Source organism: Pseudophryne corroboree, chromosome 11, assembly GCF_028390025.1.
Source record: "Pseudophryne corroboree isolate aPseCor3 chromosome 11, aPseCor3.hap2, whole genome shotgun sequence".
NCBI classification, from domain to species: Eukaryota; Metazoa; Chordata; class Amphibia; order Anura; family Myobatrachidae; genus Pseudophryne; species Pseudophryne corroboree.
Genome location: NC_086454.1, coordinates 264,303,969 through 264,592,326, shown reverse-complemented (window position 1 = coordinate 264,592,326; position 288,358 = coordinate 264,303,969).

Sequence of the window (288,358 nt, the reverse complement as noted above, 5' to 3'; positions counted from 1 at the left end):
GTGGGCTGACAGTTTAGTAACTTCCATTGTAAGGAATGCTCTAATACTGGAAATGTTGGAGGAATGGAAATGGGTCATTAGCTGGAAAGGGTAAAAGTGCCATGGAAGGGTTTCTTAAGAATGGAGGAGACCAGGGCATGTTTGAAAGTGGAAGGGATGGGAGGAACAGGTTAAGCAATTGGGCAATGTGGAAACAGGCGTTGGGAGGAAGGAACCAGAGGGAATAGGATTGAGGGGGCTGAACTAGAACGGATAGAAGGAGAGAGCTGAATGTTCATACGTTTGCATATTTTTGCCCAGCACACAGTCCACAGCAGTGCACACAATGGTACACCAGCTACAGTGTAGAGCAGAGGTTCTCATACTCGGTCCTCAGGACCCCACACAGTGCATGTTTTGCAGGTCTCCTCACAGAATCGCAAGTGAAATAATTAGCTCCACCTGTGGACCTTTTAAAATGTGTCAGTGAGTAATTAATACACCTGTGCACCTGCTGGGTTACCTGCAAAACATGCACTGTGTGGGCTCCCGAGGACCGAGTTTGAGAACCTCTGGTGTAGAGTCATTTTAGTTTCAGTCCAGTCCAGTTAAATTGGTAGAAGCGTAATTTAGCTGTAACGGGCATTCTCACATAGGGCATGCTGACAGATCTGCGGCTGATGCAGAATTGGATGCAACCAGTAGCTGCTGCAGCACGCACTACCTTGTGCAGGGGGGGAGGGGACGCTAAGCACATATACGCATACATGTGTAGATGTACAGTATGTAATATATGTGCTGGTGTGTGTCCAGGATCGGCAGCAGCGCTGTATACCACACCCACTGTGCAGAGCCCAGTACTCAGCGTTAGGCTTCCCTCTCCTAAACCCGCCCCCAGACTCATGGGACACTGGCCAATGAGAGTCTGGGGGCAGGCATAGGAGAGAGGAGCCCATTGCCAAGACCTGGGTTCTGCACGTCGGCTGTGGTATACAGCGCCATTGCCGACCACGGACACATACCAGCACATATATTACATACATCTAAACATGTATGTGTATAGTTGCATGGACGGACAATTAGTAGCTAGCAGGGTGCATGTATATTGTACACATTAGGATGGTTGCGTCTTGGTCAAACTTGGCACACTACAATCTTCTTCATCCCATGATTACTATATTTAATGATGAAACAGCGCTATTTAATCATCCTCAATTTATTATTATTTTGTTGCCCAGATTGAAGATCCTGCTAACACCCAGTGCATGGTTTCTTGCAGTAATTAGCAACAGATTACACAGAAATAATGACACTGTGTAAATTAACTGCTAAGAGGTTCTGCAGCACAGGGGAGTATTGCTGTGTATATTGGATGTTAATCTACAGTATTCTACAAGGTATTTAACATTGTGTTTATCATTTGACATACAAATACACTATCTAGCACACTGTATTACAATATATCAGTTTATCTGGATTTTGACAAAATAGAAATCAGTTTGACTTTAATATGCTACATTTTTATTGCAATAAGGCTGTGGAAAGAGTTAATGACAGGCGTCCCAAAGAGACAACAGGCCTGGGAATTCATACAAGCAAGTAATGAATGATCACTTGACTCCTTTGATAATTCCAGATAAACTGTGCCAGCTTTGAAAAACACTGCCCCCTAATGCCTGATTGTTAGACTTCCACACGTACTGTATAACTGTCAGCAGTATCTCAGAATTAGAGAGATGTAATGCAAGGAAGGTCCATATTTATCATCTCACATGGTAGCAAATAGTAGATTACAATATTTTACATATCTTCCTGGAATCTCTTACAAAATGGAAAATCTTTGTAAATGGATTCAATGTTGCCCACTTCACTAGCGATCAAATAGACATTACTGTAAACCATTTTTATTCTAATGGTATCAGTCCTACAAATGTATATTATTTACGACATATGTTTGGTTAATGCGCTGAAGACCCAGAAAATTTGAGATAAAATTATTATTATATATTGATTATTCTACTAATTTAGAATTTAAAACATATTTTAACTGCTTACACCTCTGTTCCAGGAGATACAGTCACAGAAGCGAGGTATTAAAAGAAGAGGTTATTGCAACATCATGATTCCATTGCATCAAAGTCTTATCAATTTTGCCATCACACCCCTGCCTACTCATGTTCAGCGAGGTAGGAGAAATTGATGCCTCAATATACCTTGATCCCTCGGTTTGCCTCATAATAGCACACAACCACTCACCTTGCAGGCATAAAAGCATACTTCCCAAAAAACAGCCTGCTCACCCAAAGGTGAGGGAGGTCTCACCCTAATCTGGGACAAATACAGGGGAGTAGGCAATTGATTATCTAGAACAGTGGTTCTCAAACTCGGTCCTCAGGACCACACAGTGCATGTTTTGCAGGTAACCCAGCAAGTGCACAGGTGTATTAATTACTCACTGACACATTTTAAAAGATCCACAGGTGGAGCTAATTATTTCACTTGTGATCTATGAGGAGACCTGCAAAACATGCACTGTGTGGGGTCCTGAGGACCGAGTTTGAGAACCTGTGATCTAGAACAGTGGTTCTCAAATTCGGTCCTCAGGACCCCACTCAGGTCACGTTTTCCAGCTCACTTAGCAGGTGCACAGGTGTATTCATTACTTACTGACACATTAAAAGATCCACAGGTGGAGCTAATTATTTCACTTGCGATTCTGTGAGGAGATCTGAAAAATGTGAACTGTTTGGGGTCCGAGTTTGATAACATGTGATCTAGAATGTTAAATCTTTATGCTGTTATATTTTAACTGGTTTTACCAAAAGGACCCAATAATGAATCTATTTTAAATGCATTATTTTTAGGATTCCCCGTAATCATGGGATATTAACAGATCAACTGGCCAATAAAGCTGAATATTTTATGCAGTGATGGCCAGCATAACAAGACTGATTACCAAGTAACTCATTGCCAGTTGACGACCAAATGACTGTGTATAACTATTGCATATTCTTCCGTATAGAATGGCATCAATGAATCCAGGCGTACAGCTTATAGTATTCTCCAGGATCACTCACACAGCATGCAGTCGGTGCAATGGACTGATTATAATGTTTCTAATCTCTAAGCAATGCCAAGGCCTAGAGTTCTTAGAGCATTAGTTAAACCATTTATTATTTTATCACTTGTTTACTTCTCACAAGAAAAGCAGCTATCAGGGTCACACCCTGGGTGTTGTCAGGGAATACAAAGTACAGGTCCATTACAGAACACTTACACATTAACAAATGCATCTTTCACTATTAAAATCGCAGTTTTCCATTAAACCCATTAATAATGTAGATCATCAACCCAGACTGTTTGATGAAGGTTAGGGCATTGTAAAGATGTTTTCCCACAAAGAAAAATGGTCATTTCTCTTGCCCACAGAACTGTCTGAAAAGCAACTTCTGACCACATAATTTAGCAGCCATCTACCATCAACACTAGGTTAGGCTCCTTGGTAATGGCAGTCGCTACAGAGAAGGATTTTCTCTTTACAGTTAAATAGTGTCTGTTGTATCCCATTGAACGATTCTCTAACAGTATATAAGATTAAAATGTACTTATAAATAAAGCAAGAAAATAATAGAAGAAGCACTTGCATAGTTACTGATGTAAATCCACACAATTTGGCTCTCTCTATACCAATATTGCTGCTGCACACAGTGAGTGGAGTGGTGTGGTTGGAGGGAAGACCCCCGGTCCCCACCTAAGTACTATTAATGGGAAGTGAGGCTACCCTGTATTGATTTCTATTCAGCCAAAGTCCTACCTCAATGGTACGAGTTAGAAATACAATGTGAGAGTCTGATTGGCTGCAATTTACCTTTGCGATGCCTCTACAAGAAAGTCATGTAAGCACATCCAAGTCCTGGGTAGTCTTCAATTCTTGACTATCAATTTACAGTTTTTCTATACCTATTTACATTTACAGCATTATTTTGGGGCTTTACCTGCCGAGAGGGAGGTTAGTAGACTGAAGCGGAATTCGGTGACCATACAAGACCATACAAGCAAGGTTCGAACATAACAAAGTCATGCCCCCTAGCCTCTGAGCCACAGCACCTACACTGGCGTTGGTTCTGAAACTACCTCCAAAGTTATTCCATGTCCTAGAATGGGTCCTACATATTCATCAACTCCTTAGAGGTGTGTTGATCTGGTTTGTTGGTTGGTTGGTTGCTTGGTTTGACTATGCTTGGCCTCCTCATCTGTTGTCTGATTTGTTTGTAACCTAAGGCTAAGCACTCTATGGAGCAGACCAGTCCTACCGGCAACAAAGTACCAGTAATCACATCTATCTCTAAGGGAATAACAGCTGCTGTAGGTCAAAAGCACAAGTACAGTATCTGGATAATGTGTGTTCAACAAAGGAATTCAGGGTGTGACCTTACAGTTCCTCAGCTGTGCTGGTCCCTAGAATGTAATAAAATAAATGTGAATTTATTATTTTGTGAATGGAATTATTATAGAGTTTAGCTGACAGATAGGATTAAAGTGAACGGAAGTGATAGTTTTGTGGCTCAAAACGGGTGGTATTCATGTGACCGGCGGTCAGCAGACTGCCGGTCACATGACCTCCCCCACAATCCCCCCTCACGATCCTGACGGTTGGCATGCCGACCAACAGGGACTCTTTCCACTTGTGGGTGTCCACGACACCCATAGAGTGGGAATAGGACCTGTGGCAGACATTCCCAACCTCACTCCTCAAGGCACACTAACAGTCCAGATTTTAGTGATATGTATGCTTGAGCACAGGTGACTTAATTAGTAAACAGTTATTTTGATTTAACCATCTGTGCCGATTCCTGGATATTACTAAAACCTGCACTGTTATACCCCTGTCAGACCGCCAGCTATGAACATAACCCGTAACCCATGTTCATGTGCGGTCTGACCTGGTATTTCAACCCTGGTAGCGAGCAGGGTTGAACTCGTGTTCAACCCGGCTCGCTGTGCAGTGTGAATGGGAGTTGGGACGATGCAACCCGTTTCCCGTTCACTGTGTGTGTACGGGCGGAGCTTGGAGATAATGTGATCTGGAGGAAGAGAGATGCAGATGCACACTCCTAGCACTAAGAACACTGATAGTAAAAATAATTTAAATAAACTCTCACAATTAAAATGGAGTATAATTGAAGTTCTTAGCACACATTTGCACAAATATGCGGGCCCATGTACCGCGGCCAGGTGAAATCATCACATGGGTCCCTAACATTCCTAATACTATCACATTATATAAATTTATATAGGACTTACCTCTAAATAGTGCCATTTCAATGTGTGATCTGAAATGCAGGAACCTAGCTAATTAAAACACCTGAGGGTGAATGGGAGGGGTGCCAATACCAGAGGAAGGAAGACTTGCCTTCCAGTGTACAATATATACACAAATATAGAGGAAAAATGGGGGCCTGGACTGCACACCCTAATACTAAAGATTTCAAGAGGTGCTATCATGCTGAGGCTTCTAATACTATGCTGGGGGAAGAGAGATGCAGATGCACACTCTTAGCACTAAGAACACTGATAATAAAAATAATTTGAATAAACCCTCACAATTAAAATGGAGTATAATTGAAGTTCTTAGCACACATTTGCGCAAATATGCGGGCCCATGTACCGCGGCCAGGTGAAATCATCACATGGGTCCCTAACATTCCTAATTCTATCACATTATATAAATTTATATAGGACTTACCTCTAAATAGTGCCATTTCAATGTGTGATCTGAAATGCAGGAACCTAGCTAATTAAAACACCTGAGGGTGAATGGGAGGGGTGCCAATACCAGAGGAAGGAAGACTTGCCTTCCAGTGTACAATATATACACAAATATAGAGGAAAAATGGGGGCCTGGACTGCACACCCTAATACTAAAGATTTCAAGAGGTGCTATCATGCTGAGGCTTCTAATACTATGCTGGGGGAAGAGAGATGCAGATGCACACTCCTAGCACTAAGAACACTGATAGTAAAAATAATTTAAATAAACTCACAATTAAAATGGAGTATAATTGAAGTTCTTCGCACACATTTGCGCAAATATGCGGGCCCATGTACCGCGGCCAGGTGACTTCATCACATGGGTCAATAACATTCCTAATACTATCACATTATATAAATTTATATAGGACATACCTCTAAATAGTGCCCTTTCAATGTGTGATCTGAAATGCAGGAACCTAGCTAATGAAAACACCTGAGGGTAAATGGGAGGGGTGCCAATACCAGAGGAATGTGATCTCCAAGCGCCGCCCCCACTGTGTCACCGCCAGTAGCGGATCTTGCCACGGGCAAGCAGGACTTTTGCCCGGGGTGCCGCCTTCCGGAGGGCGCCGGCGCCATCCGGAGGGCGCTGTACCATGGCAAGATCCGCTGCTGCTGTCAGTGCTGTGCCCAGTGCTGTGCCCTCCGCTGCCGCTGTCCCCCGCCGTGAAGGGAACTAGACGCGTAGCATCTAGTTTCCCTTCGTGGAGAGGACCTTTACTGTGCGGTGCGCGATGACCACAGCAAAGGTCCTCTCCACGAAGGGAACTAGACGCGTAGCGTCTAGTTTATCTTCGTGGAGAGGACCTTTGTTGTGCGGTGCGCGATGACGTCATCGCGCATTGCACATCATTTCAGCCACGTCCCTATTGCCCACCCAGGGCGCTGCAAACCGTGGAGCAGGCCCTGGTCACCGCTGGCGTCACAGACAGTGGAGGCGGGGCGCACCCTGGGAGCTACCATGTTAGGTTCCCGAGGGCAACCTGCCTCAGGCGGTGTGAAAGCGGTATTAGTGTGCCTTGAGGATTGAGTTTGGGAATGCCTGCCATAGGGTATGAGGACACACCTGTACCTATGTTCGGTCAGATCAGAACTGCAGCACAGAGTTCCTGAGAGTGAAGTGGTTAAGCAGCGAGCGGATGGCTGGGGCTGTATAGCAATGATAATAAAATAGCAACAATAAAAGCATATGACCGGGATGAGAAACAATTTGACACCGTTTTGACCATAAAATTGCACAAAAAAATAACATGCATTTCACAAAGCCTTCCACTCGGCAGGGCACTCATTTGGATTCATTGAAGTCTGTTGTATGCTACCATTTTTTATTCCATAAAGCAATTTTCATTCTTTTAATGTAACAGCATAATTACCCCCTTTCTCCTCTTTCAAGTTGCCATTTTATTAAATAGAGCGCCGACATAGTTACCTTTTTTTTTGTCATTTGATCTAAAACAAAATGATTTCGCTTTTAAAGTCGAAAATGCAAAGATCTGCCTTTAACTTACACGGGAAGCGTGTGCCTCTCAATTTCAAGCAGCACAACATCAGATGCCAGGCCTGCAAATTAAATTAATTTTGCTTTCTTCTTTTAATAGGTTTTCCGACATGCTAATGAACAAAGAAATGAGCGCAGGGATAGACTATGACTAATTTAAGACTCACAGGTCTTGAGCAAGAAAAAAAAAGAAAAAGAAACTACCTCTGCTTCCTCCATGTGAGCCGCATGGCTTCATACTTTCAGCGCTCTTATCTCCTTTCTGGAAATTAATTACAGAACCTGTAGAGTAGTTGGTAAGAACTAGAGAGGCTGAAGGGGCTCATAATATTTATCACTATTCCGCAGCTTTAGCGAGGATCCCTTCTTTTCTTTTTTTAAACCAACTTGAGTTCACACAGCAGGAGCTCCAAGGAAGCTGGAAATCCCCACAACACGCCAGTTAGACATAATAATAATCTGCTGAGATACAGTATAAGTGTTTATCATTCATAGGGGGAGATGCATCAAACATTGGAGAAAGCTCAAGTGGAGAGAGATAATGTACCCACCAATGAGCTGCTGTTATTTTTCAAACACATGGCCATATGTACTAAGCCTTAAAAAGTGATAAAGTGGAGTGATAAAGCCAATTAGCTCCTAACTGCCATGTTGCAGGCCCTGTTTGAAAAATGACAGTTTGGAGCTGGTTGGCTGTTAGTTTATCACTCTCCACTATCACTTTTCAAGGCTTAGTATATTTGGCCCAGAGCCTGTAAAATAAGTTAGCAGCTGATTGATTGGTACATCTCTCTCCACGTTATCTTTCTCCAATATTTGATACATCTCCCCTTAATATCTTTCTCCGGTATCAAGTACTATCTACAACAGCAATGATTAGCAGCTGACTGATTGGTACTTTATCTCTCTCCACGTTATCTTTCTCCAATATTTGATACATCTCCCCTTAATATCCTTCTCAGGTATCAAGTACTATCAACAACAACAATGATAAAAATGCTACTGAAACAAATAATAAGGTCATATATGTTAGATCAATATGTAAAAATGTAGACATGGTCAAATGCCGACTTTTAACATGTCGATATCAGAAAAATATACATTTTAGAGTTATATTTAGGGTTAAGTTTAAATATGCAAAAACTGGAATGTTGATATTGTGGTGCCCACATGTCAACATATTGAACATATTGACATTTTAACCATGCCAACATCTCTGAATGTCGACTTTTCATCCCACAATTTGTTTTATAGAAAAGAAACGCGCTGTAGATTATCATGAAACCTGTTGTCCTGTGATGTAATCATACTGAAGGCTCAAAATTCCAGACCAATGTTCCTGGTATTCATAAAAGGATTCACACCTTCGGATAACTTTTACTCACGGTCCTCCTATACATTTAATATTATTTTTTTGTTCTTCCTTTTTTCTTTTTCTTTTTTACCAATGTCTTATACTATTCCGAAAGTTTTAGGTGTTTTTGTTATTCTTGTTTATGAAACAGAGCTGTTTGTATGACCATATCTCATATGCAGTGTAAAGCACAGCAAATCTGTTATACTGTATCTAAGGAAAACTACATTCAATATTCTGTAAAGGCCTTAGCGAAAACAACATGTAAGGAGGAGAAAAAATACAGCCGTGTTAACAGGAGGACATTTATACTACTTTCAGAGCGCAAATGCCGGTCTCACCCGGAATTTGGAAACGGGTCCTTCCTGGGTGCGACCCGGCATTGGACCCGGAAACTGGCTTCCCGACCCGGCAATATGCTGGGTCAGGTTGCCATTGGGGGCAGGACCGCAGCAGCAACGGAGGCTGGTGTGGAGGCGGAGCTGGAAGATGAGATCATCTCCGTGCCGTCTCTCCCTATGCTGTGAAGGGGTCTCAGATCGCATCGACCTGGGTAGCCCGTTCACACTGCACCTGACCCGATAATAACTCGGGATTATCACTTCTTTATTCCCGGGTTGAATTACTGGGTCAAGCAACCCGGGAATTCGGGAGTGACCCTTTCAGACCGCATAGTGGCCCGCGTCGACCCTGCAATATACCGGGTCGATACCGGCCTATTTGTGCGGTCTGAAAGGGGTATGACAGTTTAAAAATGGTCAAATCATTATGGGAAACCCTTTTAAATACTAAATGAAAAGGTTTAAAAGAAGCACTGTTGCCCCATATAGAAGTCATTTATAAAGTGCAAAACGGGCGAGGTGCAGAGTTTGTGGGTGAACAGAAGTTTGCTCTGGTTGATGGGAGTTATGTAAAGTGAGTATGCTCTTTTCATAGTACACAGCAAGTGCAGTTATGGTATAATAGGTTGACATTAAAGAGGTTGACACAGAAATGGTCGACATGAAAATGTCGACACAAGTTTGTCAATTTTTTTTTTTTTTGGGGGGGGGGGGGGGGTTGTCACGACTATTCCCAGTCGTAGTTCACGTGGATGGTAAAGCATGAAAAAGTTGAAAATATTTTTTTTAAAACAACCTAATGTTGACAATATGCTGTGTCGACGACTGTCATGTCATTTTGAACCTGTCAGCCTTTTCACCATGTCAACCATATGCATGTTGACCATTTGGTGTTGACCTATTAACAGTCAACCTATCATCTGGATACCAGCAAATGCACCAGTGTTCCTAGTATTGCACAGTGACAGTAAACCCAATTCCTGTGCGGTTACAGTCACTGCCCAATGTCTCTGGTACACTTTGGTGCAAGTCACAAAATAGAAAGAAATCTATGGCACTACTCCTCTTAAAGCATCTCTGTACTAGTGCCGGCTGTCACATACCGTATAGCATCCAGGAGCTAGATGTACAAGGACACATCTGCAGAAATGTGTACACTAAAGCTGGGCATACACTATTACTGTATCTGTCAGATAATCTGCCAGATCTGGCTGGTTGGAATGAAAATCTGGCACTGGATGAGAGCAACTGAGAATTGGCCATCTGCTCCCAAACACTGGAAAACGGACAACTACTGTTGTTCATACAAATTGGTTAAATCTGTGATTTAACCAATTTGTCTGAAAGACAGGTTTTGTCCATTTTCCACTGTGTGGGAGCAAATGTTCGATTGTCATTTGCTCTCATACAGTACCAGATTTTCTTTCCAGATCTGGCAGATTATCTGTCAGATAATTGTATAGTGTATTATGCCCAGCATTACTTTTAATTGTAAATGAATGAAATAAAATAAACTATATAATAGAGAATGCCCATAGGTAAATACACTGGAGTTCAACATTAAGGAACTGAACCAGTGGCATAGAAAGTAATGAGAGACCTGGCATCACTATAGTGCAGTGATTCTCAATTGCGGTCTCCAAGTACCCCCAATGGGTCATGTTTTCAGGATATCTATCTGCAGAAACAGGTGGGATAATTACTAACCCAGCAAAATAGATTAGCTCACATGTGCATGATTAAAGAAATCCAGAGAAGATGACCTGTTGGCAATACTTGAGGACTGCAGCTGAGAACCACTGTTCTAGTGCAAAACAGGAGCTGGAATTTACTAGTGGCAGGTGTGTTACACACCTGATTTGAAATAATTCTACAGCTCTCTGTGGATTATGATCTTGCTCTGTGCTTTCAGAATGGTTGTTATGGCTAATTAGTGTGGAAAAGACAGGTTAGATAGATTATCAAAGTTAGTAAAAAAAAAAGTGATAGCCTGCCTCTGATCTGGTCAGCTTCAGCAAATACTCAACAAGAAATAGTGACCTGTTGCCTTTCTGTTAATCATTAACATTAAATAAATGGTAGTTCAAAATGTACTCACTGATTTTGTACATCAGAAAAACAACTTGTTAAACCATCACCTGTGGAATAAACTCAATGGACCAGGCAGCTGACAGACATTGAAAACAGAAACCCATGGAGAATTGTGGGAGGAAATTGTGAGCAAGTCGTATCTCAATTTGACATAACAGGATTGCGCTGATGGAGTTGCAGGCTAAGCAGACTCGTATGTACGTTTATTTTCAGGTGGTTCTGTTGCACTTAGGATAGCGCTGTTGTAAGTGTGGTAATGATCGTGGATATGAAACCCAGTACGAGTAAGGTGGTCATTCCGAGTTGATCGCTAGCTGCATTCGTTCGCTGTGCAGCGATGATGCAAAAAAAGGCACTTCTGCGCATGCGTATGCGGCACAATGCGCACGTGCAACGTACTAATACAAACGAACGATGTAGTTTCACACGGGGTCTAACGATGCTTTTCACTGGCCGCACAGTGATTGACATGAATTGGGCATTTCTAGGTGTCAACTGACCGCTTTTAGGGAGTGTTCGGAAAAACGCAGGCGTGCCAGGAAAAATGCAGGCGTGTCTGGGCGAACGCAGGGCATGTTTGTGACGTCAAAACAGGAACTGAACAGTCTGAAGTGATCGCAAGCGCTGAGTAGGTTTTGAGCTACTCTAAAACTGCACAAAAAAACTTTGTAGCCGCTCTGCGATCCTTTCGTTCGCACTTCTGCTAAGCTAAAATATACTCCCAGTGGGAGGCGGCATAGCGTTTGCACGGCTGCTAAAAACTGCTAGCGAGTGATCAACTCGGAATGACCACCTAAGAGCAGTGCATGCAACTTAGCATACCAGCTAATGTCTGAATTTTTATTCGTGAATACAGTGCAGATGTGTTCAAATCTCTGTTGGGATTGTGAGAGCAAATGGGTAGGGGCTTGGACTGCTCACCCTAATTTTAATAATAAGATGTCCTACAATGCTGAAACATGTGGTGCAATGCAGGAAAAAGAAATGCAAATGCACACTCTAAGCCAGGCATTCCCAACCACGGTCCTCAAGGCACACCAACAGGCTGCAGAACAGATGGTTAAATCAAAATAACTGAGCTACTAATTAAGTCACCTGCGCTGAAGCCTGGATATCACTAAAACCTGCACTGTAAGTGTGCCTTGAGGACCGTGGTTGGGAATGCCTGCTCTAAGCACTCATGAAGCAGTGAAAAGAGAGGAGAAGTGAGCCAGCGGAGAAGTTGCGTATGGCAACCAATCAGCATTGAAGTAACATTTATCAAGTGCATTTTATAAAATTATACAAAGCAGCTGATTGGTTGCCATGGTCAACTTCTCCACATACTCACTTCTCCACTCTTCTCTCTGGTTCATGAATAGACTCGTAGAATACTAATAGTCCAAAACAATTGTGATGAACTCTACAATTAATATGTACTATAAGTGAGGTTCTTGGTACATGTATGGCCAAAAATGCACCACCACGTTCAAGGGTGGTGAGATGGCTTGCCAGGCACCCCCCGCACTGCAGCTCCTTAGTGTTCCAGGCTAGTAGGACAGTGTTCATAGCATCATTCATTTATATTGTCATCATTTCTATATTCCATCCCCTGTTCAGGAAGAGATAATTGAATTTCATCACAAAACCTATAAATTACCTTTTTACAGTTTCTTCATTCCTATCGGCAAAAGCAGCCCCCATAGATTTCTATGGTGGCTGATAAACAATCAGATTTGCCATACTCCAAGAATGCAAGTATACTATTCCAGAGTATTGGCAACAGCAGATAATGTTATCTACAGATGGTGTTAGCCCAGAGTGGCCTAAGACTAGTCTAAAACTATTCTTTTAGAAGAAGGATCCTCTGGATTCCTCTCCTGTGGCCACCACTGATGCAGGCGCAGGTCAATCAGTGCCAGATTGAGGTCCACATGGGCCTGGAGCTGAGATTTGGAAGGGCCTATTATGTGCCGTCGCAGGTAGTGTGGTCAGCGCCACAGAGAAATTCTCCAGGGTGGGAAGAGGGGGAGTGGTGAAATACTATATCACTGCACTACCTCCCCACACTACATCACTAAGCTACCTTCCTGCACTACATCACTATGCAACCTCCCCACATTACATTACTGTGCTACTTCCCCACACTACAAAGCCACTCTATATCACTATGATACTCATTCACACTACATCACTTCACTACATCCCTGCAGTACAGTTTATCACTATGCTACCTCCCACACTACATCTCCACACTATTTCACTGCACTACCTCTCCAGACTACATTACCGCACTACATCTACCTACCCACACCGCATTACTGCGCTACCTTCCCACACCACCGTACTGCGATACCTTCCCAAATCACCATACTGCACTACCTTCCCACACCACTTTACTGCGATGCATTCCCACACCACCATACCGCACTACCTTCCCACACCACTATAATGCGCTACCTTCCCACACCACTGTACTGCACTACATTCCCACACCACATTGCTACTCTACCTTCCCACGCCACCATACTGCGCTACCTTCCCACACCACATTGCTTCGCTACCTTCCCACACCACATTGCTAAGCTACCTTCCCACACCACTGTACTGCGCTACATTCCCACACCACATTGCTACTCTACCTTCCCACATCACCATTCTGCGCTACCTTCCCACACCACATTACTGCGTTACCTTCTCACACCAATGTAATGCTCTAACTTCCCACACCACCATACTGCGCTACTTTCCCACACCACCGTACTGCACTACCTTCCCACACAACATTACTGCGCTACTTTCCCACGCCACTGTACTGCGCTACCTTTCCACCCCACATTACTGCGCTACCTTCCCACACCACTGTACTGTGCTACCTTTCCACACCACATTACTGCATTAACTTCCCACGCCACCATACTGAGCTACCTTCCCACACCACATTACTGCGCTACCTTCCCACACCACATTACTGTGCTACCTTTCCACACCACATTACTGCGCTACCTTCCCACACCACTGTACTGTGCTACCTTTCCACACCACATTACTGCATTAACTTCCCACGCCACCATACTGAGCTACCTTCCCACACCACATTACTGCGCTACCTTCCCACACCACATTACTGTGCTACCTTTCCACACCACATTACTGCGCTACCTTCCCACACCACATTACTGCGCTACCTTCCCACACCACATTACTGCGCTACCTTCCCACACCACATTACTGCGCTACCTTCCCACACCACATTACTGCGCTACCTTCCAACACCACCATACTGCACTACCTTCCCACAGTACCATACTGCATTTCCTTCCCACACCACTGTACTGCGCTACCTTCCCACAGCACCGTACTGCACTTCCTTCCCACACCACCGTAGTGCGCTTCTTTGCCACACCACTGTACTGCGATACCTTCCCACACCACCATACTGCACTACCTTCCCACACCACTGTACTGCGATACCTTCCCACACCACCATACTGCGCTACCTTCCCAAACACTATCACTACACTACAAGGGTTATTCAGAGATGAACACAGATTGCTACATATGCAGCCAGATCTGCGTTCATCTCTGCACATGCTGAGGGCCTCCCAGCACAGGGCAAGTGTCCGCAATCTAATTGCGGACACTTTGGAACGAAGGTTGACCCTTGGCAACGCAGTCAGGCGATCAGCTGCCATTTTTTTCTGTTTGAAACGGCTACATGTGACGTCACACAGCCACCCCGAATAGAGTCCCGGCCTGCCTCCATTCGCCCCACACCCCCAACACCCACTGCTGTCACTCACATTGCAGTCAATCCATCGGGGATATGACCGCAATGTGTGCGGCCACTGCGCATGCACAGTTTGCCGCCATATGCAAACTATGCTGCGGGCTGCTGATGAGACCAGGGCTGAATGACATCTACATCACTACACTACCTACACTACATCACTACAATGCTCCCCACAGACACATTAGATAACAGCTGTAACTCCCCACACTACATCACTGCACTACGCTCCACTAATCCTCCCTCCCATTACATTAGAACATATCCTACACAGGCATGGTGTGTATAAAAAGCCTCATGCCCATCTTGTTTTGTGATTCAAGTTTCTTCATAATAGCCAGTGAGCAGCATTAAGAATGTTCCTTATGTTGTTTAGTAATTCTTCTACAAGTAATCATGGAGGGTGAAGAGGGTGGGCCTAAACCATACGTAACGTCAAAGAGATTTAGGAGTATGCTATAATTTTATATATATATATATATATATATATATATATGATTACATCAGAAACACATTAGATGTCATCAGGAAGACACTTATTCCACACACTTACGTTTATGTGATAGCGATTATAGAGATCGTAATATAATAATAATAATAATAATAATAATAATAATTATAACTAACGGGCAAAGGCTTGCTGGACGGAACATTTTACCTCTTTTCAACCCCTTAGGAGTCAAATTTAAAAAAATCCATGCTTAATGGGTGGCTGCAAATAACTGTCACAGTTGCCAGACCACCCAGCAGGTCACACATTCATTTGGTCAAATTCTGAAAGATACAAATTAAACAATGACACATACAGATTATTGTAATCTACTACTGTTATTCATGGACAGCATTTATATTTTGCACACATAGGGGCTGATTCTTATTGCGCCAGATACAACACACTTTTAGTTTTAGTAGAGGAGAAGGAGCATTCAGAACCCACATGCCCAAACCCAGATGACCGCCCCTCAGCCTCATTTCCTAAGGAAATTATAATGTCCAATTATTTGCTGACATTAAGTTTACAGCAAAACATACCATTAAAATTGTATTTATTAGTTCTGCAAAAATTATTTTTAACACAACAAACCATATATTTATAAAAGGTACTGTACACCAAACAGGCAGAGCAAGTCTATTTTGACAAATGTTTCAAATGCATTTTCTTATTTTTAAACAATTGCTAGTGTTACCGGTCACCCAGCAGGTGCAGAGGGAGAGTTCACCAACTTTCACATTTTCCAGAGCACAATGGCGATGCATTTAAATGGCAGGCAGATGTTTTGCCACCTAACTTCAAAACAAAGCAACCGATTACAACGCCAAAATTGTTCTGCAAATCTGCGGACTGACACCTTTACTTGGTATATGATGTACCCTGATCAGACAACATCATCATGGAAATATGTCATTTAGAAAAATTATCTATCTGCTATTAATATGTAAATAATAATAATAATAATAATAATAATAATAATAACAACAACACATATACACTAAACACTGAAACCAAACTAATGCCATTCTATAGTTCAGCACATCAACAATTGTAAGGCTATTTACTTATGGTTACATTATGGATAATTAAGCAACCATAACATTGATTTTCTTTAAGATACAATGTCATTCTATTCTGCCATTGTGGGTGCAGGCAGCAAGTGTGCCTACTTGTTCAATAAATGGGATTTCTGCTGTAAAAATCCACTAGAAAAAATCATTTAGTACAAATGGCAGCCACTGTAATAATGAGAGGAAATGGTAATCTATGGATTGTATGCAATTAAAAGCTATTGTCTCCAAAGTACTTTGAACGAGGTTGCTCATCCCTCAATACTTCAAACCATTGTGCTTCAATACTGTCAATTACAGGATGCACGCTGATGATGCTGTGTTCAATATGAAATCCTGGGCTGCACTTTACCTCTACATTACTGTCAGTCACAAAGCCATTATATGCCAGTGTCTGAATTCTAGGCTCCAAAATAATGTGCTGGTAAGACATGCTCATTTGTTTTAAAGAACCCTTAACGCATGCTGTACACAACAGATGTATGGAGAAACACTTTGCAAAACCACTATGCATTAAAGACAGTATGTTGCACTATTGCTTAGAGGTTATCGAATTCTACAATTGATGTTTGCAATAGGGAATGGGGAGATGGAGTGGACACACACAGATGGGATTTCGTAAAAAAAAAAAAAAAGGGGAAATCCCTGAGTAAGACAAATGGACAATGGGAAATCCAGTGGAATCCGTTTGGAAAGTAATGCCCAGAGCATTTGGGGTTTTCCTACAGAGTATCTAGAGCTCTAGACAGTGACACAAGTGCAGTAATTAATAAAGCTATTCCAGTTTAAAAGTTCCTGGAAAAGTTCTAAAGAAATCTTAAGCTGACCATACATCAGACCAACTTCAACCACCCAACTAGTTGGCTGGTTGGGACAAAAATCTGGTAATGTATGGGAGAAAATAACAGCCATCTGCTCAATAACTCTGGAAAACAAATGAAAAATAAGAATTTACTTACCGATAATTCTATTTCTCGGAGTCCGTAGTGGATGCTGGGGTTCCTGAAAGGACCATGGGGAATAGCGGCTCCGCAGGAGACAGGGCACAAAAGTAAAGCTTTCCGATCAGGTGGTGTGCACTGGCTCCTCCCCCTATGACCCTCCTCCAAGCCAGTTAGGTACTGTGCCCGGACGAGCGTACACAATAAGGGAGGAATTTTGAATCCCGGGTAAGACTCATACCAGCCACACCAATCACACCGTACAACTTGTGATCTAAACCCAGTTAACAGTATGATAACAGCGGAGCCTCTGAAAAGATGGCTCACAACAATAATAACCCGATTTTTGTAACTATGTACAAGTATTGCAGATAATCCGCACTTGGGATGGGCGCCCAGCATCCACTACGGACTCCGAGAAATAGAATTATCGGTAAGTAAATTCTTATTTTCTCTATCGTCCTAGTGGATGCTGGGGTTCCTGAAAGGACCATGGGGATTATACCAAAGCTCCCAAACGGGCGGGAGAGTGCGGATGACTCTGCAGCACCGAATGAGAGAACTCCAGGTCCTCCTTAGCCAGGGTATCAAATTTGTAGAATTTAGCAAACGTGTTTGCCCCTGACCAAGTAGCTGCTCGGCAAAGTTGTAAAGCCGAGACCCCTCGGGCAGCCGCCCAAGATGAGCCCACCTTCCTTGTGGAATGGGCATTTACATATTTTGGCTGTGGCAGGCCTGCCACAGAATGTGCAAGCTGAATTGTATTACACATCCAACTAGCAATAGACTGCTTAAAAGCAAGAGCACCCAGTTTGTTGGGTGCATACAGGATAACAGCAAGTCAGATTTCCTGACTCCAGCCGTCCTGGAACATATTTTCAGGGCCCTGACAACATCTAGCAACTTGGAGTCCTCCAAGTCCCTAGTAGGTGCAAGGCACCACAATAAGCTGGTTCAGGTGAAACACTGACACCACCTTAGGGAGAGAACTGGGGACGAGTCCGCAGCTCTGCCCTGTCCGAATGGACAAACAGATATGGGCTTTTTTGAGAAAAAACCACCAATTTGACACTCGCCTGGTCCAGGCCAGGGCCAAGAGCATGGTCACTTTTCATGTGAGATGCTTCAAATCCACAGATTTGACTGGTTTTAAACCAATGTGATTTGAGGAATCCCAGAACTACGTTGAGATCCCACAGTGCCACTGGAGGCACAAAAGGGGGTTGTATATGCAATACTCCCTTGACAAACTTCTGGACTTCAGGAACTGAAGCCAATTCTTTCTGGAAGAAAATCGACAGGGCCGAAATTTGAACCTTAATGGACCCCAATTTGAGGCCCATAGACACTCCTGTTTGCAGGAAATGCAGGAAACGACCGAGTTGAAATTTCTTTGTGGGGCCTTCCTGGCCTCACACCACGCAACATATTTTCGCCACATGTGGTGATAATGTTGTGCGGTCACCTCCTTTCTGGCTTTGACCAGGGTAGGAATGACCTCTTCCGGAATGCCTTTTTCCCTTAGGATCCGGCTTTCCACCGCCATGCCGACAAACGCAGCTGCGGTAAGTCTTGGAACAGACATGGTACTTGCTGAAGCAAGACCCTTCTTAGCGGCAGAGGCCATAAGACCTCTGTAAGCATCTCTTGAAGTTCCGGGTACCAAGTCCTTCTTGGCCAATCCGGAGCCATGAGTATAGTTCTTACTCCTCTACGTCTTATAATTCTCAGCACCTTAGGTATGAGAAGCAGAGGAGGGAACACATACACCGACTGGTACACCCACGGTGTTACCAGAACGTCCACAGCTATTGCCTGAGGGTCTCTTGACCTGGCGCAATACCTGTCCCGTTTTTTGTTCAGACGGGACGCCATCATGTCCACCTTTGGTATTTCCCAACGGTTTACAATCATGTGGAAAAAACTTCCCGATTAAGTTTCCACTCTCCCGGGTGGAGGTCGTGCCTGCTGAGGAAGTCTGCTTCCCAGTTTCCATTCCCGGGATGAAACACTGCTGACAGTGCTATCACATGATTTTCCGCCCAGCGAAAAGTCCTTGCAGTTTTTGCCATTGCCCTCCTGCTTCTTGTGTCGCCCTGTCTGTTTACGTGGGCGACTGCCGTGATGTTTTTCCCACTGGATCAATACCGGCTGACCTTGAAGCAGAGGTCTTGCTAAGCTTAGAGCATTATAAATTTACCCTTAGCTCCAGTATATTTATGTGGAGAAAAGTCTCCAGACTTGATCACACTCCCTGGAAATTTTTTCCTTGTGTGACTGCTCCCCAGCCTCTCGGGCTGGGCTCCGTGGTCACCAGCATCCAATCCTGAATGCCGAATCTGCGGCCCTCTAGAAGATGAGCACTCTATAACCACCACAGGAGAGACACCCTTGTCATTGGATATAGGGTTATCCGCTGATGCATCTGAAGATGCGATCCGGACCATTTGTCCAGCAGATCCCACTGAAAAGTTCTTGCGTGAAATCTGCCGAATGGAATTGCTTCGTAGGAAGCCACCATTTTTACCAGGACCCTTGTGCAATGATGCACTGTTTTTAGGAGGTTCCTGACTAGCTCGGATAACTCCCTGGCTTTCTCTTCCGGGAGAAACACCTTTTTCTGGACTGTGTCCAGAATCATCCCTAGGCACAGCAGACGTGTCGTCGGGATCAGCTGCGATTTTGGAATATTTAGAATCCACCCGTGCTGTTGTAGCAGTATCCGAGATAGTGCTACTCCGACCTCCAACTGTTCCCTGGACTATGCCCTTATCAGGAGATCGTCCAAGTAAGGGATAATTAAGACGCCTTTTCTTCGAAGAAAAATCATCATTTCGGCCATTACCTTGGTAAAGACCCGGGGTGCCGTGGACAATCCAAACGGCAGCGTCTGAAACTGATAGTGACAGTTCTGCACCACGAACCTGAGGTACCCTTAGTGAGAAGGGCAAATTTGGGACATAGAGGTAAGCATCCCTGATGTCCCGGGACACTATATAGTCCCCTTCTTCCTGGTTCGTTATCACTGCTCTGAGTGACTCCATCTTGATTTGAACCTTTGTAAGTGTTCAAAAAATTTTTTAGAATAAGTCTCACCTAGCCTTCTGGCTTCAGTACCACAATATAGTGTGGAATAATACCCCTTTCTTGTAGTAGGAAGGGTAATTTAATTATCACCTGCTGGGAATACAGCTTGTGAATTTTTTCCCATACTGCCTCCTTGTCGGAGGGAGACCTTGGTAAAGCAGACTTCAGGAGCCTGCGAAGGGGAAACGTCTCGACATTCCAATCTGTACCCCTGGGATACTACTTGTAGGATCCAGGGGTCCTGTACGGTCTCAGCGCCATGCTGAGAACTTGTCAGAAGCGGTGGAACGCTTCTGTTCCTGGGAATGGGCTGCCTGCTGCAGTCTTCTTCCCTTTCCTCTATCCCTGGGCAGATATGATCTTATAGGGACGAAAGGATTGAGGCTGAAAAGACGGTGTCTTTTTCTGCAGAGATGTGACTTAGGGTAAAAACGGTGGATTTTCCAGCAGTTGCCGTGGCCACCAGGTCCGATGGACCGACCCCAAATAACTCCTTTATACGGCAATACACCTTTGTGCCGTTTGGAATCTGCATCACCTGACCACTGTCGTGTCCATAAACATCTTCTGGCAGATATGGACATCGCACTTACTCTTGATGCCAGAGTGCAAATATCCCTCTGTGCATCTCGCATATATAGAAATGCATCCTTTAAATGCTCTATAGTCAATAAAATACTGTCCCTGTCAAGGGTATCAATATTTTTAGTCAGGGAATCCGACCAAGCCACCCCAGCTCTGCACATCCAGGCTGAGGCGATCGCTGGTCGCAGTATAACACCAGTATGTGTGTATATACTTTTTATGATATTTTCCAGCCTCCCGTCAGCTGGTCCTTGAGGACGGCCCTATCTATAGACGGTACCGCCACTTGTTTTGATAAGCGTGTGAGCGCCTTATCCACCCTAAGGGGTGTTTTCCAACGCGCCCTAACTTCTGGCGAGAAAGGGTATACCGCCCATAATTTTCTATCGGGGGGAACCCACGCATCATCACACACTTTATTTAATTTATCTGATTCAGGAAAAACTATGGTAGTTTTTTCACATCCCACATAATACCCTCTTTTGTGGTACTTGTAGTATCAGAAATATGTAACACCTCCTTCATTGCCTTTAACGTGTGGCCCTAATAAGGAATACGTTTGTTTATTCACCGTCGACACTGGATTCAGTGTCCCTGTCTGTGTCTGTGTCGACCGACTAAAGTAAACGGGCGTTTTAAAACCCCTGACGGTGTTTTTGAGACGTCTGGACCGGTACTAATTGTTTGTCGGCCGTCTCATGTCGTCAACCGACCTTGCAGCGTGTTGACATTATCACGTAATTCCCTAAATAAGCCATCCATTCCGGTGTCGACTCCCTAGAGAGTGACATCACCATTACAGGCAATTGCTCCGCCTCCTCACCAACATCGTCCTCCTACATGTCGACACACACGTACCGACACACAGCACACACACAGGGAATGCTCTGATAGAGGACAGGACCCACTAGCCCTTTGGAGAGACAGAGGGAGAGTTTGCCAGCACACACCAAAAACGCTATAATTTTATATAGGGACAACCTTATATAAGTGTTTCTCCCTAATAGCATCTTTATATAGATATTTATATCGCCAATTAGTGCCCCCCCTCTCTGTTTAAACCCTGTTTCTGTAGTGCAGTGCAGGGGAGAGCCTGGGAGCCTTCTCTCCAGCCTTTCTGTGAGAGAAAATGGCGCTGTGTGCTGAGGAGATAGGCCCCGCCCCTTTTCCGGCGGCCTCGTCTCCCGCTCTTTAGTGAAGTTTGGCAGGGGTTAAATATCTCCATATAGCCTCTGGGGGCTATATGTGAGGTATTTTTAGCCAGTATATAGGTTTACATTTGCCTCCCAGGGCGCCCCCCCCCAGCGCCCTGCACCCTCAGTGACTGCGTGTGAAGTGTGCTGAGAGGAAAATGGCGCACAGCTGCAGTGCTGTGCGCTACCTTTAGAAGACTGCAAGGGTCTTCAGCCGCCGATTCTGGACCTCTTCTTACTTCAGCATCTGCAAGGGGGCCGGCGGCGCGGCTCCGGTGACCATCCAGGCTGTACCTGTGATCGTCCCTCTGGAGCTGATGTCCAGTAGCCAAGAAGCCAATCCATCCTGCACGCAGGTGAGTTCACTTCTTCTCCCCTCTGTCCCTCGTTGCAGTGATCCTGTTGCCAGCAGGACTCACTGTAAAATAAAAAACCTAAGCTAAACTTTCTCTAAGCAGCTCTTTAGGAGAGCCACCTAGAATTGCACCCTTCTCGGCCGGGCACAAAAATCTAACTGGCTTGGAGGAGGGTCATAGGGGGAGGAGCCAGTGCACACCACCTGATCGGAAAGCTTTACTTTTGTGCCCTGTCTCCTGCGGAGCCGCTATTCCCCATGGTCCTTTCAGGAACCCCAGCATCCACTAGGACGATAGAGAAATGGGGTCGCTCAGACAAGTTTGTTAACTTAGATGGATTTAACCAACTTGTCTGAATGGTCTTATTCATCTGTTTTTCAGCATTTGGGGGCAAATTGACAATTGTCATTTGTTTCCATACATTATCCAATTTTTGTTTAAACCAGCCCAGGGACAGATGTACTAATGGTGTGTACACACGGTGAGATAAATCTGTAAGATTTTGAGTATATAGTCAAAATCTTACGAAAAGTTAGTGCATATCTCAGGGTGTTAGGCAGCTTGCGATACAGATTTGATTCCGATGCGTGCTCCCGTGGGGTCGGTATCGTAAGGCTAGATAGACTGTGCAGGCAAGTCAATCTTGACTATGTAGTGTACTATCTAGTACAAAGTATAGTCAAAATTGTCACTTAGTCAAAATCGTACATAGACAAAATCTCAAGCACAGATAGTCAAAATCTGTCCTATCTGTGCTATCTGAGCTCTGGGGGAGTTCAAGGGAAATTGCATAGTCAAAATCGGTATAGCAAGGATCTCTCCGTGGGTATGCACCTTAAGCCTTGGAGGTTGATAAAATGGAAGGAGAGAAACTACCAGCTACTCAGCTCCTGTCATTTTTCAAATACAGCCTGTAACATTACAGGGGTGTGTATCGTCTTACCGGCACCCAGAATCCCGGCAGTCACCATCCCGACGCCGGGATCCCATCTGCAGAATGCTGGCGGGGGGGAGCGCAAGAAGCCCCTTGCGATCTCTCTGCTCTCGCCACGCTGCTTGCTTGGTAGCAACCTGCACAATCCTGCGGTCGCCACGGGTTCTATTCCCACTCTATGGGGGACATGTAGTAAGTAGTGATAAAAGTGGAGAAGTGAGCCAGTGGAGAAGTTTACCATGGCAACCAATTAGCATTGACGTAACATTTCTAATTTGCATACTATACAATTGTACGGAGCAGCTGGATTGGTTGCCAAGTGAAATTTCTCCACTGGCTCACTTCTCCACTTTTATCACTGCTTAGTACACGTCCCCCTATGGGTGTTGTGGACACCCACAAGTGGGAATAGTCCCTGATGGACGCCATGCCAACTGTCGGGATTGTGGAGGGGCAGGATGTAGGGGGAGGTAATGTGACCGCTGGTCTCCTGACCGCCGGTCACATAACTACATCCCTATGACAGGTAGGAGCTGATTAGCTGTATTTTATCTCTCTCCACTTTATCAGTCTCCAGGGCTTAGTACATCTCCCCAATAATCTTTAGATGTGTGGCCATCTTAATTAGGTGTCCCTTTTGTAGTACTGGAGCCTTTAGGTTTAGTATTTTCCTCAGTGCATACCTCCCAGTCCCAACATGACCCTCTCCAGGAGGGACAAAATGCACTGTTTCTGGACTTTTCTCTCAATTTATGATTGTCATCACCTGTTTTGAACAGGTAAATGGATAAGAAAGGTGTTCACCACAGGTGATGGCAATCATAAATTAAGAGGGAAGTCCAGAAGCAGAGCATTCTGTCCCTCCTGGAGAGGGTCATGTTGGGAGGTATGCTAGTGGTATCCGAACATACAAGCATTTATACTCAAGTATCAAATTCCCGTATATTTGGGACTGTCCCACCTGTGGGTCACAGTGTCCAGCAGTGGGGAGGGGGGGGGGGGGGAGAGTTGGGAGGCTCCTGACACTCGCTGCTCTTCTGTAGAGCAACAATCTATTCACAGGAGACAGGGAGGCTGGGGGCATGCCAACAGCTCACAGAGCGCTAGGCATGCCCCATCAGTGATGAATGCGGGGGCGTGGCATGCGGTTGCGCCATTCCCACAAAGCCACGCCTCCTTTTAACCGAGGTCACACACCCTTTTCAGGTGGGCATGGCTTTGCTGCGTAGAGATGTCCCGTCTCTAAAGTAATAGAAGTTGGTAGGTATGGTAGTGGCATATTTTGGTTTACATAATAGGGGGAGTTGTACAGTATCAAACCTTTGAGAGAGTTAAAGTGGATAATTTGCCAAATGACACCAAACCAGTCAGCTTCTGGCATTTGCCAGTAGTGCCAGATGGTCAGTCGAGCCCTTGTGTGGGTAACAACAAGATATTACTTCATTTCAGGAATTTGCTTGGGGAGGGGGGATAAAATATAACAAATCAATTTAATCTTGCATCATCTTTGATTTAATGTTCTAGGCTCCAGCAGAGATTACACAGTATCACCATGGTTTGTACCAGAGATTACGCAGTATCACCGTGTTTGTACCAGAGATTACACAGTTTCAACATGGTTTGTACCAGAGATTACGCAGTATCACCGTGTTTGTACCAGAGATTACGCAGTATCACCGTGTTTGTACCAGAGATTACACAGTATCACCATGGTTTGTACCAGAGATTACACAGTATCACCATGGTTTGTACCAGAGATTACACAGTATCACCATGGTTTGTACCAGAGATTACGCAGTATCACCGTGTTTGTACCAGAGATTACACAGTATCACCATGGTTTGTACCAGAGATTACGCAGTATCACCGTGTTTGTACCAGAGATTACACAGTATCACCATGGTGTGTACCAGAGATTACGCAGTATCACCATGGTTTGTAGTTTTGTACCTGTAATTGATGCTGTTAACTTGTTTTCCAACTGCTAAATTCAGAGAAACCATCTCAATTTGCCAAGTTCACTGTGGTTAATGTTTAGTAAATATTACACCGGAAAATAGTAACATCTTTAGTTATCCTGTCTGTAATTACATAATAACTGGAATAGGTTAGGCCAATGGTTTAATATTTGCTTTTCAGGGATTTTGTTTTTAGTAACAAAAGTGATTGAACTATTATGTGATCAACTTTGGTCACTACTGTGCTGCATTCCTACTGTGCATACTGTTTTTAAACTTTTGAACTTTATAAGTTACTCCCGCTGTTGGTGATTCAGTTGGACTGTAGTGACTTTGCTCCCTATTAGATCTTATTAGATATTGTACATAACTCAGTACTCACTACAGTATTTGAGGGTGAACCAGCATGTAGTGAATCTGGCTCACAATTGGTTATTGGTTATTAAATCAATCTGCATGTGTATTGCATGATGTCAAAATAAAAAAATAATAATAATCAGCTGTAAGAAGAAAAAAAATAAAGCTCTTTTTGTAATAACATTTTTATCCCATATTCCTGGAAAACTGACAGTGGACATCTTTAATTAAAAACAACAGAAATGTGCCACAGGCATTCGGGAATGGTGTTTCTATCCAATAGGAAGGACACATGAAAATATTTTGAGTGTTGCTTTAACATATGGGGGGTGATCCTCATCCCACCTCTCCTGACACAAGTGTATGCAATTGGCAGAATTGTGCAAATCAGCACAAGCACATATTCAGAACCACATAGCCTTAACTAGACTTTTTGGCGCCCTGGCCCAGAAAGAGAACCCCTCCCTCACCATTTTTCTAATAGGGACATAAGGTGAATGCCCTTGTGGGGAAGATGCATAACAAAACTGATCCAGGATAAAGTTAGTCCATGCATTGCATTTGAGCAGATCTGTGTAATGTGCCGCCACACATCCAATCCCTTGCAGCCACACACTATATAGATCTACTCAGCTGCAATGCTGATCATTATTTCACAAAATACAAGGTGAGCTTTAAATATTTAGAATTATTTAGCTTTCTATGCAAGGGCAGATAGCTCAATGAATAGAATGTCTGACTGCAGTGCCACAGGCAATGGGTTTGAATCTCGGGTATGTAAGCATCTTGAAATGTAATAAAGGACAGTGTGACTGAATAACAAATAGTTCTCAAGTTAAGTTCATGAATGTTGTCTAGATATTAGAGATTGTATGCGTGCAAGCAGGGCCTCCCTCCCTCTATGGCTGTATGTTATTACCCAGTTCTGTTTTATCCCTGTTGTTTCCAATTGTAAAGTGCAACAGAATTTGCTGCTCTACTGTATATAAGAAACTGTTGTTATTATTATTATTATTATTATTATTATTATTATTATTATCAATAATAATAATAATAATAATAGTAATAAAAGGGGTGGAGGAAAAAGAGCTGCAAGTGAAAGTAATTAAAACAGATAATTGACAAGTGCCGCCAACAGCCCTACCCTGCAGCGCTGTGTGAGGTGGCACACTCCACACACACCTACAGTAGTTACAGCCCTGCAGGCTACAGTATCTAAACAAGTCAATCAATGGTGCATGGCCTACATCACAAAACTTACCCAGAAAGCCTAAAAGATCTTAACATGTATAGTTTGGAACAGAGAAGTGAAAGGGGGGACATGATAGAAACTTTCAAATATACCAAGGGTTTTAAGGAGGGAGACATTTTTCAAAGAAAGAGAGGTATTAAAACACGAGGACATGCACTAAACTGGAGGGAGGTAGGTTCATGGAAAACTTGAGGAAAATGAATTCACAGAAAGGGTAATGGATAAGTGGAATAGCCCACCATCAGAGGTGGTAGAGGGTAAGACAGTATAGCAATTTGAACATGCATGGGTAGACATCAGTATATCCTTATCCTTTATATATTTGCCCAGATCTGTGATTCTGTGACTCAGGGGGACATTACTAAACAGTGATAAAAGTGGAGAAGTGAGCTAGTGGAGAAATTTCCCATGGAAACCAATCAGCTGCTTCGTACAATTGTATAGTATGCAAATTAGAAATGTTACGTCAATGCTGATTGGTTGCCATGGGCAACTTCTCCACTGGCTCACTTCTCCACTTTTATCACTGCTCAGTACATGTCCCCCTCAGTGTATAATGCTGGGCGGGGCTCTAGCAGGGTCTGCCCTTCTGAATCACAGATCACTGTGAGCTAGAAACACCCACTCTCCCACATGTCCACGTCATTACTAGCCCTAGGCCAGATACACAGGCTGCAGCCATATGCCGCGTTGGTGACAGCTCCATAAGCAGGGTGTTGCAGCCCGGCTCTCCCTCCTCTCCCCCTCTTCCACAGGTTACACAGCCACTGGGCCACATACACAGGCTGCGGCCATATGCCGTGCTGCTGACAGCTCCTTACCTGCGGGTTACAGCGCGGCTCCCCATCCCGTCCCCGGGGAAGATGACGGCGGCTGCTGGGTGTGGCATGCAGAGGGCGGCAGCAGCGTTGCACCGTGTCACGATACTTGACCCAGATCCCGGTGGAACACACAGCGCAGAAGCCGCGACAGGAGGGACGGACGCCGGCTGCAACCAATGGCTTGACATCGGCGGGCCGGTGACGTCATGGGGTCGGGCCTTCCTCTATGCTCTGGTGGCTGCTGCTGTACACACAGCGTGGTGGCTGCCGGGTGCTGCTGGGGGCAGCGGTGACATCACGGGGGCGGGGTTTCCTGTGTGCCCTGACAGCTGGTGCTGTGGTGGCTGCCTGGTGCTGCTGGGCCTATGTGTAGTGGGGACAATATCTCCACTTGAGGTACTATTAGATAGCAAACATGTTATTGCAGTCTTTGTACAATGGGGTGCAGTTGTTAACAGGGTGTTACACATAGTATTGCACCAGCCGGCAACCCAGGTGTATGAGGCATTACATAAACACTACCAAACACTACCCTGCTGCATGCATGCCCACAGGGTAAGGGGCAACTGCCAGACCCTTCTCTATGGATCAGGTTCTACATTGTTCAACTATACATATGATACATTATACTGCACAGGACTAGGGTGTATTGTATACTCTACAGTGCATTGTTCCTATTAATCTGGGACTTTATCATGCAGACACTAATAACTCATTTTATAACGCTGCCCGGGACTACAGCAGAAACTGTCCTTCTGCATCACAAACCAGGGACTGTACAACACTATGTGAGGTTCAGGGGGTGTAGCCTGTTGCATAAAATACAAAGATTTGACACACACAAGGGGCGTGCAGGGGTTAAGGGGACGTAGCCCCATACGACGGTGTGAAGAGCGCCCGCAGGGCGCGATGAATCACCTAGTAAATAAATAAAGATCAAATAGGGTTTGAAGTAACAATATGGTTAAAAAAAGGGACGGTCTAGATGAGCCAAGTGATTCTTATCTGCTGTCACATTCTATGTTTTGTCAAAGTCAGAAAAATATCTCTATGCACGTTGCCATATTTGCACCGCACACTGGTCCGCGCTGCGCATGCGTACGCTCTCCCGTGAAGGCGCATACCCGCAATAGCGTGCACTCGCAGGCGCGGTATGCGTATTTACGGTAGAGTTTATGTAGTCGTAGCGTGCGACTCATTCGTTACATATTTTCATAATTAATGTAGTTTATAGATCATGATCCCTTTAATGATTTCTGAAAGTTTAGTTAACATAGAATGTCCCTGAGCTGAGGAATCCCTCTTTGTATTGTACTAAGGGTCTGACAGGAATCATACAGCAGTGTTTGGTACCCATCGGAAGAGTATTTAATTAGCAATATTCCGGTGTTGGTTTGGAGCGTATTAATCGCTCGTGCGAATAGTTATGGACATAAGAAGTTTATGTCCATTTCTAGTATTTACACATACTCAGGTATGCGGCGGGAAACCCAGTTTCCCACCCACCTGAGCTGTTGGAAATCGTCACAGCCCACCTGTATGAATCACCCTATGACCTTTTGTTATGATACAGGGCCGAATTCCGACGTCCAATGGACAATGGGATTGTAGGGACTATGAGATTGCATTGTGTGTGGGGCATAAATAGGCAGGCCGACCACATCCAGCTCTCACTCTTCAACGGTTCTCATTGCTGAAAATCGGGTGCTGGATGTCCAGGCGCATGCGATCGTTTCCCTTTGTGCGTAAGTTTCTCTCCGTAATCATTGTCTTACTGTGAGCAAATTTCTCTCATCTCTCTCCACTTCTCTCTCTCTCCCTCTTTCTCGTTTCTCTCACATCTCCCCTAGACTAGTATTGAATTGTATTAGATAGTATTGTATTTTGGTTAGGAAGTCTCTGTTATATTGTAGTGTATCATTTGTACTGTTATCCCCTTTTACAAGTATATTAGATATAATACAGTTAATAGGCTTTGGACCCTAAACCAGTATCTGTGTATTTTCTATAGTGTTAAGTGTTCACTTGAGCGTCGGTGACGCTCAAGCAGCTTTGTAGTTAGTCAGGTTACACAAGGTTGCACTTACACCCTGTATTCACATTAAGTTATTCTGTGTATTTCATTGGTATAAGGTTTAAACATTAAGGTATAGCGTTGTGAGCGTCTGCGCCGCTGGTGACCTCCTCGTGGTCTCGAGCGTATGCTACGCTATAGCGAATCATTACTCTAGTCATAACCAATAACGTGTCCTGTGATCACTGGGCCGTGAGCGAACGTGACGCTTGAGCGTCTCGCCTACGGCGGAGCGATCGTTACGCAAATAGCGTACCCTTACGGTACTTCATAAGCAAACAGCGTACAGTGTTCTTAGACTTCATAAAGGGTTGTTTATACGACAAAGGAATTTAGCATTGTCAATTGGGGACTCGTCCTATCCTTCTCATATCTGCACTAGGTAGATCAGCAGACATTATCCCCCCAGCAAAGGGTGGGAGGTTGTCTCGCAGTGCTGACGGGATAAGCGTCTGCTTCGCTTAGATAAAGAGTGCTGAAGGAATCCGGGAACCGGAAGTAAGAACAAAACGCTTGTGTCTTTTAAAAAAAAAACTGTTTATTTCTCTTCTGTCTTGCGTATACACGCACGCATACATATATATCTGCATTTCTTTTTCAATTTCGTATATCACTATTCCTGTTTGCCAATTTTTATAGTTGATAGAAAGTGCTAAAAGAGATTTGCTGTTATTTCATAGTAGAGGTAATAGTTAAAATATAGACCAACACACGGCTTGTCTGGGAGATAAGGCAGTCAGTGTGGTGTGCGGTAGATGATCAGGGATCATCCACATTGATAAAAATAGAAATTGTGTTACGGTGGATCTTTGTTTTGCGTACACGTGTCCCTAACAAAAGACTTGCGTACGCAATCCAAAGGCAGACGCACGCAGCGTACATTACGCAACGTAGCGTCTGGTTACGCCCACGTAGCTCGTCACGAAAAGTTGAATTAGCGCAAAGCGATAATTAGCGCAAAGGCGATAGGTAACGCACAGCGGTAAATAACGCAAATCTATTTTTGGAAAAATCTGAAATTTAGTTTAACAGATCCTGCTCCTAATTGGTAACACAGTTGGACTGAAGACAATTTCTGCGCAGAAATAGATATAGAAACAAAAGTGTACATGTGTTGAGTGAGTGTGTTTTTATCACATAAGTTTATATAACTTAGAGGTTGAACCAAAAGGAAAGTCGGGTACTCGTCAAGGGACATACGTGTAAGTGACATATACGGTGGCTAGGGAGGCATCCCTGGTTAAATAATATTTGAGCATTAGAGTATAGCGGACCATAAGGTAACAAGACCAGGAGGTCATAAGGTAACAAGACCAGGAGGTCATAAGGTAACAAGACCAGGAGGTCACAAGGTACTAAAAGGTCCGCTATAAAGGTACAAGAGGCACAACGCCTGGGGTGTTGGTGCAGAACCCATATAGGCCATAAGCTCATGCTGGAGGAATCGCGGCCGGAAACATCGATTCCATTAAATCTCTCAGTACATAACAGGTAGTGCTTATGTACTGAACGATTGGACCGCACGTAATTGTGTGCAGTAGTTAGTAATCTGACCTAATACCATTAGAGTAAAGTGGTCACAAACGCTATTTGTACATTCTGACGTGATTTGTGTAATTTTTTATTTTTAAAGGGAAGTTCGCTGGTCACTCAGGAACTATCTAACAACCCCACCTTTACTGGAAAGAGTAAGTGTCCTGCGGGTAACCCTCATATGTTCCAGTAAACCGAAGGTTCTTTTGGTAGGGCCCTGTATCGAGTACGCCAGCACCACGTCGGTGTGATCAGGTCGTATTGGTCGAGGTGGGCGAGTGAGTGGGGTACTCGGTAAACCGCCACCGCCGGCCTATTTTTGAATAATTTGGTTTGCTGTAAGGGTTCGCTGAAGACCGTGATTTAAAGATCAACAGGAGTAGTAAGCAACACCTGCAGACTATGGGGGCCAGTTGTTCAGGTAGGGGGCGATCAACCTCGGTTCGGGTTGATTCAGAGAACCGACCAGTCGGGTCGGCAAGATACATCATGTGTGAAAAATACGGTAGTCACACAGAGGTTTTATGTGATGAATGGGAGAGAATGACTGTACAAGACAGGGACAAATTCCCAAGAATAGGTAGCTTCAGTCCAGAAGTGTTACAAAATTTAAGGAGGAGGATATGTCTCATAAAATCAACAAAGAGACGAATTCAGCATCATGATTATTTACAGTTATGGCACCAGGAAGGTGAGATACAGAGAGGTTTGGCTCTGGCGGCGGGATCTGGGGCAGTAAGGAAACTGATAGCCACAGCTCCTCCTCCACCATATATAGCAGGAGAGAAGTTGATTGCGGAGAGAAACGCACTGGGTTGTAAAACACAAACACTTAGTAACCCTGTAAATGTAAATGATGGTAACCAAGTAACTCATGCAATTATTAACCCGTGCAAGTTGTACCCTGTTTTGAACTTTCCTCAGGAATGTGATCAAGAAGACGATTCAGCAACAATTTCAGCTCTCTCTCTTGCGGCCACCATAGCAGAGACCACAGTAGGCACAGCCACACCCACGAGATTAGCGAAAGCCCCTAGCGGAGGGATAGGTGAGGTCGTGTCAACGGGTAAGTACGGCACCATGCACTACACTGAAACAATTGTACCACAACAAGCAGTAGAATCTACACAGGAAGAGGCTGTTAGAATTGCTCCTGTAAGGGTAATAGCAGTTCCCAATGGAAAAACAGATGTGTCTGGGGCCACTCCCATAAGGAACATTGCCATGTACACTCCATTTTCCAGAATGGAATTAAGAACAATAGTGTCCGAATTTCCTGACCCCAGGAAGGACTTAGTTGCTAGCCAAAAATACATCAGGGATCTAGGTAACACTGTAGAACCCAACAACAAGGATTGGCAGATACTGCTAAGAGCTTGTTTACCTTCCAATGTTGACGCAACTCAATTTTTAGCTGACTGTGCATTGGATAAAGATGTACCGCTTACAGACGTGTACAACAAGGATAATGTAAAAAGGATAAATTTACAGCTAAAGGAGTATTTCCCAGCCGTTGTTAAATGGAACAAGATATTCTCCATTAAGCAAAAGGAGTCCGAAACGGCAACAGAATATTTTCACCGGGCACTATTAGAAATGGCAAAGTACACTGGTATAGAAGACATTAAGACCAACCCAAACCATCGAGAAGTAGCAGTATCTGTACTGATGGATGGTTTGAAAGAAACATTAAAAGCTAGGGTACAAACCACGCAACCATGCTGGCGAGGTCTGTCGGTGTCCACATTGATAGAGGCTGCTATTGATCACGACAGAAACATCACTAGGCACAGGGAGTCGCAAAGTGATAAGTTGATGTCAGTAAGTATACAGGCGCTGACCACAAGGCAGCCTGCGTATGTACCACCGAATCCTGTGGGTAAGGCAAGTGTAATAACATGTTTTTCTTGTAACAGACCGGGACACTATGCACGAGAATGTAGAACAAAGAGTGTACAAAGATCTTTTCAACCCCCTAGACAACGACACGACACACGACATTGGGAGCAGGGTCCACAGAGGCGGAGTTTTGAGCCACATACAGGGGAAACAAAAAGATATCCCCCGAACAGAGATTGGCATGCCTCTGGTAGTTCCCAGCTAACTCCCTCACAAGTTGTTGCTGCCAGCGGGATTCAGGGAGGTCAACATACCCACTAGGGGTGTGGCCATACCTGTAATCTGCAGCCAGTTAAATTGATTGCCAGTCTTGGAAGTGAACCAGAGATTGCAATCAATGTAGCTGGTAAAACTTTAAACTTTCTTGTAGACACAGGGGCGGCCAAGTCAGTGATAAATTCGACAGTGGGCATGAGAACCACTGGTAGGACAGTTCCAGCCATGGGAGTAACAGGAGTAGTCCAGCACTACCCTGTTAGCAAACCAGCCGAGATTACAATAGGGCCTTTGCATACCAAGCATTCCTTTTTGCTGGCTGCATCGGCACCAACTAATCTCCTGGGAAGAGACTTACTATGTAAAATTGGTTGCGTCATTTATTGTACTCCTGAAGGTGTATTCTTGGACATCCCTGAGAATCACGCTCAGGAAGTACGAGACATGTTAGACTCCCCATCAAAATTAATGTCACATTCCATTATGACAAATAGGAACCCATCCCAAGTAGAAGAGATGACATCTCAGATACCAGAGTCACTTTGGACAAAAGATGGACAGGACACTGGATTAATGGCAAACGTAGCTCCAGTAGTTGTACAAGTAAAAGATGGTAGGATAGCTCCAAAAATCCCACAGTATCCTCTGAAGCCAGAGGTGGAGTTAGGAGTTTTCCCAGTAATAGAGCGCTTGCTACAACAGGGCATTCTAGTAAGAACGTCCAGCACAGCAAATAGTCCCATCTTCCCTGTTAAAAAGAGTGGGGGGAGGGGTTACAGGCTAGTGCAGGATCTAAGGGGGATTAACAAAATAGTTGAGAGTCAGTTCCCCGTAGTGCCTAATCCAGCTGTCATCCTAATGCAAATTCCTCCCACTGCCAAATTTTTCACTGTTATTGACCTCTGCTCCGCATTCTTTTCGGTACCTCTGCACCCTGACAGCCAATATTTGTTTGCATTCACATACAGAGGAGTCCAATACACGTGGACTCGGTTACCCCAAGGTTTCATAGATAGTCCAAGTATATTTTCTCAGGCTTTGCATGATTGTTTACAGTCTTTCCAACCGGAGAGTGGATCAGTGTTGATACAGTACGTGGATGATCTACTACTGTGTTCTGATTCATTGGAGGCATCCCTGAAGGATACGAAACAGCTCCTGTTTCATCTTTCAGACACAGGTCACAAGGTTTCCAAAGCCAAGTTACAATTATGCCAAACTAAGGTAAAATATTTGGGACACTGTCTAACACAAGGACTGAGACACCTGACCGCTGATAGAATCCAAGCCATTAGAGACATGACACTGCCACAAACCCAGCAACAGATCAGGACGTTTTTAGGAATGTGTGGGTATTGCCGTAATTGGATCCCAGGGTTTTCCATATTGGCGTTACCTCTGCAGGAAATGGTCTCCTCAAACAAACCTGATAGGATTTCGCATACTGACGAATCCGAAACAGCATTTGAGAGACTCAAACAGTGCCTAACGCAGGCGCCAGCACTAGGTATGCCAGACTATGGGAAACCCTTTGAACTATACGGAACAGAAAGTGCTGGGTGCGCAGCAGGTGTACTAACCCAAAAACACGGTGACGCCAGCAGGCCAGTCGCATACTACAGCGCTCAGCTAGACACAGTAGCGCGATCCCTCCCCACATGCTTGCGTAGCGTTGCGGCGATAGCATTGCTAGTGACAAAAAGCGAAGATGTCGTGCTAGGCCACAACCTCACAATCCATACACCGCATGCGGTATCTGCCTTATTGAATTCTGCCCAAACCAGACACGTCTCATCTGCAAGGTTTACAAGATGGGAATTGGCATTAATGGCCCCAGTAAACATCACCATAAGGAGATGCAGTGCATTAAACCCTGCAACATTTCTCCCAGGTGTGCCTGGTCAGACACAAAGGGTGGAAGGTGAGAGTGATGGGGAAGGAGGATTTAATGCAAAGGAAGATACCCATGATTGTATGGAATATTTGACCCAAAATTTTACCGCAAGGCCTGACATCAGTGACAATCCACTGGAAGATGCAGAACTCACGTTCTACACTGACGGTAGTTGTCATAGACAGTCAGACTCGGGAGACCTGTGTACTGGATACGCAGTCGTAGATGACCAAGACACCATAGAAGCGGAACCGCTAGGCCCACCTCACTCAGCCCAGGTTGCTGAACTGGTCGCCCTAACCAGAGCATGTGAATTGGCTAAGGGTAAGTCAGCCAATATCTACACCGATTCTAGATACGCCTTCGGGGTAGTACATGATTTCGGAGCCCTATGGCGCCTCAGAAATTTCATGACGGCAGCTGGTACACCGATAGCGCATGCAGCTTATATAAAAAGGCTTCTAACAGCGATACAGGAACCCGACAGAGTGGCTGTTATCAAATGTAAAGCACATACATATAGCCAAGACCCAGTATCCCTTGGTAACAGCCGAGCAGACGAGGCCGCAAAGATTGCAGCTGCTACCCCCATACAGACAGACACCACACAACTGATGGTATTCAATACCATCAACACACAAAAGTTGTGTGAGATGCAGAATTTGTGTTCCATACAGGAAAGAGCAGTCTGGAAGGCAAAGGGATATGGCCAGGAGTCCTCAGGGCTCTGGACGGATGGACATGGTAAACCAGTGGCCCCCAGGGCATATCTTCCATGTCTGGCTGAAGCAGCTCACGGGCTGACTCATCTAGGCAAGGAGGGGATGTGCAAATTGGTAAGAGCATACTGGTGCGCCCCAGGATTCTCCTCTCATGCGAGTAAAAGAGCAATGTCATGCCTTACCTGTCTGAGAAAGAATATTGGAAAGGCAATACCTACAGAACCATCCCATATCCCACCTGCCGGCGGCCCTTTCCAGGTAATACAAATTGACTTCATTCAATTACCCCCATGTCGAAATTTGAAATATGTACTTGTATGTATAGATGTTTTCTCGAATTGGGTCGAAGCTTTTCCAGCAGCTACAAATACCGCTATGTTTACAGCTAAGAAAATTGTACAGGAATTTGTATGTAGATATGGTATCCCTAGAATCATTGAAAGTGATAGGGGTACCCATTTTACAGGTGATGTCTTTCAAGGAATGTGTAAGTTGATGGGAATTGATAGCAAGCTGCACACTCCGTACCGTCCACAGGCGAGTGCGAAGGTCGAAAGAGTGAACAGCACTATTAAAAATAAATTGAGTAAAGTAACGGCAGAGACAGGATTGACGTGGCCAGAAGCTTTACCCATTGTTTTGTATAGCATCAGAACCACTCCCAGGTCCCCTCTTAATCTGTCTCCTTTTGAAATCTTGTTTGGTCGACAACCGCATGTCATGATTAACCCTCAGGATGATTTGAAATGTAACAATGAAGTAACTGTAAAATACTTAATTAACATGAGTAAGCAGTTGAGGAGTCAAAATGATAATCTGAAGTTGGTGATTCCTGATTTACCAGATAGTAATTGTCATGACATTGAACCTGGGGATTATGTAATGATACGAAATTTTCTACGCTCAGGTTGTCTTATTGATAGATGGGAAGGACCATACCAGGTCTTATTGACTAGCACCACAGCATTGAAGGTTGCTGAGAGAGAGACTTGGGTCCATTCATCCCACTGCAAGAAGGTTGCTGACCCAGAGAAGTCCCGTGATAAGGAACAGACGGTAGAGGTTGTATCACTGGAGTGTCTGTTCCAGGAGGACTGAGGCGGCACCTGAGCCTTGAAGACCGAAAGCAGTTGTCGACTCCCTTCTCCCTTTTATTGTTTTTCTCCACTTCCCATCCCCTCTCCCTTGAAATTTCTTTTTCCCCCTCCTCATTTTTCTCCATTTCCTCCTCAAAGATGGACTTGCCCCAAGAGACTGTGATCCGGATTTTGATGTTAACCATGATGTTGACCAGAGCAGTCTGTTCCGGCGAGAGTACCATAGAGGTCGAGAGAGGATCTGGAATGGGTTCCGATTATGATGATGAAGGCGTAGTTTTCCAAGATCAACCAAACCAACAAGCAAAGGCGAGTATCAGAAAACGATCCGATAGAAGAAATTGTGATGGATTGTTAGCTGAAGAAAATTGTATCTGTAGGCTCTGTGATAATTTGGTTGAAGATGGATGCATAAAGAAATGCCAATCCAGTTTTAATATCCATATGGACCGGCATCCATTGAGTGACTATCACTCCTTAGTGGGTAACGTATTAAACCAAACAGATTGTTGGGTATGCTCTCAAGTACCTCAGGGTCACAGCAAATCAGGGCTAGTACCATTTCCTTTAACGTTAGGGGAGGTACTTGAGCTAAGTGGTGGGAGACCGGTGGACCGGAGGTTTAACATCTCCAGCCCTCCTAGTTTGAAGCTCCACCAATACCATGTGGATAGGTCCCTCTTATGTTTTAATATCTCCAATCCCCGTAAGCCGGGAAATTGGGAAGTGTCATGGAGCAACCTTACCATGACCTTTTCACACAGAGCAGATAGAATGCCTACAGATACAGAGCTGGTACGCCACATAGCCAGTAGAGGAAAATCTTTCCGGTATCGATATACCTTAGGAAATAGGATTACGAGAGTTGGAGAGGTATCACCAGGATACTGTGCACATATCGTACAAACTGATACGTGCATTAAGCAGATGGAAGAATTAGGATCAGGAGATTTCACCTGGAAGGTTTGTAACATGATCATGTCCTTCTCCGTCCCTTATGTTCTCCCCGATGATGCATATTTCATATGCGGGAGAAAGGCGTACAAGTGGCTTGCCCCAAACTCTGAAGGATTGTGTTATATTGGAAAAGTATTGCCTGAAGTGATGACTGTTACACATGACAAAATGAAGGACATACACCGTGGTGCCCAAGCTCCTTATACTCACACTCATTACGAGCACCGAGTTAAAAGACAACTGTCAGAAAGGTTAGAGCATCCGGCCTCTGATCTTATCCATGAATCCACCGGGATTCAGGTTCTGGTAGCGTTAGATTTCACTCGCACCGCTCGAGGAGTGATGAATTATAGATACATTTCCGCACTCGCCAATTTGTTAGATAATATCACTGAAATGTATGATGACACGTTTAGATACACTGGAAGAGAACTTCAAGCCTACAAAACAGAACTAGTTCAGCATAGGATGGTTCTTAATTATCTTACAGCAGTAACAGGCGGATATTGTGTTACATTGGCAACACAGTACGGCATAAAGTGTTGCACGTATATCACAAATAGCACCGAGGATCCGGTAGAGGTCATAGACCAAAAGATGGACGATATTCTCCAATTGAAGTGGGAATTTCGTCGAAAACACAATCTCACCCTTGCTGCTGTAGGTAATGAGCTGACTAGTTGGGTGTCATGGTTGAACCCGCGAAATTGGTTCTCCGGTTTAGGAGACTGGGCTCAAGGAGTCATAATGGATGTTGGAAAGTTTCTACTATGTATCTTGGGTGTCGTTATATCGATTGGATTGATATTTAGATGCGGGCAGGCTTTAATGAGGTGCAAACAAAGTACAAAAGTGATGAGCTTGAGGAGTGAGGAAACCGTAATTAACCTGGATTTGATTTATGACCCAATGATAGAAACCAGAATGTGATGAAAATGCGATTATACGGTCCGTTTCTTTCACCTGTTTTTCTGTTTTTCTCCAAGATACAAAGACCCCCTTGGACGAGGAAGCTGACGAGACGAGATGTATACAGACAACAGACAAGCACCGAAGATGAAGTTTTGACAACCTATGATATGGACACTTGATGAACTTTGCCATGGATCCCCAGTTTCCCTAGTACTTTTAAACTCACGCTAGCCCAACATTTTTTGTAAATCTGATGGCACTGACAAAGCTTGTTGCTCATGCCTAAGGAGCAAAACAGCGCAAAGAAGACGACTCTCAACAGATATCGAACACAACTTCAACAACAGATGTACATTTCCCTGACATAGAATATCATTGCATTTTTCGTAAGTGTTCTTTATCTTCATCTCTACAACCCTCAGGTAACGACACACATAGACGATAGGGAATACAGGCACAGATATCAGCAACCACATACCTCCCCCATTCATGTATCATCAACTAAAATGTGCATCCCCATTTTGTTACAACTGAAAGCCGAAATGAGCTCGGTAGAGTTTGACAGCCCATCCACAGACCTGTACCACAGGATAAGAAGGAATTCAAATGTATACTTCGCAATACCTCGAAGCTTGATTTACCACACGTACGGCACGATGATACATGACCCTCCAAACATGGACTCATACACACATGCTTCTGCTTTCTCACTAGGTCATACCCTCTTCACACCTACTCCACTCTTCTCCCCTACCCAACCATGGAAATGAATTAACCCCTGACATATATTTTTCTCCTTTTGAAATGTTTTAGAAGGTGGCAGTTATTATTGACTGCCAAAGGGTGGACTGTCAAAGTCAGAAAAATATCTCTATGCACGTTGCCATATTTGCACCGCACACTGGTCCGCGCTGCGCATGCGTACGCTCTCCCGTGAAGGCGCATACCCGCAATAGCGTGCACTCGCAGGCGCGGTATGCGTATTTACGGTAGAGTTTATGTAGTCGTAGCGTGCGACTCATTCGTTACATATTTTCATAATTAATGTAGTTTATAGATCATGATCCCTTTAATGATTTCTGAAAGTTTAGTTAACATAGAATGTCCCTGAGCTGAGGAATCCCTCTTTGTATTGTACGAAGGGTCTGACAGGAATCATACAGCAGTGTTTGGTACCCATCGGAAGAGTATTTAATTAGCAATATTCCGGTGTTGGTTTGGAGCGTATTAATCGCTCGTGCGAATAGTTATGGACATAAGAAGTTTATGTCCATTTCTAGTATTTACACATACTCAGGTATGCGGCGGGAAACCCAGTTTCCCACCCACCTGAGCTGTTGGAAATCGTCACAGCCCACCTGTATGAATCACCCTATGACCTTTTGTTATGATACAGGGCCGAATTCCGACGTCCAATGGACAATGGGATTGTAGGGACTATGAGATTGCATTGTGTGTGGGGCATAAATAGGCAGGCCGACCACATCCAGCTCTCACTCTTCAACGGTTCTCATTGCTGAAAATCGGGTGCTGGATGTCCAGGCGCATGCGATCGTTTCCCTTTGTGCGTAAGTTTCTCTCCGTAATCATTGTCTTACTGTGAGCCAATTTCTCTCATCTCTCTCCACTTCTCTCTCTCTCCCTCTTTCTCGTTTCTCTCACATCTCCCCTAGACTAGTATTGAATTGTATTAGATAGTATTGTATTTTGGTTAGGAAGTCTCTGTTATATTGTAGTGTATCATTTGTACTGTTATCCCCTTTTACAAGTATATTAGATATAATACAGTTAATAGGCTTTGGACCCTAAACCAGTATCTGTGTATTTTCTATAGTGTTAAGTGTTCACTTGAGCGTCGGTGACGCTCAAGCAGCTTTGTAGTTAGTCAGGTTACACAAGGTTGCACTTACACCCTGTATTCACATTAAGTTATTCTGTGTATTTCATTGGTATAAGGTTTAAACACCTCCTCGTGGTCTCGAGCGTATGCTACGCTATAGCGAATCATTACTCTAGTCATAACCAATAACGTGTCCTGTGATCACTGGGCCGTGAGCGAACGTGACGCTTGAGCGTCTCGCCTACGGCGGAGCGATCGTTACGCAAATAGCGTACCCTTACGGTACTTCATAAGCAAACAGCGTACAGTGTTCTTAGACTTCATAAAGGGTTGTTTATACGACAAAGGAATTTAGCATTGTCAGTTTCTATGAGAGGATCCATCTTAAAATGTACCTGAGCATGCATTTCTGACACAAGTGGCTAACACGCAGATGGAGTAGACTTCAGTAAAACTCTTGTGGTACAGAGCTATTTACTAAGCCTTGGAGAGAGATAAAGTGGATGGAGATAAAGCACCATCCAACCAGCTCCTAACTGTCATTTTTCAAACACAGCCTGACACATGGCAGTCAGAAGCTGATTGGCTTCTCTCTCCACTTAATCTCAATCCAAGGCTTAGTACATTGGTGGTCATTCTGACCCGTTCGCTCGCTGCTTTTTATCGTAGCCGAGCGAACGGGTTCCCACTGCGCATGCACCGGCGCCGTAGTGCGCCGGCGCATGCCAGATGGCCCAGGGCCATAGCGGGGCTGCGATCACCTCTGCCTGATTGACAGGCAGAGGTGGGAGGGGGCGGAACGGCGGCGGTGACATCACACGCAGCCGCTGCGGTCCGGGGAGCAACGAGTAGCTCCCGGCTAGCATGCTAAAGCTGCGCTGATCGGGAGCTACTCTGGAAGTGCAAAGGCATCGCCGCTGTGCGATGCCTTTGCACTTCTGCGAGGGGGGGACGACACTGACATGCGGGGCGGACTACCCCTGTGCTGGGCATCCCCCCCGCATGTCAGTGTTAATGATCGTAGCTGTGCTAAATTTAGCACAGCTACGATCATCTCAGAATGAGGGACATAGACTCCTATGTCACAGAGGGTGGGATGTACTAAGCCTTGGAGAATGAGGGCGGTATGTACTAAAGGGAAAATGCAGTTTAGGGGATTTTACCGCATTTTCATATGTACTAAGACCCGGATGCCGGGATTACGCCGCCATGGGTATCGCCATCTTTTGATGATGATACCCTATAGAAACCTACGGGCTTCTTTTGCACCCGCAGCTGCCTAGCAGTGCACCCGGCGACCAGCGCCACACCCACCGACCCCCCCTCACCTGTGTCCAGGTGCCGTTGCTCGATCCCCAGATCCTTCTCCTAATACATCTCACCCATAGAGACTAATTTAGAGATGTACACAAACATGATGGTATACTGTATGTACATCTTCAATGGTTTCCAGTCTGCACATGTGCAGGATCTGTACTGCGCATGTGCACATCTGATGGTCGCAGTGCCCCCTTTCCGCACCATGATTGACATGCTGCGCCCATTTGGAGGCAGTGAAGGGTTGGCAATGGCCAGCGTTCCCAAAAACAGGGGTGTGCCATCCAATATTCTGGGAATAGCGAGGCCAGTGGCTGTGTCCTTGAACACAGCTGTACTGGCCCCATCTGTGAACACACCAGCCATACTGAATAACCTCATGGTCACGCAGAGTGATCCGATGCTGCGTCTTCAGAAGCAGCAGCGGATCACAGAAGGCTTCTATCTCTGAGTCAGGCCCATAATACCATAATAACTACCAGTATCATTCATTTTACAATCAGCGGTCAGGCTACATTCTGCAATACAGTAATACAATGAGATGGGTAGACTGGTTGAACTCAGAGTTTTTGTGATGTCATATTCAATTTCTTTATTTTTTAAACAGGACAATTATTCATCTAAGCCAAGCAAGTATAAAGTTCCCCCGTAAGAAACCCTCAATGCGTCTGCCATCACTAATCAATCACCGCATGTGCACAGTGCAACTGTGGCACAGGGGATCCGGTCTGAAGATCGACAGTGTCTAGGTCGACAATGTTTAGGTCGACCACTATAGGTCGACAGTCACTAGGTCGACATGGATGGAAGGTCGACAGGGTTTCTAGGTCGACATGTGCTAGGTCGACAGGTCTAAAGGTCGACATGAGTTTTTCACAATTTTTTTTGGATTTTTTCATACTTAACGATCCATGTGGACTACGATTGGAATGGTAAAGTGTGCCGAGCGAAGCGGTAGCGGAGCGAAGGCACCATGCCCGAAGCATGGCGAGCGAAGCGAGCCATGCGAGGGGACGCGGTGCACTAATTTGGGATCCCGGTCACTTTACGAAGAAAACGACACACACAAAAAAACTCATGTCGACCTTTAGACCTGTCGACCTAGCACATGTCGACCTAGAAACCCTGTCGACCTTCTATCCATGTCGACCTAGTGACTGTCGACCTATAGTGGTCGACCTACACATTGTCGACCTAGATACTGTCGATAAAACGAACCACACCCGTGACACAGACGCAGTACAAAAAAAAATGTATCAATTGTGCAAATATGAGCTCTACGTCCACCTCTGAATCAGGTCGTCCATTTTATCATCATTCAGCATCTATTACCTACATATTAGAATATCTGATGTACACGGTACACTAAAAAGACAAAGTCCATTTTAATCTGTAAATGAAATACCAACATCATCAAGTAGGAAGGTTATCGCCGTACAGGGCAGTTCTTGTGGCTGAGCTCTTATCTGACACATAAATGTACTATTCGCTGGAGCAGTGAACAGAACAAGTGCCACTTGCGAGGGAGAACCCGAGTGAGTCTGGGCATTCTGCCTAGTGTTGCAAACCGAGGATTAAGAGCTTTGTGGGACATATGAACTCCACACAAATGCAAACATTAGCATGATTAAAATTTAGCAAACTATGATGTACAACCTCTTGGGCCCAATCCAGCACAGCTGTATATATAGATTGCTACAAAGAAGCAGTGTTACATGAACCCAACGAGAAGTAGCTCAGAGAAGATTACTTTTGTCTCTATTATTCTAATCCGCCTGCCATAAAAATGTATCTCGAGCCCATATCTGGGTGTACTTAGCATGGGACATCAAGGAGGAAAAGCACAGACTCCCAGTAGTAGCCAAAATTAAATGACTCTATGTCATTCAAGAGTAACACAATCTTATCTTTGGCCCATAGACAAGTATTCTTTGTTACTGTGCATTTAACACATGTATTATGGGCTTGGTGGACTGTTACAGCAGTGGTACTGAGATGCCTTTATTTTAAGTGGCGTGTTCAGTTACAGTATCTGTGGAAAATTGAGAAATTGCTGACAGGTTCTAACAATGAAGATGTATAGAAGGCTACTAGACAATGTTTCATACAATATGTGTGCAGGGCCGTAACTAGGGGTGTGCCGCCGCCCAAGGGCACAGGGTCCTGGGGTAGGCACCATCAATGGCACACGGCACCCTGCAGCCTGTGGGAAGTGCTCGTCTTCCTAGAGTCAGTGGCACTGCCCCATCAGCAAGACACCATGATGTCTCATGATTGGGAGGGACATGGCTAGCCGAGGGCTTGTGATTAAAATACTTTAGGTGTCTGTAGCCATGAAGTGACCATTCACTGATGAGGAGCTGACATGTGCAGATAGTTGTTTTTAAGCTTGAACAGAGTAGATAATCTTGTCTTTTAGCCTCAACGGTAAATGCCATACAGTATCTCTGAAACTCTTTGCGTGTTGTGTAACTATGTAGACATTAGGTCAGGGGGTCCATGGGGTAAGTGGATTTAGGCTGTGTACAGTATAAATGCTGTCGGTGTTAACTATGCAGTGGAATTATCTGGAACCAAGGTGTCACAGTGTCCATCTTCTACTGATTATAATAAGGGACGTACGGTGAGGTAAATGGCAAAGGAGGCACTGTCTAGTACCAGAGCCAGATTTACATACAACATATGAGCCATGGGTTCATATGGGCATTATACACAGGTACAGCAGAATAAACTGCTGGGATTTTGGTGAGTTTTGATCAGAGATGTGCGGAAAAGATAGGCGGCGGCGCCTCACCTGCCACAAACTTTTACTCCAGAGTATTGACTATAAAAAATAGGATTTTAATACCTACCGTTAAATCCTTTTCACTTAGTCCGTAGAGGATGCTGGGGTGACCATTAGAACCATGGGGTATTAACGGGATCTGCAGGAGACATGGGCACTTTAAGACTTTGAAAGGGTGTGAACTGGCTCCTCCCTCTATGCCCCTCCTCCAGACTCCAGTTATAGGAACTGTGCCCAGGGAGACGGACATCTCGAAGAAAGGATTTATTATTAAACTAAGGTGAGATTCATACCAGCTCACACCTCAAGCATGCCGCAGAACGTGGCATTCAACAGTACACAAGCCAACGGCATGAACAATTGCACAAACATGCTGACAATAACGTAACACAACAAGTGTGTAACCACAACTAATAACTGCAGATACATAACGCAATGGGATGGGCGCCCAGCATCCTCTACAGACTAAGAGAAAAGGATTTACCGGTATGTATTAAAATCCTATTTTCTCATACGTCCTAGAGGATGCTGGAGTCACCATTAGAACCATGGGGTTATACCAAAGCTCTAAGACGGGCGGCAGAGTGCGGATGACTCTGCAGCACCGATTGACCGAACTTAAGGTCCTCATCGGCCAAGGTGTCAAACTTGTAGAACTTTGCAAATGTGTTTGACCCCGACCAAGTAGCTACTCGGCAAAGTTGCAATGCCGAGACCCCCCCCGCAGCCGCCCAAGATGAGCCCACCTTTCTAGTGGAATGGGCCTTCACCAATTCCGGTAACGGCAATCCAGCCAGGGAATGAGCATGCTGAATCGTGTTACAGATCCAGCGTGCAATGGTCTGCTTGGAAGCAGGACACCCAACCTTGTTGGGAGCATGCAGGACAAACAGAGCCTCTGTTTTCCTAAGCTGAGCCGTTCTGGCGACAGAAATCTTCAAAGCTCTGAGGACATCTGGAGATTTTGACTCAGTGAAGGCGTCAGTAGCCACGGGCACCACAATAGGTTGGTTCACAGTGGCAAACGCAGGATTTGCATGGGGGGGTTTCCAGAACTGGGTGGAGCCAATCACGGGGGTGGGGACTGAGGTGACCCAGTATATGCTGGGTCCGTAAAACTAGTGTGTCTGTGTGTGTGTGTGTGTGTGTGTGTGTATATATATATATATATATATATATATATATATACATATATCTACATATATATATATATATATACATACATACACGCACACATACATATACACATATACATAGCATATTAAACATGCATACATATATATATATATGTACACACACATACAGTACACTAATAGATATACACATGTATATATATATATATATATCATATGTGTGTGTGTTTATATGTATGTATGTATGTATGTATGTATGTATGTATGTATATACATGTGTATATATGTATGCACATGGATATATATGTACTATAATTAAAATAAAGTAAACTTTTATTGCACTTACAAGTGCCACCAGGAAGACAGCAGGCTGCAGAGGACGCTAGACAGCCATTAATAATACTCATGCAGCTAAAAAAAAAATAAAAAAAATAAAAAAAAAATATATTTTTTTAGTGGAGGGGGGTTTCTGGGTGCTCGGAACCCCCACCTGGGTGCGCCACTGGTTCATGTGGAAAGAGGAAACCACCTTCGGTAGAAATTGTTGACGTGTCCTCAATTCAGCTCTATCTACATGGAAGATCAAATAAGGGCTCTTGTGAGACAAGGCCGCTAACTCAGACACCCACCTTGCAGATGCCAAGGCCAACAGGATGACCACTTTCCAAGTGAGGAATTTCAACTCCACCTTCCGTAAAGGCTCAAACCAATGTGATTGAAGGAACTGCAACACCACATTAAGGTCCCATGGTGCCACTGGGGGCACAAATGGAGGTTGGATGTGCAACACGCCTTTCACGAAAGTCTGAACTTCTGGAAGGGAGGCCAATTGTTTCTGAAAAAAAACCGATAAGGCTGAAATCTGTACCTTAATTGAGCCCAATTTTAGACCCGCATCCACACCTGCCTGTAGAAAATGGAGAAAACGTCCTAGCTGAAACTCTTCCGTAGGAGCCTTCTTGGATTCACACCAAGAAACATATTTTCTCCAAATACGGTGGTAATGTTTAGACGTAACCCCTTTTCTGGCCTGAATAAGTGTGGGAATGACTTCACTGGGAATACCCTTACGGGCTAGAATTTGCGCTCAACTGCCACGCCGTCAAACGTAGCCGCGGTAAGTCCTGATACACACACGACCCCTGTTGTAACAGGTCCTCGCGCAGAGGAAGAGGCCAGGGATCTCCCATGAGTAATTCCTGAAGATCTGGATACCAAGCCCTCCTTGGCCAGTGTGGGACAATGAGGATCGCCCGGATCTTTGTTCTTCTTATGATCTTTAGAACTTTTGGAATGAGAGGAAATGGAGGGAATACATACACCGACTGAAAAACCCACGGTGTCACCAGTGCATCCACTGCAATTGCTTGAGGGTCCTTTGACCTGGAACAATATCTCTGAAGCTTCTTGTTGAGACGAGAAGCCATCATGTCTACTTGAGGAACTCCCCAATGACCTGTCACCTCTGCGAAGACTTCTTGGTGGAGGCCCCACTCTCCTGGATGGAGATCGTGTCTGCTGAGGAAGTCTGCTTCCCAGTTGTCCACTCCTGGAATGAAGATCGCTGACATAGCGCTTGAATGCTTTTCCGCCCAGCGGAAAATCCTTGTGGCTTCTGCCATTGCCGCTCTGCTTTTCGTTCCGCCCTGGCGGTTTATGTACGCTACTGCTGTTACATTGTCCGACTGGATCAGTACAGACAGATCTCGAAGAAGATGTTCCGCTTGCAGAAGGCCGTTGTAAATGGCCCTTAACTCCAGAACATTTATGTGGAGACAAGTTTCCTGACTTGACCATCTTCCTTGGAAGTTTTTTCCCATTGTGACTGCTCCCCAGCCTCGGAGGCTTGCATCCGTGGTCCCTAGAATCCAGTCCTGTATCCCAAACCTGCGTGCCTCTAGGAGATGAGAGCTGTGCAGCCACCACAGGAGTGATATCCTGGTCTTGGAAGACAGGATTATCCTCCGGTGCATGTGTAGGTGGCACCCGGACCACTTGTCCAACAGGTCCCACTGGAACACTCTGGCAAGGAACCTGCCAAACTGAATGGCCTCGTAGGCCGCAACCATCTTCCCCAGCAACCGAATGCATTGATGGATTGACACTCTTGCTGGTTTCAGAATTTGTTTGACCAGACTCTGAAGTTCCAGAGCCTTTTCCACTGGAAGAAAGACTCTCTGTAGTTCTGTGTCCAATATCATTCCCAAAAAACGACACCCGCTTCGTCGGAATCAACTGTGATTTTGGCAAGTTTAGGAGCCAACCATGTTGTTGAAGAACTGTCAGGGACAGTGCAACATTTCGCACCAACTGGTCCCTGGATCTCGCCTTTATCAGGAGATCGTCCAAGTATGAGATAATTGTGACTCCTTGCTTGCCATCACTTTGGTGAAAATCCTCGGAGCCATGGATAGACCAAACGGCAACGTTTGAAATTGGTAATGACAATCCTGAATTGCAGACCTCACGTAAGCCTGATGCGGAGGATAAATGGGAACATGTAAGTAGGCATCCTTTATGTCCACCGACACCATAAAATCCCCTTCCTCCAGACTGGAGATCACTGCTCGGAGAGACTCCATCTTGAATTTGAATTTCTTTAGGTAGAAATTTAGGGATTTTAGGTTTAGGATTGGTCTGACCGAGCCATCCGGCTTCGGGACCACAAACAGGCTCGAATAAAAACCTTCACCCTGTTGTGACTGGGGAACCCTGACGATAACTTGATTTTGATACAACTTTTGTATTGCGTCGCAAATTACCTTCCTGTCCGGAAGAGATGCTGGTAAGGCCGATTTGAAAAAACGGCGAGGGGGAACGTCTTGAAACTCCAGCTTGTACCCTTGTGATACTATTTGTAAAACCCATGGGTCTAGGTCCGAACGAACCCAAAACTGACTGAAGAGTTTGAGACATGCCCCCACCGGTGTGGACTCCAGCATAGGAGCCCCAATGTCATGCGGTGGAATTGGCAGAAGTCTGGGTGGACTTCTGCTCCTGGGAGCCTGACAAGGCTGGCGATCATTTACCTCTTCCCCTTCCTCTAGTAGCAAGGAAGGAAGAGCCTCGGCCCTTTCTGTATTAATGGGCCGAAAGGACTGCATCTGATAGTGATGCGTTTTCTTTTGTTGTGGAGGAACATAAGGTAAAAAGGATGACTTACCCACGGTAGTTGTAGACACCAAATCATCAAGGCCGTCACCAAATAAGGCCTTACCTTTGTACGGTAGAGATTCCATAATTTTCTTGGAATCAGCATCAGCATTCCATTGGTGTATCCACAACGCTCGTCTAGCTGAGACTGCCATGGCATTGGCCTTAGATCCCAAAAGACCAATATCTCTCGCAGCTTCCTTGAGGTATGCTGCAGCGTCCTTGATATAACCCAGCGTCAAGTGGACGCTATCCCTATCTAGGGTATCTATTTCAGAAGACAAGTTGTCTGCCCACTTTTCGATAGCACTACTTACCCACGCAGACGCAATAACAGGTCTGAGTAGCGTACCTGTGGTCGCATAAATGGACTTTAACGTAGTTTCCTGTTTACGATCCGCAGGATCCTTAAGTGCCGCCGTGTCAGGTGACGGGAGAGCCACCTTTTTAGACAAACGTGACAGGGCCTTGTCCACGTTGGGGGTGACTCCCACTTTTCCCTATCCGCCGAGGGAAACGGATAAGCTACCGTAATTCTCTTGGGAATCTGAAACTTTTTGTCTGGAGCTTCCCATAGTTTTTCAAATAGCGTGTTCAGTTCATGAGGGGGAGGAAACGTTACCTCAGTTTTCCTTTCCTTATACATACAGAACCTTTTATCAGGGACAGCCGGGTCCTCAGGGATATGTATGTAGTACCTCTTTAACCACCACAATCATGTACTGAATGCTCTTTGCCAATTTTGGATCTAATCTGGAATCGCTATAGTGGACACTGGAATCAGAATCTGTGTCGGTATTAGTGTCTGCCAATTCAGCCTGCATACGTTTCTGTGACCCTGAGGGGCCCTGACTTTGCTATAACATATCTTCTACAGATTTCTTCCATGCCTGGGTCTGAGACTCAGACTTATCTAGCCTCTTACTAATAAGAGCCACATTAGCATTCAAGGCGTTCAACACATTTACCCAATCAGGCGTCGGCGGTGCCGACTTGGTCACCCCCGCTGCCGTTTGTGTCTCTAATACATCCTCCTCCTGGGAAGAGCCTTCAGCCTCAGACATGTCGACAAGCGTGCACCCAACACCCACAGACACACCGGGCATATAGGGGACAGACTCACAGTAAAGCCTGTCAGAGAGACACAGAGGGGATTTGCCAGCTCACACCCCAGCGCCCAATCAGCGGTTCTGAAGTGCCCAGTAAACGCCCCAGACCTATAGCGCTTTTTATATAATTTATATTGCATCAAATTTAGCCAGTGCCCCCCCCCCCGTTTTGCACCCTGATACTTGTCAGCGTGAAGGAAGGTCCAGCGTCTCTGCAGCCTGATGGAGAGAAAATGGCGCAGAGTCAGCTGTGAGGACGAAGCTCCGCCCCCTTAATGGCGCGCTTCCGTCCCGCTTCTTGTATGATTATACTGGCGGGGGTTTTGGGACAGTGCCTCTGCACTAACGTCCCCTCTTGCCAGATGTCCACTGAGGATTTATTAGCTGCCCAGGGCGCCCCCCCACCCCCACCCCGCGCCCTGCACCCTGTAGTGCTGCATGTATGTGGGAGCTTGGCGCGCAGCAGCCGCGCGCTGCGGTGCCTCAGATAAGTGCCGTCACTGAAGTCTTCTTTTCTTCATCTACTCACCTGTCTTCTGACTTCTGGCTCTGTAAGGGGGTGACGGCAGGCTGCGGGAGTGAGCATCTGAGCGTACCCAGCGATCAAACCCTCAGGAGCTAATGGTGTCCTGTAGCCAGAAGCAGAGCCCTTGAACTCACTGGAAGTGGGTCATACTCCTCTGCCCTAAGTCCCACGAAGCAGGGAAATTGTTGCCAGCAGCCTCCCTGAACAGAAAAAACCTAAAAAGTATTTTTCCAGAGAAACTCAGTAGAGCTCCCTGTAGTGCATCCAGTCTGCCTGGGCACAATTCTAAAACTGGATTCTGGAGGAGAGGCATAGAGGGAGGAGCCAGTTCACACCCTTTCAAAGTCTTAAAGTGCCCATGTCTCTTGCGGATCCCGTCTATACCCCATGGTTCTAATGGTGACCCCAGCATCCTCTAGGACATATGAGAAATGATCAGAATAATACAAAGGAGACATTTATACTATATTCTTTGCATTTTTCACATACCCTATATAGTCAAAACTGTGGCTTATACTAGAGATGTGCACTTGAAATTTTTCGGGTTTTGTGTTTTGGTTTTGGGTTCGGTTCCGCGGCCGTGTTTTGGGTTCGACCGCGTTTTGGCAAAACCTCACCGAATTTTTTTTGTCGGATTCGGGTGTGTTTTGGATTCGGGTGTTTTTTTCAAAAAACACTAAAAAACAGCTTAAATCATAGAATTTGGGGGTCATTTTGATCCCAAAGTATTATTAACCTCAAAAACCATAATTTCCACTCATTTTCAGTCTATTCTGAATACCTCACACCTCACAATATTATTTTTAGTCCTAAAATTTGCACCGAGGTCGCTGGATGACTAAGCTAAGCGACCCTAGTGGCCGACACAAACACCTGGCCCATCTAGGAGTGGCACTGCAGTGTCACGCAGGATGTCCCTTCCAAAAAACCCTCCCCAAACAGCACATGACGCAAAGAAAAAAAGAGGCGCAATGAGGTAGCTGTGTGAGTAAGATAAGCGACCCTAGTGGCCGACACAAACACCTGGCCCATCTAGGAGTGGCACTGCAGTGTCACGCAGGATGGCCCTTCCAAAAAACCCTCCCCAAACAGCACATGACGCAAAGAAAAAAAGAGGCGCAATGAGGTAGCTGTGTGAGTAAGATAAGCGACCCTAGTGGCCGACACAAACACCGGGCCCATCTAGGAGTGGCACTGCAGTGTCACGCAGGATGGCCCTTCCAAAAACCCTCCCCAAACAGCACATGACGCAAAGAAAAAAAGAGGCGCAATGAGGTAGCTGTGTGAGTAAGATAAGCGACCCTAGTGGCCGACACAAACACCGGGCCCATCTAGGAGTGGCACTGCAGTGTCACGCAGGATGTCCCTTCCAAAAAACCCTCCCCAAACAGCACATGACGCAAAGAAAAAAAGAGGCGCAATGAGGTAGCTGTGTGAGTAAGATAAGCGACCCTAGTGGCCGACACAAACACCGGGCCCATCTAGGAGTGGCACTGCAGTGTCACGCAGGATGTCCCTTCCAAAAAACCCTCCCCAAACAGCACATGACGCAAAGAAAAAAAGAGGCGCAATGAGGTAGCTGTGTGAGTAAGATAAGCGACCCTAGTGGCCGACACAAACACCTGGCCCATCTAGGAGTGGCACTGCAGTGTCACGCAGGATGGCCCTTCCAAAAAACCCTCCCCAAACAGCACATGACGCAAAGAAAAAAAGAGGCGCAATGAGGTAGCTGTGTGAGTAAGATAAGCGACCCTAGTGGCCGACACAAACACCGGGCCCATCTAGGAGTGGCACTGCCGTGTCTCACGCAGGATGTCCCTTCCAAAAAACCCTCCCCAAACAGCACATGACGCAAAGAAAAAAAGAGGCGCAATGAGGTAGCTGTGTGAGTAAGATAAGCGACCCTAGTGGCCGACACAAACACCGGGCCCATCTAGGAGTGGCACTGCAGTGTCACGCAGGATGTCCCTTCCAAAAAACCCTCCCCAAACAGCACATGACGCAAAGAAAAAAAGAGGCGCAATGAGGTAGCTGTGTGAGTAAGATAAGCGACCCTAGTGGCCGACACAAACACCGGGCCCATCCATGAGTGGCACTGCAGTGTCACGCAGGATGTCCCTTCCAAAAAACCCTCCCCAAACAGCACATGACGCAAAGAAAAAAAGAGGCGCAATGAGGTAGCTGTGTGAGTAAGATAAGCGACCCTAGTGGCCGACACAAACACCGGGCCCATCTAGGAGTGGCACTGCAGTGTCACGCAGGATGGCCCTTCCAAAAAACCCTCCCCAAACAGCACATGACGCAAAGAAAAAAAGAGGCGCAATGAGGTAGCTGTGTGAGTAAGATAAGCGACCCTAGTGGCCGACACAAACACCGGGCCCATCTAGGAGTGGCACTGCAGTGTCACGCAGGATGTCCCTTCCAAAAAACCCTCCCCAAACAGCACATGACGCCAAGAAAAAAAGAGGCGCAATGAGGTAGCTGTGTGAGTAAGATAAGCGACCCTAGTGGCCGACACAAACACCGGGCCCATCTAGGAGTGGCACTGCAGTGTCACGCAGGATGGCCCTTCCAAAAAACCCTCCCCAAACAGCACATGACGCAAAGAAAAAAAGAGGCGCAATGAGGTAGCTGTGTGAGTAAGATAAGCGACCCTAGTGGCCGACACAAACACCGGGCCCATCTAGGAGTGGCACTGCAGTGTCACGCAGGATGGCCCTTCCAAAAAACCCTCCCCAAACAGCACATGACGCAAAGAAAAAAAGAGGCGCAATGAGGTAGCTGTGTGAGTAAGATAAGCGACCCTAGTGGCCGACACAAACACTGGGCCCATCTAGGAGTGGCACTGCAGTGTCACGCAGGATGGCCCTTCCAAAAAATACTCCCCAAACAGCACATGACGCAAAGAAAAATTAAAGAAAAAAGAGGTGCAAGATGGAATTGTCCTTGGGCCCTCCCACCCACCCACCCTTATGTTGTATAAACAGGACATGCACACTTTAACCAACCCATCATTTCAGTGACAGGGTCTGCCACACGACTGTGACTGAAATGACGGGTTGGTTTGGACCCCCACCTAAAAAGAAGCAATTAATCTCTCCTTGCACAAACTGGCTCTACAGAGGCAAGATGTCCACCTCATCATCATCCTCCGATATATCACCGTGTACATCCCCCTCCTCACAGATTATCAATTCGTCCCCACTGGAATCCACCATCTCAGCTCCCTGTGTACTTTGTGGAGGCAATTGCTGCTGGTCAATGTCTCCACGGAGGAATTGATTATAATTAATTTTAATGAACATCATCTTCTCCACATTTTCTGGATGTAACCTCGTACGCCGATTGCTGACAAGGTGAGCGGCGGCACTAAACACTTTTTCGGAGTACACACTTGTGGGAGGGCAACTTAGGTAGAATAAAGCCAGTTTGTGCAAGGGCCTCCAAATTGCCTCTTTTTCCTGCCAGTATAAGTACGGACTGTGTGACGTGCCTACTTGGATGCGGTCACTCATATAATCCTCCACCATTCTTTCAATGGTGAGAGAATCATATGCAGTGACAGTAGACGACATGTCCGTAATCGTTGTCAGGTCCTTCAGTCCGGACCAGATGTCAGCATCAGCAGTCGCTCCAGACTGCCCTGCATCACCGCCAGCGGGTGGGCTCGGAATTCTGAGCCTTTTCCTCGCACCCCCAGTTGCGGGAGAATGTGAAGGAGGAGATGTTGACAGGTCGCGTTCCGCTTGACTTGACAATTTTCTCACCAGCAGGTCTTTGAACCCCAGCAGACTTGTGTCTGCCGGAAAGAGAGATCCAAGGTAGGCTTTAAATCTAGGATCGAGCATGGTGGCCAAAATGTAGTGCTCTGATTTCAACAGAATGACCACCCGTGAATCCTTGTTAAGCGAATTAAGGGCTCCATCCACAAGTCCCACATGCCTAGCGGAATCGCTCTGTGTTAGCTCCTACTTCAATGTCTCCAGCTTCTTCTGCAAAAGCCTGATGAGGGGAATGACCTGACTCAGGCTGGCAGTGTCTGAACTGACTTCACGTGTGGCAAGTTCAAAGGGCATCAGAACCTTGCACAATGTTGAAATCATTCTCCACTGCGCTTGAGACAGGTGCATTCCACCTCCTATATCGTGCTGAATTGTATAGGCTTGAATGGCCTTTTGCTGCTCCTCCAACCTCTGAAGCATATAGAGGGTTGAATTCCACCTCGTTACCACTTCTTGCTTCAGATGATGGCAGGGCAGGTTCAGTTGTTTTTGGTGGTGCTCCAGTCTTCTGTACGTGGTGCCTGTACGCCGAAAGTGTCCCGCAATTCTTCTGGCCACCGACAGCATCTCTTGCACACCCCTGTCGTTTTTTAAAAAATTCTGCACCACCAAATTCAAGGTATGTGCAAAACATGGGACGTGCTGGAATTTGCCCATATTTAATGCACACACAATATTGCTGGCATTGTCCGATGCCACAAATCCACAGGAGAGTCCAATTGGGGTAAGCCATTCCGCGATGATCTTCCTCAGTTGCCGTAAGAGGTTTTCAGCTGTGTGCGTATTCTGGAAAGCGGTGATACAAAGCGTAGCCTGCCTAGGAAAGAGTTGGCGTTTGCGAGATGCTGCTACTGGTGCCGCCGCTGCTGTTCTTGCGGCGGGAGTCCATACATCTACCCAGTGGGCTGTCACAGTCATATAGTCCTGACCCTGCCCTGCTCCACTTGTCCACATGTCCGTGGTTAAGTGGACATTGGGTACAACTGCATTTTTTAGGACACTGGTGAGTCTTTTTCTGACGTCTGTGTACATTCTCGGTATCGCCTGCCTAGAGAAGTGGAACCTAGATGGTATTTGGTAACGGGGGCACACTGCCTCAATAAATTGTCTAGTTCCCTGTGAACTAACGGCGGATACCGGACGCACGTCTAACACCAACATAGTTGTCAAGGCCTCAGTTATCCGCTTTGCAGCAGGATGACTGCTGTGATATTTCATCTTCCTCGCAAAGGACTGTTGGACAGTCAATTGCTTACTGGAAGTAGTACAAGTGGGCTTACGACTTCCCCTCTGGGATGACGATCGACTCCCAGCAGCAACAACAGCAGCGCCAGCAGCAGTAGGCATTACACTCAAGGATGCATCGGAGGAATCCCAGGCAGGAGAGGACTCGTCAGAATTGCCAGTGACATGGCCTGCAGGACTATTGGCATTCCTGGGTAAGGAGGAAATTGACACTGAGGGAGTTGGTGGGGTGGTTTGCGTGAGCTTGGTTACAAGAGGAAGGGATTTACTGGTCAGTGGACTGTTTCCGCTGTCACCCAAAGTTTTTGAACTTGTCACTGACTTATTATGAATGCGCTGCAGGTGACGTATAAGGGAGGATGTTCCGAGGTGGTTAACGTCCTTACCCCTACTTATTACAGCTTGACAAAGGCAACACACGGCTTGACACCTGTTGTCCGCATTTCTGTTGAAATACTTCCACACCGAAGAGCTGATTTTTTTGGTATTTTCACCAGGCATGTCAATGGCCATATTCCTCCCACGGACAACAGGTGTCTCCCCGGGTGCCTGACTTAAACAAACCACCTCACCATCAGAATCCTCCTGGTCAATTTCCTCCCCAGCGCCAGCAACACCCATATCCTCCTCATCCTGGTGTACTTCAACACTGACATCTTCAATCTGACTATCAGGAACTGGACTGCGGGTGCTCCTTCCAGCACTTGCAGGGGGCGCGCAAATGGTGGAAGGCGCATGCTCTTCACGTCCAGTGTTGGGAAGGTCAGGCATCGCAACCGACACAATTGGACTCTCCTTGTGGATTTGGGATTTCGAAGAACGCACAGTTCTTTGCGGTGCTTTTGCCAGCTTGAGTCTTTTCATTTTTCTAGCGAGAGGCTGAGTGCTTCCATCCTCATGTGAAGCTGAACCACTAGCCATGAACATAGGCCAGGGCCTCAGCCGTTCCTTGCCACTCCGTGTGGTAAATGGCATATTGGCAAGTTTACGCTTCTCCTCCGACAATTTTATTTTAGGTTTTGGAGTCCTTTTTTTACTGATATTTGGTGTTTTGGATTTTACATGCTCTGTACTATGACACTGGGCATCGGCCTTGGCAGACGACGTTGCTGGCATTTCATCGTCTCGGCCATGACTAGTGGCAGCAGCTTCAGCACGAGGTGGAAGTGGATCTTGATCTTTCCCTAATTTTGGAACCTCAACATTTTTGTTCTCCATATTTTAATAGGCACAACTAAAAGGCACCTCAGGTAAACAATGGAGATGGATGGATACTAGTATACTTATGGATGGACTGCCGAGTGCCGACACAGAGGTAGCTACAGCCGTGGACTACCGTACTGTGTCTGCTGCTAATATAGACTGGATTATAATGAGATGAAATCAATATATATGTATATATAATATCACTAGTACTGCAGCCGGACAGGTATATATTATATATTTATTATGTAATGACTGATGACGGACCTGCTGGACACTGTCAGCTCAGCAGCACCGCAGACTGCTACAGTAAGCTACTATAGTAGTATGTATAAAGAAGAAAGAAAAAAAAACAACCACGGGTAGGTGGTATACAATTATGGATGGACTGCCGAGTGCCGACACAGAGGTAGCTACAGCCGTGGACTACCGTACTGTGTCTGCTGCTAATATAGACTGGATGATAATGAGATGAAATCAATATATATGTATATATAATATCACTAGTACTGTAGCCGGACAGGTATATATTATATATTTATTATGTAATGACTGATGACGAACCTGCTGGACACTGTCAGCTCAGCAGCACCGCAGACTGCTACAGTAAGCTACTATAGTAGTATGTATAAAGAAGAAAGAAAAAAACAACAACCACGGGTAGGTGGTATACAATTATGGATGGACTGCCGAGTGCCGACACAGAGGTAGCTACAGCCGTGGACTAACGTACTGTGTCTGCTGATAATATAGACTGGATGATAATGAGATGAAATCAATATATATGTATATATAATATCACTAGTACTGCAGCCGGACAGGTATATATTATATATTTATTATGTAATGACTGATGACGGACCTGCTGGACACTGTCAGCTCAGCAGCACCGCAGACTGCTACAGTAAGCTACTATAGTAGTATGTATAAAGAAGAAAGAAAAAAACAACAACCACGGGTAGGTGGTATACAATTATGGATGGACTGCCGAGTGCCGACACAGCGGTAGCTACAGCCGTGGACTAACGTACTGTGTCTGCTGATAATATAGACTGGATGATAATGAGATGAAATCAATATATATGTATATATAATATCACTAGTACTGCAGCCGGACAGGTATATATTATATATTTATTATGTAATGACTGATGACGGACCTGCTGGACACTGTCAGCTCAGCAGCACCGCAGACTGCTACAGTAAGCTACTATAGTAGTATGTATAAAGAAGAAAGAAAAAAAAAACAACCACGGGTAGGTGGTATACAATTATGGATGGACTGCCGAGTGCCGACACAGAGGTAGCTACAGCCGTGGACTAACGTACTGTGTCTGCTGATAATATAGACTGGATGATAATGAGATGAAATCAATATATATGTATATATAATATCACTAGTACTGCAGCCGGACAGGTATATATTATATATTTATTATGTAATGACTGATGACGGACCTGCTGGACACTGTCAGCTCAGCAGCACCGCAGACTGCTACAGTAAGCTACTATAGTAGTATGTATAAAGAAGAAAGAAAAAAAAAACAACCACGGGTAGGTGGTATACAATTATGGATGGACTGCCGAGTGCCGACACAGAGGTAGCTACAGCCGTGGACTAACGTACTGTGTCTGCTGATAATATAGACTGGATGATAATGAGATGAAATCAATATATATGTATATATAATATCACTAGTACTGCAGCCGGACAGGTATATATTATATATTTATTATGTAATGACTGATGACGGACCTGCTGGACACTGTCAGCTCAGCAGCACCGCAGACTGCTACAGTAAGCTACTATAGTAGTATGTATAAAGAAGAAAGAAAAAAAAAAAAACACGGGTAGGTGCTAGGTGGTATACAATATTATATATATATTATATACAATTTTATATATATATATATATATATATATATATATATATATTAAACTCATAAACTGGTGGTGATTATTAAACTGGTGGTCAGGTCACTGGTCACACTATCAGCAACTTGCAAGTAGTACTCCTGAGTCCTAAGCAGACAATCACAATATATATTATACTGGTGGTCAGTGTGGTCACAAACAATGGCAGTGTGGCTGGCACTCTGGCAGCAAAAGTGTGCACTGTACGTTATATGTACTCCTGAGTCCTGAGTCCTGCTCTCAGACTCTAACTGCTCCCCACTGTCAGTGTCTCCCCCACAAGTCAGATAATACAGTCACACTATCTCTCTCTATCACTTCAGCAAGTACTAGTAGTAGTAGTACTCCTCCTAATGCTCCCCAAATTACTACTGTGTCTCTCTCTGTCTCACTCTCTTCTCGAATCTCTATAAACGGAGAGGACGCCAGACACGTCCTCTCCCTATGAATCTCAATGCACGTGTGAAAAATGGCGGCGACGCGCGGCTCCTTATATAGAATCCGAGTCTCGAGATAGAATCCGAGCCTCGCGAGAATCCGACAGCGTGATGATGACGTTCGGGCGCGCTCGGGTTAACCGAGCAAGGCGGGAAGATCCGAGTCGCTCGGACCCGTGTAAAAAAAACTGAAGTTCGGGCGGGTTCGGATTCCGAGGAACCGAACCCGCTCATCTCTAGCTTATACAGTACGTTAGTGTGAAAGGAAAGGCTCTGCCTCACCCGCCTCACCTCACCCGCACACCACTGATATAATCATGTGTGTCTGATTGATGGTGACGGCTCCTGGACTGTTTGGTTGACATAAGGATGTTAGGCTTGTACACAGGGCAGTGAATGATGGACATGGAGATGGTATGCATATACACTCAGCAGGGCAGTGAATGAAGGACGTAAGACTGTTTTGCTGGGCAGAGGGCAGTGATTGGTGGACTTGAATCTGTTTTGCTGGACATGGCAATAATTGGTGGGCGTGGTTATGCTAATTGGCTGAATAAAGGATAGCTCATGATGGACAGGGGGCCTTTTAAGTTGGGCACCAGACAGAGGCTGATGGACACCATGCAGAACACTGAACTCTATATGGCGGACAGGGATATTGTATGCACAGTTTAAAGTTCGTCTGCTACTGTATACTGTACCATGCATGTGAATTACTATTTCACTGTATCATGCTGCATGATATGCATTACACAATACTTATACCAATTTTCACTTTACCACGCATGATATTTATTTACACTTGCATTTCATTTATTGAAGAAAGAAGTTTCATGTTTAACTTGATACATAACTCCCAACATCTTGTCCCCATAAAGAGGGACACTTTCGTGTAGCCGAGAATGGGGCATGGCCTCAGGAAAAAGGTGTGTGGCTTTGCAGGAATGATGCAATTGCAAGCCACACCCACCACCCACATTTTCCTCACTGTGGGGTCATTTACAGCTCTCTGTGATCTGCTGGCCATGCCTCATCCTGTCCCTCTCTCCCGGTGAATAGATGCTGTGCTAAGCAGAGCAGCAAGTGAGAGAGGGCCCCCTAACTACCCCACACAACCGTGGATGAGATAGTGGGACATTCCAAGAAAAATGGGACTGTCCCATGAAAATCGGGACAGTTGGGAGGTATGGTTTATACTTTATATACAGTATATAAGTTCACAGTGACTTTGCTGAAAACTTTGTTGCACTGCTACAAGTGTCAAGAAGACTTGCTGTTCTATCTGGGTCTGAGATATATATATATATATATATATATATATTAGTGATGAGCGGGTTCGGATCCACGGAATCCGAACCCCCCCGAAATTCACCCTTTTTACACGGGTCCGAGGCAGATTCGAACCTTCCCGCCTTGCTCGGTTAACCCGAGCGCGCCCGAACGTCATCATCCTGCGGTCGGATTCTCGCGAGATTCGTATTCTATATAAGGAGCCGCGCGTCGCCGCCATTTTTCACTCGTGCATTGGAAATGATAGTGAGAGGATGTGGCTGGCGTCCTCTCAGTTTTATTCAGGTGGCTGCAAATATCTGTGCTCACTGCTTTATTGTGGGGACTGGGGACCAGCAGTATTATATAGGAGGAGTACAGTGCAGAGTTTTGCTGACCAGTGACCACCAGTATTATACGTTCTCTGCCTGAAAAACGCTCCATATCTGTGCTCAGTGTGCTGCATATATCTGTGCTCACACTGCTTTATTGTGGGGACTGGGGACCACCAGTATTATATAGGAGGAGTACAGTGTAGAGTTTTGCTGACCAGTGACCACCAGTATTATACGTTCTCTGCCTGAAAAAAGCTCAATATCTGTGCTCAGTGTGCTGCATATATCTGTGCTCACACTGCTTTATTGTGGGGACTGGGGACCACCAGTATTATATAGGAGGAGTACAGTGCAGAGTTTTGCTGACCAGTGACCACCACTATTATACGTTCTCTGCCTGAAAAACGCTCCATATCTGTGCTTAGTGTTCTGCATATATCTGTGCTCACACTGCTTTATTGTGGGGACTGGGGACCACCAGTATTATATAGGAGGAGTACAGTGCAGAGTTTTGCTGACCAGTGACCACCAGTATTATACGTTCTCTGCTTGAAAAACGCTCCATATCTGTGCTCAGTGTGCTGCATATATCTGTGCTCACACTGCTTTATTGTGGGGACTGGGGACCAGCAGTATTATATAGGAGGAGTACAGTGCAGAGTTTTGCTGACCAGTGACCACCAGTATTATACGTTCTCTGCCTTAAAAACGCTCCATATCTGTGCTCAGTGTGCTGCATATATCTGTGCTCACACTGCTTTATTGTGGGGACTGGGGACCACCAGTATTATATAGGAGGAGTACAGTGTAGAGTTTTGATGACCAGTAACCACCAGTATTATACGTTCTCTGCCTGAAAAACGCTCCATATCTGTGCTCAGTGTGCTGCATATATCTGTGCTCACACTGCTTTATTGTGGGGACTGAGGACCACCAGTATTATATAGGAGGAGTACAGTGCAGAGTTTTGCTGACCAGTGACCACCAGTATTATACGTTCTCTGCCTGAAAAACGCTCCATATCTGTGCTCAGTGTGCTGCATATATCTGTGCTCACACTGCTTTATTGTGGGGACTGGGGACCACCAGTATTATATAGGAGGAGTGCAGTGCAGAGTTTTGCTGACCAGTGACCACCAGTATTATACGTTCTCTGCCTGAAAAACGCTCCATATCTGTGCTGCATTGTAGTATATAGGAGGAGTACAGTGCATCATTTTGCTGACCACCAGTATATAATATATAGCAGTACGGTACAGTAGGCCACTGCTCTACCTACCTCTGTGTCGTCAAGTATACTATCCATCCATACCTGTGGTGCATTTAATTTTTGCACAGTTTGCTGACCACCAGTATATAATATATAGCAGTACGGTACAGAAGGCCACTGCTCTACCTACCTCTGTGTCGTCAAGTATACTATCCATCCATACCTGTGGTGCATTTCAGTTTTGCACAGTTTGCTGACCACCAGTATATAATATATAGCAGTACGGTACAGAAGGCCACTGCTCTACCTACCTCTGTGTCGTCAAGTATACTATCCATCCATACCTGTGGTGCATTTCAGTTTTGCACAGTTTGCTGACCACCAGTATATAATATATAGCAGTACAGTACAGAAGGCCACTGCTCTACCTACCTCTGTGTCATCAAGTATACTATCCATCCATACCTGTGGTGCATTTCAGTTGTGCGCAGTATATATAGTAGTAGGCCATTGCTATTGATACTGGCATATAATTCCACACATTAAAAAATGGAGAACAAAAATGTGGAGGGTAAAATAGGGAAAGATCAAGATCCACTTCCACCTCGTGCAGAAGCTGCTGCCACTAGTCATGGCCGAGACGATGAAATGCCATCAACGTCGTCTGCCAAGGCCGATGCCCAATGTCATAGTAGAGAGCATGTAAAATCCCAAAAAATAAAGCTCAGTAAAATGACCCAAAAATCTAAATCAAAATCGTCTGAGGAGAAGCGTAAACTTGCCAATGTGCCATTTACGACACGGAGTGGCAAGGAACGGCTGAGGCCCTGGCCTATGTTCAAGGCTAGTGGTTCAGCTTCACCTGAGGATGGAAGCACTCATCCTCCTGCTAGAAAACTTAAAAGAGTTAAGATGGCAAAAGCACAGCAAATAACTGTGCATTCTTCTAAATCACAAATCCCCAAGGAGAGTCCAATTGTGTCGGTTGCGATGCCTGACCTTCCCAACACTGGACGGGAAGAAGTTGCGCCTTCCACCATTTGCACGCCCCCTGCAAGTGCTGGAAGGAGCACCCGCAGTCCAGTTCCTGATAGTCAAATTGAAGATGTCACTGCTGAAGTACACCAGGATGAGGATATGGGTGTTGCTGGCGCTGGGGAGGAAATTGACAAGTAGGATTCTGATGGTGAGGTGGTTTGTTTAAGTCAGGCACCCGGGGAGACACCTGTTGTCCGTGGGACGAATATGGCCATTGACATGCCTGGTCAAAATACAAAAAAAATCACCTCTTCGGTGTGGAATTATTTCAACAGAAATGCGGACAACTGGTGTCAAGCCGTGTGTTGCCTTTGTCAAGCTGTAATAAGTAGGGGTAAGGATGTTAACCACCTAGGAACATCCTCCCTTATACGTCACCTGGACCGCATTCATCAGAAGTCAGTGACAAGTTCAAAAACTTTGGATGACAGCGGAAGCAGTCCACTGACAACTAAATCCCTTCCTCTTGTAACCAAGCTCCTGCAAACCACACCACCAACTCCCTCAGTGTCAATTTCCTCCCTACACAGGAAAGCCAATAGTCCTGCAGGCCATGTCACTGTCAAGTCTGACGAGTCCTCTCCTGCCTGGGATTCCTCCGATGCATCCTTGAGTGTAACGCCTACTGCTGCTGGCGCTGTTGTTGTTGCTGCTGGGAGTCGATCGTCATCCCAGAAGGGAAGTCGGAAGACCACTTGTACTACTTCCAGTAAGCAATTGACTGTCCAACAGTCCTTTGCGAGGAAGATGAAATATCACAGCAGTCATCCTGCTGCAAAGCGGATAACTCAGGCCTTGGCAGCCTGGGTGGTGAGAAACGTGGTTCCGGTATCCATCGTTAATTCACAGGCAACAACAGACTTGATTGAGGTACTGTGTCCCCGGTACCAAATACCATCTAGGTTCCATTTCTCTAGGCAGGCGATTCCGAAAATGTACACAGACGTCAGAAAAAGAGTCACCAGTGTCCTAAAAAATGCAGTTGTACCCAATGTCCACTTAACCACGGACATGTGGACAAGTGGAGCAGGGCAGACTCAGGACTATATGACTGTGACAGCCCACTGGGTAGATGTATTGCCTCCCGCAGCAAAAACAGCAGCGGCGGCACCAGTAGCACCATCTCGCAAATGCCAACTCGTTCCTAGGCAGGCTATGCTTTGTATCACCGCTTTCCATAAGAGGCACACAGCAGACAATCTCTTACGGAAACTGAGGAACATCATCGCAGAATGGCTTAACCCAATTGGACTCTCCTGGGGATTTGTGACATCGGACAACGCCACCAATATTGTGCGTGCATTACATCTGGGCAAATTCCAGCACGTCCCATGTTTTGCACATACATTGAATTTGGTGGTGCAGAATTATTTAAAAAATGACAGGGGCGTGCAAGAGCTGCTGTCGGTGGCCCGAAGAATTGCGGGCCACTTTCGGCATTCAGCCACCGCGTGCCGAAGACTGGAGAACCATCAAACAGTCCTGAACCTGCCCTGCCATCATCTGAAGCAAGAGGTGGTAACGAGGTGAAATTCAACCCTCTATATGCTTCAGAGGATGGAGGAGCAGCAAAAGGCCATTCAAGCCTATACATCTGCCTACGATATAGGCAAAGGAGGGGGAATGCACCTGACTCAAGCGCAGTGGAGAATGATTTCAACGTTGTGCAAGGTTCTGCAACCCTTTGAACTTGCCACACGTGATGTCAGTTCAGAGACTGCCAGCCTGAGTCAGCTCATTCCCCTCATCAGGCTTTTGCAGAAGAAGCTGGAGACATTCAAGGAGGAGCTAAAACAGAGCGATTCCGCTAGGCATGTGGGACTTGTGGATGGAGCCCTTAATTCGCTTAACCAGGATTCACGGGTGGTCAATCTGTTGAAATCAGAGCACTACATTTTGGCCACCGTGCTCGATCCTAGATTTAAAACCTACGTTGTATCTCTCTTTCCGGCAGACACAAGTCTGCAGAGGTTCAAAGACCTGCTGGTGAGAAAATTGTCAAGTCAAGCGGAACGTGACCCGTCAATAGCTCCTCCTTCACATTCTCCCGCAACTGGGGGTGCGAGGAAAAGGCTAAGAATTCCGAGCCCACCCGCTGGCGGTGATGCAGGGCAGTCTGGAGCGAGTGCTGACATCTGGTCCGGACTGAAGGACCTACCAACAATTACTGACATGTCGTCTACTGTCACTGCATATGATTCTGTCACCATTGAAAGAATGGTGGAGGATTATATAAGTGACCGCATCCAAGTAGGCACGTCAGACAGTCCGTACGTATACTGGCAGGAAAAAGAGGCAATTTGGAGGCCTTTGCACAAACTGGCTTTATTTTACCTAAGTTGCCCCCCCTCCAGTGTGTACTCCGAAAGAGTGTTTAGTGCAGCCGCTCACCTTGTCAGCAATCGGCGTACGAGGTTACTTCCAGAAAATGTGGAGAAGATGATGTTCATCAAAATGAATTATAATCAATTCCTCCATGGAGACATTCACCAGCAGCAATTGCCTCCAGAAAGTACACAGGGACCTGAGATGGTGGATTCCAGTGGGGACGAATTAATAATCTGTGAGGGGGATGTACACAGTGAAAGGGGTGAGGAATCGGACGATGAGGAGGAGGTGGACATCTTGCCTCTGTAGAGCCAGTTTGTGCAAGGAGAGATTGATTGCTTCTTTTTTGGTGGGGGCCCAAACCAACCAGTCATTTCAGTCACAGTCGTGTGGCAGACCCTGTCGCTGAAATGATGGGTTCGTTAAAGTGTGCATGTCCTGTTTATACAACATAAGGGTGGGTGGGAGGGCCCAAGGACAATTCCATCTTGCACCTCTTTTTTCTTTCATTTTTCTTTGCATCATGTGCTGTTTGGGGACAATTTTTTTGAAGTGCCATCCTGCCTGACACTGCAGTGCCACTCCTAGATGGGCCAGGTGTTTGTGTCGGCCACTTGTGATGCTTAGCTTAGCCATCCAGCGACCTTGGTGCACCTCTTTTTTTCTTTGCATCATGTGTTGTTTGGGGACTATTTTTTAAATCTGCCATCCTGTCTGACACTGCAGTGCCACTCCTAGATGGGCCAGGTGTTTGTGTCGGCCACTTGGGTTGCTTAGCTTAGTCACACAGCTACCTCATTCCGCCTCTTTTTTTCTTTGCATCATGTGCTGTTTGGGGACTATTTTTTTGAAGTGCCATCCTGCCTGACACTGCAGTGCCACTCCTAGATGGGCCAGGTGTTTGTGTCGGCCACTTGTGTCGCTTAGCTTAGCCATCCAGCGACCTTGGTGCACCTCTTTTTTTTTTGCATCATGTGCTGTTTGGGGACTATTTTTTTGAAGTGCCATCCTGCCTGACACTGCAGTGCCACTCCTAGATGGGCCAGGTGTTTGTGTCGGCCACTTGGGTCGCTTAGCTTAGTCATCCAGCGACCTTGGTGCAAATGTTAGGACTAAAAATAATATTGTGAGGTGTGAGGTGTTCAGAATAGACTGAAAATGAGTGTAAATTATGGTTATTGAGGTTAATAATACTATGGGATCAAAATGACCCCCAAATTCTATGATTTAAGCTGTTTTTGAGGGTTTTTTGTAAAAAAACACCCAAATCCAAAACACACCCGAATCCGACAAAAAATTTTCAGGGAGGTTTTGCCAAAACGCGTCCGAATCCAAAACACGGCCGCGGAACCGAATCCAAAACCAAAACACAAAACCCGAAAAATTTCCGGTGCACATCACTATATATATATATATATATATATATACACACCTGTATGTATGTATGTATGTATATGTATTATATATATATATATATATATATATATATATATAAAATAAGATTTTACTCACCGGTAAATCTATTTCTCGTAGTCCGTAGTGGATGCTGGGACTCCGTAAGGACCATGGGGATTAGCGGCTCCGCAGGAGACTGGGCACAACTAAAGAAAGCTTTAGGACTACCTGGTGTGCACTGGCTCCTCCCACTAAGACCCTCCTCCAGACCTCAGTTAGAATACTGTGCCCGGAAGAGCTGACACAATAAGGAAGGATTTTGAATCCCGGGTAAGACTCATACCAGCCACACCAATCACACCGTATAACTCGTGATACTATACCCAGTTAACAGTATGAAATATAACTGAGCCTCTCAACAGATGGCTCAACAATAACCCTTTAGTTAGGCAATAACTATAAACAAGTATTGCAGACAATCCGCACTTGGGATGGGCGCCCAGCATCCACTACGGACTACGAGAAATAGATTTACCGGTGAGTAAAATCTTATTTTCTCTGACGTCCTAAGTGGATGCTGGGACTCCGTAAGGACCATGGGGATTATACCAAAGCTCCCAAACGGGCGGGAGAGTGCGGATGACTCTGCAGCACCGAATGAGCAAACTCTAGGTCCTCCTCAGCCAGGGTATCAAACTTGTAGACTCTTACAAAAATGTTTTAACCCGACCAAGTAACAGCTCGGCAAAGTTGTAAAGCCGAGACCCCTCGGGCAGCCGCCCAAGAAGAGCCCACTTTTCTCGTGGAATGGGCTTTTACAGAATTAGGGTGCGGCAGTCCAGCCGCAGAATGTGCAAGTTGAATCGTGCTACAGATCCAGCGAGCAATCGTCTGCTTAGAAGCAGGAGCACCCAGCTTGTTGGGTGCATACAGGAGAAATAGCGAGTCAGTTTTCCTGACTCCAGCTGTCCTGGAAACATATACTTTTCAGGGACCTGACTACATCCAGTAACTTGGAATCCTCCAAGTCCCAAGTAGCCGCAGGCACCACAATAGGTTGGTTCACATTAAAAAATTATACCACCTTAGGAAGGAATTGGGAACGAGTCCTCAATTCCGCCTTATCCATATAAAATACAGATAAGGGCTTTTGTATGACAAAGCCGCCAATTCTGATACACGCCTGGCCGACGCCAAGGCCCACAGAATGACCACTTTCCACGTGAGGTATTATAGCTCCACGGATTTAAGTGGCTCAACCCAATGCGACTTCAGGAAATCCAACACCACGTTGAGATCCCACGGTGCCACTGGAGGCACAAACGGGGGCTGACTATGCAGCACTCCCTTAACAAAAGTCTGAACTTCAGGCAGTGAAGCCAGTTCAATTTTGGAAGAAAATCGATAGAGCCGAAATCTGGACCTTAATGGAACCCAATTTTAGGCCCATAGTCACCTCTGACTGTAGGAAGTGCAGAAATCGACCTAGCTGAAATTTCTCCTTTGGGGCCTTCCTGGCCTCACAGTACGCAACATATTTCCGCCATATGCGGTGATAATGGTTTGCGTTCACTTCTTTCCTAGCTTCAAATAGCGTAGGAATAACTTCCTCCGGAATTCCCTTTTCCTTCAGGATCCGGCGTTCAACCCCCATGCCGTCAACGCAGCCGCGGTACGTCTTGGAACAGACAGGCCCCCTGCTGCAACAGGTCCTGTCTGAGCGGCAGAGGCCATGGGTCCTCTGAGATCATTTCTTGGAGTTCTGGTTACCAAGCTCTTCTTGGCCAACCCGGAACAATGAGTATAGTTCTTACTCCTCTCCTTCTTATTATTCTCATTACCTTGGGTAAGAGAGGCAGAGAAGGGAACACATACACCGACTGGTACACCCACGGTGTTACCAGAGCGTCCACAGCTATCGCCTGAGGGTCCTTGACCTGGCGCAATATCTTTGTAACTTTTAGTTGAGGCGGGACGCCATCATGTCCACCTGTGGCCTTTCCCAACGGTGTACAATCATTTGGAAGACTTCTGGATGAAGTCCCCACTCTCCCGGGTGGAGGTTTCTTAGTTGTCCACTCCGGGAATGAACACTGCTGACAGTGCTAACACATGATTTTCCGCCCATCGGAGAATCCTTGTGGCTTCTGCCATCGCCATCCTGCTTCTTGTGCCGCCCTGTCGGTTTACATGAGCGACCGCCGTGATGTTGTCTGACTGGATCAGCACCGGCCGGTGTTGAAGCAGGGGCTAGCCTGACTTAGGGCATTGTAAATGGCCCTCAGTTCCAGAATATTTATGTGTAGGGAAGTCTCCAGACTTTTCCATAGCCTTGGAAGTTCCTTCCCTGTGTGACTGCCCCCCAGCCTCGAAGGCTGGCATCCGTGGTCACCAGGACCCAGTCCTGTATGCCGAATCTGCGGCCCCCTAGAAGATGAGCACTCTGCAGCCACCACAACAGCAACACCCTGACCCTTGGAGACAGGGTTATCTGCCGATGCATCTGAAGATGCGACCCGGACCACTTGTCCAACAGATCCCACTGGAAAATCCTTGCATGGGACCTGGCGAATGGAATTTCTTCGTAAGAAGCTACCATCTTTCCCAGGGCTCGCGTGCATTGATGCACCGACACCTGTATACGTATTAGGAGGTCTCTGTCTAGAGACAACAACTCCTTGGACTTCTCCTCCGGGAGAAACCCTTTTTATCCTGTTCTGTGTCAGAACCATACCCAGGAACAGTAGACGCGTCGTAGGAACCAGCTGCGACTTTGGAATATTCAGAATCCAGCCGTGCTGTTGTAGCACTTCCCGAGATAGTGCTACTCCGACGAACAACTGCTCCCTGGACCTCGCCTTTATAAGGAGATCGTCCAAGTACGGGATAATTATTTCGGCCATTACCTTGGTAAATACCTCGGTGCCGGGGACAGACCAACGGCAACGTCTGGAATTGGTAATGACAATCCTGTACCACAATATTGAGGTACTCCTGGTGAAGAGGGTAAATAGGGACATGCAGGTAATCATCCTTGATGTCCAGTGATACCATGAAATTCTCCAGGCTTGCAATAATCGCCCTGAGCGATTCCATTTTGAACTTGAACCTTCGTATATAAGTGTTCAAGGCTTTCAATTTTAGAATGGGTCTCACCGAACCGTCTGGTTTCGGTACCACAACATTTTGGAATAGTAACCCCGGCCTTGTTGAAGGAGGGGTACCTTGCTTTCACCTGCTGGAAGTACAGCTTGTGAATTGCCGCCAGTACTACCTTTCTCCGAGGGCAGCCGGCAAGGCTGATGTGAGGTAACGGCGAGGGGGAGTCGCCTCGAACTCCAGCCTGTATCCCTGTGATACTATTTGCAGAACCTAGAGATCCACCTGTGGGCAAGGCCACTGGTCCCTGAAGTTCCCGAGAGGCGCCCCTACCGCACCTGTCTCCACCTGTGGAGCCCCAGCCTCATGCGGTGGACTCAGAGGAAGCGGGGGAAGATTTTTGATCCTGAGAACTGGCTGCTGGTGCAGCTTTTTTCCTTCTTCCCTTGTCTCTGTGCAGAAAGGAAGCGCCTTTGACCCGCTTGCTTTTCTGAAGCCGAAAGGACTGTACCTGAAAATACGGTGCTTTCTTAGGCTGTGAGGAAACCTGAGGTAAAAAATTTTCTTCCCAGCTGTTGCTGTGGATACGAGGTCCCAGAGACCATCCCCAAACAATTCCTCACCCTTATAAGGCAGAATCTCCATGTGCCTTTTACAGGCAGCATCACCTGTCCACTGCCGGGTTTCTAATACCCTCCTGGCAGAATGGACATTGCATTAATTCTGGATGCCAGCCGGCAAATATCCCTCTGTGCATCCTTTATATATAAGACAACGTCTTAAATATGCTCAATGTTAGCAAAATATTATCCCTGTCTTAGCGTATTAATATTATCTGACAGGGTATCAGACCACGCTGCAGCAGCCCTATTTATGCTGAGGCAATTGCAGGTCTCAGTATATAACCTGAGTGTGTAAATACAGACTTCAGGATCGCCTCCTGCTTTTTATCAGCAGGTTCCTTCAAGGTGGCCGTATCCTAAGACGGCAGTGCCACCTTTTGACAAACGTGTGAGCGCCTTATCCACCCTAAGGGATATCTCCCAACGTGACCTATCCTCTGGCGGGAAAGGGTACGCCATCAGTAACTTTTTAGAAATTACCAGTTTCTTATCGGGGGAAACCACGCTTCTTTACACACTTCATTCATTCATCTGATGGGGGAACAAAACACTGGCTGCTTTTTCTCCCCAAATATAAAACCCCTTTTATGTGGTACTTGGGTTCATGTCAGAAATTGCGTAACACATTTTTCATTGCCGAGATCATGTAACGGATGTTCCTAGTGGATTGTGTATATGTCTCAACCTCGTCGCCACTGGAGTCAGACTCCGTGTCGACATCTGTGTCTGCCATCTGAGGTAACGGGCGTTTTTTGAGCCCCTGATGGCCTTTGAGACGCCTGGGCAGGCGCGGGCTGAGAAGCCGGCTGTCCCACAGCTGTTACGTCATCCAGCCTTTTATGTAAGGAGTTGACACTGTCGGTTAATACCTTCCACCTATCCATCCACTCTGGTGTCGGCCCCACAGGGGGCGACATCCCATTTATCGGCCTCTGCTCCGCCTCCACGTAACCTTCCTCATCCAACATGTCGACACAGCCGTACCGACACACCGCACACACACAGGGAATGCTCTGACTGAGGACAGGACCCCACAAAGTCCTTTGGGGAGACAGAGAGAGAGTATGCCAGCACACACCAGAGCGCTATATAATGCAGGGATTAACACTATAACTGAGTGATTTTTCCCCAAATAGCTGCTTGTATACATATATTGCGCCTAAATTTAGTGCCCCCCCTCTCTTTTTAACCATTTGAGCCTGAAAACTACAGGGGAGAGCCTGGGGAGCTGTCTTCCAGCTGCACTGTGAAGAGAAAATGGCGCCAGTGTGCTGAGGGAGAAGCCCCGCCCCTTTTTCAACTGACTTTCTCCCGCTTTTTCTGGAACACTGGCAGGGGTAATTTTACATCTATATAGCCTCTAGGACTATATATGATGTAGATTTGCCAGCCAAGGTGTCATATATTGCCCTCAGGGCGCCCCCCCCAGCGCCCTGCACCCATCAGTGACCGGAGTGTGAGGTGTACATGAGGAGCAATGGCGCACAGCTGCAGTGCTGTGCGCTACCTTGGTGAAGACCGAAGTCTTCTGCCGCCGATTTTCCGGACTCTTCATGCTTCTGGCTCTGTAAGGGGGACGGCGGCGCGGGTCCGGGAACGAACACCAAGGTCGGGTCCTGCGGTCGATCCCTCTGGAGCTAATGGTGTCCAGTAGCCTAAGAAGCCCAAACTACCACCTGTTAGGTAGGTTCGCTTCTTCTCCCCTTAGTCCCTCGCTGCAGTGAGTCTGTTGCCAGCAGATCTCACTGTAAAATAAAAAACCTAAATATACTTTCTTTCTAGGAGCTCAGGAGAGCCCCTAGTGTGCATCCAGCTCAGCCGGGCACAAGAATCTAACTGAGGTCTGGAGGAGGGTCTTAGTGGGAGGAGCCAGTGCACACCAGGTAGTCCTAAAGCTTTCTTTAGTTGTGCCCAGTCTCCTGCGGAGCCGCTAATCCCCATGGTCCTTACGTAGTCCCAGCATCCACTTAGGACGTCAGAGAAATATATATATATATATATATATATATATATATATATATACACTGCTCAAAAAATAAAGGGAACACTAAAATAACACATTTTAGATCTGAATGAATTAAATATTCTTATTAAATACTTTGTTCTTTACATAGTTGAATGTGCTGACAACAAAATCACACAAAAATTATCAATGGAAATCAAATTTATTAACCCATGGAGGTCTGGATTTGGAGTCACACTCAAAATTAAAGTGGAAAAACACACTACAGGCTGATCCAACTTTAAAACAAGTCAAAATGAGGCTCAGTAGTGTGTGTGGCCTCCACGTGCCTGTATGACCTCCCTACAATGCCTGGGCATGCTCCTGATGAGGTGGCGGATGGTCTTCTGAGGGATCTCCTCCCAGACCTGGACTAAAGCATCTGCCAACTCCTGGACAGTCTGTGGTGCAACGTGGCGTTGGTGGATGGAGCGAGAGTCGAGACATGATGTCCCAGATGTGCTCAATTGGATTCAGGTCTGGGGAACGGGCGGGCCAGTCCATAGCATCAATACCTTCGTCTTGCAGGAACTGCTGACACACTCCAGCCACATGAGGTCTAGCATTGTCTTGCATTAGGAGGAACCCAGGGCCAACCGCACCAGCATATGGTCTCACAAGGGGTCTGAGGATCCCATCTCGGTACCTAATGGCAGTCAGGCTAGCTCTGGTGAGCACATGGAGGGCTGTGCGGCCCCCCAAAGAAATGCCACCCCACACCATTACTGACCAACTGCCAAACCGGTCATGCTGGAGGATGTTGCAGGCAGCAGAACGTTCTCCTTGGCATCTCCAGACTCTGTCACGTCTCACATGTGCTCAGTGAGAACCTGCTTTCATCTGTGAAGAGCTCAGTGCGCAAGTGGCGAATTTGCCAATCTTGGTGTTCTCTGGCAAATGCCAAACGTCCTGCACGCTGTTGGGCTGTAAGCACAACCCCCACCTGTGGACGTCGGGCCCTTATACCACCCACATGGAGTCTGTTTCTGATCGTTTGAGTAGACACATGCAAATTTGTGGCTTGCTGGAGGTCATTTTGCAGGGCTCTGGCAGTGCTCCTCCTGTTCCTTCTTGCACAAAGGCGGATGTAGCGGTCCTGCTGCTGAGTTGTAGCCCTTCTACGGCCTCCTCCACATCTCCTGATGTACTGGCCTGTCTCCTGGTAGCGCCTCCATGCTCTGGACACTACGCTGACAGACACAGCAAACCTTCTTTCCACAGCTCGCATTGATGTGCCATCCTGGATGAGCTGTACTACCTGAGCCACTTGTGTGGGTTGTAGACTCCGTCTCATGCTACCACTAGAGTGAAAGCACCGCCAGCTTTCAAAAGTGACCAAAACATCAGCCAGAAAGCATAGGAGCTGAGAAGTGGTCTGTGGTCACCACCTGCAGAACAACTCCTTTATTGGGGATGTCTTGCTAATTGCCTATAATTTCCACCTGTTGTCTATTCCATTTGCACAACAGCATGTAAAATTGATTGTCAATCAGTGTTGCTTCCTAAGTGGACAGTTTGATTTCACAGAAGTTTGATTGACTTGGAGTTACATTGTGTTGTTTAAGTGTTCCCTTTATTTTTTTGAGCAGTGTGTGTATATATATATATATATATATATATATACCTGTATGTATTTATTATGTATACAGTTTGAGTATCCCTTATCCAAAATTCAAAATCCCACATTTTTGATTCCCCTACTGAGATAATGACACATATACATATATATTAGAGTTGAGCGCCTGAAATTTTTCGGGTTTTGTGTTTTGGTTTTGGGTTCGGTTCCGCGGCCGTGTTTTGGGTTCGACCGCGTTTTGGCAAAACCTCACCGAATTTTTTTTGTCGGATTCGGGTGTGTTTTGGATTCGGGTGTTTTTTTAAAAAAACACTAAAAAACAGCTTAAATCATAGAATTTGGGGGTCATTTTGATCCCATATTATTATTAACCTCAAAAACCATAATTTCCACTCATTTTCAGTCTATTCTGAATACCTCACACCTCACAATATTATTTTTAGTCCTAAAATTTGCACCAAGGTCGCTGGATGACTAAGCTAAGCGACACTAGTGGCCGACACAAACACCTGGCCCATCTAGGAGTGGCACTGCAGTGTCACGCAGGATGTCCCTTCCAAAAAACCCTCCCCAATCAGCACATGACGCAAAGAAAAAAAGAGGCGCAATGAGGTAGCTGACTGTGTGAGTAAGATAAGCGACCCTAGTGGCCGACACAAACACCGGGCCCATTTAGGAGTGGCACTGCAGTGTCACGCAGGATGTCCCTTCCAAAAAACCCTCCCCAATCAGCACATGACGCAAAGAAAAAAAGAGGCGCAATGAGGTAGCTGACTGTGTGAGTAAGATTAGCGACCCTAGTGGCCGACACAAACACCGGGCCCATTTAGGAGTGGCACTGCAGTGTCACGCAGGATGTCCCTTCCAAAAAACCCTCCCCAATCAGCACATGACGCAAAGAAAAAAAGAGGCGCAATGAGGTAGCTGACTGTGTGAGTAAGATTAGCGACCCTAGTGGCCGACACAAACACCGGGCCCATTTAGGAGTGGCACTGCAGTGTCACGCAGGATGTCCCTTCCAAAAAACCCTCCCCAATCAGCACATGACGCAAAGAAAAAAAGAGGCGCAATGAGGTAGCTGACTGTGTGAGTAAGATTAGCGACCCTAGTGGCCGACACAAACACCGGGCCCATTTAGGAGTGGCACTGCAGTGTCACGCAGGATGTCCCTTCCAAAAAACCCTCCCCAATCAGCACATGACGCAAAGAAAAAAAGAGGCGCAATGAGGTAGCTGACTGTGTGAGTAAGATTAGCGACCCTAGTGGCCGACACAAACACCGGGCCCATTTAGGAGTGGCACTGCAGTGTCACGCAGGATGTCCCTTCCAAAAAACCCTCCCCAATCAGCACATGACGCAAAGAAAAAAAGAGGCGCAATGAGGTAGCTGACTGTGTGAGTAAGATTAGCGACCCTAGTGGCCGACACAAACACCGGGCCCATTTAGGAGTGGCACTGCAGTGTCACGCAGGATGTCCCTTCCAAAAAACCCTCCCCAAACAGCACATGACGCAAAGAAAAATAAAAGAAAAAAGAGGTGCAAGATGGAATTGTCCTTGGGCCCTCCCACCCACCCTTATGTTGTATAAACAAAACAGGACATGCACACTTTAACCAACCCATCATTTCAGTGACAGGGTCTGCCACACGACTGTGACTGATATGACGGGTTGGTTTGGACCCCCCCCAAAAAAGAAGCAATTAATCTCTCCTTGCACAAACTGGCTCTACAGAGGCAAGATGTCCACCTCATCATCACCCTCCGATATATCACCGTGTACATCCCCCTCCTCACAGATTATCAATTCGTCCCCACTGGAATCCACCATCTCAGCTCCCTGTGTACTTTGTGGAGGCAATTGCTGCTGGTCAATGTCTCCGCGGAGGAATTGATTATAATTAATTTTAATGAACATCATCTTCTCCACATTTTCTGGATGTAACCTCGTACGCCGATTGCTGACAAGGTGAGCGGCGGCACTAAACACTCTTTCGGAGTACACACTTGTGGGAGGGCAACTTAGGTAGAATAAAGCCAGTTTGTGCAATGGCCTCCAAATTGCCTCTTTTTCCTGCCAGTATAAGTATGGACTGTGTGACGTGCCTACTTGGATGCGGTCACTCATATAATCCTCCACCATTCTTTCAATGGTGAGAGAATCATATGCAGTGACAGTAGACGACATGTCCGTAATCGTTGTCAGGTCCTTCAGTCCGGACCAGATGTCAGCATCAGCAGTCGCTCCAGACTGCCCTGCATCACCGCCAGCGGGTGGGCTCGGAATTCTGAGCCTTTTCCTCGCACCCCCAGTTGCGGGAGAATGTGAAGGAGGAGATGTTGACAGGTCGCGTTCCGCTTGACTTGACAATTTTCTCACCAGCAGGTCTTTCAACCCCAGCAGACTTGTGTCTGCCGGAAAGAGAGATCCAAGGTAGGCTTTAAATCTAGGATCGAGCACGGTGGCCAAAATGTAGTGCTCTGATTTCAACAGATTGACCACCCGTGAATCCTTGTTAAGCGAATTAAGGGCTCCATCCACAAGTCCCACATGCCTAGCGGAATCGCTCCGTGTTAGCTCCTCCTTCAATGTCTCCAGCTTCTTCTGCAAAAGCCTGATGAGGGGAATGACCTGACTCAGGCTGGCAGTGTCTGAACTGACTTCACGTGTGGCAAGTTCAAAGGGCATCAGAACCTTGCACAACGTTGAAATCATTCTCCACTGCGCTTGAGACAGGTGCATTCCACCTCCTATATCGTGCTCAATTGTATAGGCTTGAATGGCCTTTTGCTGCTCCTCCAACCTCTGAAGCATATAGAGGGTTGAATTCCACCTCGTTACCACTTCTTGCTTCAGATGATGGCAGGGCAGGTTCAGTAGTTTTTGGTGGTGCTCCAGTCTTCTGTACGTGGTGCCTGTACGCCGAAAGTGTCCCGCAATTTTTCTGGCCACCGACAGCATCTCTTGCACGCCCCTGTCGTTTTTTAAATAATTCTGCACCACCAAATTCAAGGTATGTGCAAAACATGGGACGTGCTGGAATTTGCCCATATTTAATGCACACACAATATTGCTGGCGTTGTCCGATGCCACAAATCCACATGAGAGTCCAATTGGGGTAAGCCATTCCGCGATGATCTTCCTCAGTTGCCGTAAGAGGTTTTCAGCTGTGTGCGTATTCTGGAAACCGGTGATACAAAGCGTAGCCTGCCTAGGAAAGAGTTGGCGTTTGCGAGATGCTGCTACTGGTGCCGCCGCTGCTGTTCTTGCGGCGGGAGTCCATACATCTACCCAGTGGGCTGTCACAGTCATATAGTCCTGACCCTGCCCTGCTCCACTTGTCCACATGTCCGTGGTTAAGTGGACATTGGGTACAACTGCATTTTTTAGGACACTGGTGAGTCTTTTTCTGACGTCCGTGTACATTCTCGGTATCGCCTGCCTAGAGAAGTGGAACCTAGATGGTATTTGGTAACGGGGGCACACTGCCTCAATAAATTGTCTAGTTCCCTGTGAACTAACGGCGGATACCGGACGCACGTCTAACACCAACATAGTTGTCAAGGCCTCAGTTATCCGCTTTGCAGCAGGATGACTGCTGTGATATTTCATCTTCCTCGCAAAGGACTGTTGAACAGTCAATTGCTTACTGGAAGTAGTACAAGTGGGCTTACGACTTCCCCTCTGGGATGACCATCGACTCCCAGCAGCAACAACAGCAGCGCCAGCAGCAGTAGGCGTTACACGCAAGGATGCATCGGAGGAATCCCAGGCAGGAGAGGACTCGTCAGAATTGCCAGTGACATTGCCTGCAGGACTATTGGCATTCCTGGGGAAGGAGGAAATTGACACTGAGGGAGTTGGTGGGGTGGTTTGCGTGAGCTTGGTTACAAGAGGAAGGGATTTACTGGTCAGTGGACTGCTTCCGCTGTCACCCAAAGTTTTTGAACTTGTCACTGACTTATTATGAATGCGCTGCAGGTGACGTATAAGGGAGGATGTTCCGAGGTGGTTAACGTCCTTACCCCTACTTATTACAGCTTGACAAAGGGAACACACGGCTTGACACCTGTTGTCCGCATTTCTGTTGAAATAGTTCCACACCGAAGAGCTGATTTTTTTGGTATTTTCACCAGGCATGTCAACGGCCATATTCCTCCCACGGACAACAGGTGTCTCCCCGGGTGCCTGACTTAAACAAACCACCTCACCATCAGAATCCTCCTGGTCAATTTCCTCCCCAGCGCCAGCAACACCCATATCCTCCTCATCCTGGTGTACTTCAACACTGACATCTTCAATCTGACTATCAGGAACTGGACTGCGGGTGCTCCTTCCAGCACTTGCAGGGGGCGTGCAAATGGTGGAAGGCGCATGCTCTTCACGTCCAGTGTTGGGAAGGTCAGGCATCGCAACCGACACAATTGGACTCTCCTTGTGGATTTGGGATTTCGAAGAATACACAGTTCTTTGCGGTGCTACTGCTTTTGCCAGCTTGAGTCTTTTAATTTTTCTAGCGAGAGGCTGAGTGCCTCCATCCTCATGTGAAGCTGAACCACTAGCCATGAACATAGGCCAGGGCCTCAGCCGTTCCTTGCCACTCCGTGTGGTAAATGGCATATTGGCAAGTTTACGCTTCTCCTCCGACAATTTTATTTTAGGTTTTGGAGTCCTTTTTTTACTGATATTTGGTGTTTTGGATTTGACATGCTCTGTACTATGACATTGGGCATCGGCCTTGGCAGACGACGTTGCTGGCATTTCATCGTCTCGGCCATGACTAGTGGCAGCAGCTTCAGCACGAGGTGGAAGTGGATCTTGATCTTTCCCTAATTTTGGAACCTCAACATTTTTGTTCTCCATATTTTAATAGGCACAACTAAAAGGCACCTCAGGTAAACAATGGAGATGGATGGATACTAGTATACAATTATGGACGGACTGCCGAGTGCCGACACAGAGGTAGCTACAGCCGTGAACTACCGTACTGTGTCTGCTGCTAATATAGACTGGTTGATAAAGAGATGTCGTAGTATGTATGTATGAAGAAGAAAGAAAAAAAAACCACGGTTAGGTGGTATACAATTATGGACGGACTGCCGAGTGCCGACACAGAGGTAGCCACAGCCGTGAACTACCGTACTGTACTGTGTCTGCTGCTAATATAGACTGGTTGATAAAGAGATGTCGTAGTATGTATGTATGAAGAAGAAAGAAAAAAAAACCACGGGTAGGTGGTATACAATTATGGACGGACTGCCGAGTGCCGACACAGAGGTAGCCACAGCCGTGAACTACCGTACTGTACTGTGTCTGCTGCTAATATAGACTGGTTGATAAAGAGATGTCGTAGTATGTATGTATGAAGAAGAAAGAAAAAAAAACCACGGTTAGGTGGTATACAATTATGGACGGACTGCCGAGTGCCGACACAGAGGTAGCCACAGCCGTGAACTACCGTACTGTACTGTGTCTGCTGCTAATATAGACTGGTTGATAAAGAGATGTCGTAGTATGTATGTATGAAGAAGAAAGAAAAAAAAACCACGGTTAGGTGGTATACAATTATGGACGGACTGCCGAGTGCCGACACAGAGGTAGCCACAGCCGTGAACTACCGTACTGTACTGTGTCTGCTGCTAATATAGACTGGTTGATAAAGAGATGTCGTAGTATGTATGTATAAAGAAGAAAGAAAAAAAAACCACGGTTAGGTGGTATACAATTATGGACGGACTGCCGAGTGCCGACACAGAGGTAGCCACAGCCGTGAACTACCGTACTGTACTGTGTCTGCTGCTAATATAGACTGGTTGATAAAGAGATGTCGTAGTATGTATGTATGAAGAAGAAAGAAAAAAAAACCACGGGTAGGTGGTATACAATTATGGACGGACTGCCGAGTGCCGACACAGAGGTAGCCACAGCCGTGAACTAACGTACTGTACTGTGTCTGCTGCTAATATAGACTGGTTGATAAAGAGATGTCGTAGTATGTATGTATGAAGAAGAAAGAAAAAAAAACCACGGTTAGGTGGTATACAATTATGGACGGACTGCCGAGTGCCGACACAGAGGTAGCCACAGCCGTGAACTACCGTACTGTACTGTGTCTGCTGCTAATATAGACTGGTTGATAAAGAGATGTCGTAGTATGTATGTATGAAGAAGAAAGAAAAAAAAAACACGGTTAGGTGGTATACAATTATGGACGGACTGCCGAGTGCCGACACAGAGGTAGCCACAGCCGTGAACTACCGTACTGTACTGTGTCTGCTGCTAATATAGACTGGTTGATAAAGAGATGTCGTAGTATGTATGTATAAAGAAGAAAGAAAAAAAAACCACGGTTAGGTGGTATACAATTATGGACGGACTGCCGAGTGCCGACACAGAGGTAGCCACAGCCGTGAACTACCGTACTGTACTGTGTCTGCTGCTAATATAGACTGGTTGATAAAGAGATGTAGTAGTATGTATGTATAAAGAAGAAAGAAAAAAAAACCACGGGTAGGTGGTATACAATTATGGATGGACTGCCGACACAGAGGTAGCTACAGCCGTGAACTACCGTACTGTGTCTGCTGCGACTGGATGATAAATAATGATATAAAAAATATATATATATCACTACTGCAGCCGGACAGGTATATATATTATATAATGACGGACCTGCTGGACACTGTCTGTCAGCAGAATGAGTTTTTTATAGAATAAAAAAAAAAACACCACACAAGTGAAGTCACACGACGAGTGTTTAACTTTTTCAGGCAATCACAATATAGTATACTACTAACTATACTGGTGGTCAGTGTGGTCAGGTCACTGGTCAGTCACACTGGCAGTGGCACTCCTGCAGCAAAAGTGTGCACTGTTTAATTTTAATATAATATGTACTCCTGGCTCCTGCTATAACCTATAACTGGCACTGCAGTGCTCCCCAGTCTCCCCCACAATTATAAGCTGTGTGAGCTGAGCACAGTCAGATATATAATATATACATAGATGATGCAGCACACTGGGCTGAGCAGTGCACACAGATATGGTATGTGACTGTCTTGTACTCCTGGCTCCTGCTATAACCTATAACTGGCACTGCAGTGCTCCCCAGTCTCCCCCACAATTATAAGCTGTGTGAGCTGAGCACAGTCAGATATATAATATATACATAGATGATGCAGGCATGCAGCACACTGGGCTGAGCAGTGCACACAGATATGGTATGTGACTGAGTCACTGTGTGTACCGTTTTTTTCAGGCAGAGAACGGATATATTAAATAAAACAACTGCACTGTCTGGTGGTCACTGTGGTCAGTCACTAAACTCTGCACTCTCTTCTACAGTATCAGCCTCAGGTCAATCTCTCTCTCTCTCTCCTAATCTAAATGGAGAGGACGCCAGCCACGTCCTCTCCCTATCAATCTCAATGCACGTGTGAAAATGGCGGCGACGCGCGGCTCCTTATATAGAATCCGAGTCTCGCGAGAATCCGACAGCGTCATGATGACGTTCGGGCGCGCTCGGGTTAACCGAGCAAGGCGGGAAGATCCGAGTCGCTCGGACCCGTGAAAAAAAACATGAAGTTCGTGCGGGTTCGGATTCAGAGAAACCGAACCCGCTCATCTCTAATATGTATATATATATATACCACCCAATTGTGTCACTTGACTCATTTTTAACCTTTTTCAACAATAATATGTAGAGTATTATTAATATATATGCGGATCATATCATATGAATAACTTGAATTCCTGAAATCCCGGAATCCTCATGGCAGGCTAAGCATTACCATTACTGCGCCATAGATCTTCTCTCAGTTTACACTCCAAATTGAAAGTCTGTAAATAAAGCAAAAGATTAAAGAGGCTGAGAATTATAGTAAATAGTGTTACAGGATGCATGTTAATGGGTATTAATGGGAGCTTGTCAATTTTCTGATCGTTCTGAGCTGACATCAATATCCGTTTTCCAAGGCACATGTCTGTGAGATTTATTGCCCTTACTGAGAAGTGAGCAGAGAATGGCATACACTATGAAGCACAATGTGCTATAGTTACAGACAGCTATATTTCAATCCACTTTAAAAGACATGAAAGAACAAATAAGTTAAAGTACAATTTCACCATTAAAAAAGAGTTCCACTATAAGCTGTATGTTTATTTTAATTTTTTTTAATTATGGGGTAGATTCATTAAAGTGCAAGTTGCCTTGCACACAGGGGCGTAGCCAGAACTTTGTGGGCCCCATAGTAACAGTTTAAAGGGGCCCCTGTCCCAATGGTTCTAGAGAGACTCCTCTTCACAGCAGTTGTTAATATTATGCCCCATAGTAGTGCCCTAGTTCATTTTCTGAACCATAGTAGTGCCCAGGTTAATGTTATGCCCCATAGTAGTGCCCAGGTTAATGTTATGCCACATAGTAGTGGCCAAGTTAATGTTATGCCCCACAGTAGTACTCTAGTTTACATTATGTCACAATGAAAGTGTTGCCAGTACACATTAAGCAATACAGTGTCCACAGTTCATATTATGCCACACTATAGTGTCTCCACTTCTTACTGTGCCACATTACAGGGCCCCGGTTCATATTATGTAACATTATGCCATCCAGTTTATTGTATACCACATTACAATGAGCAGGCCCAGGGGTATACCTAGATATATTGTAGGCCCAAAGGCAAAATTTGTAAGAGCCCCAATGTACCCCCCAATGGTGAAAAAGTATATAACACATGTATCTGTGATAGGAAAGGTGGGCCCCTCTCAACGCTGGGCCCCATAGCAGCTGCACTCCCTGCACCTATGGTAGCTACGCCCATGCTTGCACATCGGGTGTCATTCCGAGTTGTTCGCTCGTTGGCGATTTTCGCAACGGAGCAATTAAGGGAAAAATGCGCATGCGCATGGTACGCAGTGCGCATGCGCTAAGTATTTTAGCACAAAACTTAGTAGATTTACTCACGTCCGAACGAAGAATTTTCATCGTTGAAGTGATCGGAGTGTGATTGACAGGAAGTGGGTGTTTCTGGGCGGAAACTGTCCGTTTTCTGGGAGTGTGCGGAAAAACGCAGGCGTGTCAGGGAAAAACGCGGGAGTGTCTGGAGAAACGGGGGAGTGGCTGGCCGAACGCAGGGCGTGTTTGTGACGTCAAACCAGGAACGAAACGGCCTGAGCTGATCGCAATCTGTGAGTAGGTCTGGAGCTACTCAGAAACTGCTAAGAATTTTCTGTACGCAATTCTGCTAATCTTTCGTTCGCTATTCTGCTAAACTAAGATACACTCCCAGAGGGCGGCGGCCTAGCGTGTTCAATGCTGCTAAAATCTGCTAGCGAGCGATCAACTCGGAATGACCTCCATCGTTGTAATGCAGCTACAGTGCCACATACTTACCGATATTTTAAATCTCCTCTCCGGGAGATGACCGGAGAGGAGAAGCAGGTGGGTGGCGATGAGGGAGGAGCCAAGCTGATTACATCAGCAGGCCCCGCCCACCCACCGGGAAAAGACGGTAATTGGATGAAATTTTGCTAGGGGCGGGGCTAAAATTACGCGATTAGCATCAGATCGCGTCATTAGGCTCCGCCCCCCGCCGGGTCCGTGATTTTACGGTGTTATTCTCCCTATTCTGCCCACTTCACTAGGAAGTGGGCAGAATGCGGGAGGGGTGCCCACTCTTCCGGGGGCTGCGGGGGACTACCCGAAAACCGGGTGTCTCCCGCAGAATCCGGGAGAGTAGGTAAGTATGCAGTGCCAAGACTTTCATTATTAGTCCAGCGACAAGCACTGTGTCTGGAATGGGCATAACACCCCCTCGTTGTACTCACACCCTTCAGAGGTGAAAACAAAAATTAGCTTTGGGCGAGATTCAGAGATGGACACAGAACACATCGCTGCTGTGCCTTTGGACCCAGAAGTGATGTGTAAAATGCCACAGGGGAGGTTTCTGTAGGAAAATACGTCCCTTGCTCGCATCTGCGATCCGAGTGCTGTGTCTGAAGACAAAGCATCGGATCACAATTGCGATCATCTGTGGCGATGTTGGTAGCATCACTTATATGAGTAAGCTGAAGCTTATTCAGGGTGACCGGCAGAACTGCTCAGCTGGGGCCAGGATGCAGACCCTGGCCTTGTCACTCCCAGAAAATGGGGGAAACACACAACCCTTTTTTGGAACACTGGCCAACTCAGCTCACCCGCTGCTCCCAAACATCAATCAGGCTGCAGCTTGGGGGCCACTGCATGCATTCACTTCACGCAGGTGCTGTTCTGCACATGCGCAGTCCATCCACCATTGGAGATCTGCGCAAACCTTTGGTTTGCATACATCTCTGAATCAGGGCCTCTATTCCAGGTACGTTGCTCGCAGTGGGAACAATAATTTATTTATTCTTGGCACTTTAGTCACATTAAATCGATGCGCAAGGCAACTCACACCAAATTGAATCTCCCCACCTATATTATTTTTTCCTGTAGTTTTACCTTCATTGGTGTCATTTAATAGTGTACAGCAATCTTTTTTAAGTATGCAGCATCACAGGCAACAAACAGCAGCTGTCTGCATAGACTGGGATGTAAGTTGTCAGTGCAACCAGTCTTCCAGGATAGAAACATATACTCCCGGGCGCGAACTGGCTGATGACCCTTTCAGACTGGCGGCAACCACCGGCTTAGTGCTTGGTTGGTGATGTCACCGCCGACTCTTCCCGAGCTGGTGCTTGGAGATGAGATCATTTCCCAGTGCTGGCTTTTCTTATGGTGTGAATGGGTCCTGGATCGCATCGACTCAGATACCCATTCACACTGCACCGCGAGGCGGGTTGAACCTGGGATCAACCCTGCTCGCTACCTGGGCTGAAATGCCAGGTCGCTTGACCCAGGTCATTTCAACAGGGTGCTTTCGTGCTGCACAATATCCCGGGTTGCTGTGCGTTCACGTGCAATAATCTGTGAAATTTATGGCAGTGTGAAAGGGGTATTAGAAACATAGAATTTGACAGCAAAAAAGAACCACTTGGCCCATATAGTCTGTCCTTTATCTCACTTTTAGGTAACCTCAACCCTGTTTGAGACGGGAACATGTACTAAGTAGTGATAAAAGTGGAGAAGTGAGCCTGTGGAGAAGTTGCCCATGGTAACCAATCAGCATTGACGTAACATTTATAATTTGCATACTATAAACATATGCAGAGCAGCTGATTGGTTGCCATGGACAACTTCTCTACTAGCTCAGTCACTTCTCCACTTTTATCACTGCTTAGTAAATGTCCCCCAGTTCTTTGTAAGGATATTCATATGTTTATTCCAAGCATGTTTACATTACTGTCAGCCTCTACCACCTCTGATGGGAAGCTATTCCACGTACAATATCCACTATCCGTTCTGTCAAGTAATTTTTCTTTAAATTTCTCCTGAACCTTTATTCCTCCAGTCTCAGCACATGTCTTCATGTTCTAATACTTCTCTTCCTTTGAAGAATGTTTAACTCCTGAATTTAAATAAATATTACAACCTGCAGATATAACAAGACTCAACGTGGATTTCAAGGATATTTTTAATTGTCTAATGACAACTGTGTGAACTGCTGTGTCAATATCTAAACATTGCTATTGCTACTTTAAAATACACAATAAAAATACAATAAACAATGCATGGATATGTTGCTCTGCTTTTATTAACATTGTATAAAGAAACAGTTCAGAATGATGCAAGAGTTGTTTAAGTACCATCTGGGTTTTTACTAGAGACTTAGGGGGTCATTCCAACCCGATCGCACGCTGCACTTTTTCGCAGCCGTGCGATCGGGTTGGAACTACGCATGAGCTGCGGTTGCAATGCGCAGGCGCATCGTTGCCCAGTGACGGCCGTCGCTGGGCAGCAACGCTTCCTACGAAGAAAGTGGTCGCAGTGGCGACCGCAAGAAGATTGACAGCAGGAAGGCGGATCCGGGCGTCAACTGACCGTTTTCGGGGAGTGGGGAGTCCAACGCAGGCGTGTCGAGGAGTTTGGAGGGCGGATGTCTGATGTCAATTCCGGGACCTGACACACGCTGAGTGATCGCAACAGGTAAGTAAGTCTGACCCTACTCGTATCCTGCACAAAACTTTTTTGCATAGCAGAGCTGCACAAGCAATCGCAGCCTTGCTATGCAAAAATCCACTCCCCCATAGGCGGTATTTACCTAATCGCACGGGAAGCAAAAAGTTGCTACGTGCGATCAGGTCACAATGAGGGCCTATAGGCCTGATCCAAAATTGTACATAAGTTCATTGTGCAAATTAATCTAGCAATTTTTCATTAAAGCAGTGCTGCAACTATAGGTGATTCAATTTCATATACATTGCAACTGTAACAGGTAGGTACGGTGGTGTGTTGTTGCACGTGTAGGTGTCGGTGGACGTACCTGCATTCTTCACCCGGGATTACCGTCTCAGATCGGATCTCACTGCTGGAACCCTATTCAGAAAGGCGAGGAACCCCAACCCCAGAGGACACAGCTCGTAAGTCACCAAATCTTAGGACGGTGACTGAAAGATTTATTATTCAGGAACAGAAGAATGACCACCGCTGTAACTTTAACTTGCAGTTAAGAGTCAGGAAAATATTCACATTTGCAGTACAATGTCACAGTGTAATTCACATCACAGATATTCACATTGGGGGTAATTCCAAGTTGATCGCAGCAGGATTTTTGTTAGCAGTTGGGCAAAACCATGTGCAATGCAGGGGACGCAGATTTAACACGTGCAGAGAGAGTTAGATTTCGGTGTGGTGAGTTCAATCTGCAATCTAAATTGCTGTGTAAAAATAAAGCAGCCAGTATTTGCCCTGAACAGAAACAAAATAACCCATCCAAATCTAACTCTATCTGCACATGTTATATCTGCCTCCCCTGCAGTGCACATGGTTTTGCCCAACTGCTAAAAAATTTCCTGCTGCGATCAACTTGGAATTACCCCCATTAGGTGGTAAGTATAAGAATCGGGCAGAACATAGGAACCTACAGTTTCAGGTTATGAAAATTAAATAGAATGCGAGTTCTCAGTTCTTCCCTTAACACTTATTAGAGATTGTAAGAGGGTAGCTGAAAAGTGACGTTAAAAGCAACGGTCACTACCAGAATATAGATATAAACAGTTCTGTAGTGCGGAGTAGCAGAATTGATCACAGGTCACAACAGTAGAATAGCAGAGTTCTATTACAATACCAGCCAAATTACCCTCCGTGTCTCGGTTTAACTGAATCTGCAGAGGGCAGGAATGGCAGTGTCTGTCTCTTTACCCAGCCTTTGCATCAACTATTAAAGATACTTTTAGCTCATACTGTAGAGTAAGCTTTGCAGGTAAGTCAGTCATCTATTAACATGCAGGCAGGAGGGTTTAGTTCAAGCTCATGAGATCACCGATTGCAGGCAAGTGTGTTTAGCAAAAGCAGGCAGACAGAGTTTGTCAGTTAGTAGGGGAATGACCGCCCACAACACAGTTCTATTTATAAAAAAGCGCACAAGCAGTTAGGATTTCCAATCCGGATAGCTCAGTTCTTTATAGCAAGCAGGAAGAAATAAGAAAACCACAGTGTCCCTTACTACATCGTTTGCAGTGAAGTGGATCCCAATGCTGAATGGCTCCCTCTGTGGGCTGGTTTCTGACAATCTAATTAGTCTCTACACGTTTGAAGCCCCTCTACTTACTGGTAGTAGTATGCTGAAGTGGGGCAAGGGTAGTAGTATCACCCTACAGTCTCTCCCTCACTGTTGGCCGTGACTAGCAATGTGAGGTTCTCATTATAACCCCTATTTAACACATGACCAGTACTCTCCTCATGGGGGGTTATGGGTAACCCAGTCCCCGAGTGGCCTTAATTGGCAGGATGGAAGACAAGATGCTGATAGTCTCTGCGGACTAAATACTCAAATGCAGGGGTTCAGGTGAGCGCGGGCGTAAGCTGGAGCTGGGACCAATCATGGGAAATCAACTGATGGCGGGTGGTGAGGTAAGGGTAGTAACTACCTGTCAGCTGTGAACACCCCTGACTACAGTCTTTCACCGTATACTATCTCCCCTCAGCGGATCATGGCTCACCAGCTCGGTTGTGTCAGTGGCAGCGGTGCTCGATCTACGGCGCTGGTCAACTGGCGGCTCTCACAACTCCTGCTGTTGCGGTGCCCGCTATATTCGTCCCGGCAGCGACGCACTTTGCTCTGGTTGCACCCATGGCTCCCGGCTCCTCCCGACGGGTCTCACAGCAGAACTCCTCACACTGCAGCACGCTCTCCTCAGCACACCAACCCCGCGGCCGCTTCTCCTCACCACACTCTGGCGCGAACCCTGCTTCCCGGATTCCCGCTCTGCTCCAGCCAATCCACACTCTGTCAGCCTTCCTGATCTCCTCTCTGTTACAGGTAAGCTCCAGGATCCTAGTGCCTGCCAGGTTCAGGTCGTGGTGCTGCTGATGTCACCGGGCCTGAGCAAAGGGGAGGAAGGGGTGTTAACCTCTTCAGCGTTGCTGGGCCGGCTAGTGAACAGGGGCCAAATCATGGGGGGACATGGAACCTCACTCAGGTGGCCCAGTCAGGGGGTGGTGGTGCCTCCACCTCAATCCAGGTAGCAGGGTGGCACCTTTCAGTTGAGTGGGTGTAACTGAGTGGCAAAGGGCATTTGCAAGGAGGCTATGGTTGAGGAAAGGGATCTGCACCCTTACACCTAGGGAATTAAGTATGGCCTACCAAAGGTGTTTGCTGCCTTAAAAAAAGAGAAGAGGGATCCAGAACCTCTTGTCCTCATGTAATCCAGGCCAAATTCAACCTTTAGTCTGCATAACATGAGAACCCAGCGCTGGCATTCTGATAAGAAGATGCAGCTTAAATTGCACTCTAAAAATTAATAGACTGACCATCTACAAAATTCTGGCATTAACGGTCTGAGGAAGTGGGCAGCGTAACCCATTAAACGCGTTACAACAAGTTTATGTGAATGTCCTTCTATATATGATGTATTTGAGGTCTCCTATCCATAGATCTCCATCTGTGATTTGTGTCCAATAAACTTAGAGACTTACTATAAAGAAGTATTGCTCTTCAGATGGTGGAACCTGCACCAAAACTTTGCACTTTGCTTTGCTAATGGCCTGATTCTAGGTTGGACATAGATGCAGCATCTGCGTATTTTGCAGTAGTCATCTCTGGGTCTATATATAAAGAACAGAGATGCCTTAAGATACAATATCTTAAGGTAGTGCATAACTGTCCGTTGCTTCATCGGTCACACCTTCAAAACTAGCACCAGCCCTATGGAAAGTGCAGTTTCTCCATTGGAGTATGGCCTCCTGTGTGAGCAACTGTTTGCCATTGAGTACAGTTCCCAGGTCCACCGAATAAAAGTCACAGACCCTGCCTCTGATTATGATCTGTCTCTCTGTGTGCAGACAATTGAGAGTGCATGGTGCGACTCGAATGCATGCGCAGTACAGAAAACATCAGTCAGCTGCGCACATGTTGGGTTGTGAGAGCATGTCATGGATGTGTAAGTGGAGCTGCAAGCTACTCAGAACTGAGTGTATGTGGAGCACTGTCTGATTTTAGACAGATCTCTTGTGCGAGGTATAGGGATGATACAAATATGTGCTGGCAAGATGATGGCTACTATATGGATAGCAGTGGAGCGGCCGCATAGATGTGGCCACATAAATATGGGCAAAAGATCCATTTTTATTTCCACACATTTGGGGAAGACTTGCATGCAACTAATGTCAGGCCCTACGTTGGTAGTCATTGCTCAGCAATTCTAAGTAGGAGGGAGATGCCTGTGAGAAGAAATCTGTTACACGTGCACTTACTGGGATGTAACTGGCTGTACTCCGTGGCAATGTAAGGGGCTGCTCGAGAAGCAAAGGCATTGGTAAGCATTTTGGAGAAAAAGGGAACTTTTCAGTGCCCTAGTAGAGCCACAATGGTATTTGCTGAGTAATTGGTGGTTGAGAAGTTGCGTTGACAGTTTGGATCCATCCTCCATCAGCTGATGTGTGAAACTAATCTGCAGCTGTGTGTCAAATCCTTTCATTGAGAGCCATAGAATCCCGGACAGAGTAGTGTCAGAGTTTACCAAGATACAACAGAACCTTCTGCAGCAGAGAAGAATTGTATATCTGACATATATAATGGTAGATGCTCAATCAGCTTAATGATATCATTCAGGTGCTCGAAAGGGAGGGATATTTCTAAGCAAGAAAAAAAGGAGAGACATTGTTGCCCCCAGCACCCTGAATATACAGAGACGCCTTGATGCGGCTTTGGGGCTTAGTCACACATTTGCGCAAATATGTGTAACCAAGATCTCTGAATTCTAATATTATGTGGGATTTATATCTGGTTACTGTTATCATTCAGGGTGCTGGGGGAAACAATGTCTCTCTTTATTTCTTGCTAAGAATTGTATATCATCAGTTACTGGGAACTTGGAAAAGAGGCCATTGGGGACATTTTGCTAAGCAGCAAATTTGTTTGTGGTCCACACATCGGAAGTGATATTTACAGTCAACTTCTCACTCAAACCACATCCCATGTGTTCATGTACCGCTACCTCAATCCGACATATAATAGAATAATGTTATGGACATGAATGGGGGCAGCACAAATATTGGGGGTGCACCCACAGAACCAACAGTGCTGGCCACTAGGGCCGGATGTTTTTTCTTCTTCTTCCAGCGAACTGCAATCTGGTACTTTGCCGCATTTAGAATATGACAGATTAGCCCCTGTATGTATTTAGGGGGTCATTCCGAGTCGTTCGCTCGGTAATTTTCTTCGCATCGCAGCGTTTTTCTGCTTAGTACGCATGCGCAATGTTCGCACTGCGACTGCGCCAAGTATTTTTGCTATGAAGATAGTTTTTTTACTCACGGCTTTTTCTTCGCTCCGGCGATCGTAATGTGATTGACTGGAAATGGGTGTTACTGGGCGGAAACACGGCGTTTTATGGGCGTGTGGATAAAAACGCTACCGTTTCCGGAAAAGACGCGGGAGTGGCTGGAGAAACGGGGGAGTGTCTGGGCGAACGCTGGGTGTGTTTGTGACGTCAAACCAGGAACGACAAGCACTGAACTGATCGCAGATGCCGAGTAAGTCAGAAGCTACTCTGAAACTGCTAAGTAGTTTGTAATCGCAATATTGCGAATACATCGGTCGCAATTTTAAGAAGCTAAGATTCACTCCCAGTAGGCGGAGGCTTAGCGTGTGTAACTCTGCTAAAATCGCCTTGCGAGCGAACAACTCGGAATGAGGGCCTAAGTCATGTCTGTGCAATGCACTGTTACAGGAGGGAGGATAGGGAGATGCTAGATGTATATTGGTAATGTTGAGCATGAAGCATTAAAACCTCTTTCCACTCAGGAACCACTCCCACCAGGTATAAGACAGGGTGCCCTTCCACCTACAGAGTTTTGTGGAGCCCAGTAATTTGTTTTCAGCCACGATGAGGATACACAACTATATCTATGTAAATCCACAGCCACTACCATTACACAGGACATACATATCCTGGACAGACACCCTGTGCATACGATTGACCCATAGGTTGACAATTCCATAAATTACAGCAACAAATGAGCAATCAGCTCTGATTGCTTATTGGTTGCTAAGTGTTACTGCACTGCTCACGTTTGCATTTATGTTAAAAACAGCTGTGACTGATGGAAAGCTGTTTACCTTTAGAATGTAAGCTCTCACGAGCAGGGCCCTCTCCCCTCATGTGCTTATCCTTTTTCTTACTTTAATAATCACCTTCAACTGCACCAAATCCATCAGTCTTCTGCCACCTGATACTTATTCCAGTGTCATCTGCTGATGTGGCTATGTTTATTTACCCTGTACTTGTCCTATATTGTCTTCAACTATAAGTTGCTGTTTTCCTGTTTTGATTATTTGTTTATGTACTCTGTAATTGGGCGCTGTGGAACCCTTGTGGCACCATATAAAGGATAATAATAATAATAATAATAATAATAATAATAATCTATAACATGAAGTGCATCTCTGAAAAGGCTACAACATCCAACCTTGTAGAAGCAGCACTAATGGAAAACCCTGCATGACCATATTAAACCCAAATAGAAATTTATGTGAAAATTCCAGCATTTTCAGAACAATTGTAATCCCATTATAGCTTTGGACAGATTTATTATAAATATTTAGCAAGAACAGTTTTGGGAGCCACGTCCGCTTACAAAATCTAATTATTTAAAAAGGAGAAAAGTAGGAAACATACTTCACAGTTTTCAACCCAACAATGAGTCATAATTTGCTGTGATAAATGCAGATCTTATTAACTTGGGTCGGGATTGTAGCATTAAGGCATGACTCAGTGTTTTGTGATCCCTCTGCGTGCAGCGTGCCTTTCTGTTTTTTCACCAAATACAGTTTTCTGCATGAACTGTGAGAACACCAGAATAATGGTACATTACATAATGCAGAGGCCAGTGGGGTCTGATGTGCTCTGATAACAGACCCCACTATGATTATAAAGTATGAGGTCAGTTTTGTTTTTGGAACAGGTCCTGCTGAGGTGGAAAGAATCATAAATTGAGGAGTTACTAGAATCTTAAACTCATAATAATATATTGCAAATATTTAATCACACACATTAAATATTCATTAATAAAGATGTAGCACGTATCAAATTAGCTTTATTGCTCGGTGATCCTGTTACTATTATATAGCCCTTGGTAACACACTTCTCCATCTCCTCCTCTCTTCATTACGATTCTTGCAGAATATATCTAAGCAGTATATTAGTCCCGTCATTCACTGAGTCGCTAACTGTCGTGTCCGGCGGCATTTGACGTTTTTTTATTCTGTCTTTCTCCTCTCCCCCACGCACTCTTATCCAGTCTTTTTGTCTCTCCTCCTCTGCTTCTCTTTTTCTCCCTCCCCCTATCGCTGTCTCGCCCCCTCATTCCTTGTTTCTTCCTCCCTCTTTTCTCCCATCTCCACCCAGGGGGCGCTTTAAAGAGGAGGAGGCCCGTGCGCTGCCTCCTCCATTCGGGGTCCCCTCCTCTCTACCTATAGTGTGATCCCGACAGTTAGAATTTTGACCCTACCTCTGATCCTAACCATAAGCCACCCCTCCCGCAGCCTAACCCTAACTGTCCCGTCATGCAGCCTAAACATAACCCCCCCCACTCCCCACAGCCTAACCCTAACCTCTCACACCCCCGCTACCTAACCATCCAATAGTGCCTAACCCTAACCCCAAGGGATCTGTTGGGATTCTGGAAGTTGGGATCCCAACTGCCAGGATCCTGAACATGTCCCCTTTATATTGTACTACCCTTCAAATCATTACGTACACCAGATACTCTAATTAAACAAATATGTTTACCTAAAAATTACTAATAAAAAATTCTTACCATCATTCACAGCACACTTGCAACAGCAGCAAATGCTACGTCACACTGCACACACACAGCAGAGATAAGAAAATGTGTGATAATGTGCCACCATGTTCTGCTGCTGTCTCTCCTGCCAGGGGACCAACAAGGGGGTAATGAGAATAAACAGCAAGGACTCCTCAGCAGCTAATGCAGTCACCGTGATTGCAGGAATTCACTGTCCTTGCCCAGAAACTTCTTTGTGGCCCCCTTGGCAGCCTGAATGGAGCTGTAGTGAAAAATCTGAAAAATCCAGGTTTTTTATATACAATCTGGGGCAGTATATTAAACATTAGAACATGAGGGTATGCAACTAAGAATCAAGGTAGACAGTGCTGGAATAACTGTGGTAGACAGCGCTGGTATAAACAGTGCTGGTATAATCAATGTAGAAAGTGCTGATATCATCATAGGAGGCAGTGAAGGTGTAATCATGGGAGACAGTGCTAGAATGACATTGTGGAGCAGTATAATCATTTCTAATTTACGTATGTCTCCTTGTATACTGCGTGAGAACTAGGGATGAGCGGGTTTGGTTCCCTGAGAACTGAACCCTAACGAACATCACATCCCGAGCCCGGATCAGAGTCCGGCTTGGGACTTCCCGCCAGACTCGGAAACCAGAACGAGGCAAAACGTCATCATCCCGCTGTCAGATTCTTGCAGGTTTTGGCTTCCATATAAGGAGCCGCGTGTTGACGCCATTTTCACTCCGGAATTGGAGAGTGTAGCAAGAGGACGTGTCTCCTCAGTGTCTGTATGGGAAAGTGGTGTGGCGGGTGTGGTGGCGACCTGCTCTTATGTGTCATTCAAGTGCTGTCTTGTGCTGCATAAATCTAGTGGTGGTGTCTTGTGCTGCATCAGTCCAGTCACAGTGGTGGTGTCCTGCGCTGGCATAAGTCCAGTGCTGCTGTATAAGTCCAGTCCAGTGCAGTGGTGCTGTGTTGTGCTGCATCAGTCCAGTGGTGGTGTCCTGTGCTGCCATAAGTCCAGTGGTGGTGTACTGTGCTGCCATAAGTCCAGTGCTGCTGCTGTATAAGTCCAGTACAGTGGTGCTGCCGTATAAGTCCAGGGGTACTGCCGTATATGTCCAGTGGTACTGCCGTATAAGTCCAGAGGTACTGCAGTATAAGTCCAGTGGTACTGCTGTATAAGTCCAGTGGTACTGCCGTATAAGTGCAGTCCAGTGGCGCTGCCGTATAAGTCCAGTGGTACGGCCATATAAGTCAAATCCAGTGGTACTGCCGTATAAGTCCAGTACAGGGGTACTGCCGTATAAGTCCAGGGATACTGCCGTATATGTCCAGTGGTACTGCCTTATAAGTCCAGTTCAGTGTCCCAGCTGTATAAGTCCAGTGGCCCTGCAGTATAAGTCCAGTGGTACTGCCGTATAAGTCCAGTGGAACTGCCGTATAAGTCCAGTGGTACTGCCGTATAATTCCAGTCCAGTGGTACTGCCATATAAGTAAAGGGGTACTGCCGTATAAGTCCACTGTTACTGCTGTATAAATACAGTGGTACTGCCGTATAAGTCCAGAGGTACTGCAGTATAAGTCCAGTGGTACTGCTCTATAAGTCCAGTGGTACTGCCGTATAAGTGCAGTCCAGTGGCGCTGCCGTATAAGTCCAGTGGTACGGCCATATAAGTCAAATCCAGTGGTACTGCCGTATAAGTCCAGTACAAGGGTACTGCCGTATAAGTCCAGGGGTACTGCCGTATATATCCAATGGTACTGCCGTATAAGTCCAGTTCAGTGTCCCAGCTGTATAAGTCCAGTGGCCCTGCCGTATAAGTCCAGTGGCACTGCCGTATAAGTCCAGTGGAACTGCCGTATAAGTCCAGTGGTACTGCTGTATAATTCCAGTCCAGTGGTACTGCCATATAAGTAAAGGGGTACTGCCGTATAAGTCCACTGGTACTGCTGTATAAATACAGTGGTACTGCCCTATAAGTCTGCTGTGACCCGTATAGCAATGGGTAGCTCCGTTGCAGCGCGCAGGAGCTGCGCTGGTAGGGAGCTACTTTTCAGGTACAAAAGCATCGCCGATGTGTGATTCTTTTGTACCTGTGTGGCTGGGGCCGGGCCAGACATGTGGGGTGGACTAGCCCTGTGCTGGGCATCTCTCCGCATGTCAGGGTGGCTGATCGTAGCCGTGCAACATTTTGCATGGCTACGATCAGGTCTGAATTAGCCCCTTTGTACATGTGGGAAGATGAATATGAAAGTAAAGCAAAGAAAAAAACACAACATTACCTATTAAGTTTCATATCAGTACTGCTGTCATTAGGTAGTTGGAAAGATTTCAAACAGATAACCCCCACCGTGGGATGCCAGAATGCTTTGGCAGTCTATGGCAGTCCTTGATTTGCTTGATGAATTTGTTGTGACAGGAGAGTGTAAAGGAGAATCATGGTCTAGTATAGGAAAATGGGGAATTATCTGGCAAAGTTGTCATAGGTAATAAACTTTCTTATTATGCAAAATTACATAAGGAAGTTATTTTTAGTAAAAAGTGTCAACTTTGTGAGAGGGAGGCTAATTCAGACCTGATCGCTGCTGTGCGTTTTTGCACAGCGGGCAATCAGGTCTGAACTGCGCAACGGGCGCAGCGGTCTGCAGCTACGGGCAGCGACGGGCAGCGACGGGATGGTGTGAAAAATCCGTTCACACCAGCGATCACAAGAAGATTAACAGGAAAAGGGCGTTTTTGGGTGGCAACTGACACTTTCTAGGTAGTGTCCAGAAATACGTAGGAGGGACCCGGCGTTTTGTGGGAGCTTCAGCTCTGGCCCCGATCATCGCAGCGGCTGAGTAAGCCCTGGGCTGTGCAGAGATTGTGCAGTTCTCCTGCACAGCAATTTCCCCTCCCCCTGTAGGCGCACCCTAGCGATCAGGTCTGAATTACCCCCTGGATTTGTTGATGATCAGATAAGCACTTTTTTTCAGTGCACTTTGTTTCACTATACAGTGATACTAAGCGGGTTATTCGGGTTTCTTAGCAAATTAAAAAAGTTAGCAATTGGGCAAACCATAGTGCACTGTAGGTGGGGCAGATGTAAGCTGTGCAGAGAGAGTTAGATTTGGGTGGATTATATTGTTTCTGTGCATGGTAAATACTGGCTGCTTAAATTCTACACTGCAATTTTAATTTCAGTTTGAAACCCCCCCCCCCCCCCAATCTAAATCTCCATGGACATGTTATACTAGGTGATTCATCACGCCCCATGGGCGCTCTTTACACCGTTGTAAGGGGCTACACCCCCTTAATCCATGCAGGGGAGATGCAGGTGGGGGAGGAGCGTTTGTGGGGGTGCCATGGGTGGGGGAGGGGCATGTGCAGTGGCGTCACAGGTGGGGGAGGGTGCAGGGGTGATGCGGGAGGGGGTTTGGAGCCACTGCGGGTGGTGGAGGGGGGTTGTGGGGGTGCCGCGGATGGGACCCGGAGGTACTGCGAGTGGGGGAGGGCCGGGTAATGCTTCTTCTGCTTCTCCTCCTGGAAGCAGCTAAGCTGCTGTCCTCCCTTTGGCAGTGACTGTCCCGGAACCTCGCACAGCAGGCAAGCAGCCAGTCACTATTGTTAGCGCGGGTGTCCCAACGCGCCGCATTACAGGGAAGAAAATGCACTCAATAAACTACAGCTCCCAGCAGCCCTTAGCACCGGAATGTTTCTGCGCTAAGGACTGCTGGGAGCTGTAGTTTATTTAGTGCGTCTACTTCCCTGTAATGCGGCGCGTTGGGACATCGGCGCTAACAATAGTGACTGGCTGGCAGAACTGACTGACTCGCTGAATCAATGTAAAAGGTGAGAGTGCTGTGCTGTGTCAGTGACACTGCACACCCACTGCACTGCACAGCACTGTCACCTTTCACATTGATTCAGCGTCCAGACATTACTGTCCGCGATATCACCAACTCTATCCGTTACATTAGCCATCTCGGGGCTTCCAGGCCGGCAGCCCAGGTGCTGTGTTGTCGAGTCAGGGCCTCTGGGGATCTGGGGGTGGCTGTGGCGGGGAGGTACTTCTGTGACATCACACGCAGAAACAGGCTCCAGGGCTCAGAGAGTATGCGGCGCAGGGAGGGCTATGAAAGCCTTCTGCTGCGCCGCTTTCATAAACATCTATGCCGGTGACCGCACCAGCTTTTGTTCCACCTGCGCCGCGGCTAGGGAGTGGGATTGTTGAAGCTGGAGGACGCAGGCGTACTGGCTGCAAGACATAGGAGGAGCAGTAAAAGTATTTTGTTTTTCCCTATCTACATTGCAGAGACTTGCTGCAGATGCAGTGGCATACCCTCCAGCTGCACCTTTTTGGCAGGTACAGTACCTTTTTTTTATGGGCTGTACCGATTTCTGGCTCTCCAAACTTCGATTGAAAGTATAGGAAAAGGGGCGTGGCCACACCACTGTACCCGTGGTCACGCCCCTTTTCGAATTTGTAGCGATTTTTATGTGTAAATTGTTGGAGGGTATGTTGCTGCAGATGCAGGGGGCCTATTTTGGGGTGTGAACCTGGAGCTGCAGATCCATCAGCCCCACTGTTAATCCTGCTCTGGGAACACACAGCAGCCAAAGGACAGAACCTCCCATTGGATGTAACCTCTGTGGTAGGGCGTTTCTTGCCCAATCAGCTGTGGCCAGGGTGTGATAGACCTGCTGCTAACCCAATGAGAGCTCCAAGGCATGCCCAGCATTATACACACAGGCAAAGAGTCACAGATCTGGGCTATTATATAGGAGATTTGCCCCACATGCAGAGCACCATGGTTTTGCCTGATGGCTTGCTTTTTTAGTTTGCTAACAAACCTGAATAAGGCCCTACGTGCTGTACCACCATATTTGTTTTCTCAGACTCAAACATAAAAAAAAATACCAGGCAAAATGTTTTCTTATTGTGTTTGAGTGTTTAAAAACACATATTTTCTTGAGATGAGCGGGTTCGGTTCCTCGGAAACCGAACCCCCCCGAACTTCACCCATTTTACACGGGTCCGAGGCATACTCGGATTCTCCCGTATGGCTCGGTTAATCCGAGCGCGCCCGAACGTCATCATCCCGCTGTCGGATTCTTGCGAGATTCGGATTCTATATAAGGAGCCGCGCGTCGCCGCCATTTTTCACTCGTGCATTGGAAATGATAGTGAGAGGACGTGGCTGGCGTCCTCTCACTTTGTTTCAGGGGGCTGCATATCTTTATTCTGGGGACCAGCAGTATTATAGGAGGAGTACAGTGCAGAGTTTTGCTGACCAGTGACCACCAGTATTATACGTTGTCTGCCTGAAAAACGCTCCATATCTGTGCTCAGTGTGCTGCATATATTTGTGCTCACACTGCTTTATTGTGGGGACTGGGGACCAGCAGTATTATATAGGAGGAGTACAGTGCAGAGTTTTGCTGACCAGTGACCACCAGTATTATACGTTCTCTGCCTGCAAAACGCTCCATATCTGTGCTCAGTGTGCTGCATATATCTGTGCTCACACTGCTTTATTGTGGGGACTGGGGACCAGCAGTATTATATAGGAGGAGTACAGTGCAGAGTTCTGCTGACCAGTGACCACCAGTATTATACGTTCTCTGCCTGAAAAACGCTCCATATCTGTGCTGCATTGTAGTATATAGTAGGAGTACAGTGCATAATTTTGCTGACCACCAGTATATAATATATAGGAGTACGGTACAGTAGGCCACTGCTCTACCTACCTCTGTGTCGTTAAGTATACTATCCATCCATACCTGTGGTGCATTTCAGTTTTGCACAGTTTGCTGACCACCAGTATATAATATATAGCAGTACGGTACAGTAGGCCACTGCTCTACCTACCTCTGTGTCGTCAAGTATACTATCCATCCATACCTGTGGTGCATTTAAGTTTTGCACAGTTTGCTGACCACCAGTATATAATATATAGCAGTACGGTACAGTAGGCCACTGCTCTACCTACCTCCGTGTTTCCGTTATCCACCGTTAATTCACAGGCAACTACAGACTTGATTGAGATACTGTGTCCCCGGTACCAAATACCATCTAGGTTCCATTTCTCTAGGCAGGCAATACCGAAAATGTACACAGACCTCAGAAAAAGAGTCACCAGTGTCCTAAAAAATGCAGTTGTACCCAATGTCCACTTAACCACGGACATGTGGACAAGTGGAGCAGGGCAGACTCAGGACTATATGACTGTGACAGCCCACTGGGTAGATGTATTGCCTCCCGCAGCAAGAACAGCAGCGGCGGCACCAGTAGCTAAATCTCGCAAACGCCAACTCGTTCCTAGGCAGGCTGCGCTTTGTATCACCGCTTTCCAGAAGAGGCACACAGCTGACAACCTCTTACGGAAACTGAGGAACATCATCGCAGAATGGCTTACCCCAAATGGACTCTCCTGGGGATTTGTGACATCGGACAACGCCAGCAAAATTGTGCGTGCATTACATCTGGGCAAATTCCAGCACGTCCCATGTTTTGCACATACATTGAATTTGGTGGTGCAGAATTATTTAAAAAATGACAGGGGCGTGCAAGAGATGCTGTCGGTGGCCCGAAGAATTGCGGGCCACTTTCGGCATTCAGCCACCGCGTGCCGAAGACTGAAGCAACAGCAAACAGTCCTGAACCTGCCCTGTCATCATCTGAAGCAAGAGGTGGTAACGAGGTGGAATTCAACCCTCTATATGCTTCAGATGATGGAGGAGCAGCAAAAGGCCATTCAAGCCTATACATCTGCCTACGATATAGGCAAAGGAGGGGGAATGCACCTGACTCAAGCGCAGTGGAGAATGATTTCAACGTTGTGCAAGGTTCTGCAACCCTTTGAACTTGCCACACGTGAAGTCAGTTCAGACACTGCCAGCCTGAGTCAGGTCATTTCCCTCATCAGGCTTTTGCAGAAGAAGCTGGAGACATTGAAGGAGGAGCTAAAACAGAGCGATTCCGCTAGGCATGTGGGACTTGTGGATGGAGCCCTTAATTCGCTTAACCAGGATTCACGGGTGGTCAATCTGTTGAAATCAGAGCACTACATTTTGGCCACCGTGCTCGATCCTAGATTTAAAACCTATGTTGGATCTCTCTTTCCGGCAGACACAAGTCTGCAGAGGTTCAAAGACCTGCTGGTGAGAAAATTGTCAAGTCAAGCGGAACGTGACCCGTCAACAGCTGCTCCTTCACATTCTCCCGCAACTGGGGGTGCGAGGAAAAGGCTAAGAATTCCGAGCCCACCCGCTGGCGGTGATGCAGGGCAGTCTGGAGCGAGTGCTGACATCTGGTCCGGACTGAAGGACCTGCCAACGATTACTGACATGTCGTCTACTGTCACTGCATATGATTCTCACACCATTGAAAGAATGGTGGAGGATTATATGAGTGACCGCATCCAAGTAGGCACGTCAGACAGTCCGTACGTATACTGGCAGGAAAAAGAGGTAATTTGGAGGCCCTTGCAGAAACTGGCTTTATTTTACCTAAGTTTTCCACCCTCCAGTGTGTACTCCGAAAGAGTGTTTAGTGCAGCCGCTCACCTTGTCAGCAATCGGCGTACGAGGTTACTTCCAGAAAATGTGGAGAAGATGATGTTCATCAAAATGAATTATAATCAATTCCTCCGTGGAGACATTCACCAGCAATTGCCTCCACAAAGTACACAGGGACCTGAGATGGTGGATTCCAGTGCTGACAAATTAATAATCTGTGAGGAGGGGGATGTACACAGTGAAAGGGGTGAGGAATCGGACGATGAGGAGGAGGTGGACATCTTGCCTCTGTAGAGCCAGTTTGTGCAAGGAGAGATTGATTGCTTCTTTTTTGGTGGGGGCCCAAACCAACCAGTCATTTCAGTCACAGTTGTGTGGCAGACCCTGTCGCTGAAATGATGGGTTCGTTAAAGTGTGCATGTCCTGTTTATACAACATAAGGGTGGGTGGGAGGGCCCAAGGACAATTCCATCTTGCACCTCTTTTTTCTTTCATTTTTCTTTGCATCATGTGCTGTTTGGGGACTATTTTTTTGAAGTGCCATCCTGAATGACACTGCAGTGCCACTCCTAGATGGGCCAGGTGTTTGTGTCGGCCACTTGTGTCGCTTAGCTTAGCCATCCAGCGACCACAGTGCACCTCTTTTTTTCTTTGCATCATGTGCTGTTTGGGGACTATTTTTTAAATCGACCATCCTGTCTGACACTGCAGTGCCACTCCTAGATGGGCCAGGTGTTTGTGTCGACCACTTGGGTCGCTTAGCTTAGTCATCCAACGACCTTGGTGCAAATTTTAGGACTAAAAATAATATTGTGAGGTGTGAGGTGTTCAGAATAGACTGGAAATGAGTGGAAATTATGGTTATTGAGGTTAATAATACTATGGGATCAAAATGACCCCCAAATTCTATGCTTTAAGCTGTTTTTGAGGGTTTTTTGTAAAAAAACACCCAAATCCAAAACACACCCGAATCCGTCAAAAAAATTTCAGGGAGGTTTTGCCAAAATGCGTCCGAATCCAAAACACGGCCGGGGAACCGAATCCAAAACCAAAACACAAAACCCGAAAAATGTCCGGTGCACATCACTTTTCCCATCGCTGTTTTATGCCTGCAGTACCATGCCTCACCACTGTGTTATTTTACTGTGCTGCTCTGCTGCCTGCCAGGGACAGATTGGGGCCAGAATTCGTCCCTGACATCCTCATGCGCAGCGCTCGGGCTCGGCGCGGGGGCTCGCATACTCGGTGGAGGGACACGCATGATGGCGGAGGGGCACATGAGCATGGCGCACGCCCCCATTTTTATTGATTTGCACAGTACGGGTCGGGGGCAGTGGGTATGTGGACATGGCACACGGGGCATGCCGTGAATCAAGGGGGCGTGGTCTCGTGGCACCCCCCCCAATTTTTGGACTGTGGGGGGCACAAACAAACAACAAACAAACAGAGAGACGGGAGCTGTGCTGCATGCGCCCTTCCCGGTTTCTCTGTGACCTGACTGGCCCACCTGCCCATCGGCCCTTCTGGCATTTGCCAGAAGTGCCAGATGGGCAGTCCGGCCCTGCTGCCTGCTGCAAAACATGTTGCTTTATTTTTGTTCTTCAGTTCAGTAAAAGTGTTTGACAGCATGCCTATCACAGCTCATGGTCTCCGTGTCTATTTAATAGGTGCAGTACCTTTTTTTTATGGTCTGTACCTATTTTTGGCTCTCCAAACTTCCATTGAAAGTATAGGAAAAGATGTGCGGCCACGCCCCCTTTACCCATGGCCACGCCCCCTTTTCTAATTTGTACCGATTTTTGTGTGTAAAATGTTGGAGGGTATGACAGTGCATTGATATGATACTACAAAGGACACCTTCCTAGGGCATCACATTGCTCAGGGCTGGCTCTGGCTGTTGACCTCCTGCTTTGTTATGACCTCTCTCTACTATTTCTCCCTCCGCTCTGTGAGCATGCTATTGCTGTATACACTATACAGCACAAGTAGTAGCCTTCAATACGTAGGGAAAAAGCTATCCTAACTAGGCCTAAACTGCTTTAATATACAGTATAGTACCCTAATGTATACATTGGAATGTCATCAGCAAGGCAGCAGCCTTTACAGGCAGGGGCGCTTTAAGAGAGGAGGTGGTCCGGGTACAGCCTCCTCTGTTCGGGCCCCCTCCTCTCTGCCGGCAGCGCTGAAAGTCTGAGCACTAGAGCGCTCAGAGTCTACTGCGCATGCACAGATCTCCGGGAAAATGGCACGGCGGACATTTTTCCATTGATTTTTGTACTGCGAATGCGCAGAACTCCGTGAGAATGGCAGCTGCACCATTTTCACAGAGTTTTAACACTGCCATGGACGTCGGCACCAGGACTTCGGAGGGGTCAGTATTTAGAAAATGGGTGCAGCGCGTGCGGTGGGGGCCCCCTCTGGACTCAGATGCCCATGTGCATCGCACACACTGCACCCATTACAGAAACGCCAGTGATTACAGGGTTATACTGTCTAGTTAAAAATAATTGGTAACAAGTAAATCATGCTAGTGCCGGGACATACATTAGAAAAAGAAACTCTGCAAACAGTTGCTGTAACCCATAGCAACCAGCTTTCCACTGTTGTTGTTGTTCTTATTTATTTTTGAATACAAATCCACCACTAATTCTAAATTGACCTTTATTATATACTGGGTTAAAGCACTGCATTTCAGTTATGCAACAACTGAGGGGGGAAAAAACCCATATTGCTGACATGTTTTTACAGGAATGTAGAAATCACATATGAACAGTCAAATCAGTGTGTAGATGAAATTCCCAAGCTGTGAACAGGTGAGAGGCTTTGGTGTCGCTATCAGTAACAATCAGCACACCTGTCACAAACACTTCATTACAGAGCCCAGGATGCAGTGTGCTTTTCTTCCTCTCTGGATGTTTCCATTAGAAGCCGTCCTCAGATGTGTACATTTCAGTTCGGCTCTCCGTCTGACAGGCCCTGCCACATCAGCTCTTGTCACACAGTCTGCCAGTCTTGGCAGATGCACACTGTTGATCTATGTATTCTTTCTTAAATGACAATTTGAAGGTGTCATCTTTGGTTGAGCTTAATAAATACTGTACTCCCTTCACACAGTTGCACATTAGTTGGATGTGAGAGTTGACTGGTAGGATTTTTCTGCCCAGAATTTTACATTTTTACAAGAATTCCAATAAGCTGCCACCCACATTTTATGGGAACCTGGTTTCCTATGGTCACACCTGAACTTGGATTGAACTATACATACCCGCTCCTTGTGGTAAGGATGGAAAGAATGCTCCTTTATTTCCTCAGTACTTGGCTCTTACACAGTTTCCATCTTATTTGTAGGATTTATATAAATGTATTCTAACGTTACCAGTAACATTGCCTGTATGCTCAAAACCTAACCACTTCCTGAGTACCTTGCACAAATGGGATTAGGTTTTAATTAAAAAAAAAGTAGACAATTCCTTTATGTTAAGGATGCAGAAAATGAGTTTGGTATCAAGCTAATTTATGTCCAAAAATGCAAAAAACACCAAAAAACAAAATAAAACTGCAACACCACTTATGCTGTCAAAAAACCATTCAAACTCTATGTTACATAAGAACAAAACCCATCTATGTTTTACTATATAATATATATGTCACCATCCCATATACTACCTGGTGGTGGACTAACCCAATTACACCAACTAAGCAGCACATCTATCGAGCTGGGGATAGCATTGCATATTGGTAGGTGTAATGATGCCTCACCCTTCCTTGCAGTACCCCGGGCAAGTACTTGTATCTTTTTGAGTCCTACCTTGTTCGACATGGGAAAGCCCATGTCTGATTTGTGGGATGCATTTGCACAGTACAGTTAAAGAGACACATACCTGTCTAGGGAAAATGTCACCTGTCATATTAATTAGTGCACAATGGTAAAGGACTAGGCTGGTGAGCTAATGTAAAAGGTATGGGGAATAACAGATAATGACCAGCACCATATAGATATTGTGGGCCAGGAAGTAAGCATGTAATCAGCATAGGATAGTGATAGTATTATCTCGTTACATGAGTACAGTGATAACTGCAATATAAATCATAGACTTGCATAATAAGATTTCACAATGCAGGTATGGCAGGTGAAACACTAATAACCCTGCGTTTCTTAGCTATTATCCTACTGGGTACTGCAGGAACCCTAATCGCTAGATAGAGTGATATAACAGAACTTATTGCTGGTGAAGCCTTGGAGATAAGGGGTTGTTTTTTTTGTAGATTTCTGAAACATACAGGGGTGCTCACTGGGGATGTAGTTAGCATCCCAACACTCAGGATACCGGAAAAAAGAAGACCAATGCCGGAATCCCAATGCCAACAACCCACCTAACAAAAGTTAATATCCCAGGGAGGTTAGGGCTAGGCTGCGGGAGGGGAAGTTAGGGTTAGGATGCGGGGAGGGAGGATTAGGGTTAGGCTGCGGGAGGGGAAGCTAGGGTTAGGCTGCGGGGAGGAAGGATTAGGGTTAGGCTGCGGGGAGGGAGGATTAGTGTTAGGCTGCGGGAGGGGAAGCTAGGGTTAGGCTGCGGGAGGGGAAGCTAGGGTTAGGCTGCGGGGAGGGAGGATTAGGGTTAGGCTGCGGGAGGGGAAGCTAGGGTTAGGCTGCGGGAGGGGAAGCTAGGGTTAGGCTGCAGGAGGGGAAGCTAGGGTTAGGCTGCGGGGAGGGAGGATTAGGGTTAGGCTGCGGGAGGGTAGGTTAGGGTTAGGCTGTGGGGAGGGAGGGTTAGGCTGCGGGAAGGGAGGGTTAGGCTGCGGAGAAGGAGGGTTAGGCTGCGGGAAGGGAGGGTTAGGCTGCAGGAAGGGAGGGTAAGGCTGAAGGAGGTAAGGTTAGGGCTAGGCTGCGGGGCAGGAGGATTAGGGTTAAGTTGCAGGAGGGGAGGTTAGAGTTAAGCTGCGGGGAGGAAGGTTTATGCTATGGGAAAGGAGTTTAGGGTTAGGCTGCAGGGGGGGTTGGGGATTAGGCTGTGGGGAGGGAAAGTTAGGATTAGGTTGCGGGAAGGGAGGGTCAGTGTTAGGATGGGGGAAGGGAGGAGTAGGCTGCAGGTAGGTTTAATGAATTGGTTTAGGATTAGTTTTACGTTCTTTATGAAGAACTGTTGGGATTCTCACTGTTGGGATGCCGGTGTCAGTATCCTGACCGCCGGGATCCCGTATCACGCCCGCTCAGTACATTGTATAATTTGTACTTCAAAAACGTTAATTTAATTTGTGAATTGTACAGGCCTCTTTGCAACGTTTACTTAAAAACTATGCAAACAGTTTATAGAGGCTTGTACAGGAATATATTGTTGGCACCATAAATATTGGAGACACTAATCAAATACAGGGGAAACCAAATAATAAGAGAAACCAGGTAATTGCGTAGACGGATGAAGATGAAATAAGGTCCTACTCTATGTCCAAGCAAAATCAGGGCAAGCTGAAATCCAATAACAGTCAATCCTCATATGATAAGTCAGGGCCGGTAGTTTCCTGAGAATCGTTGAGGTCCGTGCAAATGTCAGGGCAGGCTGTGATCTAAAGAACAACAAAGTCCAAGGAGGGGATCCAGAGAATAGTCAGATCAGAACAAGAAGCAGAAAGCAAGAACAGAAAGCAAGGCAACTATATATACAGTATTATAGGCAGACTGTAATGGGAGACATTGCTAGAGAACAATGTACTCTGAGCAGAGCCGGCCTTAGGCATAGGCAAACTAGGCAAATGCCTAGGGCATTTGGTATGCTTAGGGGCACCAGCAGCTTCTGCTGATTAAAATGATATGCGGCATGCCTATATTCTGTGTGTGACCGCGGCTGTATCTGCATACGAAATGCTACGTTGCAGTGTATTCCTGGAAATCACTGTAATGTAGCATTTCGTATGCAGATACAGCCGCAGTCGTACACAGAATATAGGCATGCTGCATATCATTTTAATCAGCGGAAGCTGCTTGTTCATCCTAGCCACACAGTAATGCAAATAAGATGCATTTCCATAAACAAAAGGCGCCCAACGTTAGCAGAGCTGCCAGCTGGCTCATGCCAGGCATCTCTTGCAGAACTAGCGGCGGTGCTACGGGGCACCAACCAAAATCTTGCCTAGGGCATCATATTGGTTAGGGCCGGCTCTGACTCTGAGTAGCTGCATTTGCATTACATTACAGAATCAGAATCACTTTTATTGCCAAGTATATCAGTACCGAATACAGAGTACACAAGGAATTTGTTTCCGATAACCACAGGTCTCAGACAACACAAAAGGACAACACAATAGTACGGCAATGACATAATGCAGCATAACACAACACAGAGAAGGGAAGTATGGCGGATGCTTGAGTAGCATCTTCCGTGTAAGGTTGTAGAGTGGTCTAGGCTATGGCGAGTTCAACATGATAGTTGCCTGGGGAAAGAAGCTGTTCCTATGTCTGGCAGTCCTCACTAGCCTCGAGCTGTACCGCCTGCCAGACGGCAGCCGTCGGAAAAGGTCATTGGCGGGGTGGGAGTGGTCATTGATGATCCTTTCTGCCCGCTTCGTGACCCTGGCCCGATAGATGTCTTCAATTGCTAGGAGATTAGTCCCTACGATTTTACCAGCAACTTTAACAATTCGTTGTAGTCTGTTCTTGTCGTGAGTTAAGGCCGAGCCAAACCACACTATTTTTGAGTTGCTGAGGACAGATTGGATGATTGCAGAGTAAAAGAGTATCAGGAGTTCCCACGGCAGTTTGAACTAGAGATGAGCGGATTCGGTTTTACTCGGTTCTCAAAACCGAATCTTATTGGCTCACGGATGTCACGTGTTTTGGATAGCCAATAAGATTCGGTTTTGAGAACCGAGTAAAACCGAGTAAAACCGAATCTGCTCATCTCTAGTTTGAACTTCCTAAGAAATGCAGTCTCTGTTGGGCCTTACCCACTATGCTGTCAATGTTAGCATGCCACCTCAGATCCCTGGCGATCGTGGAGCCTAGAAACCGTAAGGATTCTACTATCGCTACTGCATTGTCCGCAATTGTTAGTGGGTTTACTGAAGGAGGGTGCTTCCTGAAATCAATAATCATCTCGACCATTTTGGATGTATTTAGCTGAAGATTGTTAGTGTCGCACCAGGTGACCAGTCTCTCAACCTCCTTCCTGTAGGCAGTTTCTACCCCATCCATAATAAGACCAATTAGTGTGGTGTCATCCGCAAATTTGAGGCGTTTCACCGATGTTTCTTCAGTGGTGCAGTCATTGGTATAGAGAGAGAAGAGGAAGAGAGAGAGGACACACCCTTGGGGTGCCCCCGTGCTGGTTGACCTGACCCCGGAGACAACCCCATTTGCTCAAAGACATCCATATATCAATTAAGCAGCCAGTGGAAGAGGAGGAGCCATGTGGTATAGCACCCCAACCAATCAGGACACATAGTAATTATTTCAATACTCAGCATGCTACTTATTCCTCCTAAAGGCAATGCTGGTGTCCAACAAGTTCATTTTTCAGAATGACATACTTTTTCAGGAATTAGCCTATTAGCAGGCCAGGATGAGGTACAAGGCAGGTGACTACTGACAGGTAACTTAGTGACAGACATAAAGAAAAAACTTTATTAATAATTTGTTTTCATTACATTACACATTATGTCCATCTGATTGACCTCTGGCCCGGTAAATGTACAGTAGAATGGCTTTTTCCAACCCATGTTGGGTTTTAACATTTTTTTTTCCACTGTATAATTATCATCCATATCCCCAGTCTCCTAATCTATGCGTTTCTCCCAATAACCTGCTAATCTGCCCTTGTTCCGTGTCGCAAATCATCTTCTACTATCTAATTTCTTTATCTTGCTGAGTGTGTTATTGTGCGGCTTGGCACAGGTTTCCTCTTATGGGGAAATATTGGTATACTTTCTTTTTTTATGGACCCATAAAATGGCCATGAATATTAATTTCTTAAGAACGATTTCACACCATTGCTTTAATCATTGCTGCAGTGGCACTGTAACAGTATTTATTTAACAGCTTGCAAGGAGACTCACACAAGGAACTACATGTGTAGAGTACATATCACACAGCTACTGAAGCTTTTCTTAACTTCATCCGCACTAGAACATATTGGGGGTCATTCCGAGTTGATCGCTAGCTGAAAATGTTCGCTGCGCAATGATGAAGCAAAAAAAGGCACTTCTGCGCATGCGTATGTGGCGCAATGCGCACGCACAACGTACTTTCATAACGGCCGATGCAGTTTTACACAAGGTCTAGCGAAGCTTTTCTGTCGCACTGCTGGCCGCAGAGTGATTGACAGGAAGAGGGCGTTTCTGGGCGTCGACTGACCGTTTTCAGGGAGTGTTTGAAAAAACGCAGGCGTGCCAGGAAAAACGCAGGCGTATCTGGCCGAACACAGGGCGTGTTTGTGACGTCAAATCCTGGAACTGAATAGTATGAAGTGATCGCAAGCGCTGAGTAGGTCTGGAGCTATTCTGAAACTGCACAATTTTTATTTGTTGCCGCTCTGCGATCCCTCGTTCGCACTTCTGCTAAGCTAAAATACACTCCCAGAGGGCGGCGGCCTAGCGTTTGCACGGCTGCTAAAAACAGCTAGCGAGCGATCAACTCGGAATGACCCCCATTGTCCACACAGAGGCTAAAGATGCAAATATAATTATAAAGCGTGTAAAATATATCTATAAATGTGTATCTGCAAAACGGTCGCAGGGACAAATGCAGAATTTCTAGAGGGGGAATACAAATGCCTAAATGTGGCCATCTCATGAAGAGGGCACAATTACTATGGTTCCACAATAGAGGGAGGGCACTATCGGGCTTATTTATTAAAATAATCTTTACTAAAAGAATGTGCAAAAAGGGTGTTTTCACATTATTTTATTATCATCAGAATGTAGTAAAGAGCAATTGGATGGGAATTAGTAATATTCTCCTCCAAGCCCTTAAATTCGCATTCCAGATCACATTTCCCATAGGAAATTCGACCTACATGAATTTCCAAAAACATTTTTTGTAAAGAAATACCGGAGTAGCCCTGTTTGTGTGATAATAATGCTATCTTCAGAAAGAGTTATCCAGGGGTTCCTTCTGGTTCCCCTGCTCATGCACAGCCTTCTCCGCCTGCTCGGATCTGGCCCCTGTGATCAGCCAAGAATAAAAAAAAGTAATACCAGCAGAGCCATAACTAGACATTTTGGTGCCTTGTGCCAGAGAGAATTGGTGCCCCCTCCCACCCCATATTTAAAATAGGGACAATGAGCACCAAAGGCACCAGCCAAAAATATAGGGTTGTGGCTTCATGGGGGAAGGGCATGGCTACAGAATAGTACCAATTTACTTTACACCATACAGTCATGTCTATTAGTCACATTACACCACACAGTAGTGTCCATTATTCAAATTACACCTCACAGTAGTTCCCCTTATACATATTATATCACACAGTAGTGCCTACATACAGTATATATATTATATAAAGGTGTACTGTACAGTGGTGAGGAGAAGGTATATACATATATATTATATAGAAGTGTACCATAAAGTGGGGAGGGGATACATACCTGTATATTATGTCCAGGTGCACTGTAAAATGGTGCGGAGGAAATCTATAAATGCTATATAGAGAAGATGGGGATCTCTGTCACACACAATGGTTTTGGGGATGTCAGAACATACTGCAATAAGAATTATAACATATTTAGGTGACTGGGAAGTGCCTACTCTGCTCCTGCTCCAAGAGCCAGATCCCCCCGCACCTACTGTGCCTTGCCGGTACTGCATGGGAGCAGTGTGAGACCCGAGCGGCGACATCCTAGCACACCATTGAGCCACACACAGGCACTGTAGAAGAGAAAGAGTGGGGACGGAGCACACGTAGAAATAAGAGACTCAGAGTGTCCAGCTATACCCTCTGTAATATAAATTAGCAGCGGTGCATCTGGTAGAGAAGTAGCAGGGGTCACCGCTACTATTAAACATTACAGAGTGCAGCACTGTAGCTGGCGGTGACGGCGGCGCATACATAGGCAGCAAATTAGCTGTGTGCTAAGCACCTTCTGCACCACCGTAGTTACAGCCCTGCATACCAGTACCCAGGGACAGCTGATCGGTGATCCGGTGAGGGCATCCAGTCATTGGATCGCTTTAATCCTGCTGTGACCCCCGCTGCAGTAAAGTGATGCTACAAAGTAGCAGCTAACTTTACAGCAGAGCACAGTATCCGATGACCGGCTGTCCTCCCAGGTCATCAATTACGGGTTCTGGCTGTAGGTAAGTGTAATCATAAGGGGGTGAGGTCGGGATTGCCAAGGGTGTCGCATGCACAGACACAATCTCACAATCTCAGGGTATTTTTCACAAAAAAATAACCTGAGATTTGCAGTAAGTGGATCTTTCTAACAAGCTCTATTCCTGCATGCGATAATTGATACATCCCTGCCATGTACTCAGTAATTGCATTGCGGATTTGGTTGTATTTATATATATGTGCAGATTGTGATAAATATGTCCCTAAATGAGAGTAGAGAGTTAGGGGGCACTAAGACCCTGCGGAACTGAACGGTGCCACAGGACGAGCATGAGAGGTACTACCCAGTTGGAGCCCAAAGCAGTGGGTATCGCCGAGCTGTTTTTGCAGGAAAAAGCCAGTGTTTTGGGAGTGGAGCCACAATGGAGTGTGCAGCTGCAGAGAGGGAATGGAATACTGCAGGGATATGTATGTGGCCACAGAGAAACAATGGAGAGGCTGCATGAGATGCTGAAGGGTTGCAGAGGAAAGCTGCAATGGGTGCTGAGACACAAGCGGAGTTGGCTGCTGTGCCTGGCCTCCACTGGGCAATACCTGCAGAGGGGTATAAGACTCCGTGGAACAGTCTGTTAAAGCATACCACAAGTACACCTGATGTGCATTTACATCACACATGTGCCTACTAGTGATGAGCGGGTTCGGTTTCTCGGAAACCGAACCCCCCCGAACTTCAGCCTTTTTACACGGGTCCGAGGCAGACTCGGATCTTCCCGCCTTGCTCGGCTAACCCGAGCGCGCCCGAACGTCATCATCCCGCTGTCGGATTCTCGCGAGGCTCGTATTCTATCGCGAGACTCGGATTCTATATAAGGAGCCGCGCGTCGCCGCCATTTTCACACGTGCATTGAGATTGATATGGAGAGGACGTGGCTGGCGTCCTCTCCGTTTAGATAGAGAGTGAGACACTTGATTTACTGGAGCATTAGGAGTACTCAGAGAGTGCAGAGTTTTGCTGATAGTTATACTAGTGACCACCAGTTTTATTTATTATTTAATATAATCCGTTCTCTGCCTGAAAAAAAACGATACACAGTCACATACCATATCTGTGCTCAGCCTCAGTGTGCTGCATGATAATATCATCTATGTATATCTGACTGTGCTGAGTAGTGCTCACTGCTCACACAGCTTAATTGTGGGGGAGACTGGGGAGCAGTTATAGCAGGAGTACATATTTAACAGTGCACACTTTTGCTGCCAGAGTGCCAGTGTGACTGACCAGCAGTGACCACCAGTATATTGTCTGCCTGAAAAAGTTAAACACTCGTGTGGTGTGTTTTTTTTTTTATTCTATAAACGCATTCTGCTGACAGTGTCCAGCAGGTCCGTCATTCATTATATTTCTATCTTCTTCATACTAGTAGTTTAGGAGTCTGCAGTGCTGACAGTGTCCAGCAGGTCCGTCATTATATAATATATACCTGTCCTGCAGTAGTGATATATATATATTTTTTATATCATTATCATCCAGTCTATACTAGCAGACGCAGTACGGTAGTCCACGGCTGTAGCTACCTCTGTGTCGGCAGTCGCTCGTCCATAATTGTATACCTACCTGTGGTGTTTTTTTTTCCCTATCTTCTTCATACTAGTAGTTTAGGAGTCTGCAGTGCTGACAGTGTCCAGCAGGTCCGTCATTATATAATATATACCTGTCCTGCAGTAGTGATATATATATATTTTTTATATCATTATCATCCAGTCTATACTAGCAGACGCAGTACGGTAGTCCACGGCTGTAGCTATCTCTGTGTCGGCACTGGCAGTCGCTCGTCCATAATTGTATACCTACCTGTGGTGGGTTTTTTTTTTCTATCTTCTTCATACTAGTAGTTTAGGAGTCTGCAGTGCTGACAGTGTCCAGCAGGTCCGTCATTATACAATATATACCTGTCCTGCAGTAGTGATATATATATTTTTTATATCATTATCATCCAGTCTATACTAGCAGACGCAGTACGGTAGTCCACGGCTGTAGCTACCTCTGTGTCGGCAGTCGCTCGTCCATAATTGTATACCTACCTGTGGTGGGTTTTTTTTTTCTATCTTCTTCATACTAGTAGTTTAGGAGTCTGCAGTGCTGACCGTGTCCAGCAGGTCCGTCATTATACAATATATACCTGTCCTGCAGTAGTGATATATATATATATATTTTTTATATCATTATCATCCAGTCTATACTAGCAGACGCAGTATGGTAGTCCACGGCTGTAGCTACCTCTGTGTCGGCAGTCGCTCGTCCATAATTGTATACCTACCTGTGGTGGTTTTTTTTTTCTATCTTCTTCATACTAGTAGTTTAGGAGTCTGCAGTGCTGACAGTGTCCAGCAGGTCCGTCATTATACAATATATACCTGTCCTGCAGTAGTGATATATATATATTTTTTATATCATTATCATCCAGTCTATACTAGCAGACGCAGTACGGTAGTCCACGGCTGTAGCTACCTCTGTGTCGGCACTGGCAGTCGCTCGTCCATAATTGTATACCTACCTGTAGTGGGTTTTTTTTTTCTATCTTCTTCATACTAGTAGTTTAGGAGTCTGCAGTGCTGACAGTGTCCAGCAGGTCCGTCATTATACAATATATACCTGTCCTGCAGTAGTGATATATATATATATATATATATTTTTTTTATATCATTATCATCCAGTCTATACTAGCAGACGCAGTACGGTAGTCCACGGCTGTAGCTACCTCTGTGTCGGCAGTCGCTCGTCATCCATAAGTATACTAGTATCCATCCATCTCCATTGTTTACCTGAGGTGCCTTTTAGTTGTGCCTATTAAAATATGGAGAACAAAAATGTTGAGGTTCCAAAAATAGGGAAAGATCAAGATCCACTTCCACCTCGTGCTGAAGCTGCTGCCACTAGTCATGGCCGAGACGATGAAATGCCATCAACGTCGTCTGCCAAGGCCGATGCCCAATGTCATAGTACAGAGCATGTAAAATCCAAAACACCAAATATCAGTAAAAAAAGGACTCAAAAATCTAAAATAAAATCGTCGTCGGAGAAGCGTAAACTTGCCAATATGCCATTTACCACACGGAGTGGCAAGGAACGGCTGAGGCCCTGGCCTATGTTCATGGCTAGTGGTTCAGCTTCACATGAGGATGGAAGCACTCAGCCTCTCGCTAGAAAAATGAAAAGACTTAAGCTGGCAAAAGCACAGCAAAGAACTGTGCGTTCTTCGAAATCACAAATCCACAAGGAGAGTCCAATTGTGTCGGTTGCGATGCCTGACCTTCCCAACACTGGACGTGAAGAGCATGCGCCTTCCACCATTTGCACGCCCCCTGCAAGTGCTGGAAGGAGCACCCGCAGTCCAGTTCCTGATAGTCAGATTGAAGATGTCAGTGTTGACGTACACCAGGATGAGGAGGATATGGGTGTTGCTGGCGCTGGGGAGGAAATTGACAAGGAGGATTCTGATGGGGAGGTGGTTTGTTTAAGTCAGGCACCCGGGGAGACACCTGTTGTCCGTGGGAGGAATATGGCCATTGACATGCCTGGTGAAAATACCAAAAAAATCAGCTCTTCGGTGTGGAAGTATTTCAACAGAAATGCGGACAACATTTGTCAAGCCGTGTGTTGCCTTTGTCAAGCTGTAATAAGTAGGGGTAAGGACGTTAACCACCTCGGAACATCCTCCCTTATACGTCACCTGCAGCGCATTCATCATAAGTCAGTGACAAGTTCAAAAACTTTGGGCGACAGCAGGAGCAGTCCACTGACCAGTAAATCCCTTCCTCTTGTAACCAAGCTCACGCAAACCACCCCACCAACTCCCTCAGTGTCAATTTCCTCCTTCCCCAGGAATGCCAATAGTCCTGCAGGCCATGTCACTGGCAATTCTGACGAGTCCTCTCCTGCCTGGGATTCCTCCGATGCATCCTTGCGTGTAACGCCTACTGCTGCTGGCGCTGCTGTTGTTGCTGCTGGGAGTCGATGGTCATCCCAGAGGGGAAGTCGTAAGACCACTTTTACTACTTCCACCAAGCAATTGACTGTCCAACAGTCCTTTGCGAGGAAGATGAAATATCACAGCAGTCATCCTGCTGCAAAGCGGATAACTGAGGCCTTGGCATCCTGGGCGGTGAGAACCGTGGTTCCGGTATCCATCATTACTGCAGAGCCAACTATAGACTTGTTTGAGGTACTGTGTCCCCGGTACCAAATACCATCTAGGTTCCATTTCTCTAGGCAGGCGATACCGAAAATGTACACAGACCTCAGAAAAAGACTCACCAGTGTCCTAAAAAATGCAGTTGTACCCAATGTCCACTTAACCACGGACATGTGGACAAGTGGAGCAGGGCAGACTCAGGACTATATGACTGTGACAGCCCAATGGGTAGATGTATTGACTCCCGCCGCAAGAACAGCAGCGGCGGCACCAGTAGCAGCATCTCGCAAACGCCAACTCTTTCCTAGGCAGGCTACGCTTTGTATCACCGCTTTCCAGAATACGCACACAGCTGAAAACCTCTTACGGCAACTGAGGAAGATCGTCGCAGAATGGCTTACCCCAATTGGACTCTCCTGTGGATTTGTGGCATCGGACAACGCCAGTAATATTGTGTGTGCATTAAATCTGGGCAAATTCCAGCACGTCCCATGTTTTGCACATACCTTGAATTTGGTGGTGCAGAATTATTTAAAAAACGACAGGGGCGTGCAAGAGATGCTGTCGGTGGCCAGAAGAATTGCGGCACACTTTCGGCGTACAGGCACCACGTACAGAAGACTGGAGCACCACCAAAAACGCCTGAACCTGCCCTGCCATCATCTGAAGCAAGAAGTGGTAACGAGGTGGAATTCAACCCTCTATATGCTTCAGATGTTGGAGGAGCAGCAAAAGGCCATTCAAGCCTATACAACTGAGCACGATATAGGAGGTGGAATGCACCTGTCTCAAGCGCAGTGGAGAATGATTTCAACGTTGTGCAAGGTTCTGCAACCTTTTGAACTTGCCACACGTGAAGTCAGTTCAGACACTGCCAGCCTGAGTCAGGTCATTCCCATCATCAGGCTTTTGCAGAAGAAGCTGGAGACATTGAAGGAGGAGCTAACACAGAGCGATTCCCCTAGGCATGTGGGACTTGTGGAAGGAGCCCTTAATTCGCTTAACAAGGATTCACGGGTGGTCAATCTGTTGAAATCAGAGCACTACATTTTGGCCACGATCCTAGATTTAAAACCTACCTTGGATCTCTCTTTCCGGCAGACACAAGTCTGCTGGGGTTCAAAGAACTGCTGGTGAGAAAATTGTCAAGTCAAGCGGAACGCGACCTGTCAACATCTCCTCCTTCACATTCTCCCGCAACTGGGGGTGCGAGGAAAAGGCTCAGAATTCCGAGCCCACCCGCTGGCGGTGATGCAGGGCAGTCTGGAGCGACTGCTGATGCTGACATCTGGTCCGGACTGAAGGACCTGACAACGATTACGGACATGTCGTCTACTGTCACTGCATATGATTCTCTCCCCATTGAAAGAATGGTGGAGGATTATATGAGTGACCGCATCCAAGTAGGCACGTCAGACAGTCCGTACTTATACTGGCAGGAAAAAGAGGCAATTTGGAGGCCCTTGCACAAACTGGCTTTATTCTACCTAAGTTGCCCTCCCACAAGTGTGTACTCCGAAAGAGTGTTTAGTGCCGCCGCTCACCTTGTCAGCAATCGGCGTACGAGGTTACATCCAGAAAATGTGGAGAAGATGATGTTCATTAAAATGAATTATAATCAATTCCTCCGTGGAGACATTCACCAGCAGCAATTGCCTCCACAAAGTACACAGGGAGCTGAGATGGTGGATTCCAGTGGGGACGAATTGATAATCTGTGAGGAGGGGGATGTACACGGTGATATATCGGAGGATGATGATGAGGTGGACATCTTGCCTCTGTAGAGCCAGTTTGTGCAAGGAGAGATTAATTGCTTCTTTTTTGGTGGGGATCCAAACCAACCCGTCATTTCAGTCACAGTCGTGTGGCAGACCCTGTCACTGAAATGATGGGTTGGTTAAAGTGTGCATGTCCTGTTTATACAACATAAGGGTGGGTGGGAGGGCCCAAGGACAATTCCATCTTGCACCTCTTTTTTCTTTCATTTTTCTTTGCGTCATGTGCTGTTTGGGGAGTAGTTTTTGGAAGGGCCATCCTGCGTGACACTGCAGTGCCACTCCTAGATGGGCCAGGTGTTTGTGTCGGCCACTTGGGTCGCTTATCTTAGTCACACAGCTACCTCATTGCGCCTCTTTTTTTCTTTGCGTCATGTGCTGTTTGGGGGGTGTTTTTTGGAAGGGCCATCCTGCGTGACACTGCAGTGCCACTCCTAGATGGGCCAGGTGTTTGTGTCGGCCACTTGGGTCGCTTATCTTAGTCACACAGCTACCTCATTGCGCCTCTTTTTTTCTTTGCGTCATGTGCTGTTTGGGGGGTGTTTTTTGGAAGGGCCATCCTGCGTGACACTGCAGTGCCACTCCTAGATGGGCCAGGTGTTTGTGTCGGCCACTTGGGTCGCTGAGCTTAGTCATCCAGCGACCTCGGTGCAAATTTTAGGACTAAAAATAATATTGTGAGGTGTGAGGTGTTCAGAATAGACTGAAAATGAGTGGAAATTATGGTTATTGAGGTTAATAATACTTTGGGATCAAAATGACCCCCAAATTCTATGATTTAAGCTGTTTTTTAGGGTTTTTTGAAAAAAACACCCGAATCCAAAACACACCCGAATCCGACAAAAAAAATTCGGTGAGGTTTTGCCAAAACGCGTTCGAACCCAAAACACGGCCGCGGAACCGAACCCAAAACCAAAACACAAAACCCGAAAAATTTCCGGTGCTCATCACTAGTGCCTACTCAAAGTACCTATTCTGCCCCATAAAAAGTGCAGTGTACTTCATACCAACGATAACCTATAGGATACAGAACTACTGTATGCTTTCTAAGCACACATTCTCCCAACTCCCAACGCCTGTCTCTTGTTGCTGACAGCTGCTCCCTGGTCCAGTGCACTGATTGAGTGCTCAGAGCCACACACACTGCAGACATTGTAGGGGAAGCTGCTGCCACCGTCTCTTATACTGAATGTTGTGTATTATAAACAACTGCTACTGTGGTCATGATTCAAGCCTGAGGTCAGGTCGGGGAAGGGGCGTTTACGAGTAACTTAAACAACTCCCCACCCACTTTTGCCTATGGGTGGCCCACATATTGTATATGACATTATGACTGTTGAATCAAGGTTACAGTTGTAAATAATGCTTATTTCAGGTTTCAGCTGAATTTTTATATACATTTTCAAAGCACTATAGTGCATATTAAACTGAAATATAATAAGCATATTAACATAAAGCTGGTTAACACCAAGATCCAAAATCCCGGGGCAGATGTTCTAAGTCTTGGATAGTGATAAAGTGGAGAGAGATAAAGTACCAATGAAAACAGCTCCTTACTGCCATGTGACAGGCTGTATTTGATAACTGTCAGGAGCTGGTTGGTTGGTACTTTATCACTCTCCTAGGCGTAGTACATGTGCTCCCCTGTCTTAACTGCATGTCTTATGATAACCGTATCCTGTGTAAGCAAATATTTGGAAATAAGCTATTAGAATTATCTTCATTTTTTTGCTATAACACATAATTGGTATGAAACAGAATGTTATAACTAATTCCAATACACATGACGGGGCATCACACTTCCCTGCAGTTGGCCTTTAAAGAACAGGGGCCAAGAATATTTTGTGATGGCCATGACTTCCATTAAATATACAGTATAAGGCCCAAATATATTAATTTTGCCAACACATCATATCTGAGTGCCATAGTGTAGAAGATTCGTCAATATCTCGCTTGCTGTGGAGTAGCATTGTTTAGTTTGTAACCTTGGGTCTGTCTCTCCTACTTCAAACTATTGTACATTGGGGCAGATGTAATAACCGGGAGAAGGCATAAGGAAGTGATAAACCAGTGATAAATGCAAGGTGATAAACGCACCAGCCAATCAGCTCCAATATGTAAATTAACAGTTAGGAGCTGATTGGCTGATGCATTTATCACTGGTTTATCACTTCCTTATGCCTTCTCCAGGTTAATACATCTGCCCCATTATATGTTATTTTCTGTGCAGGGGATCGGTATGTGATCCCACCGCTCGGGATGCCGACTGTCAGTATAGCGACATTGGCATCCCAGGCGATAGAATGTCGGCAGGGGGGGGCGAGCGTTACGAAGCCACTTGCGGGCTCGGTGTTGAGCTTTGCTCACTACAGGTTCTATTCTCCCTCTGTGGGTGTTGTGGACACCCATAGAGGGGGAATCACCTGCCTCACCGGTATTCCAGCAGCGGTATAGTTCCCCCGCCGGGATCCCGGCGTCGGTATTGAGACAGCCGGGATCCCGACGAGTGGTATGTTGTTAACCGCATACCGTTTAAACCAAAGCTTTTTTGCGTGACTCATTCCTTAGAAGACACCTTTTGGATGATCTCACAAATACAGTAAGAAACAGACAGAAAGTAGTGCTGCGATTGGCTGTATGTCTGCAGTGGATTCTGCCATGGTCACTCAGTGCATGTAAAATGTAAAGTTTGTCCCAAATGTAGACAAAAACCCCACAAAAGATGCAAACTTGCTATTTTACATTGATTTATTTTTATTTAAAGGTGTCTTAACAGACGTGCGCGCAGTAGAGCATATATAATTGTAAGCTGGAGGTTGCATTGATCTGTTGAACTACTTTATATTATTTTCTATCTTTTCGAGAATATGCACCTGGGAGATTTCTATCCATTTGTGAAAAAGTTTCCATGGAAAAACCTTGGATTGAAGAAATGGAATACTAAATGGATTTATAGAAACTTTAAGTCTAGGAGAACATTAAAAGGCAGATTCAACTAGCCGCAGGGTTTATAACTGTCAGCCCTGAGCTATTCAATGAAGGATTGCAGCCAGTGGTTACAGAGGTGGGGCTGCAGCATCACCAGCATCTGGCTAGCCACCCCCCGTTACCTCTCTGAATTGCCCACCAAAATGTCATCTATCGGCTTGTAATTTCAATATGTATCACTGAAAAGTGACCATCGTTACGCATGCGCAGTGCGACTCAGACATATGAGAAGACTGAAATATTGTCCGCTTGCGTCTGGTGTCACCCCTGATTCCACTTCTGAATCATGCCCTTAGTCACTTGTGTAGTGGTGGGATCAGGGAAGATGCATGTGATGTCACACAGGCTGGTTCCTTTCTTTCACTCCTCGTGGTCCACCCCTTCCTGTCCCCATACTACCCGAGCACCTCCCCTGCCAGGGCTAGTGGTAATGGCATACAATATAAATATAGAGCAGAGCAGATTCCTGTACTGTGAGCGCTGGGTGGCCAGCATGTAGGGTTTCCATTTTAAAACAAGGAAGGTGATATGTAATGCTGGGCAGTGTCAGAGTGGGGCATGAAGGGCGCCCCAGGAAATGCAGTGGTACGTGCCCAAGCTTAAGATGTATGACCATCCAACAGACAGAGAGGGAATGTCTGTTGACATTTGGGCATTTGTTGTAACTATAGTAATATTTATAACATCTACTTTCATTAGCACTAAACCAATAATGTAGCCATTTGTTCTTTGCACAGAGTGTTTTGCAAGTACCCTGTACCCAGGAGAGATTCACTGGTGTCCGTGCAGTGCTGAAGAACCCACCATATTCTGCGCATGCAATATTTTTCTGAATACATTGCCAAAAGAGGGCCGTGTCACTGGGAGCAAGTATTAGGGAAGAGGGCCACTGTATGGACACAACGACCACGCCAGGCCACCTCTTCTCTTAAAATACATTTTCCTGTAGTTTCTTTATATGCCATGGCCTTCTAGACATTTATGCAAAGTCCCTTATTACGGGTGTGGCTCATAAGATAGACAGTGTCTAGGTCGACAATGTTTAGGTCGACCACTATAGGTCGCCAGTCACTAGGTCGACAGGGTTTGAAGGACAACAGGGTTTATTGGTCGACATGTTCTAGGTCGACAGGTCAAAAGGTCGACATGAGTTTTTCATGGGTTTTTGGTGTCGTTTTCTCTGTACAGTGACCGGGAAGCCCAATAAGTGCACTGTGTCACCTCGCATGGCTCGCTTCGCTCGTCATGCTTCGGTCTGCGCTCGGCACAGGTTACCGTTCCAATCGTAGTCCGCGTGGATCGTTAAGTATGAAAAAGTAAAAAAAAAGATTTTTTTAAAAAAACCTCATGTCGACCTTTTGACTTGTCGACCTAGAACATGTCAACCTAGAAACCCTGTAGACCTTCATACCCTGTCGACCTAGTGACTGTCGACCTAAACATTGTCGACCTACACACTGTTGATCTTCAGACCGGATCCCCCTTATTACAGCACGTCTGTGAATATATAACAAACATGCAATTATGTCAGAGTTTCATGAGCAGGTCTCTGATATTCGTCTCTTATTAGTAAGGTAAACTGCAGGGCTAGCAGGCTGTAGCAGCCTGGGAATTGGTACTGGGCATTGTGGTTTATTCAGCACAGATTGAGAAGCTGATCTTCAATTTGACATATGTTTAAATATTACATTAAAAACTCTCAGTTATCATTGCTCATTAACAGACATTTTATTCCAAACTCCATATTGATTAATAAGAAAATCCTGCTCACATTTCATTAAACTATTTCCCAGGGGTCTGGTAACTTTCAGCAACATATCAGAAAAATGTATTAGGAATGTTACCCCATTAATAAGACAGGTAAATAGTAAGTTACTTGGATCTATTACGGTGAAGGGTTAAACAGACTTCTGTACTGACAGTCTAAATGTGGTGTGTTCCACCTGCTTGGTGGGTATATAAATAGGATTTTCATTAGTTACAATCCACCACTTTAATATTTAGAGATATTATCGAGTACATATTAATACTACATCATCAGATTGATGTCATCTGATGAATCACAACCGTCTATGAGCAATAAAAATTCCCAAGGAAAGAATGTGAATATTCTCCCAGTACAGGGACGGATTTATAATTTGTGTATTTTACATTAAAGCGTAGCTGTCATGCACTTTTGAAAAATCTGCCATTAACAATACAGCCTGAGTAAAAGCCTAATTGCAGTGTCAATTTATTAAAGCATAATTTTAGAATTTATAGTTTTGGGTAGAATATCTTAAGTAAAACTCCGTCCCGAAGGACCCCACTTACCTGGAGCCACAATCCAGATAATCCCCGGTGACTTGCTGGCACTTGTTTGGTTGTATTGATATTTTTAATATATTTTAATGTAATCATAATTAGTTAGATGATGCACATATTTGAAAACAATATATTAAGTTGAAATCTTTTTCTTTTTTTTAAATCTAGTTTTTCTTGATTTTTCAAAAAGGTTAAACAAATACAGGAAAGGAAGAGAAAAAAAATGGAAGTGGGAATAGGGGAGGTAAAAACAATCAGGAAGGAGGAACACATCATACTTATACATATGTAAACATGTTCATCTTTCCTGCTGTACATTAGGAATTAATGGGGCAATTGTTGGCTGACAATAGTTGCAGTCTGGCCCGCCATGCAATATGCTGCATCGCAGCAAAGATGAACACGGCTACTTCTGTATATCGGGTAAAAAGAAAAAAATCCACTGTAATACTTTGGGCAGACATACAGGTGTAGCCATTCTCATCCTGGGTGCCACTAATCGCACCCACGATTAGCTTGCTGTGACAAGCGTGCACGTATATGTGTGAATAATCGCACCGGCAAATCGAGATCCATAGACATTGCATTGAGCGATCAGAGATGTGACTATTCACACAGAGGCGTGTTCAGTCGCTGCCACAATGCATGTGTACGCATCACGGGGACGATAACTGTGGATACATCTGTACAATAACCAAATAAACATAGAAATATGATATGACAATCCAGTGGCGAAGTTTAGAGATTATCATCTGTGCCTAGGCACCCTGAGGTGCCATGAGGTTCCTGCGTGGGTGTCCCGGGTTGGTGGTCCAGAACCAAATCACATTATTTATGGTCAAAGTGATAGGTAAAACCAGTGCTAGTGGCACAACTCTGTACACCACCACATACCTGAACCTAAAGGCATATCTCCCAACATGGCCCCTTCCAGGAGGGACAAAATGCTCTGTTCCTGAACTCCTCTCTTAAATGATGATTGCTATCGCCTGTGTAGAACTAGTTAATTGATAAGAAAGGTGTTTCACCACAAGTGATGACAATCATAAATTAAGAGGGAACTTCAGGAACAGAGCATTTTGTTCCTCCTGTCATGTTGGGAGATATGTAAGGATGACATAATTTACTTAATTTAATATTTTTTCTACATTTATCAATAAAAAACTTATATCCTAGGGGTGTTCTGAAAAAAATGCTGATACTCTAGTGCGCTGTGTTTCCAGAGAGTTTGGGAACCACTGGCTCAGTGTGTACCCAGCTTAAGATTCTGACATGCCACTATGGACAACCAGTGTAATTGGGATTGAGGTTTTTGCGACCAATGGTTTTCATCCCTATGGCTATTTGTATGCTTTTACTGGTGTTACGAATGACTAGTGAAAGCATACATTGTAACACTAGTGGATAATCATTTAAAGGCAATGCCTTTAAATGAGTTGGTCATGAAGTTGTAGCAAGGTCTGAATCTGTGATGTGATGAACCTCAAAAACACGAAGAGGTTGGAATCCTTGAAAACATTCATTTACAATGTAGTCCAGTCCTGTAAGGACTATGGGATATATTTAGTTACTAAGGGGGGATTCAATTAGCAGCGATAACCCATGTTCATGTGAAAAACGGGATTGTATCGCGTCTCGTGAAAACGGACCTGACCTTTCCATCTATTCGCATAACTCCACCTGCCACAATTCTCCAGACGTTTTAACAGGAATTTCTTTTCACCACCTCCTGAGCAGGTGAAAAGTTGGGGAAAATCCCTATTTTAAGCTTAAATTGTTGGGACTTGGTTCAGAACCATTGGAACACTTTCACAACTGAGGGCTGGTGCTGACCAGGGGAAGCCTCAGTTGTAGGGGCTGTGGTATATGTGAACTTGGGAGGCAGTACAGGGTTCTTGGACATGCAGGGAAAGTCCATGGGAGGACTGCACACTGGAATCAATGAAGACAATTGAAGCACTGACATCTTTCCACCCCAGGAACAGGCTATTTATACTTGGGAAGCAGGGATTGGCTAGCTGATTAACCAGAGACCAGAGTGCAGCTGCTGGGTAATCAGGCTGAGAGCAGAGTGCAGCTGATAGGCTGAAAGGTAACATGTGATTAGGAAAACATGGCTGCGCCCATGTTAGCTTTTGGAGGGAAAGATTGTTTGTAACTTGCATGTCAGTGGCGGAAATCTCAGAATCCAAGTGACTTTCTCACATATAAGACTACCTACCACTCCTATCGTCAGGCCCTGGACACTGCCAAACAAACATATTTCCAATCTCTCATCTCTTATCATGCCAACAACCCCAAGCGACTTTTTAATACATTTAAATCACTTCTTTACCCTCCCTCACCTCCCCCACTAGCTACTATCCGTGCACAAGAACTTGCTTCCTACTTCAAGGATAAGATTGATAAAATCCGAGATGAAATGGTATGCTCTAACTCAGCCAGTGACCTGCTCAATTCCCTACCTGAACCCTCTGGCACTTTCTCTTCATTTGATCCCACAAGTGAAGATGAAGTTTCAACACTCTTTTCATCCTCCTACTCCACTACCTCTCCTCTTGATCCTATACCCTCACAGGTCAGTAAAACTTTGTCTCCTGTGCTTATCCCAACCTTAACTAAAATCTGTAATCTCTCTCTCTCTACTGGTATCTTTCCCTCTCTGTTTAAACATGCAGTCATTACTCCCATTCTAAAAAAACACAACTCTGACCCAAACACACTCTCTAACTACCGTCCCATTTCTCAGCTACCCAGTCCCTCCAAGCTACTTGAGAGGCTTGCCTACACTCGCCTTACACACTTTCTTAACTCGCACAACTTATTGGATCCACTTCAGTCAGGCTTTCGTGCCCAACACTCCACAGAGACGGCACTGACCAAAGTAGTGAATGATCTAGTCACTGCTAGATCAAAAGGCCATTACACACTACTTATTCTTCTAGATCTCTCTGCTGCTTTTGACACTGTTGACCACTCTCTTCTCATACAAACACTACAATCCCTAGGTCTTCAGGACACAGCCCTTTCTTGGTTCTCATCCTACCTATCTAATCGCTCTTTCAGTGTTCACTTCTCTGATTCTACCTCCTCTTCTCTACCTCTATCAGTTGGAGTACCGCAAGGCTCAGTCTTAGGTCCTCTGCTTTTCTCAATCTATACCTCCTCTCTTGGTAAACTAATCAGCTCCTTTGGATTTCAGTATCATTTGTATGCTGATGATACTCAAATCTACCTATCCTCCCCAGATTTGTCACCACCAGTATTGGCTCGTGTCACTGGATGCCTGTCTGCCATTTAATCTTGGATGTCATCTCGCCACCTCAAACTAAGAGTAGTTACCAACCTGATATCTCTATAACTGTTGACAATGCAACTATCCACCCCACCCCACAAGCTCGTTGCCTAGGTGTCACCCTTGACTCTGAACTGTCCTTTGTTCCACACATTCAATCTGTCTCTAAATCATGTTACATGCACCTTAAAAACATATCCAAAATACGTCCTTATCTTACACAAGACACTGCAAAAACTCTAATCCATGCACTCATCATCTCCCGCATTGATTATTGTTATAGTCTCCTTACTGGTCTTCCCAAACATAGGCTATCACCACTTCAATCCATTTTAAATGCAGCTGCGAGGCAAATCTTCCTCGCCAGACGTTCTTCATCTGCTGATCCGCTCTGTCAGTCCCTCCATTGGTTACCGGTATTCTACCGTGTCAAATATAAAATACTTTTACTTACATACAAGTAGTGATGAGCGGGTTCGGTTTCCGAGAAACCGAACCCCCCCGAACTTCACCCTTTTTACACGGGTCCGAGCCATACTCTGATTCTCCCGTATGGCTCGGTTAACCCGAGCGCGCCCGAACGTCATCATCCCGCTGTCGGATTCTCGCAAGATTCGGATTCTATATAAGCAGCCGCGCGTCGCCGCCATTTTCACACGTGCATTGAGATTGATAGGGAGAGGATGTGGCTGGCGTCCTCTCCGTTTATATACGAGACAGTTGATCTGATTGCTGTGCTTGTTTATTTTACTATTGTGGGGAGGATTGGGGAGCAGCTGTTAGGAGGAGTACAGTGCAGAGTTTTGCTGATAGTGACCACCAGTTTTTTATCCGTTCTCTTCTCTGCCTGAAAAAAACGCTCCATACCATATCTGTGCTCAGTGTGCTGCATGATATATCTGTGCTGAGTGCTCACACTGCTTAATTGTGAGGACTGGGGAGCAGCTATAGCAGGAGTACAGTGCAGAGTTTTGCTGACAGTGACCACCAGTATACATTTGTCTGCCTGAAAAACACTCCTGTGGCTTTTTTTTTTTATACTAGTAGTTTAGCAGTTTGCTGACAGTGTCCACCAGGTCCATTATACTGTATATAGCAGTACGGTAGGCCACTGCTGTACCTACCTCTGTGTCGTCACTCGTCATCCATAAAGTATACTATCCATCCATCTACATTGTATACCTGTGGTGGCTTTTTTTTTTATACTAGTAGTTTAGCAGTCTGCTGACAGTGTCCACTAGGTCCATTATACTGTATATAGCAGTACGGTAGGCCACTGCTGTACCTACCTCTGTGTCGTCACTCGTCATCCATAAAGTAAACTATCCATCCATCTACATTGTATACCTGTGGTGGCTTTTTTTTATACTAGTAGTTTAGCAGTCTGCTGACAGTGTCCACCAGGTCCATTATACTGTATATAGCAGTACGGTAGGCCACTGCTGTACCTACCTCTGTGTCGTCACTCATCATCCATAAAGTATACTATCCATCTACATTGTATACCTGTGGTGGCTTTTTTTTTATACTAGTAGTTTAGCAGTCTGCTGACAGTGTCCACCAGGTCCATTATACTGTATATAGCAGTACGGTAGGCCACTGCTGTACCTACCTCTGTGTCGTCACTCGTCATCCATAAAGTATACTATCCATCCATCTACATTGTATACCTGTGGTGGCTTTTTTTTCATACTAGTAGTTTAGCAGTCTGCTGAGTGTCCACCAGGTCCATTATACTGTATATAGCAGTACGGTAGGCCACTGCTGTACCTACCTCTGTGTCGTCACTCGTCATCCATAAAGTATACTATCCATCCATCTACATTGTATACCTGTGGTGGCTTTTTTTTTCATACTAGTAGTTTAGCAGTCTGCTGACAGTGTCCACCAGGTCCATTATACTGTATATAGCAGTACGGTAGGCCACTGCTGTACCTACCTCTGTGTCGTCACTCGTCATCCATAAAGTATACTATCCATCCATCTACATTGTATACCTGTGGTGGCTTTTTTTTTCATACTAGTAGTTTAGCAGTCTGCTGACAGTGTCCACCAGGTCCATTATACTGTATATAGCAGTACGGTAGGCCACTGCTGTACCTACCTCTGTGTCGTCACTCGTCATCCATAAAGTATACTATCCATCCATCTACATTGTATACCTGTGGTGGCTTTTTTTTTCATACTAGTAGTTTAGCAGTCTGCTGAGTGTCCACCAGGTCCATTATACTGTATATAGCAGTACGGTAGGCCACTGCTGTACCTACCTCTGTGTCGTCACTCGTCACCCATAAAGTATACTATCCATCCATCTACATTGTATACCTGTAGTGGCTTTTTTTTTCATACTAGTAGTTTAGCAGTCTGCTGACAGTGTCCACCAGATCCATTATACTGTATATAGCAGTACGGTAGGCCACTGCTGTACCTACCTCTATGTCGTCACTCGTCATCCATAAAGTATACTATCCATCCATCTACATTGTATACCTGTGGTGGCTTTTTTTTCATACTAGTAGTTTAGCAGTCTGCTGAGTGTCCACCAGGTCCATTATACTGTATATAGCAGTACGGTAGGCCACTGCTGTACCTACCTCTGTGTCGTCACTCGTCATCCATAAAGTATACTATCCATCCATCTACATTGTATACCTGTGGTGGCTTTTTTTTCATACTAGTAGTTTAGCAGTCTGCTGAGTGTCCACCAGGTCCATTATACTGTATATAGCAGTACGGTAGGCCACTGCTGTACCTACCACTGTGTCGTCACTCGTCATCCATAAAGTATACTATCCATCCATCTACATTGTATACCTGTGGTGGCTTTTTTTTCATACTAGTTTAGCAGTCTGCTGACAGTGTCCACCAGGTCCATTATACTGTGTATAGCAGTACGGTAGGCCACTGCTGTACCTACCTCTGTGTCGTCACTCGTCATCCATAAAGTATACTATCCATCCATCTACATTGTATACCTGTGGTGGCTTTTTTTTCATACTAGTAGTTTAGCAGTCTGCTGACAGTGTCCACCAGGTCCATTATACTGTATATAGCAGTACGGTAGGCCACTGCTGTACCTACCTCTGTGTCGTCACTCGTCATCCATGTCAAAGTCAGAAAAATATCACGCTGCACGTTGCCATATATGCACCTCATGCGCATGCCTGCTGCACGTGCACATTCTCTCCCGTGCGTGTGGATATACGCAGCCGCGTGATGGCGCCTCGGCCATGCACTCGAGCGCGTGGTATGTGCATTTACGGTAGACTTTGTGTGCGTCTAGCGGGCGACTCAATCGTTTAATAATAGAACCAAATAGCTCGTTTTATAGATAATGTTCCCCTTAATGATAACTGTAAATTTGGTTAATGTGACTTGTTCACGGACTTGGGAATCCCTCTTTACGTGGTACAAAGGGTCTGATTAAGGTTGAACAGCTGTGTCTGGTACCTAACCGAAGAGTATTTTAATAGCAATAATCCGGTGTTGGTTAGGTAAAGATTAATCGCTCCTGCGTGTAGTTATGACCATTAGTAGTTTCTGGACATATTCTATATTTGCAGTTCATTATCCATGCGGCGGGAATCCGGAGATTCCCACCCACCTGAGCTGTTTGAAATAGTCACAGCCCACCTGTTCAAACTAACCTATGACCTTTTGATATAGTGCAGAGAGACATTCCTGTGTCCAATGAACAATAAGGTTGTAGGGCCCTTTGAAGTACACTGTATGTTGTGTATATAAGGGTCACTGTCCCCAGACCGGCCAGTACTCTCTCTTCAACAGTTATCGCTGATAATTGGAGGACTGGATTCCGGTTGCGCCTGCGAGTGTTCCCCGTATGGTATGTTTCTCTGTTGCCACTTTGTTACCCGTGTAATGTTAGCCATTCACTCTTAGTCTATGTATTTGTATTTGCGATTGTTTACTATTGTGTATATTTCTGTCTAGATATCCTGTTAGAATTATATGTTAGCCTGTAGTGTATGACTTGTTAACTGTTTCTCTTTTCGATATAACTAAAAGCTTGTTAGTAAAGGTGTTGGATCCTTAACACGGTATTGTGTGTTCATTACATTGCAGAGAGTAATAGGAGCGTCTCGAACGCTCAAACAGCTTTTGTGTTAACAAGGTTAAGCAGCGTTATATCGCTACAGTGTTTCAGTACAAGGTTTACAGTATAAGAATATCCTTTCTGTGTGTTACATTCAAGGTTTACTGATTGTCATCTTGTGAGCGTCCGCGCCGCTCGTGATCTCCTCGTGGTCTCGAGCGTCCGCTACGCTGATAGCGTAGCATTACGTTTGTCGCTCGCCTATAGCGTGCTCGACACCACGCATTAAGCTGTGAGCGAGCGTGCCGCATGTGCGTCTCGATCACGGCCTAGCATATGCTACGCTAAATACGTACCCTTACGGTACCCCATATGCCAATTGCGTACTGTGTCTCTTACCCATTATTGTAAAGTTATAAGGTAATCTAAATCAGCATTATCAATTGAGGGCTCGTCCGTCCTCCACATATCCTCACTACTGTAATCAGACTTTATCTGTCAGCAAAGGGCGAGAACGCATTATCCCATCGTATCCGTATTAGTGGTGAGGGATACAGTGGTGCGGACTAGATAAGCGTCTGTTTCGCTACGTGAAGGAGTGCTGGTGGAATCCGGAACCGGAGGTAAGAACAATACGTTAGTATCTTTTAAAACTGTTTATTCCTGTTTTGTGTACACACACGCACACATCTACATTGTTGTATCTCACTCCCTTGTTGCCATTAGAATTGATTATTAGACACGTGCTGAAGAAACCTGGTGCTATTTAGTTGAGATTAAATAGGATAATTGTTAAGGGAATAATTGTAAAGGACACGCACACAGCATAGCAAATACTGTGTGGTGTACGGTAAGCGATTATAGTTGAATATCGTTTACATTGATAAAAGCGTGTTGATTGTGTCGCTGTGGGCATATCTGCACTTTGTGCATACGTGTCTCGGACAACGTGCGAGATCACGTACGTGACGCAAAGGCATACGCACGCGGCGTGTTTTACGCAACGGAGCGTACGGATACGCCCACTGAGACTCAAATCACACAATAACCTTGTTTAGGGTGGGCGGTATAGTACAGCCACCTGATAATAGCACACGGTTGTTCAGTTTTTCCAAAAAGTATTAGTTAAAAGAGAACCTTTTTCTATTGCAAAACCCAGGGATTGGACTCCTGCCTGTATGAAAGGAATTTCTGTACAGAAAGATCAGTATGCATATGAGTGAGTAGGAGTGAGTGTGGAACTTAAGGTATTATTTTTGTGAACCCACAAATCGGGATCCCGTCGGAGACCACATCAGGTGAGTGGACACTTGGTGGCGTGGACTGGCTTGCCCGCGTTAACATTGTAGAAGGTAAAAGGAGCAAGTAGTTTCCGCAGACAAAAGAACTGCGAGGTATTTAAGCGCAGCCCGAGGGGTTTGGCGTAGCACCCATATAGTCAAGTTAAAAGCTCCGGCTGAAGGTTTCGCAGCCTAAACAACCGATTCCATTGGTCGTAAAGCGTATAAATATTTAGTTATTTATGCGCTGTGCGACTGGACCGCACGTAATTGTGTGAATTAGTTTGTTACCTTGATACCCATTAAAAATTTATTGTGGGATCATAAACGCTATTTGTACATTCTAACGTGATTTGTGTAGGTTTTTGTTATTTTAAGGGAGTTTCGCTGTTCACTAAGGAAATCTCCAACAACCAATACTTACTGGGGAGGGATCGCATACTCCCACGAGCCCCAGTAAATAGAGGTTACAAAAGATCCCACGGATTGGATAGGCCAATTGGGGTGCAGAGTGAGTGAAGGCTCTAGTTGAACTTTCACCGTCGCCTTACCGAGGGCAAGTTGGTCTGTTTGTAAGAATTAGCTAAGACAGCAATATCTACAAACGATGGGGGCCAGTTGTTCAAAGAAGGGACGTCCAACAAGGGTTCACGTTGGTAGTTGCTGGCCCAAAGGGTCCGCAAGGTATCAGGTATGCAAAGAATGGGAACGTATGACAGAGGATGATGGGGAACAGTTTCCCCGGGTAGGCAGTCTGAACCCTGATGTATTGCAGAATCTAAGAAAAAGGATAGTTCTAATAAAATCTGCAAAGCAGAGGATTAGACATTATGATTGTTTACAGATATGGCAACGGGAAAGTGAAATACAGGGAGAATTAGCTCATACAGCTGACTCTCACCTTGGTGAGAGAAATGTGGCAATGGAAGAGAAGGTGGTTACAGAGAATGGCACACTGGTGTATGATAAAAATGCACTTAGCAACTGTATTATAAATGAAAAGAATAATTGTAATAAACGTAACAATGATAATTGCAATACTGTTCAATGTACAACTGTTAACCTGTGCAAGTCGCACCCCATGTTAAACTTCCCTCAGGATTACCAGCAAGAAAGTGATCCCAGAACGATGTCGGCACCTTTTCCAGCAGCCACCACACAAGACATCCAGGTGCACGCGACCAATTCGGTAAAGGCAATAATCAAACCCCCTAACGGAGGGTCAGGTGAGGTCGTGTCCACAGGTACAAACAAATGTACCTCATATTGAAGAACCAACACAAGATGATGTAATTGAATTTAGTCCTGTCAGGGTGATCACAGACCCCAATGGGAAGACTGACGCTCAGGGAATCATTCCCGTCAAGGACAGTGCAATGCGCCGTCCCTGGTCTCGGACAGAATTAAGGTCAATTATGTCTGAATTCCCTGATCCTAGGAAAGATCTAGTTGCATGTCAGAGATTTATTAAAGAACTAGGAAACTCCACAGAACCCACCAACAAAGATTGGCGGACAGTGCTGAGGGCATGTTTGCCCTCCAGGGTTGACCCTGCGAAATTTATTGCTGATTGTAAATTAGACACAGAGGTACCTCGTACGGAGGAACACAATCAGGAATGTATTAAGCAGATCAACCGACAGTTAGGAGTATATATCCTTGCCGTTGTCGAGTGGAAAGAAATCTTCTCCATAAGACAAAACGAAGGGGAAAGTATTTCTAATTATTTCAATTGAGCACTGCAAGTAATGGCTAGAGACACTGGGATCACAGACATCAAAACAAATGCACAGCATAAAGAAGTAGCGGTTAAGTTATTAATGAATGGTTTAAAGGAAGTGTTGAAAACAAGGGTACAGACCACCAACCCAAACTGGAGAAATATCTCGGTGGCTGCACTAAGAAAGTCCGCTGTTGGGCATGAGCAAAACATCAGCAAGCACAGGGAAACACAGAGACGTAAGGAGCCTCAGATCCCTGTGGGTAAGTCCAAGGTGATAAGGTGTTATAATTGCCAGAAGGAAGGCCATTATGCAAGAGATTGTAGATCAAGAAATTTACAGAAGGTATATCAACCCCCTAGACAACAACATAACCGTGGTATCCAAGGAATCAGGGAAGTACAGGGAAAGCGGTTGATGGTGATGAGCATCCAAGCGTTTGAGGAGGCATCAAATCAACCAAGACCTCAGGTCACTGGCACTTGGAGGAAGCCCAGGGCTTGTTATCTTTGTAAAAGAGAAGGGCATTATGCCAGCAACTGTAACAGCCCACATAAAGTCAGACCCCCTAGACAAGAACACGAGCAGAGTTACGACACTTGGAAGTATAATCAGGTATCACGCATGTCAAATTTTGGTCCACACATATAATTTATGATTAGGAAAGTTGATCATTAACCTTGATAAAGCCTGAGGTAACAGTTAACAAATTGGGAGGTCGTTCCTTGAAGACACAGGAATGACCGGGTAAAAAAAAAATAAAAAAATTGTAATGTATCTGTAAAATGTTTCTTTTTCCCCATCTCTGACGTTCACCACAACAGCTCCAACATCACCTGACTACCTGACCTTTTCAGAAGTCTACCAAACCCCAGTATGACCTACCAGCATCGATGTATCCTGGCCAGATACAAAGGGTGGAGTATGGAAATACTGGTGGGAGAGACTATGCAAAGATACCATTGGACATGTAGATGTGACAGCCTGATGGTGAACGGAAGATCTGACAATGTTTCGTTGTTTATTGTTGGTTTATGTAACATATATATATATATATGAATTGTTCTCTCTCTCTTTTGTTTTTTTTTCTTCTTTCTCATGTTCTCATGCTTTAAAGATGGTATGTCACACATCAGTTAGACAAATGGTAATGCAAGATTTTTGCTCCTTACAGAGAGATCGCTGATTTGGAAGGAATATTGTATCACCGGAGTGTTCGTTTGGAAGACTGAGAGACAGCACCTTTGAGATGACAACAGAACAAGAAGAACAACAAGACTAGAGAACTAATTATCGTAACAAGTTTCTCTCCCCCCTCAAACTGTTTTTTTTGTACCCCCATTACAAATTTCTCTTTCTCCTCCTGTAAGATGGACTCGCCTCAAGAGACTGTGATCCGGATTTTCCTGTTGACCATGATGTTGACCAGAGCAGTCTGTTTCGGTGAGAGTACCAGTGAGGTCAAGAAAGGATCCAGAATGGATTTCTGATGACTGAGACAGAGGCGTAAATTTCCAATAGCAACACAATCACCAAGCAAAGGCGAGTACCAGAAAACGATCTAGCAGCCATGTTATTTGTAGACATTGTGAAGGATTGTTAGCTGAAGAAAATTGCATCTGTAGGCATTGTAATAACTTAGTTGAGGATGGGTGCATAAAGAAATGTCAGTCCAGTTTTAATGTCCACATGGACCGGCATCCATTGAGTGACTATCACTACTTAGTGGGTAAAGTGTTAAATCAGACAGACTGTTGGGTATGCTCTCAAGTACCTCAAGGCCATAGCAAATCAGGACTAGTACCATTCCCTTTAACGATAGGGGAGGTACTTGAGTTAAGTGGTGGGAGGCCGGTGGACAAGAGGTTTAATATCTCTAGTCCTCCTAGTTTGAAGCTCCACCAATATCATGTGGATAGGTCCTTAGTGTGCTTTAACATTTCCAATCCCCGAAAGCCGGGAAATTGGGAAGTGTCATGGAGTAACCAAACCATGACATTCTCACATAGAGCCGACAGATTGCCCATAGACACAGAACTTAGCCGACCATAGGAAATTCTTTCGGTATAGGTACACTTTAGGAAGTAGGATCATGCGAGTTGGAGAAGTATCACCAGGATACTGTGCACAGATCGTACAAACTGATACGTGTACTAAACAGATGGAAGAATTAGGGTTAGGAGAGTTCACATGGAAAATGTGTAATATGGTTATGTCACACTCCGTCCCATATGTTCTCCCCGATGATGCATACTTCATATGCGGGAGGAAGGCATATAAGTGGCTTGCCCCAAACTCAGAAGGGTTATGTTATATTGGAAAAGTACTGCCTGAGGTAATGACTGTATCCCACACTAAAATGAAAGATATTCACCGTGATGCCCAAGCTCCTTATACTCACACTCATTACGAGCACATCGTTAAACGGCACCTGATAGAAAGAACAGAGCATTCAGCCTCTGACTTGATCCATGAATCCACCGGGATTCAATTCCTACTCGCGTTAGATATCACTCGTACTGCTAGAGGAGTGATAAATTATAAATATATATCTGCGCTTGCAAATTTATTAGACAATATCACCGAAATGTATGACGACACATTCAGGTACACTGGGAAAGAGTTACAAGCCTACAAAACAGAACTGGTTCAGCATAGGATGATTCTCAATTATCTCACAGCTGTGACAGGCGGGTATTGTGTTACCCTGGCAACTCAATATGGAATCAAGTGCTGCACGTACATTACAAACAGCACGGAGGACCCAGCCGAGGTCATAGACCAAAAGATGGATGACATTTTACAATTAAAATGGGAGTTCCGAAGGAAACACAATGTCACCCTGGCTGCTGTGGGTAATGAGCTGAGCAGTTGGGTGTCATGGTTGAACCCACGAAATTGGTTCTCTGGTTTAGGAGAATGGGCCGAAGGTATTATCATGGATGTAGGGAAATTTCTTTTGTGTATTCTGGGTGTCATCATATTGGTCGGTCTGATATTTAGATGCGTTCGGGTTTTAACGAAGTATAAACGTAATGCCCGAGTGATGAGTTTAAGAAGTGAAGATACTGCAACAACAACGACTAATTTGATTTATGACCCAACAATAGAGACAATGTTGTGATGAAAATGTGATTCCACGGTCCGTTTATTTCACCCGTTCCTCCTTTGTTTTCCTCCAAGGTACAAAGACATCCGCTTGGAAGAAGAATTTGACAACCTTTTACACAGACCATTGATGGACAATGCCATAGACCCCCAATATCCCTAGCGACTTTAAAATTTTACGATAGCCCAACACTTTTGTAAGTCTGTGGACATTGAGAAAGCTTTTTGCTCAAGCAATTATAGCAAAAGCATCGGGAGACTACAGTCAACATGTACATCGAGACAAGACACAAGACAAGACCTCAATCAACAAATGTATATTAAACTCACATAGTTTATGACTGCATTTACCATAATTGCTTCTTATCTTCATTTCTACAACCTTCAGGTAATGACACACATAGTCGATAGGGAATATAGGCACAGATATCAGCACTCACATATCCCCCCATTCATGTATCATCAACTAAAATGTGCTCCCCCATTTTGTTGCAACCAAAAGCCGAAAAGAGCTCGGTAAAGTTTGACAGCCCATCCACAGACCCGTACCATGGGATAAGAAGGAATTCAAATGTATACTTCGCAATACCTCGAAGCTTGATTTAAAACACGTACGGCACGATGATACATGACCCCTCAAACATGGACTCATACATACATGCTTCTACTATCTCACTAGGTCATACCTTTTTCCCACCTTCTTCTCTTCTCCCTTACCCAATCATAGAAATGTATTATACATGACATATATTTTTCTCTTTTTGAACTGTTTTAGGAAGTGGCAGTTATTGATGACTGCCAAAGGGTGGACTGTCAAAGTCAGAAATATCACGCTGCACGTTGCCATATATGCACCTCATGCGCGTGCCTGCTGCACGTGCACATTCTCTCCCGTGCGTGTGGATATACGCAGCCGCGTGATGGCGCCTCGGCCATGCGCTCGAGCGCGTGGTATGTGCATTTACGGTAGACTTTGTGTGCGTCTAGCGGGCGACTCAATCGTTTAATAATAGAACCAAATAGCTCGTTTTATAGATAATGTTCCCATTAATGATAACTGTAAGTTTGGTTAATGTGACTTGTTCACGGACTTGGGAATCCCTCTTTACGTGGTACAAAGGGTCTGATTAAGGTTGAACAGCTGTGTCTGGTACCTAACCGAAGAGTATTTTAATTGCAATAATCCGGTGTTGGTTAGGTAAAGATTAATCGCTCCTGCGTGTAGTTATGACCATTAGTAGTTTCTGGACATATTCTATATTTGCAGTTCATTATCCATGCGGCGGGAATCCGGAGATTCCCACCCACCTGAGCTGTTTGAAATAGTCACAGCCCACCTGTTCAAACTAACCTATGACCTTTTGATATAGTGCAGAGAGACATTCCTGTGTCCAATGAACAATAAGGTTGTAGGGCCCTTTGAAGTACACTGTATGTTGTGTATATAAGGGTCACTGTCCCCAAACCGGCCAGTACTCTCTCTTCAACAGTTATCGCTGATAATTGGAGGACTGGATTCCGGTTGCGCCTGCGAGTGTTCCCCGTATGGTATGTTTCTCTGTTGCCACTTTGTTACCCGTGTAATGTTAGCCATTCACTCTTAGTCTATGTATTTGTATTTGCGATTGTTTACTATTGTGTATATTTCTGTCTAGATATCCTGTTAGAATTATATGTTAGCCTGTAGTGTATGACTTATTAACTGTTTCTCTTTTCGATATAACTAAAAGCTTGTTAGTAAAGGTGTTGGATCCTTAACACGGTATCGTGTGTTCATTACATTGCAGAGAGTAATAGGAGCGTCTCGATCGCTCAAACAGCTTTGGTGTTAACAAGGTTAAGCAGCATTATATCGCTACAGTGTTTCAGTACAAGGTTTACAGTATAAGAATATCCTTTCTGTGTGTTACATTCAAGGTTTACTGATTGTCATCTTGTGAGCGTCCGCGCCGCTCGTGATCTCCTCGTGGTCTCGAGCGTCCGCTACGCTGATAGCGTAGCATTACGGTTGTCGCTCGCCTATAGCGTGCTCGACATCATGCATTAAGCTGTGAGCGAGCGTGCCGCATGTGCGTCTCGATCACGGCCTAGCGTATGCTACGCTAAATACGTACCCTTACGGTACCCCATGTGCCAATTGCGTACTGTGTCTCTTACCCATTATTGTAAAGTTATAAGGTAATTTAAATCAGCATTATCATCCATAAAGTATACTATCTATCCATCTACATTGTATACCTGTGGTGGCTTTTTTTTCATACTAGTAGTTTAGCAGTCTGCTGAGTGTCCACCAGGTCCATTATACTGTATATAGCAGTACGGTAGGCCACTGCTATACCTACCTCTGTGTCGTCACTCGTCATCCATAAAGTATACTATCCATCCATCTACATTGTATACCTGTGGTGGCTTTTTTTTTCATACTAGTAGTTTAGCAGTCTGCTGACAGTGTCCACCAGGTCCATTATACTGTATATAGCAGTACGGTAGGCCACTGCTGTACCTACCTCTGTGTCGTCACTCGTCATCCATAAAGTATACTATCCATCCATCTACATTGTATACCTGTGGTGCCTTTTAGTTGTGCGCATTAAAATATGGAGAACAAAAATGTGGAGGTTAAAAAAATAGGGAAAGATCAAGATCCACTTTCACCTCGTGCTGAAGCTGCTGCCACTAGTCATGGCCGAGACGATGAAATGCCATCAACGTCGTCTGCCAAGGCCGATGCCCAATGTCATAGTACAGAGCATGTAAAATACAAAACACAAAAGATCAGTAAAATGCCTCAAAAATCAAAATTAAAAGCTTCTGAGGAGAAGCGTAAACTTGCCAATATGCCATTTACGACACGGAGTGGCAAGGAACGGCTGAGGCCCTGGCCTATGTTCATGGCTAGTGGTTCAGCTTCACATGAGGATGGAAGCACTCATCCTCTCGCTAGAAAAAAGAAAAGACTTAAGCTGGCAAAAGCACAGCAAAGAACTGTGCGTTCTTCGAAATCACAAATCCCCAAGGAGAGTCCAATTGTGTCGGTTGCGATGCCTGACCTTCCCAACACTGGACGGGAAGAGCTTGCACCTTCCACCATTTGCACGCCCCCTGCAAGTGCTGGAAGGAGCACCCGCAGTCCAGTTCCTGATAGTCAAATTGAAGATGTCACTGTTGAAGTACACCAGGATGAGGATATGGGTGTTGCTGGCGCTGGGGAGGAAATTGACAAGGAGGATTCTGATGGTGAGGTGGTTTGTTTAAGTCAGGCACCCGGGGAGACACCTGTTGTCCGTGGGAGGAATATGGCCATTGACATGCCTGGTCAAAATACAAAAAAAATCAGCTCTTCGGTGTGGAATTATTTCAACACAAATGCGGACAACAGGTGTCAAGCCGTGTGTTGCCTTTGTCAAGCTGTAATAAGTAGGGGTAAGGACGTTAACCACCTCGGAACATCCTCCCTTATACGTCACCTGCAGCGCATTTATCATAAGTCAGTGACAAGTTCAAAAACTTTGGGCGACAGCGGAAGCAGTCCACTGACCAGTAAATCCCTTCCTCTTGTAACCAAGCTCCTGCAAACCACACCACCAACTCCCTCAGTGTCAATTTCCTCCTTACCCAGGAAAGCCAATAGTCCTGCAGGCCATGTCACTGGCAAGTCTGACGAGTCCTCTGCTGCCTGGGATTCCTCCGATGCATCCTTGAGTGTAACGCCTACTGCTGCTGGCGCTGCTGTTGTTGCTGCTGGGAGTCGATCGTCATCCCAGTGGGGAAGTCGGAAGACCACTTGTACTACTTCCAGTAAGCAATTGACTGTCCAACAGTCCTTTGCGAGGAAGATTAAATATCACAGCAGTCATCCTGCTGCAAAGCGGATAACTGAGGCCTTGGCAGCCTGGGCGGTGAGAAACGTGGTTCCGGTATCCATCGTTAATTCAGAGCCAACTAGAGACTTGATTGAGGTACTGTGTCCCCGGTACTAAATACCATCTAGGTTCCATTTCTCTAGGCAGGCGATACCGAAAATGTACACAGACCTCAGAAAAAGACTCACCAGTGTCCTAAAAAATGCAGTTGTACCCACGGACATGTGGACAAGTGGAGCAGGGCAGACTCAGGACTATATGACTGTGACAGCCCACTGGGTAGATGTATTGCCTCCCGCTGCAAGAACAGCAGCGGCGGCACCAGTAGCAGCATCTCGCAAACGCCAACTCGTTCCTAGGCAGGCTACGCTTTGTATCACCGCTTTCCAGAATACGCACACAGCTGAAAACCTCTTACGGCAACTGAGGAAGATCATCGCAGAATGGCTTACCCCAATTGGACTCTCCTGGGGATTTGTGACATCGGACAACGCCAGCAATATTGTGCGTGCATTACATCTGGGCAAATTCCAGCACATCCCATGTTTTGCACATACCTTGAATTTGGTGGTGCAGAATTATTTAAAAAACGACAGGGGCGTGCAAGAGATGCTGTCGGTGGCCCAAAGAATTGCGGGCCACTTTCGGCGTTCAGGCACCGCGTACAGAAGACTGGAGCACCACCAAAAATACCTGAACCTGCCCTGCCATCATCTGAAGCAAGAGGTGGTAACGAGGTGGAATTCAACCCTCTATATGCTTCAGAGGATGGAGGAGCAGCAAAAGGCCATTCAAGCCTATACATCTGGCCACGATATAGGCAAAGGAGGTGGAATGCACCTGTCTCAAGCGCAGTGGAGAATGATTTCAACGTTGTGCAAGGTTCTGCAACCCTTTGAACTTGCCACACGTGAAGTCAGTTCAGACACTGCCAGCCTGAGTCAGGTCATTCCCCTCATCAGGCTTTTGCAGAAGAAGCTGGAGACATTGAAGGAGGAGCTAAAACAGAGCGATTCCGCTAGACTTGTGGATGGAGCCCTTCATTCGCTTAACCAGGATTCACGGGTGGTCAATCTGTTGAAATCACAGCACTACATTTTGGCCACCGTGCTCGATCCTAGATTTAAAACCTACGTTGTATCTCTCTTTCCGGCAGACACAAGTCTGCAGGGGTTCAAAGACCTGCTGGTGAGAAAATTGTCAAGTCAAGCGGAACGTGACTTGTCAACAGCTCCTCCTTCACATTCTCCGGCAACTGGGGGTGCGAGGAAAAGGCTAAGAATTCTGAGCCCACCCGCTGGCGGTGATGCAGGGCAGTCTGGAGCGAGTGCTGACATCTGGTCCGGACTGAAGGACCTGCCAACGATTACTGACATGTCGTCTACTGTCACTGCATATGATTCTCTCACCATTGAAAGAATGGTGGAGGATTATATGAGTGACCACATCCAAGTAGGCACGTCAGACAGTCCGTACGTATACTGGCAGGAAAAAGAGGCAATTTGGAGGCCCTTGCACAAACTGGCTTTATTCTACCTAAGTTGCCCTCCCTCCAGTGTGTACTCCGAAAGTGTTTAGTGCAGCCGCTCACCTTGTCAGCAATCGGCGTACGAGGTTACTTCCAGAAAATGTGGAGAAGATGATGTTCATTAAAATGAATTATAATCAATTCCTCCGTGGAGACATTCACCAGCAGCAATTGCCTCCAGAAAGTACACGGGGACCTGAGATGGTGGATTCCAGTGGGGACGAATTAATAATCTGTGAGGATGGGGGTTGTACACAGTGAAAGGGGTGATGAATCGGACGATGATGATGAGGTGGACATCTTGCCTCTGTAGAGCCAGTTTGTGCAAGGAGAGATTGATTGCTTCTTTTTTGGTGGGGGCCCAAACCAACCAGTCATTTCAGTCACTGTCGTGTGGCAGACCCTGTCGCTGAAATGATGGGTTCGTTAAAGTGTGCATGTCCTGTTTATACAACATAAGGGTGGGTGGGAGGGCCCAAGGACAATTCCATCTTGCACCTCTTTTTTCTTTCATTTTTCTTTGCATCATGTGCTGTTAGGGGAGTATTTTTTTGAAGGGCCATCCTGCCTGACACTGCAGTGCCACTCCTAGATGGGCCAGGTGTTTGTGTCGGCCACTTGGGTCGCTGAGCTTAGTCACACAGCTACCTCATTGCGCCTCTTTTTTTCTTTGCATCATGTGCTGTTTGGGGACTATTTTTTTCAAGTGCCATCCTGTCTGACACTGCAGTGCCACTCCTAGATGGGCCAGGTGTTTGTGTCGGCCACTAGAGTCGCTTAGCTTAGTCACACAGCTACCTCATTGCGCCTCTTTTTTTCTTTGCATCATGTGCTGTTTGGGGACTATTTTTTTCAAGTGCCATCCTGTCTGACACTGCAGTGCCACTCCTAGATGGGCCAGGTGTTTGTGTCGGCCACTAGGGTCGCTTAGCTTAGTCACACAGCTACCTCATTGCGCCTCTTTTTTTCTTTGCATCATGTGCTGTTTGGGGACTATTTTTTTCAAGTGCCATCCTGTCTGACACTGCAGTGCCACTCCTAGATGGGCCAGGTGTTTGTGTCAGCCACTAGGGTCGCTTAGCTTAGTCACACAGCTACCTCATTGCGCCTCTTTTTTTCTTTGCATTATGTGCTGTTTGGGGACTATTTTTTTCAAGTGCCATCCTGTCTGACACTGCAGTGCCACTCCTAGATGGGCCAGGTGTTTGTGTCGGCCACTTGTGTCACTTAGCTTAGCCATCCAGCGACCTCGGTGCAAATTTTAGGACTAAAAATAATATTGTGAGGTGTGAGGTGTTCAGAATAGACTGAAAATGAGTGGAAATTATGGTTATTGAGGTTAATAATACTATGGGATCAAAATGACCCCCAAATTCTATGATTTAAGCTGTTTTTTAGTGTTTTTTGAAAAAAACACCCGAATCCAAAACACACCCGAATCCGACAAAAAATTTCCGGTGAGGTTTTGCCAAAACGCGTCCGAACCCAAAACACGGCCGCGGAACCGAACCCAAAACCAAAACCCGAAAAATTTCCGGTGCACATCACTACATACAAGGCTATTAACCAAACTGCACCATCATACATCTCCTCACTCATCTCAAAATATCTCCCTACCAGACCTCTCCGCTCTGCACAAGATCTGCGTCTCTCATCCACATGTATTACCTGTTCCCACTCAAAATTACAGGACTTTACCCAGGCTTCACCCACTCTGTGGAATGCACTCCCACGCACAATAAGACTCTCCTCTAGTCTCCAAACCTTTAAACGTTCTCTGAAAACTCATCTCTTCAGACAAGCCTACCAAATTTCAGACCCACACACATAACCTTCACAGCTTCCCTATCAAGTTACATCCCCTCTGTACAGTCCACATAAACTCACATTTTGTCTTCCAACATTGCTGGGTGATCATATCATATACAACCCATTAAGAACCTAGCAACCTGCGGAACCATTATGTGACAGGTAGCATCTATCCTTGTGTATCAATGCCTATTTCCCTATAGATTGTAAGCTTGCGAGCAGGGCCTTCCTACCTCTGTCTGTCTGTCTGTCTGTCTTTGCCCAGTTTTGTTCTATAATTGTTGTTCTAATTGTAAAGCGCAACGGAATATACTGCGCTATATAAGAAACTGCTAATAAATAAATAAATAAATGTGAAACTTAACCCTGATGCTGCCAGAATCACAGTAAAGAGATTTGAGACAATGAGATGCAGCGTGCTGCACACAGACAGTGCAGATGGAATCCAGGCTTGGAACACTGGGACAGTCTCAGGAGGCATTTGGAAGGTAAATACTAATAAGGAATTACCTGGATCGTGACAGACACCCTCCAGAATGACTAAGTAGGCACATAGACGTTTTTAATTATATATATTTTTTCCAATTATGACATGACATTTCTTGGGTGAAAAAATGCAAAATGCAGGAAATTGGGGCACAGGGTATGGGACAGGCATATGGGTGTACTTTGGGCCTGATGTGTACCCCATTGATGTAACTGTTTCTAGTGAATCACACGATAACTGCCTCCGTCATGTGTAAGTACAGTAACAGGTACAGTTAGTTTACGGAAGCAAAGTTTTCTGGTGTGACAAAAATAAAATGTAAACACAAGTGATTGTGGCATCTCAAAGCAATAACATGTTACCACAATGAAATACAGTATTGTCTCAGCAAAAGAAGAAAGGTCCCTTTTTCCTTCTTCCTAAATTCTTCTATAACTGACTGTAACTTCGGTCTTACCACTAGTTTAAAATGAGCGAATCGGGATGATTATAAATGCGTAAAGCACTACAGGAATTGCATATTAACAAAGCCCGGGGTCCAATTAATCATTACCCCATCAATAACTCATTTGCATAAAACTATTCTCTTTAAAGACTCTATGTGTAAGGTGACAGGGTTACCTCATCGATTATGTAAATTCCACATCAAGCTTTACAGAAGCTGTCTGAAGAAATAAAAGGGGCTGTCTGTCGCAGGCAACTCAATATCAGACGCTCTTGGCAAATCCGACTGCAAAACAAAGCTGGAGAAATGATACGCCATTAACATTTTAAAATAAAGTTCTGAGTCAACGGCAAACAGATAGCTTCATTATACAGGATGTCTGTGTTTTCCAGAGTCTCAGTTCTGTCTGCACGTGTGGGCTAACAAGTTATTGTTTGTCTCTGTCTGTCCAAGTCTTTGTATTAAGGTGGAACATGGGCATACCTGACTACACATGCCTCATGGAGGAAATCATTTTGCTTTGCACTCCTAACTTCCTTCCCAAAAATATCATGAATTTATATACTGGTATGGGGTATACTGTTTGGAAGGCTTGGATTTTGGGTTCACAGTGTAGGAGGTATAGCAGAGGCAACGCGCAAAACATCTAGTTATATTTAAATATATGACCTTTGTTTTCCCCGATATCTTACAAAATTGCATAGGACATACTTGTCTACTTTCTGTGAGAGACTCACAATATATAGAGTATTTCCCCGCACCCCCCCGAAGAGTGGCCACCACCCATTATTCCGCCTACTTCATTGAGATATGGGCAGAATGCGGAGAATAATATGGTAATCCGAGAAGAGGGCAGGGTCTAATGACTAATTTCTATGACAATCACGTCATTCGGGCCCAACCCTTATGCAAATATGTGCCAATCACTGCAATTTTCCCATGAGAGTGCGGGGCCTAATGACATGATTAATATAACCCCTTAGCTTGCTTCGTTCACCATGTTTCGGGCAAGTTACTATTCCCAATCATAGTCTACGTGGATGGTAAAGTATGAAAAAGTAGAAAAAAAAATACAAATACAAAAATTAATGTCGACCATATGCTGGGTTGACCATTGTCATGTTGTCCTTTTGACCACGTAGACCATATGCATGTTGACCAATTAGTATTGACTATTTGGTGTCAACCTATTGACTGTCGACCTTTTAACTGTCGACCTATCACCCAAATACTTTTTTGGGATGCGTTCAGCATCCGACGTTCAGGATGCTGACGGTCATGTGGCTGACTCCGGAATCCCGACACCACTTAGGAGACTGGCACGGAATCGCTGACAACTGACATCCCGAAGGTGAGTATCGGGGTTCTGGGTTATGGTCAGAGGGGGAAGTGGGGAGGGTTAGGAACTATGGAGGGTTAGGCACTAGGGGGGGTGGTTAGCCATAGCCACCACTCCCCAATTATTAGCTGTAGCCACCACCCTTGAAGGGTTAGCCATAGCTAAAACCCCTACAAGGGATAGGGTGAGAGTAGGGGACAGGGAAGGGTAAAGGTACTTACCCCGTCTGCTATCGGGATCTTCAGTGTCGGGATGTCACTGTTGGTCTACTGGGACCACTAGCATCCCGACCGCCGGTATATAGATATATATTTAGAGATGTGCAGCGGGCACTTTACGTGTTTTGTGTTTTGGTTCTGGTCCCATGCTCGCGTTTTGGATCTGGATTGGTTTTACCAAAACCACCCTTTCGTGTTTTGATTTTGGTTTTGGATCTGATTTAAAAAAAACAAAAAAAAACCAGCTAAATTCACAGAATTTGGGGGTAATTTTGATCCTACGGTATTATTAACCTCAGTAACATTAATTTCCACTCATTTCCAGTCCATTCTGAACACCTTGCAATATTGCTTTTAGGCCAAGAGGTTGCACCGAGGTGGCTGTATGACTAAGCTAAACGACACAAATGTGTGGCACAAACACCTGGCCCATTTAGGAGTGGCACTGCAGTTGCAGACAGGATGGCACTTAAAAAAACTAGGCCCCAAACAGCACATCATGCAAAGAAGTAAAAGAGGTGCAATGAGGTAGCTGTATGACTAAGCTAAGGGACACAAGTGTGCGGCATGGGATGTGCTGGAATTTCCCCAGATGTAATACACGCACAATATTGGTGGCACAGGAGAGCATACCCCTAAACCACACACAAACAAACGGCAAAGCCTGTAAAATTAATTTGGATAATAATAACCATTTTGTTTGGAGCTATTATAATAATGGGGGTAATTCCAAGTTGATGCAGCAGGACATTTTTTAGCAGTTGGGCAAAACCATGTGCACTGCAGGGGAGGCAGATTTAACATGTGCAGAGAGAGTTAGATTTGGGTGGGGTGTGTTCAATCTGCAATCTAATTTGCAGTGTAAAAATAAAGCAGCCAGTATTAACCCTGCACAGAAATAAAATAACCCACCCAAATCTAACTCTTTCTGCACATGTTATATCTGCCTCCCCTGCAGTGCACATGGTTTTGCCCAACTGCTAAAAAATTCCTGCTGCGATCAACTTGGAATTACCCCCTATATGCAGCACAGGCGAGCGTACACCTACACCACACAGGGCAAACCCGGTAAAAATTATTTGGATAATAATATAAGTAATGTATATTGTATATAACCCTTTTATTTGGAGTAAATAATACACAGCACAGGACACCACCACTGGACTTATGGCAGCACAAAACACCACCACTGGACTGATGCAGCACAAGACAGCACCACTGGCTGGACTTATACGGCAGTACCCCTGGACTTATACGGCAGTGTCAGACAGGATGGTACTTTAAAAAACTAGTCCCCAAACAGCACATGATGCAAAGAAGAAAAAGAGGTGCAAGATGGGATTGTCCTTGGGCCCTCCCACCCACCTTTATGTTGTATAAACAGGACATGCACACTTTAACAAACCAATCATTTCAGCAACAGGGTCTGCCGCACGACTGTGGCTGAAATGACTGGTTGGTTTGGGCCCCCACTAAAAAAGAAGCAATCAATCTTTCCTTGCACAACCTGGCTCTACAGAGGCAAGATGTCGACCTCATCCTCATCCTCCGATTCCTCACCCCTTTCAGTGTGTACATCCTCCTCCTCACAGAGTATTAATTAATTCATCCCCACTGGAATCCACCATCACAGGTCCCTGTGTTCTTTCTGGAAACAATTGCTGGTAACTGTCTTCCCGGAGGAATTTATCTTTCATTCTGATGAACATCATCTTCTCCACATTTTGTGGAAGTAACCTCCTACACCGATCGCTGACAAGGTTACCGGCAGCACTAAACACTCTTTCGGAGTACACACTAGAGGGGGGGGGGGTGTGCAACTTAGGTAAAATAAAGTCAGTTTGTGCAAGGGCATCCAAATTGCCTCTTTTTCCTGCCAGTATACATACGGACTGTCTGACATGCCTACTTGGATGCTGTTACTCATATAATTGTCCACCATTCTTTCAATGGTGACAGAATCATATGCAGTGATAGTAGACATGTTAGTAATCGTTGGCAGTTCCTTCAGTCCGGACCAGATGTCAGCACTCGCTCCTGACTGCCCTGCATCACCGCCAGCGGGTGGGCTAGGAAATCTTATCCTTTTCCTCGCAGCCTCAGTTGCGGGAGAAAATGAAGGAGGAGCTGTTGATGGGTCACGTTCCGCTTGAGTTGACAATTTTCTCACTAGCAGGTCTTTGAACCTCTGCAGACTTGTGTCTGCCAGAAAGAGAAATACAACGTACAGTAGGCTTTAAACCTAGGATTGAGCATGGTGGCCAAAATGTAGTGCTCTGATTTCAACAGATTGACCACCCTTGAATCTTGGCAAAGCGAATGAAGGGCTCCATCCACAAGTCCCACATACTTTGCGGAATCACTCTGTCTAAGCTGCTCCTTCAATTTCTCCAGCTGCTTCTGCAAAAGCCTGATGAGTGGAATGACCTGACTCAAGCTGGCAGTGTCTGAACTGACTTCAAAAATGTACTTTTGATGACGTATTGTTTTAACTTTCTACTGAGATAAATGATAACGGGCGTAATTCCAAGTTGATCGCAGCAGGATTTTTGTTAGCAATTGGGCAAAACCATGTGCACTGCAGGGGAGGCAGATATAACATGTGCAGAAAGAGTTAGATTTGGGTGGGGTGTGTTCAGTCTGCAATCTAATTTGCAGTGTAAAAATAAAGCAGCCAGTATTTACCCTGCACAGAAACAAAATAACCCACCCAAATCTAACTCTTTCTGCACATGTTATATCTGCCTCCCCTGCAGTGCACATGGTTTTGCCCAATTGCTATCAAAAATCCTGCTGCGATCAACTTGGAATTACCCCCAACATGCGTACAGGATCATTGGAAGCTTGGAGGGCCACCCTGTACTGCATATATTTACGTTTGCCTCCCACTGCTCTAGACAGCCAAAGTGACGCTAGGAAGAGTCACATTGTATACTGTATATGTACATAGGGTTGGACTGGCCCACCGGAGCACAGGGAAAATTCCCAGTGGTCGCCACTGTATGCACAATATAAACAGTGTCACAATAAGAATAGATGTAATGAATAGATATTTTAGTTGCATGTGAATAAATACTGTACATATAATACTTTTATCTGTATCACCTGCCCTTATTTCCTCACTGACATAAAGTGACTGTATAGTAGGTTTATGGTCTGGACAGCATGTAAAAGAGTGTTAGCATTCTTGCTGGTATCCGGTTGCAGCTGCTTATTACAGATACATGTTAATTGTATGCAAATGCTCTATTATGCAGATGTGCGAAACCTCACCCTGTGCACCAATTAAAATAAGGACTCTGTAAATAAAGAGCAACTCATTAAGCTTGTTAGGAAATCGGTTTGCTTTGGGTTTTAACAGAAGGTGCCAAAGTACAAGAGAAAATGTCCTTGATCCCAAGAAATGGAATAAAACAGAGTACATGAAGCCATTACATAATGAAATATATGCAAATATGTACATGTTGCTGCAATTAACAAGGACTAGCACCATAAATACGGGGTCACATTTAGAGTTGCAGGTAAAATGGATACAATTGGGTTCACTTTCCAAAGTCAGAAGCAAATGCGGATTTCTGCTTGTGTTCAGCCTCTATATGACTGCATCCCTCTCTATGCATCCACTGGTGAAAGTAGTCATCATCATAAGCATGCGATTACACCAGCGCTGTCCTTGGCGCAGGAGATTCATCTGAAGTCGGCCAGCTCTCTGCATATGTGCACCTTATTGGCCTGCAATTCCGTGAACATGCCCATGACGCACCCGCTGCAAACTTTTCCTACATACGGATACCCCACTGCCCAGGTACAGGTGGAGCACACTGTACTGTGTGCACAAACTAGCTACACAACTGCATAGTTTTCACACACTTTCTGTTAAAAAAAAATGCAATCAATGGTGGTGACATGTGCATGGTGGAGTGTGCACTAAATTCTGCTCCATCTCTTTATGCATGTGCAGAAAAACATACTATAGAATATGCTTACCCAGGGGCCCATTAATAAATGAACCTATAGTTGTGCTCATAAGTTTACATACCTTAGCAGAATTTGTGATTTTCTGGCCATTTGTCAGAGAATATGAATGATAACTCACAAACTTTTCTTTCACTCATGGTTAGTGGTTGGGTGAAGCCATTTATTGTCAAACAACTGTGTTTACTCTTTTAAAATCATAATGACAACAGAAACTACCCAAATGACCCTGATCAAAAGTTTACATACCCTGGAGATTTTGGCCTGATAACATGCACACAAGTTGACACAAACGGGTTTGATTGGCTACTAAAGGTAACCATCCTCACCTGTGATCTGTTTGCTTGTAATCAGTGTGTGTGTATAAAAGGTCAGTGAGTTTCTGGACTCCTGAAAGACCCTTGCATCTTTCATCCAGTGCTGCACTGACGTGTCTGGATTCTGAGTCATGGGGAAAGCAAAAGAATTGTCAACGGATCTGCGGGAAAAAGTAATTGAAATGTATAAAACAGGAAAGGGATATAAAGATATCCAAGCAATTGAGAATGCCAATCAGCAGTGTTCAAACTCTAATTAAGAAGTGGAAAATGAGGGATTCTGTGGAAACCAAATCACGGTCAGGTAGACCAACAAAATTTTCAGCCACAACTGCCAGGAAAATTGTTCGGGATGCAAAGAAAAATCCACAAATAACTTCAGCTGAAATACAGGACTCTCTGAAAAAAAAGTGGTGTGGTTGTTTCAAGATGCACAATAAGGAGGCATTTGAAGAAAAATGGGCAGCATGGTCGAGTCGCCAGAAGAAAGCCATTACTACGCAAATGCCACAAAGCATCCCACTTACAATACTCCAAACAGCACAGAGACAAGCCTCAAAACTTCTGGAACAAAGTCATTTGGAGTGATGAGAACAAAATTTAACTTTTTGGCCACAACCATAAACGTTACATTTGGAGAGGAGTCAACAAGGCCTATGATGAAAGGTACACCATTCCTACTGTGAAACACGGAGGTGGATTGCTGATGTTTTAGGGATGTGTGAGCTACAAAGGCACTGGAAACTTGGTCAAAATTGATGGCAAGATGAATGCAGCATGTTATCAGAAAATACTGGAGGAAAATTTGCACTCATCAGCCCGGAAGCTGCGCATGGGACGTACTTGGACGTTCCAATATGACAATGATCCAAAACACAAGGCCAAGTCGACCTGTCATTGGCTACAGCAGAATAAAGTGAAGGTTCTGGAGTGGCCATCTCAGTCTTCTGACCTCAATATCATTGAGCCACTCTGGGGAGATCTCAAACGTGCAGTTGATGCAAGACAGCCCAAGAATTTACAGGAACTGGAGGCTTTTTGCCAAGAAGAATGGACAGCTTTACCATCTGTGAAAAGAAAGAGCCTCATCCACAACTACCACAAAAGACTTCAAGCTGTCATTGATGTTAAAGGGGGCAATACACGGTATTAAGAACTGGGGTATGTAAACTTTTGATCAGGGTCATTTGGGTAGTTTCTGTTGTCATTATGATTTAAAAAGAGTAAACACAGATGTTTGACAATAAATGGCTTCACCCAACCACTAACCATGAGTGAAAGAAAAGTTTGTGCGTTATCATTCATATTCTCTGACAATTGGCAAGAAAATCACAAATTCTGCTAGGGTATGTAAACTTATGAGCACAACTGTAATTACTGGCAGGATATTATAATTAGCATAGCAGTGATAGTAACAAATATGCCCTTAGTATTTAACATTACATATTTCTCCACTGTAGAATCGCCAGCAAGGTCCTGCGATAACCTCCTCCTTGGCGGCATTTTCTATTCTATTGCTGGCAGGCTACTGCTGCACCGATGGGCTGTTGTGTCATGTGCATGTGCTACAGCTGGTACAGGGTGCACTTTCACCTGGTGGGGACCTGGCAATGTCGGTAAGGTTGCTGCTAGGTTTCCATTTCTGGAGATAGGAACCGTATCATTCTCGCAATGTAAAGATGGTGTAATAATAATAATAATTGTATTTATATAGCGCTCTTTCTCCAACAGGACTCAAGGTGCTTTACAGACATCAAAAACAATGCACATGATATAGAAGATTTAAGTAATACAGCAATAGATAAGCCACACAGACATAAAAGAAAACCTTAAGCACACAGAAAGCATAATGCATGATTGGTGTAGTCATTTTGGGTAATAACTTCCAAGGGTTGTGTATTCCACCCTCACAAGGTACCAGGTGTGGCAGCCATCTTTGGCGCACAGCGTAGGATGACCCAGGGTGGAATAGTCTACCCCTAGAAGAGATGACAACATGGGGGTGATTTCAGAGTCCTAAAGTTCAGAGTAGGGTTCCAACAAACCCCATCCCATCCTAACAGATTAGGCAGCCATGTTGGGCACACGTCGAAGGTTACACTGTGGAAGGTGAGCCATACAAGCACCCAGTGCATATATGGGAAAACTGACACTTATGTAGTAGTATGATGTACCCTGTATGTAGGGCGCAATGGCAGGGTGTGCAATCAGTGGAGGTAAACATTACAGGAAAAGCACACGGTGGGGTGGAAGAGAAAAAGGAAAATAAAACAACAGGGGGGAAAAGAACAATTGCAGGTAACCAGTGGCAGAAGGAAAATTGGTATAACATTATATTGCTAAGATCATAGTACGGGTGGGTATGAGAATGTGGAGAGCGCACTCAGGACCAATGGAGATGTCCCTGCTGAGCCTGGTCCTGGTGCTCTTCCCCCACAGTTCCCTGCTCATCTTGAGGGTTAGGTCTAGGGGCAGACTTGATGTTCTCAGCCAGAGAGGTGGTAATCCTGATCCTGGAGATCTCATGGTAGAGGTGAGGAGAGGCCACATAATGATCCTGAGTTTTGTGGTTGCAACGCAGTCCTTCTGTTTTACGGTTGGGTTTTCTGCCTTCTGTTTTCCTAGTAATATTTCAGTAAAAAAATTAAAAAAAAATTCTATTTTCTTAAGAATAAGTAATATGCCTGCACTAGCATCATACGTTATATAAGACAGACAATAGGACATGCAAAGCACACTGTGGATGATGATGTGATGGATAGTTTGGAATCTTTGCCAGCAGTTACTGTAAGCACTGAGGGCAGGATGTACCAACCTGTTGCGATACATACCGCCACACATTGCACCGACACAAATCGCATATGTACTAACATACTGTATGCAATTAGTGTTGCGAAGGACAGTTCTTGCGATCAGAGTGCTGCGGCTGCTGGACTTCCGGGTCTATGCATGCGCAGACCAGCCGCAGGGGATGCTGGTAGGGTTCCATGACGGAACCCTCTCCACATCACATTGCAGTAGAAGCTCCACAGGCTTTTATAGGGTAACGCCAGCAAAAGCTGGCATTACCCTGCATGACAGAGACCTGGCAGACGGAGGTAAGTACATACAAAAATGTGGTAAAAACCCAGAAAACAGGGTTTTTATCGCATTTTAACTTTAGTACATCCCACCCATTGACATTTATAATGACAACACACAAATGTAGAAATTCATGATGTCAACACTGAGGAAATGTTTCATGGTTACAATGTGCACACTTTGTAAGCATTTTTTTGTGGTCAAACCTCAGAAAATGCTTGTTTCTGAGGTTTGGACGCCAAATGCAATAGATTCCGGAGCTTGGATGCAGTGGGCAACCCTATAGAAGTTCATGGGTTTCTTTCTGTTTCCCCCTCAGAGGGATCCCTCCCAGCATCATCATCCCGCATGCCATCCCTAACCCCAACCCCCCCCCGGCGGAGTGTGCATCACTTAATGCAAGCACAGAAGAACTGCTGATAAGTGGTGGGATGTGAAGCATTACTCATCCAGCCCTGCATGTCTGCAATATCTCTAACCCCTGAACCTAACCCTACTGTCATTTTTTCCGCATTGTTGGCATTTCATGGGTTGACATTCTGTCAAAGTCGACACTGTCCAGATTTTGTCATTTTACATTCCAAGCAATGAAAACAGTGTAGAATGAGCCAGTGGAGAAGTTTCCAATGGCGATCAGTCAGCTTTAAGATATAAAACATTTATTAGACATTACACAGACAACATTAATATCACGGCTAGTATTGTTTAAAAAATACTTTTAAAATATAATTAACCCCGTGGCCACTTGACAGTTGATTAACTTAATTACTGCAGTAATAATCAGCAAAGTTCCTCACATTTGTATTTGCCAAGATTAAATCAGGATGAAGCTTAAAGATGTTAGAAGCTGTTACCTAATCATAAAGCAATAATTGGCTGCCAGTTAGTAACTTTTGCCAGATGGAAACAAGCTCAGAGATGTTAAAAGATGCTCAATTAGTGTTATGTAACAATCTTCAACTGTTAGTTCATAACTTATGAGATGGTTTAGATTCAAAGCATGCATGCAGTTGATTAGTAGAAAAACTGATTGATGATTAATACTCAAGAATTTCTGTCCAGAGAATATTTCAACTCCACAGTCCAGCGTGGCCACGCTAATAGTAAAAACCAACACAACGTGTCTTCAGACCAGGAAACCAATTTGTGGAGTGACGTCTCACTCTAGATAGTTACCACTCCGGTCCTCACGTACAAGTGTTGGAAGTAGCAGATCACCGCCGTGATTGGCACTCCTCTTACGCGTTTCTCCGCCTGTGTGCAGATCGGCGGCTTCTTCCAAAGAATAATGAATGAATGATGGTACCTTCTATCCGTCTGCTATTTATACGGAGACCGGTACTATTACTATTTCCTGGTTCCGTCATACGCGCATGCGCACTGCATGCGTTCCACTCATGCGGGTCATCTCTTCAATTTTAATCATTACCAGATGATTAGTCCCGTTTATACACAAGCGCTGTGCGCCTTCCATCAATGCGTTTAAACTTGCAACATTATAAGAATACTTCCTAATTACATTACTGAAGTATTATACAGATCGAACTTATAATTGTACCTTTCATCATTAATCAAAAATAGTAATGTGCACATAATGTTAAAATATAATTATTTAAAAACTTAAACATATATTATATCCATCCCAGAACCTTTTTTCTATACCGCTAATAGCCATTTAAATTCTTAATCCATTTAGTTCAATGATCTATTAACATTGCACTTATATATCAACCTGGAATTATATGACCAGAACATATATATATTCAATTCAGATATCTCAAGAACAATTCAAGATTAATCGAATGATCAATACTGAACCCCATATTTACCTCCTATCATATATTATTCAATTCAATACTAGCCGTGATATTAATGTTGTCTGTGTAATGTCTAATAAATGTTTTATGTTTTAAGTTATACTGATCAGGTTAGCGCTTCATTTATTTTTTGTTGTTTCTGCATTTTTGGGAGGTAACAGTGACCTCTTATGTGAAGCTGCAATCCTTGATCAGGTGAATTGTTGTTAACATCCCAGAACTTTTTGATTATTTGCGCCCAGGTGTTGTTCTTATTTCTTTGTATAGCTTTAAGATATATTTATCAAGTAAAATTTATAAAATTATAAGTAACAGCTGATTGGTTGGCATGTGCAACTTCTACACTGGCCCACTTCTCTACTGGTCATTGCTTCATACATTTGCCCCTATGTCGGCATCATAACTGTCAACATTCTAGTAACAGAGTATATGGCTACAAGTAGAGATGAGCGCCTGAAATTTTTCGGGTTTTGTGTTTTGGTTTTGGGTTCGGTTCCGCGGCCGTGTTTTGGGTTCGAACGCGTTTTGGCAAAACCTCACCGAATTTTTTTTGTCGGATTCGGGTGTGTTTTGGATTCGGGTGTTTTTTTCAAAAAACCCTAAAAAACAGCTTAAATCATAGAATTTGGGGGTCATTTTGATCCCAAAGTATTATTAACCTCAAAAACCATAATTTACACTCATTTTCAGTCTATTCTGAATACCTCACACCTCACAATATTATTTTTAGTCCTAAAATTTGCACCGAGGTCGCTGTGTGAGTAAGATAAGCGACCCTAGTGGCCGACACAAACACCGGGCCCATCTAGGAGTGGCACTGCAGTGTCACGCAGGATGTCCCTTCCAAAAAACCCTCCCCAAACAGCACATGACGCAAAGAAAAAAAGAGGCGCAATGAGGTAGCTGTGTGAGTAAGATTAGCGACCCTAGTGGCCGACACAAACACCGGGCCCATCTAGGAGTGGCACTGCAGTGTCACGCAGGATGGCCCTTCCAAAAAACCCTCCCCAAACAGCACATGACGCAAAGAAAAAAAGAGGCGCAATGAGGTAGCTGTGTGAGTAAGATTAGCGACCCTAGTGGCCGACACAAACACCGGGCCCATCTAGGAGTGGCACTGCAGTGTCACGCAGGATGTCCCTTCCAAAAAACCCTCCCCAAACAGCACATGACGCAAAGAAAAAAAGAGGCGCAATGAGGTAGCTGACTGTGTGAGTAAGATTAGCGACCCTAGTGGCCGACACAAACACCGGGCCCATCTAGGAGTGGCACTGCAGTGTCACGCAGGATGTCCCTTCCAAAAAACCCTCCCCAATCAGCACATGATGCAAAGAAAAAGAAAAGAAAAAAGAGGTGCAAGATGGAATTGTCCTTGGGCCCTCCCACCCACCCTTATGTTGTATAAACAAAACAGGACATGCACACTTTAACCAACCCATCATTTCAGTGACAGGGTCTGCCACACGACTGTGACTGATATGACGGGTTGGTTTGGACCCCCCCCAAAAAAGAAGCAATTAATCTCTCCTTGCACAAACTGGCTCTACAGAGGCAAGATGTCCACCTCATCTTCACCCTCCGATATATCACCGTGTACATCCCCCTCCTCACAGATTATCAATTCGTCCCCACTGGAATCCACCATCTCAGCTCCCTGTGTACTTTGTGGAGGCAATTGCTGCTGGTCAATGTCTCCGCGGAGGAATTGATTATAATTCATTTTAATGAACATCATCTTCTCCACATTTTCTGGATGTAACCTCGTACGCCGATTGCTGACAAGGTGAGCGGCGGCACTAAACACTCTTTCGGAGTACACACTTGTGGGAGGGCAACTTAGGTAGAATAAAGCCAGTTTGTGCAAGGGCCTCCAAATTGCCTCTTTTTCCTGCCAGTATAAGTACGGACTGTGTGACGTGCCTACTTGGATGCGGTCACTCATATAATCCTCCACCATTCTATCAATGTTGAGAGAATCATATGCAGTGACAGTAGACGACATGTCCGTAATCGTTGTCAGGTCCTTCAGTCCGGACCAGATGTCAGCATCAGCAGTCGCTCCAGACTGCCCTGCATCACCGCCAGCGGGTGGGCTCGGAATTCTGAGCCTTTTCCTCGCACCCCCAGTTGCGGGAGAATGTGAAGGAGGAGATGTTGACAGGTCGCGTTCCGCTTGACTTGACAATTTTGTCACCAGCAGGTCTTTCAACCCCAGCAGACTTGTGTCTGCCGGAAAGAGAGATCCAAGGTAGGCTTTAAATCTAGGATCGAGCACGGTGGCCAAAATGTAGTGCTCTGATTTCAACAGATTGACCACCCGTGAATCCTTGTTAAGCGAATTAAGGGCTGCATCCACAAGTCCCACATGCCTAGCGGAATCGCTCCCTTTTAGCTCCTTCTTCAATGCCTCCAGCTTCTTCTGCAAAAGCCTGATGAGGGGAATGACCTGACTCAGGCTGGCAGTGTCTGAACTGACTTCACGTGTGGCAAGTTCAAAGGGCATCAGAACCTTGCACAACGTTGAAATCATTCTCCACTGCACTTGAGACAGGTGCATTCCACCTCCTATATCGTGCTCAATTGTATAGGCTTGAATGGCCTTTTGCTGCTCCTCCAACCTCTGAAGCATATAGAGGGTTGAATTCCACCTCGTTACCACTTCTTGCTTCAGATGATGGCAGGGCAGGTTCAGTAGTTTTTGGTGGTGCTCCAGTCTTCTGTACGTGGTGCCTGTACGCCGAAAGTGTCCCGCAATTTTTCTGGCCACCGACAGCATCTCTTGCACGCCCCTGTCGTTTTTTAAAAAATTCTGCACCACCAAATTCAAGGTATGTGCAAAACATGGGACGTGCTGGAATTTGCCCATATTTAATGCACACACAATATTGCTGGCGTTGTCCGATGCCACAAATCCACAGGAGAGTCCAATTGGGGTAAGCCATTCCGCGATGATCTTCCTCAGTTGCCGTAAGAGGTTTTCAGCTGTGTGCGTATTCTGGAAACCGGTGATACAAAGCGTAGCCTGCCTAGGAAAGAGTTGGCGTTTGCGAGATGCTGCTACTGGTGCCGCCGCTGCTGTTCTTGCGGCGGGAGTCCATACATCTACCCAGTGGGCTGTCACAGTCATATAGTCCTGACCCTGCCCTGCTCCACTTGTCCACATGTCCGTGGTTAAGTGGACATTGGGTACAGCTGCATTTTTTAGGACACTGGTGACTCTTTTTCTGAGGTCTGTGTACATTTTCGGTATCGCCTGCCTAGAGAAATGGAACCTAGATGGTATTTGGTACCGGGGACACAGTACCTCCAACAAGTCTCTAGTTGGCTCTGCAGTAATGATGGATACCGGAACCACGTTTCTCACCACCCAGGATGCCAAGGCCTCAGTTATCCGCTTTGCAGTAGGATGACTGCTGTGATATTTCATCTTCCTCGCAAAGGACTGTTGAACAGTCAATTGCTTACTGGAAGTAGTACAAGTGGGCTTACGACTTCCCCTCTGGGATGACCATCGACTCCCAGCGGCAACAACAGCAGCGCCAGCAGCAGTAGGCGTTTCACGCAAGGATGCATCGGAGGAATCCCAGGCAGGAGAGGACTCGTCAGAATTGCCAGTGACATGGCCTGCAGGACTATTGGCATTCCTGGGGAAGGAGGAAATTGACACTGAGGGAGTTGGTGGGGTGGTTTGCGTGAGCTTGGTAACAAGAGGAAGGGATTTACTGGTCAGTGGACTGCTTCCGCTGTCACCCAAAGTTTTTGAACTTGTCACTGACTTATTATGAATGCGCTGCAGGTGACGTATAAGGGAGGATGTTCCGAGGTGGTTAACGTCCTTACCCCTACTTATTACAGCTTGACAAAGGGAACACACGGCTTGACACCTGTTGTCCGCATTTCTGGTGAAATACCTCCACACCGAAGAGCTGATTTTTTTGGTATTTTCACCTGGCATGTCAACGGCCATATTCCTCCCACGGACAACAGGTGTCTCCCCGGGTGCCTGACTTAAACAAACCACCTCACCATCAGAATCCTCCTGGTCAATTTCCTCCCCAGCGCCAGCAACACCCATATCCTCCTCATCCTGGTGTAGTTCAACACTGACATCTTCAATCTGACTATCAGGAACTGGACTGCGGGTGCTCCTTCCAGCACTTGCAGGGGGCGTGCAAATGGTGGAAGGCGCATGCTCTTCACGTCCAGTGTTGGGAAGGTCAGGCATCGCAACCGACACAATTGGACTCTCCTTGTGGATTTGGGATTTCGAAGAATGCACAGTTCTTTGCTGTGCTGCTTTTGCCAGCTTGAGTCTTTTCATTTTTCTAGCGAGAGGCTGAGTGCTTCCATCCTCATGTGAAGCTGAACCACTAGCCATGAACATAGGCCAGGGCCTCAGCCGTTCCTTGCCACTCCGTGTGGTAAATGGCATATTGGCAAGTTTACGCTTCTCCTCCGACAATTTTATTTTAGGTTTTGGAGTCCTTTTTTTTCTGATATTTGGTGTTTTGGATTTGACATGCTCTGTACTATGACATTGGGCATCGGCCTTGGCAGACGACGTTGCTGGCATTTCATCGTCTCGGCCATGACTAGTGGCAGCAGCTTCAGCACGAGGTGGAAGTGGATCTTGATCTTTCCCTAATTTTGGAACCTCAACATTTTTGTTCTCCATATTTTAATAGGCACAACTAAAAGGCACCTCAGGTAAACAATGGAGATGGATACTAGTATACAATTATGGACTGCCTGCCGACTGCAGACACAGAGGTAGCCACAGCCGTGAACTACCGTACTGTACTGTGTCTGCAGCTAATATAGACTGGTTGATAAAGAGAAGATGTCTATGTAACTATGTATGTATAAAGAAGACTGAAAAAAATCCACGGTTAGGTGGTATACAATTATGGACGGACTGCCTGCCGAGTGCAGACACAGAGGTAGCCACAGCCGTGAACTACCGTACTGTACTGTGTCTGCAGCTAATATAGACTGGTTGATAAAGAGAAGATGTCTATGTAACTATGTATGTATAAAGAAGAATGAAAAAAAACCACGGTTAGTTGGTATACAATTATGGACGGACTGCCTGCCGAGTGCAGACACAGAGGTAGCCACAGCCGTGAACTACCGTACTGTACTGTGTCTGCAGCTAATATAGACTGGTTGATAAAGAGAAGATGTCTATGTAACTATGTATGTATAAAGAAGAATGAAAAAAATCCACGGTTAGGTGGTATTACAATTATGGACGGACTGCCTGCCGAGTGCAGAGACACAGAGGTAGCCACAGCCGTGAACTACCGTACTGTGTCTGCTGCGACTGGATGATAAATGATATAAAAAATATATATATATATCACTACTGCAGCCGGACAGGTATATATTATATATTATATAATGACGGACCTGCTGGACACTGTCTGTCAGCAGAATGAGTTTTATTTTTATAGAATAAAAAAAAAAAAAACACACAAGTGAAGTCACACGACGAGTGTTTAACTTTTTCAGGCAATCACAATATAAGTATACTACTAACTATACTGGTGGTCAGTGTGGTCAGGTCACTGGTCAGTCACACTGGCAGTGGCACTCCTGCAGCAAAAGTGTGCACTGTTTAATTTTAATATAATATGTACTCCTGGCTCCTGCTATAACCTATAACTGGCACTGCAGTAGTGCTCCCCAGTCTCCCCCACAATTATAAGCTGTGTGAGCTGAGCAGTCAGACAGATATATAATATATATAGATGATGCAGCACACTGGCCTGAGCCTGAGCAGTGCACACAGATATGGTATGTGACTGACTGAGTCACTGTGTGTATCGCTTTTTTCAGGCAGAGAACGGATATATTAAATAAACTGCACTGTGTGTCTGGTGGTCACTCACTATATAATATATTATGTACTCCTGGCTCCTGCTATAACCTATAACTGGCACTGCAGTAGTGCTCCCCAGTCTCCCCCACAATTATAAGCTGTGTGAGCTGAGCAGTCAGACAGATATATATAATATTATATATAGATAATAGATGATGCAGCACACTGGCCTGAGCCTGAGCAGTGCACACAGATATGGTATGTGACTGACTGAGTCACTGTGTGTATCGCTTTTTTCAGGCAGAGAACGGATATATTAAATAAACTGCACTGTGTGTCTGGTGGTCACTCACTATATAATATATTATGTACTCCTGGCTCCTGCTATAACCTATAACTGGCACTGCAGTAGTGCTCCCCAGTCTCCCCCACAATTATAAGCTGTGTGAGCTGAGCAGTCAGACAGATATATATAATATTATATATAGATAATAGATGATGCAGCACACTGGCCTGAGCCTGAGCAGTGCACACAGATATGGTATGTGACTGACTGAGTCACTGTGTGTATCGCTTTTTTCAGGCAGAGAACGGATATATTAAATAAACTGCACTGTGTGTCTGGTGGTCACTCACTATATAATATATTATGTACTCCTGGCTCCTGCTATAACCTATAACTGGCACTGCAGTAGTGCTCCCCAGTCTCCCCCACAATTATAAGCTGTGTGAGCTGAGCAGTCAGACAGATATATATAATATTATATATAGATAATAGATGATGCAGCACACTGGCCTGAGCCTGAGCAGTGCACACAGATATGGTATGTGACTGAGTCACTGTGTGCTGTGTATCGCTTTTTTCAGGCAGAGAACGGATTATAAAGTAAACTGCACTGTCCTCACTAGTAAACTCTCTCCACTCAGTCTCTACACTTCTACAGTAACAGTACTCCTCCTAGTCAGCTCCAGTAAATCTCTCTCAGTCTCTTATAATCTAAATGGAGAGGACGCCAGCCACGTCCTCTCCCTATCAATCTCAATGCACGTGTGAAAATGGCGGCGACGCGCGGCTCCTTATATAGAATCCGAGTCTCGCGATAGAATCCGAGCCTCGCGAGAATCCGACAGCGTCATGATGACGTTCGGGCGCGCTCGGGTTAACCGAGCAAGGCGGGAAGATCCGAGTCGCTCGGACCCGTGAAAAAAAACATGAAGTTCTGGCGGGTTCGGATTCAGAGAAACCGAACCCGCTCATCTCTAGCTACAAGCTGCATTTTTTTGGCCTTTGCTCCTTGTAGTTGATACAGTATATATTGCTTTATTGTTGGAGCTGCTATAACGCTTCCTTCTCCTCCTAACCTTCTCTGATGTTCCATCATAGCATTAATTACACATCAATCTCCACAGAGCAGGTAGTTATCGCAGTATTGCACACATCAGGATATTCCACATACACAGCTAAAACTGTAAAATCTCATTATATGAGAAAAAAACAACCAATGTTGTCCATTTTTCACAGGCCCACGTGTGCATGCCTTCAGAGTATCGTGTTTCCTGGGGAAAATATATGGTGGTAAATTTAAAGCATGTAAGGGCACATAATCCTGACAGTGGATCGTGGCTTGTAGGACTGTTCCATACAATTTATTTTTATTTTATTTACAGTTTCTTATATAGCACAGCATATTCCCAGCTGTGTTTCTAGAGAGGAGGGGACCTGCGTGCAGACTCCGTGTGTGGGTCCCCTCCTCTCCCGTAGCACCGCCACGGCTAGCGCTCTCAGCACTTAGACTCTGGCACAGTGCCAGAATCTACAGCGCATGTGCAGGACTTCCGAAAAATGGGTGCCGCGCCATTTTTCTGGAGCCTCTAGCGCTCAGTGCGCTAGCAGCGGCAGTGACAGCTACGGGAGAGGAGGGGGCCCACACACAGTCGCCGATGGACGCCAGAAAGATAAGTATAGAAGAAATGGGTGCAGTGTGTGCGTTGTGGGCCCCCTCTGGACCCAGGGGCCCGTGTGCACCGCACACACTGCACCCATTATAGATACGCCAGTGTATATTCCGTTGTGCTTTACAATTGGAAACAACAATGATAAGACAAACAGTGGGGCAGATGTATTAACCTGGAGAAGGCATAAGGAAGTTTTAAACCAGTGATAAGTGCAAGGTGATAAACGTACCAGCCATTCAGCTCCAATATGTAAATTAACATTCCTTATGCCTTCTCCAGGCTTAATACATCTGCCCCACTGGGTAATAACAGACAGACATAGAGGCAGAGGCAGAACTCTGGGAGGCAACGGAGTCAACTGCCGCCGGGCTCCTGCTTTGAAGGGGGGCACTTCTCTTCCGGTTCTGTGTGTTAAGTGACATTAATCAATTAAGTTAATTGACAGCAGCCGGTATCTCTTCTGTAGCCGACTTCCCCACTAGTCACTACACCTTACAAATCACACCCTCTTTATTATAGATACACTGGAAGCAGACACCTTACTGATGAAGCTATTTGCTCCTATAAAGGAAGCATGAGAATTCTAACTATATGAAGTTATTTCTCTGCCAATTACACGTAACTTCATATAGTTAGAATTCTCATACTTCTTATGCAACAGCAGATATCTCCATCAGTAAGGAGCATGTTTCCAGTGTAATAGGTTGTGGGTTCTAATCCTGGATATGACACTTGCAAATTAATTGTCAGAGAAATAATCAGCATTGTGAGTGACTGAGCAGATCTATGTAGTGTGTGGCTGGACACCTGCATACATCTGCCTAGTTGCAATGGTTTTGTAGTAGCTTCATATAGTTAGAATCTGCAGGCTTGCTCTGCAGGAGCAAAAAAAAACAAAAAAAAAAACAAATATATATATATATATATATATATATATATATATGTGGACAAGGGATGAGGTGGTAGAGAGCGACCAAAGGTGCCAAATAATTGTTAAAAGCAGTGTGATGTTATAAAAAAAGGGGTATACAAATTTATTGCAGTGGAACGCACTATACAAAACTGGTTAAAAAATCATACAAGCTCATATAAAAAAGATATATATATGACTCATGTAAAAAACATAAAAAATAAAAAATTTTACAATTTAAAAAAGAGGAAGAAAAGAAAAAGGCATGGTGACATAAAACACATGTGTTGTTAAAAAATCTTATAAGTATCACTCCGGTATAGAAGGTAAAAAATACTTAAAAAAGGTTTAAAAGGCACATGGGAATAAAAAAAGAACTTTCAAAAGATTTTAAAAAGAGGAATCAAGAATAGCTTAACTTAGTAGTGAGGTTGTGATCAAGGAGTAGCACCCAACGCGTTTCGTCCTATCTGGACTTCATCAAGGGGACCCCTTGATGAAGTCCAGATAGGACGAAACGCGTTGGGTGCTACTCCTTGATCACAACCTCACTACTAAGTTAAGCTATTCTTGATTCCTCTTTTTAAAATCTTTTGAAAGTTCTTTTTTTATTCCCATGTGCCTTTTAAACCTTTTTTAAGTATTTTTTACCTTCTATACCGGAGTGATACTTATAAGATTTTTTAACAACACATGTGTTTTATGTCACCATGCCTTTTTCTTTTCTTCCTCTTTTTTAAATTGTAAAATTTTTTATTTTTTATGTTTTTTACATGAGTCATATATATATTTTTTTTATATGAGCTTGTATGATTTTTTTAACCAGTTTTGTATAGTGCGTTCCACTGCAATAAATTTGTATACCCCTTTTTTTATAACATCACACTGCTTTTAACAATTATTTGGCACCTTTGGTCGCTCTCTACCACCTCATCCCTTGTCCACATAACCACTTTCATAGGTAACGGTACCAATACCTATATCTATTTGAGGTAACGAGCTGACACCCTGAGATACAAAAGGGAGTGCAAACATATCAAGCAGTTTTTTGTCACACTACCTGTAGGGTTCCCATTCTAGTGTTAACACATAAGATACTGCATCCGTGGCGCTGATATCTTTCCAGTACACATATATATATATATATATGGGTCACCAATATTTTTATTGCCTCCGGGCAACTGGGACAAACTTACGCCACTGCATAGAGGTAGTAAGGCCCTGCGCACAAGCTTTCAATGTATAGGGAATGAGGAAGGATACATAAGGATAGGCACGATCTATATCATAGAAAAAGTAAAGAAATGTGTAAGTGCGCAGTCAACAGCAGCTGGTAAGGGGATGGTCAGATCCCCCAATATACTAAGGATAAAAAACACAGGATACCAGCACTGGCTGTAAAGATTAGAAAAAGACGGTTTGCTGAATATAAAATGACAATTTATTAAACCATTAAAAAACCAGGAATAAATTCCTGTTATTATTATTAATAATACTTTTGGAATAGAATAGAATAGTTTAGCCTCCTACACACTGTTTTGATAAATAAATCAGATTAAATTTCATTATTGAGATGACCATCACTATAAGGAATGATGGTTTATGTATGTGTGTGTATATATATAGATTATAATTGCCTGATTGGTGACCATATTTTAAAACACTTGGATTCATATGCATGTGTATATACATATTCACATGTATATATATATCAAACATCTTGCTAATGTGTGTCTATATAGTATCATATATTCACCAAATAACAACTGAACACACATTTACATGAAATTATCTGTTTATTTAAATGTATGCATGTATATGTATATATATATATATATATATATACACATATATGTATATATGTACGAGTATAAGTGTGAATTGCATATATTTATATATGTGGATGTTCTCCCTCCCCCCCCCCTTTTTTATTCTTGTGTTATACCTCTGTTTTTCATGATCCATAATAACGTATAAATATATATGAGCATCTTGTTTATATGTATTACTAGTTAAAATGTTTATTTGTACAAATATGATTACTGTACGTACTGGACGTAGGGGATTCTGGGAGAGGTCTCATCAATAATATAGGTTAGGTCTAATACAATTGTATACAATGTTTCTCTTAGTGATTGCGGTCACATCATCGGGGGATCTGTGAGACCTGTAGGGAATGTATAAGCATAGAAAGAACAGCAAGTACCCTTTGTGAAGGGGATTTTTTCCTCCATTACGTCACTCATATCATGTGACCAATCAGAACCAATGGCACTAAAGTCACGTGACCGGAGACTTTGGGTCACGTGTGCTAAAAATGTCCATCTTAGTTTAGAAATAACACTTAGTACCTCCGAGAAGGGGATAATAGAGTCTCCGATCACGTGACTTAGATCACATGTTTTAGCGGGACCAATAGGATTGCATAGAATCCGGATCACGTGTTCTATAATGTCACGTGACCGGCTTTACTCAAATTTAGTTTTATGAGTAAATAAAGTATTAATACTTGTTTTAAGGTGAGATTTATCTTGATTATAACAGTGGAATTTTGTGAAATTAATTACATATTCAAAGTTACATTTTTAAGACGGTTTGCTGTGTTTTTAATTAAGCACCGAACAGGTGCAGGTCATTAATTCATTAAGAAGGGTATAAATAGAGATCCAATATACACTGAATTTATGCTCCTGAGGAAGCTGGATCACTCTGTTGCCAGCGAAACGCGTTGAGCCTATTCACCCACCTGGACATCACTCTCCGATATTTATTGGGACTTTGACATCTTCGGCCCTAATTGGACACTGCTCCTATCACTGGGAAATTTCTCCAAACAAGGACCTGATCCACACACACAGCTAGCAATGGACTCTTCCTAAAGCTGATGCCATCATATACATCTACTGTGGAACTGGTAACTATCTTGTGCTACAGTGAATGCCATCTGGAGATTGTCCTAGCCGTAACGACATATGTCCCAGAGGAGAGTGGATTTAAAAGTGATTTCATCCAGGGGGAATTTATGACCAAAAGTGTTATTAATAATAACAGGAATTTATTCCTGGTTTTTTAATGGTTTAATAAATTGTCATTTTATATTCAGCAAACAGTCTTTTTCTAATCTTTACAGCCAGCGCTGGTATCCTGTGTTTTTTACGATCTATATCATAGCGGTTCTACCAAATAGCAGAGACAGTCCTGATAGGATGTAGTTAGATATTAATGCTTCTGAAGTTTATGTGGGCAGTTCAGGAAGCAGGGTGAGTACTACGCCAATTGCAGTAGCGCATTTTGTTTTATTTCGATGGCCTGATTCATATTAGTAAGGAATCACACAGCTGCAAGGAAGCAGCTGTGCAATTCCATCAAATGCAAATGCAGCAGGAGGTGTCTGTAGGAGGTAGATGCCTCTTGTTAGCATTAGCGAAGATCATTGTGACAATCGCTGCAATGATGTCAGACACCGGCCAGCCTGCATTAGCTGAAGCTTACTCAGGCTGGCAGTAGGATGCGCACACCAGGGTCCAGGAAGTCTGCATCCAACGATGCAGACCATGGACTTGTCACACCTTTAAAATGGGGGTGACACGACTCCGTTTTGAAGGACAGTGACAGGTGCTGCCCCTGCTCCACCTCCGAAACGCTACAGCATGTCAATCAGGGGGGCTGTGAGCAACATCATGACATCGTATTTGCATACAAGTATGAATCAGGCCCTCTGTACGCACAGATTTGAATGCATGCATACTGTATGTGCCAATGCAGAACTACAGACATTTTGCACAAATCAAAGCTTCCAACAAGGAATGGAGGTGGGAATGGGCATACTATTTTAGCATGTATTTATTGAGGCATATACACTACCAATGCTGCTTTAGCCTTATTGCATACATGAATAGCATTTATATAAGGGCTTATATTTATATATATATGACTATATATTAACCTGCAGAAACATGTGCACACATATACTACTAGTTTTAGACCTGTTTTATGAGGGGTCTGGGTCCACCCCTGCCTCAATCCCACTTTTTACTTAACCCCGGGTGGGTTCTCCTCTTTTAGGGTGGGGTGTATTAAGATACATCGCCGCCCCTCGCCGCTTACGGCAGCGATGTACTAACATATGCGATCAATATCGCAATGCGGTGACGGAGGCCCCCCGCGATACCTGTGAGGTGGTCTGCGGGGGGTCTCAGTCACTTCCCCGGGAACTTCACACTGTCTAGACGCCGGGAAGCAGCAGCTGCCCCCTGGCGCCTCCTCCTCCCCCCTGAAGCCAGAAGGACCTCCGGCTGCGTTGCTTGGGGGAGGAGGAGATTACCTTCCGGGTCCAGGACTGCCTGGAGGAAGGTATGTCGGGGGGGTGGGGTATCTGTGCCTGCGGCAGGGGCGGCGATAAGAAGCCCATAGGCTTCTATAGGGTATCGCCATCCAAAGATGGCGATACCCTGGACGGCGGAAACGCGGCAGTAGGGTCTTAGTAAATTTGAAAATGCAGGGTTTTACCACATTCTTTCCTTTAGTACATCCCGCCCCCAGTCTGTCAATGTACATATACATCACAAACATGCGATAAGAACTTTACTTATTGTTTACTCTGTAAAACATAGTATTGCATTTGTCACACAGATCCCAAGGATACAGTATCATCTTGTTTTCTACTTACAGGGAACAACTTTACAAACTGGAAGGATTTTTGCCCTGGAGCTAATCTAAGACAACACTATAAATCATTTCTATACCAAATCTTTCCTGTGTTTGTAAATATGCTGTAATTTACTCTTACCATCAAGACAAGACTAGACAGAGATTATTTAGACACTAATGATTCCCAAGGAATGTCGCCACAAAGTATGCATCAGTGACCAACTCTCTGAGACTTGGGGGGGGGGGGGGGGGGGAGATTTATAAAGGCTCGGGGGAAGAGAGAGAGAGAGAGAGAGAGAGAGAGCGAGAGAGAGAGAGAGAGAGAGAGAAAGTGGAGAGAGATACATGTCATTTTACTGATTGGTACTTTACCTCTCTCCATTTTATCTCCCTCCAAGCTTTGATAAATCTCCCCCCCATGTTTTTTTTCCTAGAGAGTTTCAGGATATGACGGATCGGCAGAAAGTTTACTATAGGAATGTGGGGATAGTGCACTTTTTTCCCCGTATTATTATTATTGAGGTCAAGTCAATATTTCAGATTCCGAAATGAAAATTACCAAATAGTATGCAGACTCCAAAATGAAGAAAAAAAAAACTGGAATGCCTGAGGGTAAATTTGAGTTGCCCATAGCTCCCCAGGGGCAGGCCTAAACAGTGTGCAGAGCTATTTGTGTGTAAATCACTCAAATTCTAATTGTAGCATTCATTAAACCGGGGCTATTCCCAAGCCATCGCTCCAATCCCAAACCTCGCATAATGGGCCGAGAATTTAGGTCATGAACATTTAACCCCTTAGCTGCTAAGTAAAAGGGTCTCTGCAGAATTATTCAGACGTTGTCCTTTGGTGAAGTAAGGGTTAAGTATCGTCATCCTGGCACACTGCAGGCAGTCGGAGGACACAAGCTGATAGGACACGGCGGCGTGGGAATTTAACTCCTGTGTTTGTGGATGATCATTACATTGAATGTGGACTCAAGGCGTATGTCAAGCATGCAGGGGCGAGACAGGAGAGTTAATGCCGATGTTAAATTGTTAGTTATTTATTGAAGAAAAATTCATGAACATGACTGTTCCGGTTTGTCTTTAGAAAACAGATTTTATTTACCAGGTACAGAATATTTTGCCAAAGGGATAATCCAATAATGGACAATATGAATTCTACTTTACAGCTAGCCTTAACATTACATAGCTTTTAAAATCTACCATTGAATGAACACATTTTGTACATATATTGGCATACGTATCAAAGCCAAAAGACAGATACAGTGGAGAGAGATAAAGTACCAATCAGCTGCTAACTGTCACTTTACAGGCTGTGTTTGAAAAATGACAGAAGCTGATTGGTTAGTACTTTATCTCTCCACTTTACTTCTCTCCAAGCTTTGATACATATGCCTCAAGGGCACCTGATGAAGTGGCGGCACCGGGGTTGGTGATTTATCAATTATTATTTGTGGGATGTTGTCAGGGGTACCCAAAATAACAAACCCTGCAATCAAAAAGGGGGCATGGCTTTGAGGGAGCCCCACTGACATCACTATAAGAGGCATGGTCCGCGGAAAGTCCTCCCGGTGTGTTCAGGCTGCCCCCGAAGACTCTTCCAGCACTGCCGACTCTTTCTCAGTGACAGGAGCCAAGTGCTGCAGACTAATTGGAGAGACCTATGAAGCAGTAACAAGAGTGGAGAAGTTTCCCGTGGCACTTTATAAATGTTACTTCAAAGCTGATTAGTTGCACACTTCTTCACTGCTTCATACATCTCCCTCAATGTCACACTGCAGCACCCGGCTCCTGTCACTGTGGGAGAGTCTGCATATTGGTGTCACACCTTGGAAAGGGGAGCTGGCCACACCCCCTTTGTGACTCCTCTGACCTGATGCCTGAGTCCCCCGTACTATGTACACAAAAGCCAGTGGGGCAGATGTATTAACCTGGAGGAGGCATAAAGAAGTGATAAACCAGTGAAAAGTACAAGGTGATGAACGCACCAGCCAGTCAGCTCTTAACTGTCAATTTGCATATTGGAGCTGATTGGCTGGTGCATTTATCACCTTCCACATATCACTGGTTTATCACTTCCTTATGTCGTCTCCAGGTTAATACATCTGCCCCAGTGTTCCTAAAATATTATCAAGAGACCTGAAAAAGTTCTGTAAATCTTTTTTAAATGACAGTGTCATCAGCAGTAGATGATACAAGCAGACAAATTGGCAATAATCAGAGGCCACCGAGTCTGGTGACACTATCACCCCCATCGTGCACCTCTGATGCCCGTGGCCAAAAAGGGGAATGTCCTAAATTAAAGGGGCATGGTCTCCCCGCACCCCTCTTCTGACACCACTGTGACTAGTGCATAATGGAACATACATATAATTGTGAAGCGTATCTTGAGCATTTTCGCACTGAAACTGAGCATATGCAAGTAGAGGCAATGAGTCCTGCACATTCTGTTGCATCTCCACTTGCGACTGAAGTGTATTGTAACTGGGCTGTAATGGGGCATTCTCAATCAGGGGCCACTTTATCAATTATTATTTGTGGGATGTTTTCAGGGGTACCCAAAATAATAAGAACCCTTCAAAGAACCTGAGACTGCCCTGGTGAAATTCACCACTGACCTGCTTTCGGCAAATCCAGGGGCCACTTCTCTCTGCTCATCCTTCTGGACCTCTCTGCTGCCTTTGACACCGTGGATCATCCTCTCCTCCTCCGCACACTCCAAAATGTTGGCCTCTCTAGCACTGTCCTCGACTGGTTTACTTCTTACCTCACTAACAGCTCCTTCTCTGTGTCTGCCTCTGGCACCACCTCACACCCTTCCATCCTTCCTGTTGGCGTTCCTCACGGTTCTGTCCTAGGCCCCCTTCTGTTCTCACTGTACACCTCTTCCCTGGGTGCGCTCATTAACTCCTTTGGCCTTCAATAGTGACACACAACTCTACTTCTACTCTCCTGATCTGTACCCCTCTGTCCTCTCTCAGGTTTGCAGCTGCCTCTCCGCCATCTCCTCCTGGATGTCTGAGCACTCTTTGAAGCTCAACATGGACGAAACTGATCTCATTATCTTTCCCCCAGCCAGAGCAACACCACCTACCAATATCTCTATCACTGTTGACAACACCATCATCTTCCCTGTTCCCCAACTCCGCTGCTTGGGCATCACTCTTGACTCCTCCCTCTCCTTTGCACCCCACATCCAAGCTCTGGCGCAATCCTGTTGGTTTCAGCTACGCAACATTGCTCGCATCAGGCCATTTCTCTCCCAGAGTGCAACTAAACGTATCATCCACTCACTGGCCATCTCATGACTCGACTATTGTAATGTTCTCCTCACTGGCCTCACTTGCTCCCATCTTGTTCCCCTCCATTCTGTCCTCAACTCCGCAGCTAGACTTATCTTCCTCTCCCGCCGCTCCACATCTGCCACTCCCCTTCGACAAAATCTACACTGGCTCCCATTTTCCTAAAGAATCCTCTTCAAACTCCTCATCCTCACATACAAGGCCATCTTTAATTCCACTGCTTCCTACATCTCCAACCTCCTCTCCCTTCATACTCCCTCCCGCCACCGACGGTCGGCCAATGACCGTCACCTCTGTTCTGCCCTGGTCACTACTTCCCATGCTCGAGTTCAAGATTTTGCCCGTGCTGCACCCCTTCAGTGGAGCATGCTTCCCCACTCCATTTGTCTCTCCCCGACCTTGCAAAGCTTCAAACGGGCACTAAAAACCCACATATTCATCAAAACATACCCCTCCGATGCATAAACTAGTCCTTAGGCTGCTCCTCCATCCCCCTGCCTCATGCCTTGAACATCTCTGCTTTGCTTACATACTGCCATCAGGCTACCTCCCGCTTGCTTGCACCTCATGTTATCTGTCTGTCGCCCCTTCCCACTAGATTGTTAGCTCTTCAGAGCAGGGCCCTCTTTCCTCTTGTTGTCAAATCCCTCTTCTCGACACATTTCACTCGCAGCTCTCTCCTACTCAGCGACCATCTTTACCCGCTTTTTCTCCTGCTGGTAAAGGCTCATCTCTATCTATGGTCACCAGCCCCAAGTAGTACGATGATTACTCCTTCGCTACTTACATCTTAGCTGTATTATGTTTTGAGAATTGTGTTGCTCTTTGTTACTTCTACTCTATTTTTGTTATTTATTTACTGTAATGCTAAGTTTTGTCTCCCTGTACTGTCCTTTGTACGGCGCTGTGAAACACTTGTGGTGCCTTATAAATAAAATGTAATAATAATAATAAAATGTATGTAGTCAGAGATTGCAGAGATATCTGCTTCAACTGCAATCTCATTCTTTCGCTCTCAAAATCAGCCCCCATAGTTTTCTATTGGCTTCATAGCAAATGCCATATGAAGATGGAGCCATGCGCTACACATTGCAAAAAGCACTAGGGTAAAGATCCTTAAGATTCCTTCCCAGCACTCGCTACTTGGACATGTGTAGTCAGCAGACAGCGCATTTATTGCAGTGGACACAGTGCCTGGGGATGTAGTGATCCAACTGCTTACACAGAGATGGGCTTTGTTCAGACTCCCTGTCCCAGTGAGAGTATTTTAATACATTTGGGCAAATCGTAATTTCGTATTTATGCGAATAGTGGCGTTAAAAAATAATTATCAGGTCTTGATAAGCAGTGGCGTATCTATAATGGGTAAAGTGTGTGTGGTGCACATGGACCTCCCGGGTCCAGGAGCGCCCACACCGCACACCCTGCACCTATTTTTTTAAATACTCACCTCTCTGGAGTCCCCAACGAGCAGCAGCATCTCTACACAAGTCTCCGGTACATGGCCAGGCTGCCATTCTACCAGAGATTTGCGTATGCACTGAAGTAAAGCTCTGGGAAAATGGCCACAGCAATACTTTCCCGGAGATTGGCGCATGTGCAATAGAGTATGTGCCCCTCTAGTGCTCTGATTCTATTGCGCTGATGGGCACCGGCTGCAGAGGAGGGGCACCAGCAGAGGAGGATGGACAGATATACCAAACTTTCTAGAGAGATAAAGTAACTGTTACGTGGACTACACAGTTATTTGGTTTACCAGGTGGTACTTGGTGACGTTCACGCAATTACCCTTGCCCAGCAGTCTTTTAGCCTCCTGCAATGCTAGGCTTCACCTTTAGCAGCCACCTTTCCAGTGTGAATTAGGTCCACCCCGTACTCAGATGCCCCCAGGTCTTGTGTATGGACAAGGCGACTATTGGAGGCTGGGCAAGAGTAAATGCAGAACAGTGAGACATTCACTGGACACAACCTTGATAACGCTGCTTGACATACAGAGATAAATAACACTGCACAGAGTGTATATGAATGCAACAATGCGCAGGGTGGTATAATAATAAAACACAGACTGTATGTAAATGCAACAATGCACAAGGTGGTAATAACAATAGTATGAAATAAGACAAGAATCTGTGTGGAAGCTCCACACAAAACCTGAATTCAATGAGAGCTGGATCTGACAAGGACAAAGATCTAGACAGGATATCCGAATCTCAGGGGTTCACAGGGCTGACAGGTTCTCACATGTAGCAGGAACTATCACCAGCAGATTGGGAGTGACCAGGAAGGGAAAATATGTGTGGCTGCTCCAATCAGCCCCAGGAATCCAGAGAGGTAATGATTAAAGTAAAGGATAAGCAGCTGGACAGCTAGACACACAGAGGCAAACTACTAATTATGCAGCAGCTGAGGCTGAACACAGGAATACATACAGGAATCCACCTGCTGGAGTGTAGTAATACAGATGCGCAGCTAGCGGCTTGTAACAGTAGCAAACTGTACTATTATGCTGATGTATCAAACAGTGGAAAAGAATGAAGAAGTTACCCATAGCAACCAGTTTCTTTCTACCTATTTATCTAGCACAGTCTATAAAATCACAGTTAGAACTTGATTAATTGTTATGGGCAGCTTCTCCACTTTATCTCTCTCTAAGGTTTGATACGTCTCCCCCTTAGACAAAGTTCAGTGAGAATACTCCTGTTTCCAGCTGAATATTTAGTATATGCTGGAGCAAATGTGCACAGATAATGATGACCTGAAGCAAACCCATTGTCGAAGTCAAAAATATTACATAAAGAGAACATACAAACTACACACATATAAGTCGCTATACTTGCAAATAAGCGCAGCGAGCACAGCAATATATGGTAACACACACATTTACACGGACATGCCACAGAGATGGATTCGACACTTATTTCATGCAGTACATAATTGTGGTGGTATCAAGCGCCAGACATCATGATGATTTAGAATTGTATATGATGGAGTGGTGTCATGTATGTGTATTATTTGAACGAAACCAGATAGACCGGTCATGTTTACTATTGAAGCAACCAGAATGATGTGTAGATTCATTTGATGCTTGTTGTGAAGTTGTGGGACATTGCAGGGGATAATTATGATTAAATGTATAAAAGCTAAAATCACTCTTATTAGGACAGTGGACAGGAAACTCAGGCCAGCCCTTTGGATGTCTTCAAGGCTGAACCTGATTAGCATATACAAAGGAACTGGTGACTCATCGTGAATCCCTCCCCCAAAAACTAGATAACACTTATTGATCACACAGGAGCTCAGTGGCTTTTTGGGACCAGAGAATGAAGGAGTTGCTGGCAGATCAGTGCCTGTATTTATTTACAGAGAGAGAGTGTCACAACTGAGGGCCTGAGCTGACGGGAGGCAGCCTCAGTTGTAGGGGCTGAGATGTACCGGAACCTGGGAGGTTGTATCAGACCCCTGGACATGTAAGTAACATGAATAATAACTGCCCGAAGGCGTGACCACGACAACTTGGATAAAAGTCAATGATGTTTATTATGACAATTCCGCAACACAGCAGCAGTAAAAGAAAACGTAAAAGTCAGCAAAGAATAAATACAGTTCCTGGGTACTACAGGATGGCAGGAGCCACAGGGCACTGGTAGTGTGAGATAGTTCTTATGATCTTCTAGATGGAAAGTCCTTACCAGGCCCGACTGTAGCAATGGAGATAACCCAGGATCGTGCCAGCTGGTGTTCCAGGAAAAGCTGGGTTGCTGAAGATAAAACAGCTGCTGTGGATACTGGCTGGAACCAGACTGTTGTTAGCACGGAGTGGATACTGGCTGGAACCAGTTAAATAATAAATGAACTTGGGAGCGATGAAATATGAACTGAAATGTAGAACTTGAGAGCGGAGAAATAATAATACCGGTGGAGAGTGGTAAAGTGTAGAAAGGACACCGGCCCTTTAAGGGAAGCTGTACTCTGCTGGAAGCTGAGCTGGAAGCAGGTAATGTTGTAGCTGGAAACAGATGAATCCACAATGGATTGGAGAGTCAGGCTACACCGCAGGTGGAATGCTGGTGCGGGTCTCTATGGTGGAAGTCTTGAGACAGGAGCTGGAACCTGGAAGACAATCACAGGAGAGAGACAAACAGGAACTAGGTTTGACAACCAAAGCACTGACGCCTTCCTTGCTCAGGCACAGTGTATTTATACCTGCAGCAAGGAAGGGATTGGCTAGGCAATTATGCAGATTATCAATACTGAGAACAGATTGGTGGAAATGATCAGCTGACAGAATCCAAGATGGCTGCGCCCATGCAGACACTTGGAGGGAAGTTTGGTTTGTAATCCATGTGGTAATGAAAACAGTAATGGCGGCGCCGGCCACCGGAGACAGGAGGCGCCAGGCTGACAGATGCACATCCAACCACGCAGACACAGCGGAGGCCGCGGCTGACGTAATCGCCACTCAGACACTCTGCATGCAGAAGTTCAGGGACGGCGGCGGAGGCCGCGGGAGACGCCATGCCAGGTGTAATATGGCGTTTACTGTGACAGCGTCCCAGAGTGACAGGAGAGGATACAGGAATGTACACATCAGGATAACAGATGGGATCCGGTCCTGGAGCGCTGAGCCAGCCTTAGGAGGCATCTGATGGGTAAGAAATGGCGTCCAGATACCCGGATCGTGACAGCACCCCCCCCTTTAGGAGTGGCCCCAGGACACTTCTTTGGCTTTTGAGGAAACTTGGAATGGAATCTCCGGACCAAGGCAGGAGCATGGACATCAGAAGCATTGGTCCATGAACGTTCCTCAGGACCATAACCCTTCCAGTCAATAAGATATTGTAGTTGACCGTAACGGTGACGTGAGTCCAGGATCTTGGCCACTTCATACTCAACGCCTCGTTGAGTTTGGACTTCCGGAGTTGGAGGAAGTGAGGAATGAAACCGATTCAAGATCAGCGGTTTCAACAGGGAAACATGGAATGTCCTGGGTATTTTTAAGAAGGGAGGCAACTGGAGTCTGTAAGCAACAGGATTGATGACTTGTTCAATCTTGAAAGGACCGATATAGCGAGGTGCAAACTTCATACTGGGAACTCTTAACCTCAAATTCTTCGTGGATAACCATACCCGATCACCCACCTTGAGAGCAGGAACTGCTCGACGCTTCTTATCCGCAAACTTCTTGTACCTGAACGATGCCTTGAGCAGAGCTGATCGTACGCTCTTCCAGATATTGGCAAACTGATGCAAGGTGATATCCACTGCGGGAACAGTAGTTGCTGGAAGCGGTTGGAACTCAGGGACTTTAGGGTGGAATCCAAAGTTAGTGAAGAATGGTGTTGAAGCAGATAAAGAATGATACTGGTTGTTATGACAGAACTCGGCCCAGGGAAGTAATTGAACCCAGTCATCTTGAGAGGAGGACACATAGATGCGGAGGAAGGCCTCCAAGTCCTGATTCACCCTCTCGGTTTGACCATTGGTCTGAGGATGGTAAGCCGTGGAAAACTTTAGCTTGACTTGGAGGACTTGACATAAACTTCGCCAGAATTTGGCTGTGAATTGAACTCCTCGATCTGAGATAATTTCTTCAGGAAGACCGTGGAGTCGGAAGATCTCTTGTATGAATACTTGAGCCAACTTGGAAGCTGACGGAAGACCGGTGAGAGGAATGAAGTGTGCCATCTTGGTGAACCGGTCAACTACCACCCAGATGGTATTGAACTTGTTGCACATGGGTAAGTCTGTAATGAAATCCATCGACAAGTGGGTCCATGGTCGACGGGGAACGGATAGTGGAACCAGTTGCCCCGCAGGCGACTGGCGGGATACTTTATGTTGGGCACACTTTGGGCAAGATGCAATAAACTCCAAGACGTCCTTTTTCAGAGTTGGCCACCAATAGGACCTAGAGATAAACTCCAGGGTTTTTTGGATACCTGTATGTCCGGCAAAACGGGAAGCATGGGCCCAATGCATGAGCTTCTTCCTTAGCATCGGCTTCACAAAACTTTTCCCTGATAGGGGCGTAGAGTCCATCCCTACCGTGGAGAATGCCAACGGATTTATAATAGGATGCTTGTCTGAAGACTCTGACTCATTTTCTTGCTCCCATGAGCGGGAAAGGGCATCGGCCTTGCGATTCTGAGAGCCCGGATAGAACTGGAGTTTAAAGTCGAACCTGGAAAAGAAAAGTGCCCATCTGGCCTGACGAGGGTTGAGACATTGTGCGCCCTTCAGGTATAAAAGGTTCTTGTGGTCTGTAAGTATGGTGATAGAATGAGAAGCTCCCTCCAACAGATACCTCCACTCTTCTAGAGCGAGCTTGATGGCTAGCAACTCCTGGTCGCCAATGGCATAGTTGCGCTCAGCTGGGGAGAACTTCCGGGAGAAGAAACTGCAAGGGTGTAAATGGCCATCTTTAGCCCTCTGAGATAACACCGCTCCTACTCCAACGGAGGAGGCATCCACCTCTAAGATGAAAGGAGAGTCGATGTCAGGCTGTTTCAGAACAGGCGCAGAGATGAACCTTTGTTTTAAAAGATGAAATGCTTGCATGGCTTCTTCAGACCACTTGGACGGGTTAGCACCCTTCTTAGTGAAAGCAGTAATAGGCGCCACAATGGTGGAAAAGTCTCGTATAAACTTTCGGTAATAGTTGGCGAACCCTAAGAACCTCTGGACCCCTTTGAGGGTTAAGGGTACCGGCCAATTTTGGATTGCTTGTAGTTTCTCAGGATCCATCTCTAGTCCGGAACCGGACACAATGTACCCTAGAAACGGAATGGACTTGACTTCAAAGACGCATTTTTCTAATTTGCAATAGAGATGATTGACACGGAGACGGGACAGAACCTCTTTAACCCAAAAACGATGTTCCTCTAAATCGTTGGCAAAAATGAGGATATCGTCTAGATAGACCACGACATGACGGTATAGAATGTCTCTGAAGATCTCATTGACAAAATGCTGGAAGACAGCTGGAGCATTGCTCAATCCGAAGGGCATGACGAGGTACTCATAATGTCCGTCACGGGTGTTAAAGGCGGTCTTCCACTCGTCACCCTCACGGATCCGGATGAGATTGTATGCACCTCGCAAGTCCAGCTTTGTAAAGATGGTAGCTCCGCTAACTCTGTCAAAGAGCTCAGTAATCAGGGGTAAAGGATAACGGTTCTTGATGGTAATGTCGTTCAAACCTCTGTAGTCGATGCACGGCCGCAGACCACCATCTTTCTTTTTTACAAAAAAGAAGCCTGCGCCGGCTGGAGAAGAAGAAGGTCGAATGAACCCCTTTGCTAGGTTCTCTTTAATATATTCCTCCATAGAATGCGTCTCAGGCAGAGACAACGGATAAGTTCGGCCTCGAGGTGGAACCTTCCCTGGAACGAGATCAATCGGACAGTCCCATTCTCTATGAGGAGGAAGGATATCAGCAGAAGCTTTACTGAACACATCCGTGAAATCTTGATATGGAGGAGGTGGAACATCAGACGACCTGGGGGAGGAAGAACAGACAGGCAATACTTTAAACAAACATGTCTCAGCACAGGAGGAACCCCATGCCAGGATTTGCGTAGTCGTCCAATCAATTGTAGGATTGTGAAGACGGAGCCATGGAAGGCCCAGGACCACAGGATGTGTGGCTCTTGGAATCACTAAAAAAGAAATAAGTTCGGAATGAAGAACTCCCACTCTCAGACGAACTGGTAGAGTCCTTAAAGAAATAACAGCATCAAAAATTTTGCTGCCATCCACGGCAGTTAAAGAAATGGACGAAGGAAGTCTCTCGGTGGGTAGGGACCACCGTTTAACATAGGCTTCGGTAATAAAGTTCCCAGCTGCTCCGGAATCAAGGAGGGCAATGACGTTCCGATAACGTTGAGCAACTTGAAGCGAGACTGGGAGATTACAATCTTGAGGAGATGGAGAGGAGATCATTACTCCTAGCCGGCCCTCTCCTTGGCGAGCTAGGATTTGGAGTTTCCCGGACGTTTGGGACAGGCATTAATGGTGTGAGACGGAGCTGCACAATAGAGACAGAGAAACTCGGAGAGACGTCTTCGGCGCTCAGCAGGAGTTAAACGGGAACGGCCAAGTTGCATGGGCTCATCTTTAGATGGTGACAGTTGACGAGGAGGAGGAGCAGAAGATTTTGGAGCAGATGATCTTCCACGCTCATTTGCTCTCTCTCTGAAACGTAAATCAACTTTCGTGCAGAGTGAGATTAGCTCATCTAACTTAGAAGGTAAGTCTCTGGTAGCTAACTCATCTTTAATACGCTCAGATAAGCCATGCCAGAATGCAGCATACAGGGCCTCGTCGTTCCATGCCAGTTCGGATGCCAGGATCTGGAACTGTATCAGATATTGTCCTACAGTACGTGACCCCTGGCGTAAACGGAGAATCTCGGATGAAGCTGAGGTTACCCGGCCTGGCTCGTCGAAGATGCGCCTGAATAATGACACGAAGGCAGTGTAGGAAGATAGCAGGGTGTCGGACCTCTCCCATAACGGTGATGCCCAATCAAGGGCTGAGCCACTGAGAAGAGAAATAATGTAGGCAATTTTTGTACGGTCACTGGGAAAATTGCCAGGTTGTAGCTCAAACTGAATCTCACACTGGTTGAGAAATCCCCTGCAGAATCTTGGAGATCCGTCAAATTTTGCTGGCGTTGGAAGATGAAGACGTGGAGCAGAAATGGGTAAGGTGGGTGGGGTTATAGCTGGAGTCACTGTGGTTGACGCACCAGATGCGCCTGATCCACGGAGAGTTGTCTGAATCCCATCCAGCCGAGTAGAGAGATCCTGGAGACAGCGGATGATGTGGCCCTGTGCAGCCTCCTGATGTTCTAGTCGGGCTGCCAGTTCTTGCATCGGCCTGGCCGCTTGATCCTGGTCTCCGGCTGGATTCATTAGGTCAGTGCTTACTGTCACAACTGAGGGCCTGAGCTGACGGGAGGCAGCCTCAGTTGTAGGGGCTGAGATGTACCGGAACCTGGGAGGTTGTATCAGACCCCTGGACATGTAAGTAACATGAATAATAACTGCCCGAAGGCGTGACCACGACAACTTGGATAAAAGTCAATGATGTTTATTATGACAACTCCGCAACACAGCAGCAGTAAAAGAAAACGTAAAAGTCAGCAAAGAATAAATACAGTTCCTGGGTACTACAGGATGGCAGGAGCCACAGGGCACTGGTAGTGTGAGATAGTTCTTATGATCTTCTAGATGGAAAGTCCTTACCAGACCCGACTGTAGCAATGGAGATAACCCAGGATTGTGCCAGCTGGTGTTCCAGGAAAAGCTGGGTTGCTGAAGATAAAACAGCTGCTGTGGATACTGGCTGGAACCAGACTGTTGTTAGCACGGAGTGGATACTGGCTGGAACCAGTTAAATAATAAATGAACTTGGGAGCGATGAAATATGAACTGAAATGTAGAACTTGAGAGCGGAGAAATAATAATACCGGTGGAGAGTGGTAAAGTGTAGAAAGGACACCGGCCCTTTAAGGGAAGCTGTACTCTGCTGGAAGCTGAGCTGGAAGCAGGTAATGTTGTAGCTGGAAACAGATGAATCCACAATGGATTGGAGAGTCAGGCTACACCGCAGGTGGAATGCTGGTGCGGGTCTCTATGGTGGAAGTCTTGAGACAGGAGCTGGAACCTGGAAGACAATCACAGGAGAGAGACAAACAGGAACTAGGTTTGACAACCAAAGCACTGACGCCTTCCTTGCTCAGGCACAGTGTATTTATACCTGCAGCAAGGAAGGGATTGGCTAGGCAATTATGCAGATTATCAATACTGAGAACAGATTGGTGGAAATGATCAGCTGACAGAATCCAAGATGGCTGCGCCCATGCAGACACTTGGAGGGAAGTTTGGTTTGTAATCCATGTGGTAATGAAAACAGTAATGGCGGCGCCGGCCACCGGAGACAGGAGGCGCCAGGCTGACAGATGCACATCCAACCACGCGGACACAGCGGAGGCCGCTGCTGACGTAATCGCCACTCAGACACTCTGCATGCAGAAGTTCAGGGACGGCGGCGGAGGCCGCGGGAGACGCCATGCCAGGTGTAATATGGCGTTTACTGTGACAGTGTCCCAGAGTGACAGGAGAGGATACAGGAATGTACACATCAGGATAACAGATAGGATCCGGTCCTGGAGCGCTGAGCCAGCCTTAGGAGGCATCTGATGGGTAAGAAATGGCGTCCAGATACCCGGATCGTGACAGAGAGAGAGAGACATAAGATGCATTGGAGGGAATGGTAATTGTATCGCTGGCCTGTAACTGAAACTGTATGTAATGGCATGTAACTGTATGTAACTGTATGTATTAACTGCTTACTGTGTGAGTGTAACCATGTAACTATAGGTATACTGTACTTTGTAATATATATTGAATCCATATCCTTTTAATAACAAATATATACATCAATGAGCTTTGGAACTTAGATAATGTGTGGGTGTATTGTTTTCTCTTATGGGATGCAGTGTTTTGCGATGTATAGCGCACATTCATGGGATATGGTAATAAGAGGTGCAGGCGTTTACAATATATATTAGAGCGGGCATTTTAAATATTTGTGAGAAATCAATTTGGCATTCACAGATGGGGGCTCTTACGGGATATCAGGGTCTTAATGATGCACTGTACATTACAAACGCGGCTGTAATTGACCGGCTCCGATGGACGCATCGAGAAGCTGATGAAAATTACATCCACGTTAATGTATTGTTGTGTTATCAGTAAGCCAATGATATGAAATTTCAAGGGACAATGCGTTTCTCATAATATTTAAGATGCTAAAATGTATTTTTATTGTTGCAAAACAAGGTTCAAATAAGTCATATTATGTTTGATTCAGATTGGATTGTTTATCTGTTAAGTAGGTTTAAAAGTTGCTGCATAGCCTTGATATAGTTTTTATTTTTAACTCAGGCCTAAAATAACTTCTGGTGCTTGTATGGTGTGTGATTTCTTTGTGACAAAGGAAGCCGCATGGTCTGTCCTCCATTTTGGACTAACCACATGGCCTGTCCACCATTTTGTGTAACCCTCATGGATGTGGAAGGGGGAGGAGCAGTGGCCATTTTGGGAGGGTCATTTTCTAAATGGCTGCTTTTCACTGCTCAGAATGATCAGCTTTCCTTGGTCACATCAAACACCATTTATGAGTTACCAATGCATTTATTTAACCCACGTCATAGTTAATTACAAATAGTTTCAGCTGGGTCTAGTGAGAGTTAATAGATGAATACTTGATGTAAGAATTACACACAGATATAAACAAAGTTTTTTTCTTTTTCCTCCAGAATTTTGTTAAATCTGCTTGCTAGTTTAGGATAGCCATTGAAATGTTAATTTACCTGTCCTACTTCCCTCTTGAACAGGCATATGAACCCCTGTTGATATGCAAATTAGAGACTTTGAAGGAAATGCATTCATTCAGTAGGTGTGTACTGTGTGGGGGTTCTATGAGAGTCAAGTGGTATATATATTATATAAATATATATTATATATAATATTATTGTAATTATGTGTATATTTATATCAGTGTATGTTCTGCAAGATAGCTATCCAATCTGAATCATATCATTTAAATTATTGATTATTGCTAGTCATTATAGATCTGTGTGAAACCGATACATTTGTTGCTATATAGTTAAAACTAAAATAAATGTTTAAGGAAGTAAGTGTAAAGCACAAACGCAGTCTAGCCTGGTTGTAAAGGTTTATACAGAAAGAAACTGTGTGTTGTGTTAAGTGAGCGATTATAGTTAATATTGCTCACATTTATAGAAGTTGTGGGATTTGTTTTATTGCGGATGTACGGTTTTGTACACGTGTCTCGGACAAAGTACAGGACTGCGCACGCAGCGTAAGAGACATGCATGGTCGCGTGTTTACGCAAAGTGCGTAAGAGTACGGGCGCTAAGTACAAATTACACAATAGTTCATTTAGTTTAAAGGTGGGACATTAGCCACGCTACAATAGCACAAAACTGCCCGGTTTCTAAAGCAGATTAGTATAAAAAAATGTTTTTTAATTGCCTCAGGGGTAAAGCTGCCAACCTGACTGAATCCAAATTTTCTGTACAGAAAAACAAAGTGTATTTGAGTGAGCGAACGTAGGAGTGAGTGGATATTTGAACCCCAGAAGTCGGGTCCCGTGGTACATCAAGTAAGAGGAGGCTTGGTGGCGTGAAGTGGCTGACTCACGTTAATATAGATGGAAATATGCAAGTCGTGAGGTGATTTGCAGAGGAGCGTGATAGTGCATAGTATTGCGATTGAAGTTAAAAGGTTTTGTATTACGCTCCGGGCTGAGGGTCACAGTTTGTACACTGACCCGTGGTTGTACGGCAGATAGGTAACAAGTACCTATACGCTGTGCAATTGGACCGCGCGTTTGTGGATGCGATATATACAACGCAACTTGATACCCCTTTACGAACGTTTGCGTAAAATCGCGGTATCATTAGCGCTGTATAGAGCATACGCAAGCGTGATTTGTGTATAAGTGTATAGGGAGTTTTCGCTGGTCTCTCTCAGGAAAATCTCCAGCGGTGTATATTCACTGGAATAGGTAAGTCACTCCTAAACACTTCCAGTGAATAGAAACCAGATAGAGGCCTCACTGGGTTCGCGGTGGTCACTATTGGAGTGAGTCGTGGTACTCAGCGGAGAAGGAGTGGGTGAAAGCGCTTTAAGAACTTTCACCCTCTAATCGTATTGTGCATTGGGGATTGCGTAAAAAGGAAAAAGTCCGCGATGGGATCCAATTGCACAAGCAGGGGACGTTTTGTAGCCAGGGTTCAGGTTGAAGATTCGCGGCCCAAGGGGTCAGCGAGGTTTGTTATGTGTGGTAAATATGGATCACACAAGGAAGACTTTTTGTCTGAATGGGTATGTATGACTGACAAAGATAGGGTACCATTCCCTAAAGTGGGCAGCTTTGAACCAGAGGTATAGCAGAACTTAAGGATAAGAATATGTCTGATAAAATCCCGAAAACAAAGGGTCAGACATACAAAGTGTTTAAACCTGTGGCAGCAAGAGGGGTTGGTGAGTTTGATCCTAAGGTATTGCAGGTGGTATGTCTAACCAAAGTCATATAAGACAAGAATGGGAAAAAAAAGAGAATGCAAGTACACCGCCATATGTAAATGTGGAAGCAGTTACGGCCAGCATACAAACTATAGAAAATATGAAAAATATGAAAAATATGACTGTAACCTATATATGTACTAATGAATGTTGAAGTTTTATTTAGGAGGAGAAGGTGACCTGATCATTTTCAGCCATTTCTCATGCACCCAGAGGAGTATCCAACCAGTAAAAGAAGAGCAGTAGCCTGTGGGGGAAGTGGCTGAGACCAGTGGAACAGGTAAGTATGGTATCATTCGTGTACATAAATAGTAAAACAAAAAAATAAAACTAAAAAAAATCAAGAAAGTAACGTCAGAAATGGAGAAGAAATCTGTCCGCACATTAGTATTTGCCAGTAGGAAAGCGGACAGAGACAAGGTAACCCCCGGGTATTTCTTTCAGTTACCATATAAGAAGTATTCATTCCTAGTAATGCCCCTAGTAAAGATGAGCTTGGAAATGTTTGTTGGACCATGTACAGACCCTTAATACGAGATGAGAAGGATTGAATCAAATACTTTGCATGACCTAGAAGCTTGTTAAACTTTTTTTTGTTTTTGTCTCTTGCAGTAATAGAAAACTCTCCATTTGGATAAGACCACTGGTAAACACTAATTCGGTAAATGGGAGGTGGATGTCTCTGTGCAAATGGACGGGCTCAATAAGGCATTGAGTGTCAGGGTGCAGACTTCTTTGCAAAATTGGAAAGGGGTCACAGTAGCTAATCTTAGTGTGCTATTGAACATCACAAGAATAGTGCTAGGCGCAGAGAACAACAGGTGGAGAGGTTGAGGACGGTAAGTATACTGGCACATACAGGAAAGACCTATCAGTCCAAACCCCAGATCCCTAATGGTCAATAATATGTTACACTTGTAGGAAGGAAGGGCATTTTGCCAGAGATTGTAGGAGTAGTAGCACACATAGTCAATATAGATCCCCTAGACAGAAAACATAAGCCACATTATTAAACACATAGACGGGACCAAGAGACATATAGTAAGGAATCACGAGCCATATAGAAAACACAGATTCGGGCAATGGGAGTAACAGGAACGATGCAACAATACCCTTTGAGTAGACCTGCAGAGATTACGATAGGGCCCTTGCAAACCAAACAGTCTTTTCTGCTGGCTGCATCGGCTCCGACTAATCTACTCGGCAGAGACTTAGTGTGTAAAATGCGGTGTGTCATATATTGTACTCCTGAGGGTGTCTTCTTGGATATACCTGAGAACCATGCTCAAGAAGTACAAAATATACTAGACACCCCTCAAAGGCTAATGTCGCATTCTACTGTTCTAGATGCATGTCCATCACAGGTAGAGGAAATTATCCCACAGATACCGGGTTCCCTATGAATTTAGGATGGACAGGACACTGGATTGATGGCTGGGATAGTCCCAGTAGAGATAAGACACACAGAATTTTTTTTTTAAGGGGAGTAGACCAAGTAGAGAATCACTTCCCCGTAGTGCCCAATCAGTTGTCAAATGTTTATAAAATCTTCCTCACCTCTACAAACTCATCTGTCACCAACCTCTATTCTGTTTCGCTACAGTTTCCTCTTCATCTTTTGCGTTCACACAGGGTGGTACAATACATGGACCCAAGTACAGTTCAAACTCCACATGCCTAGGTCCTTCAGAGTTCTGCCCGAACCCAGTATATCTCAACAGCACGATGACACCATTATTACTGCAGTGTGCCTTGTCATGCACAAAAGGGTGGAGAATGGGAATACTGGTGAAGGGAAATTTTGTATAGACACTGATATGCCTGTTGGTGAATGGCAAACCTGACATTTTCTTTTTCATTTTCTTCTTCTTTCTCTCCTCTAGAGATGTTTCTTTTTTTTTTTTTTTTTTTGAGTTATGCTCATGGTACTCCACATTGCAAACACACGATAGTTAAATTAAAATGCAAAAATGTGTGTCCCATACAGAAAAAGGCAGTCTGAAGTAGGGATGAGCGGGTTCGGTTCCTCGGAATCCGAACCCGCCCGAACTTCAGTTTTTTTTACACGGGGCCGAGCGACTCGGATCTTCCCGCCTTGCTCGGTTAACCCGAGCGCGCCCGAACGTCATCATCCCGCTGTCGGATTCTCGCGAGGCTCGGATTCTATCGCGAGACTCGGATTCTATATAAGGAGCCGCGCGTCGCCGCCATTTTCACACGTGCATTGAGATTCATAGGGAGAGGACGTGGCTGGTGTCCTCTCCGTTTATAGAGAAGAGAGTGAGACAGTAGAGAGAGACACAGTAGTAATTTTGGGGAGCATTAGGAGGAGTACTAGTAGTTACTTGCTGAAGTGATAGATAGTGTGACTGTATTATCTGACTTGTGGGGGAGACACTGACAGTGGGGAGCAGTTAGAGTCTGAGAGCAGGACTCAGGAGTACATATAACGTACAGTGCACACTTTTGCTGCCAGAGTGCCACACTGCCATTGTGACCACACTGACCACCAGTATAATATATATTGTGATTGTCTGCTTAGGAGTACTACTTGCAAGTTGCTGATAGTGTGACCAGTGACCTGACCACCAGTTTAATAATCACCACCAGTGAGTTTAATATATATATATATATATATATATATATATATATATATAATTGTATATAATATATATATAATATTGTATACCACCTACCCGTGGTTTTTTTTTTTTTTCCTTCTTCTTTATACATACTACTATAGTAGCTTACTGTAGCAGTCTGCGGTGCTGCTGAGCTGACAGTGTCCAGCAGGTCCGTCATCAGTCATTACATAATAAATATATATACCTGTCCGGCTGCAGTACTAGTGATATTATATATATTTATATTGATTTCATCTCATTATCATCCAGTCTATATTAGCAGCAGACACAGTACGGTAGTCCACGGCTGTAGCTACCTCTGTGTCGGCAGTCGCTCGTCCATCCATAATTGTATACCACCTACCCGTGTTTTTTTTTTTTCTTTCTTCTTTATACATACTACTATAGTAGCTTACTGTAGCAGTCTGCGGTGCTGCTGAGCTGACAGTGTCCAGCAGGTCCGTCATCAGTCATTACATAATAAATATATCTACCTGTCCGGCTGCAGTACTAGTGATATTATATATATATATATTGATTTCATCTCATTATCATCCAGTCTATATTAGCAGCAGACACAGTACGGTAGTCCACGGCTGTAGCTACCTCTGTGTCGGCAGTCGCTCGTCCATCCATAATTGTATACCACCTACCCGTGGTTTTTTTTTTTCTTTCTTCTTTATACATACTACTATAGTAGCTTACTGTAGCAGTCTGCGGTGCTGCTGAGCTGACAGTGTCCAGCAGGTCCGTCATCAGTCATTACATAATAAATATATCTACCTGTCCGGCTGCAGTACTAGTGATATTATATATATATATATATATTGATTTCATCTCATTATCATCCAGTCTATATTAGCAGCAGACACAGTACGGTAGTCCACGGCTGTAGCTACCTCTGTGTCTTTTAGTTGTGCCTATTAAAATATGGAGAACAAAAATGTTGAGGTTCCAAAATTAGGGAAAGATCAAGATCCACTTCCACCTCGTGCTGAAGCTGCTGCCACTAGTCATGGCCGAGACGATGAAATGCCAGCAACGTCGTCTGCCAAGGCCGATGCCCAATGTCATAGTACAGAGCATGTAAAATCCAAAACACCAAATATCAGTAAAAAAAGGACTCCAAAATCTAAAATAAAATTGTCGGAGGAGAAGCGTAAACTTGCCAATATGCCATTTACCACACGGAGTGGCAAGGAACGGCTGAGGCCCTGGCCTATGTTCATGGCTAGTGGTTCAGCTTCACATGAGGATGGAAGCACTCAGCCTCTCGCTAGAAAACTGAAAAGACTCAAGCTGGCAAAAGCACCGCAAAGAACTGTGCGTTCTTCGAAAACCCAAATCCACAAGGAGAGTCCAATTGTGTCGGTTGCGATGCCTGACCTTCCCAACACTGGACGTGAAGAGCATGCGCCTTCCACCATTTGCACGCCCCCTGCAAGTGCTGGAAGGAGCACCCGCAGTCCAGTTCCTGATAGTCAGATTGAAGATGTCAGTGTTGAAGTACACCAGGATGAGGAGGATATGGGTGTTGCTGGCGCTGGGGAGGAAATTGACAAGGAGGATTCTGATGGTGAGGTGGTTTGTTTAAGTCAGGCACCCGGGGAGACACCTGTTGTCCGTGGGAGGAATAGGGCCGTTGACATGCCTGGTGAAAATACCAAAAAAATCAGCTCTTCGGTGTGGAAGTATTTCACCAGAAATGCGGACAACATTTGTCAAGCCGTGTGTTGCCTTTGTCAAGCTGTAATAAGTAGGGGTAAGGACGTTAACCACCTCGGAACATCCTCCCTTATACGTCACCTGCAGCGCATTCATAATAAGTCAGTGACAAGTTCAAAAACTTTGGGCGACAGCGGAAGCAGTCCACTGACCAGTAAATCCCTTCCTCTTGTAACCAAGCTCACGCAAACCACCCCACCAACTCCCTCAGTGTCAATTTCCTCCTTCCCCAGGAATGCCAATAGTCCTGCAGGCCATGTCACTGGCAATTCTGACGAGTCCTCTCCTGCCTGGGATTCCTCCGATGCATCCTTGCGTGTAACGCCTACTGCTGCTGGCGCTGCTGTTGTTGCTGCTGGGAGTCGATGGTCATCCCAGAGGGGAAGTCGTAAGCCCACTTTTACTACTTCCACCAAGCAATTGACTGTCCAACAGTCCTTTGCGAGGAAGATGAAATATCACAGCAGTCATCCTGTTGCAAAGCGGATAACTGAGGCCTTGACAACTATGTTGGTGTTAGACGTGCGTCCGGTATCCGCCGTTAGTTCACAGGGAACTAGACAATTTCTTGAGGTAGTGTGCCCCCGTTACCAAATACCATCTAGGTTCCACTTCTCTAGGCAGGCGATACCGAGAATGTACACGGACGTCAGAAAAAGACTCACCAGTGTCCTAAAAAATGCAGTTGTACCCAATGTCCACTTAACCACGGACATGTGGACACGTGGAGCAGGGCAGGGTCAGGACTATATGACTGTGACAGCCCACTGGGTAGATGTATGGACTCCCGCCGCAAGAACAGCAGCGGCGGCACCAGTAGCAGCATCTCGCAAACGCCAACTCTTTCCTAGGCAGGCTACGCTTTGTATCACCGGTTTCCAGAATACGCACACAGCTGAAAACCTCTTACGGCAACTGAGGAAGATCATCGCGGAATGGCTTACCCCAATTGGACTCTCCTGTGGATTTGTGGCATCGGACAACGCCAGCAATATTGTGTGTGCATTAAATATGGGCAAATTCCAGCACGTCCCATGTTTTGCACATACCTTGAATTTGGTGGTGCAGAATTTTTAAAAAAACGACAGGGGCGTGCAAGAGATGCTGTCGGTTGCCAGAAGAATTGCGGGACACTTTCGGCGTACAGGCACCACGTACAGAAGACTGGAGCACCACCAAAAACGCCTGAACCTGCCCTGCCATCATCTGAAGCAAGAAGTGGTAACGAGGTGGAATTCAACCCTCTATATGCTTCAGAGGTTGGAGGAGCAGCAAAAGGCCATTCAAGCCTATACAATTGAGCACGATATAGGAGGTGGAATGTACCTGTCTCAAGCGCAGTGGAGAATGATTTCAACGTTGTGCAAGGTTCTGCAACCTTTTGAACTTGCCACACGTGAAGTCAGTTCAGACACTGCCAGCCTGAGTCAGGTCATTCCCCTCATCAGGCTTTTGCAGAAGAAGCTGGAGGCATTGAAGGAGGAGCTAAAAGGGAGCGATTCCGCTAGGCATGTGGGACTTGTGGATGGAGCCCTTAATTCGCTTAACAAGGATTCACGGGTGGTCAATCTGTTGAAATCAGAGCACTACATTTTGGCCACCGTGCTCGATCCTAGATTTAAAACCTACCTTGGATCTCTCTTTCACACAAGTCTGCTGGGGTTCAAAGACCTGCTGGTGACAAAATTGTCAAGTCAAGCGGAACGCGACCTGTCAACATCTCCTCCTTCACATTCTCCCGCAACTGGGGGTGCGAGGAAAAGGCTCAGAATTCCGAGCCCACCCGCTGGCGGTGATGCAGGGCAGTCTAGAGCGACTGCTGATGCTGACATCTGGTCCGGACTGAAGGACCTGACAACGATTACGGACATGTCGTCTACTGTCACTGCATATGATTCTCTCACCATTGAAAGAATGGTGGAGGATTATATGAGTGACCGCATCCAAGTAGGCACGTCAGACAGTCCGTACTTATACTGGCAGGAAAAAGAGGCAATTTGGAGGCCCTTGCACAAACTGGCTTTATTCTACCTAAGTTGCCCTCCCACAAGTGTGTACTCCGAAAGAGTGTTTAGTGCCGCCGCTCACCTTGTCAGCAATCTGCGTACGAGGTTACTTCCAGAAAATGTGGAGAAGATGATGTTCATTAAAATGAATTATAATCAATTCCTCCGTGGAGACATTGACCAGCAGCAATTGCCTCCACAAAGTACACAGGGAGCTGAGATGGTGGATTCCAGTGGGGACGAATTGATAATCTGTGAGGAGCGGGATGTACACGGTGATATATCGGAGGATGATGATGAGGTGGACATCTTGCCTCTGTAGAGCCAGTTTGTGCAAGGAGAGATTAATTGCTTCTTTTTCGGTGGGGGTCCAAACCAACCCGTCATTTCAGTCACAGTCGTGTGGCAGACCCTGTCACTGAAATGATGGGTTGGTTAAAGTGTGCATGTCCTGTTTATACAACATAAGGGTGGGTGGGAGGGCCCAAGGACAATTCCATCTTGCACCTCTTTTTTCTTTCATTTTTCTTTGCGTCATGTGCTGTTTGGGGAGTGTTTTTTGGAAGGCCATCCTGCGTGACACTGCAGTGCCACTCCTAGATGGGCCAGGTGTTTGTGTCGGCCACTAGGGTCGCTTAGCTTACTCACACAGCTACCTCATTGCGCCTCTTTTTTTCTTCTTTGCGTCATGTGCTGTTTGGGGAGTGTTTTTTGGAAGGGCCATCCTGCGTGACACTGCAGTGCCACTCCTAGATGGGCCAGGTGTTTGTGTCGGCCACTAGGGTCGCTTATCTTACTCACACAGCTACCTCATTGCGCCTCTTTTTTTCTTCTTTGCGTCATGTGCTGTTTGGGGAGTGTTTTTTGGAAGGGCCATCCTGCGTGACACTGCAGTGCCACTCCTAGATGGGCCAGGTGTTTGTGTCGGCCACTAGGGTCGCTTATCTTACTCACACAGCTACCTCATTGCGCCTCTTTTTTTCTTCTTTGCGTCATGTGCTGTTTGGGGAGTGTTTTTTGGAAGGGCCATCCTGCGTGACACTGCAGTGCCACTCCTAGATGGGCCAGGTGTTTGTGTCGGCCACTAGGGTCGCTTAGCTTACTCACACAGCTACCTCATTGCGCCTCTTTTTTTCTTCTTTGCGTCATGTGCTGTTTGGGGAGTGTTTTTTGGAAGGGCCATCCTGCGTGACACTACAGTGACACTCCTAGATGGGCCAGGTGTTTGTGTCGGCCACTAGGGTCGCTTATCTTACTCACACAGCTACCTCATTGCGCCTCTTTTTTTCTTCTTTGCGTCATGTGCTGTTTGGGGAGTGTTTTTTGGAAGGGCCATCATGCGTGACACTGCAGTGCCACTCCTAGATGGGCCAGGTGTTTGTGTCGGCCACTAGGGTCGCTTATCTTACTCACACAGCTACCTCATTGCGCCTCTTTTTTTCTTCTTTGCGTCATGTGCTGTTTGGGGAGTGTTTTTTGGAAGGGCCATCCTGCGTGACACTGCAGTGCCACTCCTAGATGGGCCAGGTGTTTGTGTCGGCCACTAGGGTCGCTTAGCTTACTCACACAGCTACCTCATTGCGCCTCTTTTTTTCTTCTTTGCGTCATGTGCTGTTTGGGGAGTGTTTTTTGGAAGGGCCATCCTGCGTGACACTGCAGTGCCACTCCTAGATGGGCCAGGTGTTTGTGTCGGCCACTAGGGTCGCTTAGCTTAGTCATCCAGCGACCTCGGTGCAAATTTTAGGACTAAAAATAATATTGTGAGGTGTGAGGTATTCAGAATAGACTGAAAATGAGTGGAAATTATGGTGTGTTTTTTTGAATCAATAGTTTTTATTGAAAAGATAAACATTTTTATGGGGTACAGAACGAAGAAAAAGGGGGGGTGATACATCAACACAGTGTAAGGGTCGGTATGGTAGGGATGTAGAAGAAAGAGGGAGGGGGGGGGGGGAGAATAGGGGTCCAGACTAGAATTGGAGGAGTGTTACATCGGAGCCTTGTATACATAATACATCAGAGAACAGAGAAGTTGGGACATATAGAAAAACTATACATTGCAGTAAGGTAGTAGTGGCCTAATCCTGTTGAGCAGAAGTTATAGGTACGCTTTAGAAGATGGTATTGGGGGGAGACCTAGTAAGGGTCGACTCTTAACAGGGAGGGGAAGGTGTAACTGCCTAGGTAATGGGGGGTGTGATGATAGGTGTTGTATTTTAGATCCCGAATGGACTAAGTGGGGGTGAGGTGGATTTATGAAGATATTGAGACCCTTCAATCGAGGAAATAAAGGTTTGCCACGCGAGCCAGCGCGTTTTGAGGGAAGAGAAGTTGGGGGAGGAGGAAGCTGAATCTGTCTCCATATGGAAATGGTGGTTTATCTTATGTATAACTCTTAGCAGGGTAGGGGGAGTGGATTGTTTCCACATTTGGGCTAGGTTTGCTCGAGCGGCTATCAGGATGTGGCCCAGGACATATCTGGCAGGTGGCGTTATTGAAGCGGGGACGACTTGTAATAATGCTAGAGTTGGGTCTGGAGCTAGGTGGGTGGACAGAACTTTGTTTATTAGCTCAAATACATCTAACCAGTATTTAGTGATCTTTGGGCACGTCCAGAATATGTGGAAGACATGTCCTACCGAGCCGCATAGTCTCCAGCATTTATTACTGTGAGAGGGCCAGAATTTATGTATTCGGTCCGGGGTTTGGTATAGTCTGTTCACTAGTTTAATATGCATTTCAGTGTGGTTTAGGCACTGGGACATGGAGTGCGAGGTTAAAAAGACTTGACGCCAGTCGTTTGGAGATAGGGTTTTTCCCAGGTCCTGTTCCCATTTCTTTTGGGCGTTTGACTTGGAAGGAGAGGTAGGGGTAATCCGAAGTTTATACCAGTATGTGATGTCGCCTTTGGAATCTGGTAAGGAGAGACGAGAAAAGAGAGTATGTGAGGATGTGTGGAGCGTTGCGTAGGTAGGAGGAATCGTCTTCCACCAGTGTGCTACTTGCACATAGTGGAAGAGTTCTGTAGCTGGAAGAGAGTAATGTGACTGGAAAATAGAAAAAGATTTTAGAGAAAGTCCATCGAGGAGGTCTCCTAGGGATAATACTCCTGCGCGTCTCCATTTGGATAGGTTGAGATGTGGAATCATCGATGCTAATGTGGTGATGGATATCTGGGAAATATGGGAAATGGGCGATGTTAGGGAGGTCGATAGGGAGTCCCAGGTTTGTAGAGCAGCTTGCGTGGAGGGAAGGAGGGACGGTTGCGTAGGTCGGAGCGATTTTGGGATACGGAAAAGGTCAGCTAGGGGGATTGGGTTTGATCGAATTTGCTCCAGCTCCATCCAACCAGTGTGCAATTGGGTTGAGAAATAGTATTTAATGGGGGCTAGGAGGGAGGCTTCTTGGTATAGAAGAATATTAGGTATATTAAGACCCCCAAACGCTCTTGGCAAGGTCATTCTTGAAAGAGCCATTAAGGGTGGTTTTGCAGACCAGATATACTTAGTCATGATAGAGGAACAGGTTTGGATGGCTTTCTTTGGGAAGGGGTATGGTATAGTTCGGAAGAGATACATTAGTTTAGGGAGTAGGGACATTTTAAATGCCGCCATTCGTCCTAGCCAAGAGACCTCATAGGATGACCAGGCTTTCGTAAGTGCTTCTAATGACTTCATCAAGGGGGTTAAGTTGGCAGAGAAGGCGTCTGTAGTGGAGATAGGGATGTTGATACCCAGGTATTTAATTGTATGAGTTCGCCAGTTATATGGAAAAGTAGCTTGGAGTGCTGGGGTGGAGTGAGATAAATTGAAGGGGAGGGCGTCCGTTTTAGTAGTGTTTAGTTTATAGTAAGAAGCGAGGCTGAAGGCTTCTAGGACAGAGTGTAAGACTGGAAGCGTTGTAGTGGGGTTGGAGATAAATAGAAGGACATCGTCTGCGAAGAGGCTCAGTTTATGGAGGGATGAACCGAACTGAATCGCCGGAATGTTGGGATTGTCTCTTATTTTAGCTGCTAGGGGTTCAATTGATAGGACGAAGATCAGGGGGGATAGGGGACAGCCTTGCCTGGTGCCATTTGTAATAGGGAAAGGGTCGGATAGGAAGCCTCCATTGAACACCCGGGTCGTGGGGAAGCTGTATAACGCTAAATTAGAGGAAAGGATACGATCCCTAAATCCGAATCTAAGGAGGGTTTGGCGCATGTATGTCCAGTTTAATCTGTCAAAAGCCTTCTCTGCGTCTAACGAAAGCAAGAGAAGGCCCTGGTCTTCAGATAGGGAGTCTATCAGGTTGAAGACCCGACGTGTGTTGTCAGACGCTTGTCTCCCAGGGACGAAGCCAGTCTGATCCGGGTGTATCAGTGAGGGTAGGAATTTGTTAATGCGTGTTGCAATCATTTTGGCGTATAGTTTGATGTCGCAGTTTAGTAGCGCTATTGGTCGGTAGTTGTGTACGTGGGCGGGGTCTTTGCCGGGCTTAGGAATAGTAACAATACGCGCTTCTAAGAGTTCTGGGGGAAGGGAGCCTCGATCTGAGAATGTATTGTATAGCGAGGTCAGGAGGGGAGAAAGGACGTCATGGAAAGTAGTATAGAAGTCAGAGACAAAGCCGTCTGGGCCGGGGGCTTTATTCCTGGGTGTGGATTTAATAGTTGTAGAGATTTCATCCGCCGACCAAGGGGCATTCAGAGAAGAGAGCTGGTCCTGCGTAAGAGTAGGGAGGGAAAGGTCATCTAGGAAGGACGAAATAGACGGAGGGGAGGGTTGTGGGGTGGACGGGTCAGTTGCTAAGTTGTATAATTTGGCGTAATAGCTTGCAAATTGGTTCGTTATATCTTTTGGGTTCAAGATCTTTTGTTTGGTGGGAGAATAAATACATTTAATTCTATTTCTGGCTTGCTGAACGCGGAGTTTGCGCGCAAGCATTTTGCCAGTTTTATTTCCTAGCAGGTAAAACTTGTGGCGCATTCTATTCAAGGCCGCTTGGGTGCGTGCGAGGAGTAGCTTTTGTAGTTGTCCTCGGACATTAGAGATCTCAGTTTTAAGTGTTTTGGAGGGATGGGCCCTATTCTTAGTCTCAAGGTCTAACAGGTCAGCCTCCAGAGTCTTCTGCTTTTGAAGGGCTTGTTTTTTGAGAGTGGCGCCGGCCTGAATGGCGGCTCCACGGGTGACGGCTTTAAAAGCACACCAGTGATTGATAGGAGAGGTATCTTGGGGAGAATTAGTGGTTAAATAGGAGTCAATAGAGTCAGAGATTATTTTTTTAGACAAAGGGTTATTTAGTAGGTAGGGATAAAGGCGCCATTGTCGGGGAGGGTTGTAGTTGCCCTGAAGGTTCCATTTCCAGAGAACTGGGGCGTGGTCCGACCATGTGATTGGTAAGATATCTATGTTATTAGTTCTCTGGAGAGACCATTTATCACATAAAATCAGGTCTATTCTGGAGTAGGAGTTATGGACAAGGGAGTGAAATGTGTATTCTCGACCTGAGGGGAATTGTGTCCTCCAGACATCGTATAAATCGAATTCTGCAAGCAGGTTGCGGAAGCCTAGGGAGGGGCCAGAGATAGTGGTTGGAACAGGCTGGGGGAATTGGCGGGACTTGTCCAATTTAGGGTCTAGAACAAGGTTAAAGTCCCCCAAAACTACCAAAGATCCCCTTAGAGCATTCCGTATAGTGAGGAATAATTTTCGCAAAAAGGGGACCTGGTTAGAGTTAGGAGCGTATAGGGATACCAGGGTAACCGGTTTGTCATTGAGGAGGCCAGTTATGATAATATATCGGCCATTTTTGTCTGAAAGTTGAGAGTGTAGGGAAAAGGAGACATTTTTGTTAAAAAGGATGGCTACTCCGTTTCTTTTGGATGGGCCATTAGCATAGTACCCCACTGGGAAATGGCTGTCTTTAAAGAGGGGGGGATTAACAGAAGAGAAGTGGGTTTCTTGTAAAGCTACGACATCAGCTTTTTGCTGGTGGAAGAAGGAGAGGGCCAGCCTACGTTTGTTGGGAGAGTTCAGTCCCTTGACATTGAGAGATATAAGGTTCAACATTGGAAGTCTATATTAGACATGAGAAAGAGGGGTCTATGGAGATCTATTGGAGCGTATCTGCTCCGAGTGCTAATAGGCACTGGTAGCCAGGGATATGATTCAAGTCTGGAGCTTGAGGAGGAGGGGAGCATGCGGGAAGTGTATGGGTCGGGTTTAAAACAGGAGAGGAAGAGGTAAACAACGAAAAGAAAAGGTCCGGTATATTGGACCTGCATGACTACTGCAGGGGAAGGGAAAAAAAAATTCTGGGGAATGCAGTAGTGCAGAAAAAGGTGAAGGCGGGCTGGATTAACCTGCGCCGCCACTCCAAAACAACTTCTGAGAAAGTAACCTTAGGGCATAGGCATCTATTGAAGGCTTCTCTAATTAGGAAACATATGCACCCTAGGGCATAGGCAGGTAATTAGTACGTGTCAGTAAATAACTGGGCAAAGTGTCGCCCCTTAAGATATAACAACAGTTGAACAACATGTGAGGGAGTAACCCCGTAACTTATAGACCTGGAAAACAAACTTATAATAAGGCACAACATTGCATTTGTAGAAAAGAGCATAATAAGGATATTTTCAACTCCCCACACTAGGGGGGGAGGAGGTCTACAGCCTCCGTGACTCGGAGGTTTTGGTGCATGGATTCCGAAAAGACCCAGCTCGGCAGTCCAGTGATTCAGGTGTTCGTCCAATCATGGCTGACGTTAGCAGCACGAGACGATGAAGACGGCTTCGAGATGGAAATGTCCCAGTCCATCAATAATTTCACACCTGCATCTAGGGAGGAAATTATGTAGGTCGAGTCTTCATACGAGACTATCAGTTTAACTGGGAATCCCCAGCGGTAGTGGATGTCGTGGGATCTCAAAGCAAGGGTGATAGGGGTGAAAGCACGTCTCTTTGCTATGGTAGCGGCAGAGAAATCTTGGAACAACTGAAGTCCCCCCAGAGTGTCTGAATTTTTGGATTCTCTAGCGGCCCTCATAATGCGTTCCTTAACTGGGAAGAAATGGACTCGAAGGAGGGTGTCTTTAGGGAGGTCGGATGAGACAGTTCGGGGTCTGGGGAGGCGGTGAATGCGGTCAATCAGGAGTTCAGAGGGATCCGCCTTTGGGAGGAGTTTCTTGAATAGGACAGTGGCGTAGGCTTCCAGTTCAGAGTTGGTGACTGAGTCTGGGATGCCTCGAATTTTGATGTTGTTCCGCCTTGATCTGTCCTCCATATCTGCCAATTTGGATTTGAATTGATCTAGATCTTGTTGTTGGCGATCGTGAGATGAGAGTAGGTCGTTGTGGGAGGTAACTAATTCCTCCATCTTGCGTTCCAAATGATCCGTCCTATCTCCCAGAGATATCAGCTCAGTTTTTACCTCACGGATGGCAGAGGTCAGATCTTTAGAGAGTTCAGACTTGAAGGCGGAAAGTATCTGGCAGAGGGATCTCACGGTTAGGGGGGCATCCGACTCGCAGTCTACTCCCGAAACTGAGAGAGCTGTGGACAGGACACTAGATCCCAAGGGGTCCAGTGTGGTGGAGGGGGAAGGAGCATTTTGTAGCGGGGAGATTTGGAGAGATTTTCGCGAGGGGTAGGCGACTTTCGGGGGAATTGTCTCCTTTTTTTTTGTAGGAGCCATTTCTCGTCAGTAGCAGCGCACTTAGAGTACTCGGAGAGACGTGCTTCAGGGGAGGGTCCAATCGGCTGGTAATAGTGAAACAGGGGTGCTCAGTCACATTGATGGATATTACGTGTTATTTAGACAAGCATGAGTGGCGACAGACAGGTTAGAGAGCGCTCACATTGTGGAGGTCACTGAGGTCATAAAGCCGGAGGATGTGATTGCAGGAACAGATCTGAGCTGGGCGGGATGACAATCAGGCCTGTTAATCCAGAGGAGTAAGGGATCTGGTTTTGTCCCGAGGGTGGTGCAGCAAGGGTAGTGGGAGTGCTTCTGGTCTCCGATCTCGTGGTGTCTGGGGTGGTCTGAGTGTTGGGTGCGGGGTATGATAATCGCCGCACGCAGCCGCTAGAGCTATTCCGCCGGCCTTTCTCTGGAGTAGGTGCTGGCTTCAGGAGATATGAGAACAGGCAGGGTTATAGAGATATAAGTATAGTGGCTGAGTTGACTATACCAGTATTCGCCACAAGAGGGAGCCTTAGTTACAGCCAGCACCAGTCAGGGAGTGAGATGGGTGCTGTGCCAGTCCCAAGATGGCCGCCGCTTATCAGTGAGAGTTAGGCCCACCGGAGGACTCCCGGTCGTCGATCCCCGCCAGCGGGGGAAGAGATCTTGCTAGATCTTGCTAGCAGTGTTGTGTGAGACGGGGGAGGAAGGGCAGGCGCCTGGAGAGGCTGGGAATCGGCCAGGTAAAGTCTAAAGGCCGGGCGACGCCAACCGCAAGATGGCCGCCGGCTGCCAGCCAGACACTTCTCGGCCCTTACCTCCCGCCGATCGTCCGGTCCCTGGTCTCCTGCGAGGATCCGCGCCCGGTGGGTGAGTCCCCCAGTGCCAGGGAGAGCCTTTCAGGTGGGTGGGAGAGTCTGCAGGGTCGCCGAACCGGGTCCCAGGAAACGCCGGCGCAGCTCCAAAATCGAGGCCCCGGCTTCTGGGGCGGAGGTAGGCCGCAATCCGCAGGGGGCAACGCAGGGCCCCCCCGATTCCGCAGCTTCTTCCTCCAGGTGCTGGGTGTAGTGGTGGGGCTTAGGGGACTAGTCCCTTGTCGGTGGGCCTCCAAATCTGGTCTAAAAGTGGGTTTTAATACTGTGCCAGCCGGAGCTCAGCAGAGACCCGACCTTCCTCCGGAAATTATGGTTTTTGAGGTTAATAATACTTGGGATCAAAATGACCCCCAAATTCTACGATTTAAGCTGTTTTTTAGGTTTTTTTGAAAAAAACACCCGAATCCAAAACACACCCGAATCCGACAAAAAAAATTCGGTGAGGTTTTGCCAAAACGCGGTCGAACCCAAAACACGGCCGCGGAACCGAACCCAAAACCAAAACACAAAACCCGAAAAATTTCAAGTGCACATCCCTAGTCTGAAGGACAAAGGGGTATGGCCAGGAGTCCTCAGGACTGTGGGCAGGTGAACACGGTAAGCCAGTATCCCCCAGAGCATACCTTCCAAGTCTAGCTGAGGTGGCACACGGTCTGACTCATCTAGGCAAAGAGGGTAGGTGCAGGCTGATGAGAGCCTACTGGTGTGCGCCAGGATTCTATTCTCATGCAGGTAAGAGAGCAATGACCTGTCTTACTTGCTTGAGGAAGAATATTGGTAAAGCAATACCAACAGAGCCATCCCATATCCCTCCTGCAGACGGATCTTTTCAGGAAATACAAATCGACTTCGTACAGTTAACACCCTTTAGGAATTATTGTTATGTATTGGTGTGCGCTGATGTTTTCTCAAACTGGGTAGAGGCATTTCCTGCCGCCACGGATGCTGCTGTGTTTACCGCAAAGGAAAATTGCGCAGAAATTTGTGTGTAGATAATGTACCCCTAGAAGTAGGAGCAAAGCTTGAAATTGTACTGTTGTGATCATAGATACTGCCACTAGTATTATGTAGCTTCGGAACCACTCCCAGATCTTCACTTAACGAATCACCCTCTTCGAAATTTGGTTTTGGTATTTGTGTTTTTTGGTTGTTTTTGGAAGACAACCTCATGTCATGATTGATCCGCACAATGATCAGAAATACACCAATGAGGTGACAGTACAGTACCTTATTGAGATGAGCCAGCATTTGAGAACTTGACAAAAGAACTTGAAACTGTTGATTGCTGGTATGCCAAATACTAATTGTCTTGATTGTGAACCAAGAGACTGTGTGATTGTTCTTACGCTCAGGTTGCCTAATAGATAGGTGGGAAGGACCATACCAAGTTTTGTTGACAGCACTAAAGGTCGCTGAAAGAAAGACTTGGGTCCACTCGTCCCACTGCAAGAAGGTCGCTGACCCGGAGAGAACTCGTGACAAAGTAGTTTATTGCTCACATTCATCGAGTTTGTGTAGTTTGGTAACTGTGTGTTCGAAGTGAACTGTGTGTTCCAAGTGAACTGTGTGTTCAAAGAGCAAGGTGGAGAGCAAAGTGAACTGTGTATTCTAAGTGAACTGTGTGCTCAAAGAACAAGGCAATGAGATCGCAAAAGTATCACCAGATACTCTGTTCCGTGAAGACTGAGAGGCGGCACTGTTGAACACTACCTGAGCGTACTATAGGACTGCAGAAAGACCAGTCATTGTAATTGATTTGTTATGAACAAGAGTTGTTTTGTTCTATTTCTCTTTTCTCTCTTTCCCGCTGACAAACATTTATTTTTCAGGATATTCTATTTTTGCGAGGTTTTTGTATGAGGAGTCGAGTGTGGGACTGGGACTGGTTCTGGAGGTGATTTCTGTATAGGATCCCAGGATTAGCCGATCAGTTTGTTAAAATCAGAGAAAAATCAAAGGTCTAGTAGTTATGGAGTTCAGAGGTAATCAGAAAAAAATCAGACAATCGCTGTTCACACATTGCAGATAAAGAGTTCATTATTATATGTGGAAGAAAGGTTTATGAGTGGCTCTCCCCGAACTCCGAAGGTTTATGTTATTTAAGAAGGACACTACTTATAACCCTTGTTCAATTATTAAACAGACCTAGCATACGTTCCAGAAATGGAAACAATGTTCAGAAAATGATAGGAATATGTAGATCATGAAAATTTTATATGTCACTGTCACGATTTGTTTGTGTCTTCTTCACCTACCCAGCAGAACCTCAATTGAATCCAAACATCAGTGTACAAAGACGTGGGTACATGTATGTGTGAAATGTTCGTCGCAAATCAGACATTATAGGCCAAAGCACTGTCCCAGCATACTCTATAGGTTGAATGTTGTCCCACACCCAACCAGTGGTCCCGTGACCGCCGAGTGCATATAGAGGATGTCTCATCCTCCTCCCTGTCTTCCCCAAATATAGTCAAGTGTCTGATTTGCGAAATGCATACATACTTGTGTCTAGGTCACTGATTATGGTATGAAATATTTTTTTCTTATGTTAATAATTGATGACAGTTATTGTTTACTGCCAAAGGGTGAACTGTCGAAGTAAAAAATATTACATAAAGAGAACATACAAACTACACACACATAAGTCGCTATACTTGCAAATACGCGCAGCGAGCACAGCAATATATGGTAACACACACATTTACACGGACATGCCACAGAGATGGATTCGACACTTATTTCATGCAGTACATAATTGTGGTGGTATCAAGCGCCAGACATCATGATGATTTAGAATTGTATATGATGGAGTGGTGTCATGTATGTGTATTATTTGAACGAAACCAGATAGACCGGTCATGTTTACTATTGAAGCAACCAGATTGATGTGTAGATTCATTTGATGCTTGTTGTGAAGTTGTGGGACATTGCAGCGGATAATTATGATTAAATGTATAAAAGCTAAAATCACTCTTATTAGGACAGTGGACAGGAAACTCAGGCCAGCCCTTTGGATGTCTTCAAGGCTGAACCTGATTAGCATATACAAAGGAACTGGTAACTCATTGTGAATCCCTCCCCCAAAAACTAGATAACACTTATTGATCACACAGGAGCTCAGTGGCTTTTTGGGACCAGAGGATGAAGGAGTTGCTGGCAGATCAGTTCCTGTATTTATTTACAGAGAGAGAGACATAAGATGCATTGGAGGGAATGGTAATTGTATCGCTGGCCTGTAACTGAAACTGTATGTAATGGCATGTAACTGTATGTAACTATGTATTAACTGCTTACTGTGTGAGTGTAACCATGTAACTATAGGTATACTGTACTTTGTAATATATATTGAATCCATATCCTTTTAATAACAAATATATACATCAATGAGCTTTGTAACTCAGATAATGTGTGGGTGTATTGTTTTCTCTTATGGGATGCAGTGTTTTGCGATGTATAGCACACATTCATGGGATATGGTAATAAGAGGTGCAGGCGTTTACAATATATATTAGAGCGGGCATTTTAAATACTTGTGAGAAATCAATTTGGCATTCTTACCATCTTACAGATAGGGGTCAGGCGCCTCGCAAGATGCGTACAACTCATCATACGGGTAAATATACGCACTTATTTCTGTGCATGAACTGCAAGACCATGGCCCTCATTCCGAGTTGTTCGCTCGCAAGCTGCTTTTAGCAGCATTGCACATGCTAAGCCGCCGCCTACTGGGAGTGAATCTTAGCTTAGTAAAATTGCGAACGAAAGATTCTCTAAATTGCGAATAGAAATTTCTAAGCAGTTTCTGAGTAGCTCGAGACTTACTCTGCCTCTGCGATCAGTTCAGTCAGTTTCGTTCCTGGTTTGACGTCACAAACACACCCAGCGTTCGCCCAGACACTCCCCCGTTTCTCCAGCCACTCCCGCGTTTTTCCCAGAAACGGCAGCGCTTTTTCACACACTCCCATAAAACGGCCAGTTTCCGCCCAGAAACACCCACTTCCTGTCAATCACATTACGATCACCAGAACGAAGAAAAAACCTCGTAATGCCGTGAGTAAAATACCAAACTTCTTAGCAAATTTACTTGGCGCAGTCGCAGTGCGAACATTGTGCATGCGCAATTAGCGGAAAATCTCTGCGATGCGAAGAAAATTACAGAGCGAACAACTCGGAATGAGGGCCTATATACATCCGATTTCCATCCAACTATGCATCAGGCCTGCAGAGAATATATATATGTGTTGCCATGTTTATGGGTTAGTGCATTGTTTTGTCAGGTATAATGTTGGCATCTGCAAAAGTTTACACCTCAATATTGGATGAGTTGACACATTGGGTACGTTCCCAGCTGAGCCCAGGGAGATTGATGATGATGATGATGATGGCAAAAGGGGTTAAAGGAGAGTGATGATGATGGTGATGATGATGATAAAGAAAGGGGGTTAATGACTGAAAATATGCGGTTAATAGAGAATAATGACAAGAGGGGGTTAATGGAGACTATTGATAAAAGGAGGGTAATGATCGAGAAAGACGGATTAATAATTGATAAGGGTTAATGATGCAGGATGAGGGATTAAATATTACAAAATAAATGTTCACCTTAAAAAATAAACAGTGCTGATGATCTGCACTGTGCACCAGAGGCAGAACTCTGGGAGGCAACGGAGTCATCTGCCGCCGGGCTCCTGCTCTGAAGGGGGGCACCTCTCCTCCCATTCTGTGACACCATTGAATTAAGTTAATTGATAGCTGCCACTGTCTTTTCAGTGGCCGACTTCCTCACTGGTCCCTGCACCTTACAAATCATGCCCTCTTTATTATACTGAATATACACATTTTACAAGTGTCATACCCAGTATAGAAACCACAACCTGTTACACTGGAAGCAGACACCTTACTGATGAAGCTGTTTGCTCCTGTATAGGAAATATGAGAATTTTAACTATATGAAGATACTTCTCTGACAATTACACGTAACTTCATATAGTTAGAATACTCATGCTTCCTCTACAAGAGCAAATAACTCCATCAGTAAAGTGTCTGCTGTTAGTGTAACAGGTCACGGGTTCTAATCCTGGGTATGACTGCTAACACACACACACACACACACACACACACACACACACACACACACACACACGTGTATATATATATATATATATACATGCGCATCTACATACATATATTTATCTTAATATAGTAAATAGGGGGGCACATATATATTTATCTTGCCTCCGGGCAACTGGGACGAACTTACGCCACTGCTGTGCACCCCTATGTGTCCAATCTTTAAAGGAAATAAAACTACCAATTCTGGCACATAGTGATTTGCACATAGTGATTATAGATGTGTATAGACTATTGTATATATTATATCTATGTATATAGACTGTAAACAAATAATTCCTTTACAAAAGATGTCATCTTGCTGCAAAAACCCATGCATGGTGACCTTAACCTGCAGTAAAACACGTGTAGATCACACTTTAGACCAACTATAATCTAAATTTTAATTTAGTTGAAAATACATTATTGTCAGAGCTGCAGCTGTGGCCTCTGAGATACTGTATGCCACGTTGTGAGGCATCATTATGTTGCATAACCATTTTTCATTGTTTTTGTTCTCCAGACTGCTATCAATGATTTTTAATTCTGCAGAGTTTCCTCACTGTTGTGTGACTATGATGGAAACCAAAGTCACAAGTCAGACAACATAGTGAGCGGTGAGGCTTTGAAATTACCTTCTGAGCTGTCTTCCCATTGTACTGCAAAACCCTTCCATAATATGGTGTGAGAATCAACCTGGTTTCTCTTACGTCCTAGAGGATGCTGGGGTCCACATTAGTACCATGGGGTATAGATGGGTCCACCAGGAGCCACTGGTACTTTAAGAGTTTGAGAGTGTGGGCTGGCTCCTCCCTCTATGCGCCTCCCACCAGACTCAGTTCAGAAAATGTGCCCGGAGGAGCCGGTCACAGTTAGAGGAGCTCTCCTGAGCTTGTCTAGTAAAGTTTTATTTTAGAGTTTATTTTTTTACAGGAGGCTGTTGGCAACAGCCTGCCTGCAGCGAGGGACTAAGGGGGGGAGCAGTGTCCGCCCTGCAGGGTCTGAGCCACTGACTCCGCTGACTGGACATTGAGCTCCAGAAGTGTCTGATCGGTCTTCGCCACAGGGGAACCGCTCGCCCCAGCAGCATGCCGCCAACCCCTTACAGAGCTGAAGAAGTGGTGCGTGAGTCGCCGACACCCCTAGGAAGCGGGGGGCTGGTGTGAAGATGGCGGCAACGGGGAGGGAGCGCAGTATTAACTGCGCTCCAGGAAGGTACCAGAGGCACATAGTGCGGCGCTGTGAGGGGCGCCCTGGGCCAGCACTTATCCCCACACTGGTCAGCAAGCCTGTCGGGGTCCGCGGATCTCAGCCAGCAAAAGTCATCAGGCCAGTATAATCATGTGAAGAGCGGGAAGACAGCACCATTAAGGGGGCGGAGCTTCTCCTCAGAGTGGACCCAGCAGCGTTCCAGCGCCATTTTCCTGCCTGCACAGCACTTTGAGGAAGAACAGGTCCCTCCACAGCAGCTCCAACTGTCAGTATACGGTACCAGGGGGTTGCAGAAGGGAGGGGAGGCTGTAATTAGACTGTGTGTCCTATTAAGGAGCACAGTCAGCGCTAACAAGGGGTCTCCCTTTGCTAGAAAGCACTGTGTGTTGGGTTGGCTCCAATCTCTGTCTCTCTCTTGCCATTCTTGGGGGGGAAACTCTGTCTGGCCCTGTGTGTGTGTGTGTGTGTGTGTGTGTGTGTGTGTGTGTGTGTGTGTGTGTGTGTGTGTGTGTGTGTGGAGTGTTTGGTGGTCTCCTATAGCTATGTCCATGGATACTGTGTCATATGCTGCAGAGAATTTATCCTCCCAGGATGATCCCATTCCATATAATCAGGTTAGCACTGGTTTAGCACAGATACCAGCAAGGGAACCAGGGTGGTTTTCCTCTATCAAAACTTGAATTTATCAGATTTCTGACAGGTTTGCTAGTAATGAATCTGCAACCCAGGTATTGCAGAGCTCTATGGCTGTATGGCCCATGTCTGCTACCTCAGGACACCCCGCTATATACCCCCACAAACGTGCGCTGGTGCATGTCACACAAGACGACACGGATACCGATTCTGACACTGCAGATGGTGATGGGGATGTATTGCGGGGGTCCGCATCTCTTGCAAGGGGGGTGCAATTGTTGATGGAGGCTATCAGGGATGTGTTAAATGTTAATGATACCACGCCTGAGCAGGTTGAGGAGGCTTTTTTCACTGAAAACAAGAAAGCCTCGCTAACCTTCCCTGCGTCAAAGGAGCTGAATGCTATAAAAAGCATGGGTTAACCCTGAAAAGAAGTTTCAGATCCCTAAGAGGGTTCTGGTGGCCTTTCCTTTCCCTGAAGAGGACAGGAAAAAGTAGGAAAACCCACCGATTGTTGACGCATCTATATCCAGACTCTCAAAGAAGGTGGTTTTACCTGTTCCGGGATCTACCGCCTTAAAGGAGCCAGCAGATAGAAAGATTGATAACACACTTAAATCACTGTATACTGCCTCTGGGGCCATATTACGTCCCACTATTTCTAATGCATGGATTGCAAAGGCAATAGTGAAGTGGTCGGCTACCTTGCTTGAGGATTGGGATACGATGGATAGGGATGACGTTGCATTATATTTACGCAACATACATGATTCTGTAGGTTTTATGGAAGAATCCATGAAAGACCTGGGTTCCATGGCTGCGGGAATTTCTTCCATGTCTGTTTCAGCTCGTCGGGGACTGTGGCTGCGCCAGTGGTCGGCCGACGCGGAATCCAGAAGGAGCGTGGAGTCACTACCCTATACAGGTCAGGCTCTCTTTGGGGAAGCTCTTGACGCATGGATATCCACCGCTACAGCGGATAAGTCTCCGTTTCTTCCCTCAGCAGCACCTGCTCTGAAGAAATCCTTCTCCTCAGCTGCACAGCAGTCCTTTCAGCCTAACAAGTCTAGAAAGGCCAGATCATCCAATACCTTCTTTAGAGGAGGTAGGGTTAAGTCCAAGAAACCTGCCGCTGCAGGTTTCCAGGAACAAAAGCCTGCTTCAGGTACCCCAAATTCCTCCGCATGACGGTGGACTGTATGGCCTGGTGGTGGGGCCTGTGGGAGCGAGACTCAGACAGTTCAGTCATGTCTGGGTATCGTCTGGCCTGGATCCCTGGGTAGTAGATATTGTATCTCAGGGATACAGGCTGGAATTTCAAAGTCTCCCTCCTCATCGTTTTTTCAAGTCGGGCTTACCAACTCTGTTGGAGGACAGCGCAGTGCTTCAAGACGCTGTCCAAAAGCTGGTGGAGGCACAGGTTATTGTGCCAGTGCCACCTCACATGCTGACAAAGGGTTACTATTCAAACCTTTTCGTGGTACCGAAACCGGATGGTTCGGTCAGGCCCATTCTGAACCTAAAATCATTGAACCCCTTTCTAAAGGAGTTCAAGTTCAAGATGGAGTCTCTCAGGGCGGTGATATCAGGTCTGGAAGAGGGGGAATTCCTGGTATCACTGGATATCAAGGATGCGTACATTCACATTCCGATCTGGCTGCCGCATCAGGCTTATCTCCACTTCACATTACTGGACTGTCATTTTCAGTTCCAGGCCCTGCCATTCGGCCTCTCCATAGCACCGAGGGTGTTTACCAAGGTGATGGCGGAAATGATGATACTACTCCGCAAGCAGGGTGTGAACATCATTCCTTATCTGGACGATCTCCTGATAAAGGCATCGTCCAAGGAGAAGCTGCTGCAGTCCATTGTTTTAACGACGCGACTGCTCCAGAGTCATGGTTGGATTCTGAATTTTCCAAAGTCACATTTGGAACCAACCCAGAGATTGTCATTTCTGGGAATGATCATGGATACGGAAGTGCAGAGGGTGTTCCTTCTGTGGGACAAGGCGTTGGTGATCCAATCCATGGTCCGGGATGTCCTGAAGCCACCCCGGGTGTCGGTTAATCAATGCATTCGCCTATTGGGAAAGATGGTGGCCTCTTACGAGGCTCTCCAGTACGGGAAGTTGCATGTTCGGACCTTCCAACTGGATCTCCTGGATAAGTGGTCGGGTTCTCGCCTCCACATGCATCAGAGAATTTGTCTGTTGCCAAGGGCAAGGATTTCACTCCTCTGGTGGCTCCAATTGCCTCACCTCCTGGAAGGCCGCAGGTTCAGAATACAGGACTGGGTCCTGCTAACAACGGATGCGAGCCTCAGGGGCTGGGGAGCAGTCACTCAAGGGGTGACCTTCCAAGGACGGTGGTCAAGCCTGGAAGCCGGCCTGTCCATCAACATTCTGGAACTAAGAGCCGTCTACAACGGTCTTCTTCAGGCGGCCCCTATTCTAAGAAACCGGGCCATTCAAGTTTGGTCGGACAACGTAACAACAGTGGCTTACATAAACCGTCAGGGCGGAACGAAGAGCAGAGCTGCGATGTCAGAGGTGACAAGAATACTCCTCTGGACAGAAAAGCACGCGTTGGCGCTGTCAGCCATCTTCGTTCCGGGACTAGACAATTGGGAAGCAGACTTCCTCAGCAGACATGATCTCCATCCAGGAGAGTGGGGACTCCATCCAGAGGTGTTCAAGGAAGTAATAGATCTTTGGGGTCTTTCCCAAATAGACATGATGGCCTCTTGTCTCAACAAGAAGCTTCAGCGTTATTGTTCCAGGTCGAGGGACCCACAGGCAGTGGCAGTGGACGCCCTGGTGTCTCCGTGGGTGTTCCAGTCAGTGTACGTGTTTCCACCACTCCCACTCATCCCAAAAATCCTAAAGCTCATAAGGAGAACAAGGGTTCAAGCGATCCTCATTGCCCCAGACTGGCCAAGAAGGGCTTGGTACACGGACATTCTGAATCTACTGCAAGAAGAGCCGAGGCCTCGTCCTCTTTGGGAGGACCTGCTGCAGCAGGGGCCGTTCGCCTATCAAGACTTACCACGGCTTTGTTTGACGGCATGGAAGTTGAGCGCCTGATTCTTGCTCGGTAGGGCATTCCGAAGAAGGTTATTCCTACCCTCATACAGGCTAGGAAAGGGGTAATGTCTAAACATTACCATCGTATTTGAAAGAAATATGTCTCTTGGTGTGAGTCCAAGAAGTTTCCTACGGTGGAGTTTCAACTGGAACGTTTACTCTTCTTTCTGCAAGCAGGAGTGGATATGGGTCTGATTTTGGGATCTGTAAAGGTCCAGATTTCAGCCCTATCCATTTTCTTTCAGAAACAATTGGCTGCCCTTCCTGAGGTTCAGACTTTTTTGAAGGGAGTTCTGCATATCCAACCTCCCTTTGTACCACCTACGGCACCTTGGGACCTTAACGTGGTGTTGCAGTGCCTCCAGTCGGATTGGTTTGAACCTCTACAGGAGGTAGAGGTCAAATTTCTTACATGGAAGGCGGACACTTTGTTGGCCTTGGCTTCTGCTATACGTGTGTTAAAGCTGGGGGCTTTATCATGTAATAGCCCTTACTTAATCTTCCAGGAAGATAGAGGTGAGCTCCGGACTCGTCAGCAGTTTCTTCCGAAGGTTGTGTCGGCATTCCATATCAACCAACCTATTGTGGTGCCAGTGGCTGACTCCTCAATTACTTCAAAGTCCTTGGATGTTGTAACGGCTCTGAAGATATATGTGAAGAGAACTTCTCGTCACAGAATGTCGGACTCTCTGTTTGTCCTCTATGATCCCAAGAAAATTGGGTGTCCTGCTTCTAAGCAGACTATTTCTCGCAGGATTAGGTTCACTATCCAGCACGCTTATTCTACGGCAGGACTGCCATGTCCAAAATCTGTTAAGGCCCACTTTACTCGTAAAGTGGGGTCTTCCTGGGCGGCTGCCCGGGGTGTCTCGGCATTGCAACTTTCCGAGCTGCAACTTGGTCTGGGTCGAACACGTTTGCAAAGTTTTACAAGTTCGATACTCTGGCTTCTGATGATCTGAAGTTCAGTCAATTAGTTCTGCAGGAGCCTCCGCGCTCTCCCTCCCGTTCTGGGAGCTTTGGTACATCCCCATGGTACTAATGTGGACCCCAGCATCCTCTAGGACGTAAGAGAAAATAGGATTTTGGTACCTACCGGTAAATCCTTTTCTCGTAGTCCGTAGAGGATGCTGGGCGCCCGCCCAGCGCTTAGTTTTCCTGCAATTGTTATTTGGTTCAGTACAACTTTATTTTAGTTGAGTACTGCTTTGTTACTTGGTAAGTAATGTTTCAGCTGTTGCTGAGTAGTTCAAGCTAGTTGACTTGACGTGCCTTGTATGTGTGAGCTGGTATGAATTTCACCACTATCTGTGTAATATCCTTCTCTCAAAGTATGTCGTCTCCTCGGGCACAGTTTCTAGACTGAGTCTGGTGGGAGAGGCATAGAGGGAGGAGCCAGCCCACACTCTCAAACTCTAAAAGTGCCAATGGCTCCTGGTGGGCCCATCTATTCCCCATGGTACTAATGCGGACCCCAGCATCCTCTACGGATTACGAGAAAAGGATTTACCGGTAGGTACCAAAATCCTATTTTTGCCATGTAAATGATTGCCACTTTAAAAAAACAGGAGAATTTTACCAAAATCTCTCACTTTCTGATTCTCACACCCTATTACATTTTCCCCCGTGTTTCTGTTCATGACAGTCATACTGGTCTCCCATTTCAGTAAAATTTCTAGGGGGGGGGGTTCCAAATGAAGTCTACAATCACCTAATCTGCGGAACATTAGAGCAAATGCAGGAGTCTGGGGGAGAACCTAGTAATGAACCTGGACATTAATGTAAACATTGGTCTCTTTATGCACTGTATACTGTATGAAATACAGTATTAATATTTAAAACTATAGATGGTCTGTAGTATAGACTGCATCAAACATTTAAATAATATAAGTGGTCAGGAAGTAGTTAAACATACCATGTTAAATAAATACACAAATATATTAGAACAAGTAGGAGACATAATTGCACTTTCTAATCACACATTCTCCCACCTCAGGGTAAGGCTCCTGTCTCTTCTTCCTGGTAGCTACTCACTGGTCCAGTGCACAGATTGAGGACTCAGATCCACACACACACAGCAAACTTGGTAGAAGAAGTTGCTACCACTGGGCATGTGCAGCAGCTCTTCTCTGTCCCTTAAACTGCATCATGTGGTTGCAGCAATAGTAATCATATTATATACCATTGCTATTGTCATAATTTGAGCCACTTGCCAATAGAAGGTCGGAAACCCCCCTCCTGAAATTTAGTACTATTATCCCCCTTTAAATGTTTTGTATTTGATTAATTTCCAACTAAAACAGGACAGTTAATTTAATGTGTACAAAATACCACATGTAGTCATGCTCTAATGAACTCAGTAATAGGCCCAAACCAAACACGGCATAATCTTCTGCTATGCATGAAGAGCATCATGTACAGTAACCTTGCCTTGACTTTACAGACCTGTGTGTGTTACACCCCAACATACCGTACAGAGGTTGGTTGTAGAGATGAGCGGGTTCGGTTCCTCGGAATCCGAACCCGCCCGAACTTCATGTTTTTTTTCACGGGTCCGAGCGACTCGGATCTTCCCGCCTTGCTCGGTTAACCCGAGCGCGCCCGAACGTCATCATGACGCTGTCGGATTCTCGCGAGGCTCGGATTCTATCGCGAGACTCGGATTCTATATAAGGAGCCGCGCGTCGCCGCCATTTTCACTCGTGCATTGAGATTGATAGGGAGAGGACGTGTCTGGCGTCCTCTCCATTAGAATAGAGATAGATTAGATAGAGAGAGAGAGATTGTGCAGAGTCGCAGACAGAGTTAGTTTACCACAGTCAGTGACCAGTGCAGTTGCTAGTTAACTTTTATTTAATATAATATATCCGTTCACTTCTCTCTGCTATATCCGTTCTCTGCCTGAAAAAAAAAACGATACACAGCACAGTCAGTCACACAGTGTGACTCAGTCTGTGTGCACTCAGCTCAGCCCAGTGTGCTGCACAGTCATCAATGTATAAATTAAAAGCTTATAATTAATTGTGGGGGAGACTGGGGAGCACTGCAGGTTGTTAGCAGGAGCCAGGAGTACAATTATATTAATTAACAGTGCACACTTTTGCTGCAGGAGTGGTGACCAGTGCCTGACCACCAGTATAGTATTGTTGTATACTACTAATATCTCTTTAAATATCAACCAGTCTATATTAGCAGCAGACACAGTACAGTGCGGTAGTTCACGGCTGTGGCTACCTCTGTGTCGGCACACGGCAGGCAGTCCGTCCGACCAGAATTGTATTATTTATTATTATATACCTACCACCTAACCGTGGTTTTTTTTTCATTCTTTATACCGTCATAGTGTCATCCTAATTGTTACGAGTATACTACTATCTCTTTATCAACCAGTGTACAGTGCGGTAGTTCACGGCTGTGGCTACCTCTGTGTCGGCACACGGCAGGCAGTCCGTCCGACCAGAATTGTATTATTTATTATTATATACCTACCACCTAACCGTGGTTTTTTTTTCATTCTTTATACCGTCATAGTGTCATCCTAATTGTTACGAGTATACTACTATCTCTTTATCAACCAGTGTACAGTGCGGTAGTTCACGGCTGTGGCTACCTCTGTGTCGGCACACGGCAGGCAGTCCGTCCGACCAGAATTGTATTATTTATTATTATATACCTACCACCTAACCGTGGTTTTTTTTTCATTCTTTATACCGTCATAGTGTCATCCTAATTGTTACGAGTATACTACTATCTCTTTATCAACCAGTGTACAGTGCGGTAGTTCACGGCTGTGGCTACCTCTGTGTCGGCACACGGCAGGCAGTCCGTCCGACCAGAATTGTATTATTTATTATTATATACCTACCACCTAACCGTGGTTTTTTTTTCATTCTTTATACCGTCATAGTGTCATCCTAATTGTTACGAGTATACTACTATCTCTTTATCAACCAGTGTACAGTGCGGTAGTTCACGGCTGTGGCTACCTCTGTGTCGGCACACGGCAGGCAGTCCGTCCGACCAGAATTGTATTATTTATTATTATATACCTACCACCTAACCGTGGTTTTTTTTTCATTCTTTATACCGTCATAGTGTCATCCTAATTGTTACGAGTATACTACTATCTCTTTATCAACCAGTGTACAGTGCGGTAGTTCACGGCTGTGGCTACCTCTGTGTCGGCACACGGCAGGCAGTCCGTCCGACCAGAATTGTATTATTTATTATTATATACCTACCACCTAACCGTGGTTTTTTTTTCATTCTTTATACCGTCATAGTGTCATCCTAATTGTTACGAGTATACTACTATCTCTTTATCAACCAGTGTACAGTGCGGTAGTTCACGGCTGTGGCTACCTCTGTGTCGGCACACGGCAGGCAGTCCGTCCGACCAGAATTGTATTATTTATTATTATATACCTACCACCTAACCGTGGTTTTTTTTTTCATTCTTTATACCGTCATAGTGTCATCCTAATTGTTACGAGTATACTACTATCTCTTTATCAACCAGTGTACAGTGCGGTAGTTCACGGCTGTGGCTACCTCTGTGTCGGCACACGGCAGGCAGTCCGTCCGACCAGAATTGTATTATTTATTATTATATACCTACCACCTAACCGTGGTTTTTTTTTCATTCTTTATACCGTCATAGTGTCATCCTAATTGTTACGAGTATACTACTATCTCTTTATCAACCAGTGTACAGTGCGGTAGTTCACGGCTGTGGCTACCTCTGTGTCGGCACACGGCAGGCAGTCCGTCCGACCAGAATTGTATTATTTATTATTATATACCTACCACCTAACCGTGGTTTTTTTTTCATTCTTTATACCGTCATAGTGTCATCCTAATTGTTACGAGTATACTACTATCTCTTTATCAACCAGTGTACAGTGCGGTAGTTCACGGCTGTGGCTACCTCTGTGTCGGCACACGGCAGGCAGTCCGTCCGACCAGAATTGTATTATTTATTATTATATACCTACCACCTAACCGTGGTTTTTTTTTTCATTCTTTATACCGTCATAGTGTCATCCTAATTGTTACGAGTATACTACTATCTCTTTATCAACCAGTGTATAGTGCGGTAGTTCACGGCTGTGGCTACCTCTGTGTCGGCACACGGCAGGCAGTCCGTCCGACCAGAATTGTATTATTTATTATTATATACCTACCACCTAACCGTGGTTTTTTTTTCATTCTTTATACCGTCATAGTGTCATCCTAATTGTTACGAGTATACTACTATCTCTTTATCAACCAGTGTACAGTGCGGTAGTTCACGGCTGTGGCTACCTCTGTGTCGGCACACGGCAGGCAGTCCGTCCGACCAGAATTGTATTATTTATTATTATATACCTACCACCTAACCGTGGTTTTTTTTTTCATTCTTTATACCGTCATAGTGTCATCCTAATTGTTACGAGTATACTACTATCTCTTTATCAACCAGTGTATAGTGCGGTAGTTCACGGCTGTGGCTACCTCTGTGTCGGCACACGGCAGGCAGTCCGTCCGACCAGAATTGTATTATTTATTATTATATACCTACCACCTAACCGTGGTTTTTTTTTCATTCTTTATACCGTCATAGTGTCATCCTAATTGTTACGAGTATACTACTATCTCTTTATCAACCAGTGTACAGTGCGGTAGTTCACGGCTGTGGCTACCTCTGTGTCGGCACACGGCAGGCAGTCCGTCCGACCAGAATTGTATTATTTATTATTATATACCTACCACCTAACCGTGGTTTTTTTTTTCATTCTTTATACCGTCATAGTGTCATCCTAATTGTTACGAGTATACTACTATCTCTTTATCAACCAGTGTACAGTGCGGTAGTTCACGGCTGTGGCTACCTCTGTGTCGGCACACGGCAGGCAGTCCGTCCGACCAGAATTGTATTATTTATTATTATATACCTACCACCTAACCGTGGTTTTTTTTTCATTCTTTATACCGTCATAGTGTCATCCTAATTGTTACGAGTATACTACTATCTCTTTATCAACCAGTGTACAGTGCGGTAGTTCACGGCTGTGGCTACCTCTGTGTCGGCAGTCGGCAGGCAGTCCGTCCATCCATAATTGTATTATTATTATAATATATACCACCTAACCGTGGTTTTTTTATACCACCTAACCGTGGCAGTCCGTCCATAATTGTATACTAGTATCCAATCCATCCATCTCCATTGTTTACCTGAGGTGCCTTTTAGTTCTGCCTATAAAATATGGAGAACAAAAAAGTTGAGGTTCCAAAATTAGGGAAAGATCAAGATCCACTTCCACCTCGTGCTGAAGCTGCTGCCACTAGTCATGGCCGAGACGATGAAATGCCAGCAACGTCGTCTGCCAAGGCCGATGCCCAATGTCATAGTACAGAGCATGTCAAATCCAAAACACCAAATATCAGAAAAAAAAGGACTCCAAAACCTAAAATAAAATTGTCGGAGGAGAAGCGTAAACTTGCCAATATGCCATTTACCACACGGAGTGGCAAGGAACGGCTGAGGCCCTGGCCTATGTTCATGGCTAGTGGTTCAGCTTCACATGAGGATGGAAGCACTCAGCCTCTCGCTAGAAAACTGAAAAGACTCAAGCTGGCAAAAGCACCGCAAAGAACTGTGCGTTCTTTGAAATCCCAAATCCACAAGGAGAGTCCAATTGTGTCGTTTGCGATGCCTGACCTTCCCAACACTGGACGTGAAGAGCATGCGCCTTCCACTATTTGCATGCCCCCTGCAAGTGCTGGAAGGAGCACCCGCAGTCCAGTTCCTGATAGTCAGATTGAAGATGTCAGTGTTGAAGTACACCAGGATGAGGAGGATATGGGTGTTGCTGGCGCTGGGGAGGAAATTGACCAGGAGGATTCTGATGGTGAGGTGGTTTGTTTAAGTCAGGCACCCGGGGAGACACCTGTTGTCCGTGGGAGGAATATGGCCGTTGACATGCCAGGTGAAAATACCAAAAAAATCAGCTCTTCGGTGTGGAGGTATTTCACCACAAATGCGGACAACAGGTGTCAAGCCGTGTGTTCCCTTTGTCAAGCTGTAATAAGTAGGGGTAAGGACGTTAACCACCTCGGAACATCCTCCCTTATACGTCACCTGCAGCGCATTCATAATAAGTCAGTGACAAGTTCAAAAACTTTGGGTGACAGCGGAAGCAGTCCACTGACCAGTAAATCCCTTCCTCTTGTAACCAAGCTCACGCAAACCACCCCACCAACTCCCTCAGTGTCAATTTCCTCCTTCCCCAGGAATGCCAATAGTCCTGCAGGCCATGTCACTGGCAAGTCTGACGAGTCCTCTCCTGCCTGGGATTCCTCCGATGCATCCTTGCGTGTAACGCCTACTGCTGCTGGCGCTGCTGTTGTTGCCGCTGGGAGTCGATGGTCATCCCAGAGGGGAAGTCGTAAGCCCACTTGTACTACTTCCAGTAAGCAATTGACTGTTCAACAGTCCTTTGCGAGGAAGATGAAATATCACAGCAGTCATCCTACTGCAAAGCGGATAACTGAGGCCTTGGCATCCTGGGTGGTGAGAAACGTGGTTCCGGTATCCATCATTACTGCAGAGCCAACTAGAGACTTGTTGGAGGTACTGTGTCCCCGGTACCAAATACCATCTAGGTTCCATTTCTCTAGGCAGGCGATACCGAAAATGTACACAGACCTCAGAAAAAGAGTCACCAGTGTCCTAAAAAATGCAGCTGTACCCAATGTCCACTTAACCACGGACATGTGGACAAGTGGAGCAGGGCAGGACTATATAGCAGGACTATATAGCAGGACTATATGACTGTGACAGCCCACTGGGTAGATGTATGGACTCCCGCCGCAAGAACAGCAGCGGCGGCACCAGTAGCAGCATCTCGCAAACGCCAACTCTTTCCTAGGCAGGCTACGCTTTGTATCACCGCTTTCCAGAATACGCACACAGCTGAAAACCTCTTACGGCAACTGAGGAAGATCATCGCGGAATGGCTTACCCCAATTGGACTCTCCTGTGGATTTGTGGCATCGGACAACGCCAGCAATATTGTGTGTGCATTAAATCTGGGCCAATTCCAGCACGTCCCATGTTTTGCACATACCTTGAATTTGGTGGTGCAGAATTTTTTAAAAAACGACAGGGGCGTGCAAGAGATGCTGTCGGTGGCCAGAAGAATTGCGGGACACTTTCGGCGTACAGGCACCACGTACAGAAAACTGGAGCACCACCAAAAACTACTGAACCTGCCCTGCCATCATCTGAAGCAAGAAGTGGTAACGAGGTGGAATTCAACCCTCTATATGCTTCAGAGGTTGGAGGAGCAGCAAAAGGCCATTCAAGCCTATACAATTGAGCACGATATAGTAGGTGGAATGCACCTGTCTCAAGTGCAGTGGAGAATGATTTCAACGTTGTGCAAGGTTCTGATGCCCTTTGAACTTGCCACACGTGAAGTCAGTTCAGACACTGCCAGCCTGAGTCAGGTCATTCCCCTCATCAGGCTTTTGCAGAAGAAGCTGGAGGCATTGAAGGAGGAGCTAACACGGAGCGATTCCGCTAGGCATGTGGGACTTGTGGATGCAGCCCTTAATTCGCTTAACAAGGATTCACGGGTGGTCAATCTGTTGAAATCAGAGCACTACATTTTGGCCACCGTGCTCGATCCTAGATTTAAAGCCTACCTTGGATCTCTCTTTCCGGCAGACACAGGTCTGCTGGGGTTGAAAGACCTGCTGGTGACAAAATTGTCAAGTCAAGCGGAACGCGACCTGTCAACATCTCCTCCTTCACATTCTCCCGCAACTGGGGGTGCGAGGAAAAGGCTCAGAATTCCGAGCCCACCCGCTGGCGGTGATGCAGGGCAGTCTGGAGCGACTGCTGATGCTGACATCTGGTCCGGACTGAAGGACCTGACAACGATTACGGACATGTCGTCTACTGTCACTGCATATGATTCTCTCAACATTGATAGAATGGTGGAGGATTATATGAGTGACCGCATCCAAGTAGGCACGTCACACAGTCCGTACTTATACTGGCAGGAAAAAGAGGCAATTTGGAGGCCCTTGCACAAACTGGCTTTATTCTACCTAAGTTGCCCTCCCACAAGTGTGTACTCCGAAAGAGTGTTTAGTGCCGCCGCTCACCTTGTCAGCAATCGGCGTACGAGGTTACATCCAGAAAATGTGGAGAAGATGATGTTCATTAAAATGAATTATAATCAATTCCTCCGCGGAGACATTGACCAGCAGCAATTGCCTCCACAAAGTACACAGGGAGCTGAGATGGTGGATTCCAGTGGGGACGAATTGATAATCTGTGAGGAGGGGGATGTACACGGTGATATATCGGAGGGTGAAGATGAGGTGGACATCTTGCCTCTGTAGAGCCAGTTTGTGCAAGGAGAGATTAATTGCTTCTTTTTTGGGGGGGGTCCAAACCAACCCGTCATATCAGTCACAGTCGTGTGGCAGACCCTGTCACTGAAATGATGGGTTGGTTAAAGTGTGCATGTCCTGTTTTGTTTATACAACATAAGGGTGGGTGGGAGGGCCCAAGGATAATTCCATCTTGCACCTCTTTTTTCTTTTCTTTTTCTTTGCATCATGTGCTGATTGGGGTGGGTTTTTTGGAAGGGACACCCTGCGTGACACTGCAGTGCCACTCCTAGATGGGCCCGGTGTTTGTGTCGGCCACTAGGGTCGCTAATCTTACTCACACAGCTACCTCATTGCGCCTCTTTTTTTCTTTGCGTCATGTGCTGTTTGGGGAGGGTTTTTTGGAAGGGACATCCTGCGTGACACTGCAGTGCCACTCCTAGATGTGCCCGGTGTTTGTGTCGGCCACTAGGGTCGCTAATCTTACTCACACAGTCAGCTACCTCATTGCGCCTCTTTTTTTCTTTGCGTCATGTGCTGTTTGGGGAGGGTTTTTTGGAAGGGCCATCCTGCGTGACACTGCAGTGCCACTCCTAGATGGGCCCGGTGTTTGTGTCGGCCACTAGGGTCGCTAATCTTACTCACACAGCTACCTCATTGCGCCTCTTTTTTTCTTTGCGTCATGTGCTGTTTGGGGAGGGTTTTTTGGAAGGGACATCCTGCGTGACACTGCAGTGCCACTCCTAGATGGGCCCGGTGTTTGTGCCGGCCACTAGGGTCGCTTATCTTACTCACACAGCGACCTCGGTGCAAATTTTAGGACTAAAAATAATATTGTGAGGTGTGAGGTATTCAGAATAGACTGAAAATGAGTGTAAATTATGGTTTTTGAGGTTAATAATACTTTGGGATCAAAATGACCCCCAAATTCTATGATTTAAGCTGTTTTTTAGTGTTTTTTGAAAAAAACACCCGAATCCAAAACACACCCGAATCCGACAAAAAAAATTCGGTGAGGTTTTGCCAAAACGCGTTCGAACCCAAAACACGGCCGCGGAACCGAACCCAAAACCAAAACACAAAACCCGAAAAATTTCAGGCGCTCATCTCTAGTTGGTTGCACTGTACACCTTGATTCACTACCACCTCCAGTACATTAATGACATCATAGGAGTGCAATTAAATATTAATAAGGCAGACATATGATACAGAGCAAGGATATGTGTAAGAGATTAACCGAGCAGACATAGCTCACAAAGATACTTCTAGAGAAATGATATTATTGATGTATGAAAATCTCACTTTAAATGGCTATTACTTCATACACTGATATTGGATACACACAATATGTATTTATAGGAAAAAAACACAATCAGACAGATGGTGCTGTCGCTCAGCGACAAATATAGCAGTTCTGAGAATGAATGAGTTCTTATGAATGAGTATAATAAAAATATAGAAATGTGAATAAAGCAGTTGTTGAATATGAGCAGATTTAAGGGACCATTGGAGCTAAAATACAAGTTTCTTTACACAGACGACGAGTTACTCGTAACATTTATCAATATATACAGGTGAATCTCAGAAAATGAGAAAACGTTCATTTATTTCAGTAATTCAACTTAAAAGGTGAAACTAATATATTATATAGACTCATTACATGCAAAGTGAGATATTTCAAGCCTTTATTTGTTATCATTTTGATGATTGTGGCTTGCAATTTAAGAAAACCCCAAATCCAAAATCTCAGAAAATTAGAATATTATATAAAATGTATTATACAGAAATGTCAGCCCTCTGAAAAGTTGAATTACTGAAATAAATGAACTTTTGCACGATATTCTAATTTTCTGAGTTTCACCTGTACAGTATAGCTGTAAGGCTCCCATCCATTTGGCAGAAGCACGGGGGTTTAATATTACCTGTGTACTATGCAACCATGCATCAGCTAATAATCCCAGCTGCTAGTCAAGCTGTGCTAACCCTTTCACAGCTGGAGGTGCATGCCAAATTTTCACCTCAAGGGGCCTAGTTATCATTAAATATTTGTGGGATATTCAGTATCCCACAAACATTTAAAAATTAAGTACAGTATATCCCAGAAAATCAATCTCAGATATTTGCTGCAATCCCCCATTCTTGTCCGCAAATGCAACTCCATAGTTTTCTATGTGGGCCGCTGTTCTGACGGATTTACCAATGCAAAGCATTCTGGAGCTGGGAACCTGATGGGATAACGCTACAGTATCTCCAGATAAGTTACCCTATAGTAGCCTAAGGGAAACAACAACTACCAGGAGAGGGTTTCTCCAGAAGCATCCCCAGTAATGGCCGCCACACATGCATGGTCAGCAGGCCGCTCATACAACAGAGCGGTCCTGGCTCTCAATACAGAAGTGTAATGTTTGCTTTTGCGATCATTTCACTCCATTTCACGTCGCAGGGACCCTCTCCTTGTATATGATTGTTAGTACATTTCTGTGAATGTTAATTTCTTATTGCCGCAAATACAGTAGCGGCAATAAGAAATTCTATTCATCCAGTCTAGAATCCAATAATTAGTCAATGTGCTCCCGCTCTCCGTTTTTCTTACAGATTTTTTTTTTTAACCACTTTGATAGGTTTCCAAAATGGTCAACTTTATTTTGCATGGATATATCTGTAGCTTCAAGATCTTTAGTTCATTCTAGAGTGAATCTGTCTATTCCTTAAGCAGCTCTCTTGTAGCAGCTATGCAATGTGCCCGGTCCTTTAGTTCATGTCTAATATTTTCTAATTTAGAGGTCAATTTAATTATATACCCCTTTCCCAGCGCTAAGAGACATGCTGTATCTCAGCTTATTGCAGAGTATGATGTTTTAGTGCTGAGATAGTCAATGGAGAAGTGTTGCAGAACTCACCCTCCCAGCCACCTGTGCCCTGCCTGTATAGCATCAGCCTAGTGCTTATCTGTCATGGAACGCTGTTTTGTGGCCATTTGGCAAGATCTTATTATAATATATGTGTGAGAATGTCTGATGGCGGCAGGACAGCTAGGTGACCATAATGTGTAAAATGTGGACTCTGTCTGCCGTAATGTGTAAAAAGGGGACACTGTCTGCCGTAATGTGTAAAAAGAGGGACTGTCTGCCGTAATGTGTAAAAAAGGTGGACTCTGTCTGCCGTAATGTGTAAAAGGGGCTCTACCTGGTGTAGTGGCGCTACTGTGCGGCGTAATTTGAATAATGGAGACTACTGTGCACCGTAATATGAATTGGTATTATTTTGTGGCCACACCCCTTCCCAATGAAGTCACACCCCTATATTTTTTGTGCGCGCCATAGCCCCTATTTTACATAAGGGGGGGGGCTTCGATGCCATTTCTTGCACACAGCGCTAAAATGTCTAGTTACGGCACTGCCTTCTACATTGGCTGGCCGCAGCCATTGTGAATGCTGGGATGAAGGAAGCGCATCCCAGCATTCACAGCGGCGGCGGCCGGCCTATGTGGAAAGAGAGGGACAGCTGCAGCAGCGCCGCCACCAATTACAGTGCACTGCTGCGGCTCCCGAGTCCCCCTCCCTCCTCCTACTTCTCCCCTGCCTCCAGAGCTGCTGCTCCTCGCTCAGGTGGCTTGTAATGAGTCAGTTTGACTCATTACAATGCCGCTGACTAAAGTCATGGGGATGCGGCCAGTTGCGCCCTCAGGGCGACTGCGCTGTGTGCCAGGCACACATGGCACACACGTAGTTATAGCTCTGGATACAACCACTCTCTCGCTCTCTCTCTACTAAATTGGTCTAACTTTAGTTGCTAAGGTTGCACACCCTTAATGGACATTATTAGTAACAGAATAAAGACTTAAAGGGGTTGAGATAAATAATTAGTCTTAATTTATTATGTTTTTTTTGCTCCTCCTGTATCTGCTGTCATACTTACCAACTTATTATATATCATCTCTGGGAGATCATGTAGAGGATGTTCAGGTGGGTGTAGCAGGGACAGCAGTGCTAACCACTTTGCCACTGTATCTCCTATAAGGGGTAGTTTAATTATTATTCTTATATCATCAACTGTTGCTGAAGTCTGGTTTAGAACAGTGACAATATAATATAGGGAACGTTATTTTGAGACAATAAACTGTTTTGCTCGTAGCTGATGTACATGATGTACTGTCTTGTGACCTTGAAAGAGACAAGTCCCTGTTGACATGTAAATAGCTCTGGACCCTGGTGTATAGAAAGAAATAGATATTGTAAGGAGTGAGAGGGGCTTTGTAGTCCTTCTTTAGTTCCTCAATCATATGTTTAATGAGTGTAATAGCCATCCATCAAACCATTGATTGTTCAGGGTCACACAGATATGTAAGGAGACCTCTCATACAGAGAAGCCAGAGGACAGTACACTAAGTGGATAATAAGTAGGAACACAAATACCTGTAACTAGAGATGTGCGGCGGACATTTTTCGGGTTTTGTGTTCTGGTTTTGGATCTGGTTCCATGCTCATGTTTTGGATCTGGATTGGTTTTGCCAAAACCACACTTTCGGATTTTGGATTTGGATCTGGATGATTTTTGAAACAAACATAAAACCAGCTAAAATCACAGAATTTGGGGGTAATATTGATCCTACGGTATTATTAACCTCAATAACATTCATTTCCACTTATTTCCAGTCTATTCTGAACATCTCACAATATTGATTTTAGGCCAAAAGGTTGCAACGAGGTCGCTGGATGACTAAACTAAGTGACACAAGTGGGCAGCACAAACACCTGTCCCATCTAAGAGTGGCACAGCAGTGGCAGACAGAATGGCAGTTTTAAAAACTAGGCCCCAAAGAGCACATAATGCAAAGTACAAAAAAAAAAAAAAGAAAGAGGTGCACCGAGGTCGCTGGATGACTAAGCTAAGCGACACAAGTGGGCAGCACAAACACCTGGCCCATCTAGGAGTGGCACTGCCGTGGAAGACAGGATGGCAGTTTTAAAAACTAGGCCCCAAACAGCATATAATGCAAAGAAAAAAAAAGAGGTGCAAGATGGAATTGTCCTTGGGCCCTCCTACATGCACACTTTAACAAACCAATCATTTCAGAGATAGGGTCTGCCACACAACTGTGGCTGAAATGATTGAGTTGTTTGGGCCCCCACCAAAAAAGAAGCAATTAATCCCCCTACCAAAAAAGGAGCAATTCATCTCTCCTTGCACAAACTGGCTCTACAGAGGCAAGATGTCGTCCTCAGCCTCCGATTCCTCACCCCTTTCAGTGTGTATCTCCTCCTCTTCATAGAATATTAATTTGTCCCCACTGGAATCCACCATCACAGGTCCCTGTGTACTTTCTAGAGGCAATTGCTGGTAAATGTCTTCTTGCAGGAATTTATAATTCATTTTGATGAACATCATCTTCTCCACATTTTGTGGAAGTAACCTCTTACGCCAATCGCTGACAAGGTTACCGGCTGCACTAAACACTCTTTCGGAGTACACACTGGAGGGGGGGCACCTTAGGTAAAATAAAGCCAGTTTGTGCAAGGGCCTCCAAATTGTCTCTTTTTCCTGCCAGTATACATATGGACTGTCTGACATGCCTACTTGTATGCTGTCACTCATATAATCCTCCACCATTCTTTCAATGGTGACAACATCATATGCAGTGACAGTAGACATGTCAGTAATTGTTGGCAGTTCCTTCAGTCCGGACCAGATGTCAACACTTGCTCCTGACTGCCCTGCATCTCCGCCAGTGGGATGTCTCGGAAATGTTATCCTTTTCCTTGCAGCCCCAGTTGCAGGAAAAAATGAAGGAGGAGCTGTTGATGGGTCACGTTCCGCTTGAGTTGACAATTTTCTCACCAGCAGGTCTTTGAACCTCTGCAGACTTGTGTCTGCCGGAAAGAGAGACGCAACGTAGGCTTTAAACCTAGGATCGAGCACGGTGGACAAAATGTAGTGCTCTGATTTCAACAGATTGACCACCCTTGAATCCTAGCAAAGCGAATGAAGGGCTCCATCCACAAGTCCCACATACTTAGCAGAATTGCTCCGTCTTAGCTCCTCCTTCAATTTCTCCAGCTGATTCTGCAAAAGCCTGATGAGGGGAATGACCTGACTCAAGCTGGCAGTGTCTGAACTGACTTCACGTGTAGCAAGTTCGAAGGGTTGGAGAACCTTGCACAAGACGGAAATCATTCTCCACTGCGCTTGAGTCAGGTGCATTCCCCCTCCTTTGCCTATATCGTAGGTGGATGAATAGGCTTGAATGGCCTTTTGCTGCCCCTCCATCCTCTGAAGCATATAGAGTGTTGAATTCCACCACGTTACCACCTCTTGCTTCAGGTGATGGCAAGGCAGGTTCAGGAGTGTTTGCTGGTGCTCCAATCTTAGTAGCTCGCCTTTGAACCCTTTCGAATTCACCAATATTTTTTTTATACAGTGGTGCCCAAAACTGAACACAATATTCCAGGTATGGATGTACCTATGTTTTGTACAGCGGCAGAATTACATCCTCGTCCCTTGTCACAATTCCCCGTTTTATGCACGCTAGCACCTTACTTGCCTTCTTTACTGTGCTTTGACATTGTATACGGTTATTAAGCCTATTATCAATGAGTACTCTCAAATCTTTTTCCAATACTGTTACCCCTAGACTTTACCCATTTAATATGTAGGATGCAAGTTTGTTTTTAGTCCTGAAATGCATAACCTTACATTTTTCTATATTGAACCTCATTCTCCATTTAGACGCCCAGATTTCAAGTTTAGATAAATCATCCTGCACATCTATTTCTGAATTAATTACCCTACACAGTTTAGTATCATCTACAAAGATTGACACACTGCTGGTCATTGATAAATATGTTGAACAGTAGTGGCCCGAGTACGGACCCTTGTGGTATTCCGCTGACTACTGAGGTCCAGCTTGAGGACTTCCCATTGACCACTACTCACTGTACCCTGTTATCCAGCCAGTTACCTATCCAGGGCCCTCATTCCGAGTTGTTCGCTCGTTATTTTCCTTCGCATCGGTGCGATTTTCCGCTAACTGCGCATGCGCAATGTTCGCACTGCGGCTGCGTCAAGTAAATTTGCTAAGAAGTTTGGTATTTTACTCACGGCATTACGAGGTTTTTTCTTCGTTCTGGTGATCGGAGTGTGATTGACAGGAAGTGGGTGTTTCTGGGCTGAAACTGGCCGTTTTATGGGAGTGAGTGAAAAAACGCTGCCGTTTCTGGGAAAAACGCGGTAGTGGCTGGAGAAATGGGGTAGTGTCTGGGCGAACGCTGGGTGTGTTTGTGACGTCAAACCAGGAACGAAACTGACTGAACTGATCGCAGTGGCAGAGTAAGTGTCGAGCTACTCAGAAACTGCTAAGAAATGTCTATTCGCAATTTTGCGAATCTTTCGTTCGCAATTCTGCTAAGCTAAGATTCACTCCCAGAGGGCGGCGGCTTAGCGTGTGCACTGCTGCGAAAAGCGGCTAGCGAGCGAACAACTCGGAATGAGGGCCCATGTACAAACAGTTTTTCCTAGGCCAAGCTCCTTTAATTTGATGATCAGTCTCCTGTGAGGCACTGTATCGAAGGCTTTTGCACAATCTAAGTAGACCACATCCACTGCTTTTTCCTGGTCAAGATTATCGCTCACTTCCTCGTAGAAGCTAATTAAGTTAGTTTGACATGATCTGTCCCTCACAAACCCATGCTGATCCTTGCTAATAATCTTAGCGGTCTGTAGATACTCCTGTATGCTATCCCTTAAAATTCCTTCCAATATTTTCCCTACTATAGACGTCAAACTAACCAGTCTGTAGTTACCCAGATGATTTTTGGATCCCTTTTTAAATAATGGCACTACCTCAGCTATACGCCAATCCTTCGGTACCATGCCTGATCTAATTGAACTATTGAAAATCAAGTATAGGGGTCTTGCTAGTTGTGACCTAAGCTCCATAGGAACCCTCGGGTGAAGGCCATCAGTACTAGGTGATTTATTAATCTTAATTTTGCTTAGTCTCTCCCGGACTACTTCTTCACTTAAACAAGTATCTAACCATGAATGATTACTGTCACTATCGTTATGCACTATTCCCACCATCAGTTCTTCTCTGGTGAACACTGATGAAAAAAATGTGTTCAGTATTTCCATTTTTATTTCGTCATCATTTATCAATACTCCAAATTCATCTTTTATTGGACCTATGTTCTTCTTTTTTAACCTTTTACTGTTTATGTATTTAAAAAACTTTTTAGGATTGGTTTTACTCTCTATAGCGGTTTGCTTTTCATTTTCCAATTTAGCTGCTCTTATTGCTTTTTTGCATTTTTTATTGCATTCCTTGTAATAATGGAATGACTCCTCCTTTCCATTAGATTTAAATGCTTTGAAAGCACGCTTCTTTTTATCCATTTCTTCCTTGCCCTTCTTGTTAAGCCACATCGGTTTGAGTTTAGTACTTCTGCGTTTACTGCCCATGGGAATAAATTTGTGAATATTGCTATCTAGCAACCCTTTTAAAACATCCCACATTTCCGAAGTGTTCTTGTTGTGAAACAAAACTTCCCACTCAATGTCATTAAGTGCACATCTCAGTATACTGAAATTAGCCTTCCTAAAGTTAAATGTTTTGGCTGAACCCTTATAGCTATGTTTCCTGAAACTGATGTCAAATGTGATCATATAGTGATCACTGTTACCCAAAGTCTCCCCAACTTTAGTGTTTGATATAATATCCACATTATTAGTAATTACTAGATCCACAGTAGTTTTACCCCTAGTTGAGTCCTCGACTAATAGAGACAAGTAGTGATCCTTTAACATATTTAAGAACCTGTTCCCCCTAGCTTTAACACATGAATCGTTACTGCAATTTATATCAGGATAATTAAAATCCCCAATCACTAGGATGTCCCCCAATCCCGCAGCCCTTTCTATTTGCTGCAAGAGTTGTTCTTCCTCATGTATGCTAATATCCGGCTGTTTGTAGCATGTGCCTATGACTAGTTTTTTTTTTAAAGATGAGCGGGTTTGGATTTACTCTGTTCTTTACACCAGAATTATCGCCATTTCTTATTTTCTGGATTTATCTTACTGGCTATCCAAAACACGTGACGTCCGATAGCCAATAAGGAGAGTCGGGTAAATCAGAGTAAAACCGAACCCGCTCATCTCTAGTTTTTTTTAATCAATACCCTCACTTGAGATTTCAACCCATAGTGTCTCCACATTATCACCAGTCCCCTCATAAATAACCTCCTTTAGTTATGGTTTAAGAGATGGTTTAACATAAAGACATACACCTCCTCCTCTTTTGCTTGCCCTGTGCCTCCTGAAAAGAGAATACCCCACCAAGTTTGCAACCCAGTTGTGAGAGTTCTATATTTCACAGGACAGCACCCCTTTATTATTACAGCACACAGAACAGTAGCCCTTTATTTTCACAGCACCCTTGTATTCTTACATCATACTGTACCAGTGTGCTTTTATTTGAACAACTGCACCCCTTAATTTTTACAGCATACAGGGTCAGTGTAATGTTACTTTAACAGCAGCACCCCTATATTTTACAGCATACAGGGGCAGTGTGCTTTTCATTTTTAACAACTGCATCCCTGAATTTTTACAGCATACAGGGACAGTGTAATGTTATTTTAAAAGCAGCACGCTTATAATTTACAGCATACAGGAGCAGTGTGCTTTTAATTTTTAACAAATGCACCTCTGAATTTTTACAGCATACAGAGCCAGTGTAATGTTATTTTAACAGCAGCAACCCTATATTTTTACAGCATACAGGACCAGTGTGCTTTTCATTTTTAACAACTGCACCCCTGAATTTTTACAGAATAAAGGGCCAGTGTAATGTTATTTTAACAGCAGCACCCCTATATTTTACAGCATACAGGAGCAGTGTGCTTTTAATTTTTAACAAATGCACCCCTGAATTTTTACAGCATACAGAGCCAGTGTAATGTTATTCTAACAGTAGCAACCCTATATTTTTTCAGCATACAGGACCAGTGTGCTTTTAATTTTTAATAACTGCACCCCTGAATTTTTACAGCATACAGGGCCAGTGTAATGTTATTTTAACAGCAGCACCCCTATAATTTACAGCATACAGGAGCAGTGTGCTTTTAATTTTTAACAAATGCACCCCTGAATTTTTCCAGCATACAGGGCCAGTGTAATGTTATTCTAACAGCAGCAACCCTATATTTTTCCAGCATACAGGACCAGTGTGCTTTTAATTTTTAACAACTGCACCCCTGAATTTTTACAGCATACAGGACCAGTGTAATGTTATTTTAACAGCAGCAACCCTATATTTTTCCAGCATACAGGACCAGTGTGCTTTTAATTTTTAATAACTGCACCCCTGAATTTCTACAGCATACAGGGCCAGTGTAATGTTCTTTTAACAGCAGCACCCCTATAATTTACAGCATACAGGAGCAGTGTGTTTTTAATTTTTAACAAATGCACCCCTGAATTTTTACAGCATACAGGGTCAGTGTAATGTTATTCTAACAGCAGCAACCCTATATTTTTCCAGCATACAGGACCAGTGTGCTTTTAATTTTTAACAACTGCACCCCTGAATTTTTACAGCATACAGGAGCAGTGTGCTTTTAATTTTTAACAAAATGCACCCCTGACTTTTAACAGCATACAGGGCCAGTGTAATGTTATTTTAACAGAAGCACCCCTATATTTTACAGCATACAGGAGGACAGCTACACCCATGTACAGCTGCAGCACCTGTAACAGCACATGAAACAGAAACACCAGTGACAGCCAGGACAGCACCCATAACACAGCACAGGTACACCACAGTTACTGCAGCAGCACCCCTACAGAGTACACACTAGCACCACTCGACGCCACCACCCACAGAGAGACAGAGGTCTGTCTCCCTTACTCTCCAAGTCCGGAGTGAAAATGGTGGCGACGCGCGGCTGTTTATATGGAATCCAAAACCCATGAGAATCCAACAGTGGGATGATGACGTTTTGCCTCATTCTGGTTTCCAAGTCTGGCGGGAAGAACCCGAGCCGGACACAGATCCGGGCTTGGAACAGGATGTCCGGGGGGTTCGGTTCTCTGAGATCCGAACCCGCTCATCTTTACCTGTGAGCCCTACACATTAGTATACGGATATTTGTGTTTGGGAATCTAAGAAACATACTGTAACAATGACTGATCATGTAGCTTTACTTCCATTTGTCCAAAGACAAATGACTTACGAAGCATGTGATATTACAGAGATTGTTTTATTTACTGCGATATAAGTCCTAAGCATCCCTTTTCTACACTTGGGGAATATTTACTAAATGGTGCTAAAGTACAGTAGGCGGCCATCTTGGTTAGCTGTACATATACTTCGATACGGAGCACCATGGCAGTAGCGCGCTCCTTTCTACAATAAACCACATTTGTCCCTCTTGTTTCAGCCGTGCCCTCTTCTACATGGAATGTTAGCTCTCTCAGGAGCAGGGCCTTCCCTTACCTGTGTTTTCATGTCTGCGTTTATACTTTGTGCACGGTGAATGTCCCTCTTTATGTATGTCCTGTTATTCCCACCATCAGGCTAGAGATGTGTGCGGAGTGACCCCCATCTTTTGGTTTTGTTTCAAATTCATCATCGTGTTTTGGTTTTGGCAAAACCACCCTCAAGTGTTTTGGTTCAGATTTGGATTTGATGTTGTCTTAAAATCGATAAAAAAATATATATATAATTATTTAGAAAACTCGATAAAAATCTATAAAAACATCTGAAATCATGTAATTTTTGCAATCCAAAACCCAAAAATCGGATTTAAAATCCAAATTCTGAACCACAGGAAGATTCTACCTGGGACTCTGTTGGGATCGGATATCCTCGGGGCAGGGCCGGACTGGCCATCTGGCACATGCCAGAAGGGCTGATGGGCAGGTGGGCCGATCCGGTCCCTCAGAGAGCCGGGAAGGCCACATGCAGTGCAGCCTCCGGCTCTCTGGTTCAGCCGCCCCCACCGGTCTCCATGGAAATGCGGGCGTGCCGCGAGTCCATGCCTCCGGACTGGCGGCGCACCCCCGCCTCAAGCAAGCATCGCCTTGGTAATGGGGGCGTGCCACAAGTCCACGCCCCCATGACTTGTAGCACACCCCCGTACATCGTGGTGGTGCGCCCCGTGACGTACGTGCGCGCTCACGAATGCCTGGGCCGATTTACAGCCCCAGTCCGTTGCTGCCTCGGGGCATCAGGACCGAATTTTGGTTCGGTTCTGATCAACAAAATTCTGGTGGATTTGGATCTCTGGAGACCTGAACTGCACATCAGCATATCTGACTTTATAATTCAACAATAATAAGCTCAATGTGTAAATATATGTACGAGACTCAACACACGTGAGTTCACTTTTGCAACAAAATTTTATGCATCACGTTTAGAGGCAAAGGGGGTCATTCCGAGTTGTTCGCTCGTTATTTTTTTTCGCAACGGAGCGATTAGTCGCTAATGCACATGCGCAATGTCCGCAGTGCGACTGCGCCAAGTAAATTTGCTATGCAGTTAGGAATTTTACTCACGGCATTACGAGGATTTTTCTTCGTTCTGGTGATCGTAATGTGATTGACAGGAAGTGGGTGTTTCTGGGCGGAAACTGGCCGTTTTATGGGTGTGTGTGAAAAAACGCTACCGTTTCTGGGAAAAACGCGGCAGTGGCTGGAGAAACGGAGGAGTGTCTGGCCGAACGCTTGGTGTGTTTGTGACGTCAAACCAGGAACGACAAGCACTGAACTGATCGCAGATGCCGAGTAAGTCTGGAGCTATTCAGAAACTGCTAAGAAGTGTCTATTCGCAATTCTGCTAATCTTTCGTTCGCAATTTTGATAAGCTAAGATTCACTCCCAGTAGGCGGCGGCTTAGCGTGTGCAAAGCTGCTAAAAGCAGCTAGCGAGCGAACAACTCGGAATGACCCCCCAAATGCGTCAAACAGTACGGAGCTGTTTCTGACTGTAGCTGCGGGCCTGATTTACTACCTTATGTTAATGCGAGGATCCCTAGGGCCAATGCTGGGCTTGTGCCTCTGCAAGCGAAAAACCAGTGCTGCCCAGTGCCAGCACAAGTGTCACCATTAATATCTGCACTTGCTCCAGTCCCATGCTACTGTAGGTGCCAGAGATTCATCAGGAACAGGCTTCCCTTCCCCATACACTTGATTCAGTATTGCTTTGAGCATCAGATAAACGCCCATGACACTCCCATGACACTCCCATGACAGACCCATGACACGCCCACAAGTCTGGGCATTTTCGTGCACTGTCATAGTTGCCGCCCAGAAACACATTACGTCAGTCAGAACCGGTGAGGATCAGCAACGGCGCCTCCAGAATGTAGGGCCTAATTCTGAGTTGATCGCAGCAGCAAGTTTGTTAGCAATTGGGCAAAACCATGGGGGTAATTCCAAGTTGATCGCAGCAGGAAATTTTTTAGCAGTTGGGCAAAACCATGTGCACTGCATGGGGGCAGATATAATATTTGCAGAGAGAGTTAGATTTGGGTGGGTTATTTTGTTTCTGTGCAGGGTAAATACTGACTGCTTTATTTTTACACTGCAATTTAGATTTCAGTTTGAATACACCCCACTTAAAACTAACTCTCTCTGCACATGTTATATCTGCCCCTCCTGCAGTGCACATGGGGGGTAATTCCAAGTTGATCGCAGCAGGAAATTTTTTAGCAGTTGGGCAAAACCATGTGCACTGCAGGGGGGGGGGGGGGGGCAGATATAACATTTGCAGAGAGAGTTAGATTTGGGTGGGTTATTTTGTTTCTGTGCAGGGTAAATACTGGCTACTTTATTTTTACACTGCATTTTAGATTGTAGATTGAACTCACCACACCCAAATCTATCTCTCTCTGCACATGTTATATCTGCCCCTCCTGCAGTGCACATGGGCCCTCATTCCGAGTTGTTCGCTCGCAAGCTGCTTTTAGCAGCATTGCACACGCTAAGCCGCCGCCTACTGGGAGTGAATCTTAGCTTAGCAAAATTGCGAACGAAAGATTCGCAATATTGCGAAAAGACTTCTCTGTGCAGTTTCTGAGTAGCTCGAGACTTACTCTTCCAGTGCGATCAGTTCAGTGCTTGTCGTTCCTGGTTTGACGTCACAAACACACCCAGCGTTCGCCCAGACACTCCTCCGTTTCTCCAGCCACTCCCGCGTTTTTCCCAGAAACGGTAGCGTTTTTTCACACACTCCCATAAAACGGCCAGTTTCCGCCCAGAAACACCCACTTCCTGTCAATCACACTCCGATCTCCAGAACGAAGAAAAAACCTCGTAATGCCGTGAGTAAAATACCAAACTTCATAGCAAATTTACTTGGCGCAGTCGCAGTGCGAACATTGCGCATGCGCAATTAGCGGAAAATCGCTGCGATGCGAAGAAAATTACCGAGCGAACAACTCGGAATGACCACCATGGTTTTGCCCAACTGCTAAAAAATTTCCTGCTGCGATCAACTTGGAATTACCCCCTTGGTTTTGCCCAACTGCTAACAAAATTGCTGCTACGATCAACTCAGAATTAGGCCCGTAATACGAATGGTACAAAAATGAATCATTTAAAATAAAAAAAACTTATTACAAATAATTTGAAATCACTGAATGTGTTAGAAGAAATGTAAAAATGCTTGAGGTGGACATAACAGCTAATAAACATAAATTAGCAGAAATACAAATTAATATATCTGGATTCTTAGTCACAGGCGCTTTATAATAACTAGAGTATTTTGTGCATGTTATAATAAAATTATTTGATGCAGGAACAGTTTGTGCTGTAATTTTGAAGTGGGTTATTTTTGGGTCATCTATCAAGTTCACTGTCAGTATTACATATTTGTATAATACCATAACCAGTCAATATCATTATGATGAATTAAATGTCATAGTAAAGAACATTTGTAACGCTTAAAAGCATGTGGTTGCTATGTGATACACTACATTGATTTTTTGTGAACTGAGTCCCTGCTTGTGTGATACTGTAGATTCTCTTTAGGGGGGATATTACATGGATATCGTAATACCATTTCTGCTTGAGAACCTGCTCCATATATGGCCATGCAACTGTCCCTCTGTTGGTCTGATACATAAACGTACATGCTACTATTACGCATAAGGGATGTTGCACACTGCCTAGGCCGTATGTGTGTGGAGTTTGCATGTTTTCCCTTGATTGTGTAGGTTTTCTCTGGGTGCTCTTCTCCCACAATCCAATAACATACTGGTAGGTTTATTGGCTTCTGATAAAAAATTAAACACATATATATATATATATATATATATAAAGACAATAGTGCAAATAGCTCTGCTACCTAAGTGACAAGACTAATAATCAAGAAATAGTAAGAAAGTTGAAAAATTAGATTAAGAGTTCAAATAACACTTCCTCAAAATTAGGGGGGCAGCTAAAAGAGTTCTCTTGTGTGGACTCTATTTCCCAAGTCCAGAAGGTTCAAATATGCAAACGTAGTAGAACCCAGCGCCTTCTGTGTTACATGATTTTCCAAGTGAAAATGATATAAAATTATGCGTACCACATCCTATAGATATTCAGGCCTGTCATATAGATGGTATCTCTCTAATCGCAGTTTTCTGGCTTTCTCCAGTAAATCCGTAAATGGACCATAAGGAGATTCAAAAAGAGAGCAACAATAGTGTAATATTGCAAACAAGGTGTGCTCATTTAGGAAATTTCAGATGTGATGAATAGTGAGGCAAAGAATGATGCACCCAGTGTTAGGTATAAATGCAAACCACGACTTGAGGTAGTTTAAAAATAATTACCCTCAGAACTTAAAATTCTTGCATGTAGTTGAGTTCTTTGGGGTATTCATCACCCGTAGTTCAAACTCGGGGAATCCTATTAATAAAATATAATCTCCCGAATGCGGGAAGAAAAACCCATAGTGTAGTAAATTCTTTTTTAGAATTTTTTTAATATAAACATACTAAACACAAGATACATATATATATCATATATATCAAGATACATCTCCTATATAATAGCCCAGATCTGTGACTTTGTGATTAATTTGCTAACGCTGGGCGGAGTCACAACACTGGGCGGAGTTAGTCAAATGAGTCACAGATCTGGCCAAATCTACAGGAGACTAGGAGCAGAAGCAGAGATAGTATGGGCATGGCACAGGCAGGAGTGCATACCTCCCAGCTTTCTGCAGGAGCTTTCTTCAGGCAGAAGGAGGGACACACACTCGGCGAAAAGGGGGCATGGCTTCATGGGAGGGTCCCCGTTTTCGTCAGTGAGGGGGCATGCCCAGCACTCTGTGAGCTGCTGGCATGCCCCCAGGGGCTGATTATGAGTCCGGGGGCCCAGGGCACTTGAGACAGGGGAGCCCTATCTCATTGCTGTGCCTGCTGTGGGGTTGGGGGCGTGGCCTAACCGCGGACGCGCGGCCACGCCCCCTTATGCAAATTCCTTTTTTTTTCTTTTCTTTTCTTTTTGGAATTTTGGCCCCTCAGCTAGGGCTAAATCCAGAGGAGGTGGTCGCTCCCCCCTACACACCCGCACAGGCAGAAGAAAGCAGGGAGACTGCTGCCTCCCTGTAACACCACAGACCTGCCAACACGCAGCAGCGTGTGCTGACTGTAGCACAATGCTGACGTTGTTGCTGGCAGGACGGGGGACGGGGGGGGGGAGCTTCTGAGCTGGGACAGAGCTACTCCAGCCGGGGGGCCCCCTAAAACTGTGGGGCTAACAGTACGTACCCCCTGCCCCCCCCCCCCCTTAATCCGGCTCTGCTGCTGGAACCCCCCCTTAATCCGTACCCCATGATGCCCTCTCTCCAACTGTCTCCACTATTCACCGCTGCTCTGCTAAGCAGAACAGCGAGTACAGGAGCTTTCCAACTGCCCCCCCCACCGCGGGACACTGCGACCCGCGGGTGGGACAGCGGGACAGACCCCAAAAAATGGGACTGTCCCGCGAAAATCGGGACATTTGGGAGGTATGGGGGTGTGTGAGGGGTATGTCATACAGACAGACGGGCACCGGCTCACTGTGTGCTTGACCCCCCACATCGGCATACTCAGCAGGGTCTCTCTGGCGCGGAGGAGCGTCACTTTCTGGCACACTCCACGCTTCTTAGCTGCAGTTTTGTGGGGCACCTGCCGCTGTGCAGGTTCCGTACTGCCTCTGTTATCTCCAGCCCCGGCAACCCCACCACTAGCTGCAGCGCTGCCACCCGCAGTGAGGTGCGCCCAGCTCATTCACACACTTTAGCTGGTGGGTAGCGCTGCAGAAATCTGAGCTGCTTGCAGGCTCCGACCCACTCCTCCCTCCAGCCGCAGCGTCTCCTGGGAGCTAACCAGTCACTCCCAGTCTCCCCTTACCACAGTGCCCGGCAGCCGCGAGGTCCGCGCCACGTGCATGCTTTGACCCCCTCCTCCCTCCAGCCGCAGCATCTCCTGGGGGCTAACCAGTCATTTCCAGTCTCACCTTACCACAGTGCCCGGCAGCTGCGCGAGGTCTGCGGTGTGTGTGACTGAGGAGGGGGGGAGGGATGCGGACGGGCAGAGGAAGCAGGACTCCAGCCTGAGAGAGTCAGCCATGCCAAGTCTCCAGCAGCAGCAGATCCCAACAGGTTGGAGTGGAACAGCAGCAGCCAGCAGCAGTGACTCCGGTAAGACACATCTGTCTGTCACCACTGTTTTGTCCCTAATACCAATCTCTCCCGTGCCCTGTGTTCTATCATGTCCCTGTCACCCCTGGCCTTGCCCTGCCACCCTTATCCTGACCCTTTCACCCTTATCCTGGCCCTTTCACCCTTATGCTGGCCCTGTTACCCCTATCCTGGCCCTGTCACCCCTGTGCTTGCCCTGTCAACCCTATACTGGCCACATCACCCCTGTCCTGGTCTTGCCGCCCCTACCCTGGCCCTGTCAGCCCTATCCTGTCCCTGTCATTTCTGTCCTGGCCCCGTCACCCCTGTCCTGGCACGGTCACCCCTGTTCTGACCCTGTCACCCCTGTCCTGGCCCCGTCAACCCTGTTCTGACCCTGTCACCCCTGTCCTGGCCCTGTTACTGCATACCCTCCAACTACCTTTTATGGCATGTACAGTACCCGCAGCGCCTCCAGACCTCTCCCCAATGCACCACACCTCCGCACCTTCCCCTCCACCACATGCGGCACTCCACCCCTCCCCCACATGCTGTGCCTCCAGACTCCCTACACCACCCGCGGCTCCCACTCCTCCGCCCCTTCACCACCCACAGCACCTCCAGGCCCCCTCCACCATTCACCCCCCTTATATGTCTCCCCCCACACCTGCCCCCCTCCATCCGCAGCATCTGCAGACACCCTCCTCCATCCGCGGTCCCCCCCTCACCCACCCCTCCCCCACCAATGGCACCCCCGCACCTGCCCCTCCACCACCTGCAGCACCTCCGGACCTCCTTTCCCATCCGCCGCACCACCCGTACCAGCCCCTACCCTACCCATGGTGCCTGCGGTCCCCTACCCCACCCCCGGCACTCCCATCCCTTCCCATCCCACAGCACCTCCGGAACCCTTCACCCATCCACAACATCCCCACACCTGCCCCTCTCCCACCCGTGGCACCCCTGCCCCTCCCCCACCTGCAGTGCCTCCGGACCCCTCCCCCATCTGCATCCCCCACTCCTCTGCCCCTCCCCCACCCGCAGCACCTCCCGAACCTTCCCCATCCGGGCCCCACCCCCACTTCTGCCCCCCCTCCACCCGCAGCATCTACAGACACCATCCGCAGTCCCCCCCGCACCCGCTACATTCTGTACATCGTGCCCTGCATGTGCTGTTCACGCCGTCGCAAGGGGCTACGCCTCCTTCACCATCGCACGCCCTTTCATTGTGCAATATTTAACCACTAACAAAGGAATGCAGGTAATACTCCATATAATACAAATATTAAACCCCAGAAAGGCATGCAAGGGTTAAGGGGGCGTAGCCCCTTGCAACGGTGTGAAGAGCGCCCGTAGGGCGCGATGAAGCACCTAGTATATATATATATATATATATATATATATATATGTGTGTGTGTGTGTGCGTGTGTGTTCAGTGGTAAGGAATATAAATTATAGAGATGTGTGGCGGACACTTCTCTGGTTTTGTGTTTTGTGTTTTGGATCTGGATCCTCGCTTGTGTTTAGGATCTGGATTGGTTTTGCCAAAACCACCCTTGCGGGTTTTGGTTTTGGATCTGGATGATTTTTAAAAAAAAACATAAGAACAGCTAAAATCACAGAATTTGGGGGTAATTTTGATCCTATGGTATTCTTAATCTCAATAACATTCATTTCCACTCATTTCCAGTCTATTCTGAACACCTCACACCTCACAATATTGTTTTTAGGCCAAAAGGTTGCACCAAGGTAGCTGGATGACTAAGCTAAGCGACACAAGTGGGCGTCACAAACACCTGGCCCATCTAGGAGTGGCACTGCAGTGGCACACAGGATGGCAGTTTTAAAAACTAGGCCCCAAAGAGCACATAATGTAAACAGGGCCGAAACTAGGGGGGGGCTAGGGGGGCAGGTGACCTGGGCACCGGATTGGAGGGGGCGCCGAGACCCCCAAACACCGCCGCGGCACTTTTAAACCCCCTTCTCCCGAGTGCCCAGCTCGGGGGGCGGGGTTTCGCGGAATGACGCGATTGCGTCGTGACGTCACGGCGCAAACGCGTCATTCAACGAAACCCCGCCGGAGGAGGGAGAACTGAAGGGGGAGCCCGGAGCCGCGCAGACGAGGAGGGAGAGGCGGCTGAAGAGCGGCGAGAACCGCTTCAAATGTAAGTCAGCCCCTCTCCCTTCCTCTCTCTCTCTCTCTCTCTCCCTCCCTCTCCCCACCACCTGCCGTAATGTTTAAAATGGGGACCTGTGCCAGCGTACTGTGTAAAATGGGGACCTGTGCCAGCGTACTGTGTAAAATGGGGACCTGTGCCAGCGTACTGTGTAAAATGGGGACCTGTGCCAGCGTACTGTGTAAAATGGTGACCTGTGCCAGCATACTGTGTAAAATGGGGACCTGTGCCAGCGTACTGTGTAAAATGGGACCTGTGCCAGCGTACTGTGTAAAATGGGGACCTGTGCCAGCGTACTGTGTAAAATGGGGACCTGTGCCTGCGTACTGTGTAAAATGGGGACCTGTGCCAGCGTAATGTGTAAAATGGGGACCTGTGCCAGCGTACTGTGTAAAATGGGGACCTGTGCCTGCGTACTGTGTAAAATGGGGACCTGTGCCAGCGTACTGTGTAAAATGGGGACCTGTGCCAGCGTACTGTGTAAAATGGGGACCTGTGCCAGCGTACTGTGTAAAATGGGGACCTGTGCCAGCGTACTGTGTAAAATGGGGACCTGTGCCAGCGTACTGTGTAAAATGGGGACCTGTGCCAGCGTACTGTGTAAAATGGGGACCTGTGCCAGCGTACTGTGTAAAATGGGGACCTGTGCCAGCGTACTGTGTAAAATGGGGACCTGTGCCAGCGTACTGTGTAAAATGGGGACCTGTGCCTGCGTACTGTGTAAAATGGGGACCTGTGCCTGCGTACTGTGTAAAATGGGGACCTGTGCCAGCGTACTGTGTAAAATGGGGACCTGTGCCAGCGTACTGTGTAAAATGGGGACCTGTGCCTGCGTACTGTGTAAAATGGGGACCTGTGCCAGCGTACTGTGTAAAATGGGGACCTGTGCCAGCGTACTGTGTAAAATGGGGACCTGTGCCAGCATACTGTGTAAAATGGGGACCTGTGCCAGCGTACTGTGTAAAATGGGGACACTTGCCAGCGTACTGTGTAAAATGGGGACCTGTGCCAGCGTACTGTGTAAAATGGGGACCTGTGCCAGCGTACTGTGTAAAATGGGGACCTGTGCCTGCGTACTGTGTAAAATGGGGACCTGTGCCTGCGTACTGTGTAAAATGGGGACCTGTGCCAGCGTACTGTGTAAAATGGGGACCTGTGCCAGCGTACTGTGTAAAATGGGGACCTGTGCCTGCGTACTGTGTAAAATGGGGACCTGTGCCAGTGTACTGTGTAAAATGGGGACCTGTGCCAGCGTACTGTGTAAAATGGGGACCTGTGCCTGCGTACTGTGTAAAATGGGGACCTGTGCCAGCGTAATGTGTAAAATGGGGACCTGTGCCAGCGTACTGTGTAAAATGGGGACCTGTGCCAGCGTACTGTGTAAAATGGGGACCTGTGCCAGCGTACTGTGTAAAATGGGGACACTTGCCAGCGTACTGTGTAAAATGGGGACCTGTGCCTGCGTACTGTGTAAAATGGGGACCTGTGCCTGCCGCAATGTGTAAAATGGGGACACTTGCCAGCGTACTGTGTAAAATGGGGACACTTGCCAGCTTACTGTGTAAAATGGGGACACGTGCCTGCCGCAATGTGTAAAATGGGGACCCTTTTTCCTGCCGCAATGTGTAAAATGGGGACACTTTTTCCTGCCGCAATGTGTAAAATGGGGACACTTTTTCCTGGATATGAAATTTATGTTAGAAAAGGCAGTTTTTCAGGTTAAAAAGTTCTGAAAGAGAGATATATATATATATATATATATATATAATATTTTTATTCATTTATTTATTTATTTATTTTTTATTTTATTATTTTTATTCATTTATTGTAAAATAATTTATTTTTTTTTTGCGGGGAGGGGGGTGGGGGGTGGGAAATGACTACCTTGCCCCGGGTGACAGAAATCCTAGTTTCGGCCCTGATGTAAAGAAAAAAAAAGTGCACCGAGGTCGCTGGATGACTAAGCTACGTGACACAAGTGGGCGGCACAAACACCTAGCCCATCTAGGAGTGGCACTGCAGTGGCAGACAGGATGGCAGTTTTAAAAATAGGCCCCATAGAGCACATAATGCAAAGAAAACTTTCCATTTCCACCTTTGCGACTAGTTCTCACGAATCTGTTTGTTTCATATCTGCTCTAGGCTTTCATTTATACATGAATTATACAGCATAGGCAGCACCCCTGGAGAAATCTAAATTTCAGTGTAAAAATAAAGCAGCCATTAGTTACCCTGCACAGAAACAAAATAAACCACCCAAATCTAACTCTCTCTGCAACTGTTCTATCTGCCACACCTGCAGAGCACATGGTTTTGCCCAACTGCTAACAAATTTGCTGCTGCGATCAACTCTGAATTACCCCCAGTGTCAAGAAGGTGATTAAAAATTAGAGAGGCACATGCAAACAGGAACAACACACAGACTTTCACCTCCACTCCTATATTGGTGTGGAACAGAAAGGACTTGGGGCCTAATTCAGACCTGATTGCTAGGGTGCGTTTTTTGCATCCCTGCGATCAGGTAGTCGCAGCCTACAGGGGGAGTGGGAAATCGCTGTGCAGGGGTGTGAACAGAAGTTTGTGCAGTCTCTGCACAGCCCAAGACTTACTCTTCCAGTGCGATGATTGCGGCTGGAGCTGACGTCAGAAGCCCTCCCTTCAAACGCCCGGTCCCTCCTGCGTTTCTTTGGACACTCCTTAAAAATGGTCAGTTGACACCCAAAAATGGCCTCTTCCTGTAAGTCACTTTGCGGTCACCCGTGCGATCGCTTTTTTCGCACCATCCCGTCGCTGCCCGGAGATCCCCGTCACTGCGGACCAATGTGCCTGCGCATTGCGGTGCATATGCATGCGCAGTTCAGACCTGATCGCAGGCTGTACAAAAACGCAGCCTAGCGATCAGGTCTGAATTAGGCCCTTCAACCAAGCAAATATTTAATTTTTAATTACCACATTACTGGACAAACTGAAAAACTAGGGGCCAAAGCCTCCAAAATTGTACCCCATCTCCATTTTCAGGGATTAAGATAATCTCAGATTTAATGCTGAGATGCAAATAAACTGGTGTATACCACAGGATCAAGATTGGATATTTTCCTCTCCACAGAGTCTGGAGACTTATTTTGTGAAAAACTTGTGGGTTTCTTTTTTTGTCTTCATTTTTGTAATTGAATTTTTATTTACATATTTTGTGGCAGATGCCTTATTTTTATTTTTCACAGCTCCCAGTTACATGCGTGTGAGTATACCTGTGTGTCTTGTTTATTTTATTCATATTATATTTTTAAATAAAGTAGCCCCTTAGATGTTTTAGCAGCTCCTCCTGAGCCCCCACAGCAGCCCTGGATGGGGCAAGTTGAGTTCGGGTGGGTTTGGTAAAGTACTAAGCACGACTGTGCATTAAATGTTTTTGTTATTGAGCCCCTGCCCTAGTGGAGCGTACCACTCTACAGTCCAAACTCATTTCATACTATAAGTAGGACTGTGGGAGGAAGCAATACTAACCTCTGTGCCCACAGCATGCCTCAGCCTGGCAAGTCAGACATCTTCCTGGCTGTAAGCCACCATGAGACTCCATGCTAGGGCTTTTTCAGTAACTGTGCCTCACAGTAGTTCCTGGCCCATCTAGTGCTGCAGTGCAATGGAAAGCTAATGCAATGCAAGATCACTGAAACTCTGTTCTTCTAACACCATAAGGTCTTGCGGTAACCCTACGTTGCCCTTAGGAAAAGAAGATCCCTGTACAACAAATGCGCATCTTCTAAATAAATAATCCTAAAATGTGGAACATCAATAATAAACCAAAATTAAGGTTGACTAACTGGAGCCACTCATTTCAGTGCGTCCCTAACATGAAATAATTGAGAAGAACCTCTCTCTAATGCATCGGCAGAAAACATCACGTTTACCTCTCCAGCAGTTGCACTGGATTATGATTCAGTCTCTTCTGAGTCACACTGACTTTGGCCACAAATGTGGTCTCTCCCCACTTTATTTAAAAACACTTTCCATTTCCACCTTTGAGACTAGTTTTTACGAATCTGTTTGTGATGTTGAAGCTTGTTTCATATCTGCTCTAGGCTTTCATTTATACATGACTTATACAGCATAGAAAGCACCCCTGGAGAATTACACAGCACAGCAGACAGACAACAGCACCCCTGGACTTAAACGGCAGTGGGGCAGCAGCCCTGGACTGTTAGGGCAGGTGCCAGCACCCCATATAGGGCAGTTCCCCCGGCATGATGTGGCAGGCAAAGCAAAGACTTGCAAGATGGAATTGTCCTTGGGCCCTCCCACCCACCCTTATAAACAGGACATGCACACTTTAACAAAGCAATCATTTCAGCGACAGGGTCTGCCACATGACTGCAGCTGAAATGACTGGTTTGTTTGGGCCCCCACCAAAAAAGAAGCAATTAATCTCTCCTTGCACAAACTGGCTCTACAGTGGCAAGATGTCACTCTCATGCTCATATTCCCCCCCACCCTTCCCTTTCAGTGTTTACATCCTCATTCTCAGAGAGAAACAATATTCAAACAAACAAAACCACATCATTTAGGTGTCAGTGGACTGCTTACACTGTTACCCAAAGTTTCAGAACTTGACAATGATTTATGATGAATGCGCTGCAGGTGACGTATAAGGGAGGATGTTCCAAGGTGGTTAACGTCCTTACCCCTAATTATTATGTATGGACAAAGGCAACAGATGGCTTGACACCTGTTGTCCAGATTTGTGGAGAAATAATTCCACACTGAAGAGGTGGCTTTTTTGGTATTTTGCCCAGGCATGACAATGGGCTTTTTCATCCCATAGCCAACAACTGTCTCCACTGGTGCCTTATTCAAACAAACCACATCACCATCAGAATCCTCATCGTCAACTTCCTCCGCAACGCCAGCTACACCCTTATCCTCCTCATCCTCGTGTACTTCTACAGTGACATCCTCAGTATAAATATCAGCAAATGGATTGGCGGAGCTCCTACCAGCACTTGTAGGGGAAATGCAAATGGTGGTTTAAGAGCCTCTTCTTCCCATACAGTGTTGTGAAGGTCAGGCCTAGACATTGCAGTCCCAGACAGTGCCAGCACTCCTGTATTTTCACAACACCCCTGTAATTTTACAGTATACAAGGCAGGGCCAGTGTACATTGATTTTCACTGCACCCTAGAATTATTACAGCATGCAAGACAGGGCCAGTGTACATTGATTTTCACTACACCCACATTTTTATATCATATAGGTGTAATGTTATTTGAACAGCAGCACCCCTATATTTTACAGCATACAGCAGTGTGCTTTTCATTTTTAACAACTGCACCTCTGAATTTTTACAACATACAGGGCCAGCAGCACCCCTATATTTTAAAGCATACAGGAGCAGAGTGCTTGTAATTTTTAACAACTGCACCCCTGACTTTTTTCAACATACAGGGCAGCAGCCTATATTTTCCAGCATACAGGAGGACAGTGCCCCTACACCCTGTACAACACAGTGACAGCAACACCCATGTACAGCTGCAGCACATGGAACACAAGTGACAGCCAGGACACACAGGTATCCAAAACCCGCAAGAATCCGACAGCGGGATAATGACATTTTGCCTTGTTCTGGTTTCCGAGTCTGGCGGGAAGTCCCGTGCCGGACTCAGGTCCGGGCTCGGGACGGGATGTTCGGGGGGGGGGGGGGGTTCAGTTCTCAGGGAACCGAACCCGCTCATCTCTAATAGATTATAAGCTCTACTAGGGCTTGGACTGATGTGAATGACCAAATAGTCTCTGTAAAGTGCTGCAGAATATGTGTGCGCTATATAAATAACTGTTAATAAATAAGAAATAAGAAATATTAATGTCCATCTTCAAATATTTAATATTGGGGGTTATGAGAAAGTCTACACAACAAAGGAATTGATCTTGAATAATTTGTGTAACACATTGTATACAATAAAGTTATTTTATTCTGATTAACAAGACCTGCAGCATCCAAGTGAACATGTCACATGACACTTGTGGATGGGTCCTGTTTACTGTACAACTTTATTTGAAATAAATAGGCAATTGAAATGAATGGGGAATTTGCATGAATGGAGATCTTTAGCATTGATTTGTGTTTTTTGTTTTTATTCACACAGGATTGTACTGTAAACACATTCTGTGCTGATGTGTGATCAAAGAAGGGGGGATCCCAGGATTCGCCTTTCCATCAAAAGATGATTAAAAGATATAAAAACAGGCGGTATGTAGCATAATATATATATTCAGTAAATTTAACTATAAATCTGAAATAAAAGGTACAGGGTGGAATGTACCAATGACAAAATGCTGTCGAACTTCCTAAACCTGCCGTTTACAGAGGTTTGTAGCAAATGTTCCGGAACCTGTATCCAACAGGTTTCTTTTGGCAGAATTCCAGAGTGGACTCTGAAGGATCCCTCTCTGACCCCCCCGGCGACTTGTACATACGGAGGCTGATGGCTGCGCATATGAAGTAGGACTCCTGGGTCATAAACTCTGACGTCCTCACAACGCAAAGGACTGCTCTCTGGTCCTAATTCAGCATGGATAGTAGGTGTGTGAAAAAGCGATCCTTTATGATCCATTACTCTGGTATGTGGGGGACGCCCAGCAAAGGGCAAGTCCGCCCCACATTCCGGATCCTGCCCCCCCCCCCCTCCCGCGCCCGCACATATGTGCATTTTTAGGGTTGCCATGCAGAGGGCTCCTCACCATCTTTTGGGTTGCAGCGGCTGTATGTGACGTCACGCAGCTGCCATGGCCTGCCACGCAAATGATCCGGACACACCTGCGTTGTCCAGACCGCACTCCCCCAAACCTGCGTTGTCCAGACCGCACTCTCCCAATGCCGCCGTGATGCCCCTTAAATGCTGCAGTGACTCCCCTTCCCGCCCCACGAACACCCTCAGTGCGGGATGCATCAAAGTTAAAACTGCGGCCAAACCTCCAAAAATGCAGTTTTCTGAGGTTTGGTCACTTACCGCGTATACACCAAGCACAAGAATGTGATACATTCCGGAGAATGGATGCAATGGCATTACCCTATAGATGGCATTACCCTATAGATGGCGTTACCCTATAGAAGCCTATGGCTTCTTTTAGTGTTTACCCCTTAGAGCATAGGTTCTCAAACTCGGTCCTCAGGAGCCCACACAGTGCATGTTTTACAGGTAACCCAGCAGGGGCACAGGTGTATTAATTACTCACTGACACATTTTAAAAGGTCCACAGGTGCAGCTTATTATTTCACTTGTGATTCTGTGATGAGACCTGCAAAACATGCACCGTGTGGGGTCCTGAGGACCGAGTTTGAGAACCTGTGCCTTAGAGGGATCCAATTAGATCCCTTCGAACATGCGGCGTGTGTGTGTCACTCTACGCATGCGCAGAATCACTCCCGGATCCTATACCCGAAAGTCCTTCTTTTGCAAAGGACAGCTCTTAATGGATGGGATGTACTAAAGTAAAAATGCGGTAAAAACACAGTTTTCTGGGTTTTTACCGCATTTTCGTATGTACTTACTTCCGTCCGCCGGGTTTTTGTCACGCAGGGTAACGCCAGCTTTTGCTGGCTTTACCCTTTATAGGCCTATGGTGCTTCTTCAGCATTTTGCTGAGGCAGGCAGAATCCCACCAGTTGACTAATACCCCTGGTGAGTGCCATCCTGGCCAACCAACATTTATGGCATTGGTTAGGAGGGATGTGTGTCTGTACAATGCACACACTTTAGGGATACCTCTCAACTGTCTCAACTTAAGCAGGTCTCATTCTGGTTCTGGGGAAAGTACCGGGAGCCTAGACATTTGTCCTAACTGCTCAGAATGTTGGGTGGGACAGTATGACAGCAGAGCAGCAGTGAACGGGTCTGATAAGCAATGCAGAGGAGGTGAGTGGTGCTGTGGGCAGCCAAGCGTTTTAGAAGACCTAAACACTCCCACAGCGTGGCAATACTTTGCCGTGACATGTAGAAGCCCCCAATGTGATGCAATCACACCCCATTTTTTATATTGAGGAATAAAATGGTGAGAAGAATGCTTTAGGGCCTAGGCAATCTGTCACCTACACTCTGTAGAGGAAGGGATTTTGTAGACTGAGACAATATTAGTGAGAACGTTGCCTGTTAGCATCACCAGATCTCTGTGAATTGCCCAAATGTTGCCTTAGACCACAAAATGGCTGGCTCGCTATGAGTAGGTGCAACTTCGCTTTAATCACTACAAATGTTATCTAGCAACAGCTCCTGTTACCCCTCTGTTACTGTTTTAAATTTGCAGCGAAATAATGCAACCACTTTATTCCTTTTTAAACTGAGCTATTATTGTATTTTCAAAGACCGGATCTTATAGTTGAAAGGAATCTTTACTATTTTAAAAAGCACTAACATGATCAAAGAGGTGTAAAGGGATTTAGAGATACCGAGAACTATATTCCTAATAAGATTAGAGCAGAATTAATAAGGTGCCATCTTTGTCCCTCTTTAAAGAAGAATTAGTTTGACATATAGCTAGAAAAGAATCAGCTTTCGTAGCTATCCAAATAGTACACCTGTGCCTGACATTATGTTTATGCAGCATTTCCCTTTATAACTGTGCAGTATAAATCCCAATGACATGGATCGAAGACAACATGGCTGACCTCGTGTTAGCGTTCTGGAAGAAAAATATACTTTTATTTCCAATCCATTCTTTAACCACTTAACTGACGATTTATTTCCCCAAAAACCACTCCGAAATTGTCAGGTTTTTTTTCATGAGTGAATTAGGTGAAGAACAAATTTAACCCTATCCAAAATGATTTTAGTTTAAAAAAGAAAAGAAATAAAAGAAAAATTTCTAAACAGAGAAACATCTATCGGGAACATTGCAACCATCGGAACATTGCGACTTTAGTTTTTAGATCCCGGACAGCTGCCAGGTACACAGGGGGGGTCTGGGGGTGGCTTGGGGGGTAGTTTTACCCTTACCAGCGGCTGCTATTGTCTGCAGCTGCTGGGGGTGGGGAGTCCTGCCATGCTGACCGATCAGCAATGAACGGCAGCACGGCAGACACACGGGGAGAGTGCAGGGAGGCAGAGGGACCTTTCAGTCCCTCTTCCAGCAGCAGCGGAGGGAAGTTTCTCTTCCCTGCCGCTGCTAACACAGTTTATCTGACTGGTCGCATCCTGTGCAACCAGGTCAGATAATGAACTTGCAGACATGATCGCATCTGATGCGACCATGCCAGGCAACTGGTTAAATAAAATATAAAAAGTGACAAGCATTCCAGGGGGGTAGCTAGTAGGGCACACAAAAAATGGTGGGGATATCATGGGGGTGTTGCACACGTGTCAGCTTTGTATACAGACACACAGCCGCAGGCATAATAGGACATAGTAAGACGGATAAACTGTACCAGCCATGGGACTAGTTCAAGTTTTTATGGTGATACTGATGATGATGTCTAAGGATGCACCAATCATGTTACTATAGGTATGCTGAACGTGGGCGTCTCAGTAGGACGTACAGATGTATACTAGGGTAGGAATTTGTAGTGGCATTTACATAAAGTTGCAGGTGGCCGACCGCCAATACTGCTGCATGTGCTTCTGTGTATGACTCAGGATCAGGCCCAAAATGGCCGAACACCAGTCCCAGTAGACTTTCATTGGAGCTCATATTCTTCTTGGATTAATACTGTACCAATGGCCAAACAACAGTCCCAGTAGACTGTCATTGGAGCTCATATACTTCTTGGATTAATACTGTACCAATTGCCAAACAACAGTCCCAAGAGACTTTCATAGGAGCTCATATACTTCTTGGATTAATACTGTACCAATGGCCAAACAACAGTCCCGGTAGACTTTCATAGGAGCTCATATACTTCTTGGATTAATACTGTACCAATGGCCAAACAACAGTCCCAAGAGACTTTCATAGGAGCTCATATACATCTTGGATTAATACTGTGCCAATGGCCAAACAACAGTCCCGGTAGACTTTCATATGAGCTCATATACTTCTTGGATTAATACTGTACCAACTGCCAAACAACAGTCCTGGTAGACTTTCATTGGAGCTCATATACGTCTTGGATTAATATTGTAACAATAAACAGAGCAACTTGATCCAAACAGATTTAGTAATCTCTCAGAATAATAAATCAACTCTGTTGAAATGACTACTGTACAGAAGGTTATGCTAGTACTTCTCTGGCAAGGTGCAAACAACCATTTTGGAGTTTTCACTCCTAACCTGCCTTCTATTTCTATTTCTTCTACACTAATGGCCAAACACAGTCCTAACCCTGATGTATATGCAGCAATATGGAAATTACTGATGTGCTCTCCACACACCAATGCATTTCAACAGGTCTTTCTCAAGTTGAGAAAGACATATGGCCAAAACGCATCAGTAGGTGGAGAGGACACTCTGTCCATCCTAAAGAACTGGCCCATGGACCTGTCTGATGTTCCCGGGCATCTTCAAGAACTCCATAAATCCATTTAATGGAAAATACCTTTAAGTAATAACTACAAAATAAACTTCTTGAATATTAAGAAGTAGAGATCGGGGACAGGACAAGGAAATGTTGAAATTGTGAATTTACTTTTTCCAAATCAATAATAACGTTCTATAAAAAAAAGTGTTAACATTTTAGGCGCACCTGTCAAAGTCAGAAAAATATCACTATGCACACTGCCATATTTGCACATCATATGTGTCCCTGCTGCGCATGCGTGCGCTCTCCCGTGCGTGCGCATACACGCAGTCGCGTGCTCCCGCAGGCGCACGGTATGCGCATTTACGGTAGAGATTGTATGCGTCTAGCGGGCGACTCTTTCGTTACATATTTTCACCATATAATGTATTTTATAGATTATGGTCCCTTTGATAGAATCTGAAAGTTTGGTTAATGTAGAATGTTCATGTACGGAGAAATCCCTCTTTGTTTGATACGAAGGGTCAGACAGGAGTAATACAGTGGTGTTTAGTATCCATCGGAAGAGTATTTAATTAGCAATATTCCGGTGTTGGTTTGAAGCGAATTAATCGCTCGTGCGAATAGTTATGGACATAAGAAGTTTATGTCCATTTACTATTATTTGCACTTACTTATCCATGCGGCGGGAAACCTAGTTTCCCACCCACCTGAGCAGTTGGAAATTGTCACAGCCCACCTGTAGAAAATTTCTGCGCAGAAATAGAAATAGAAACAAAAGTGTATATGTGGTGAGTGAGTGTTTGTTTTTACAATTTTGGGGATTGAACCACAGAAATCATCGAGTTCTCGTGAAGGTACATACGTGTAAGTGACATGCACAAAGAAGTCCGCTATAGAGACAAGGCACAACACCAAGAAGGGTTGGTGCAACACCCATATAGGACAATAAAGCTCAGGCTGAAGGAATTCGCAGCTGCCGAATGTCGATTCCACTGGTCGCTCCGTACATAAGATTAGTTGCTTATGTACTGAACGATTGTACCGCACGTAATTGTGTGCATTAGTTAGTAACCTGACCAGTACCATTTGTGTACAAACCCGGTCACAAACGCTATTTGTACATTCTGACGTGATTTGTGTAATTTTTTATTTTTTCAAAAAGGGAAGTTCGCTGGTCACTCTAGAACTATCCGACAACCCCACCTTTACTGGAAAGGGTTAATGCTCTTCGGATCATACCTACATGTTCCAGTAAACTAAGGTTAATAGGGGCCCTGGGTCGAGTACGCCAGCACTATATCAGTGTGTGGGCATATTGGTCGGCGTGGGCGAGTGAGTGAGGTGCTCGGTAAACTTCACCGTCAACCTATCTTTGAATATTTTGGTTTTTTGTAAGGGTTCGCTGAACACCCTGATATAGAGGTCAGAGGTAGAGCAAGCAACACCTGCAAATTATGGGGGCCAGTTGTTCAGGAAGGGGGCGATCAACCTCGGTTCGGGTTGATTCTGTAAACCGACCAGTCGGGTCGGCAAGGTATGTAATGTGTGAAAAATACGGAAGACACACAGAAATTTTATGTGATGAATGGGAGAAAATGACTGTACATGACGGGGAGAAATTCCCAAGAGTAGGCAGCTTCAGCCCAGAAGTGTTGCAAAATTTAAGGAGAAGGATATGTCTCATTAAATCAGCAAAGAGACGAATCAAACATTATGATTATTTGCAGCTATGGCAACAGGAGGGTGAAATACAGAGAGGATTGGCTCAGGCGGCGGGATCTGGCCCTATCAGGAAACTGATAGCCACGGCCCCACCGCCACCATACATATCAGGAGAGAAATTGGTTGCGGAGAATGACGCATCAGGGGGTAATAAACAGGCACTTAGCAACTGTATAAATGTTAAGGATAATGTTAATAAGTTAACCAATGCAAGTATTAACCCGTGCAAGTTGTACCCTGTTTTGAACTTTCCCCAGGAGTGTGATCAAGAGGACGAATCGGCAACAATATCGGCGCTCTCTCTAGCAGCCACCATATCAGAAACAACAGTAGGCACGGCCCAACCCATAAGATTAGTAACAAAGCCCCCTAGCGGAGGGACAGGTGAGGTCGTATCAACGGGTAAGTACGGCACCATACACTATGCTGAGACTATTTCACCACAGGCTGTAGAATCTACACAGAATGATGTTGTTAGAATTAATCCTGTTAAGGTAATAGTAGTGCCAAATGGGAAAACGGACACTTCAGGAGTCACTCCTGTTAGGAACATTGCCATGTACAGCCCGTTTTCCCGAATGGAATTAAGGACCATAGTGTCTGAATTCCCTGACCCCAGAAAAGACTTAGTTGCTAGCCAAAAATACATCAGAGACCTAGGAAACACTTTAGAGCCCAATAACAAAGATTGGCAGATATTGCTGAGGGCTTGTTTACCCTCCAATGTCGACGCAGCTCAATTTTTAGCTGACTGTGGATTGGATCAGGATGTACCTCTTACAGATGTGTACAACAAAGATAACATAAAAAGAATAAGTTTACAGTTAAAAGAGTATTTTCCAGCTGTGGCCAAATGGAATAGAATTTTTTCCATTAAACAAAAAGAGTCAGAAACAGCTGCTGATTATTTTCACCGGGCACTATTAGAAATGTACACTGTACACTATTATACAGTATAATGTACACTATTAGAAATGTACACTGGCATAGAGGACATTAGGACCAATGCAAACCATCAAGAAGTAGCAGTATCTGTGCTAATGGATGGTTTAAAAGAGGCATTAAAGACCAGGGTACAGACCACACAACCATGTTGGCGAGGTCTGTCGGTGGCTACTTTGAGAGAGGCTGCTATTGATCACGACCGGAATATCACCAGACACAGGGAGTCACAAGGTGATAAGTTAATGTCAGTAAGTATACAGGCCCTGACCACAAAACAGCCTGTGTTTATATCACCAAACCCTGTGGGTAAGTCAAATGTGGTAACATGTTATTTTTGTCATAAACAGGGACACATAGCACGAGAATGTAGAGCGAAAAATTCGCAAAGATCATACCAACCCCCTAGACAACGACACGACACACGACATTGGGATCAGGGTCCACAGAGACGGAGTTATGAGCCACATACAGGGGAAACAAAAAGATACCCCCCGAACAGAGACTGGCACGCCTCTGGTAGTTCCCAGCTAACTCCCTCACAAGTAGTTGCTGCCAGCGGGATTCAGGGAGGTCACCATACCCAATAGGGGTGTGGCCATACCTGTAATCTGCAGCCAGTAAAATTGATTGCAAATCTTGGAAGTGAACCCGAGATTGCAATAAATGTAGCTGGTAAATCATTAAACTTTCTTGTAGATACAGGGGCGGCCAAATCAGTGATAAATTCGACAGTGGGCATGAGAACCACTGGTAAGACAATTCCAGCCATGGGAGTAACAGGAGTAGTCCAGCACTACCCTGTTAGCAAACCAGCCGAGATTACAATAGGGCCGTTACATACCAAGCATTCCTTTTTGCTGGCTGCATCGGCACCGACTAATCTCCTGGGAAGAGATTTATTGTGTAAAATGGGGTGCGTCATTTATTGTACCCCTGAAGGTGTATTCTTGGACATACCTGAGAATCACGCTCAGGAAGTGCGAGACATGTTAGACTCCCCATCAAAATTAATGTCACATACCATTATGACAAATAGGACTCCATCTCAAGTAGAAGAAATGACATCCCAGATACCAGAGTCACTTTGGACTAAAGATGGACAGGACACTGGATTAATGGCAAACGTAGCTCCGGTAGTTGTACAAGTAAAAGATGGTAGGATAGCTCCAAAAATCCCACAATACCCTCTGAAGCCAGAGGTGGAGTTAGGAGTGTATCCCGTAATAGAGCGCTTGCTACAACAGTGCATTCTGGTAAGAACGTCCAGCACTGGCAATAGTCCCATCTTCCCTGTGAAAAAGAGTGGGGGGAGGGGTTACCGGCTAGTGCAGGATCTAAGGGGGATTAACAAAATAGTTGAGAGTCAGTTCCCCGTAGTGCCAAATCCAGCTGTCATCCTTATGCAAATCCCTCCCACTACGAAATTTTTGACTGTTATTGACCTCTGCTCCGCTTTCTTTTCGGTACCCCTACACCCTGACAGCCAATATTTGTTTGCATTTACATACAGAGGAGTCCAATACACATGGACTCGATTACCACAAGGTTTCATAGACAGTCCAAGTATATTTTCTCAGGCTTTGCATGATTGTTTACAGTCTTTCCAACCAGAGAGTGGATCAGTATTAATACAGTACGTGGATGATCTACTACTGTGTTCTGATTCAGTGGAAGCATCCCTGAAGGATACGAAACAGCTCCTGTTTCATCTTTCAGACACAGGACACAAGGTTTCCAAAGACAAGTTGCAATTATGCCAAACTAAAGTAAAATATTTGGGACACTGTCTAACACAAGGACTGAGACACCTGACCGCTGATAGAATTCAAGCAATTAGAGACATGACTCTGCCACAAACCCAGCAACAGATCAGAACATTTTTAGGAATGTGTGGGTATTGCCGTAACTGGATCCCAGGATTTTCCATTCTAGCGTTACCTTTGCAGGAGATGGTCTCCTCAAACAAACCTGATCGGATTTCGCATACAGACGAGTCCGAGATGGCATTTGAGAGACTTAAACAGTGCCTAACGCAGGCACCAGCATTAGGTATGCCAGACTATGGGAAACCCTTTGAGCTGTACGGAACAGAAAGTGCTGGTTGCGCGGCAGGCGTCTTAACCCAAAAGCACGGTGATGCCAGCAGGCCAGTAGCATACTATAGCGCTCAGCTAGATACGGTAGCGCGATCCCTCCCCACATGCTTGCGAAGCGTTGCTGCGATAGCATTGCTAGTAACGAAAAGCGAAGATGTAGTGCTAGGTCACAGCCTCACAATTCATACACCACATGCAGTGTCAGCCTTGCTAAATTCTGCCCAAACCAGGCACGTCTCATCAGCGCGGTTTACAAGATGGGAATTGGCACTAATGGCCCCCGTAAACATCACCATAAGGAGATGCAGCGCATTAAATCCTGCAACATATCTCCCAGGTGTGCCTGGACAGGCACAAAGGGTGGAGGATGAGAGTGGTGGGGAAGGAGAATTTAATACAAAGGAGGACACACATGATTGTATGGAATATTTGACCCAAAATTTTACCGCAAGGCCTGACATCAGTGACAACCCACTGGAAGATGTAGATCTAACTTTCTACACGGATGGTAGTTGTCACAGACAGTCAGACTCGGGAGACTTGTGTACTGGATACGCAGTCGTAGATGACCAAGGCACCATAGAAGCAGAACCGCTAGGCCCACCTCACTCAGCCCAGGTTGCTGAACTGGTCGCCCTAACCAGAGCATGTGAATTGGCTAAGGGCAAATCAGCCAATATCTACACCGACTCTAGATACGCATTCGGGGTAGTTCATGATTTCGGAGCCCTATGGCGCCTCAGAAATTTCATGACGGCAGCTGGTACACCGGTAGCGCATGCAGCTCACATCAAAAGGCTTCTAACAGCGATACAGGAACCCGACAGAGTGGCTGTTATCAAGTGTAAAGCACACACATATAGTCAAGACCCAGTATCACTTGGTAACAGCCGAGCAGACGAAGCAGCTAAGTTAGCAGCTGGTACCCCCAGACAGACACCACACAACTGATGGTATTTAATACCATCAACACACAGAAGTTGTGTGAAATGCAAAATTTGTGTTCCACACAGGAAAAGGCAGTCTGGAAGGCAAAGGGATATGGCCAGGAGTCCTCAGGACTCTGGACGGATGGACATGGTAAACCGGTGGCCCCCAGAGCGTACCTTCCATGTTTAGCTGAGGCAGCTCACGGGCTGACTCATCTGGGCAAGGAAGGGATGTGCAAGTTGGTAAGAGCATATTGGTGCGCCCCAGGATTTTCATCTCATGCAGGTAAGAGAGCAATGTCATGCCTTACCTGTTTGAGAAAGAACATCGGAAAGGCAATACCAACAGAACCATCTCATATCCCACCTACAGGCGGTCCTTTCCAGGTAATACAGATTGACTTCATTCAATTACCCCCTTGTCGAAATTTGAAATATGTACTTGTTTGTATAGATGTTTTTTCAAATTGGGTCGAAGCATTTCCTGCGGCCACAAATACCGCTATGTTTACTGCTAAGAAAATTGTGCAGGAATTTGTATGTAGATATGGTATCCCTAGAATAATCGAAAGTGATAGGGGTACCCATTTTACAGGTGATGTCTTTCAAGGAATGTGTAAGTTGATGGGAATTGATAGCAAGCTGCACACTCCATACCGTCCACAGGCGAGTGCGAAGGTGGAAAGAGTGAACAGCACTATTAAAAATAAACTGAGCAAAGTTATGGCAGAGACAGGATTGACATGGCCAGAAGCTTTACCCATTGTACTGTACAGCATCAGAACCACTCCCAGGTCCCCTCTTAATCTGTCTCCCTTTGAAATCTTGTTTGGTCGACAACTGCATGTTATGATTAACCCTCAGGATGATTTGAAGTGTAACAATGAAGTGACTGTAAAATACTTGATTAACATGAGTAAACAGCTAAGGAATCAAAATGATAATTTGAAGTTGGTGATTCCTGATTTACCAGATAGTAATTGTCATGACATTGAACCTGGGGATTATGTAATGATACGGAATTTTCTACGCTCAGGTTGCCTTATTGACAGATGGGAAGGACCATACCAAGTCTTATTGACTAGCACTACAGCATTGAAAGTTGCCGAGAGAGAGACTTGGGTTCATTCATCCCACTGTAAGAAGGTTGCTGATTCAGAGAGGTCCCGTGATAAGGAACAGACGGTAGAGGAAGTTGTATCACTGGAGTGTCTGTTCCAGGAGGACTGAGGCGGCACCTGAGCATTGAAAATCGCAAGATCAAAAGCAGTTGTCGATTCCCTGTTCCCTTTTTATTGTTTTTCTCCACTTCCCATCCCCTCTCCCTCAAATTATTTTTCCCCCCTTCTCATTCTTCTTCGTTTCCTCCTATAAGATGGACGATATTCTCCAATTGAAGTGGGAATTTCGCAGGAGACACAATCTCACCCTTGCTGCTGTGAGTAATGAGCTGACTGGTTGGGTGTCATGGTTGAACCCGCGAAATTGGTTCTCTGGTTTAGGAGAATGGGCTCAAGGAGTCATAATGGATGTTGGGAAGTTTCTTCTATGTATCTTAGGTGTTGTCATAGCCATTGGCTTGATATTTAGATGCGGTCAGGCTTTAATGAAGTGCAAACGAAGTACCAGGGTGATGAGTTTAAGGAGTGAGGAAACTGTAATTCCAATGGATTTGATTTATGACCCAACTGTAGAAACAATGATGTGATGAAAATGCGATTTCTACGGTCCGTTTCTTTCACCTGTTTTTCTGGTTTTTCCAAGGTAAAAAGACCCACTTTTGACGAGGAATTTGATGATCCGGTATACAGACAACTGATGGATTAAAGAAGAAGTTTTGACAACCTTATACACAGATTTTGATGAACAATGCCATAGACCCCCAGTTTCCCTAGAAATTTTAAAATTACGCTAGCCCAACACTTTTGTAAGCCTATGGACATTGACAAAGCTTTTTGCCCACACGCCTTTTGGCAAAAGCACAAAGAAGACTGCATTCAACAGACACCGAACAAGACTTCAACCGACAAATGTTCATTAATCTGACATAGAATACCACTGCATTTACCGTAATTATGTCTTTTCTTCATCTCTACGACCTTCAGGTAATTACACACATAGGCGATAGGGAATACAGGCACAGATATCAGCAATCACATATTCCCCCATTCATGTATCATCAACTAAAATGTGCTCCCCCATTTTGTTGCAACCACAGCCGAAAAGAGCTCGGTAAAGTTTGACAGCCCATCCACAGACCCGTACCACGGGATAAGAAGGAATTCAAATGTATACTTCGCAATACCTCGAAGCTTGATTTAAAACACGTATGGCACGATGATACATGAGCCCCATACACGGATTCATACACACATGCTTCTGCTATCTCACTAGGTCAGTGCTTTTCAACCTTTTATTACTCGCGGCACACCGAACAATATTTTAAAATTGCTAAGGCACACCATAAGTTCCCCACAGAAAAAAAAAAAACACACACACACATTGGCCCTCACAGTAAAAAAAGATCCACACATACATTGGCCTACACAGAAAAAACAATCGCATTGCTCCCCACATAAATCCTATTGCTCCCCACATAAATTGTGAGAGGCGTGCATTATAAAGTGAGGCTTGGCTTATTAAGTGAGTTTGTAACAGCAGCAGGTGAGTTAGAATACAGCAACAGGTGAGTTTTAAAATACACCAAGTAACACACAAATTTGCAATACCATTCACATCTGATACAATGTTTGGCCTTGTGCAGTGCAATGGATGTAAAGCATTTGTTTGGAAAGAGGCAGCGTGGAGACTCAGCTGCTGTCCAATCTGTGAGCAATTTTCTCTGCTGAAGGAGGAGATAGCAAAACTGCATGCTGAGATTTGTAAGATGTCTGTGTCTTTGAAGCCTCCACTGCCTCAGAGAGCCACCAGAAGACATTCTGCCTGGACTACTGTGGGCTCTCAAGGGCAGAGGTTTCCAGAGGGACACAGACACCTCCCGCAAGCGGTGACACTGCAAAACTCGTATGCTACTCTTGCAGGGCTGGAAGATACAACTAATAGAGGCACTACAGAACAGGAGGATATGGGGACATCTACCAACCATAGGAACAGGAAATGGAACAGGAAAATTGAATCTCCAAAAAGGACTGCACTTCTTTTGGGAGATTCCATTATTAGAGGAATACATCTGGGAAATGCAAATGAAGTAGAGAAACAAGTAAGGTGCTTACCTGGAGCCACAGCTCCAAGGGATAAAGAGCGCATGCTAAGAATTGTGAAGGCAGCAAGAAAAGATGGGGAGGTGGATGTCATTGTCCACCTAGGGACAAATGACCTGGCAAATGCAGAACTCATTGCTGTAAAAGATGAATTTAGGAAGTTAGGGACTGCTCTGAAGCAGGTGGCAACCACTGTATCTTTTTCAGAAGTATTGCCAGTACACAGAGGGGAAGACAGAACTCATTGCATCAGAAACTTCAATGTTTGGCTAAGGACATGGTGCAATGAGGAGAGATTTGGATTTATAGGCCATAGTCACACCATCTGGCAAGATAGGAGCTTATACAAAAGTGACGGCCTGCACCCATCTTCAACGGGAACGAAAATACTAACTGAACAGTTTGGATGCTTCATCAAGAGCTATTTAAACTAACAAAGGGGGGCAGTGAACCAAATAGGAATAAAGAAATCTGCTCCCCCAACACAGAGGTATTGTTTCTGCAGGCAAAGGGAATAGGAAGCATATCCACAGCAACAGAAGATAATTCAGATCAAAACCAAATAAAAATAGGCAGAGAGAAGAACATAGCTAGGAACAGAAAAAGCACAAACAAAACTCTAAAAGCTATGTGTGCAAATGCTAGGAGCTTAGGAAATAAAATCCCAGAACTAACTGCAATAATGACAAGGGATGATCTAGACATTGTGGCAATTACAGAGTCATGGTACAATGAAAATCATGACTGGGACATAGCTATACCGGGATATACTTTGTTTAGGAAGGACAGAATTGGAAAAATCGGGGGAGGGGTAGCAATGTATGTAAAAAATGCCATAAAGACTACATTAATACAAAGTATTGAAGAAAAAACTGAGGCCCTTTGGGTGACCATAGAAACAGGGGAAAAGTTGATTATTCGTATTGGCGTGATATACAGGCCACCAGGTCAGGAAGAGGAACTTGACAAGAACCTATTGCAGGACATAACTAAAATGGCATTAAAAGGAGAGGTAATAATCATGGGAGACTTTAATCTTCCTGATGTAAACTGGGAGGTGTCTGTTGCTAGTTCCACTAGAAGTAGGAACATTTTAAATTCCCTTCAGGGAGCATCCCTCCACCAATTGGTGAGGGAGCCCACTCGGAAAGACGCAATATTAGACTTAATACTTACCAATGGAGACAGATTATCAGACGTAAAAGTGGGTGAAAACCTCGGATCCAGTGATCATCAAGCAGTATGGTTCAGCATTAAGACAGAGACTGACTCGTCCCATACAAAAACAAAGGTGTTGGATTTTAGGAAGGCTGATTTTGTAGGGATGGGAAAATGTGTAAGCGATTCTTTGGCAGAGTGGAGGAACTTGGAAACAGTGCAGGAGAGGTGGAAAACATTCAAATGTGCAATATTGAAGGCAACAGACCTTTGTATCAAAACTGTTAGGAAAAACACAAGGAAAAGGAAGCCAGTGTGGTTTGCAAAAGAAGTAGCAAATATTGTGAGAGCAAAAAAGATGGCTTTTAGGAAATATAAGCAGACACAAAATAATGAAGACAAAAAGATATATCTTGTTAGACAGAAGGAGACAAAGAAGGTAATCAGATGTGCAAAGGCACAAGCTGAGGAGAAAATGGCCCAGTCAGTGGGTAAAGGAGGCAAAACTTTTTTTAGGTATATAAGCGAAAAAAGAAAAACAAAAGGCGGAATTATAAAACTAAAGACGGACACTGGGAATCTTGTTGAGGGAGACAATTTAATAGCAGATCATCTTAATGATTATTTTTGCTCAGTATTTACTACTGAAAGAGAGGGGAAGGGGCCACAGTTAAGTTGCAGGGATATTCAGGAAAATGAAACAAGTACATTTACAGAGGAGAAGGTCCTAACAGAACTCTCAAAGCTGAAAGTGGACAAATCTATGGGGCCAGATGGGATACATCCAAGGATACTAAAAGAACTTAAAGAGGTGCTGGTAGCACCATTGACAGAATTATTCAACCAGTCATTAGCTACAGGAGAAATTCCAGGGGACTGGAAAAGAGCAAACGTAGTCCCACTGCACAAAAGTGGAAGCAAGGAAGAGGCAAACAACTACAGACCAGTGAGTCTTACATCAGTAGTAGGGAAATTGATGGAAACACTCTTAAAAGAAAGAGTTGTAGATCATCTCAAATCCGGCAATTTACTGGATCCCAAACAGCATGGATTCACTGGGGGAAGATCATGTCAAACAAATCTTATTGACTTTTTTGATTGTGTGACTAAAGTGATGGATAAAGGTGGAGCCATGGATATAGCTTATCTTGACTTTAGTAAGGCTTTTGACACAGTTCCACATCGCAGACTGCTAAATAAACTTGAAAGTTTGGGATTGGATATTAGGATTATTGAATGGATAAGATCTTGGTTGAAGGATAGAAAACAGAGAGTTGTGGTAAATGGAGTGCATTCACAGGAGGGAAATGTTACCAGTGGAGTACCCCAGGGATCTGTACTTGGACCAGTGCTTTTCAATATCTTTATTGGTGACATTGCAAATGGGATTAAAGGGAAAGTATGCCTTTTTGCAGATGACACAAAGGTATGCAACAGGGTAGACACACCAGGTGGGGTAAAACAAATGATTGAGGATCTAGGTAGACTAGAGGAATGGTCAAGAGTCTGGCAATTACAGTTTAATGCCAAAAAATGCAAAATCATGCACTTGGGTCTCAAAAATCCTAAAGCTAAATACAGTATTAATGGCACTATACTGGAAACTACTGAGGAGGAAAGGGATCTAGGAGTCACTATTTCAGATGACTTAAAGGCAGGTAAGCAATGTAACAAGGCAATGAGGAAGGCTAGTCAGATGCTTGGCTGCATTGGGAGAGGAATCAGCAGCAGAAAGAAAGAAGTAATAATGCCACTGTATAGGTCATTGGTACGGCCTCATCTAGAATACTGTATTCAGTTCTGGAGGCCATATCTTCAAAAGGATATTAATACATTAGAAACTGTACAAAGGAGGGCAACTAAAATGGTGCATGGCCTACATCACAAAACATACCCAGAAAGACTAAGAAATCTCAATATGTATAGTTTGGAGCAGAGAAGAGAAAGGGGGGACATGATAGAAACTTTCAAATATATGAAGGGTTTTAACAAAGTCCAGGAGGGAAACATTCTCCAAATGAAGAGAAGCAATAGGACACGAGGACATGCACTGAGACTGGAGGGGGGGAGGTTCAGGGGAAATTTGCGGAAAAATTATTTCACAGAAAGGGTAGTGGACAAGTGGAATAGCCTCCCATCAGAGGTGGTAGAGGCTAAGACAGTAGAGCAATTTAAACATGCATGGGATAGACATAAGGATATCCTTACAAAGAAATAAGGAACAAATAAGGTTAGTGATAAAAAAAAAAATAATATATAAAAAAAAAAGGGGCAGACTAGATGGGCCAAGTGGTTCTTATCTGCCGACAAATTCTATGTTTCTATGTTTCTATGTTTAATTACATTGCTCCCCACATAAATCATGTTGCTCACACATAAATCAATCACATTTCTCCCCACATATATCCTATTGCTCCCCACATGAATTATTCACATTGTTCCCCCCATAAATCCTTATTCTCCCCACATAAATCCTATTGTTCCACACAGGAAAAATAAAATAACAAATATTAGCCTCTACTGATCAGCTGTCCTCCTTCCTGTCCCTCAGTGGCAGGGGTTGTTCATAGTGGAGTGCTGCGAATACTGAGCAGTGGGCAGTCGGGCAGGTGTGGATGTGGGTGGGCAAGGAAAGCTGTGTATGCAGGCAGGAACTGGAAGATGTGTATGCAGGCGGGCGGGCTGACTGGGTGGTGAGACTTGGAGGCCGTGACCTATGATATCAGCACGACTAATCCACTAAGAAGAACCCAGGCCAACAGTTCACTCTGAAGGTGCAGGAAGCTGCTCTGGCTCCGCGGCACACCTTGCAACTGCTCGCGGCACACTAGTGTGCCACGGCACACTGGTTGAAAAAGCCTGCACTAGGTCATACCCTTTTTCCTACCTTCTCCTCTCCTCCCCTACCCAACCATGGAAATGTATTTACACTTGACATATATTTTTCTCTTTTTGAAATGTTTTAGGAAGTGGCAGTTATTGTCGACTGCCAAAGGGTGGACTGTCAAAGTCAGAAAAATATCACTATGCACACTGCCATATTTGCACATCATACGTGTCCCTGCTGCGCATGCGTACGCTCTCCCGTGCGTGCGCATACACGCAGTCGCGTGCACCCGCAGGCGCACGGTATGCGCATTTATGGTAGAGATTGTATGCGTCTAGCGGGCGACTCTTTCGTTACATATTTTCACCATATAATGTATTTTATAGATTATGGTCCCTTTGATAGAATCTGAAAGTTTGGTTAATGTAGAATGTTCATGTACGGAGAAATCCCTCTTTGTTTGATACGAAGGGTCAGACAGGAGTAATACAGTGGTGTTTATTATCCATCGGAAGAGTATTTAATTAGCAATATTCCGGTGTTGGTTTGAAGCGAATTAATCGCTCGTGCGAATAGTTATGGACATAAGAAGTTTATGTCCATTTACTATTATTTGCACTTACTTATCCATGCGGCGGGAAACCTAGTTTCCCACCCACCTGAGCAGTTGGAAATTGTCACAGCCCACCTGTATGAATCAACCTATGACCTTTTGTTATGATGCGAGGAGGAATTCCTGTGTCCAATGAACAATGAGATTGTAGGGACCATTGAATTGTATTGTGTGTGGGGCATAAATAGACAAGCCGATCACATCCAGCTCTCACTCTTCAACGGTTCTCATTGCTGATAATCGGGAGCTGGATGTCCAGAGGCGCATGCGATCGTTCCCCTTTGTGCGTAAGTTTTTCTCCGCAATCATATTGTATTTCTTGTTATTGTGGGCCATTTCTCTCTCTCTCTCTTCTCCCCCTTCTCTCTTAATTTTCCTGCAAACGTAATTGTATTATATTGTATTTCCTGTGTAGTTATCTGGTTAGTTAGTCTATGTTATATTGTAGTGTGTGACTTGTATTGTATTATTCTTTTTGCAAGTAATAACATTCATATAAGGCGTTAGACCCTAAGCCCAGGTATCTGTGTATTTCTTATAGTGTTAAGTATTTTCAGAGCGTCGGTGACGCTCCAACAGCTTTTAAGATAATCAGGCTACACAAGGTTGCATCTACACTCTATCATTACACTAAGGTTTTGCTGCATAATACATTGTTTATGGTTTAGATATAAAGGTTTAACATTGTGAGCGTCAGCGCCGCTGGTGATCTCCTCGTGGTCCCGAGCGTCCGCTACGCTATAGCGAATCATTACGTTAGTCGGCAGCCAATAGCGTGCCTGCCTGTGATCTCTTAGCCGTGAGCGAACGTGACGCTTGAGCGTCTCGACCACGGCTAAGCGATTGTTACGCAACGTGCGTACCCTTACGGTACTCCATACGTAAATAGCGTACAGTGTTCTTAGACCTCATAAAGGGTTTTATATAAGATAAATATTTAGCTTTATCACACCTTTAAAATCTAATTCTGATCAGTGGTATGTAACATGCGCAGTAAATTAAAACAGCAATTATCCAAATTTATTTGGGTTGCAGCAGGTCAGAGCCAGATTAAGTCCTTATGGAACCCTAGATAAGAGATTGGTTCGGGCTTACCTTCCCCTCTGTGCATTGTCTTTGATAATATAGTTTTTCACTTTTTGATAAGTCAACTTTACTGCGTGCCTCTTCAATGAAGAATTCCTGACCGGAAGATTCTCTAAAGCCTATTAGTACATTTGTAATTGCAATTTTTTTGAGCTACATGGAAAGGAATGTATCAATATCCTATTCCGAACCTCAGCAAAAATAATTCTAATCAAAAGACTTTGCTTACTTGTGATATCCATACCCAGTTATGTGGCACTGGATACAAATGTGCCTCTGTATGTTCATGTCACTGATGGTTGGCAGCCACAAGAACTTCATGAACTTTGAGAAAAAAGGAGGGAGAATATGAGGCTGCAAGAGAGCTGAAGAGGAATGAGAACGCAGAGGTAGAAGAAAGGTACAGGGTAAGAGGAAAAGTGGTTTGTGAGGGGCAGAAGGGAAAAGTGGGCTTGGGGCCAAATGGTAGAAGATGGGTGAGGGTTAGATATGATAAGAGAGGTAAAGGGGGACAGACACATATAGGGCAGAAAGAAAGGACAGACCCACACAGGGCCTACTTCGAATTTGGAAGTAAAGCAAAAAAACAAACAAAAAAAAAGCAGGTATTTTTGTAACTGGAACAAACCATGTTACAGTGCAAGGAGAGCAAATGCATTTATATTTTTTATGTGCAGGGTAAATACTGATTGCTTTTGTATGTAGTCCACAAATGTTAGACAACTTTATTTTGACACCACAATTTAGATTTCAGTTTGGACACATCCCTCCCAAATCTAATTCTCTCTGCAAATGTTACATCTGCCCCACCTGCAGTACAACATGGTTTTACCCATGTGCACAGTTACTAGTTATTTTTTGCTTTACTTCAAAATCAGAATCAGGCCCACAACGTGGAGAAAGGGGTGGTTAAAGATAGACAAAGGTGCACATACACAGTTAGAGACAAGCAAATGGGGAAATATAGGGACAGAGACACACAAAGAGGAGGCAGATGCACAGACACATAAAGGGGGCTACAGAGGAACACATACAAAATTGGAGACAAGGGAGCAAATATAATGAAGGGCAGTGATAGGGGAGAGATAGATGGAGACATACACACAGATGGGGGTCGGAATGTAGACTATCGAACCATGAAGAAAGCAAGGGGAGCTGAAGTGCTCAGGGGCCGATTACCCAGTGGAAGAGGAGTAGAAGTAGCGGCTTGCAGTAGGTAGCATGTTGTCAAGTGTGGCAGTCCCACTGGCATATGTTCTGCAGAGAGAGACTGTCAGAAGCGTATTACATATATGAATTTAAAGGGTGGTAGTCATGTGACCGCCGGTCGGCTGACCGACAGTCACATGACCTCCTCCGTGAGCCCGACGGCTCACTATCCCGATGGTCGGCATGCCGACCAACAGGGACTATTTCCACTCGTGGGTGTCCACGACACCCATAGAGTGGGAATAGAACCCGTGGCGACCGCAGGTCGCCACCGAGCCCGCAGAGTGGTGAGCGCAGCGAGCCCGCAAGGGGCTTGCTGCACTCGCCCCTCCCCGCCGGGATCCCGGCGTCGGTATGCTGCCGGGATCCCGGCGTCGGTAAGGTGACCGGCGGTCAGGAGACCGCCGGTCACCCGTACTACACCCGAATTTAAATGTTCTCTAAGGAAATGCAAGATGTTATGAAGTGTGGCCACCATGGTTATGTGAGCTATATCATTACAAGGCCATACAAATTTCTTAAGATTAAACTGGGATTAAAAAAAAAAAATGAAAAAAAAAAAGAGAAAATAAATCCAAGAGGTGAAACAATTTTCCAACCTTGTTTAATGTATAATTTGAAAAGAATTTGGCTGTACAAAATTTCCAGTGAGCTAATCTAGGAATTGAAAGACGCAACTAGATATACAGCAGGCAGAGGATTGAGGTTCCTTATAATTCCAAGGCAAGGAATCCACAAACCATAAAGATAGGGTAAGGTATCCTGGTTCTATCGGCCCACCAAACCATTGGATGCTATATATAAAGGGTTCTCTGTATTAAGGCGAGAAGCTAAAGGAAAATGAAAAGTGTAACAGGAGTCGCCACCAAAAAAAGACGTTCTCTGGTGAGAAGTACTGGAATAAAATCTAACCAAATGACCGTCTGATAAACTGAGAACTATATTTAAAGAAACGCGTAAATGCAAAATGATGGGTTGCGTTGAATGATGCACTTAGAATTTATTACATGTAGTCTCCTAATAATAATCTTCATGTTTTTTATATTTAATGGCTAAAAACAAACTGACTTCCTAGAAAGGAAAGAAAGAAAAAAATACGTTCCAAATTGCTGGGGAATATTTCAGTACGCCACATAATAACATCTTGTAATTCTACAATCCCTTTCAGATTCCAAAACCATTCCCAATTACTGTGTATTGCAGCGGTATCTGCGTGGCCTTCTCTATGGTGGAATATTGGCAGCACACGTCTGGCACGTACAAGAAGCAAAAGTAGACATAATAAGCATGGTACTTTTATTATTAATTGGAAAATGAAACCAGTCTAAGACGTCAGCTTAGATGGTGAACCAGTGAACTGTAACTAGTGGAAGATACTAAGATGGTATGGTAAATACAGATGTGTCACTTGCGCCACACCGAGCGCCTTTCTTGCTCACAATATGGCCAAGATTTATCATGCCTTGGAGAGTGATAAATTGCACGGTGATTAAGGGGGACATGTACTAAGCAGTGATAAACGTGAAGAAGTGAGCCAGTGGAGAAGTTGCCCATGTCAACCAATCAGCTGCTCTGTATACTGTTATAGTATGCAAATTATAAATGTTACGTCAATGCTGATTGGTTGCCATGGGCAACTTCTCCACTTTTATCACTGCTTAGTAAATGTCCCCCTTTAGTACCAACCAGTGAGCTCCTAACTGTCATTTTTCAAACACATGGCAGTTAGGAGCTGGTTGGCTGGTACTTTATCTTCTTGCAATTTATCACTCTCCAAGGCTTAATAAATCTGGGCTTATGGTGGAAATGTACTAAGCAGTGATAAGTGTGGAGAAAGGAGCCAGTGGAGAAGTTACCCATGGCAACCAATCAGCTGCTCTGTATAATTTGAAAGTATGCAAATTATAAATGTAACTTCAATGCTGATTGGTTGCCATGGGCAGCTTCTTCACTGGCTCACTTCTCTGCTCATTTCACTGCTTAGTATATATGTGTCGTATTTTCATAGATAAAACAACTAGGAGCGACAAAACTACAGTACATTGCTGCCTTGCACTGATATGCGACATATGAACATTTGTGTGCGACGGAGTCTGAATTTGTGTAAGAAGGGCTCCAATGCAAACAGCCCCGGCTTTTTCTTACAAGTTGCCTTGTGATTCATCTGCGACCTTGTAAAACGAATTTCTTTACCATTATGGATGCCCAGCATCTCTGATACACCGTGAGCAGATTTTTGCTGCATCTGCAATGATAATAAAGTACAAAACGTAAATACTGTACGCTACTCATCTCGGAGGGTCGGTGGCAGCAGGCGCCTTACGCCATATGGCGTATGGACAACCAGTAAGTGAGGACACATATGTAACATGTCATATTCCCATTACAATTTCTAAAATAAAACAAACATATTGTTAACATAGGTACATCATTAGCTCCTGTGCAAAAATATAAATAAATATCTTGGATATCTTTGTATGAAACAAGGAATCACATATATGACCATTGGTGCAAATGTAATTTTGCAATAGAGTAGCTGTATCCCATAGCAACAAAACATTGAATTTTTTCTTTTGTAAACAGTACAGTAGAAAAGCAGCAGTCAGGAGCTAATTGGTTGCTAGGGGTTAATTTATCTGTAGTGCAGAGTTACTTGTGTTTCTATTACTAATGGTCGGGGGCACCAGAAGATGTTGTGGTTGGAGGGAGGGGTGGGGGGGGGTGGGGGGGGGGGGGGGCGTAGATAAAAAAAAATGTTGGCTCTTTCCCCCTTGATTAATCCACCCCATTCCACCCCTTGCGAGGAGTGCTTACCCCCAGATCACGATGAGAATCTGACTTCAAAACTCTGGCGCCGCAGCGTGCTGCCCCGTGTCCTAGCCGGCTCTCGGCGATGCATTACTGGAAGGAGGTGTGGCCATGCTATGCCTGCTGGGACATCCACACCTCCTCCCAGTAATGCCTGTGAGTCTGAGGAGAGCCGGCTGGACAGGACACGGGGCAGCACACTGCGGCAATGGAGTAAGAGTCTCTGCGGTGATCTGGGGGTAAGCGCTCCATTCCAACGCCTCTGCTGATGGTGTCTTATATTACTGTGACAACCAAATTCTGAAATTGGGGGCTAAAGCAGAGCTGAACGCAAGTTGATCTAAGGGGGTCATTCCGAGTTGATCGCTCGCTAGCTGTTTTTAGTAGCCGTGCAAACGCTATGCCGCCTCCCACTGGGAGTGTATTTTAGCTTAACAGAAGTGCCAACGAAAGGATCGCAGAGCGGCTACAAAATAATTTTGTGCAGTTTCAGAGTAGCTCCAGACCTACTCAGCGCTTGCGATGACTTCAGACTGTTCAGTTCCTGGTTGTTTTTTTTAAACATTACATTTTTATTGAAGAGTTTACACATAGAAATGGGGAACAGAAAAAAGAGGTAAGGGAAACGCAGGGGGAGTCTGGAATGGTTACCATATGCAAATACAAACAGCGCACAGTCGGATGAATATACAATTGGCTACATTAGGCGTTCAGATACATGAGAAGGAGAAAGCACTGAGAAAAGACATGGAAGAAGAAGAAAAAACAATAAGGACTAAAATACATTAAACTTAGAAAATACCTGATAGCACAACATTCTTGTAAAGGTCAATCTAGGTGGGGTAAAGCACAGACACATCATTTGGAGAGCTATAAACGGTTAGCCTGCCTTCTCTACTCCTATAGTCGGACCATCCTAACCATTTCAGGTGGATAGAGTTAGCCGAAGAAGAGTATTTAGCCTCCGCTGTTTCAAAAATGAAATGTTTGTGAATCTTATTTTTAATAAACGCTAAGGTAGGAATATTCTCAGACTTCCACAATTGTGCTATAGCAGCTTTGGTGGCTATCAAGATATGTCCCAAGACGTAGCGATCACCTGCGGAGAGGCGATCAACGTATAAATGGAATAGTGCTAGAGCTGGGTCCAGGGGGATGTTGAGCCCTAACACTATGCTAGCCATATTTAAAACTTCTCTCCATAGTGGTTGTATATGAGGGCATGCCCAGAAGATATGAAAGATATCCCCCGTAGAGCCGCATTTCCTCCAACATGATTTAGATTGTGAAGGCCAGATCCTGTGTTGTCTTTCAGGGGTGAAGTAGGCCCTCTGTATAAGCTTGTAGAACATTTCGGAGTGGTTAACACATTTGGAGACTTTAAAACAAGATCTAAATATACTGTCCCAATCTGCATCAACAAAGGACCTATTCAAGTCTCTTTCCCATAAAGTCTGAGCTTTTAATTTTGTCTGTGGGCCATTAGTCAATTGAAATTGGTACCACCACGTAATCCCATATTTATGCGAGGACGACTCCAATCGGCTTATAATATAAGCCGGAAGAGAAGGTTTGTGGAGATGTGAGGGAGTGAATGAGTGTAACCAACTTCTCACCTGCAGGTATTTAAAAAAATCTTGAGTCTGAATCCCAAATCTCTCTTGCAATTGAGAAAAGGACATCAAGACGTCTCCTACAAATAAATCGCCCACAGTGGAAAGCCCCTTCCGAATCCACTCCTCTAGGGAGACATTAGGAATCGATGACATAAGAGCAGATAACGACAGGCAGGGGGCAGGTAAATTAATCTCTTCCGAAGAGAGCACTAGTTTATTCCATGAATCTACGGTCGTTTTAATAGACTTGCAGGATCCGGCCCTACTCCGAGCAGCAGACAGTGGTAACCAAAACAAATCAGGGAGAGAAACAGCGTCTAAGCATGAAGCTTCCAGGATAACCCAAGGTTTCAGACTCGATGTGTCGAACCAGTCTCTAGACTGACTCATTAGACATGCAGCATGGTATTTTTCTATATCTGGGAAAGCTACCCCGCCAGACAGTTTGGGCAGAATGAGAGTTTTTTTTTGCAATTTTCGGTCTAGAGCCTCCCCACACATATCTGATCAGGACCTGATTAAATTTATTATAGAAGAGTTTGGGAAGGGGCCTTGGTATGGCGCGAAACAGGTACATTAATTTCGGCAGCAGGACCATTTTGGCAGCAGCAATCCTACCCAACCAAGACACTTCCTGTAGCATCCACTGTCCAGTCAGCTCCGTAAATGCTTTTAATAACGGGGCATAATTACACTCAATCAAATTATCTTCTCTGGTTAAATTAATCCCTAGATATTTCAAAGAGTAGGACTTCCAGGCATATTTGTACGAATCCTTCAACCTAGAGACCACAGTCGGAGATATATTGAGTGGGAGGGCTTCAGTTTTATTTGTATTTGATTTATAAAAGGAAACATCCGAATAACTTTGTAGGACATCATGAAGAACAGGCAAGGAAGCCTCGGGGTCAGAAAGACATAGCAGAATATCGTCCACAAACAAGCTAATTTTGTGGAAAATGCCCCCTATAACCGGGCCTCTAATCGAGTTCCGGGATCTAATGCAGGCAGCCAAGGGTTCTATCGCCAATGCAAAAATAAGAGGAGATAACGGACAGCCCTGTCGCGTGCCATTAGAAATATTGAAGGGTGAAGAAAGGCATCCGTTAACAAAGACCTGCGCACTGGGTGTGGAATAGAGAGCCAGGATAGAGTCTAAGATCCTTCCAGAGAAGCCAAATTTATCCAGAGTTAATCTCATAAAATCCCAGTTCAATCTATCGAACGCCTTTTCGGCGTCCAGAGACAAAACTAGGAGGGGATCTCTTCTACAGGCAGAGTGTTCAATAACATTAATCACCCTACGCGTATTATCCGGGGCCTGTCGGTTTAAGATGAAGCCCACTTGATCAGGGTTGATAAGGGAAGGGAGAAGGGGACTGATACGGTTAGCGATTAATTTGGTATAAATTTTTAGATCCGTATTTAATAAAGCAATTGGTCTAAAATTTTGGACTGAGGTAGGGCTTTTCCCCGGTTTGGGAATGGTGATGATTTGAGCTTCCAGCATCTCTTTGGGGAAGTGGCCAGCCTCTGAGGCTTCATTAAACACTGACAAGAGCACCGGGGCCAAGTTCTCCTTAAAGGATTTATAGAAACCAGAAGAGTAACCATCGGATCCCGGGGCCCTATCCGCTGGAAGGAAGTCAATAGCCTTTTCGACTTCGGCTAAAGTCCAAGGCGCACTGAGTGAGCTACAAGACTTCGACGACAGCGAGGGGAGAGGAAAGTTACTCAGAAAATTCTGAACATCTATGCCTGTAGGTTGAAAAGTAGAAGAGTCCCCCTTCAAGTTGTATAATTTAGAGTAATAGGATGCAAAGACATTTGCAATCTCGTCAGGATCGTAGACTCTCTTACCCCTATCTGAGTGGACAATATGGATTTTTTCTTTCGCCTTCTTACCCCTCAGCTTCCTCGCCAGTAGTCTGTTGCCATAAACATAAAATTTTTGGTTCAGTCTATGTAGGTTGCGTTGGACCTCCGCTAGATAGAAAACATTTACCGCCTCCCTTGCATCTTTTCAATGACTTAAGGAGGGCTTTATCGTGTGGATGTGCCTTGTGAGAACTCTCCAGGGAAGCGACTGTAAGCTCAGCTTGTTCAAATTTCTTACGATATGCCCTTTTAAGCTTAGCTGCAGTTTGAATCGCCGTCCCAGAATGTGAAGATAGATGTCTCCTGAGGCGAGTTCTCAGAAAGATAATAATCCAAGGTGGTTTGGATCACCTGCGTGGTCTCTGGCTGAAGAAGACTGAGTTTACCTAAGCGCCAGGAGGCCGGGGTAACCTTTCTACTATTTATGTCCCATTCGATGTATAGTGGGGAGTGATCTGACCAGGACATGGGGAGAATGGAGATTTTACGGATGGACTGTAGAGTCCACTTGTCTGCTAATGCTAGATCTATTCTAGAATAGGATTCATGCACCGGGGAGAAAAACGTGTAATCTCTGTCCATTGGATGTTTAATGCGCCAGAGGTCTAAAAGATCATATTCGGCCAGTAGCTGGCTAAAGCCCTTTGCATTCCTATGGAGCTGACTGGAGAGCGAGGGCCGCTTACTAGAGTTATCAACTAAAGGGTCCAGGGTCAAGTTAAAGTCCCCCATTAGGAGTAAAGCGCCCTTAGCCAATTGTTGCACCTTAGCGCAAAGTTTCCTGCAAAATGTTAGTTGCTTGTTGTTAGGAGCGTAGCAAGAAACTAATGTCACCTCTTTATTTTCAAGGGTACCAACCAAAATTAGCATTCTCCCCTCAGGGTCGCAGTATTGTGAAGTGAGGGAAAACGAGCAGTGTTGAGATATCAAGATTGCCACCCCCGCCTTCTTTGCTGGCCCGTTGGCCAGGTAGCAATGGGGGAATCTCCCATTAGTAAACCTTGGAGGGGCTGATTTAATAAAGTGAGTCTCTTGGACGGCTATGATTTGAGCTTTAAGTTTATGGAAATAATTAAGTGCTAATCTCCTCTTGTGTGGGGAATTAAGACCCTTTGCATTTATAGAAACAATGTTAACCATATTGTAAAACTGTCGGGGATTGCATAACTATCGACAATCAACTGGCAAGTAGAAAGTGTGTGTAACGTTTCCGGACAAAAAGAGAGGGAAAGGGAAAGAAAGGACAAAAAAGATGAAGGATAGCAGAAAGAAGAAACAGAACAATAACCCCTCGCGGGGGCACATGTGGACGCCTAACCATGGCGACTCAGAGTTAAACTGTGGGGGGTAGTGGTCAATCTGCCCGCACCCGAACCAAAATTAAACAAAATGTAGTTCCTCGGCCCTCCATCTCTGGTCCCCCGACAGCCACCGGGATTAAAGGAAACTCGGGTAGAGTTCCCAGCCGACAAAGAAATGAGGGCGGCAGTCGGGGCAGCAGAGACTGGCAGCAAACAGTAAATCGGCAAAGAGAAGGCATCACTGAAAAACATGCTAATAACACACAGATATCACATAGACACCCTCATCAAACAATTGCCAAGGAACTGGTGCAACGTAGGAAATACGACACTACAAACCGATCAGAAGACATGAAATCAATGCAAGTGTAGTAAATCAAACAATACTCAAAGTTCTGCAGCCGAAGAGGCCCAGACCCGCTGAAGGCCCCGCTCGGGAGAGGTGTGTGTAGAAGAGCTTGCAGAGTTCCATGATGCTACGATCTTTTTACCCTCCTCGACGTTCGATATGACAACAGTAGAACCTTCTCTAGAAATAAGCAACTTAGTGGGATATCCCCATCTGTATAGAATGTTCTCTCTACGTAGCACTGATGTGATGGGGTAAAGAGAGTGCCGTTTCGCTAAAGTAGCAGGGGACAGGTCTCCGAAGATCTGAAGTGAGCCCAAAGCCTCCGATGCAGTATCCGAGGGTCTAGCAGCTTTCAAGATCGCCTCCTTCACGTGGAAATAGTGTAACCTCATAAGGACATCCCGGGGGACACCATCAGGAGCGTTCCTGGCTTTAGGGAGCCTATGGATACGGTCAAGTAGAAAGTCCACTGAGCGGAACGAAGGAAGGAGTTTGCTGAAGAGGTCAACTGCAAAATCTTTTAAAGCGCTATTAGTGACAGCTTCCGGGACACCACGTAGCTTTATATTGTTACGTCTCGATCTGTCCTCAAAATCCGAGAGTTTGTCCCTGAGCGCCGTGACTTCATTTTGGAGCAGATCATGAGAAGAGATCAGGTCGTTGTGCGACGACACCACTTCACCCATTTTTGTTTCTAGGTGATCGGTGCGGCCACCTATCTCATCAATGGATCTCTGACATTCCTTCATAGTCGCTCTGAATTCTGCCGCGACTTCATCCTTAAATTGTGTTAGATGTTTCATAGCACCCACCGTAAGCGAGTCACCATCATTGATGGAGCTGGGGTGTGCTGTGGCAGGGGCGGACATGTCTCTAGATGGCGTGGGCACCGGGACAGCAGGTTTAGAGGCACCACCCCGTGTATCCTTTGCTTTAGCGGCCTGAGGAGAAGGTTTAAAGAACGCCACCTGGGAGACAGTTTTAGCGGCCTTATATTTCTTGGGAGGCATGGCAGCGCTGAATGACAAAGGTAAAGGAACGGGAGGCACAAGGCTTCTGAGATATCAATCGAGGAGGGATCCACGCAAAAATCAAGTTGTCATATCATGTCATAGGAGCATTCGGGTGTAGGCAGAGTTATCTCAGAGCGATCACTCCATAATATCTTGGTTATTCAACCATGAGGACATCGCGGCCGATCGTCTCGGCAGGTGCCGGGATATCTGCGGTCCTACGAATTCTGCAGAGCAATATGTATTATATATCCAGCACACTGTGTGAGAAATGTATGCTATTACAACCAGGGGCCACTAGATGGGGCAGTTGCAGTAGAAAATAATAGTGCCAAGTAAAAGGCTGTTTCTCCCCACACAAGTGAATGCACAAATCCCTCAACAGGGGCCCCAGAGTAAGAGCAGGGGGAGAACAGTGCCAGAGGGCCACCAGTCCTGGTGTAGCCCTAATCTAGAGACCCCCACAGTTATACAGGCACACTGCTACCTCAGATCCAGCTCCTCCAGTAGGATTAAAGATGGCCGCCGCGTCTCCCTGGGCTTCAGATCCTCTGCTGCCAGGCATCTCCCCGACCTGCTGCCTCAGGGGGTATCCACCCTGGGGGTCAGGGGAAGGCTTCTGGATGGTCCGGCGCTCCTGTGTGGGGTCCGCACCGCTTCCCGGCGCCGCGTCTCCGCCGTGGAGCTCAAATCGCGGGCGCCGGGAGTACGCGAGTCCCCGGCTTCCGGGAGTGTATAGGCCGCAACCTGCGAGAGCAGTGAAAACTGCTCCGCGGCACTCACAACAGGGCTGAGGAGGCTTACAGGGAGGGAAGGGGAGCCCCCAGAGAGGGAATACAGGGGGTGAGCACACAAAATATGGGGTTAAAGAACACTGGAGAGAGGAGGCCAGCAGAGACACGTCTGCTCTCTTCTCCAGTCAAGCCACGCCCCCCTTCAGTTCCTGTTTTGACGTCACGAACACGCCCTGCGTTCGCCCAGCCACGCCTGCATTTTTCCTGGCACGCCTGCGTTTTTTCAAACACTCCTGAAAATGGTCAGTTGACACCCAGAAACACCCTCTTCATGTCAATCACTCTGCGGCCAGCAGTGCGAATGAAAAGCTTCGCTAGACCTTGTGTGAAACTACATCGGCCGTTGTGAAAGTACGTTGCGCTTGCGCATTGCGCCGCATACACATGCGCAGAAGTGCCTTTTTTGGCATCATCGCTGCGCAGCGAACATGTTCAGCTAGCGATCAACTCGGAATGACCCCCTAAATGCGCAGTCAACTGTATACAGAGTGGTATACAACTTTGCGCGCTATCTGGATACATTCCTGTAATAAGGGCAAGAGATATATTAGAAAAGGCGTCAGCATCCCATCTCCTAAATCTGCCTGTGTGAGTGCGCCATGCAGCAGCAAAGTTTTGTCTCTTTCAGCCGCAAGTGGAGAGGAGAGTGAAATGCGCATGACTTTGCGCTGACTGCATTTACACAAGATACGCTCTGCAACCGGCCATAGGTTCTACTCCTACTTGCCTTATTTCCCAATATGGCCGGGAGACTTCTGAAAATCGGGTGGCACTCCCGGCAAATCTCTCAGCCGGAAACATTTTCTAGGAATAACAACACACTTATTTACCAGTAAAGACATGTACAGTATATTAAAAACAAGAAGAAAAAACAAACAATAGACATAGAGAAAGCGGAATGTAATAAATAGCTGCTTTTAAGTTTGCAGACCATAGGAGAAGTTTATTAGTGCACTTTAAATATTGGCTACTCACTTAGACGTAGAGTTTGGCATCCTCTATCAAAACACTGTTTTGCCAAATTGGCTTAGAATAACCCCTGTAGCACTGTGTGTCCTTTCTGTAACTCTTTGTAAATATACATTTATGCAATGTGTAATGAATCCCTATCTGAACTAATCTGCACACCAATCCTCCAGTCAGGTAATGCATCCCCTGAGAGGCCTAGATCCACTATAAGACATACAATTAAACATCTGCCTTGATTTCTTAGTTGTATTAAAAGTTTTCTCTACTGTATCAACACCCCAGTAGTGTCATTTTAGAATCCTCTGCGTCCTATCTTCAGGTCGGCTCCTCTGTCAGCGTCGCAGATATCGTTACATAAGGTTCGTTGGGAACAGGAGGGCTTGATTGTAAAGTCACCTGTGTTCGAATGCAACTAGTATATACTAAAACCAGTAACTAAAGAACAGGAGACGTTAGTTATAAAAATTAACTCTTTTATTTATTGATTGAGCGGCAGTGGATATTGGGGGTGATACAGATCTGATCGCTGGGCTGCTAACTTTGATGTCAAAGTTTTGCGTTCAGATAGTCACCGCCCCCAGGGCGAGTGTAAATTCGCTGTGCAAGTTTGCGATCCCATGTGTACGCCGAGCTGCAAAAATCCACTGTGTGCAGTCTCTGCACAGCCCAGGACTTACTCCTTCAGTGCGATGAGAAGAGGCTTTTCGGGGCCGGAGCTGATGTCAGACATCCTCCCTGAAAATGCTTGGACACACCTGCGTTTTTCCGGACACTCCTAGTAAACAGTCAGTTACCACCCAGAAACGGCCACTTCCTGTCAATCACCTTGCAAACGTCAGTGCGATCTGAATTTTCGCACCATCCTGTCGCTGACCGGCGATGCCCATTGTTGTTGTCCAACACACGTGTGCATTGCGGTGTATATGCATGCGCAGTTATGACCTGATCGCCCGCTGTGCGAAAACGCACACAGCAGCGACCAGGTCTGAATCACCCCCATTGTGAGTAAGTTAAGAGCTCTATTTTGACAATAGAAATGGTCTTGCATAAAATGTATTGATATCTATTTAACTGCACTCAGGGCCTTTTTCAGGTCGTATCGCAAACGCGATGCGACCACAATTTCTGAGATTGGCGCGCTGTTAATGCGGTCGGGTTGCAGATGCTCAATTGCCGCCGAGTTGACACTCGGTAATGCTTATTCACAGAGGAAAGACGATAATGCAGAAAGTCATAATCTTTCATTAGTTCATAACGATGGGTATGCAGCCCCAGTATGTTTATTTATTACCAGTTATTTATATAGCGCACACATATCCCATAGCACTTTACAGAGAACATTTGGCCATTCACATCAGTCCCTGCTCCAGCTAAGCTTACAATCTACATCATATTTCCTAGCACATGCACACACACATACTGTATACTGCGTTATTTTTTTCACTGGAATCCAATTATCCTTCCAGTAAATTTTTGAATTGTGTAAGGAAATCGGAGCACCCAAAGGAAACCCATGCAAACAATGGGGAAGGAGGGATGGACATACAATTCCACATATTTAGGATTTTGTTGGGAACAGAACACAAGATCTCAGTAAACCTCCACACCTTTTTGCCCTGGGCCCCACCAGCCTCAATCCAGCCATGCATAATTCTTCTCTAGTGCCATATAAGAGACATTTAATCCCAAATACTACCAAGGGAAAGATCCGTCCCGATTTATATATAAACAGCAATATAAAATGTGCTTCTATAGTTTTTTTTTTAATGCAATTTATGTTTATTGGGGACCAACAAACGGCAAGATTAGCAAACCATCAGTGAAACAATCACATCAAAGACAAACAAATATGAGGGATGTGTTAAATCAACTAGTACAGAGAAAAGGTTGGACTAGGATTTACAGTGAACAAACAGGAAATTGAAAAGAACAGAGGATAGTAAAGTGGGAGGGGGGGGGGGAGGGATCAAGCAAAGGAAGAGGGTAGAGAAAGACCAGCTGCAGGGAACAAGGAAGGTACACAGGGTGGAGCCGATGAGTCAAATCACAGTGTTTTCAAAGGAAAGAGGCATCTCTAAAAACCAGATCTTCTCTACCTATTCTCTACACAAGGATCGGTAATGCACCAATTCTTTATATTCGACTCATGGATGCCAAACTGTTGTAAAGTCTTGCTGCCCATCAAACAATGGCAGTATGAAGTCAGTCATTCATTGTTTAAAGCAGGTTCTACAACCTGCCCACACACTAATACCCCCTGTCCACGAGATAGGTGTAGAGCTGCATATTTGAAGGTACTTCTTAAGCTTTTGAACTAAGGGGGGAATTACTTGAGAATGTGTGTGAAGGGGACTTATGCAATAAGACCCCCAAATATTGAATCTGAGTGGGGTACCACGTAAAATGGGACGCCGACTGCAGGCCCGCTGTAATTGCCAGGTCCATAGCGAGATGCAGAGCAGTAGACTTAGGTTCACCTTGAAGTTAGAGAGGGTTCCAAAGCGGTCAAATTCAGTGAGGAGATTAGGGACGGACACTAGGGGTACAGTTAAAATTGGCAGAAGGTCATCTTCACAAAAAGCTAATTTATATTCTCTCCCACCCACCTTCATGCCCGCTATGTTGGTGTTTTGTCGAATAGCTCTCGCCAAGGCCTCCATAAATAATATAAAAACCAGAGGAGATATAGGACAGCCCTGGCGAGTGCAAAATTTGCTTATTTATAGTAGACTAAGTCATATTAAAGTTATTCTGAGCAAAGGCAAAGGCAATGATAGCGGACAATAGTGACGGTCAATATGGCACAAGCTTTGTGAAGGGGTTAATAGTTCATATTTTTGTTTATGCATATATTATGATTAATTTTAATATTCCTGGAAAAATACACCATTATAGGATAACAAGAAAAAATATACATTTCTGTTTAGCTATTTATAAATGTCTTATTGGTGTAAATCTAGGGCCGTACTGATTCATGGAACTGCCCACAGCATAACAGGAAACCATTTCTTCATTTCCCTATTATTTTCTTCTCTATTTGTTGTTGTTGGATTATAAAAGCTTTTTAATTGCCCCTATTCCCCAAAAATCGGTTGTTTCTGAAACTAATGAGCGATTTCACAGCGCATTAACGATCACAGGCCAGAGTTCATTAAATACTTGTAACATCCAGTTTCTAGGGGTTGTTGCTTAATTCAACACTTGCTCCAAGTGCAGACAATTCCTAGCAAAATAACCCCAAAAACAAACTAAACACAGTAACTGTATAACAGAACGGCTTGGGCATAATTTCAGAGTATAACTTTATATAAAATTCATAAAAGCTGGTCAAGATCTGAAACCGCCAGCTAATGTTTATTGGTATTCCTGCCATAGAACCAGGGCCGGCTCCAGGCCTACTAGCACCCTGAGCGAGAAAATTTAAAAGTGCCCCCCCCTCCCCCATGCGCGCGCCGAAGGCGCGCGCTCCTGAAAAAGTGGGTGTGGCCTCCTGAAAAAGTGGGCGTGGTCTCGCCCCCCAGCAGTGCCAGCTACACATGACATGCCCTCCGGCAGTGCCAGCTACACGTGACATGACTCCCAGCAGTGCCAGCTACACATGATAGTGTTCACTTTTTAGGGCAGGTTGCTGATCACAGGGAGGGCACATTTTTAAGTTAGGTGGGCAAAATGATGTACATATTGTAATGCTTGTTGTACCCATTTCCACACGCTAAAGCATGGACAGTGCGCGCCGAAGGCGCGCAGCAAAAATTTAGGGGAGTTACTTCGTGGGGAAGGTGCGTAGCCACATTATAGTGGCAATTCACATTACACCACACAGTAGTGCAGCTAATACACATTGCACCAGGTAGAACCTCCTGTAAGAGCACGTTAGACACATTGCGCCAGGTAGAGCACTGAGACACACTGCCCAGCCACAGACGCCTAGCGGGAACACTACATGATATGCCCCCCAGCAGTGCCAGCTACACATGACATGCCCCCCAGCAGTGGCAGCTACACGTGACATGCCCCCCATCAGTGCCAGCTACATAAATGGCCACACAGTTCCAGATGGATAAATGCCCCCACAGCGCAGATATGCCCCCACAGTGCCAGATACATTAATGCCCTCACAGTGCAAGATATGCCCCCACAGTGCCAGATACATAATTGCCCCCACGGTGCCAGATACATAATTGCCCCCACGGTGCCAGATACATAAATGCCCCCACGGTGCCAGATACATAAATGCCCCCACGGTGCCAGATACATAAATGCCCCCACGGTGCCAGATACATAAATGCCCCCACGGTGCCAGATACATAAATGCCCCCACAGTGCCTGATACATAAATGCCCCCACAGAGCCAGATATGCCCCCACAGAGCCAGATAAATGCCCCCACAGTGCCAGATAAATGCCCCCACAGTGCCAGATAAATACCCCCACAGTGCCAGATATGCCCCCACAGTGCCAGATATGCCCCCACAGTGCCAGATATGCCCCCCACAGTGCCAGATATGCCACCCACAGTGCCAGATATGCCCCCACAGTGCCAGAAATGCCCCCCACAGTGCCAGATATGCCACCCACAGTGCCAGATATGCCACCCACAGTGCCAGATATGCCCCCACAGAACCAGATATGCCCCCACAGTGCCAGATATGCCCCCACAGTGCCAGATATGCCCCCCACAGTGCCAGATATGCCACCCACAGAGCCAGATATGCCCCCACAGTGCCAGATATGCCCGCACAGTGCCAGAAATGCCCCCCACAGTGCCAGATATGCCACCCACAGTGCCAGATATGCCCCCACAGAACCAGATATGCCCCCACAGAGCCAGATATGCAATGCCCCCCACAGTGCCAGAAATGCCCCCCCCATAGCCAGAAATGCCCCCACAGTGCGGATCCCCCCAATACCTGCGGCGCTGCTGGGGAGGAGTACTGCTGCTGTCCGCCTGTCCGAGTGTGCTGGCGAGCGGGCGGGAGTGCTAGCGGGCTGGCGGGCGGGCGGGCGGGCGGGCGGGCGGCCGGCGAGTCAGAGTGAGCCTGGGTCCGGGTGGCCACTTGTGTGCACTATGGCGCCGGCGTCTGACGTCAGACACCGGCGCCGCGCAGCGCGCATAGCGCACAGTGCACACGGGCCAATGCTGCACACACAGGGCCGGCTCCAGCATCGAATATGGCGGCGCCAGCGCGCGGCGCCCATTAAGGGTGGCGCCCTGTGCGGCCGCTCTATTCGAACATGCCTAGAGCCGGCCCTGCATAGAACGCTTGTGCGAACACAAACATTAACCAAACTATCTATTCTGTTTAACAGCTTAATTGATGGAAATAGCACAAAGGCCATAAAAAGTGACGTAAACAGGCAGCGCATTTTATTTAACATGTACGGTACACAATTTCCTGTTAACATGTACTTTTGAAATAATCCTGACAGCCAAGATGCCATAATAGTAATTATATTTAGCCAAATTATAATATCTGAGCGATACTCCTAGAATGGTAAGGGCATACCTGGCTAATCTCCAGGAACGGACGGGAGGCTCCCAAAAATTGGGCAGAACTCCCAGCCAACCGGAAAAGAAGGCAATTCTCCCGGAACTGCCCCCCATCTCTCATCTGCCCGCTTACTTTGCAAAAGTGTATTAGGTGCTGAATCGTTTAATCGTAGCCCCTCCCCCCCCCCCCCCCCCCCACACACACTTTACAATTATGTAATCTGGGCATTGTATAGCATGGAGCGGGGCTGCAATGACACAATCACACCTCCATGCCTCCGCACCACACACCTATATCGATGCCCCCCTCCTGCTGAGCTGACCTGACTGCCTCGTTGAAACTTTCTGTGTAGCCAGAAAGTTGGTAAGTATGGGTAAGGGTTAGCTTACTGCTGGCTCAGTTTGATGCGATGTGTACAGTGTTAGACTGGGGCACAATGGGTCCCTTTGAGGGATTGCATTGGTAGGGATCCATAAACCTCCTAGCAGCTGAGAAAAGCCCTGTGTACTCATCATAGCAATTAACAACATACATTAATAAAATATATACACGGAGACATAAATGTGGCAGCAAATGTTAGCTATTTATTTAAGTGAATTTATATGATTTTTAAAACTGTAAGAATAAAAGTAAAGTATGGTGGCACAGAAAGAACGGCTAAAATTATCTCAAACCCCTAACATACTAACACCTCAATCGAAACACTCCAAAACCAACTAACACCAAAACAGGTATCCAATCCACCTTCTACCTTGACTACCCACCCGGTAGGGTGGTGACGCTACCCCCGGTAAGGTGGTCCAGCAGATATAAATAGTCAACGAAGGTGAGCGCACCTGAAACCAAGAACCAATCAAACTTCAACTGATACCCGCACCCAAAAACAGGTAAACCACTATTCTTTCCCGCCAAAAGCGAGGTTCTGTTAACAGAAACATGCACCGCCACCATATCCATAACGCACAGAAGCAACTACCGCAAACAGATCCTCAAGAAAAAGAACCAAATCCTCTTCAGCCAAGTGCAGCCCATCAGGTCCTAATAGGTAAGAATAACGAAACCTAATTTTGGGATGTCTAACAACAGCACCACCATTGGCCAGTACCCACTTTGCTACCCCTGCATTAACCTTTTTTCTGGCCGTATCAATCACCTGACAATCAGTCACTCCTCGCCAAACCAACCGTGGAACAATAAATGACCAACAATTTTGCAAGCTGGCCAGGCCTCCAAAACACTGGCTAAATCCATTACCATGGTACACCGCAATTCCAAAGCTGTCTTCTTACCTAGGTTGTTACCTCCTAAATGCAGTACCAGAATCTGAGGTAAACCAAACAACTTAGCCTGTTCCAAAAGTTTAGCTTTAAGATCTTGCCACAACATACCTCTCACTCCAACCCATCTAACCTCCTCAGACCCTGGAAAAATCGGTGCCCCATCCGTGGCCATAAACCTAGCAGCCCAAAAAACATAAGAGTGTCCGACTATCCAGACACGATACCTATCAAACCCCAAACCTGTAAGTACGGAAAGAAAGCAAAAGGAAAAGTTATAATTTGCTGAGTAAACAGAATTAGTGCTGTTAAGCGAACATAGTGAGGATCTGCCAAAAAGACAAATTTCCGTATAATAAATTTGCAGTAAACATGCTTCAAGTCAATCGAAGCAACATGAAAATACAAGAGGATAAGAAAAAATAAATAAAATAAGGGGGAGGGATGGGATGGGGAGGGAGGGGAAAAACACAAGTGAACTCGGTCAGAGTTAAAACTTAAAAACCTGCTGAGGGACATATAATTGAAATCCAATTAGCCGAATCAAGAATAATCAAGCCGAATTAAGTCCGTCAAAACAGGTAAAAAATGTATAAAACCCTCTGAACCCCCACTGCCAGTAGTGGTGAGTAGCTAATCCCCGAGTAGGGAGGACAGGGGAAAACAAACCAGACTAACAAAGACACAGCAAACAAATGAAAACAAAGCAGTCAAACAAAGCAACAATTAACTGTAATTAAAGCACCCAGGCCGGATATAACGCTTATAACAGGCTGATTTCCACCGGCCCAACTCCTGGATTTCCGCAACTGAAAATCCTGCAGACGCAGCAGATGTGGCGGCTACAATTCTAAAAGAATGAGTCCCAAAGTCCCACGGCGAGAGGCCCACACTGCAAAGAAAGCGCCGTAACGTCCAGCTAAACTTTTATTTCATCAGCGACAGACCATCATAATATAATAGCCATGAACCCTCCAAGGAAGGTCTAACCACCACATAACAATTGGCCAAGGCCACTGGGCAAACACGAACATCCAAGGAAGGCACTAAGGATACCCATTTGCCTCTGCCCAACTGATCAGTCTTAGAGTGACGCAGTCTGCACAACAAGGACCCCTCACCGACCTGAACATCAGCCCGCAATATAGCCGACTCCCTCCACTTGGAGGGAGCGACTAACTCCGCCACACCCGAAACCTCCCCGAGGATAACCGGGAGGAGTGAGCGTCAATAGGACGCCGCTTATCCAGTGGAACCGGCGCCAAAGGCGCCCACCCTTTTAGGGCCTTCGCGAGAAGGAAACTTTTAGTAAGGTCCGGGACTCCTTTTAGCTTTGAGAAAAAGGAAATACCTGCGAGGTACCTGGAGACATCAGCTCTAGACCTGCCAGAAATATAGAGCTGCCAAATAAAAGAAAGCATCAACTGATGCCCGCTCTTACCTCTAGGCCCCTGTCCACGGGAAAAAATTTCCCATTCTTTCCATGCTTGACGGTATGCCTTGAAAGTGCCTGGGGCAAGAGATCGCTCAGCTAACCCCTCCAAGCTGGCTTGATAACCTGCCAAACATAAGAGGGGCAGAGTACACCAACAGAGTCAGCATCCGGTGCCAAGGACCTAAATCTATCCCACTGACACCAAGATAATGCGTCAGCGATCCCATTATCAACCCCTGGCATGTGCCGAGCGCGAAATAACACATTGCGCTGCATGCAAGTGAACACTAACTGTGCCAGTACGCGCAAAACCAGCAACGACTTAGCTCTTTGATTGTTTATTGCATGCACCATGCCCAGATTATCACATCTGAATAAGATGCTGCGATTGCATAGCCGCTCACCCCATACCTCCAAGGCTACTATGATTGGGAACAATTCCAAAAGCAAAAGGTCTTTGGTCAAACCCTTACGCACCCAATCTCCTGGCCAAGGCGCAACACACCAGGATCCATGAAGGTAGCAACCGAACCCTAAAGAACTCGCTGCGTCAGCTTGCACAACAGCATTATCGACGAGGGGAGCCATCCAGATCCGAACACCATTGAAATCCTCCAGGAAGGAAACCCAAACAGCTAGGTCCCGCTTTATCTCTGAAGATATGCGGATAAAATGGTGAGATCTGGAGACCCCCGCCTTGGCCCTTTCCAACTTACGGCAAAAAAGCCTTCCCATAGGGATAACCCTATTGGCAAAGTTCAACAGCCCCAAAAGAGATTGTGCCTGCCTAAGGGTTATCTTACGCACGGCAACTGCTTGCGCAATAACCTTGCGCAACTTGAAAACTTTCTCCACCGGAAGACTGCAAGAGCCCGACACGGTATTAATTTCTATCCCGAGAAATTACAAACAAGAGAGGGGACCCTCTGTTTTGTCTTCAGCTACCGGTACACCAAACTGGCAAAAGAGGGCACGCAAAGAAAACAAAAGCTCACTGCAACAGCTGGAACCGGTGGGACCAACGCACAGGAAGTCATCAAGATAGTGAGCTATCCCATGACCACCACAAGAAAACTCCACGCACCAATGAAAAAAGGTGCTACATTTTTCAAAAAATGCAGATGAAACGGAACACCCCATAGGCAAGCACTTGTCTATGAAGTATTCCTCCCCCATGAACCTGAACGAATCGGGATGCAAAGGAAGCAACCGAAAGGCCGACTCAACATCAATCTTAGCCATCAGCGCCCCAGGCCCATAGACCCGAACTATAGTCAGAGCATCATCAAAAGATTGATACACCACCAGAGGTATAGCATCATTAACAGATGACCCAGGTGGGTAAGACAAATGCTGAATAAGCCTGAAAGCCCCAGGAGACTTCTTGGGCACCACCCCCACTGGGGAAATAATTAAATTCTCTAATGGCGGTTGCGCAAAGGGGCCACCATCCTACCTAGCCGCACCTCCTTGTCAACTTTGGCCCTAAGGATTTTGGGAAAAGCACGCGCTGACTGTAAATTCCTAGGACAACCAACCACCACCTCCCTAGCAACTGGCAAACGGAAACCAAACTTAAAACCTAAAAACAAAAACTGAGAAACCCCCTTATCAGGATACCACCCCAACCATTTGGACATAGCATTCAAACGGACTGGGGTAGGAGCCCTACTTAACTCCAGAATTCCCTGCTGGTTTGGCGGAGGTGCCGTTCCCGGGCTTGGACCCCTGCCTACCTGATCGAAAACAATAAGACGCGAAGTGAAAACCACTGCAACGCAAGCAGAGGTGTCGAAAACGACACCTCTGTCCCAGGTTACATGTAGAATTGGTAAAGGCAAAACATTTGCCCTTCGCGGGTGTCAGAGATGAAGACCGTCCAGACCCCCCAGATTTCCAGCCCGAAGGAGCATCTGAAATGACGCGCTGTGCACGGCCCCCCGCCTGCTGTGCTTCCGACGCAACAAGAGAGATCTCTTTACGATCTTGATGTGACCGCATAATGGGGGTCATTTTGAGTTGATCGCAGCAGCAAGTTTGTTAGCAATTGGGCAAAACCATGGGGGTCATTCCGAGTTGTTCGCACGCAAGCTGCTTTTAGCAGCTTTACACACGCTAAGCCGCCGCCTACTGGGAGTGAATCTTAGCTTCTTAAAATTGCGAACGAAAGATTCTCTAAATTGCGACCACACACCTCTTAGCAGTTTCTGAGTAGCTCCAGACTTACTCGGCATCTGCGATCAGTTCAGTGCTTGTCGTTCCTGGTTTGACGTCACAAACACACCCAGCGTTCGCCCAGACACTCCTCCGTTTCTCCAGCCACTCCCGCGTTTTTCCCAGAAACGGTAGCGTTTTTTCGCACACACCCATAAAACGGCCTGTTTCCGCCCAGAAACACCCACTTCCTGTCAATCACACTCCGATCACCAGAACGAAGAAAAAACCTTGTAATGCCGTGAGTAAAATTCCTAACTGCATAGCAAATTTACTTGGCGCAGTCGCACTGCGGACATTGCGCATGCGCATTAGCGACTAATCGCTCCGTTGCGAGAAAAAAATACCGAGCGAACAACTCGGAATGACCCCCCATGTGCACTGCAGGGGAGGCAGATAAAACATGTGCAGATAGAGTTAGATTTGGGTGGGTTATTTTGTGTCTGTGCAGGGTAAATACTGGCTGCTTTATTTTTACACTGCAATTTAGATTGCAGATTGAACACACCCCACCCAAATCTAACTCTCTCTGCACATGTTATATCTGCCCCCCCTGCAGTGCACATGGTTTTGCCCAACTGCTAAAAAGTTTTCTGCTGCGATCAACTTGGAATAACCCCCAATGTCAAGCTATACCTCGACGTCCTTGCAACCAAAATCTATAACTCACAAACAATCCTGCTTGCGCCTAAATTTCTCATCATACACCCTCCAAGCGGTCCCCTTCGATTCACACTGCATGTCGTGTATAAGGTGCAAGTAATGTATAATATTCAGATGCTCCTCCGGCTGATCCTCCAAATAGCAAGCCTCGAAGACGCAAAAACCTGCCAACCAATTATCATATGTTTTAAATGCCTCCACCCCTATACCGCCTTTAGCTCTAGCTGCTTTAAAACTTTTCTTAGCCTCCTCAGTTAGAGCAAACAGCTCCACATATTCGCCCTTCCATATTTTTTTGCGCCAACTCTCTCGCAACCCCCGCAACACTGCTGTATAGTCACTGTGAACTACCCCCGGCAAAATGCGATGCTTCCTCACCCTACGCGCGCTCTTAGCGACCCGCCGAGGCTTAGCCCGCTTATTACGGGCATACTTTGCAGCGCGTTTCTTAGCCCTGGCAATGCTACTGGCAGAAGATGCAAGTGAAGAGGAAGATGAAGTAGAGGAGGATCTGTAAGAGGCCCCACTAGATGAAAAGCAGGAACCAGTGACGCCTCCTTCTGAAACTCCTGACACCTCACCTGAAGTCCCAGGTTGCTCCACCCCTGATGTACAAGACGAAGAAATGTCCTCCTCACGGCCATCTTCTCTCGGATCGTTGTAAACCGCAACATCTGAAACAGAAGAGGAAAATGCCCTCGGAGCCGAAGCCCCTGAAGCGGGTAACGAGCCCGGAAGAAGAACAACTGGCGCCCTAGGACGCTCCTCATCTGCCGGTGCGCCAACACCCAATTGCGCTGCTGCTACACCAATGCTCCGGCACGCCTGCAAGAACTGCTCTAATGCCGGCCTGGACGTGCCGGAAACAGGAAGTTGTTCCTGTTAAGCGGAACCAGGGGTAAAAGCCGCAACAAGAGGGGCAAAAGCGGCTACCACAGAGGACATTACAGACCCAATAGTTGCAGGGTCAAAATTGTCAGCCGACATCCCTGAAGAGTTCAAATCCTGAACCTCTCCCCTTCCAGCAACAGCTACTTGCTGGCTCATAACACGCAGGCTGTCTTGACTAGAGGGAGACCTCACCGCAGTGCCTGTAATATGAGACCTTGGCCTGCTGCCAGCAGC